Here is a 219,520-nt window from a genome sequence, read left to right as displayed (position 1 = left end):
ATGATAATCAATTTAAAACCCCTGAACACCTTTATCAAGTATTGGAGGTTCAGGATGGAGTCAATCTCCTCAAAAGCGAAGCTGATACCAAGGGGAGCATATATTGCGTCTATAGACCTAAAGGATGCGTACTTTCATGTGCCGATTCACAAAGGACCCTCAGAAGTACCCGAGATTCGCACTAGACATGGGCAGAAGAACAAGTCATCATCAGTTCAGATGCCTTCCCTTCGGGATTTCCTCAGCGCCCAGAATTTTTACAAAGATCATGGCAGAGGTAGCAGCCTACCTAAGGCAAGGGTCAAGCCTGATAATATCCACTGGAGTCCACTGGATTCAGAACCCATCCACATACATCACGACAGATGCAAGTGCCTGGGGGTGTGTGTGGGGGGGGGGGTGCACGTAGGAGATCAACTTCTGCAAGGTCCCTGGCCGCAGGAAATAAGAAGTCAGTCATCGAACTACAGAGAACTCTAGGCGGTCAGGGCATCTCGCAAAAGATCTTCCGCTGGGCAGAGGCCAAGTCCTCTCAGTCTCGGCAACACATCTAAAAGGGCCACTGAACCAGAGGGCGGATTTCCCCAGCAGAAAGCGCATAGACCCAGGAGAGTTGTCTCTATCTCAGGAGGCGTTCGGAGTCCTGATGGGCAGGTGGGGACTCCCACAACTAGATCTGTTCGCAACCAAAGAGAACACCAAGGTGAAGAACTTCTTCTCCCTCAGACCAGGGAACCAGCCAACAGCGGTAGATGTGCTGAGTCAGAATTGGGGCAGAAAGCTTGTTTATGCCTTTCCTCCAATACCGTTGATTCCAAGAGTATTGCAATACTTCAGATCCCAGAGATGCACGCTGATTGTAGTGGCCCCCTTCTGGCCGAGGAGGAGCTAGTTCGGACTTCTAAGAACATTAAGCATCAAGGACCCAGTCATCGTCCCTGCCCAGGTGGATCTACTGACACAGGGACCCCTGACCTACCCGAACAGTGGCAGTGGCTGCCAGTGGCATCAGCGCTAGCTCCATTGAAAACATAGGGAGAATATCGCAGACTTCTGTGACAGCTGTGGTAGAGTTTCCTTCATCCCTGCAGGGAGCGCTTAGCCAATCAGCACAGCCCATTCAAGAGGCGGGTATTTTTAAATCCCGGCCTGCTGAAAGTGCTGAGTGGCAGAGAGGTGAGCAAAGTTTTTTTTTGTTTTTTTTCACCAGCTACGGATGATTTTCATGCTGCGGGGGTTGCCACAAAAGCACTGCCTTCAATGAGGCCGCAGCAGCGCCGATCCCATTGAAGGCAATGGGATAGCATGCTGGACGTCTGCCACAGCTGTCACAGCTGTGACAGCTGTTGAAGAGCATTCCTTTATCCCTGTGGGGATGAAGGAAACTCCTGCCACAGCTGTGACAGCTATGGCAGATGTCCGTGATATTCTCCCTATGTTTTCATTGGGGCTAGTGCTGCTGCTGGGCCCATTAAAAACACTGGCAATATCACAGTGTTTTTCTTGCGCTATGAGTCAAGTGTTTTCACTTGCTCTCCCAGTACAAGAGAAACAAAAAAACTGTGTGTGTGAGCCCTAAGGGTCAGATCTAAGACTGTTCTCTGGATGGTCTTGCTATCCACAGAGAATTGCTGGAGTTAGTGATGGATGGGATGAACATTATGTAGCCCCCTTCCCTGCCTTTGGTCCTATATTATCACCGTCCTCTTCCTCCCTTTTACTTCTCCCGTGGAAGGAGAACCGTGCTGGAGTAGCCACCCTTCCTGGACAGACAGTAGGGAGATTTGGCCTCACTTCCTGCTTCTTCTGTGACAACACATCCTTGTCCCCGAGGCCCTGTAGCGCCTGTTCCAACAGGCAGACAACAAGAATGGCCATACTAATCACAACTAGCTATTTTGATCGCTTTTCTCAAAACAGACTAAAACGGGACCAACGTCTTTGATCTGCAGCCACTTCACAGGTGTCATGTGACTAAACTACGTACAGCACCTGTTAATAGTATACACCATCTAGTACTCAGTGTTTGCGCTCTGCTGCTGGCTTAGACTCTGCAACATAGGCAACCTGAAATTCCACCATGTAGGCATGTCACAGATGAGACAGTTGGGCGGTAGCCCGATCTGTGCTGCACCTCCACCAGACATGAGGCTGCTGGGTATGAGCACCGAAAGTCTGAGCACAGTTTCCTGGCCTTTTACAGCACTGGATGTAAATCTGGGTAATTGTGTAGGAAGTGTTGCACTACCAAGGTCTTCACATGAGCCTCTATGAGATTGCTGAGGCGAAGGGCTGCCAGCGGGTTGGCCCAATTGTCACAAACAACCTTGCCTGGCTTCAGTTTGTATAGGGTCAGCCATGTGTCAGTCTGAGCCTGCAGAGCCATCAACTGTTCTTCGGTCATGTGGCTGCGCTCCCCTAGCCATATTTGGTTTAAGGACAACATATGGACATTTACCATATGCACCGCTTTATGAAGGTCACATATTGTCACATATGGATATCTGTGGAAGGTATTGAAAGGTGATATGAAGACATGGAGGAAGAGAAGAAGGAATAAGGGGAGAGGAGGGGACAGACAATGATGAACATCCTACAACTCTTGGGGGTATCATGAAACATTGATCACCACTTTCAGCTTCATGCTCCACCTGCTGGACATTGACCCAGTGTGCTGTTACAGCGTGCCAGAAGCAAGCGTTGTACCGCGGTTTGCACGGCCCTCGGGATGCCGTACTAATAGCGGTAAAAAGCAATGTGTGAGAGTGGCCTGAGGGGCTACAAACAAATTTTCACGTAGTGCAGAAAAAATAAAAGTCATGTTTGAAGAGATTACGCCAAGGGGCAAGGTCATGTATGGAAATTTGTTTTGCAGCTGTATGCAGCACATTTTAGGTATGGGGGGCCCCTGAGCCTTTAGTTACGCCCCTGCATAGAAGTCAAAGTTGGTGAAGGTGGCAACTCAACTTCTGCTCTTCATTTCTCACCCCTGGCTCTGAAGCCTGCAGCCCGATCGTCACTTGCAGAGGAGAGGCCTGGAGAAGGCGTGCTACTGCCCCTACAGAAAACTGATCCTCTGTGCTCAGAGGTTACTACATGAACTGGGAGGGAGATAGAGGAAAAGGCAGCAGAAGAGGGAACAAGATGAGGCTGATACTTGGCCCTCTGGCTCAGGCGTGCTCTATAAGGCAGTGGGTGGTGGAAGTTCATGTGACTGTTCACACATGTGTGCTCAGGTTGTTTGCATTCTTGCCGTGATTTAAACACTTTCTGCAGATCTTACAGATGAACATTCTTTTGTCATCACGTGCGCTTTCAAAGAATGCCCAGGCTGCACAAGTCCTGTGAGCAAACCTAGTTGTGGGCTTGGTGTTGGTGCTACTGCAATTAGTAGTAGCTGAGAGTGGTGGTACTGCACTTTTGTTTTTCTGCGACACACAACTCCATGTGTCAAACTTGTGGCCCACCACATCATGCTGTGTAGCCCGCGATGAGGTCAAGATGCAAAAGGACCAGCTCCCCACTTTCCCTGGAGGATACAGTCAGTGCTACACATTGGGGGCTGCGCCAGCATAGGGGGCAGGTGTCGTCTTGGATTATGATCTCCGGGGCACACCTCCACACAACAATGTCCAGCAATAAGAGGTGGTGCTAAAGCTTTGATTGCTCTAGCCAGGTACCCTAGCCACCCTCCATGGTAGGAAGCTCGGTGCTAAAGAGGCAGAAGGCCATTAAAGTGCATAGAGCTCCATATCTATATAAAGGAGTAGTTACATTTGGGGTTCATTCACACAGGCATATGCAGTTTCAGTCCGAGAAACAACATTTTCAGGCTGAACCTGTGCATATTCACAGCACATTTCGATCTTCTTGCGTTTTTTTTTTATTTTGCCCGTGTATGCACTGCCTTTTTCCCATGTGCGCAAAAAAAAAACACAAGATGGTCTCATAAATTTTCTTTGCTTTCATGAGTAAATACACTGTGAATATCCATGTATCATGAATATTCACGGCATATTTACGCAATTCCATTGACTCTAATGGGCAATTTCAGTTCATAATACAGGCATGCTGGAATTTTTTTTTTTCACACGCATGACAACCGTATGTCTGAATTCCCCAATGCAAATCAATAGTGTCTAAGCTGTCTGCACTATGCGTGTAAAAAAATATGCACGTAATATGATTTACAAATATGCCAGTGTGCGTAATACCTTATAGATGGCCCTTTGAAGGCAAACATAATGCTGATGTGAAAATGAATTTTGACACCTCTGCCTTCGGTAGAGTGCTGACCCCCATACCTGCCTCTTTCACCTTCCCCTGTAAGTTACTATGGTGAAACTCCCTGATTCTACTTGTTAGATGGAGTACTTACTTCATCCTCTTTCACCTCCTCTTCGACATTTGACGCCCCGTGAGGCCTGTCCTCTACCGCTTGCTTTCTTTATGTTTCCTATTTAAGATTTTTGCTTACTTTTCAGTAAAGTTTTAAGCAACTTATTCGCTAACTTTGTAGTTTGCAGAAAACCATTGCTAGCTGTGTAAAGCCACTCTAACTCACACTAATATGTTTGCCGTCACATACCGCATGCGTATCTCCTACATGGGTAGCACACAGCAGTACATAGTACATTGCATACTGCTGCATGCCAACAAATCCACATACATGTAATACGCACAAAGATGGAGCATGTCACATTTTTTTGCGCCGCTTACGCACGCTGTGTGTATTTACAATTTTCTTTTTATTTCATATTAAGAAAAAAAAGCACCGTCAACTAAATAAACCACAATCCCTGGGTGGCATGATATGCGAAAACAGAATCCACAGAGTATAGATTGCATCTTTGTGAGCTGTTCCTGGTTGGCGCAGCATAATTGAGTTCCCCATACCCCACACCCCACTGCTAGCTGGTAAGGTCTGCAAATAATTTGTAGTGGCCTGATTGGTGACTTTGAACGATATCTGAGGCCACATACAGACAAAATACATTTTGGTGTGGGGAATATTGCAGTTCTATCTGTGTTGCTGCTGTATACATTGATGTCAATGTATACAGCAGCAGAAATATACCCTCCCCCAATGCAGAGACCATGTTTCATAAAGGCATTCGGATGTGATGCAGCTTCTTTCTCTGCTCCCTCCTCATTAAAAGTTCTCTGCTGGTATACAAGCTTTCACACCAGCAGCAATATATTCTGAAGCATGTAAAATATCTTTCCCTTACTGTCCAATGCCTGTTTAGAGGGGTTTTCCAACAACTTAAAATTGCTTCACAACCCCTCTGTCCATCCTGGTTGCTGCTGAACAGAACGTGACTCGTGCAGCCAATTACTGGCTACAGAAGGTCACCACTGTGACCAGTGATTGACTGCTGCAGTCATATGTCCTGGTCAGCGGCAAGTGTCCATCCTCCTCATGATGTAATTTGCAGGTGTGCTACAGGTGGGGAGTAGAATCTGTTTCCTTTAGTGTGTGCAGTGCATAGGACACAACATAACAGCAGACTCCTCTCACCAGCTCAGAGAGAACTGAAAATCAGATATACAACCTACAGGGGAAAAAACTACTAATAAATGTAGGATACCGGTTATATAATAGCAAGAAATTGCATTATTCCTCAAATACAAACATTGTAGCTTACTCTGTAAAATGATCTGAAAAGTCAGGTGGGACTTAGAGAAATGTTCAGCAAAGGCAACATTAGAAAAGATCTTACCTCAAAAGCTTACACAAAACTAAAGCCAGACAGGGTGGATGATGCAAAGTTTAAACAAATTAAATCTAAATGGGAAAGGGATATAGAGGAGACATTGGTTTCACAAACGACAGACAATATTAAACAATCAGGCTAACATTAAAATGTGAATATTGTACAATATAACCCAAATGATGATCTGACATAGGCTGTACATATTACACTCGCAAAATGCTAGTTAAAATAAGATGAAGGAAAAATGATCAGTGCTCCATGTGTAAACTATGTGATGCTTTGTATCTGCATTTGTTATGAATAGTTGATCAGGGGATCGCCACAGGGGACCCCTGCTGATCAGCTGATCGTCGAGCTGGCCGGGCATGGTTACTGGTAGTCATGGCCAAAAGTGCATTAGCCAGCTTGATTCCCATTAAAATCAATGGCAACGAAGCCTCCAATTACATTTCCGGCTCCTCACTGCAGTTAGAGTTGGAGGTGTAATAGGAGGAATTGCTCCCATTGATTTTAATAGGAGTGAAGCCAGCTGTTAAACTTTCATCCCTGACCACTGTTGAGAATGTTTGGCCAGTTGCACTGACAAGCGGGCTTGATGATCAGCTGATGAGGAGTGATCCGGCTGATCAACTATTGATGACCTATCCTGAGGATAGGTCTTCAATAGTAAAAGTCCCGGACAACCTTTTTAAGCAAATAAATATTGGTAGTAGGAATGGCAAGACGGGCTCTCTTATAGACACTTAGATGGTTTCTACCCACAAAATCAGTTGACACTGAAAAGCTCTATAACGCCACACAATAAATCATTAACCTCACGTTTATACTATCAAATCATAAGCTGAATACAGTCGCTGTGATAATGATCTAATTTGAAGCATGGCTGAAGACTTAACAACGAATGATTTGGAAGAGGCCCAGCTTAGCTGACGTCTGTGGTGCTGCTGAAGCTTCAAGTCATACATCACCTAAGCGTAAAGAAGAGGTAGACAACAAGGAAACTATTTTCCTTTACTACGTTGGTTCCACGGCAGGGACATGCTGTCCTCCGAGAACATTCCCATGATCTGTTATGTAGAAATGATCACATAAATTAATTTGTTTTGCAAAGTGCTTATTCCATGTCCATTTAACCACATGCAAGGTTCCAGAATACAGAAATGCATCTAAGGGCTCCTTCACACGAGCGTATAAGTTTGCCTGCACGCGCCATGAATTTGTGTGAAAAAAGAAAAGACATGATCAAGTCCCGAGATTAATTAGCGCTTTTTCTCTTCCATTCACACGGACAAGTAGGACGTATTAGCGAAAACATACGCTGCAGCCCGGAAATCCCTCGCTCAGCTTAAATCCTCGGAATTACTTCAAATGCCTCAATAGAGGCACCTGAAAGCTTTTCCCTGTGTTGGACGCTGCTAACCCCCCCCCCCCCCTTCCCTCTCTATTTTTCCAGCTCCCATAAACTCCTATGGTTGCCGCCAGCGTATATTAGTCGAAAGATAGATCCAGAACTATCTTTTCCAGTTCCCGTTAAAGCGTCCGTGATTTCAGTTGCGTATGTACTATTTTTCCACGCAGGGCGATTTTTTGCGGCACAAAATCGCCCATGTAAATGAATACATTGGAATCCAATGCTTCAGATAGTCACAATATTCAGCTGGGCGTGAAAACACTAGTGTGAATAAAGCCTAAGGGCTGTATGTCACAGGAAGATATATCTGAGGAAAATCTCCAAATATATACACCAACAATTCCTGTGAAGTGGAGTGGACAAGTAGATGCCTAAAGAATGGCCATTTGACATATGTTCGGCCAGAATACATCAAGTTTCCATACTCCCAACTGTCATCTGCACTTTGGAATATCTTTTTTTATACAGTTGTATTGAAATCAGTATGTAATTTTTTTATTGCAGTCTATGGCATACATTTGCAACTGTATCACCAAGCAGATGCATTATTCTGTCTTTACGCTAGGCTGGATCATTTGAAACCCAAACAACAAACATGAGCGAATCTAGCCTACAACTACATAGAACAAAAACTATTGGCTATTTACATGGACAATCAGGTATTTTAACCCCATTGTGACCAAGGCCTTTGATGCCTAAATTTCTGCATTCATATTCTATATCTCCAAAACAATACATTCTAAGGCCGCCTGCACACGAGCGTTCCGGATTCCACTCGCGGATTTTCACGCGCGTATGGTACCTAAATGTGCTTGCGGATAGGTGCGGATGCGTGAAAAATCACGCGCGGATATACGCGGATGTGTTGCGGAAAAAAACGCGCAGAAAAATCCGGAAGACACCCTTATTGTAAACCCAACCCCTAGAGAACTGCCCATTCCCTGGAAAACAGCTTAAAAACCAACACCCAGATTCTGTTTTGTCCCTCTTGCTTGTGCGAGCACCGTTAAATTATTCTGGCAACATGCTTTCACCCGGTGAGCAGATGTCTTTGTGGGCATGGTTGATCCATGTAACTTTTTTCGGACGTACTGCGGTAACGGAGGAGGAAGAGCCCCCCAGGAAAAAAAGGAGGTACTGGGTGCACCCTGGCTGGTGTCTGCTGGCTGCTCTCTGGTAGATGAGGGGACTGAAAGGACAGATCTGCAGTTGAAATGTGCCTGTGAAGCTCTGTGCTGTGTGTTGAGACGCCTCCTACCATGCCTACTTCCTGTAGTCATAGCAACCAGTGACTCCATCCGCAGCTGCACTCCGGATGTACTGCGTGAAAAAACGCACCCATTCACTTGTATTGGAGGCTTCACGCGCATGATCCGACCAAAATTAGAACAGGTCGCAGATTTTTTCACTCGCGTGAAAAAACGCGATACACATCCGTCCGTCTGGGGACAACTGCGGATCCTCATAGGAGTATATTGGCTGCGGTCTGGGGCGGATTATGTGCCTAAAATCACGCGCTTGAAATTCTGCTCGTGTGCAGGCACCCTAAGGCCTCCCTCACACGGACACTTTTGTACAGCGTTTAGTGCTGCTTTTTCAGCCCAGCGCTAAACGCTGTACAAGACTCCCATTCTTTTAAACAGGGTGGCTCACACAAGCGTCAAAACGCAGCATCTTCAACACTGCGCTTCGACAGCGATGCATGTTCTGTCGTTGGCTGTTTTCGGCTCTGCATTGCTCATTGAAATGAAAGGGCAGCGGTTTCAGCGGTGCCAAAAACACGGCACAACTTGGTACCGCATTTTTGGTAGCGCCAAACACCCTAGCTACAGTACATGACGGGAAAAAAAAAAACATACTCACCTAGCAGGTGCCGTCAGGGTCCCCACCGGTGTTCTCAGATGTTTTGGGCCGGCGGCCAGGCACTTGTCAAGCCAGCAAAGCATCTATTGTTAGTGACAGGGATTGAAATCAGCGGCCAGCGCTGGATGCACCAATCAGAGATATTCACTCAGCCGACTCAGCCAATCAGAGCAATCTCTTGCTGGAGATGGGGTCTTCAGACCCCGTCGCTAGCAAAAGATCTTCTGTCGGCTTGACAAGTGCCCAGCAGCCGGCCCAGGACTACGGAGAACCTTGAGGGGACCCCGAGGGCACCTACTAGGTGAGTGTGTATTTTTTTTTCAGCATCCTTGCCAAAACGCTGGCATGAAACAGGACTGAAACAGCAGTAAACGTATCAACGCTGCAAATGCCTGTGTGAGGGAAAGGGTTAATATTTTTTATTTGATGCCTAGTTTTTTTCTGTTTTTTGTCGTATGGATTGGGCATTCTTATGCTACAAGAAAAGGTTCAGTACCTTTTAATTTTATGCTTTACTAGCTGATATACCTGGCTTCGCCCGAGTTAATTTGGTACTGGTGTTTATCTGGTGTTCACACGGAAAATCTTATGAAGTCGTGGTTACTTTAGAGATACTGGAAAAACATATGTTCACCATTTTGCATAGTTCTCTGCGTTACCCAGGAAACACCACGGGAGGTAACCATGCGACGTTTCCTTTATATAAAATGACATCAGGAAGTGAGAGAATTAGATTCCATAAGTAAAATTTGGACGCTAATTCTTTTGCACTTAGAATTGAATAATCGAGTTGGGACCCATTAATTTTCCTATTTATGACATAATCAATGCCCGTGCCAAATTTCAAGTTTCTATGATATCAGGAAGTGAGAGAATTAGATTTCGTACGTAAAATGTGGACGCTAATTCTTTTCGCTTAGAATTGAACAATCGAGGTGGGACCCATTAACTTTTCGTATTTATCACATAATCAATGCCCGTTCCAAATTTCATGTTTCTATGACACCAAGAAGTGAATTAGATTCCGTACGTACAATTTGGACGCTAGTTCTTTTGCGCTAGAATTGAATAATCGAGTTGGGACCCATTAGCTTTTCCTATTTATGACATAATCAATGCTCGTGCCAAATTTCACATTTCTATGACACCGGAAAGTGAGAAAATTACATTCCGTACGTAAAATTTGGACGCTAATTCTTTTGCGCATAGAATTGAATAATCGAGTTGGGACCCATTAACTTTACCTATTTATGACATATTCAATGCCCATGCCAAATTTTAAGTTTCTATGACATTGGGTAGTGAAAGATTTTGATTATGTACGTAAAATTTTGACGCCAATTCTTTTGCGCTAGAATTGAATAATCGAGTTGGGACCCAATTACTTTTCCTATTTTGGAGATAATCTATGCTTGTGCCAAAATTCATGTTTTTACGACATCGGGAAGTTTGAGAACTTTTGACGAGTCAGTCAGTCAATCAGTGAGTGAGTGAGTGAGTCAGTGAGGGCTTTCGTCTTATATATACACACATACACTAGCTGATATACCCGGCTTCGCCCGAGTTAATTTGGTACTGGTGTTTATCTGGTGTTCACACGGAAAATCTTATGAAGCCGTGGTTACTTTAGAGATACCGGAAAAACATATGTTCACCATTTTGCATAGTTCTCTGCGTTACCCAGGAAACACCACGTGGAGGCAACCATGCGACGTTTCCTTTATATAAAATGACATCAGGAAGTGAGAGAATTAGATTTCGTACGTAAAATGTGGACGCTAATTCTTTTGCATTTGGAATTGAACAATCGAGGTGGGACCCATTAACTTTTCCTATTCATGACATAATCAATGCCCGTTCCAAATTTCATGTTTCTATGACACCAAGAAGTGAGAGAATTAGATTCCGTACGTAAAATTTCGACGCTCATTCTTTTGCACATAGAATTGAATAATCGAGTTGGGACCTATTAGCTTTTCCTATTTATGACATAATCAATGCTCGTGCCAAATTTCACGTTTCTATGACAACGGAAAGTGAGAAAATTACATTCCGTACGTAAAATTTGGACGCCAATTCTTTTTCGCATAGAATTGAATAATCAAGTTGGGACCCATTAGCTTTTCCTATTTATGACATAATCAATGCTCGTGCCACATTTCTCGTTTCTATGACACTGGAAAGTGAGAAAAATACATTCCGTATGTAAAATTTGGACGCTAATTCTTTTGCGCATAGAATTGCATAATCGAGTTGGGACCCACTAACTTTTCATATTTATGACATATTCAATGCCCGTGCCAAATTGTAACTTTCTATGACATTGGGAAGTGAGAGATTTAGATTCCGTACGTAAAATTTCGACGCTAATTCTTTTGCGCTAGAATTGAATAATCGAGTTGGGACCCAATTACTTTTCCTATTTTGGAGATAATCTATGCTTGTGCCAAAATTCATGTTTCTACGACATCGGGAAGTTGGAGAACTTTTGGCGAGTCAGTCAGTGAGTGAGTCAGTGAGGGCTTTCAGCTTTATATATATAGATATAGAGAAAAATGGGCAGAAGTAATATATCAAATTTTCTTCATTTTTTGCCATTTCTAATTTAGTGTAATAAATTTGAAAAAAGCAGATTTATAAAAAAATAAAATCTCACACTCCTGTATATAACAATACCAAATATATCTACTTTAATTAACTTATCACTGGAAGACCTGGGAACAATGGTCCTTGAATTTATTTTTTGTCATTTCCTGTCATTAGCTGGTAATTCAGCTCCCTTTGACCACTATGTTCATCACTATTCATTGCTGAGAGCCAACAGTTGGGTAAATGAGAATTCTTATGAATGCTCGTTTAAGATTATCGGTCTGTGTAGGAGGCCAATAATGCGTTCTACATGCTCTTTACACTCACATAGTACTGGTAGAGTATACATCTGACAGTAATACTGCTATACGCGCTAATTAAATGTACTGTGCATCTGACTTGATCATCAATGCAATGGAAAACGTCCAGAAAATTGGTATACAATAAACATTATAATGCAAAAGAGGACCAATCTGTCCTCTAGTGAGTAATGTTGGGGTTTGGGTCAATCAGGTATTTGGTCTGATTTGTTATTAAGAATGCTAGGAGGCCTCGGTATGATGCTTCTGTAACACACATTCACTTTAACGACAATTCAGTTTTATTGTTAAAATACATGAAAACTAAGAAATATGTTTTAGATTCAGCTTTTCCAACTGATCTACAATTCAAATATACAATTCTGATAGGAATATTCTAAATTGACAATTACTTTTGAGTGTTTCATGAGATCACCATAAGGCTGGATTCACATGAACGTATATCGGCTCGGTTTTCACGCTGAGCCGATATAGGTCGTCCTCATCTGCAGGGGGGGGGGGGGGGGGGGATGGAAGAGCCAGGAGCAGGAACTGAGCTCCCGCCCCCTCTCTGCCTCCTCTCCGCCCCTCTGCACTATTTGCAATGAAAGGAGGCAGGACGGGGCAGGGCTAAGTTCTGAGAGTTAGCCCCCGCCCCGCCCCGCCTCTCCCCATTGCAAATAGTGCAGAGGGGTGGAGAGGAGGCAGAGAGGGGGCGGGAGCTCAGTTCCTGCTCCTGGCTCTTCCATCCTCCCCCCTGCAGATGAGGACGACGTATATCGGCTCGACGTGAAAACCGAGCCGATATACGTTCGTGGGAATGCAGCCTAAGGCTGTATTTCCACACAGTAAAACACGCTTGTGGATGAAATTCTGTCCAATAGCCACAACATCTCGCTGGCATTATTGGCAAGATCGTGCAGCCCTTGGAAGCCATAGATGGGGCGGAGTTCAAGCTGCAAGCGGCTTTTGCTGTGTGGGAACACAGCCTAAAAAGTATGGTCTACCATATAGCCATTTGCTGTGCAATCAATAAGTTACTATACATTTATTTCAGTATCTCAGGATATGGTTAAAGGCACACTTTCTGACGATTAGCCAAAAATCTTCAATTGCATTCTTCCAATAAAACTACTCTGGACCTGGCAAGGGTTCTAAACATGAATGATGGCTGTGAATTTTCTCCAAGAGTAATGAAGCCACAGGTTTAAATTCGGCTTCCCAGCATTCCCTTTGGTAATCCAGTAAGTCTACATTCCATCGGCAATCCAGTGCATTATGTTCATCTTTAACAGAAGAGAAATAAGGTAAGAGGTTTCTTTATAGGGAGTAAACACAACATTTATATAAACAAGAGCAGTTCTGTGTAATATTCTGAAATAATGAAATCAGAACTAATTTAAAAGGGAACCTGTCACGTAAAAAATGATGTCCAATCTGCAGGGTCGATAGCATAGAGGAGCTGAACAGATTGATATAAAGTTTTGTGGGAAAAGATTCACTATAATTTGCATTTTCTTCATTTAAATCTCTGCTCATTCTTGGTTTAGATGTCCAGTGGACCGTGTTATCAGTGATTGACAGTCTTCCCCATCAGAGCACATACAGAGAAACCTGTCAATCACTGGCAGGACCGCCCATTGGACCTCCAAGCTCTGAATGACCAGAGTTTTAAATTAATGAAATACAAGTTATTCTAAATCTTTCCCCATAAAACTATATACAATGTGCTCAGCTCCTCCTGCTCTATAACATACCGCCTGTAGGTTCACCCACATTTCAACATGATAAGTTCCCTTTCACAGAGAACTGCTTTGACCTTCTTTTTAGAAACTTTATGTCCCCTAAAACTCAATAAAGCATGGAACAAAAAACTAATTGACTCTCAATTAAATGATATGAGGCAATTCACTTCATGTTATGGTATTTGTGTTTTATAAGAAGTAGTCTAGAATGCTCTCCACCCCTTGTCTTACCAAGTAAGGAGGACAGGAGATGCAAAAGTTTGTTGGTCTCTTCAGATCCAAGGTACAATCCCACATCTGTTGCAGTGTCCATAAAATTCCAGAAAGCTTTGCACACTAATCCAGCCAGCTGCCAGTCTGAGCATCCAAAATCTCGCAAACACTCAACCAACCTGTATTATAATAACATTGCTGATCATTTTCATCTTGACATAAGAAGTGCTCTTATTTATCCGATTCTATGCAGAAATGTACAGAGAGACATACTACCACCCCATATAATTCCTCCGCATCACGGACATGCAGGTGAGGAATATTCGGCAGACCCAAGACTTCTATTTTAGTTAGATAAGTAATAAATATTGTTTGTGGGAATAGCCCTTTAAGTTTTATATATATATATAGAAAACCCAACCTTACCGAACTAATCTGTTGTTTAGAAAGAACATTACATAAGCCAAATAAATGTTGAAAGAAACTATTACTTACTTTTCAATGGCCCCTTCTTCTTTCAGTAAAGCTTTCTTATTACTGTCTGTGGCCAGATTGATCAATACTCCACAGGCAGAGAAGCAAACATCTTGCTTCCCGGAATCCAGTAAGGCAACAATGAATTTATGTACTTGGTGGTAAAACAACAAAATAGAGCTGGTTAATTATTCAAGTTCAACTTGACACACTTACTAAGGTAGAAAAAGACACAGGCCCATCAGGTTCAACATTTCCCAATCAATTAATTTGTTATAGACGAGGAAGAAATTCCAGCACCTCAGGAATGTGAAAATAACATTATTCCACGTTCATAATCACTGAGTAAAAACTACACATTGGATATGTAAGAGTCCTACATGTTTGGAAAGGAGCTTTTAATTATCGCTAGAATGATTATAACACTTAATGCTACTCGTTATTATATAACCATTCAGCCATTTTTAAATGCTAAGAAGTGACCACCATTATTACATTTTGGGATAGAGCATTCCATTGTTTGGCTACTCTTATTGTAAAGAACCCTTTCCTGTATTGATGTCTAGATCGCTTTTTCTTCATTAAAGGGGTTGTCTCGCGGCAAACCTCAAAATTTTACCTTACCCCATTCCCCCTGTCACCCCCTGGCATAAAATAGCAAAGTAAAGCGGTTTTTAAGCTGCTTGCTACTTACCAATCCGACGAAATAAGGACTTTAAAAAATCTTCTCCCAAGATGGCCGCCGGTCCTTTCCAAGGGATGCACTGCAGTTTTCTCCCATGGTGCACCGCGGGTCTTCTCCCATGGAGCACCATGGGCTCTGTGCGTTCCATTGCCGATTCCAGCCTCCTGATTGGCTGGAATCGGCACACGTGATGGGGTGGAGCTACGCGATGACGTGTAGAAGTGGGCGGAGCCAGATCGCCGCTCGTGCCTGGACCGAGCAGAAGGGGAGAAGACGGCACAGCGCAAGCGCGTCTAAAAAAGCAAGAAGACATCAGAATTAGACGGATCCATGGCGACGGGGATGCTAGCAACGGAGCAGGTAAGTGAATAACTTCTGTATGGCTCATATTTAATGCACGATGTACATTACAAAGTGCATTAATATGGCCATACAGAAGTGTATACCCCCACTTGCTGCCGTGAGACAATCCCTTTAAAGTTTCCTGATCCTTTCTAAATTCTTGGAAAAGCATGAATCCTGTGCACGTTCTTTGTACACAGCACACATATTTATACGTGGAAATGAGATGATCTCTACGCTGACCAAACCCAAGTTTTCGAGCCTCTTGTTATAACAGTGACCTCCTCTATCATTTAATAATCACTTTGGAATCATGTCCAGCTCTCCCAAATCCTTTGTACAATGTGAAGCCCAAAAGTGAATCCTGTATTTGAGATGTGGTCTTTAAAGAGATTTACGTAGGAGTGATATTATATTGGGATCCCAGGCTTTTTTGCATCTGCTGTTTGACACTTAGCACTGCAGCTAAGCTTACCTGTAATCACAGTAACCAAGGCCATTTTTTTGGTTCTATTATCCCCAGAGTTTTCCATTTAATTATTAAGTCACTTTTAAATGCATTAATAGATATACATTAACAAAAATACCCTGGCCGTAATTAGGTAAGCACATTGTAACAAGTGATGCCACAAAGTAACTAATACGGGAGGTCCATATACCATGGTTGAGGTCTAGCCTGAGTCCTTCCCATTTCCCTTATCCTTTTCTTTCCCACTATTTGATTGTGGCCTTTTTTGTTTTGGCTGTTGGTTCGGAGGGGAATGGCTTCCAACTGCCCATTACTAATAGTCTCCTGACCATTTAACTTCACTAATCTACCTTTATGGTCACCTCTTTTAGTATACCTCACCAATAAGAGTCAAGACACTGGGTCTAGACATGAAGTGTTTACTATGTTCCTGAGTTATCTTTGCGGTAAGGAGATTCTTATGTTTCAGTCTTTTAGTGACCCACCATATATGTTTTTTATGGTAATTACTAAGAGGCTTTAGGTTAGGCTGCCATCAAAACACAATTGCCTAGTTTAAGTCCACTAAGGGAGTCCCATGCTGGTGAAAATCCAGGGCTTGGCTGTCTACTGACAAATGGGCTCCTGTTTTAATAGCCAGTAGTGAAGAACCCTCCAGTCCCAGCTGTTTAATCACTTACATACTGTGATCAATATCGATCACAGCATGCTAGCGGTTGATAGGGCAAGGGGCTCCCCCATTCACCCATTGGCACCTTGTGACTGTTTGATGGGTTTTTATGGCTCATGAAGCTTGATACATCAGCAATGGAGTGTAGTATACCAGTGATTAAATGATTGCATATTCAAGTCCCCTAGAGGAACAAAACTGTGCGTTAAATAAAGTTTACTTTAAAAAAAAAATAAAAAAAAGGAAAAAAAATACATTTTCCCCTACAAAATGGCCTTAAAAGATCAAACATAACTATATTAGCTATTGCTGCATTCTTAATGACCGTACTATAAAAATATGTCCATTTTCCTGCATGGTGAATGCTGTAAAAAAATAAATAAATAAAAATGCCAGAATTGCTATTTTTCATTTTAAATAATTCACATGCTCCCCAAAATGGTACCAACGGAAATGATAGCTTATCTCTCTGGGTGCATTCAGAAGAACGTGTTTATGTGCGTACATAACCACGCGTCTATTAGAACCATTGGATCCCTATGGTGTGTTCACATGTCCAAACACGCGCATCTGTAAAAGATAGGACATGCGTGCACCGCATAGGTCCGTGGTGTGTGTCAATATTCCCCGTGGGGAATCCCCTCATCACTGAACACTGTGATAGCTCTGTCACAGCTGTGGCAGAGGGCTTGATTTCTGATTGAAATCAATCAAAGATCAAACCCTCTGATTGATTTCAATGGGGCCGACGGCAATAGGATGCTGGTACGCCTGCAGTGATTTTCGGGGAAGAGCTTTAAATATAAGACCCTCCCTGAAAAATTAATCCTAGTTGTATTAAAAAATAAAAAAAATAAAACACATACTTACCTCTCTGCCACCGCCGGGGCTCAGGTGCGTCTAGCCACTTGGGTCCCGTCACTGTAATGAAGTTCTTTCAGCAGGTGGAAATTTAAAATCCCCGTCTGCTGAAAGAGCAGCGTCTGATTGGCTAAGCGCTCAGCCAATCATAGGCAGTGCTCAGCCATTCGTTGAATGACAGCTGAGTGCTGTCTGTGATTGGTCATAGCGTTCAGCCATTCACAGGCAGCACTCGGCCATTCAATGAATTTTAATCTGATTTTGTAGTGGCCTTTGGTTTGCCAGACCTCTTTCCTGTCTGGGAGTTTTCTTCAGTTACAAGTGCCTTTTGATGGTATGGGGGTCAGAAACGCTATATTTTCTCCTTACGGAGAGCACCTAGACGGTGAGTGAGGGGACTCAAAAGGCCATTCACGGTCCTCTGGGTAATATTAATCTAGGTGGAGGTATTATTCCATCTCCCTTATTTTGATGGTATAGTACTGACTGCCACCTTGGCTTTCCTGACAATTTCTCTGTACAACAGTCCTACACTTCCAAGGGTTATAATCATTTGTTTTTCTTGCCATTATGATGGCAATGTGTTCTGTCCTGAAGAGTTGTAATGCAGTCTGTTCCAACACTGGTTGTATAGAATCAGAGGGTTTGAGAGTAATCTACAAACGTTGAGAGACCTATAGGAATAGTGTGCATCCAATTCCAAACCATAATTTGTTTTCTGTGCTGCAGAGCAGCTGTCCTTGACGTGTTCCCTTTGGTTAAAGTCATAAATTCAGTCTATTGCTGCGTTTCAGGTAAAATTGTCATAATATTTTTATGTTTTTTTCATCTGTCTGAGATGATTTAGTGAATACTGCATTGGGCAAGGAGTTGGAGCCAATGAGCCTGGAGGTCCCTTCTAACTCTGTGATTCTATGATTCGAAGAGTGGACAGTGCGAACAGTGCGGAGGAAGAAAGTAAGGAGTGAACTGGAGCTCATGAGTAATAGTGCAGTGAGCAAGCTGACCGACCATTTTCTTCCAAACATGGGCAGAGCCACTGTGGAATAGCAGCGGCGTTGCTGAAGGTACTAGACACCTTTGGAGATGGGAACCTTAAGCAGTCACCCAGTTTGCCCCCTCAATGCTGGCCTATTCTGTATGGAGAAGTGGTTGAGCATGCACACTGTCAATCCATACAACTCTATGGGAGTTGCAAAAACTGTTTTAAACTATTTTTGTAGTAGTGCCCATCATCTCTGTATGATTGTCAGGTTCAGACATTACATCGTGATGTTTATACAAATCTTATTTAGAGATGTAATCTGAACATTTTCAGGGGCTTGTATTAAAATGGGGTAATACAACTAATAACACACTGGTTACTGGTAGGTAGAAAAGCAAGTTGACATTAGATCAACAAGTATCGTATGTCTGTTTTGCTGACATCTATTGGCCAAAAAGAAAATTGCAAAAAACGGCTTCAGAAAAAAATGTTTTATTTAAAATTTAATTAACGTTTTAATAAATATGACACAGAAATTTAAAGGATCAATATCGTCAAAATAAGGGCTTTTTCATATGGGTGTCACTCATGTCCATATGCTATCCATGTGTTCAACGGGTAGCACACAAACCCATAACAGCCAATTAGGATTTCCACATGACGTTTTTCACATGGCCCAATGGAAGTGTGAAAAAAATTGCAGCATTTGCTATTCTCGTTTTTATGGATAAAAATAGTCCACTCAACGAAAGAGTTCTTTGAAAATCAGATAGCACAGGGATGGCATCTGTATTGTCACGTTGTGCTCCTAGAAGCTGTAGTTCTATGGGTTTCCAGGAGCACACTGCTGCAGGTGTGATTTATTTGACTGTGGAGTTCTCCAGCCAGCCAATCACCACTGGTCTGCTGCATATAAATGCCAACCTTTTTCACTAGAGACTGATAGCCATTTTGCCATTTATCCATTTTCTGCTCAGAACTCTGGTGCTTGGAGGCAATCATGTTCTGTTTCAGTGTATGTTGCATGCATGAGGTTTTGGGTGAGATTCCGTTGAGTCTGTTTGTTGATTTCACTTATTCCCTTTTTGTGTTTTTAGTTGTCTCATTAGAGTAGGGACTCATAAGACAACGAGGACTGTTGACGTGGGCTTGTGAGCTTACGCTAAATACAAACCAATACCTCATATGTAATTGTTCATATTTCCATCTGTCTATGTGTATTAATTCTTTCGTAAGTATTTTGGCGTTTTTCGTCTGTTGCAGTTGTTTGTATGCATGTTCGGTTTATGTGTGATGTTGGTATCCGGTCGTGTATGCATGTCACTACCCCACCTCTCTTCCCTTCCAGCCCTTATTTGGGTTGCGTTCGTGTAGATCGTTGTTACCATGGTCTGCATGGACGTAACATGTATGCTATGTGAGGTTTCTTGTTTCCGATTTCTGCATAGGCAACATGGACACACCCACATGAATAAAAGCTAAGTGCTACTTCTGCTATTCAACCGGGCGATCACATGACCGGGTGGGTGCCCTCTGCTACAGAAGAGCTCCAAGGTCCTAGCAGACACAGATCAGCTATAGTTACAAAAATAAATTAAAAAAATTACAGAATAAAATAAAAATATAAATACAAAATAGAAAATGCCCCAGCCAAAATCATCACCATGTGCCTTGTGATCCGAGATTATATATCAAAATGTCCTAAACAAAATAAGGAACCCATTCATGTCATAGAACATAGAATGGTAGAGTTGGAAGGGACCTCCAGGGTCATTGGGTCCAACCCACTGCTCAGTGTGGGATTCACTAAATCATCCCAGACAGATATTTGTCCAGCCTTTGTTTGAATACTTCCATTGAAGGGGAACTCACCACCTCCTGTGGCAACATCTTCTTTATTTTACCATTTATATACTAATTCTAAAAATTAAACTATAAATGAAATAAAAATACGTTTTTCTAGCTTCCTTCTTGAATAAAGCTATAAAAACTGAAAAGTCAGTAAAAAAAGACAAAAAAACCAGCCCATGTGTCACGAAAAAAAATGCAGTGAAAATAATTTTTATAGCTAAAAAAGAAGATAACCTTTGCATGGGTGAAATCCCCAAAAAGCATCCTTTCCTTTAGGACTAGCACAGCCTGGTCTTTAGGGGTTATTCTGGGGCTGTTGCAAAACATGTTACTTTATGGAGGATGAAGATTTATTTATATAGTTACGCCAGAATTCTAAAAAGAAAAGTTGTAAAATTTGGGCTTATGCCACATTAGTGGAAAGACTTGCAGATTTTTTTTATTTTGTGTGTAAGGTTTGGCACTGTTGTGAAAAGTTGGAGGGGTTTTGTAGAGGAACATGGTCTCCCATGGCCTAACAAATTTACTAGTATAAGTATAGTGCGAATCTATTCCAGCTTGTAGTTGGCATAGATTTGCCTTTCTGGTGGACAGATTAGCAAAAGATTAATAATTTAGGTGTATGTTACTCCAGCGCAACGCTGCTTAACACTGGTGTAAAAAGCGCCAGTCATTAGTAAATTTTCTCTATAGCGTTTAATGTTGGTATCCAGGGAAAATATCAAAACCTGCATAGAGGGGGAGTGTGAATGGCTTCATTTCAATTGTCTCCTAATTGGTAAGCGAAGAGACATATATACGGCTTGGCTTCCAATTCCCAATAATTGTTATAAGACCTGTATAAAGGGTCTGACATTGATTTGCAGGAAGGCTGCCATCCAATAGGTGGCGCTGCAGAGGTATTGTTCCATCTTCCTTATTTGCATATCACAGCATATAACATGGTATAACATTTTCCCTATGTGCTATGCTCCTGGACAACTCTTTTGGTATTTCTAATATATGCCTAGAAATAAAAAAGATCATATTCAGTAATACCTCTAAAGAGACAAGACCCTGCAGCTCACCATTTTGATGCAAGATGAAATCCTGTACATCCTGGTACTGAGACAGATTTCCATATACTCTAGTAGCTTCGAGTATTCCCTCCATGTTGTTAAACAGCATTAATTGTAATAGCACTGTTTAAAAGACAAAGATGCTTTATTACATTGCTGAGCTACCAATCAAGTGGAAAACAGTTATGGAAATTATGATTATGCGCCGTGTAGAATCCAGTTTTAATTAGGAATGCACAAGCTTTTATCCGCCTTCTACTTCGTAAAACAAAATTAAGATCTCTTTGGTTATATTCAAATGTCTAGAGTGCTTCCAGAGTGCATAATACGCACCAAACAGGATGCACTGCGTTTTTTTACATGCACACAATACACCACAGGTGAAAGTGGCCAAATAGAAATCAATGGGCTTTTAGCAGTGCGTAATAGGTGAGGCACATATGCCTGTGTGATCGAGCCCAAAGGCATAGCGGAGTCAGAGGATTTTTGATAAATATCAATATAATGTCTGCATTATATCAATTTATTTCCAATTCCATATCCTATTTTGATATTCTTAACACTTTTTATACAGCCCTTAAATATATTTCATAGAATCCTTATTTCCACCTTTCACAAGTTTAGGGGATTTAACTCTAGAGTCTCCAAAATGAGTTTCTCATGGGGAATTTTAACCAACTAAATACATGTTTATGTCAGACAAGGAGCCCATGTATCAATGTGTCTGATACTTGGGGTATATCCAGTCTTCTTTCCAATATCCTGGTTTGCATCTATACTTTCAATGGACACCTTGACATCATTATATTTTCTATCTGTATCCATCGGTCAGACCTTAAATTTGATCTATTACTATAGCTTTAAAATACATAGAGAGGCACAGGATGGCTAGACCCTTCTAAGTGCCAAGATATTAAGGCATTTCAAGATGGTTTTACCCTCTCCAGTGATTAAAGGGGTTGTCTCGTGGCAGCAAGTGGGGTTATACACTTCTGTATGGCCATATTAATGCACTTTGTAATGTACATCGTGCATTAATTATGAGCCATACAGAAGTTATTCACTTACCTGCTCCGTTGCTAGCGTCCCCATCGCCATGGTGCCGTCTAATTTTCAGCGTCTAATCTCCCGATTAGACGCGCTTGCGCAGTCCGGTCTTCTCTGTGTTGAATGGGGCACTCGTGCTGGAGAGCTGCTCCTCGTAGCTCCGCCCCGTCACGTGTGCCGATTACAGCCAATCAGGAGGCTGGAATCGGCAATGGAACGCACAGAAGACCTGCGGTCCACTGTGGGTGAAGATCCCGGCGGCCATCTTCGCAAGGTAAGTAAGAAGTCACCGGAGCGCGGGGATTCGGTAAGTACTACCCGTTTTTGTTTTTTTTATCCCTGCATCGGGTTTGTCTCGCGCCGAACGGGGGGGCTATTGAAAAAAAAACAAAAAACGTTTCGGCGCGGGACAACCCCTTTAAGAAGGTTCATCAGGAGACAAAAAGAGAAAAAAAGATGGGTAGAATAGCACTGAACTGAACCCCTGCTTGATAAATGACATACATGTATATAATGCTGCCTAACCACAGAGTTTTAAATACAAACCACACCTCCCTAAAGCAATAGCCCATCCTGATGTAATAACGGGGACTGCCCACAAACATCCATAGATAGTTTACAACGGAGGCACGTGCTCTGTTTTAGAGCTTGGAGGCACGCACACGGTTTGGTTTGTGTGTTGCTTACATCATTATAGTATGCCAATTCTTTAGCCTACTGACATGTGCGGTTGAAAACTATCTATGGATGTTCATAGGGGGCCCCTGTTGTTACATCAGGATGGGCTATTTGGTGGCAAGTCAAAAAGTGTGGTGTTGTATTTACAAGTCCTTGATTTGGCGGCATTCTAAACGTCTTCTACCTGGATGTCACTTATCATCATGGTGCAATTTAACTACATTGTTACCTCTACCCCTCTTTTTGCTCTACTGGTCCTTCTGATTAACCCTCTTAATCAAAAGAGAGGGATTAAGGTATGATTTAGTATGTTGGTACCTAGGGTGTGATAGGTGTTTGGACAGCAGAGAGCCACTGTTTGAGCAGGGTCACCCTTAGCAGAGTGAGCACCCCGTGGTTAGTTAGTTTCACCATTAGCGCTACTGTAGCGATTTGTTTATGCCATCATTCATCCCTGCTAATTGGCTGGCAGATATACCAAGTATGTGACACTGGTGGCAAAATCATCAGTTCCGAGATCTCTGCAATTCATGAGTAAAGTTCCTGCTGGGGTGTCTCTTGCAGAGCGTTTTGTATATAGTGCATTTGGTTCCTATATTTTATTTGTGGATGTTTTTAATTTAATAAGGTTTATGAGTTTTATGCAGGTATTTCTTGTAGTGATTTTTCGTCTTAGTACTTCTGATGAGCATCGCATTTTTGAAGTTATGTTTCTAGATACACTATAAAAATATTTTAAAACAGATCAGAATGCCTAGTTATTCCAAAATATAATGCACAATCATGCTGGATAAGCCATGTCTACTATAAACCATGCAGATGATCATTGGAAGACATACCATTCCCCAGATGTATCCATAAAAAGTGCCATATCCTTTATTAGTTGCACATAAGAAGAGATAACGTTTCAGCTGTTTTCTACAGTCTTTATCAAGTCACTAATATCTAAGAGCACCAAACCAGTACAAATACACACCCAATGAAATAAAAGACCAATCAACATACAATTAGTTAAAAGGGCCCACCCATAAGCATGAAGGCTCAAACATAATTAACATAACGTGCTCTTAGACATTAGTGACTTGAAAAAAGGTATAGAAAACAGCCAAAACGTTGTCTCTTCTTATGTGCAACTAATAAAGGACAGCACTTTTTATGGATTTGTGACTATTCCTCCTTCTTGACGCCCTGGATGTGGTTTGAATTTTGGAAAATATATGTTGGATTTATGGACTATGGATCTGGGTCCAATCTAAACCTGCATCGCATATGTTATAATTGAAGCCTCCCTCGGATTTTGAGGTACATCTGGGTGCTGCTGTCAGCTATTATTGTTTCCATTCCCCAGATGTATTATACATTGAGGCCTTCTTTTGACCAGTCATGTGAGGAATCTGAGAGGCAAGTCAGCTTAACAATAAAAGAGTTAAACAACAACATTTCAATATTAATGAGGGCATTCAAATAAAAAAAGAAAAAGGAAAACTTACAATTAGAAATCTCCATTCTTCTTTGAGTAATTACAGAGTTGTCATTTTGATAGTAAGATAAATTGCTGACTGCTGCCAGGGTATTGATCACCAGTTCTTCACATTCATCAATTGACTTGTACTCTAGTTTCAAAAGGAAAATTAAAACCACTGAAATGATTAAATAATTACAATACTGTGAAGTGTAGGCAAAAGGGGAAATAAAACAGCATATACAAATACGCACAATATGCTTCTCAGTAATTACCATAGAATCATATTCTGTAGTATCTGCAGCAGTACATACAATCGTGGGGCCATCAGAAATCAGATATCAAATCACCTGTACTATGGATAGGTGCTAAATGTGAATTTTGAGAATACAGCTTTAAGTTTAAAGCCAGAAGATTATGCAGAAAGATGGCACAGTTATATTTCTAATTATATATATAAATGGAATATACTGTATTACTGACCGATAAATGTGACAAAATGTACTGAGCATGTCCATCTATTTATTATTGTGGTTGTTCCTTTCTCTTAGAGGGTTAATAATACTACAGTTACTATCATTACACCTTGTATAGCTACATCCTCTTATGCTATATTAGGTTACCGATCGCTCTACCTTTAGATTTAGAAAAATTGAGCATAATGTAGACAGGCCTCTTAGATAAAGTATCAGTAGGAAGGAGACCGGTGCAATTTTTATCTCTAGAGAATAGGTCAATTGATGTTGATGGGTGATTCCTTCTCATTGACTGGGGGTGTTTTCCAACAACTAATGTTACATCTATTGATGGCACATGTCATCTTAGATTGCTAACTATGTCACACAAAAATGAAGTGCGGTGGCTAACTTCAGGAGACAATCGTGGCCCCTGATGAGCCTACTCCAGTGAAACGCGTTGGGATATATAACATACTAATTATTACAACTAAAATATGTGTGTCATTCTAGGATAAGGATGGCATACTTTTCTTGAACTAAGTGGTGGTAACCTTGAGACAGTTTTCACAATTACAATAGGTGTGATACATCTTTTCTGAATTGAGTGGTGCTAACCCGGTAATCACATCTATATCGAGATTTTTCTAGCTATTTAGCTGGAATACATAACGAGTATTGACCTAGTATTTGACTATACAAAACAGAATTGTCCTTTAATTTGGGTTCAATTTTTGGTTAAAGGCCCCAAGTGAATTTTTAAATATATAATAATAATAATAATAATAATCTTTATTTGTATAGCGCCAACATATTCCGCAGCGCAGCGCAATATATGTTTGTTCATAGGTATATTTTAATTGATTTAATAAAGGTTATATTTTTTTTATACATTCTACTGGTCTTTCGGTCCAATCAGTGAACTGATAAAAAAAAACTTTGGACTAAGTCTAGTCCATGTACTGGGCTGTCTGGACATGCTCTGTATCACGGGGACAAACAGTGCCTTTGTGCTCACCTCTCGCGCTCCTTGGAATCCCGCGTATGCATGATAGTTTAACTGGGACTGTTGTGGGTAATGGCAGGTCGATGATTGGTAGTTGAGGCGTGCATGTGCAGGTGCACACATAGGACGCTAGAACATCAGAGCCTTGGTGATGTATATTTCACACTAATTATGTCTATTCAGACACGATTACAGCGATCGGATCGACACCTGTGTTATGTAAAGCTGTGCCTATCAGCATGTGAGTGTTGGGGGTATGTCCAATTTGGGTCTATGTCATTGGCGTAGGTTTTTCCATTTATGCATGCGATTTTAACATGAAACTGCATGCTTGACAAAGACCTCTAAAAGGCCGAAGGGTCGCAGCGTTTTATTAGCGGAGAAATAAAGGAACCTTTTATCTTTATTATGATGAGTTCCAGCATGCTGATTTCGCTCAAAGGGACTGTTTGGTAACTATACTTATGGTCATGAAGTCCAGACCTACAATAGAAATCTTGCACCACGCTCTAAAGGCTCCCCCACATGGTGGCTTATGTTTGGTTGTGCTGTTGCCCATCTTTCTACTATTAGCCCAGTACAGGGAACAGGAAAAAAAAGTTAGAAAGAAAGGGGTTGAGCTCTGTGCTGTCAGTAAGGAGGAGCTGGCCTAACATATAGGTTGAAATATAGGTATTTCCCAAAGAGCGGGTCTAAAATATTTGCTGATGTGGGCTGTGGATATACCAGCCTTGTATTACAGTGTTCAATGGATGGAAAAGACTGGCTGTCCACAGGCATAGCGAGAGGCCTGGAAATACAGATCAGCAGAGGGAGTCGACTGACAGGATTAGGAGAGCCAGTTACAAGCCGAAAGGGTCCGTGTAAGGAGGGCCGTATTTTCAGCTCATGCTGCCCTAGGCACTAGAATGGATTACGCCACATAAATCCCTTTGTGACTGCCCATACACCTTTTTACAGTGTTATAGGTTTAGGCCAGCACAAGAGTTGGGATTCTGTCTAAGGGCTAGACCAATCTTAGCTGTTTAACCTCTCATATGCGTCAGTCAATAGCAACCATGACATCTATGTTTTGGAGCATGGGGCTCCACCTGTGACCTATTAGGATTGTGGAATTCTGATGGGTTGCCATGGTAGCTAGCTGCCTGACCGTAACCTCAGGATCGGCCATGAACTCAAACCTAATTAAGCTCCCTTAAAAAAATTATTAAAAGTTATTTCATTCATTACGTGCATCTCAAAACGGTGCAATTGAGAAAATACAACTAATTCTGTAAAAGAACAATCTCGCATATGGCTGTCAGCTGAAAAATGAAGTTTTGTCTTTTGGAAGACGGGGCAAATAAAGCAAAAAATGGCTGGTCTAGAGGGGATTAATATTGCCATCGTGCGTTACGAACATTGAGCAATACTGCTCAATGCACCTAAGGGTGCCCTCACATGGGATGGTATTCCACTGTCAAAATGTGCACCAAAATCTGCAGGTCTACATTCAGATTTTGATGTTAAATTGCTGTCAGAATTCTTCTTTTTCAGTTCTGCATGAATATCTGCATGTTAAGACATATGGATTTTGGTGCAGCTTTTTCTGCACAGAATAATATTCTACAATGTACTGCAGAACATTCCATCCTACGTGAAAGAACCCTAAGGCCAGAGTCACACGAGCGTATGCGTATTTTCATATGCATGAGCACAGCATTTTAGTGGAATGAACTATGTTTTTACAGTACTTTTTTTTTTTGCACGCAAGACATATGCATTTGTGCATGGCAAAAAATAGGCACTGATTGAAATTACTTATTATCTAATGAATTCCAGATGTGTTTTTCCTACGCAATGTTATACACACCTCCTAGTGTATTTTATGTACATTTACACATCCCCATTGATTTCTATGGGGACCTTTGATGCATAAATGCACAGGAAGATAGAGCATGATGGGTTTTTTTTATTTGCTAAAATGTGTAGGAAAAATAGGTGTAAATAAACCCATTGCAATCAATGCGTTCTGTTATATTCTCTGCTTATTGTGTGAGCAAATATGCTCGTGTGAATGGAGCCTTTAGTCTCATAGAATGGTAGAGTTCGAAGGGGCCTCCAGGGTCATCTGGTCTAACCCCCAGACAGATATTTGACCAGCCTGTGTTTATAAACTTTCATTAACGTTTCAGCCCATTGCTTCTAGTCTGTCCTTGTTCAAATGAGAATAGGGCTGATCCCTCTGCACTGTGACAGCCCTTCAGATATTTGTAGACAGCTATTAAGTCTCCTCTCAACCTTCTTTTTTGCAAGCTAAACATTCTCAGGTCTTTTAACCATTTCTCATAGGATATGATTTGCAGACAGTTCACGATCTTCGTAACTCTTCTCTGAACTTACTCCAGATTGTCTATGTCTTTTTTTTTTAAAGTGGAGTGCCCAGAACTGGACACAGTATTCCAGATGAGGTCTGACTAAGGAAGAGTAGAGGGGGATAATTACCTCACGTGAGGTAGACTCTATGCTTCTCTTAATACATCCCAGAATTGCATTTGCCTTTTTGGCTGCTGCATCACATTGTTGACTCATGTTCAGTCTATGATCTATTAGAATACTCAAGTCTTTTTCACATGTGCTGGAGAGGAGGGAGATAGGGGACAGAGAAGACTGTAGGGACTCAGCAAAGTTTTGGGTGTTAACGGCCTGAAAGTTCCTGTATGTACGGTAAGTAGGTGGTCCTGGAGAGATACTAGGAAGCTTGATAGAGGAAGAGAGGGGGTTATGAGCTGGGATCGGGAGAGGGAAGTCAGTGAAGTGGGAAGCAGGGCAGAGAGAGAGGAAGACCAGATCATTAGTATTACCATCCTTGTGAGTGGGAGAGGCTGTGAGTTGTGAGAGACAAAGGGAGGAGGTTAGCGATAAAAGCTGAGAGGCAGATGGGGAGATGGGGTCATTTGTCGGGATGTTAAAATCACCTAAGATGAGGGTTGGAATTTCGCAGGATAGGAAGTCGGGAAGACAGGCCACAAAGTGATCCAGAAACAGGCAGGTAGCACCTGGGGGGCGGTAGATAACTGCTACTTGCATGGACAGCGGACGGAAAGTTGTAGCGTATGTACCTCAAATGATGGGAAAGAGTGGGAATGAGGGAGTGAGTCACCTGGTAGGTACATTTTGGGGAGAGTAGAGCACCTCCTCCACCACACCTGTTTTTCGCATTTGGGGTATGAGAGAACTGCAGGCCGTTATAAGACAATGCAGCAGGGGCGGTAGTCAGACTGCTGTATCCACGTTTCTGAGAGCTAGCAGATTTAAAGATTTAGCAGTAAAAAAAAGTTGTAGATGGTGGGGAATTTGTTGCGTGCTGACTGGCAGTTCCAGAGCGTACATTTAAAGGAGTCAGGGGAGGGTAAACATGGGCTATTAGTTGGGCTTGAGGGGTGTCTAAGTGAGGCCGGTAGGGGGTAAGAGTTAGGAGCAGTGGAGGGCGAGCCAGGATTGGGAGAGATATCCCCAGCTGCTAGGAGCAGCAGGATAGCGAGGGTGAGCAGATGGTTACGGGATTTTTGAAGGCGGCTGTTATGTTTGTCAGTGGCTTCAGGGGGTTTGAGGCTTAGTAAGAAAAGAGTGCATGTGAACTGTGCATGGATGAGGATAGGAAAGAGGGGCTGATGTGAATAGAATGCTCCAGAAGTATGCATTGGAAAGAGGTTCTGAAATTAACAGCAAAGATGAAGATAGAGGTGACAGCATTAGTGATAGTTAAGAAGCACAAGGCATTTAGGCAGAGTTTTTGGCCTGTCTCCTGCCCTATTGAACTGCCATTTCTAACTGCGTTAAACACTTGATCTAGCTCACACTTCATACAGCTCATACACGTGTGACTATCATGCTTACACTGATTTTAGTAGCTGGGAGTGGCTACTTAAGTTACATTGACTAGGCAGCTGGAGTTAGTATTGCAAACCTACTGACCAAATGGAAAGTTGGGTGGGGTTGTGGGGGATGGAATTTATTGGTCGCCTTAGATATTGCAAGCATCTCCAACAAGGCTGAGTGAAGATGCTTTTGGGGAAGGTGAGTGCAAGAAATGACTAAAGTAAATTTTCACTTATCCAGGAGAAAGTATCAAATGCAGACAGAATGAAAATGTAGTATACACAAGTCACAGCACAACTGCAGCACAGATGATTTTAGCAGGGTAGTTTAGCAGAGTAGGTTCAGCTTTGAATATGCAAGGAGATGTGTGAAAGACTGTGTAAATCCACGTGAAAAAAAAAAAAAAACACATCTGGAACTAAAAAAGCCTTCGGTATTATTGTATCTTGATGCCACCAGAAACTAGGGGTTTGACAGGGGGAACTCCCCTCTCACACCCCTAGCTCCCGATAGGGTCAAGACTGGATGGGTCCTAGCTGCAGTATGTGTATTCATTAGTGCCTGGGCTGCAGCCTTAGGCTGAGGGTTAGTTGTCTCCTTAGGCTGACATTATTAGATGTTAATGTTGCCATCTTTGGCAGCATTAACATCTAATAATGTAAGGCTATGAAGAAAAGTAACCCTCAGCCTAAAGCTGCAGCCCAGGCACTAATGAATACACACCGCAGTGATCAGTGTCAGCGGACCACCCGCCGCCTCACTGCATTCTCCCAGCAGCCGGCTGTCAGCTCAGTACTGGCCGCCGGCTCTTCGCTCCCTGACGCCCGTTCCCCCGCTCCCAGTTGTTGCCGTAGCCCACGCATGTTGTTCACCTCTGTGCCGCGTGCTGCCCGCTGCCTCAGGACTGCACGTCAGCTCCCCCGCAAGCCACGCATGTGGTTTACAACTGAGACAGCCACCCGCCATCTCTGTGCTGCGTAGCGGCATTCGACTGTCACCTTCGTGCCTCCCGCCGCTTCAGGGCTCCATTATGTCAGCTCCCCCGCTGTCAGCTCCCCCGCTATCCGCTCCCAATGCTGGCACAGTGCGAGCTTGTGCTCCAAAACTGGCCATCCTTTAGTGGCCTTCCAGGACCTACAGGCCAAGCAGCTATGCAGCCAATGACGATCAGGGGGCGCCCCCCTCCCTGTCAACCTTGAGTCAACCACAGGGAAAATCAGGCCCGTCGCGGATTCTTCATGGAGAATCCGTAGCGGGTCCCTCCTATCCCGCGGACATGAGGCTAAAAAATAAGAATAAACTCACCTCTCCGGGCGCTGCAGGTCTCCCTTCTTCGCGGCCGAATCTTCTTTCTTCGGCCCGGCGGATGTGCTCGGCACGTCGGCAGCGTGCCGCGCGCATGTGCCGGACACATCCGCCGGTCCGAAGAAAGAAGATCCGGCCGCGACGGAAGGGAGACCTGCAGCGCCCAGGACAGGTGAGTTTTAATTATGGTACGGGTGTTCCGCGGATCCGGACGGCTTCCATAGGCTTCAATAGAAGCCTGTGGGAGCCGTCCCCGCGGGAGACCCTCACTAAAATGGAGCATGTCCGGATTTTTTCCCACACGCGGATCCGCGCCTGACGGGAAACATGACATCCGCAGGTATTTAACTACCTGCGGGTGTCCAATGCATACCCGCAGCTGTCATTGTGGATGTGCTGCGAAAAAACAGCACTGAGCAAGCGCTGGGTGCGTCACCCAACGCTCCCGGGCGCATCTGCCGTGCTGAAGAAAGAGCTCTGTCCGGCTCTGAGGAGATCCGCGCTGGACCCGAAGAGATAAAAAACATTCATTTCCTTTCCATGGCCGCCGACTCGCACGGATAGGCACATATGGATACCACTGCGGAATTCAGCAGTGGTATCCATGCGTGCTATTCGACATAAGGCCTAAGGCCGGCTGCACATGAATGGGTCATATTTTGCATGCAGGAGCCCACAGCAAATTCCAGCTTTGACCGCAGCTGGTGTCGGCATGTACCTGTCACTTTTCTTCTTTATCTGTACTGCAGATGGCTGCACGGAGCCGCTGTCCGACATGCACAGTACAGATTTTTTTTAAATGTTTTCTTTCCCGCGCCGTCGCTAGGCGATGACGCGGGTACCCGCGACCTATCTGAAATGTCAATTACGGATGGGCCATGGGTTGGATGGCTTCCACTGACTTCAATGGAAGCCGTCCGTGCAGAATCTGCACTAATGGGGGCCTCCATTTCTCTTGAGCATCTTTGAGAGGTTTCTACGCCTTGATTAGAGTCCACCTGTAAATTCAGTTGACATAATTTTAAAAATCACGCACCCCTGGCTATGAGGTCTCAGCTCACAATGCATATCAGAGCCAAATCCAAGCTATGAGGGTGAAAGAACTGACTGTAGAGCTCAGAGACAGGATTGTGTGGAAGCACAGATATTGAGAAGGCTAGAAATAAAATTCTGCTGCACTGAAAGTTCCCAATAGCACAAAATAGTTAAATGGAAGAAGACTGGAACAACCAGGACTCTTCCTAGAGCTGGCAGAACCACCAAACTAAGTAATTGGAGGAAAGGACTTTGGTAAGGAAGGTGATGAAGAACCCAATGGTCCCTCTGCCTGAGCTCCAAACATCCTATGTGGAGATGGGAGAAACCAGAAGGTCAACCATCACTGCAACATTCCACCACTCTGGGCTTTATGGCAGAGCGGTCAGAAAGACGTCTCTCCTCCATAAAAAAGACACATGAAAGCTTTCTGGAGTTTGCCAAAGAGCACCTAAGGGACTCTCAGACTTGAGAAAACAAGATTGAACTTTTTGGCCTCAATTCTAAGGATGGGGATCACATGGGACCGAAATCCCACAGAAATCTCACAGAATGACCGCACGGAAGTAACGCAAGATTTCCACAGGAGAAATGCAGCTTCAAAACCTATGGCTTTTCGCTGCGGATTTTGGAGCGTCTTTGCCGTCTGCATTCCGCTCCGGCCATCTCTCCCCATAGAGAGGAGAGTGGCCACTGCAGAAACGGGGAAAGAATTGACATGCCGCGGCTTTGAATTCCGCATGGCATGTCAATCTTGTCTACTTTGCTGCTTTATCCCGGGATAAAAAGCTGTGGGTGGGATTTCCGTGCAGAAAGTCGGCACGGACATTTCGCGGCAATTACGCCTAGTGGGAACCCAGCCTAAGCGTTATGTCTGGCAGAAACCAGGCACTGCTCATTACCAGCCCAATACCATCCCTACAGTGAAGCACAGTGGTTGCAGCATCATGCTGTGTGGGTGCTTTTCAGTGGCTCAACAGAGAGACTGGTTGGGCTTGATGGAAAGATGAATGGAACAAAGTACAGAGATATTCTTAATGAAAACCTGACCCACAGCACACGGGACCTCAGACTGAGCAGAAGGTTCATCTTCTAACAAGACTATGACCCTAGGCACACAGCTGAGACAACACAGGAATGGCGTAGGGACAACTTTGGGAATGTCCTTGAGTAGCCCAGCCAGAGCCTGACTTGAACCCAATTAAAGATCTCTGCAGAGACCTGAAAATAGCTGTAAACAGACGGTCCCCACCTAACCTGACAGAACTTCAGAGTATCTGCAGGGAAGAATGGCAGAAAATCCCCAAATCCAGGTGTGCATCATACCCAAGAAGAATGGAGGCTGGAATCGCTGGCAAGGGTGCTTCAACTCAATACAGAGCACAGGGTGTGAATAGTTCTATCAATGCAAAATGTTAGTTTTTCATTTTAAAAAAATGTACAAAGAATTCTAACATTTCTGTTTTGACTTTGTAATTATGGGGTATTGAGTGCAGAATGACTGGGGAAAAAATTGTATTCTTTTTTTTTTTAAATTTGCACAAGGCCACATCATAACAGAGTGTAAAAAAAAGAGTGAAAGGGTCTGAAAAATTTCCGGAGCCACTGTATATAATAACTGCATACAAATGCAAGGTTGTTAGTGCATATTTTGATCAAAATGTGCTAAGAACCAAACATTTTAATGTACTTAATATACATACAGTTTTTATTTGGATATTAAACATTTGTAGTGAAGGCTCCCCGAGTACAACAGATCCGGCACGGTTTTGTGGTTTCCATCACCAATGGAAATTACAATGCACATATAAACAAAGCCTTAGATAATAGCTCTACTTACACATCTGACATCTATTTTACATGGGCAAATCTGAAAACATGAGCAAAGAATAAAGAGAAATCCATCCCATATTTAGAGTTGTCTTTTTAAAAACTGGAATAGCACTTACCTAGAATCTGCATTAAACATAATACACAATTCTGGTCAGCTGCCAGGTTATCACCAATTTTCGGATGGACAGATAGGTTAGCCAGAAGAATTACTATTTTAATTAAGATATCTTCTACTTCAGTGGGCTGTTGTTGGCCCTTGGGATTTTCTTTTGCAGAAGACATAGCACTTTGTGTCTTTTTATCAAGGTCGCAGTAAGTGTGCAGTAAACGTAAAAGGGTTTTAATGCTTCCTTCCAGTTCATAAAATTGTTTACGAGCTGTATCACTCTTAGCTGTTAGATTTCCAAGTGTGAAGATTATGCGCACAAGAAGGTCCTAAGGAGAATGCAGATTTATAAATAATAAAGTTTCATTTAGAAATAACTATTCAATAAATTATAATTTATGTATTAATACAAACAAATAATAATGAAAGGAAACTATATGTAAAAGGCCTAAACTGCAAACATTAGGGGTTACCCAGCATTAGAAAAAAGGGTATGTTCTTACTTCCAGAAACAGCTCCTCCTTTGTCAATGGTCTGAGTCTGGTACTGCAGTTCATTCCCATTCAAGGCCAAATTATGCGGCAAGTGAGTAGTCATATTAGCAATTATATGAAGCATGTATAAACACAGACAACTAAAATGCCAGCATAGGGACTTACCAATAGATGACAAGAATAGAATGGTTAAAGTAATCATATGATGGTAACATAATATGTTAGGCTGAGCTAAATATGTCTTTTTTTCAGCCTATTAGCCCCCTACCCCCAAATTTTATCAGAATAAATCCCTGGATCAACCACCCTTCTGAAGTAATTAGTGACTATATCATGTAATATTGGAATGCTCAAGAAAGGCATCTAGACCAGTCAAACTCTTTCATCTAATTCATCAATCAACACATCCTCAGGCAGAGAGTTCTATAGTTTCACTGCTCTTACAGTAAAGAACCCCATTCTATGTCAGTGTAGACACCTTCTTTGCTCTTGACGTAAAGAGCGCCCCCTTCCTTATTACAGTCGCAGTCCTGGGTATAAATAGTTGATGAGAGAGATCTCTGTATTGATCCCAATTTTGATAACCTCTCTGGGTACTGTAGTCCACCCATTTCATTTATTACTTTAGTTGCCCGCCTTTGTAGACATTTAAGCTCTGATATGTCCTTCTTCCGTACCGGTGACCAAACTGTACACAATATTCCATGTGTGAACAGTGATTTAAAGAGGAAAAACAATGTTCTCATAATGTGCCCCTAGATCTCTTTTGATGCACCCTCTGATCCTATTTGCCTTGGCAGCAGCTGCCTGACACTGGTTGCTCCAGTTAGGTTTACAGTTAACTAAAATGCCCAAGTCTTTTTGCATAGTAAATCAAGGCTTGTGGCAGCATATGTAGATACAAAAAAATTCTCAGAATGTTTATTCATCCATAGTAGATAAAATGCTAGGTTTAAACCTTCATTCAGGTCTTTTTAAGGCAGCTCTGCGCTTCTTCCTAGGTTAGACTGATGACATTCAGTGGAGAGTTTACTTTATCACTCTGCATCTCATCTAATATTTTACTTTCCTCTGTGAATACACTGGAGAAAAAAAAGCTACTTAATGGATTTGCTTTCTCCTCCTCATCCTCTATAATTTTTCCTACATTATTTCTTATAGAGCCATCTCCCTCACATATATCTTCCTGTAGTGTGGAATTTTACATAAAGACAAACCCTTCCCTCTTTCAGGTTTTTATGATCCCTTCTGAACAGACTGTAAGCCTGTAAATTCACCGCCTAGTCACAGCTTTTTATCTACCCAGGTCTCAGTTATTCCTGCTATGTTGTAATTTTCCTCAGACATTATTACTTCCAGTTTGTCAACCTAATTGGTCAGACTTCTAGCATTAGTAACCATACAGTTTAGAAAGTTTTGGTTATTTTTTTATTTGAAGTGTATCTCTATTAATTGTTCTGTCAGTTCTAACTGTACTAACCACTCCACCTGTATTTTCATTACTTAGTCCCTTGTCATTGTCAATACTGTCTTCTCCTCTATCTCTGTGATTTCCCTCCCCTCCCCCTCAGTCTCTAGTTTAAACACTCCACCAACCTTCTAGCCATCTTGTACCCCAGCTAAGCTGTCCCCTCCTTATTGAGATGCAGCCCATGCCTATGGTAGAACCCGTAACCAACAGCAAAGTCGACCCGAGTCTCCAGAAACTCAAACCTACACCAACTTTTGAGCCACTTGTTTACTTTTCAAATCTCCCACTGCAGTTCTGGTATGGTGTGTGGTACAGGTAAGATTTCAGAAATACTACTTTTGAGGTCCTTGCCCTAAGCTTACATTTTAGTTTCCTGAAATCGTTTTTAAGGACCCTCCACCTACCTCTAAATTCGTCATTAGTGCGAATGTGTACCATGACTGCTGGATTTTCACCAGCACCTCCCAATAATCTGTTAACCTGATTCGCAATGTCAAACTCGAGCACCAGCAATACAACATGATCCCAGTCTTTGTGGTAGACTGCCCTGCCTGTTCCCTAATAATTGAGTCCCCCAATACCAGCACCTGTCTAGCCTGCTGTGTGCTCCTATTCTGCTTCTTACTGGTACAGCCATCCCCCTGGTGATCAGAGGCCATGTCATACTGCAGCAGTGCTAAACCTATAACACAAGCAACACACTCACATTTCATATAACATTATGCACAGCTGATCAAGGACTGAAAAACTGACAAGACTTATGGCCCATATACACGCAAAGACAAATCGTTCAAAATGTTTTGAGCGATTGTTTAGCATAAACTGCTAATGGACACTAAAGTCCATTAGCAGCTTATCACCTTCATTTGAATGTAAACAAGCCTCCGGAGTTGTATGCAGAGAACAGCAGGTGGTTTGTTCTCTGCATTTAGCTCCTTTGTTTGTTGTGGGGCTACAAGCTGAATACAATGTAATCAGCTCTCCTGTGGAGAATACAGCACCATTGACAGCAAACACAGCATGTGGTCTGTGTTATCTTCTCTCCGGCTGAACGATGGATTTTATGATCACCTAAAAATCATCGTTCAGCCGAAGAGTGAAAGATGGGAGCATTTTCACACAACGCTTCACTCAAACGATGGCTTATGAACGAATTCTCAGTGATAATCGTTGCATGTAAATGGGCCTTTACACTGGACGGCATTCTCAATCATAGAGCCTCGTGTGGCGCAGAGTGAGCCTTGTGTGGCGCAGAGTGTAAGCTGAAGGTTGCAAGTTCGATCCCCACATGCGTCAGGTAGCCGGCTCAAGGTTGACTCAGCCTTCCATCCTTCCGAGGTCAGTAAAATGAGAACCCAGCTTGGTGGGGGGTAATTAAGTAATAATTACCTGAAAGCGCTGCGTAATAAGTTGGCGCTATACAAATACCAAGATTTTTTTTTTTTTTTTAGAGCACACTCTAAATGGGAATGGTACAGATAGATTAGATAAAAATACAAGTGACTCTTCCAAAGTCCCTGAATCCTAAATTACTGATTCCAAGTCACACACTGAAGAAACAGCACAGTTAAAGACACAGCTCGCACCCTCCCTTAGGTTTGTTTTATATAGAACTTATCTGTAATAATTCTGCTTCTCCTCTATTTGGTGGTGATGATGATTATGGTGGTATCAGATAAGGCAGGAGATGCTGAACTGATAAGCTGACAATAGCTAAACCCAACTGTAGCTTTCTCCATATCTATCCCTAAAACTGACCCTAACAATAGACACCACTGTCTCCAAGCACTGCTAAAGATATTCCTAGAGGAAACCCTATTTGAAACACTAACCCTGACAAGGAAACAATCAAAGAGCACTAAAACCCAGAGACAAGAAAACCAAACTTGAGCAAAGCTGAACTGTGACGCAAGACAAACAGGAAAAGAGCAAAAAAAGCTAAAAGGCTTAGAAGTAATGGCTGGAGTAGAACCAACCACAGGAACAAGACTGTGCTGGCAGCTAGAGTAGTAACAAAATGCTAGACGCAAACAATGAATACTAAATTTAAACTGAGATAGCTTGTGCTATAACCATCAACAAACTGCAGCAGCCATGTATATTTAAAGAGAAACTAGCCAATTAGGAACTACCTTCTAAACAAGCCTGGCAGCACTGTGGTCAGCTAACCCACTCTAATGGATTAGCTGTGGGACAGTTGCATAGCAACTGCCCCAAAAATGAACTATTAGAGAGGAAATAATGATGATCATAATGTGTGCCAACGACTCAAACAAGAAGGATCCAGCATCCATTATATACAGAGGTTGATTTACTTTTTCTCCGTGTACTGTGGATATTTACTCAATGTCCTAAATAAAAGACATGAATGAAATCAACTGTTTCTGCATTGTTAATTTAGTTATATTGTGATTTTAATAAGAATAATAATGTCACTGCATATTACACAGTACTTTGAGTTCTGTCCTTATTGGGGCTTAAAATCTATATTCACCTATTACACCACATTTTATTAGCAATCTATGCACGTAATTCCAAAAGGCTAACTTTTTTTGCAACTGTATCTTAAGCCCCATTTACACGGGAGGACTATCACTCAAAATTCTCTCAATGTCTTTTGAGCGATAATCATTGCGTATAAATGCTACCATCGTTTGCTTTTTGCTCGAACGATGATTTTATGCTGAGTATAAAATCCATCATTCAGCCAGCCAGCTGATAGCAGGAACCACAGGCCGTGATTCTCCACGGGAGTGCTGATAACATTGTATTCAGCTGCAGTTCTGAGGAAAAACAAAGGGGCTGTATACAGATAACAGACCACCTGCTGTTATCTGCATACAGCGAAGGGAGGCTCATTTACATGCAAATGAAACTAATAAACTACTAATGGGCGTTAGTGCCCATTAGCAGTTAATGCAAAATGATCGCTCAAACTGTCATTCTCCTTATCTTTTGAATGAATTTTGAGAGATCATCTTTGTGTGTACACGGGGCTTTAGTCTATTGTAATTGTGATTATATATATATATATATATATATATATATATATATATATATATATATATATATATATATATATATATATATATATATATATATATATATATATATATATATATATATATATATAAAACACACACACATAAAACACACGAAGGGTTTTATCAAAATAATGGTAATACCTAGATGTTTATTTTCAATCCTGGGTGTTTCCATTATTTAATTAAATCCTGGATGAATATAGCAGGAAGTTTCACAGCTTTTATTATTGTGGATGCTGGATCCTTCTAGTTTTGATACACTTTTCTTGCAACTATATACAAAATATTAGTCTTTTCATACACTAATCCAGTGACAAGGTGGACATATTCTTCGACTTCTAGACTGTAAATGAATAACATATGCTCTCCAACCACAAGTCTTAACGTGCCCAGGAAAATGCTACACTTAAAGGGGTGGTCTCGCGAAACAAAGTGGGGTTATACACTTCCGTATGGCCATATTAATGCACTTTGTAATATACATCGTGCATTAAATATGAGCCATACAGAAGTTATTCCACTTACCTGCTCCGTTGCTAGCGTCCTTGTCTCCATGGTTCCGTCTAAATTCGCTGGCAGCTTGCTTTTTTAGACGCGCTTGCGCAGTCCGGTCTTCTCCATTCAGCACGAGCCGCTTCAGTGTGCTCCCCGCTACAGCTCTTCTGCGCATGCGCAGACGAGCTGTCACTGCTCGGGAGCGCGCTGGAGCGGCCATTCTGTACCTTCCTCTGTTAGAGGAAGGTGCAGAGCTGCCGAGCTGTCCGGAGAAGCCGCCCAGCTGTCCCGCCGTCCAGCTGTCCTGGTAAGTGATGGGCCGGGGGGGCTGCCGCTGCGCCGGGGGGGGGGGCTGCCGCTGCGATGGGGGGGGCTGTCGCTGCGCCGGGGGAACTAGCGCTGGGCCGGGGGAACTAGCGCTGGGCCGGGGGGGCTGTCGCTGGGCCGGGGGGGGGGCTGTCGCTGGGCCGGGGGGGGGGGGGGGGGCTGTCGCTGGGCCGGGGGGGGGGCTGTCGCTGGGCCGGGGGGGGGGGGCTGTCGCTGGGCCGGGGGGGGGGGGGCTGTCGCTGGGCCGGGGGGGGGGGGCTGTCGCTGCGCCGGGGGAACTAGCGCTGGGCCGGGGGGGGCTGTCGCTGGGCCGGGGGGGGTTGCCGCTGTGATGGGGGAACTAGTGCTGGGCCGGGGGGGGGGGCTGTCGCTGGGCCGGGGGGGCTGCCGCTGTGATGGGGGAACTAGCGCTGGGCCGGGGGGGCTGCCGCTGTGATGGGGGAACTAGCGCTGGGCCGGGCGGGGCTGTCGCTGGGTCGGGGGGGGCTGCTGCTGTGATGGGGGGGGGGGCTGCGCCGGTTACCTTCTGCCTGGCGGTGGGTGACTGGTCGGCCGTGTTCACTCCAGGGGTCCGGTCGGCGGCTGCGGGGCGTCTGGTTGCCATGGAGACACAGCTGGTAGCGTCTCGGGAGCGCGCACGTCTGGCTACAGCAAGCGATGCGAAAAGAGCTGGCGGCCATCTTGGGAAAAAGTTTTATAAGTTGCTGAAACGCTGGAACGGTAAGTAGAAACCAGCTAGGAAAGTAATTTACAGGGGTAATTAGTAATGTATGTTTAATTAGGGGGACTGGGCAAAAAAAAAAATTCACTGCTTCCTCGAGACATCTCCTTTAAGGCCTCCTTCACGGAGGGGGCAGGACATAGCCACGAGAAAATCGCAGTGATATTGCATCGCTGGTCCGTGCGATATCGCTGTGTCTTCTCGCGGCAACACCACGATTTTGTTGCGCTACAAAATCGCATTTTGACGCTACAACTTTGTAGCATCACATGCAAGGATTTTCGAGGGGGCTTGAAATGTAAGCCCTACCCGGAAAATAAGCTGTAGCTATAGAAAAAAAAAAAAAAGTATACATCACCTCTCCTGCACTGTCTGGGGGGCCGCAGCAGCTTCTCCCCGGGTCCTGGCACTGCTTCCATTCTTCCTCACTCTTAGCCAATCATAGCCAGTGCTCGATGAATTGCGAGATTTCCAGCGGGATTCCGCCCTGTGAGAACCGAGCCTTAAAAGTTCCAAGAATTTCAGGGAGAGAGAGGGCTCCCCCCTGTTCCCCGCTGCTACCCCCCCGCTCCGCCACGCCTCCCCCCGCCCCCCGAATCTTTTCGCCCGAGTACGGAAGTACTCGAAAATCGCAGCGCTCGGGCGAAAAAGGGGCGTTGCCGAGTAGGTTCGCTCATCTCTACTACTTATTTTTTTATTTTCTGTCTCCATATTCTGTGCACACTAACTTTATTTTTGTGCCGATTTAGTTGTGCGAGGGCTCATTTTGTGCGGGATGTCCTGTAGTTTACGTTGGTACCATTTTTAAATAGAAAGCAATCAAAAAGTTGTATCAGATTTTTTTTCTTGGAAATAGGGTGACCAAAAAAGCGCATTTCTGGCATTCTTAATTTTTTTTCGGATGATGTTCACCGTGCTCGGTAATTAATGCATCACTTTGATAGATCGGACTTTCACAGACGCAGTGATATCAAATATGTATTTTGTTTTATTATTTAGATTTTTTATTGTAAATATGGCAAAAGTTTTTCTTTTACTTTTAAAACTTTTTTTTTTTTAAATGATTAATAAAACTTTATTGTTCTTATTTGTACACTTTATTTTAGCCCACAGGAGGAGCCACCACATGCGATGCTTTGATCACTCCTGCAGTATGATATAATGCTATAGCATTACATCATACTGCAATCTGACAGGCAGTCTATCACCCCACCCCATGGGGATGGCTTGATAGGCATTCTGCCATGACAGCCCTGGGCCCTTCCAAAAAGCCCCCAGCTGCCTTGACACCCACACGGCTCCCCCAATCTCCCCACGGATGAGGAGGGGGTGCAAATGGGGCTGTTGCCCGCAGGTTGTTAAAATGAAAAAAACGATTTTATTTTTCTTATCGTGTTGCCCGCAGGTGTCAGCTGTAATAAAAAGCTGACACTAGTGATGTATAGAGGGAGACAGCAGCGCTCTCTCCCTCCATACACGTGTTTCAACAGCGGGACATAAAAACACGATAGGGTGGTCACTAAGGGGTTAAAAGATAAATAAAGCAACATTTCATGTTTGTTTACATGAGAAATGTTACAAACAAATTCAAGTTTTATTTTTTTTGGAAAGAATGAAACGCAGTGCATGCTAATACACCGTTTACTATTCAGCTGTTTGTGCCTCTGCTGCTAGGTATAATGCTTCCTACTCTCTTCTTACAGTGTGCAGGATGAACCCTCTGCAATCCAATTTCGGATTCAGGGTTTTCTAGGGGGTTTTCTCTTTCTGCCATTATATAATGGCGCCATCTGCTGGCTAGAGTACGCATGCATGCCAGTACTGCAGCATAGGCATGTTGGAGAGCCCCCCCCCCCCCCCGACAACATGGCGGTCAGTAATATACAGTAAGAATACCCTGCCGGTTGTCTTCTGACATCGGAGCTGTACAGCCTTCAATCAGAATGTCTGAAGAAGTCAGTGGATTGGAAAAGGTTTAAAAACTAAAAAAACAACAACTTTGAAATGTAACTCCCAGCGTTTTCTGAACACACATGTGAGAGCAGTCTAAATTTCAACTGCTGCCCAAGTATCTGTATACCAGTCATATACTAGAAAGATGGCAATGACTCAAGGCTTTTCTACGAATGAAATGACATATTTATCACAATAGTTACAGATGTCTCTTCACAGCAAGAGTGAAGCTGGAAGAAGTTGATTAATAGACAAAGTGACCTTAATCGGTATGGCAATAAAGCAGGTTAGCACTGCCTGGATAGCAATCCGCACTGCCAACCCTGATTTTTAGGAAATGTTTGTCTGTCTCCTGCACTAAAGAAAAATGGCTTTTCCCAGAGGAATATTCCATCTTGCTTGTATTAAATACTGGCAGACATATTTTTCATGCTTTCCTTAATGCTGCTGTTGTTGGGACGCTCTGTATTTGGGTGTGGAATCCTAGTGGGAATTAAAACTAGCCAAATGAAGACTTTATTGTAGATGTAAACAGATTTTCTGATGTACTATAAAGTCTGTATTTAAAGGGGTATTCCGAGATAAAAGTCAAATTCCAAAATAGTCATAAATCATCTCACAGTGCTAGAGTAAATCCATTACCTTTCTCCGCTTTTTCTGCATTCCTCCTCATTCTGCACAGCACTGTGTTTTGTTGTGGTTTACATAAGAACTTCCTGTTCACAGTCCTCCTGTGCGCATATATCTATAGTCCACAACACTTCTGCTCAATTCACAAGCTGATTGGTGTTTGGGTTGGCTGATTCACAGTGATTGGTTGTTTGGGTTGAATCGAGCAAAAGTGTTGGGGAATATAAATATATGCCTCCTGTGCTACTCTACTACATCTCCCATAATCCCCTGGGCGGCATCTCTGCCTGTTCACTCTACATCCTCCACTCACAGACCGCTCATGAATACTAAATCACACCCACTAAACCAATTAAAATAATCTAGCTGTTCCCATTGCTTCACAAAGCTGAATAAGAGGTACGACCTGTATCACTGTCACTAGCTATAGCTGCAACTGTAATCTACTCTCATACGGGAGGACACTCTTAAGGGCATGATTATCGCTCAATTCATTCAAACGAACATAATGAGCAATAATCGTCCCGTGTAAATGCAAAAAAATATATTTGATTTGTTCACTTTCAGTCAGCATTACAAAAAAACTTTGCTGGATCACAGGATTCTTTTTGCATGTAACCGCTTCATGCTTCACATTGAAGGTGAAGCGCCGAGCGAGAAGCACGCAATCCAACTGTGTTCTCTGCCTGTCCTAACGCTCCACACAAGTGCCGTTTAGACGATGGTCATCCCATCGATAGAACATTAGTGTTCAGTGGATCATATATATACATATATATAAGCAATGTCTGCATAGGGTGGTGGGTGGTGTCAGAGAACAGTGTTGCTCACTACATAATAAAGTTCAAACAGCTCTATTCTCTTGATTCCAGCAATAGAACAGAAAACCCACTGGCAGCACATATATTTAAAGCAATAAACATAATAAATACTTTCCCATCAAAGCGCCAACCAGACGGTAGTTTCTCACCCACTTCTAACATGCAGGAATTGTCAGCAAACAGCAGAAGTCCACCAGGTAGATGTGCTCACTCCACACTTGCAGCCTTTTATCTCCCAGTGATGTGCTAAGTGGGCCCATCTGAGCTCATAGATATACACACAGCCACACATATTACACACCCACGCATGTTACACACATGCGCGGGCCCCACACACAGCTCTGCTACATGCACATGTCACACACATACACACATCTCTGGTAAATGCACGTCACACATAGCTCTGCTACATACATTCTTCATCCCATACAACAGGGATCACAACCGACACAGCAGAGTCCTGCACACACTGATCACCTCCTGGACTCCTCCTACACAAGCGACTGATCACACGCTTCTCCCGTCTCACACACGCATGGCTACATTTTCTAACACCACAATTTTCGAGCACTGTCTGCTATGCTATATATTTTACCACGTTTAGTGCACCTCATCACCCATCACAATAATGGGGTGCGCTAAATCTCGCTGTTGGAGGCCGCATGTGTGAGAGTGGCCTTAGTGAGTATGCAGTACCCTCTTCTGAAGTTACAACTGTGCCTGCTCATAACTCAGGGTGATCCTCCGCTTCTAAATTCCCGCCCAGCTCATAAATATTCATGCTAAAGGATGGTCAGGACAGGTAGCTGTTAGTTAGACTTCCTCTGATGTAATACCAGGACAGCAGGGGTCATGTGACTCACCCAGACTGTGGTGCAAGCACTCATTTAAGGTAAGCAAAAGGCATTGTTGAATACTTCACTGAGGCTGGCTGTGGTAAAAGGTTAGAAGTTTGCAAAGTGCTGGAATACCCCTTTACATTGTAAGTATGAGGAAAACAGCAAGTGCTATGGTATAAAAAATAACACCTTTTAGACCACTGGGCCAATACCTGCTACTTCTCCACTGATGGACCCTGTTACTGGAGCACCTGCATGTTGTTGTACACACTCCACCTGGTGCCCTATGTACCTACTTATCCATCACAAAACAATCCTCCTCATGAAATAGTACTGTAAAGACCTCATGCACTAGAATGGAAGCCCTTTTATGGGACCATATAAAACAGATCCGTTATATGGCCATGTGCATAAAGTTTTTAACCTCTTAACGCCACATGACGTAAGGTTACGTCATGGCAGTGAGGTACTCAGCGCAACATGATGTAACCTTATGTCATGTAGATAGCACAAGATGAGAAGAGATCCTGCGCCATCTAGCAGCGGGAACCGTCTATGACCGATAGCCAGCCTCCCGCTGCAACAGTGGGGGTGCATGGGGACAGCGACCCCCGCTGTAAACCCCTTGTTTTATCATTGCAATCATAGAAGCTATGGCTCAGGTCCCCTACAGGGATAGAAAAAAGAAAAGTTAAAAATAGTTTTAAAAAAATGTTTAAAAAAAACAACTTTCTCCGCTATTAGAAAAAAAAAAAAAAAATCACACATATTAGGCATTGTCGTATCCCTAACGACCCCTACAACAAATTGAACACACTTTTTATCTTGCGCGGCAAAAGGCCTAATTTTGTTTGTTTTGCCTCCCAAAAACGCAATAAAAGTGAGCAAAAAAGCTGTGGGTACCCCAAAATGGTACCCATACAAAACTACAGCTCATCACACAAAAACCTATGACTTTGAATGCAGCGATTTAGGGTTTTCATTGCGGAAAAGTGGAAAAATGTAAAAAAAAACAAAACTGAATTCTGGTAGCATTGTAGTCATACACACCCACAGAACAAATGTGTTGTGTCATTTATGCTGCATAATTAACGCTGTAAAAAAAATTAATAAAAGCAATAGCAGAATTGATGCTATCATAAAAAAAAAAACTATACAAGTTTTACAATATAGTCTATGTACCCAAAAATGGCACCGATAAAAACTGCAGTGCACAACGCAAAAAACAAGCCTCAATACGGCCGCGTTGACCGAAAAATAAAAACGTTATGGCTTTTGAAAAGTGGAGATAAAAATCCCCAAAAATGGTTGCGTCCTTGTGCCCAAAACAGGCCATGTTCTTAAGGGGTTAAGCAAAAGGCTGTATATGCACTAATTTTTATGTTTGAGTTTTTGGTTCACAAAATACAAACTATTTTAATAATCCAAACCTAAATATAAACCCCCATGTTTCCAAACATAATGTACATAACATCTGTATGTATGCGCAGCAAGTGATGGCTTGCTTTGTTTCTCTGGGAGAAGTGACATTTTCATAAAAGAAACCGAGCTAATTTCTGACACAAGTTATTGCCACAGAACAGACACAGAACAGCAAAGAGAGCAGCAAGCATTCCTATTCTATAGCTTATATACCGGTAATAGCCAACAAGAACCTTCCAATATTAAACATTCTAGGATTAGATGGCTATAGCTACCGTAGCATATAACTGCTGATACTGTATATCTACATCACTCAGGTGATTAAACATATTCTATCACACACTCAGGGACAACAATATAGAGAAGCACACCACTGTGTTAACGCTTCATATTCTGAATCCCTTTTATACCATATGTAATCCCTCTCAGATTGATAAAGGACTATGATGTTTACACACAAGATAGATTTTGAATGAAAATGAACTAACCTGTTTATTTGGATATTTGTTTAGTACGGACAAGAATATGGAATAACAGTTGGAGAAATGAGCCAAAGCCACACAGCAATCGTGATAGAGAGAAAGTTTGCTTCAAAAGGTAAAAAGAACAAAAAACCATCAGTGGTTTATATATCAACAGTATTAAGGTAGCAAGAGAGACAATTATTTGCAATGTATTTTTTTAATCAGGTTCATTTCATTTATACCGCCATACAACCTTGTTCCAACTTGCGTATACAAATAACAAAAGAAAAATAAGGTTGGGTTCATATCTGCACTGGAATAGATCCGGCACAAAATACCAGAAGAAACAGCGCTGCATGTAGCTCTCGCTTCCGGTAAAATGCCAGGCAGCTAAATGGAAACTGAAGGACCTTATAGTCAGTGAGGTCCGATCAGCGCTGTTTGGTTCCGTCATAAAACTTGGCCAAGGGACCACCCTTTCATGCTCCCCAAACAGAGCAGGAAAACTAACCTTCCCCTGATGTGAAAGCAACCTAACACAACAACTCCCTACATAGGTATAAGACATCCCCTGAAAATAAGACCCTGTGCCTCTTTTGGGACAAAAATTTATATAAGACAGAGTCTTATTTTCTGGAAAATATGATATGATGCAAGGAGAAACATTGTAGCAGCATGTAGGGAAATTCAGTTGCTTAAATCAATAATCAAATTTGTTTAGTGCTTAACACTAAGGCCTTGTTCACACGGGCGATATCACGTTCATCGCTGGTCCGTGAGATATCACTGCATCTTCTCGCGACAATACCGGGACTTTGTAGCATCACATGCAAGGATTTTCGGGGGAGGCTTGTCATATAAGCCTTACTCCAAAAATAAGCTGTAGCTGAAGAGGAGAAAAAAAATACACATACATCACCATAGACACGCTGTCAGCCCGGCCGCATCTTCTCCCTGGGTTCCGGCACGGATCTTCCTCTTCTGTTCTGGCTGAGGATTGAAAAATGACTGGCTTCTGTAGGCACTGGCTGTGATTGGCTGAAGCTTAGCCAATTACAGCCAGCACTCGATGGATGACTGTCATTGGTTCAATCACAGCAATTCATCGAGTGCTGGCTGTGATTGGCTAAGCTTCAGCCAATCACAGCCAGCAGTCGATGAATGACTGTGATTGGTTCAATCTCATACATGCGATTTGTAGTATTGTAGCAACACTACAAAATCATGCAACTTTGTTGCCCGTGTGAACGAGGACTAAGCAAAATGCCAATCTAAATATTCAAGAGGTTTTCCAAGAGTTTTTTCTCTTTAAACACTCAGGGGGCAGACAAAAAAAAAAGAATTAAAAGAAAGAACAAAAGAAGCGAACCAAAAGAAAAACTACTCATGATTTAAAAGTCCTACAGCTCCAGTGCCCACGTGTTTGATAACTCTTGCAGCAGTCACATGCGTTCATCGATTCAGTGACCACTGCATCCATGTCATTTCTGCATGAATGACATATGTCCACTGCAGGAGCTTCCAGTACTGGACCATAGGCACTAAAGCCATTGAACTTTTAAAAGAGAGTAGGGTTTATAACCCCTTAATGCTCCAGTTACGTCATGGACGTTCAGTGTCTGTAGGGAGATGGATTGGGAGCCAATCCCGCTTCATCCAATGCAGGTGTCAGCTACCACTGATCGGAGCCGTTCACCCTTTAAGGCTGCCATCAAATATGACAGCGGCATTTAAATACCCTGTAGTTCGAGGGTCTCAGAACAGCTTCCTGTGATGATAGCGGGGTGCTGTGCAGTTGCCATGGCTTCTGAAAGCCCGCACAGCTGCTATGGCAGATTACCCATCAAGTCATGACTGTGGTGTGGCTTGATAGAATGCCTGTCTGATTGTGGTATAATGTAATACAATGATATTACATCATACTGCAGAAGCGATTAAACCATCGCAAATTCTTGTCCAGTGTGGACTAAAAAAAAAAAAAAAAAAATGTAAATGTAAAAATCAGTATAAAAAGTTGTATTAATTATTTTAAAAAATACAAGGTAATAAAAGTTTTCTAATAATAGAATCTTAAAAAAAGAACATATTTGGTATCGCTGTGTCCATAAAAGTCTGATATATCAACGCAATGCATTTCTTACCCCACATGGTGAATGTAGTCAGGAAAAAAAACAAACAAGAATTGCATTTTTTTGGTCACACCATCTCCAAGAAAAAATGTAATAAAAAGCAATCAAAAAATAATATGTACTCCAAAACGGTACCTATAGAAACTACAGGACATCCCGCAAAAAATGAGCCCTCGCACAACTATGTCGACGGAAAAATTAAAAAAAAAATTTCTAATTCATTTTGTTTTTTTCCTATTTCACTCCATTTAGAATTTTTAAAATGTTTTTCAGGACATTATATGGTACATTAAATAGTACCATTGAAAAATACAACCTAGCCCGCAAATAATCAAGCCCTTACACAGCTAGGTGAAAGGATAAATAAGAGTTATGATTTTTTAAAAGAGGGGGAAGAAACCAAAAATGAAAAAAAGAAGGTTTGCGTCCGTAAGGGGTTAACGAAAAGGTACAAATGATCACAGCCCTGTGCATTGGCTTGCACTTTCTACAGTGCAAATGACATGCAAATAGTAAAATTAAACTTTTTTCAAACCAGAGACATGAAATCCTTGCTTGGTTATCCACTTTTTGAGAATGCCATGACTGGTTCTACCAGATATTGCCAATGTTTATTAACGTCATGAAAACTAATGGTACATACCTTAATATTCGTGAAACATTGGTGCATATATCTTTGTCGTGGATATAATACTCCAAGAGAATGCACAACTCCATTAAAGCATTAGTTGCAAGAAACTTTGGACGTGAATGGGAAAGATCGGCAAGATTTCTTAGTGTTGCAGTGAGCTGAGTGAAGGTAAAGCAAAAGGTTCTTGTTAAAACAATAACATTGGCTTTTAATGCCATTTATGCACTTGTTATAATATGAATGTGCGGTTGATGAAGACAACAATCAAAACAATGAAAGGTATATGGCTTATCTCTGTACAGAATCTTGTTTATGCACATTTTACACATGTACAAAGCATAAAACATGTGACAGTTAAAGGGGTTGTCCCGCGGCAGCAAGTGGGTCTATACACTTCTGTATGGCCATAATAATGCACTTTGTAATGTACATTGTGCATTAATTATGAGCCATACAGAAGTTATAAAAAGTTTTTTACTTACCTGCTCCGTTGCTGGCGTCCTCGTCTCCATGGTGCCGACTAATTTTCGCCCTCCGATGGCCAAATTAGCCGCGCTTGCGCAGTCCGGGTCTTCTGCTCTCTTCAATGGAGCCGCTCGTGCAGAATGCAGGCTCCGTGTAGCTCCGCCCCGTCACGTGCCGATTCCAGCCAATCAGGAGGCTGGAATCGGCAATGGACCGCACAGAAGAGCTGCGGTCCACGGAGGAAGAGGATTCCGGCGGCCATCTTCACAGGTAAGTATAGAAGTCACTGGAGCGCGGGGATTAAGGTAAGCGCTCCGGTAAGCTTTCTGTACGTCCCTGCATCGGGGTTGTCTCGCGCCGAACGGGGGGGGGGGGGTTGAAAAAAAAAAAAACCCGTTTCGGCGCGGGACAACCCCTTTAATAGAAATACAAGCAACTGTTAACTAACCAATGCAATCATAAAGAAAGGCACAAGAAGAAAAAGTATCATAAGTACTACATTTGAAAAGCAACAGGTAATGAAACTGAAAAACAATCTGCCTGAGTGCAGCCCTAGCTTAGCATTACATTAGGACTATTTCTGGTTTTCCTTTTTGAATACAGAGACAGTGGTGTTTGAAAGTCTATGAACCCTTTTGAATTTTCCATATTTCTGCCTATATTTGATCTAAAATTGCATCAGATTTTCACATAAATCATAAAAGTAGATAAAGGGAACCAAATCAAGCAGATGGGTCAAAAAATATTAGACTTGATCATCTATTTATTGAGGAACATGCTTTAATATCACATGTCTTGAGTAGCAAAAGTATGTGAACAATTTTGCTCTCAGTAACTGGTTTGACCCCCTTTGTGAAGCAATGACTACATCTAATCATTTCCGGTAATTGTTTATTAGTCCTGCACAATGGCTTGGGGGAATTTTAGCCTATTCCTCCTTACAAAACAGCTTTAATTCTGTTATGTTGGTTATCAAAGAGTTAATTTGTGAAGACCTGCAGTCCCTGGCAGTTGCAAACCGGTGTAGTCAGTGCCAAGCCCAATTGTGAGGCAACAGTTGCTGTGCCGACTATTACTCCTTTGACAGACAGAGGTTTTTGCACTTTGTAGAGTCTTCTGTAGGACTTTTGCTTTCTCACCTCTCTCAGGATTAACTATTATGCTTTCGGAGTGATATCAACAGGACACCCACTCCTAGGGAGAGAAGCAACAGTCCTGAATTTTCTCCAGTCTTCTCTCCTAAATTTAAACACCTTTTGCAGATTATCTTTTGGATAAGCCATTAACAGAAATGGTCACCTACCTTTTCTTCCTGCACCATGAACCTTATCTCACTCAATGTGGTCCATAATAGGCACAAACTGTACTATTGTTTGTGTGTTGTTAGTTTAGTTAGATTGTTTTCATCTACAATTGTGACTTGGATAACCATAACACCATATTTTATTAGTAGCCAACACAGAAATCTAGGTAATTTCAAAGGGTTCACTTACTTTTCTTAGCAACTATTTTTCTTGCCATAAGCTTCTAAAAAAGATGTAAACCCCCAAAGCCAATATGCATAGCTATGTAGTAATATCTATATGATCACATTTGATCACTAAGACAGATTTGCCTTTCAGGAATCTGGCAGAGCTAGGTAAAAAGCCATGTAATGGCAGCTCTCTTTCAATTTATGGTGAATGCCATAAGCAAAAAAAAATCTGCAATGTTAGAATTGTGGTTTCTGTGTACTCCATCTCTTAAAAAAGTTGAACAAAAGCTGATCAAAAAGTCATATGTACACCAAAATGATACTAATAAAAACTACAGCTTGCCTGGCACAAAACAAATTGCACATTGAATGAAAAACAAACAAAAAAAAGTTATGGTGTCAAAATATGTTGATCAAATACAATATTGAAACTTCTCAGTATATTGTACACATGTTCGGATGATTGCAAATTCACGTCCCTTAGTTGCACAAAAAAAAAAAAAGTTGAAATAAGTTGAATGAAGACTTTAATTATAAAAATATTACATTTTTAAAAACACTCCCCATTTCTATTTTTAGTGTAATTGTTATAACATATTTGGTATCGTTGCGTCTACAAGTGTGATCTGGTAAAACGTTGCATTATTTATCCAAAATGGTAAATGCCATCAGAAAAAAAATACATAATGCCAGAATTGCGCTTCTTTTTTTTGGTCACCTCTACTTTATGAAAAAAAATTGAATAAAAAGGCAACCAAAAAGTCCTGCATATCCCAAAATGGTACTTGGAGAAACTACAACATGCCCAACAGAAAGAAGGCCCTCACACAGCCCCAACAATGAAATAATTAAAAAGCTATGATGGTCAGAATATGGCAGTAAACAAAAAACAGGTATTTTATTTTTTAAAAGTGGTACAACAAAAAAATGTCACAGGTGTTGCAACCAATAATAGAGTTCAGCGCTCGATCGCTGAGCTGTCATTGGCTACTGTGCCTGTGATGTCCTGTAAACCAGGCAGGACTACAGCTATTTACTAGTAAACATTTGAGTGAAGGATTGAGCTGAGGCACGGGATATAGAAGCAGTGGGCAGAGGGGAGTATAAGCCTATTTGTTACATTAGTGCACAGGGAAGAGCTTTTACTGAGAAGCTACAACTCGAATAACCCCTTTAAAACTTATTTTTTATGTATGCCGTAAAAACAAAACACCCCATAAAATGGCACAATTCAAGTTTTTCAATGCATTTTATGCTATCTAAAATTGTACCATTGGAAAATACAGCTCATTTTGCAAGCAAAAAGCAAAGAAAACATTATGATTTTTTGATGCAGTCAGAAACCAATGAAATCGGCAGTGTCATGAAGGGGGTTAAAGGGACACTCTTGCAAACCTGATACACTCCACCAAATGGGGTGGAGCATTATAAAGAAGTTCAAAGTATCCTTGTGTCATACATCACCCCTTCAGGTCCTGCACTAGGCATAACACACTATCTGTTTTGCAAGTAGAATTCAATTTAGGCCCCGCAGTTTACTTTGTATATAGAGCAAGAATTGGCAATACTGAAGAGCTTGTTTTTTTTAAATTGGAATATATAGTGCTCTGCAAAAGTATTTGCCCCTCGCAATCTTTTCTATTTTTGCTAATTTGTCACATTAAAAAAAGTTTCAGATCTACCAATTAATTTTAATATAAGACAAAGACAACACTAACACAAAATGCTGATTTTAAATGATCATTCCATTTACTGAAGAAATAGATTAATTCAAAACCTATATCACCAACGTGAAACAGTAATGCTGGCTTTGTAACCCTTTCCATTCTAGTAGATTTCAATAACAATGTTTTGCATGTGCATTTGAATCTCTTCAGAACACGGCATAATACTGTAGGAAAGAACTCAGAGCCAGTAAAAAGTATGACACGGGGATGCGGAAATGTTCTAAACTAATGATTTACTTAACTAAATAGAGAAACAAAAAGGCTTTTCAATTATTGAGCTGATTCAGAGTTTAAATCTTAGACTTTGTACAAATGGTTATACCTTACAGTAAAAGCATAGACCCCTATGGCATCAGATCCAGCCAGACAGGCTTTATACATACTGTATATTGGGATTCTCTTAAAGAAATGGTAATTATTCAAGACATACAGTGAGAAAGTGAGCAGAAGTTCTCTAGTGGACTGACACCAAGCTATACTATTATAAAAGAACGTATAAGTAGAATATAGTGATAAATTAATTGGCCTTAAAAATACAGCTGGAATAAAACTTATTCCTTTAGGCTGGCTGCACACGACCGAGTCAGATTCCAGAGGCAGGATCCCACAGCGGAATCCAACCCTGTACCCGGCCGGTAGCCATGCATACCTGTCACTCGTCTGCATTATCTAATGCTGCGTATGGTCCGGACGTCTCGTTATCGGACATGCGCAGTACGGATTTTTTCCACACTATAATGCATGCTGCAATTTTTCCTCCACGAGCTGAAAATCGCAATTGATTTCTGTTCATGTGCAGTAAAAGAAGGGATTACTTACCGGTAGTCCTTTTTCCGGGAGTCATCACGACGGCCCCTTTACACATTGAGGATATCCTCTGACCTCCGTAGGGACAGGAAAAGCCTTAAAAAGCACCTTCCCTCCACCATCTTCTAAGTGACTTTCAAATTATTACGGTGGACAATGTATACTGAACCAAAATTTTCCATTTATTCGGTATCATTTTACATTGAGAAAAAGAACATAAATATACTATAGGGGAGGGAACTATGGGCCGTCGTAATGACTCCGGGAGAAAGCATTAGCAGTAAGTAATCCCTTCTTCCCCGGTCGTCATCACGACGGCCCCTTTATGCCCCTTTACACATGGAGCAATACCAAATTATCGTTATTTTTAACCATAGAACCATGGATCTGGCTACTGACGAAGCTGCAATATTGGCTTCTATGGTGAAGGAAGTCGCTTCCCACAATTTTTTCATTAACCCGTCAACATTCTTATCACCGCCTTGAGGAGATGCTCCATGTCGTCAGAAGAGAAAGAATATTCATCATCTTCCACTTGCAGCAATTGATCCGCTAATTCCCCCTCTGACAGGGGTTCCAAGAATTCTTCTGAGATTTAACAAAGCAACTTTGCTGGCCTCGGCCTTTTAGAAAGTCTTGATGGACCTTATAATTCCTCCTTTATCATACTCCTAATGTCCGCCTTAAAAGCCACTCTTTCTTCTGCCAAAATTTTCCCTTCAGCGTTCTTCGCATAATGGTTCTTTGCAACTATCATCCAATCTTTTATTGCAGATAGCGCATTTTCTGGCCCATTTTTTGGGGTTCATTTTAACCTTCAGACCCTCTTTATCAGTCGAAAAGAAAATATGCAAAGAATGGGAAAAGGAAAAGTATGCATTTAATCAGCAACGGTGACATCGGCATTTATGCGTTTTTTTTGGCTTATAGCCACTCACAGTTTGCAAGGGGTCTGCCTCTCCTTCATGTGCTGCTGAGCTGTCTCGCGTTGACATGCTGGAGCACTTCCCTGACTGTAGAATAACCTCCAAAAGGAAGTACAGCCTGCCAGTGGAGGCAAGTTTTTGAATTTGGCACCATTTCCTGGTCCTCCAGTAGCCACGCCCCGCGTTGTGCGCGTGATGTCACCACATCACTGAGATGCTGACCCGTCCTGAAGACCTGAAGTTCAGGCTGGGAATGCAGGGACTGAAGTGGTGTGCATCCCTGATCTCTCTCCTCCAGGGAATCTTCGGTACGGAGTGCCCTTGGTGAGTGTATCCCTGGAGCTCGCTCTTCATTTGTCCACCATAGGGACAACAAGACACTGAAGAGATGGTGGAGGGGAGATGCTTTTAAGGTTCTTCCTGTCCCTACAGAGGTTAGAGGGCATCCTTCATGTGTAAAGGGGCCGTCATAATAATGACTGGGGAAAAGCGCTGTTCCATATCATGCAATGGGCGGTATTCGTTGCAGAATCCGGGGGCGAACGACCACTCCGGATTCCACAATGCAAATATGCCAGTGTGCAGGCGGCCTTCGCGAAAAGAGAGTCTATCTGTACTGAGATTTCTCTTTAGAAGAAATTTGCAGATGTAGTATAGCTTAACTTGCCACTTAATACGCTAAGAATATATTCTGCACCACAGTTTCTTTCAATCACTTTTCAATGGATTTTTTAATGTTAACAATAGCAGTTCAATTGCTTAAAATAACTTGCCGTGGAAAGTTAATCATAGTCAAGATAAAATTTGCTACATCTCTATGTGCCTACTTGGACTAACTGCCCAATTAATTATTAGATAGTCAGGTGGATTTGTGGTTAGTTAAAAGATAGATATCAGAGTGTTACTATTAACAGAGTGTATTCTGAGCAGGGATGTTTAATGTATTTGTAAGTGACATAGGAGCAGGTTTAACAGGTAAGGTCTGTCTGCGGATGACATAAATGTGTGCAATAGGGTTGATACTTCTCCTGCTGGAGTCGAACATGGAGAAAGATTTAGGCCGACTGTCCACGGGTTTCGCGAAGTCCCGTGGCAGATCTCCGCCGACGAATCTCCGCCGGTCAGCCCTATCTGATAGATAGGCTGGCCGTGGAGAATCGGGGCAATTTGCAACATGCTGCGAATTGCCCGCCGCGAACGAGAATCGCAATGATTCTCCGCTCGTGGACAGGGGCCTGCGCTTTCCACAGCAATGCTATGGACAGGGGGCCTTATGTTCCATTTGGGCAGCAGAAAAGGGGAATCCCCGAGGCTGATCGGTCCCGTCTCTGGATGGAACCATAATAGGATCCGCCTGCTTTCCACCAAGCTGCCCGGCTTTTGGACGCATCGGTGACGGAGCGTCCAGCTGAAGGATCTGATGCAGATGTGAAAACACCCTTAGCATTACTGGATAAATAATCAAAACACTAAAAACTGCAGTTTACAGTTTCCAAATGTTAAGTAATGCATATAGGGAGAAAAAAATCCTCAGACTGAATATCATATGGGATCTTCTGTGTTATCCCAGACTTCAGAAAAAAAGGATTTAGGGGTCCCGATTTTTGACAGCCTCATAGTGCAGTCAGGCAACAGAGAAGAGGGACATTGTGGTCCTGCTATACTCAGCTATGGCGAGACCACATGTTGAATACGGTGTTCAGTTTGAGAAGACATTGATGAAAAAACGAAAGAGTCCAAACATGGCTTAAAATACTGGAAGGTCTCAAACAAAACAAAACAGGAAAGACTTAAAGGGGTGGTCTCGCGAAAGCAAGTGGGTCTATACACTTCTGTATGGCCATATTAATGCACTTTGTAATATACATCGTGCATTAAATATGAGCCATACAGAAGTTATTCACTTACCTGCTCCGTTGCTAGCGTCCCCGTTGCCATGGTTACGTCTAACTTCAGTGTCTTCTTGCTTTTTTAGACGCGCTTGCGCAGATGCATCTTCTCCCTTCGGCTGGTCTTGGAAGCATCGGAGTTTTGGCTCCGCCCCCTTTTCGCGTCATCGCGTAGCTCCGCCCCTGTCATGTGCCGATTCCAGCCAATCAGGAGGCTGGAACCGGCACACGTCATGGGGCGGAGCTACGCGATGATGCGTACAAGGGGGCGGAGCCAAAATGCCGATGCTGCCGAGCGGAGCCGAAGGGAGAAGACGGATCTGCGCAAGCGCGTCTAAAAAGGCAAGAAGACACCGAAATTAGACGGAACCATGGCGACGGGGACGCTAGCAACGGAGCAGGTAAGTGAATAACTTCTGTATGGCTCATATTTAATGCACGATGTATATTACAAAGTGCATTAATATGGCCATACAGAAGTGTATAGACCCACTTGCTTTCGCGAGACCACCCCTTTAAAGTACTTTATCTCTATATCTTGGAGGAAATAAGGAAAGGGGAGAGAGGGGTGAGATGACCAGAACTTTTAAATATACTAAAAGTATAAATAAGGTTTAAGAAGGAAGTGTATTTATCTAGAAACTAAACACTAGGAACAAGGGGGCATTAGGAGATATTATTTTACTGAAAAATTATTAGATGCTTGGAAAACCAGCAATTAAAGAATTGAAACAGGCCAGGGATAAGCATAGGTCTATCCTAAGTTAGGAGGAAAAAGTAAATAATATAAGGGCAGACTAGATGGACCATGTGTTTTTGTTCTGCTGTCAATTTTCTATGTTTCTCGTGTTAGATAAACCAATCTCCTTTAACCCCTTCCCTGACCATGACGTAAGGGTACGTCATGGGAGCGGGGTCCTTTCCGCAAAATGGCATACCCTTACGTCATAGGGATAGCGCAAGATCATGACAGATCTCGCTCTATCCAGCAGACGGAGCCGGCTGTCAGTCATAGCCGGCCTCCCGTTGCATCTGCCGCGATCTAAGTTGCTGGGCTCTCGCGATATAATCCCAGAGAGAAGCCCAGCCTGTTGCCATGGCAACAGGACGCCAGATACCGGCGTCCTTTGTTGCCAGAGCCTATGATCTGTATAAGCGATAAGGCATGGCAGGACAGAACTCCTGCCATGCCTTATCACAGCGATCATCAGTGCTGTGCTTTAAGTCCCCCAGAGGGACATAGAGAGTGTAAAAAAAATAAAATAATAAAAATGTAAAGAAAGAAAAAAAAAACCCCTTTAATGCTTTTTCTCATATTAGCATAAAAAAAGGTTAAAAAAGAATTAAAATGGCAAATATTTGGTATCGACACGTCCGTAACGACGTGTACAATAAGTTGAATTCCCTTTTTATTCTGCACGGCAAAAAGCGTTAAAAACACAAATAAAACCAGAGGCAAAATGCAAATTTTTAGCATTTTACCTCCAAAAAAATGCAATAAAAATGATCAAAAAAGCCGTATATTCCCCAAAATGCCACCAATAAAAACTACAGCTCGTCTCGCAAAAAATAAGCCCTCACTGAGCTCCGTACATAGAAAAATAAAAAAGTTATAGGACTTTGAATGCAGCGATTTAGGGAAAAAAAAGGATTTCCAAAAAAAGGGTTTTTTATAGCAGAAAAGTGGAAAAACCTAAAAAAAAATATAAGAAATTTGGTATCGTTTTAACCGTACCAACCCGCAATAAAAAAGTATTGTATCATTTATGCTGCATGATTAACGCTTTAAAAAAAAAATAAAAATCTATGGAAGAATGTATGCGTTTTCTCTCCCTGCTATCATAAAAAAAAACTATAAAAGTTTTACCATATAGTCTATTTACCCAAAAATGGCACTGATAAAAACTACAGTTCGCCACGCAAAAAACAAGCCCTTATACGGCCGTGTCGACGGAAAAGTAAAAAAGTTATGGCTTTTGAAAAATGGAGATGAAAATCCGCCAGAAATCGTTGCGTCCTTAAGCCCAAAAGAGGCCATGTCATTAAGGGGTTAAAGGGGTTTTCCAGGGTTTAACTACAGATGAGTTATCCTCAGCAGGGGTCTACCGCTTGGGATTCCTGCAAATCAGCTGTTTGCTAGGCCCACTGTGTAAGCAGACAGAGCCAGAGGCAGATAGCTCTTTCCACATTGCAGCAGCCCAGGTTGGCTGATATCGCTTCCACTGAATTCAATGAGTCTGGGGACAGTCTCTCTTAATAGTAGTAGATAACCTTTACTGATATCAAGATTTATCAGAATGAAGCATATGGATTAAAGTCCCTTTACATGCAACGATTATTGTACAAAATTTGTTCAAACGGACGAAAATGAGCGATAATCGTTACGCAGGCATCGGGCACTTTTCGCATGAACAATGATTTTAAGGTGAAATTAAAATTCATCGTTCAGCCACTGAGAAATAAAGCAAACATATTTATCTCTCAATAGACCGTACACTGTTCTCCCCACGTCATATTTACACTAGCTGGGAGAGAACAAAGCAATCTGCATTGTTTGTTTAAACACACGCTGGGCTCTGTAAATATCTCCTGGAGGCCCTTTTACTTGCAAATGAAGATGATAAAGTGCTAATGGCCATTAACACGTTATGCAAATAGATTACTAAATCTTTCAGTCATACGAAAGATAATCTTTGCGTGTAAAAGTGCCTTTAGTCAAGTTAACTCTTAATGACAAAAGTTCAAATGCAAACATATTATGAGAAACATAGTGGTAAAGGGGTTTTTCTGCAGTACACTATTGATGACTTAAAGGGGTTGTCCCGTGAAATCAAGTGGGGTTATACACTTCTGTATGGCCATATTAATGCACTTTGTAATATACATCGTGCATTAAATATAAGCCATACAGAAGTTATACACTTACCCACTCCGTTGCTGGCGTCCCCGTCTCCATGGCTCCGACTAATTTCTGTATCTTGTGCCTTCTTTAGACGCGCTTGTGCTGTCCGGTCTTCTGCGGTGTTGACTGGGGCCGGAGAGCTGGTCTGCGCATCGTCACCTTAGCTCCGCCTCCGTCACGTGGTGCCGATCAGCCAATTAGGTGGCTGTAATCAGCAGTGGAACGCAAGACAGGAGAAGATAATCCATGGTGCACCATGGGAGAAGACCCGCGGTGCACCATGGGAGAAAACCGCGGTGCACCTTGGGAAAGGACTGGCGGCCATCTTTAAAAGAAGAAAAGAAGAAACTGCCCGAACGGGGATGCAAGTAAGCGATTTTTTTTTTAAATAACAAAGGGATTGTTTTTAACGGGGCACAATGTGGGGGTATGTAGAAAAATTTTTTTGATTTCACCGCGGGACAACCCCTTTAACCTCAGGATAGGTCATCAATAGTTAATCAACGGTGGTCCGCCACTTAGGATACCTGTCTGTCAGGTGACTGAAATGACAGCAGTGCTCCAGTGAGCGCACTGTCATTTCAGTCCATACTAGGCACAGCGCTGTACACTTTATAGCAGCTGTTTCTGGTATTGCAGCTCAGCCACTCTCAGGCCATGGGATCAATGCATGCAATGTCACAGGCCAGAGAATAGGCCGCTATGCTCACCCGAGCGTCGCAGCCTCTTCAATCGGACGATCAGTGTGGATCGTGAATGGCAGACTCTGACGATCAACTATTGATGACCTATCCTGAAAATACGTGATCAATAGCACAGTCCTGGAAAATCCCATCAAGTCAGCCAGCTTTCTTCAGTAAAACAAAATATATACAGTAAATAGAATGTGCATTTGTTAAGTGAAGCATAGTCTGCTTTTTTTTAGCAATATGCATTATTTATAGAGATGAGTGAGCATACTCGTCCGAGCTTGATGCTCGTTCGAGTATTAGGGTGCTCGAGATGCTCGTTACTCGAGACGAGCACCACGCGGTACTCGTCTCGATTAAACAAGCACTGACCATTGAATTCAATGGAGCCGGCAATACAGCCGGCTCCATTGAAAGCAATGGGCTGCCGGCGAGCGCGGGATGAATTGTCGGGAAGGGCTTAAATATATAAGCCCTTCCCTGCAATTCATCCAGAAATGTGTAAAAATAAAAAAATATATATATACACTCACCTGGTCCCGGCAGACGGAATTCAGCACGGCCGGCGGCAGTCCTCCTGAACTGCTCTGAACAGCTGTGAGTAGTATTCAGCAGCCGGGGATTTAAAATCCCCGCCTGCTGAATAAGCTGCCTCTAATTGGTCACAGCCTGACCAATCAGAGGCAGATCTCACTCACACACCCGTTCATGAATTCATGAATGGGTGAGTGACTGCTGCCTCTCATTGGCTCAGCGCAGGGACCAATCTGATTCCCGACAATTCATCCCGCGATCGCCGGCAGCCCATTGCTTTCAATGGAGCCGGCTGTATTGCCGGCTCCATTGAATTCAATAAGCTAGTATCGTTCTTCTCTGCCACAGCTGTTACAGCTGTGGCAGAGGAGAACGATCTTTATGCTGACAGTGCGGGGGGGGGGGGGGGGGTCTCACTCTTCCCACTATTGTGGCTTAATAGTGGGACCTGGGAACTTGAGATGCAGCCCAACATGTAGCCCCTCGCCTGCCCTATCCGTTTCTGTGTCGTTCCCATCACTTTCTTGAATTTCCCAGGTTTTCACAAATGAAAACCTTAGCAAGCATCGGCGATATACAAAAATGCTCGAGTCGCCCATTGACTTTAATGGGGTTCGTTACTCGAAATGAACTCTCGAGCATCACTGAAAGTTCGACTCGAGTAACGATCACCCGAGCATTTTGGTGCTCGCTCATCTCTAATTATATACCATAAGTTGTATGCAAGTTATTTATGAGGAACTTAGTGTTAAACAAACATAGCATACGGTCAGATAACTCTGCCTTCAATATTATAAACTACGTTCCATACATGGAGAGCATATTCTTTTAGTAAAGAGCAGACAGGCAAGTCAATTGCCTTTTAATAAGATACGAGATTTATCGAGGACGTAGCTTACAGGCAACAATTAGCATTAAAGGAGATGTCCCGCGCCGAAACGGGTTTTTTTTTTTTTTAACCCCCCCCCCCCGTTCGGCGCGAGACAACCCCGATGCAGGGGTTAAAAAAACCACCCGCACAGCGCTTACCTGAATCCCGGCGGTCCGGCGTCTTCATACTCACCTGCTGAAGATGGCCGCCGGGATCTTCTACCTTCGTGGACCGCAGCTCTTCTGTGCGGTCCACTGCCGATTCCAGCCTCCTGATTGGCTGGAATCGGCACGTGACGGGGCGGAGCTACACGGAGCCGCTCTCTGGCACGAGCGGCTCCATAGAAGACTGCTGAAGACCCGGACTGCGCAAGCGCGGCTAATTTGGCCATCGGAGGCCAAAAATTAGTCGGCTCCATGGAGACGAGGACGCTAGCAACGGAGCAGGTAAGTATAAAACTATTTATAACTTCTGTATGGCTCATAATTAATGCACAATGTACATTACAAAGTGCATTATTATGGCCATACAGAAGTGTATAGACCCACTTGCTGCCTCGGGACATCTCCTTTAATATCCAAGTCTAGTTTATTTATATTTTTATTATATTATATACACACATACCTATAATGTTAAAAAACACTTCACCCTTCTCCTTTACATTCTCAGCTGTAACTGACAGCTAAGAACCTGATCTGCTGCTGCTTGATTGTCTGGCTTAATTGAAGGGATTTTCCAGGACTATGCTCTTGATGACCTGTTTTCAGGATAGGTCATCAATAGTTGATCGACAGAGTCTGCCATTCTACAATCCTGCTTGATTGCAGGAGCAGAGGCTTTAATCCTGCACGTATTTTTGCTATTGGCGGGGATTAAAGCCCAGGAACATTAGCCGTATATTTACTACGATTGGTCCTTGAGGGCTTCATTTCACTTAGATGTAAGAGGCAGTCTTCTTTTGAGTCTTTTTAATGTTTCAATACAGCCAGGTAGAGCCCAAGTCAAATATTTAAATTATATAAATCTTACATGAGGAGCAGTGGCTAATATGGATGATTAAGAAACTAAAGTTACAAATGACAGTCTATCCTCTAGATTAGTTAAACTGTGTCTCAGGTCTAACCCGATGATAAAGCTATCCACTTCATCTCCTATATTCTATTTCCCTACTGTCACTAAGCTTCAATCTTCTTCTCCTTCTGTATAATCCATCTGGCTGCCGTTCGCCTTCACTCATGGCTGATGTCTTTCTCTATGGATTCTGTTTCTTTTCACTCTGCTCCCTGTACTGGTTCTTATAGCCCAGCGCCATGGTAGAGCAATGATAGCATCTTCTGAGCGGTTTCTTTGAATCTGATCTTTCATACATGCAGTCTTTATTCACTGATGCTGTCTGCCCATCCATCTGCTCCCCATGGTTGAACTGGATGTCCAAAGGTACAAGACACCAGGACACTTGAATAACATTTTAACATTTCATATCTACGCCTCAATTAGAGTATAATTTGGTATGACATTAGCATAACATTGTACATACAATGTATGTATGTGATTATATATCTAATACTCTGCTCTTTGAGACATTATTGCCTGCTTCATGTTGCCAGATGGATTCTATTTAAGTTAGGGCTTATTCAGACGACCGTATATCGGCCGGGTATTCACACCCAGCCAATATACGGTGTCCCTCTCTGCAGGGGGAGCAGGCTGGAAGAACCGGGAGCAGTGCTCTGAGCTCCTGCCCTGTCTCCGCTCCTGGGCACAATTTGCAATAAGAGGAGGTGGGGCTAAGTTCTGAGACTTAGCTCTGCCCCCGCCCCCTCCCATTGCAAATAGTGCTGAGATGCAGAGGAGGCAGGAGCTCAGAGCACTGCTCCCGGCTCTTCCAGTCTCCTCCCCCTGCAGAGAGGGACACCGTATATTGGCTGGGCGTGAATACCCAGCCGTTAAACGGTCGCCTGAATAAGCCCTTAGGTTTAGATTCAACAGGTCTGGCAGTAATCATACCTGGGTGTGGCAGGTGAAATTGAACCCAAGTGTCAATTAAATTTGGTTAACTGGTTGATTAGTAGTTAAGGGAGCAATTATTTATTGACATAGGGCCAGGTATGACTGAACAATATTTTTCATTCTATAAATGAAATTAGCATTTTGTGTTCACTTGAGTTGTCTTTGTCAAATATAAAAACTAGTTTAATAATAATTTGAAAAATCCAAGTGTGACAAATATGAACAAAGAAGAAGTTAGGATGGCGCAAATATTTTTTCACAGTAGTGTACTAAATCCTCCATAATCCTAAATTTGTAGCCTTGCTTTGGTACTTTATGGGTCTCTATTATTAGTAACCTAAGACGGTAAAAAATAAATAGCACAAATATTTCCTAGGCTCCTATGCACACACCTCAGGAAGCTAATGTCAAGTTTAGCAACCAAAGTATTAATGATTATGGCAGAACAGACCTGAACTAGAAGATGACTCATATTCAAAGAAGTGTTTTCTGGCACGGTGTTGAATTGGATGATCTGCTTCATTAACTCTATCAATATTTCCACTGCTTGTCTTTTGAGTAATTCTTGGAGTAGCACTTTATTCCCAGACAGAAATTTAATAGTCCCCAAACAATATAAGAAAGCCTCACTGTTAGCATGCACATCTTCATTCTGCAGGACCTCTAGCAGGACACCTGCAAGAAACATTGACAATTCAGTATCAAGACAAAGTTTGTAAGAAGCTTATAAAATCAGGCTATAGATACAAATGGTTTCACATCAGCGTTAGAGATTCCGCTTTCCTGCTCAGTTCGGGAAGCAGGAAAGGCAAATCCCTGTTGCCAAACGGCTTTGTCTTAGGATAGAACTGAACAGCACCGAATGGATCCCATTGACTACAATGGGGTCTGTTGACTTTCCACTTAGCTGCCCGGCTTTCAGCCAGAAGAAAAAGCACAGCATGCAGCATTTTTCTTCCAGTGTTTTGTGCATGATCAACGACAGAACCTTCGACCAGAGGTTCCAACACAGATGTGAAACCACTAGAGATAAGCGAGCATACTCGCTAAGGCAAATTACTCGAGCGAGTAGTGCCTTATGCGAGTACCTGCCCGCTCATCTCTAAAGATTGGGGTGCCGGCGGGGAGAGCGGTGAGTTGCGGGAGTGAGCAAGAAGGAGCGGGGGGGGGGGGGGGGGGGGTAGAGAGCGAGAGAGAGAGCGAGATCTTTACCCCGTTCCTCCCCGCTCTCCCCTGCCAGCACCCTAATCTTTAGAGATGAGCGGGCAGGTACTCGCATAAGGCACTACTCACTCGAGTAGTTTGCCTTAGCGAGTACGCTCGCTCATCTCTAGAAACCACCCTTACTTCTATGAAAGCATATTTGGAAATTTGTGCACTACAATACATGTATGCTTTCTTTGATTTGATCGATGTGACTGATTCATGTTATCAGATTTTTTTTATCAATATCTTTTTGTTAAATAGATGTACAAAGAGGTATAGTATTACTTAAAATACTTTCCACTTAAGGTTCAGTTTACTGCGTTTTAGCCAATTACGTGGAAACCCTGACAATATTATTGTATTTGTATATTTTGTGTGTATATGCACGCACACACAATATATACCAATACAATAATATATATATTTTTATATATAATATTGTATTTGGAGCTACGTTTTCTTAGGATTTCCACGTAATTTGCTAAAATGCACTAAACTGAACCTTAAGTGGAAAGTATTTTAAGTAATGCATACTAAACCTCTTTATACATATATTTACTATTAAAAGATATTGATGAAAAAAAATATGATAACATACATATATACTTTTATTCATCAATTTAATATACACTACCGTTCAAAAGTTTGGGGTCACATTGAAATGTCCTTATTTTTGAAGGAAAAGCACTGTACTTTTCAATGAAGATAACTTTAAACTAGTCCTAACTTTAAACAAATGCACTCTATACATTGCTAATGTGGTAAATGACTATTCTAGCTGCAAATGCCTGTTTTTTTGTGCAAAATCTACAAAGGTGAATAGAGGCCCATTTCCAGCAACTATCACTCCAGTGTTCTAATGGTACAATGTGTTTGCTCATGGGCTCAGAAGGCTAATTGATGATTAGAAAACCCTTGTGCAATCATGTTCACACATCTGAAAACAGTCTAGCTCGTTACAGAAGCTACAAAACTGACCTTCCTGTGAGCAGATTGAGTTTCTGGAGCATCACATTTGTGGGGTCAATTAAACGCTCAAAATGGCCAGAAAAAGAGAACTTTCATCTGAAACTCGACAGTCTATTCTTGTTCTTAGAAATGAAGGCTATTCCATGCGAGAAATTGCTAAGAAATTGAAGATTTCCTACAACGGTGTGTACTACTCCCTTCAGAGGACAGCACAAACAGGCTCTAACCAGAGTAGAAAAAGAAGTAGGAGGCTGCGTTGCACAACTAAGCAAGAAGATAAGCACATTAGAGTCTCTAGTTTGAGAAACAGACGCCTCACAGGTACCCAACTGGCATCTTCATTAAATAGTACCTGCAAAACACCAGTGTCAACATCTACAGTGAAGAGGCGGCTGCGGGATTTTGGGCTTCAGGGCAGAGTGGCAAAGAAAAAGCCATATCTGAGACTGGCCAAGAAAAGAAAAAGATTAAGATGGGCAAAAGAACACAGACATTGGACAGAGGAAGACTGGAAAAAAGTGTTGTGGACGGATGAATCCAAGTTTGAGGTGTTTGGATCACAAAGAAGAACGTTTGTGAGATGCAGAACAAATGAAAAGATGCTGGAAGAATGCCTGACGCCATCTGTTAAGCATGGTGGAGGTAATGTGATGGTCTGGGGTTGCTTTGGTGCTGGTAAGGTGGGAGATTTGTACAGGGTAAAAGGGATTCTGAATAAGGAAGGCTATCACTCCATTTTGCAACGCCATGCCATACCCAGTGGACAGCGCTTGACTGGAACCAATTTCATCCTACAACAGGACAATGACCCTAAACACACCTCCAAATTGTGCAAGAACTATTTACAGCAGAAGCAGGCAGCTGGTATTCTATCGGTAATGGAGTGGCCAGCGCAGTCACCAGATCTGAACCCCATTGAGCTGTTGTGGGAGCAGCTTGACCGTATGGTACGCCAGAAGTGCCCATCCAACCAATCCAACTTGTGGGAGATGCTTCTAGAAGCGTGGGGTGCAATTTCACAAGCTTACCTCAACAAATTAACAGCTAGAATGTCAAAGGTGTGCAATGCTGTAATTGCTGCAAAAGGAGGATTCTTTGACGAAAGCAAAGTTTCATGTAAAAACAATGTTATTTCAAATACAAATCATTATTTCTAACCTTGTCAATGTCTTGACTCTATTTTCTATTCATTTCACAACGCATGGTGGTGAATAAGTGTGACTTTTCATGGAAAACACAAAATTGTTTGGGTGACCCCAAACTTTTGAACGGTAGTGTACAGTAACATAAACATGTTTGTAAATTAGCTATGCCGATGGCAAAAGGTCATCCTGTTTTTCTGATGAACTGCGCATGTGCTTATGTTTTTCCCAGGCGCCTGTGCGGTTCATCCTAATGCAAGGACGGCCCTTACATTAAAGAGTAAACTAAATTTTCAAAAACTTTTGCATGTCATAATGACACTTTAAAGGTTTTAATGGGTGGGTAATTAGTGCTGAAAACCTCATCACTCAAACAAAGGAGCAGAAGAGTTCACTGTGCCTGATCAGTGCTTTTCGGTTTTCCTTAGAGGGGTGTTGAGTTTTTTTCAAATTTTAGTTACATTTCAAACGTTTTTCCTATTAAAATCTTAACTGCAAGATATTTAAAATTTGGACGTACAAGTACAGACCAAGCCACAAAAACTCATTGATTGTACACATGACATTAACAGTAGTTCGGTGATTTTGACAGTGGGACCAAGTGACCATATCATGGAATCACGGAACAGCAAACAATTTTAATAGCAGGCAATTACAAACATGTTTAAGGTAATATAAATGCATGAATAAAGCTTAGTTATTGAGTTGGGCTGGTTTGACTTTTGGCGCTTACGTCACCCAGATAGCTATGAATAAACTTGTTATTCCTCAGGTCAAAATATACCATCAAGAATTGACTACATACTCGGTTCCCCAACACTAGCTATTTATTTATCCTCTATAACCCACTGTCCTCGAGGTATATCGGACCATAGCCCGATACACTTATCCTTGTAATTTCCCAGACAAATAATAATTCCAACCTGGAAATTACATCCTTTCTGGCTTAAATTAAATGTTAAGCTGAAGTTTTAAGTTATGGTCCACATTGCCACTTTCAGTGGCGGAACGTATACACAGTCAAAATGGCCATACAGCCTAAATGCCTCTACACTTTGCAGCACATGCCAATAAAAATACCAAAGCACTTCTTTCAATCATTAAACTATCTTCTAATAACATCCATATGGGGCTCATCTCGTTCCAAGCTAAAACTATCCACTCTACAAAGACCAAAAGATCAGGCTAGAACGGCTCTACCAGTCCTTCAGTTATACCATCTTGCAGGACAATTACGAAACATACGTTTCGTACTGGGAGTTGCTACATTAGAAGATGTTTATAGAGACAATATACTTTTCTCATTCATCCAATTACGTGAAATCAGGCACCGCAACTCCAAATACTTAGATATTTTCAATTGCGTTCCGCTTTAAATACCCAGTTCCACCCGGCGCAACTTGAGGCTCCTGGGCTCCAATGCAAAACCTGTAACAGGGCCCCCAACTATAATGATTTATGCATAGTACTGGGCTCCCTATATGGAGAAGAGAGGCCTTATGGGCCCCCTAAGGCTCCTGGGCCTGGGTGCAACCGCATCCCCTGCATCCTCTATAGTTACTGGGCCTATGCATAGCTTTAATCTTCTATCTCAAATGCTATATATGCCTTTGCTTCTAATCACGCAAAAGAGTGCATCCCAGTGTTACAATAAGCAGTGTGTTCACATATAAAATGTAACAAAAGATGTGTCATGCTATGTTAAACAATTGTTATGCTAGCATTTCTGTGGAAAATAGAGAAGAATAAAATAGGAATAAATGATCTCACCCATCATGTTATCACACTGGAAGAGGCAATCATTGTTCTCACTTCTGCTTATTTTAAATACAAGCTTGCAAATGTTTAAGAGGTTTTTGCCACTGACTCTCAGCTGGGCCAAAAGAAACAAAAAGTTAAATTCAGAATAAGCAAAAACATCAAACATTATCCGATGACTAATCAGCTCTCATTGCACTAACTGACCCTTTTACTAGACACTGAACATAACTTGTGATAGCTTTAAAACCAACACAATACAGTATGGGTACATTTTAGACTGATGAATAGCACGGCAAACTGCATTCAAGATCTGCATTAATAGATATTACCGGTATCAGCTATCACCGGTTGAAGCTGCCACTGTATGCATAATTCTGCAAGGGACATTTTTGCACTTACTTACTATTAAGGGCTACACAAACATATATGCACATACATAAATAGTGCCCCCGCCCCCACCCCCACCCAAAGTTTGCAGTCCCCAGTGATCAGCTGGTGTTCTTTGGTCTTCCTTCAAAGCACACCTGAAAATAGAGGTGTAACAGCGGAGTCTGTAAGAATGTGAAGACTATAGCTCAAAAGATCAAATTTTGATAAGATGTGCCACGGAAAAGTCTACTTGGCATTCATTTTAAAACTTTCCGAGGCAAGTGCAAGAAAGCTACAGCCTTTTTCACGCTTCCATTACAACAATATACTTTGTGTGTACGTTTTGCTGGTCACTAATCAAAGTAAACACTAAAGGCCCATTTACACCACCCGATGATCGCTAAAAAAAAAACCAAAAACAAAAAAAACGCTAAATCGGCGATCATTTTAGCGATAATCGCTGTAAATGTGCGCCCATCAGCAGCTTTTCGGGCACTGCTAGCTGATCATTAAATTCAAGCTAACGAAAAATCGTTGCTCACTCTTATTAGAAGTTCTCCATGGGGAGTGCTGATAGCATTGTTTCCCCGTGGAGAACAAAGGATCTGAGCGCAGATAATATCCTAGGGCTATAACAGTGTTCAGGGAAGGCTTCATTTGCACACTTGAAAGGTACTTAAGTAGCTACTTAAAGGGGTTGTCCGAAACGGGGTTTTTTTTTTTCAACCCCCCCCCCCCCCCCCCCCCGTTCGGCGCGAGACAACCCCGATGCAGGGACTTAAAAAAAAAAACAGCACAGCGCTTACCTGAATCCCTGCGCTCCGGTGACTTCTATACTTACCGGTGAAGATGGCCGCTGGGATCTTCTTCCTCCGTGGACCGCAGCTCTTCTGTGCGGTCCATTGCCGATTCCAGCCTCCTGATTGGCTGGAATCGGCACGTGACGGGGCGGAGCTACACGGAGCCGGCATCCTGCACGAGAGGCTCCATTGAAGAAAGCAGAAGACCCGGACTGCGCAAGCGCGGCTAATTTGGCCATCGGAGGCCGAAAATTAGTCGGCACCATGGAGACGAGGACGCCAGCAACGGAGCAGGTAAGTATAAAACTTTTGATAACTTCTGTATGGCTCATAATTAATGCACAATGTATATTACAAAGTGCATTAATATGGCCATACAGAAGTGTATAGACCCACTTGCTGCCGCGGGACAACCCCTTTAATAGTTTATGCAAAATGATTGCTCAAAGCTGTCACTCAAACTGTTGTTTGAGCGATTATCGGCCCGTGTAAACCAGCCTTAAAATGTTGGAACTACTGGTCACAGTTTTCACTATATTAGTAAATACAAACAGGGTATATGCTGCACAATATTAAAAAAGAATGAGAGGTTATTTTGAACTTCACTACTATTCAAGTGTAACTAAACTTTCAAAAACGTTTGCATGTCATAATGACACTGGAGTTTTAATGGTTGGGTAATTGGTGCTGAGTATAGATGAGCGAGTCTACTCACTAAAGGCAATTACTCGAGCGAGCATTGCGTTTGGCGAGTATCTCCCCCGCTCGAGACGGAAGGTTCGGGTGCCGGCAGCGGGCACGGAGCTGCGGGGGAGAGCGGGGCGGAACGGAGATCTCTCTCTCCCTCTCTCCCCCCCGCTCCCTCCTACTGACAGCCGCTACTCACCTGTCACCTGCGCCGGCCCCCGAACCTGCAGTCTCGAGCGGAGGAGATACTTGCTAAAGGCAATGCTCGCTCGAGTAATTGCCTTTAGTGAGTATACTCGCTCATCTCTAGTGCTGAGTATCCCACTGATCAGTAAAACGAACAGGCAAAGAGTTAATCTGAGCACTGTGCCTGATCAGTCCTTCTCGGTTCTCCTCTGAGTGGTGTTAAAAGTTTTTTTTCAAATGTTAAATTTAAAGGGTTTTTCATCTATTAAAATCGTAACTGTAAGATATTTAAAATTAGCCAATTCACTAAATAATAATCAGATACTGTGACAAATTGAGGGTTAGGCAGGTCTCAACACCGGATTTTGATTGCGGAATCCACAATGGTCACCCGCGCAGACAACTCACATCCATTAACAAGAATGGAGCATTGGCATGTCCACTCACATGAGTGAACCGTGATTCTGATTTTCGCTCACGGAAATAAAATCGTAGCATGCTCCATTCCTGAGCAAGTTCCGCATGGACGGCTTCCATTGAAGTCAATAAAAGCTACCCGACCCACAGCTCATCCACAATTGACAGTGTGGATGGGTCGCGGGTACCTGCGTCATTGTCCAGCAATGGCGTGGGAAACAAAGAAAAGATTTGAAAAAAAAAAAAAAACGGGCTGTACAAATCCAGACCATCCGCCATACAGATTGAAACACTTTTGCGTGTATGCTAGCCACAGTTGGAGCTGTATTCCGCTGCAGAGTCCCACATGTGGAATCCAACCTGTCTGTGTGGGACCGGCTTTAGCCAACTCACTGGATCGCAATCTCCCTAGTAAAGGTCCTTTTACATGCAACGATTATCGCTAAAACGGCCGAACAACTGAATGAATTAACAATTTTTTTGCATAAAATATAATTCCTTGAAATCATCTTTATTTCCCTTTATTAGCTAAAGTAAACTCAGTATGAGTTTTTTGCGCTTGTGGGCGTGTGTTTATGCGAGGGATTATCTGGCTGTGAGAATTTTAATCTGTGTGAAGAAATCCATTGTCTTCAGTGGGCATGGGTAAACAATGTACTACTTGTATTTGGATAGGTAAACACTCACCCCTCCCCTCACATCCTCCAATTGCTCAGAACACTGAACAATTCCCATTCAAATGGAACTAATTTTGAACTGCCTGACCACTATTTTTATGCCAGCTACAAAACAGCAATAAACGACAAGTGAACGAATAATGCACGACTGCCCACGTTTACATGTAATGATTATTGCGCAAATTTGTTTGTGTGAACAAATTGTGAGTCCTAATTGTTGCGTATAAATGGGCCTTAAGGTTGTTCGCAGATTAAGAAATTCACTTCAACACAATGCATTCTCTTTTCAGTCAGGCATCAATAGGTTTCTAGTCAGTCTTCATGCTAATCACAGTTAAACAGCAAAACTATACATGTGGAAAACAAAACCCTAAACCTGTCTAGCCACTGACTAAACATAATAGTCACTCTTTACTAGGTGTGCGGCCTACTACCTGCCACCTCAAACATACACATTGGTCCATACCATTCCTTAGCTCCTAAAGGCGGATTTCACCTGTTCCTTTTTCCAGGTTAAGAGCATTGGGGGAGTAAGTCACACCTTACTTAAAGAGGTTCTCTCAAGACTTAAAATTGCTTCACAACCACTTTGTCCTTTCTGGTTGCTGCTGTGACTGCAGCAGTTGCATTTCCAATCCAGCAGCAAACAAGGTGGCCAGAGTGGTTGTGAAGCAATTTAAAGTCACGGGAGAACCCCTTTAAAGAGCTCTATCATCTGGTTGCTAACTACTTCATTGACAGATCAGCTTTAACTTAATGATTTTGTGAAATGCCTTTATTATCTTGATAAAAATCAATGATCACTTATACATCCTTTTCATGTATGATACAAATGAAAACTTCATATTTACATAGATGTACATTAGTCGTTTGGCCCCTTATCTCTGAAACTTTGAAGGTGAATATAAGCCGAGAAATAAGAGGGTAGAGATGAAAAGAAAGGTGTGTGTGTGTTTGTGTGTGTGTGTGTGGGGGGGGGGGGGGGGGGCGGGGGGTAAAGATTGTAAAGGGAAGGAAGGAAAACAAATTAAATGTGGGGGAGGGGTGGGGTGTGGGAGTGAGACCCAGTTTCCAAAGATATTATGTAATTTAACGCCAAAAGATTTTTTAGCTTTTCATACATATAATAACTGCCCCAACTGATTAATGTCTCACCCATTCATCTTCTCCCTTCTACTCCTTATTATAGCACAAGGTTGTTGTATTTTATCCCACATCTCAAGAAAACTTTAACATTCCTAAAAGCATGAATCTTTTCAAACAGACAGTGCTTTGAGATCATCTGGGTAACATCAGTGATAGTAAGGATATGTTGCCTCCTCCAGCTTCTAGTTATAAATAATTTAACCGACAGGAGTATATGTGCCTTTAATTTTCTGATTTTACTTGTTATGCCTTCTATTTCTAGCAGTAAAGTTGCCATCTTCGGGGAAGGAAAAGGGGGGGCTTGTATCTATGAACCTCAGAATTTTTCATCTCACCCAGCATTCCCTGGGTGAGGCACAATAACCCACCCCCGGGTTGCCTGAATTATCCCTTCATGACATTTTATTGACATTACATTACCATATCACTGCAGTAGCTACATTGCTTGCATATTCATGCTTACCTCTAAAATTAATTTAGCCAAAGTAAGCCCAAGTTTATCTGAGCCAACATCAACCAACTTGTACAAAGTCTTCAAGATCTGAGACCGCCTTTTGCATCTCTTTTCCAACATGCTGCCATCATCCAATGTCTTCCACAACTTGGCACACAAGCTGCACAGGTCTTCAAGGTTTCCATCTACTGCAGGTGAAGGAGAACCACAGAACTCTGAATAAATGTAATTGTTGTTCGGGAAAGGAAAATGCAACTATTTGGCAGTCTAAGGATCCTTTTACATAGGATGACTCTCTCTCTCTCGTGTTTTCAGACAGGATAAGTAGTTTTTCAGTGAGTGGCGGGTGGCTGGAAATCTCTTCTAGCCACCCACCTCCATTCACTGTGAACAAGGAGTCTTTCGTAAATAAATAAATGACTACCTGTTTGTACTGAGCAAGAAGTCGTTCACTAGTTATTTCATGTCAGTGAGCTGAAACTAAGTGACTAATGAGCAATTTTTCACCCAGAACCCTGTTTTTACACTATTGCTTAAATTCTTCTTTGAGCTATTTTTTGGTCAATAGTTGGCCCATGAAAAAGGACCCTTACAAGTTTAAGATTTTGAAATATATTTTATATATAACCTGTAAGACATGTAAGATAAGATAAAAGGAGTCTTAAACTTAGGTTATTTGGTAATACGATTGTGACTGTCACATCATATGTCACAACGGCATATTTTTGTGAACAGTCAGAAAATGTAAATCAATATCTATTCATCCTTCCATAGCATCTTTAGTCTTAGGCTTATGCTACTACATGTGTAGTGAACAGCCAATAGCAGCTTGGAGCTAAACAAAAATTACATAAAAGGTCTGTTAATTTCCAAGATCACCAATAGTTCAATATTTATTTTATTAGCAAAACTGTAGCGTCTAAAACAAAAGCCTTGCTATCATTTACTCAACATCGGCCACTGGAGTTTTAAGTTACATATCTACAGGCATTATGCCAATTCTCTAATTACACCGCAATGTAATAAATAGAATAGGAAATTCCTAGAACTACAATAGGAACAGTACCCAAGCCAGAGGAGAACATTAGCAGAACATTAACAGAGGGTAATAAAACGCAAGGAACATTCACATTTCCTAGATCTGATAAGTTTCATTTCTGGTTAAAAACAAACTGAATTGGATTGATACAAATGAAGGCTGTATTTACCAGCAGACGTTTCATAATATGGCAACTTGTGTTACACATGAATGTCAATGTATACAGATCTCCATCTACCAGAAGATGCTCCACCACATGCCAACTTAGCATAACATCACTTGGGATATGAGGGAGTCAATGTGATGACCTGCTTTTTATTAACTCCTTAAGGACCATGCTGTTTTGTACCTTAAGGACCAGACACTTTTTAGGGATTTTACTAGAGATGAGCGAACGTACTCGTCCGAGCTTGATGCTCGGGCGAATATTAGGGTGTTCGGGATGTTCGTTATTCGTAACGAACACCACACGATGTTCGGATGTTCGGGTTACTTTAACTTTCTTCCCTGAGAAATCTTTTCTATGTGCGCTCAATGGGGCCGGCGGCAGCAGCGCCAACCCCATTGAGAACATATAGAAGACAAATCCTTCTTCTCTGCCACAGCTGTAACAGCTGTGACAGAGAAGAACGATGTTTGCCCATTGAATTCAATGGAACCGGCAATACAGCTGACTCCACTGAATGCAATGGGCTGCCGGCAATCGCGGGATGAATTGTCGGAAAGGGGTTAAATATATAAGCCCTTCCCTGCAATTCATCCAGAAATGTGTAAAAATAAAAAATATATATATATACTCACCTGGTGCCGGCAGACGGAGTTCAGCGCGGCAGGCTGCAGTTCTCCTGAACTGCTCTGAACAGCTGTGAGTAGTATTCAGCAGCCAGGGATTTAAAATCCCCGCCTGCTGAATAAGATGCCTCTGAATGGTCACAGCCTGACCAATCAGAGGCCAGCCCTCACTCACACCCATTCATGAATTCATGAATGGGTGAGTGAGGGCTGCCTCTGATTGGTCAGGCTGTGACCAATCAGAGGCATCTTATTCAGCAGGCGGGGATTTTAAATCCCCGGCTGCTGAATACTACTCACAGCTGTTCAGAGCAGTTCAGGAGAACTGCAGCCTGCCGCGCTGAACTCCGTCTGCCGGCACCAGGTGAGTATATATATATTTTTTATTTTTACACATTTCTGGATGAATTGCAGGGAAGGGCTTATATATTTAATCCCTTTCCGACAATTCATCCCGCGATCGCCAGCAGCCCAGTGCATTCAGTGGAGTCGGCTGTATTGACGGCTCCATTGAATTCAATGGGCTAACATCGTTCTTCTCTGCCACAGCTGTTACAGCTGTGGAAGAGGAGAACGATCGTTATGCTGACAGTGGGGGGGGGTCCTCACTCTTGCCGCTATTGTGGCTTAATAGTGGGACCTGTGAACTTGAGATGCAGCCCAACATGTAGCCCCTCGCCTGCCCTATCCGTTGCTGTGTCGTTCCCATCATTTTCTTGAATTGCCAAGATTTTCACACATGAAAACCTTAGCGAGCATCGGCGAAATACAAAAATGTTCCGGTCGCCCATTGACTTCAATGGGGTTCGTTATTTGAAACGAACACCCGAACATCGCGGGAAGTTCGTTTCGAATAACGCGAACCCGAACATTTTGGTGTTCGCTCATCTTTAGATTTTACCCATGTGGTGGTTTTACTGCCGTATTTTGTTTCCTTTAGCTATCAAAATAATTTTTGCTGGTTTTTTTTTTTTCCCGTGACACACAGGGCGATTTTTAAAATATCTTTTTCACGGACTTTTTTCCCGTTTTTTTAGTATTATTGGGGGTAAAATGCTAAAAAAATTATTTTTTCCAAATTTAGTTATTTTTTTATTTAGTATATTTATGCTAAAATAAAGTACGGGAACGGGTTCCTCTATTTGTTTCGGACGTTTTGATATATAATACGTATGGTTTTGGTTTACAGGGAGCAACGGGTTTGATTGGTGTCGGCTTTATGTTATTCTCTTTCTTATGTATATATTGTTGTTTTATTCAGGAATTTTGTTTTACTGATGTATGTATTTACATTTTTTTTTACTATCTATGTCCCCCATGACGTTATGTAAGACCTCTGAGGGACATTCACTTATTTTTTTAAAATTTTATTTGACAATTTCAAACTGTAGCTGGGGCATCCATAGGAACCCCAGCGGTCACATGACCCCCCCGGTTCCCAGAGTGAAAGTTACACTTTTACTTTTGAGTACACCGTGCTCATTGAGCACTGTGGACTCAGGAAGCCAAAAGGCAGAAAGGGTTAAAAAACCCTCCCGCCTTCTCCTCCGGGTGATTATCTGTCACTAACAGCTGATAACTCATTCGTGCCTCTGATTGCTTGCAGAGGCAAGAGGCTTAAAGCCCTGTCGTAATTTTAGTATCGGCGGGGTTTTGAGCCCATGACTAGCCGCTGTATATTTACTGTGCCTGGCCCTTAATGGGTTAAGGGTGCCATTACATGTGTGCCAGCCTAGCAATTAGCGCTATTACACAAGGTTTAATGGCCTGGGTGTGTGAGCTCTGGGACCCGGAGATGCCTCAAGGGATTGTCAAAGGGTGGACCTCCATAAAAAAAATCCATAATAAATCAAAGATGGTGGGAAACAGACTTTAAAGTTATAGATGGCGCAATATATGGCTTTCATATTCCACAGCATCCCAGAGGCCTGATCAGATTGCAGGCGTGTCCTAGGTGCTCCCAACCAAAATCCAACTTTTTGCACGGTATCCAGCATAGTCCTAAAATTAAAACGTTTTGGGAGAGGACTCGGGCGTTTGTGCAGGAAGTTGGAGGAATGTCTGTACATTTAAGGCCTCATGTCCACGGGGAAAATCAGGCCTGCACAGATTTCTGCTGCCGATGCACTATAATTGCCTTTTTTTTCATGCGGGAAATCAATTGAGCTATGAGCTCTGTGAACTCCCGCACGCGTGATCCGCACTTAAAGGAGCATGTCGCGTTTTTTTCACGCGCGTGAAATCCGCAAATAACTTAAAATACCATCTACGGCTATTTAATTACCTGAAAATGGTCAATGCTTTCCTATGGGATGCGGATTTGCTAATTATAGTTTCCCAGTGGACATGAGACCTAACACCACAAGTCTGTGTATTTCACTCTCCTAATAGAGCTAAACATTCTAATATGACACACACTATTCTTATAATGAGCAAAAGGTGTTTGTTGATAAACTGGCTACACTCCAACCCCCTTGCAGTATCAGATATACTGCAACAGTTAAAACACCTGAATAGAAAGACTGGAGATAGAAAGGTATGCAGAGTCTCAAGCATCAAATGTTTAAAAAAAAAAGTCAGGTCTTTATAGGGAAGTTTTGAGACTCAATTGAGATCACTGGATGTATGCGGCCGTTTAGCAACACAACCTGGTACTATATGCAAACTGACGAAAAATACATTGGAGAGACTAAAAGTAACATAAATTAACAATCTTTGACCATACAGGAGACAGTGTGTCCAAGGTACAACTATAGCTCTGGATTCCGAATCCATGTAGCCCTAACTTAAACTAAACTATATAATGAAGAATCAAGGAAGACACATAATGATACATTAGTAATTTCCACCTTTATTTCATTTCACTGAATTTTTTTCTTTTTCTTTGTTTTTCAGTTTAGATTTTGTTAAGTTCTAGTCTTTAACATATGTATACATACATTTATAAGCAATAACTGGTAAATACTGTGTCTGTATAGCATAACACTTACTTCTCTATGCACTACTACTGACAATATGTATAATAATTTTATCATATGTATGAATATTCCTAACAGGTAGTGAGAACAATACGTGAATATTATTTGTTTTTGAAAAATTTGGAACTTTCCAGTGTATCAGTATATGTGAGACACAAATAACATTTGTGAATGTATGCAAACTGTAATGTACGACACTGCTGAGATAGTCTGTTTTGACATTATAAAAATGGCAATTAAAAAAAAAAAAAAAAAAAGTTTAAAAAAAAACTAAAGTTTAATGCCCATCATGTAATAGCGCCCTAATTTAAATTAAAAGGGAACTGCCTTGTAAATAGGGTAAGCATAATATTTATAGGCAACAGGCAGATCTTTAAGGTTTCTGATAACATTCTCCAAGCCCAGTATTCCACAGGAGTTGACATGTATCTTCCCTGTTGTAGTTTGGCTGCAGCGGTTATTTATTGCAGACAATATGTTACACTATTGTGGAAAAGATTTTAAAAAATCTTGCTCACACACTAAAGTTAAAGAAAAATGTTTAATACATTATAGCATACGACTCAAATTTTTTTCTGACGTGATAGTGGTGCATGTGGTACACTAATTGTGTGGCATTGGTAATATTTTGGCTTATTTTTATGTATTTCGTAATTAACATCTTTACATCTCTATATATACAAAGTTTACTGTAGTGCTAATGACACTGTTAAAAATGTGATTTCCTTTTAATACTTGATGCTGTACTTGTCTTGAGGTATGAGAAGTTGAAGTTATAGGTCTCTTGTAAAAAGCACTTCCTTTTGACTATACTTCCTTCCCACGCTCTTCTAGCAGAAGGTTCAACTTCTCATAAACACAATAATGAAATGTGTTTTTTCACATTTTCAAAACACCCGAAAATGGCTTTAGTAGAGTTCATTTAATGAATCTCATATAGTATATAACCGTATATGTAAATGTAAAAACATTTTAACATCTTCCTTTAGCAGCATTAGTACTAGAAGTTACAATCATAGTTTAGAAGTAACGCTAACTCCTGAAGATCTCATGTCCTGTTTTTATTTCTCTCAAGTTGTGTTGGCATAAGGATATTTTGTGTATCCACACCTATGTGCATACAGTACCTACACACATATCATCACTACTTGACAAAATAGCAAGTTAACACTGATATGTATCACAGTTGTAGGCTTGTGTCTTAACCTAAATGGATGAGAATTTAAGCAACAAACTATTCATTTTCACCTTATATTACAAGTGGAACTTCTCATTAAGGGTAACAGGTTTCCTGATGCTAAATGATTGGTAAAAACAGACATTAAGGGTGCAGAATACTTTAGAGCCAGTGTAACCTCTCCCTCAGCATACCTCAAATAAAAATAGGAGAGCAAATCTCCCTATTTATGCAGTGATTTAGATGCAGTCAGTAAATCACTGAATTTACCCATTAACCCTTTCCAATCCACTGTCTGACGTCTGAAGACATTATGATTTAAAGCTGTACAGCTCTGATGTTGGAAGACATCCAGTAGGGTTCTCTTACTGTATATTGCCAGCCTCTCTTCTGTCAGAGCCTATCCAACGTGTCCCCTCATGCAGTACTGGCTTTAGCCAGCAGATACCGCTATTGTATAACAGCAGAAAAAGAGTAAGCACCCTAGGAAAACCAGGATACAAATTGGATTGGAAAGGGTTAAAGAATTTATCTCCATATTTGTGCGGACCCATTTGAGGGCAACAAACTACCATATTGACAGAAAACCAGAGTGCAGCAGGGGTCATTTACTGTATTTGTTAGTTGCCGTGCTTTTCATAAAATCAGTTAGGCCGCCTGTCCACGACCGAGACGGAATATCGCTAGCGATACTCCGCTGCGGGGGAGGAGGGTGGAGCACTGTAAGATCTCCGCGATGAGAATATGTAATTGATAGGCTCACCACGGCACGATTTTAATCACGAGAGTGGAGAATCGCTATCCTATGAAAAGCGTGTCATGCGAGCTCCGTGAGCGATTTATCGCCACGGATCTCGCCCATAGACAACCAGCCTTACTCAGTGCTACAGCGTGATCCACGGCATGTAGTCCAATCTATAGGGTGTTGTGTGGTTCGCAATATTCATGAGCTGTGGCTTCCCCTGCTGCTGGTTGACAGAATTTTTTCTATATACAGTATAGGAAGAATGCGGTCATAATGCAACAGGGATGGAGGCAGATACAGCTCATGAGTATCCAGGACTACATGTTGCACCATAGAAACTTTAATTGTATGAAAATTATGGCATGTAACAAATTAATTGACCCAACGCTGGGATCCCAGGTTCTCAGAAAGGTCAGTATATATATTCCCTTTCAAAAGTTTGTGAGATTGTGCTGACATAACTAGAAAGCCTATGCATATGGCTATGTTACCATTTCACTTTGTAAAGTGCATAATAGGGCTCACATTTAATTGCTTGTACTTTATGCCTCCGATTTCCTATATACCGCTGCCCATACTGCATGGAGCATAGCATAACTTTTTTTTACGAATCTGACAGAAAAATACTGGGACATACTCGATCACATGCCATACATAACACAATTATTTTCCCCTAAAGACATTTTGGTACAGACGAGGCTTGGATGCTTTCCTCCATCCCTACTTTCTGCTTTGCCCCCTTACTGACTATCTCTAACAATAGACTGCTATTACAGTCTGCTATCAGAAGAGGGCGTGAGACAGCAGAGGGACCAGAGACAGCGGGACTGCCCATCTGGTGAACAATCCTTACTAGTCATAGGAGATCTTTATAAGTTAGTATTACTGCATAGGACATTACTTGTATGTATGGCACATGGTGTTTGTACAGTATATACACATAGTATAAGGCAGCATTATTTAGGTGGTACATTGATAAATTATAATTCATGTGTATAGTATATATGAAATAATTATTCACAAGTGCAGTATATAGCATCATTCATTTATAGTGTACATAAAACCGCATTGTGTACAGTACATACATTATTCATGTGTACAGTATACAGTTGCAAGAAAAAAATAAGTGAACCCTTTGGCATCACCTGGATTTTTGCTTTTGATTATTCAAAATGTGTTCCGATTGCCTTGGTCTATAATCTGGATTTAAATAACAATCAAAACTAATAACAGACAGCTACACTATTCAGGTCTTTTATCAAGCACATCGAGGAGACATTATACAGTGTAGAGTGAAAAAGTAAGTGATCCTCTCTGTAAATTAGTCCCCCTGTCCACGGGCGTTGCGGTATCCCGTGTCAGATCTCCACCGCGGGAGACGCCGCCCGGGAGCAGGAGCTGGCACATTGTTCTCCGCAGGTCAGCCTATCTGAGAGATAGGCTGGCCTCGGAGAATCGGGGCAATTCGCAACTATGAAAAGCTTCAGCCTGCGTGATTCGCCGGCAAATTCACGGTCGTGGACAGTGGGCCTAAAGGAGATGAGATTGGAAGTGTGAATCTCACAGGTGCTTTGCACTTTAAATAAAGGCACACAAAACCTGGTTAGTAACAAATCTGTTCTTCTAAAGAAAGACTGGTTAGTGTAAACCACGTCCCGATGCTTTTAGGAGACATTTTATAGAAACACATACAGCTGTAAAAAGATACAAATGCATTGCTAAAGACCTCTTCAAACGAAGAAAATTCAAGACTGTTACTATTCCCTTTACAAGTAGGCACTTGTAAAATAAACATTGAACACTAACAGCAAAACCACATCCCAAATGTAAATCACGTAGGGGGAAATATCATGAGTGATAAAGTAAACTCTCTACCAAATGTCACCAGTCTAAGCCAGGAAGAAGTGCAGGACCACCTCAAACAAAATAAGAAAATAGGCTGAACCAGATGTCTTTTTTGGTCTAACATACTATGTTACGATGTATCAAAACATTTTGCAGGAAAACGTAAATCCAGCAGTCCATAACCTCAAGGTAAAGAGATTTTGGTTGGTGCAATTAAACAGTGAGGCAAAGCACAACAGTCAACCAAACAATGTTTAAAAAAGGTGAAGATTTGTGCTTTCAAATAGCTGATTATATGGTATGACCTGAAAACAGCTATGCATGCAAGGCATCCCAGAAATATTGATGAAACAAAACAAAATTTGCAGGGAAGAATAATCCAAAATTCCTCTTCAACATTTGTGCAAATATTATTTGCAGCTATAGAAAACGTTTGATGAAAGTGATTGCTGCTAAAGGGGGATCTAAAGGTTATTAAATTTCCAGGGTTCACTTACTTTTTCTCCCCTGTAATGTGTAGGTTTACACAATATGATCAATAGAAGACATGAATGGTGCAACTATTTATGTATTAGTTTAGTTAAATTGTGTTTGTATATAATACACTATCAATTAGGCCATATTTTATTAGTAATCAATGCAGAAATCTGAAAATTCCAATGGTTTCACTTACTTTTTCTTGAAATTGCAAAGAACTAGCAAGGTGTGTGCAGTATATAAGTATTGTTTATGTGCACATTGTATAGTGGCATTATTTATGTCTACAGTATAGAAGTATTATTCATGTTAACAGTATAGATCTGCATCATATACAGAATATATGATAGTATTAGTAATGTTGTGATCTAAAGAATATGATAAATTTGGATAATAAGGATTTCTAAAATATAAATTGATCTATCCCAATAATAAAACTTCTATCAAACTAATTTTCCTACCTAAAATATACAGACTTCACTAACATAAATTAGAAAGACTTGTGTTATTTAGGGAGTATATAGTGTGTTTTTATTTCTTTCACATATAGTCCTAATATTTCCACAATAGTTTTCCAGTATATCTGCATTCTCTTCCTACTGCCCTTCTTCTATGTTGCTCAAGCATTTTTAGCTGGTATTTAGACAGTACCTACAGTATATGAGAGCTGTGACTGGGACATCAAGTTCATCACATACTGCTCCCATTGAGAATTTCAGTGGGATATATTGGATCACCATATAAGAAAGGCGTTTAACCCGTTTAGGACCAGCCACAGTAAATTGCAATCAGTCAGAGGCAGGAACGGGTTATCAGCTGTTAGTGACAGCTGATAACCCGGAGCAGAAGGCAGGAGGGGCTTTTAACCCTTCCTGCCTTCTGCTTCCCCGATATACATTGCTCAATGAGCACTGTATGGGGAAAGTGAAAGTAAGATGTTCTTTCACTACGGGAGCCTCGGGGGGTCATGTGACCTCCTGGGATTCCCTGCTACTGCAGAGCTGGAGGGTCAGACTAGACCCTGGCAGCTCTGCAGGTGACTAATGTCACCACAAGGATTGCTTTCCCCTGTAACTAGGGCTCCTATGGACGCCCCAGCTACAGTGGGAAAGTGTCAAATAAAGGGGGGAAAAAAATGTAAATGTCACCCAGAGGTCTTATATGACGTTATGGAGGACATAGATAGTAAAAAAAAAAAACACAATTACATACATAAGTAAAAAAAACAAACAGAATAAAACAACAATACATACAAAAGAAAGAGAATAACACAAAGCAAACGCCAACAAAAACCGTTGCCGTATGCACCCTATAAACCAAAACCATACATACTATATATCAAAACGCCTGAAACAAATAGAGGAACCTATTCCCATACTTTATTTTAGTGTTAAAGGGGTTGTCCCGCGAAAGCAAGTGGAGTTATACACTTCTGTATGGCCATATTAATGCACTTTGTAATGTACATTGTGCATTAATTATGAGCCATACAGAAGTTATCAGAAATTATTCACTTACCTGTTCCGTTGCTAGCGTCCTCGTCTCCATGGTGCCGTCTAATTTTCAGCGTCTAATCGCCGGATTAGACGCGCTTGCGCAGTCCGGTCTTCTTCTTTTCTGAATGGGGCCGCTCGTGCCGGAGAGCGGCTCCGTGTAGCTCCGCCCCGTCACGTGCCGATTCCAGCCAATCAGGAGGCTGGAATCGGCAATGGACCGCACAGAAGCCCTGCGGTCCACCGAGGGAGAAGATCCCGGCGGCCATCTTCACCAGGTAAGTAAGAAGTCACCGGAGCGCGGGGATTCAGGTAAGCGCTGTGCGGTTTTTTTTTTTAAGTCCCTGCATCGGGTTTGTCTCGCGCCGAACGGGGGGGCTGTTGGAAAAAAAAAAAAACCCGTTTCGGCGCGGGACAACCCCTTTAATATAAAAATAATTTTAAAAAAATTACAAATGTTAAAAAGTTTTTTTTAGCTTTTTACCTCAATAAAACTAAAAAACGGAAAAAAAAAGGCAGTGAAAAAGATATAAAAAACATAGTCCTATATGTCACGGGGAAAAAAAATGCAGCAAAAATAATTTTGGTAGCTAAATGAAAAAAAAAAAATAGAGCAGTAAAACCGTCACATGGGTAAAATCCCTAAAAAGTGTCTTGTCCTTAAGGTACAAAACAGCTTGGTCCTTAAGGGGTTAAAGGTGTATTTACATGGGGTAGTTGACATGCAGTTAAAAACCACAAACCAAAGTCTGACTCTGGACAGCATGCACAGGCAAGACCTAGGGATGTGTGCATTAAAATGCCTGGTCTGAATTTAAACCGTATCTACCTTTTCAGACAATTTATACTCATCTAATAGCCAGTGTGTGTCTCATCAATTTTGTAATATAATTTCATAAACATTTTTTTGTTTTACCGCTGAAAATCAAGGCTCAAGTGCACCCCTCTGCAAACCACTGCTCGTTGTTAGGCATTTAGTTTCCCTAGCAACTAAGACCTTTAAAGGGGTTGTCCCGCGCCGAAACGGGTTGTTTTTTTTTTTTAACTCCCCCCCCCCCCCGTTCGGCGCGAGACAACCCCGATGCAGGGGTTAAAAAAACAACCCGCTCAGCGCTTACCTGAATCCCGGCGGTCCGGCGTCTTCATACTTACCTGCTGAAAATGGCCGCCGGGGTCTGCTCCCTCCGTGGACCGCAGCTCTTCTGTGCGGTCCATTGCCGATTCCAGCCTCCTGATTGGCTGGAATCGGCACGTGACGGGGCGGAGCTACACGGAGCCGGCATTCTGCACGAGCGGCTCCATTGAAGAGAGCAGAAGACCCGGACTGCGCAAGCGCGGCTAATTTGGCCATCGGAGGGCGAAAATTAGTCGGCTCCATGGGAACGAGGACGCTAGCAACGGAGCAGGTAAGTATAAAACTTTTTATAACTTCTGTATGGCTCATAATTAATGCACAATGTACATTACAAAGTGCATTAATATGGCCATACAGAAGTGTATAGACCCACTTGCTGCCGCGGGACAACCCCTTTAAGTTGTTTTTATGCTGTGGGTGAGGAGCTGCCTTCACAAGATCTGCTTCCCTGCATCCACCTCTCTCAGATCTGCAGTTAGGATTTGCTAAAGCCCTGCCTCTCTTGTTTTATTTACCTAACCTGCTATGTGAAGTTCCTTTCATGTTGTAGGCATTATATGTCTCTCCAGTTTGCTGTGAGCAAAGCAGTATAGGGCTGGCTGCACACGAGCATATTTGGATTGTGGAATCCGGAGTAGGTGGCCACCTCCGGGTTCTGCGGCAAATACTGCCCGTAGCATGCAGTAGCGTTTTTTCCTGCACACAAGCAAAAACCAATTGTGATTTTCTGCTTCCGTAAGAAAAATCGTAGCATGCTCTATTTTTGAGCAGATTCCGCTCGGACGACTCCTACTGAACTTAATGTAAGCCGATTAACTTTGCGGAAAGGTCGCAGATTCCACATCATCGCCTAGCGACGGCATGGGGAAAATCTGTACTGCACATGTCCAACGGCTCGACGTGCGGTCTATCGGCAGAACAGAAAGAAGAAAACTATAGGTACGTGGGGGTCACCGGCTAGGCACAAGTTCGGATTCCACTGTGGGATCCTGCATCTGAAATCCGACCCAGTCGTGTACAGTTGGCCTAATTATTATTAAATTGATGTTTATTAGCTGCTTTACTAAGGCTTGTGTGCTTACATGGTCACGGTATATATAGAAATCCTACATGTAAAACATGTATCACTTCTTTGTAACAAAAAATAGAGCATAGGAGAGCGAACAAAAATGGTAAGAGGTTTAATTTTCATTTTAATACATCAAAAAGAGAAGAGCAAACATAAAAAAAAAAGAATAAAAAGAATCATCCGCTATAGTTGTTCCAAGGTAAACAGTTTCTCAAATACAAACTACTGGTCGAAGGTTAAAATATATGCTGTGTATTGAAAAGGCATAAAAAGAATCCTCCTTACCTTGGTGTGCTGCCTCCAAAGCCTGTAGAATTGGTAAAATGTTTTCATTCCAGTAATGTCTCTCCCATTCAGTTTCTGATTCATTCACTGTTAATTCATCTTTTGCGTTCAAAAGAAAAAAAGTGAAAGAGAGGCAAGGATTAAAGTCAGGCATACTAAAAAAAACTATAAAAATAACTACAAATATTTTATTTAAATTTATGTTTTTACTATAACATTCCACTGCACACGTTGCAGTTTTTCTGCACCAGAGGCAGGTGTAGAGCCTACAGAGAGGATGAGAATTATTGTGCAATTGAAAGTTTTAAGAAGGTATGTTCTTCCTGCACCCTGGCACATTGATGGTGCACCTCCGAAGTAGTGCCTAAACCCTTACTACTGGGAGACGGTGACATCCCTCAGTTATGCAGTTTTATTCTTAAGATACTACAATCAATGCCAACAGTAAAGTTATCAATGGAGGCAGTCCATGCGGATTCCACGGTAAAATAGAGCATACTACCATTCTTATTCCGCTCGTGGAGTACGCAATTCATACCAGCGAGTTCGAATAAAAATTCAAAAATGCATGCCTTTCAATATCCACGCGGATGCCAATTGCGGGATCCACAATTCAAATCTGTTTGTGTGAGACTGGCCTAAACTTTTTTTAAATAGCGTGGCGCCCCATTCCAGGACCATACTAATTTTATTTTTCCGTGGCTCTCAATGAGATCACAAGGGTTGGAAAAATTCACACCAAAACCCACACTATTGGTACAGATTCTAGTGTGAACCTAACACAAAACATTTTTTTTACTGCAATGTTTTTTTTCCTAATTGAAAAGAAAAATGAATTTAAAGTGATCTAACGAAAATATGCATATTTGTCATTACTGTAATTGTAACGCTCTGTACAATAAATACTGTACGCTGTAGGAAGACAAAAATCTTGCTTTTTTTTACTATTAGTATTGTACAATGAATGATGCTACTCTGCCACAGGTTAAGTAATCACCTACATAGCGAAGCACAGGTCCAAGCTTGGCATACTTCTTTTATTTTGCCCTGTGCCTTAAATGTGCACCATAATAAATAGGTTTACTTAATTATAGTCCATTACAAATTGTATGTAAACTCTTTCAATACAAAAATCTGAATTTTCCATTGTAATACTAGGACTACATATCCCTTTAGAGCCGCAGATGGGATTTATAGTACTTTTGATGGCAAGAGTAGTGCAGGAAGTAGTACTATTCTTGCCATCACAATTACAGCAACAACCTCCAGAACCCAAAACAAAAAAAAACAAACAAAATCTGTTGCAGTGCCAATGCTTCCATTATGATGCCATAGTGACACAGCATAGTGCATACAATAAAAGTAACTGCACGGTAACAAAATAGCTTGTTTTACTGTCTTTGCATAAGGTCTTTAAAACACAAAATCATTAACATAACAGGCAAAAAAAAAGGAGGTTTATAAGATTATACTAGATTATGATGGGTTAAAACGAAGTGCAACAACACAGAACATAATGTATGGAGTTTTGGGCATTGAATGCCCACCAACTTTAATTGAGGCTGCATATAGTTAATATTTAATGCAATTCTAGGTTTTGTTTTTTTACAAAACCAAGTCACCACTTTTTTCCTCTTCACACTATGTCAATAGCCTTGAGAAGTGGTTTTATATATATATCACTTTGGGTTTCAGATAATGAACAGGAAACTTGAAAAAAAAAAAAAGGATCTAAGAACTGAAGATTGCCGAGTTATTGCGGTCTCCGTGCTGTACTCACAACACACAGAACTCTACTGGTCACAAAACACAACCCAGTCTACAGCGATTGGCTTCTGTTTATAGCACAGATACTCAGGAGCCTTAGCAACACTGCAGCAGTGTATAGGCTCTCCCACATATACTTAAGTCATACATTCTTCTTAAAGGTTTCCTCAAAGTACTCTGCACAAGAGAAAGAAAGAATCTGACAAACAAATCTAAAAGCCTGTTGAGATAGAATTGTAGTATATGGAAAAATGGCAAATGACCCGTAGTCTCACAATCTGTCAATTACTGGGAAAAAACCCACTTCATGGTAAATAAACCAATTTATAAATAATAACATGATAGGCATAGAATTACAGTACATACAATGGGTTGTAGAAGCAAGCTGAACAAACATTAAACTGCAACCGAGCAGGAAACTGCACACAGACTGAAAGATGCCTGACTCCATGACAGAAAAAGCTCACAACTGCCAGATTATATTCTGAAAGAATTAGGTTTTACAATAACTTAGACTCTTTAGATTCTAGTTTTTGACCAGTTTTTTTTCTCTATACACTTTTTGGAAACATTATCTTCCAAAAATGTCTATTCTTGCCATTTAACCTGTTCCTGTACAGTACTTCTATCGGGAATGCATTCTGCTTCTCTTCAACTTTCTTTTGTGCATTTTAAAAAAATGTAGAAAAACATGCTACAAGGGTTTCATTTATTAAAACTGACTAAAGGCTCTGGTGCTCTCAGCAACTAATTAGAGCCCAGAGTACTGTAAGTACTGAAAGCTGAGATCTGATTGGTTATATAATAATCCAAGAGGGAAAATACTAAATGTGTCACTGAGGTCGCTAGTTTCTGCGATATAAATCCTGGAAAAGTTGTATATCTGTTGTTCTTAGCCGTCTAGTTGTTCAAGACCATCAATGACCCTCCAGTAGAGATGAGTGAACGTACTCGGTAAGGCCGATTTCGCAATCGAGCACCGCGATTTTCGAGTACTTCACTACTCGGGTGAAAAGATTCGGGGGTCGCCAGGGGGCGGGGCGTGGCGTGGTGGAGCGGGAGGTAGCAGCGCGGAACAGGGGGGAGCTCTCTCTCCCTCTCCCCCTCCACTCCCCTCTGCAACCCCCCGCACATCCACGGCGCCCCCCGAATCTTTTCACCCGAGTAGTGAAGTACTCAAAAATCGCGGTGCTCGATTGCGAAATTGGCCTTACCGAGTACGTTCGCTCATCTCTACCCTCCAGGGGTCATTGTCCAAAATCCGAGTAAAAGAAATGAAAAAGGAGGGTGGAGCAAGACCCAGTGAGGGTAGTGGAATATTTATGGAGTACAAAGAGTTTTCAATGATTGAGTATTTTGAATGGTGGAGGTGCTGCCAACTAGATGACGCTCCACCAGTGTGGGCGTAAGTGTAGCGAAAAGGATGTGAAAAGAACTGGTATGGAGGCGCAACACTCTAAGCTACTAGAAGATGTAGATCAAAGTCCAATGTGTGATGGTGAAAGCACTTCTTTTTTATTATTTTTCAGAAATTAAAAACCAGCAATGGAATACGCGTTTCGGGGAAGAACCCCTTCGTCAGTTCGGCTGGATAGGACAACAGGATGCCTAGGGGTGACACGATTCCAAAGATGTATAGAATGTGTCGGAGGTCCTGTGTGCAGGAGGACAGGGGAGAAAAAAAATGCTGGCTAATTCTTTTATGCATAGATTTGAATAATCGAGTTGGGACCCATTAATATTTCCTATTTATGACATAATTAATGCCCGTGCCAAATTTCAAGTTTCTATGACATCGGGAAGTGAGAGAATTATATTTCGTAAATAAAATGTGGACACTAATTCTTTTGCGCTTAGAATTGAACAATCGAGGTGGGACCTATTAACTTTTCCTATTTATGACATTCAATTCCTGTTCCAAATTTCATGTTTCTAGGACACCAAGAAGTGAGAGAATTAGATTCCATACGTAAAATTTGGACGCTAGTTTTTTTGCGCTAGAATTGAATAATCGAGTTGGGACCCATTAACTTTTCCTATTTATGACATATTCAATGCTTATGGTAAATTTCATGTTTCTATGACATTGGAAAGTGAGAGATTTAGATTATGTACGTAAAATTTTGCCGCTAATTCTTTTGCGCATAGAATTGAATAATCGAGTTGGGACCCATTAGCTTTTCCTAGTTATGACATAATCAATGCTCGTGCCAAATTTCACGTCTCTGACACCGGAAAGTGAGAAAATTACATTGCCGTACATAAAATTTTGCCGCTAATTCTTTTGCGCATAGAATTGAATAATCGAGTTGGGACCCATTAGCTTTTCCTATTTATGACATAATCAATGCTCGTGCCAAATTTCACGTTTCTATGACACCGGAAAGTGAGAAAATTACATTCCGTACGTAAAATTTGGACACTAATTCTTTTGCACTTAGAATTGAATAATCGAGTTGGGACCCATTAATTTTTCCTATTTATGACATAATCAATGCCCGTGCCAAATTTCAAGTTTCTAGGACAACGGGAAGTGAGAGAATTAGATTTCGTACATAAAATGTGGACACTAATTCTTTTGCGCTTAGAATTGAACAATCGAGGTGGGACCTATTAAAGCGGTTGTCTTGCGGCGAAAGCGAAAAAAAAAAATTTTCACTTACCCCCGCATTCTGCCCTGTTAAAAAGAAAGCATAGGTTAGTTTTTAAAAAGCACATTGCACTTACCTGCATCAGCGTTCTGCAGCTTCTTCTATTCTTCTTTTAAAGATGGCGCCGCTGGTCTTCTCCCACGGTGCACCGTGGGTCTTCTCCCATGGTGCACCGTGGATTTTCTTCTCCTCCCTTGCATTCCATTGCCGATTCCAGCCTCCTGATTGGCTGGAATCGGCACACGTGACGGGGCGGACCTACGATGACGACGCGGTGAGCAGCTCTCCGGCACGAGCGGCCCCATTCACCAGGCAGAAGACCGCACAGCGCAAGCGCGTCTAAAAGAGCAAGAAGCCAGCGAAATTAGACGGAGCCATGGAGACGAGGACGCTAGCAACGGAGCAGGTAAGTGAATAACTTCTGTATGGCTCATATTTAATGCACGATGTACATTACAAAGTGCATTAATATGGCCATACAGAAGTGTATAACCCCACTTGCTTTCGTGAGACAACCCCTTTAACTTTTCCTATTTATGACATATTCGATTCCCGCTCCAAATTTCATGTTTCTATGACACCAAGAAGTCAGAGAATTAGATTCCGTACGTAAAATTTGGATGCTAGTTCTTTTGCGCTAGAATTGAATAATAGAGTTGGGACCCATTAACTTTTCCTATTTATGACATATTCAATGCTTATGGCAAATTTCATGTTTCTATGACATTGGGAAGTGAGAGATTTAGATTATGTATGTAAAATTTTGCCGCTAATTCTTTTGCGCATAGAATTGAATAATCGAGTTGGGACCCATTAGCTTTTCCTATTTATGACATAATCAATGCTCGTGCCAAATTTTAAGTTTCTATGACATTGGGAAGTGAGAGATTTAGATTATGTACGTTAAATTTCGATGCTAATTCTTTTGTGCTAGAATTAAATAATCGAGTTGGGTCCCAATTACTTTTCCTATTTTGGAGATAATCTATGCTTGTGCCAAAATTCATGTTTCTAGGACATCGGAAAGTTGGAGAACTTTTGGCGAGTCAGTCAGTCAGTCAGTCAGTCAGTGAGTGAGTCAGTGAGGGCTTTCGTCTTATTATATATATAGATGACAGACGTGCCCTAACCACCAAACAATGCCAACTTGTATGGTATAATACTAGTGACAAATCTTGAGTAGCAAATGTCTTCAAATTCACTTTGGCCTACAGAACTGTAGCAATTCATTGTGGATTCCTTCTTGGGGTATCAGAGGACCCTGGGTGAGCCCAAAAAAACATTTCTTCACCATTCCCCACACCACTACCAGTTTTGTGTTCAGTAGGTTAGTGGGAGCACCAGCGTTGTATTCAGCTGTAGTTTGCTTGACTGTTCACTGCCTGTTCGTCAAAACAATTCTTGACACCCTCCTCGGATTTCTTTTTCTTCAGAAGGATTTTACATCCAAAAGTATCCCCATTCAATGGATGCTCTTCCTTGATCACACCATTCTCCGTATACTCAAAACCATTAAACAAGAAAACCCCACAAGGTTGTAAGTTTTTGAAACGCTGCCTTGTTCGAAGTCGCTAAGGTAGCTTGATTTTCCCATTCAAATGTGAATTTGTACTGAAATGGATCTACAAATACTGGTTTACTTGATTTTATGCTGTACTTCGGGTAACAGGTCTAATTTATACTTAAGCAAGCTCTAATAGTGAATAGCCAGGTGTATGGAATAAGAGGGGTCATTCAGTATATCTCCCCTCCATTTTTTAATTTAATGTGGCTCCTGACCTATAAAGCGGTGTGACTACAGTTCTTTTGTATGTGTGCTTATATGTTATGGTATATGGAATATCTATCAATACTCAATCAGCTCAATACAAATCAAGCTCCCTAGTATTTCAACTTTTAGGCCTCATGCACACGGCTGGGTCGGATTCCGACTGCGAGGTTCTCGGAGCGGGATGCGACCTTTTTTCCTGCAGTGACCTCTCGCTTCCTGTCCGGCGTCTTCTCTCTCTGCTCTGCGATGTGCCAGCTGGCGCACGACCGCACGTGTGCCGAGCAGAGACGGCGCATCAGCCGTGACGTTTCTGAGCGGGGCTTTGCGAGGCTCGCACATAAATAGGACATGTCGCAATTTTGTTACCGTGTGGATTTTCCGGGATCAAAATTGTGTCTGTCTGCATAGGATTGCGTGCATGCACGTGGGCATTGGGCCTTATTACAAGCTCAAAAGTTAAAGGGGTTTTCCCACTACCTAAAATTATTTCACAAACAGTCTGTCTTTTCCGATTGCGGCTGTCCAGGACAAGTGACTGCTGTAGCCAATCACTGCCTATAGAAGTTCACTGTTGTGGCCAATGATTGGCTGCTGCAGTCACACATTATGGTCATCAGCGAACAAGAAGTACAGAGTGGTTGTGAGGCAATTTTAGGTGTATATATCTGAAGAGGGGATTTCCAAAGTGACTTAAATCCAACAAATGACATTTTCCATAAAACAGGATTTTCTATGTTGTGACTTTGGAATACAATGTGATCTTCGCAGTGAATGTTTTATAGTCATTTGAGTGATCTTGGCTGTAACATATTGCTAATCAGACACTAGGCATCACGACAAGTACGTAACTACTCTTGTCTTAATCTTTTCAGAAAATGGATACGTCACTTTGGAAATCAACTCTTCAATTAATCTAAATTAGTTGTCACACATATAAGGGCAGATTTACTATTGAAAATGCACCAGTGTGGCATAAACTAAGCCAACTAACAGGTGGTATAAAGTTAGACCACATTCCAGAGATGTACAAGATGTATCAGCCAGCAAGAATGTATTTACACAGCCGATTTTATCATGCACGTTTTATGTGTTGTGACAAACAAAACTTACATGAAAAAAAGCACCCATTATTTGCAATGTGTCTGCTGACATGGGTGATATTTCATTTGCAGCAATTCATGTCCTGTTCTTTGGGCGATAGTGCTCATTATTTCCTATAGGAATTTTGTTTTAAAAATCGCTAGGCATTCGCATGCAGATGTGATTTTTCATGCAATTGCAATGTGATTTTTATTTTTCCTATAGAAATAAAAATGCGATTTTTCCCGCACATAAAAGAGGTGTTTACAAATAACATGTACTGCAATGCGTTTTTGCAAAAAGCCTCACACTAGTAGGCAAATCCGCATGTTTTTAAGTGCAATATCTGTCCAAGTTTCTCAGACCAATATCACGCTTGCCCGTGTAAATACACCCTCACTGTGATAAATCCGGCATCATTAAGACTATCCAACTTTGCACTGTCTGTTAGATGGTATTAGTAAATCCACCCAATATTCTGTGTGGTAATTTGGTAACTATTTTCCCCTAATGCAAATTTGATAAGAGTTAAAAATCAGTGATGTTACAGTGCAAGGTTAGAAAATACTGTGATACAAGAGAAAACGTCATTGGAAAAGTGAAGTTAAAGAGCATCGATAATGCACAACGATTTTCTAGCTACCGTATTTTTCGGCATTTAAGATGACGGGGCGTATAAGACGACCCCTGATTTTTCATCTTATATGTCGGAAATAAAGTGTTAAAAAAATAAATAAATAAATAAATAAATCAATCAAATCAATCAATCAATCCTCGCCTTCGGCGGCGCTGCTGCAAGCTGTCGCTCCCTCGTGCACACTGGCAGAGCATTGCTTTCTGCAAGCGGGACTTGAATGCCCCGCCTCCAGAAAGCTAATGCTCTGATTGGCTAACTTAGTCTGGCATTAGCCAATCACAGTCATTGAATGACATCATGAATGGCTGTGATTGGCTAACTTACTCTGGCATTAGCCTATCAGAGCATTAGCTTTCTGGAGGCGGGGCATTCAAGCCCTGCTTGCAGAAAGCAATGCTCTGCCAGCGTGCACGAGGGAGTGACAGCCTGTTGCAGGGAGGGGAGTATTGATTTTTTTTTTTTGGGGGGGGGGGGGGGGGGACATGTATATCCGGTGTATAAGACGACCCCTGACTGCAGAGCAGATTTTTCGGGGTTAAAAGGTGGTCTTATATGCCAGAAAATACAGTAATTTCCAAGGATCCCGTTGGTGTCACTGCATGACACTATAAGGATAAATGTGTATAATGTGACACAACAGAAGTAATGAGCACAATGATGTTAATGTACAGTGAATGTACAAAATATGCGGGCAAAATTCCAACACTATTCCATGCGGATCCACCACAAGTGACATGCGGCGTTCATAACCTTGAAACCAAATGCCATATTTATGCTTTTTTCAGCATCGTCATGTCATTTTTTTCTTTTGTTGCTAAGGCTGACCTATGAAGGTGTTACAGTATACTACCCTTGATACGCCAGCCCGGGTGCCCTAGATCTCACCCACAACCCCCCTGCCAACTTGCCTCCACTCCTGACTAACCCCAGGAGGGCAACTGGGCGGCGGTCCCTACTCTCACTAGGGACCGAAAAAGGGACGCTGGCGTACCTGATTGGAAAGGGTAGAATACCGACAGAAAGGCAGACGTAAATAACCAACACAAACAATACTAAGCAGAACTGAGGCAGATGGAAAAACCTGGCAGATAATAGCAAAGTATAGCAGACAAGATGACAGAAGTAGGAGACCAACAGTGGCAGACTAGCTAGCACACTGAGGGAACGGACAAAAGGTTTCAATAATGACTTATGAAAAACCCTGTGAACCCTCCATGTAGCTGACAAATCAAGTTCATAAGCAAGCGGGTTTACTACACGCGTGATGATAAAGGGACCCACGTAACGCGGCGCCAGTTTCAAAGACGGAACCTTCAATTTGAGATTTCCAGAAGACAAATATACCTTCTGTCCAATACTGTAAGGTTCAGATACTGACAGACTCCTCGCTCCTGTGACATCAGCTGCAGGACAGGCAGACGGCGCAGAAATAGCTGTAAGGAAGCGAGGATGCTGACCATATACGCAAAGCAATGGAGATACCCCAGTGGAAGAACAAGTATGGTTGTTTAGCGCAAACTCTGCCAATGGCAGGAATTCTGCTCACTGATGAGCCTTTTCGCTAGCAAGCAACCGTAAATCTTGCACTAAATCCTGGTTCTTCTGCTCAGTTTGACCATTAGTTTGCAGGTGGAATGTTGACGAGAAGGAAAGCAACGTTCCCAGGTTTCTACAGAAGGCTCACCAAAATTGCGCAACAAACTGAACACCACGATCAGATACAATGTTCTCAGGAACCCCATGTAGGCAAATGATTTCTTTTACAAAAATGTTGGAAAATTCTATCGCAGAAGGTAGCTTCTTTAACGCCACGAAATGTGCCATTTTTTAGAAACTGTCTACAATAACTAGGATAGTGGTGAACTTCTGAGACTTGGGTACATCAGTGATCAAATGTACCAATAAATGCGACCACAGACGAGAAGGCACCGGTAACGGTCCCAGAGGCCCCTCCGGACAACGCCGACTACTTTTACTGCGTGCACAGACAGAGCATCTCCTAAAGTCGCGGATCTCCCGAGACATGCCTGGCCAACAGTAGTGTCTAGTACAAAGATCCAGAGTCCCTTGAACCCGTGGATGGCCTGCGAGAACATATGAGTGAGACTCTAAGACACAAGGTCTCTTGCACAAACCATCCGCCCTCCGGCACCCCCGAGGGAGCGTCCTGCTGACAATTTTGTAGATGAGGAACAAGATCAGATTCTACAGCTGCCACCACCAGCACTACAGGTGCCAAGATATTCTCAGGAGCCACTGTCTCACTTTCCGGCGAACCGAAACTCCGTGAGAGGGCGTCTGCCTTCACGTTCTTCTCCCCTGGAATATATGTAACGACGAGGTTAAACCTAGCGAAAAGCAACGTCCACCTGGCCTGACGAGCTGTGAGTCTCTTAGCATTGGCGAGATATACCAAGTTTTTTATGATCAGTATACACGGTAATGGGATGCCTTGTCTGCTCAAGATGGTGACGCTACTCTTCTAGAGACCCCTTAATCGCCAATAACTCACATCGTAGTTATGTTCCGCCGAACTGAACTTCCGCGAGAAGAACACACATGGACTATACCCAGATCTCCCACTGACTTCCTGAGACAATACAGCCCCCGCCCCCATCTTAGACGCATCGACCTCAATGAAGAACGGTCGCCGCGCGTCAGGCTGTACTAGCACCGGAGCAGCAATAAACACCCTTTTGAGACGACTAAAAGCCTCTAGGGCCTCTGGCGACCATCCTACCAAGTTGACACCCTTCTTGGTAAGATCGGTTAGTAAATAGTAAAAATTTGCGAAACCTAAAAACCGCTGGAGAGCTTTCAGGTTTTCTGGTCTGACCCATTGGGAGATTGCTGCCACTTTATCAGACTCCATTTGAATCTCCATGGGTGAAATCACATAACCAAGGAAAGACACTTGTTTAGTACCAAAAATACATTTCTCCAACTTGACAAAAAGTTGATACTCACGCAAACGGGTCAGAACCATCCTCAGGTGCCGCACATATGAATCCTAGTCTGGGGAATACACCAGAATGTCATCGAGATACATGACCAAAAATACCCCCAGGAAGTCGTGGAAGACCGCGTTCACAAACCCCTGGAACACAGCAGAGGTATTACAAAGTCCGAAGGGCATGACTAGACATTCAAAATGTCCGAACAAGGTGTTGAATGCGGTCTTCCACTCATCTGCCTTTCGGATGCAAATTAAATTGTAAGCCCCCCTTAAGTCCAATTTGGAAAACCAGTAGGCCCCTACCACCTGATTCAATAAATCAGGAATCAGGGGAAAGGAGCACTGGTTCTTCACTGTAATTTTATTCAAAGCCTGATAACCCACGAAAGGCCTCAATGTCCCATCCTTCTTCTCTACAAAGAATAGACCTGCCCTGGCAGGGGACCTGGACAGCCCGATATGTCGTTTGGACAGAGACTCTGAGGTATTAGACTTAAGGGCTCACGCCCAGACAAATTAAAAATGGCTCCCTTAGGGATGGGACTGTCGGGGATCAAATCAATACCACAGTCCCACTCCCTATGAGGAGGCAAAGTCTCAGACAGTTTCTTGGAAAATGCGTCATGAAAATCAGACAAATACTCAGGAATAAGAATGGTATCTGCTGAACACACGGATCTAGTAGCTAAGTGACTATGACAGGACAACCCCCAATGTGTCAATTCCCAAGTGGACCAATCAAATCGGGGATTGTGCAGTCCCAACCAGGGCATGCCAAGCACTACATCAACGGACATCCTTTCCATTACCAAGAACGACAGAGTCTCAGAATGGAGAACACCCACAGTGAACTGTAAAACGAGAGTCCTCCATTGTACAACACCTGCAGACAGAGGGATAGAATCAATACTAGTGAAGTGTATGGAAATCTTTAACGCCGAGAATTTAATCAAAGGTCTGACAAAACTTAAACTGATCAAATTGGCGGCAGCACTTGAAAAAATAAAAGCTTGACCGGACCGAGTGAAATTCCGGATGCCAATCTGACAAGGCACCAACAACTTAGTAAGTACCCGTGATCCTAGGCGATCCTCCCAAAAATCGCCTAGGATCTGAAGTTTTCCACCGGTTCGGACTGAAGTTGTAGATACTTCTAAGCACAGGTCGCCACATGATGTCCGGCTTTCGCAGAATAGAGGCAGAGACGATGAATCATCCGGAACCATCGCCGTTCCTCGGGACTTAACTGGTCCACTTCCATAGGCTCGGCACCAGAAGTTGGCATGGGAGAAGTGGGTGGGGGTCTGCTGGATTCCCTAGCCTTACGGGCCTGACATTCCTCTTTTCTAGATTACAGCCTCCTGTCAGCTTTAACTGCCAATTCCATCGCATCATTGAGTGTCACGGGAGTGGGATGAGAAATGAGTAGATCCTTGACAGCGATAGAAAGACACAACAAAAACACATCTTTAAGAGCTATTGTTCCAACAGGTTTCACCTGCATACAGTCTAAATTTAGAGCAATAGTCCTCTACCTACTGCTTCCTCTGACAGAGACATGAGATGAGATACCGTCAACCCCGCACGGTCCGGCTTATCAAAACTACCTCCAAGTATTTCAAAACAAAAAACAAATCAACTGACTGCAGGCAAGCCGAACTCTCAGGTAAGGAGTAGGCCCATGTCTGGGGGGAACCCCGAAGTAAGGGCATAATCAATCCAACTTTCTGGGATTCTGAGCTGGAGGAGCAGACCGCATCCGAAAATACAATCTACATGCCTGCTGAAAAACAAAAAACTTGCTCCTCTCCCCTGAAAATACCTCAGGAAGCGGACACTTGGACTCAGGAAATGAAGGGGCGGTAGAAACATGCACTAACTCCCAGTGCTCTTGGGCCACCATACGACCAGACAGGTCTTGGATCACGACCACTAAATCCTGCAACCGACTTGTGAGGGTACTCATGGCCTCCATTGGAGAGCAATTTTAAGGGCCAGTTATTATGTTACAATATACTACCCTTGATACGCCAGCCCAAGTGCCCTAGATCTCACCCACAACCCCTGTCCCAGCCAACTTGCCTCCACTCCTGGCTAACCCCAGGCTGGCAACTGGGCGGCGGTCCCTACGCTCACTAGGGACCGAAAAAGGGACGCTGGCATACCTGGATGGAAAGGGTAGAATACCAACAGAAAGGCAGATGTAAATAACCAACACAAACAATACTAAGCAGAACTGAGGCAGATGGAAAAACCTGGCGGATAATAGCAAAGTATAGCAGACAAGATGACAGAATCAGGAGACCAACAGAGGCAGACTAGCTAGTACACTGAGGGAAACCAATAACTGGCAGTGATTGCAAGTCTCTGTCCGACCTTTAAACAAAAGCCTCCGCCCAGGGGCGGAGAGAGGGAGACGGCCAACTCCCAACAGCACACAACAAAAAGGGAGCTCACTCACAGGTGCGCGTACGCACGACGCCACCAGCAACACACCGCCCACGCCGGCCAGGCACCCGCGTCCCCGGCAGCCGGACAACAAGCCGAGGGACACGCCCAGACCGCGGGACCCTGCACACTGCCACCCCGGGAGGACCAGCAACCGCCGCATGGTAACAGCAGGAGGATCTTTGTGAAGCTCAAAGTCATGTTTACAATAGTAACTTGTTACATATAAAGTAAGGCGCAAAAAAGACACATGTCCATTCAATTCAGCCCATTATCATGCAATCTGTATCTAGAGACACGCAACAAACCCCATGAGGTGGAAGTCAAGTTTCCTCATTTTAGAGAAAAATTATTTCTTCTCGACTCCAATTTGGCAATCGGAATCACCAACTCTTCTGAAGTAATCAGGGACTGTAAAAGCCGATTTAGACACAATGATTATTGTTCAAAGTTCGCTCAAAAGCCATCGAAAGTAAATCAGGGAACTGCGGAGGTCTGTTCCCCAACTACAGCTCCCGATGGCTCACATGCTGCTACTTGGTACTAATAGGCATTATTACCAAATAGTAGTTTATGCAAAATGATCACTCAAAAGATGCACCTTATCATGTAATTTAACTACACTCAAGAAAGGCTTCCATGCTGCTCTTGAACTCTTTTAGCGAAATCACTATCACCCTCAGGCAGAGAGTTCCACAGTCTCACTGCTCTTACAGTAAAGAACCCCCTTCTATGTCGGTGTAGAAACCTTCTTTCCTCTAGACGTAGAGGATGCCCCCTTGTTACAGTCACAGTCCTGAGTATAAACAGATCATGGGAGAGACCTCTGTATTGTCCCCTGATATATTTAAACATAGTTGTTAGGTTGCCCCTCAGCAGTCTTTTTTCTAAACTAAATAACACCAATTCAGTTTAATACTTTAGTTTCCAGCTTTGAATCCGCGCAAGCTCTAATGTGTCTTTCTTGAGCACCAGTGCCCAAAACTTTCACAATATTCAAGAGCGGAAGAACAATGTTTTTGTCATTCGTACTTATGCCTCTTTTGATGCATCATTTTATTTGCCTTAGCAGCAGCTGCCTGACACTAGTTGCTCCAGTTAAGTTTACAGTTAACTAAAATCCCCAAGTTTAAGTCTGCAAAAAATAACCAAATATGGGAATGACAAGGCAACTGTTGCATATCCAATTGGAAGAAGGTCTCAAGTGAGGTACCACAGGGCTCTGTTGTGAGTCCAGTGTTATTCACCATTTTTATAAATGATCTAGATGAGAGAATTAAGGGGAAACTGATCAAATTTGCCGATGACACAAAGTTAGGAGGGATAGCTAACACAAAGTGAAGAGTGAGAGAGGATTCAAAAAGATCTAGACAAGCTAAGACTGTGGGCAATGACTAACAAAATGGTATTTAGCATGGAGAAATGTAAAGTCCTACATCTGGGCAAAAAAATGAAATTAGCACAGAGAATGGGAGGAATTGTGCTAAACAGTAGCACATGTGAAAAAGACTTGTGTATACTAATAGGTCAAAGACTGAACATGAGTCAATAGTGTGATGCAGCAGCAAAACAAGTCAACACACAATTCTGTGATGTAGTAAGAGAAGCATAGAGTCTAGATCACGTGAGGCAATTTTCCCTCTATACTCGTTCTTGGTCTGACCTCATCTGGAATACTGTCTCCAGTTCTGGGCACCCCAATTTTAAAAAGACAGACAAACTGGATCAAGTTCAGAGAATACTTACCAGGATAGTGAGTGTTGTTCAAAACATGTGAGAGGAACTGTTAAAGTATCTGCAAATGTTTAGCTTGCAAGTAATAAGGCTGAGAGAAGACTTAATAGCGGTCTACAAATTTTTGAAGGGCTGTCACAGTGTAGAGGGATCAGCCCTATTCTCATTTGTACAAGGAAAGACTAAAAGCAATGGGATGAAACTAAAAGGGAGGAGGCACAGATTAGATATTAGAATACATTTTTTGATAGCAGGAGGGATCAATGAGTGGAACTGGTTACCACGGGAGGTGGTGAGTTCTCCTTCAAAGAAAGTGTTCAAACATGGGTTGAACAGACATATGTCTGGAATAATTTAGTGAATTCTCCATTGAACAAGGGGTTGGATCTGATGACCCTGGATGTCCCTTCCAATTCTACCATTCTATGACTGTGCAGACCATTCCATTCATTGAAACCTATGGCTTTTTCTCATCTTCAGTAGTTCTGACATAACCTAGAAGTATATTTTGGATCATTATCTTGTGATATGAACCTCTGAACAACTAGGCGTACACTAGATGGTATGGCATGGTGTATCTAAACGCTGTGGTAGCCCTTTTTGGCCAATGTGCCAGTGACACTGTGCAAGTTGCCGACTCTGGATTCAGAAAATGAGCCCCAGATCATCACGCTTCCTCCTCCATGTTTGACAGTTAGTGTCACACACTCAGGAATCATCCTTTCACCTACTTGATGGCATACAAAAACATTGTGTGACGTACCAAAGATGTCAAATTTTGATTCATTAGTCCATAAGACATTCTTCCACTCTTCAGTAGTCCAATGGACTGTAGCAGTGGCTTTCTTACCGATACTCTACCTGAAACATGTATTCTTTTCACAGTGAAATGGAACCTTATTTAACGTTTGCTGCATTAAGCTGTGCTTGAAGATTTTGTGTTGTGAGGTGCTGATCACACAAACTGTTGATTCTGAAAAACTTATCTGATTTTGTAGTGGTCGGCCAGACATCTTCCTGTCAGATTTTCCTCTAGTTTACAAGTGCCTTTTGAGGACATAGGAAACTGTACTGACTGCCACTTTGGCAACTTCTCTGTAAGACAGATCTACACACTTCTAAGGGTTATAATTGTCTGTCTGTCTTCTTTGTTTAATTGCCTTTTTCTTGCCATTATGACAGCAATGTGTTCTGTCCTGAAGCATTGTAATGCAGTCTGTTCCAACACTGGTTATATAGAGTCGGAGGGTTTGAAAGAAATCTACAAAAGTTGAGACACCTGTAGAAACAGTTTGCATCCAATTTCAAACCATAATTTGCTTTCTGTGGTGCAGAACAGTTGTCCTTAATGTGTTCCCTGTAAAAAGCCCTACAAGTCTTATTCACCCACGAAAATAGGATCTGCTACAGTCTTTCCATCTCACACTATCGGCGTGTGTAAACTGGAAATAAATGGGTTATTACAATGTTCAAATTCTCTGTGTTGTACAGATGCACACAATTTGTGCATTTTTCTTGCCTGTGTAAATAAGCCCTTATAATGACGCATATCTGGTGCAGAAAAAAAAACATGGTATAAGAACCAGTGGGTCATATAGATACTTGTTGTTTTACCTCTAATTAAGGACTTCTTGGATTCATTTGGAGATGGAGATTTGCTCTTGTTTCGCCCACTGTTAACCCTAAACAATCAACAACATATAAACAGTGTGAGGTAAATTAGTGCAGTATCACAAATAGTCAAGTGGTAGTTTCTGTCAATTTCCTTCTCATCACTAGTTTTATACATAACTGGCTATAATAACCAGACAGGTTAATTCCAACAGTGCTTCCCTAAACTTCATTCTAAAGTCTGATCTGTCATAGCTCATCAATATTTCACAGGAGTGGCGAGGCTTAAAAAGTAACAGTAAAACTTACAATACACTGCGATACTGAAGTATTGCCATATACAGTAAAGTACAAGCAATTAAATGATCCTAAGATCCTATGGGAACAAAGGAAACATGTACAAAAAGTTTAATAACCTTTTAAAAAGTTTAAAAAAAAGTGACCTAACTTTTCTAACCAAAAACTCTAAACATTGATTTAAAAAAAACTCTGTACTATTCAAGTATCCAACCATTTATTCTGAACACCAAGGGAAAAAAGAACAGAATGCGAATTTTTTTTTTTAATTAACACATCTTCTCAAAAAAAAAAGCAGTTTTTAAGAAAAGTTAAGTAGTAAAATATAAAAAGATAAAACAAAAAAACCCACAAATTAGGTAAATACCGCCATAACCATACTGAGCCACAAGATAAAGTGCTCAACTTTTTTACTGCACCATGAATGCTGTATATGTAAATATGACATTTTTTCATGTCACACCACTTAAAGGGGTTGTCTTGCAAAAGCAAGTGGGGTTAAGCACTCCTGATTGGCTGGAATCGGCACATGTGACGGGGGTGGAGCTACGAGATGACGCGTAGAAGGGGGCGGAGCCAGAACGCAGCTGCTGCCGAACCGAGCCGAAGGCAGAAGACCCTTCTGCGCAAGCGCGTCTAATCGGGCGATTAGACGCTGAAGTTAGACGGAGCCATGGAGACGGGGACGCCAGCGCAGGGAAGGTAAATGAATAACTTCTGTATGGCTCATATTTAATGCACGATGTATATTACAAAGTGCATTAATATGGCCATACAGCAGTGCTTAACCCCACTTGCTTTCGCGAGACAACCCCTTTAAATTTTAGACGATTTTCAGTACATTTTGTGGTACATCAACAGGTACCACTATATATAAAAAAAAAAACAACAACAGATCGACAGAAAAATGAACCAAAAAGTTATAGCTCTTTGAAGGAAAGACAAAAAAAACAAAAATTTAATAAAAAAACATCTCTGGTCTTCAGGGAGTCAAATAGTTTTTCACAGTTATTGATTTTTATGTAGTTTTGAGCTCCTTATATAAAATGAACATACTCACCGCGACACTGGACCGCTGCTTCGGCAGCACAGCATCTGACAGTTGATGACATCGGGCCAGAAAGAGTTGCAATGTCTTGCAAACCTGCCACATGGGCTTCTAACACAAAAACTCTGAGACAGGTTTACAGGAGGTCACTGATGATGTACCTGTCCAGCCTCTTATTGGCTGCAGTGGTCACATGGGTGAACAACCCACATGACTGCTGAAGCGCTTCTATACAGAAGACCAAAACAGTGGTGAGCAGTGACAGGAGAGCAGAGCACAATGGGATGGGAGTATTTAGATTTTTTTTTCTTCCCCACATACACCAATATTAGTGATTCTCAGAAAACCGCTTTAATGGTGATCAAAGTGTTAATAATACAGGGAAAAAAATTGAGTAAAGGCCATATCACAGAGACCAGGAACTTAGAGGGAAAATAGAGACAGCGCCGTAAAGGTGTGTATAGTCATACTACTGCAATTATTTGTCACTTAAGCTCCAGCAGTACAACAGAGCAGTCATTTCCTATTAAATGTGATGCCTTATAATAAAACGATTGATGGCCCTGTCACAATCTACACAGCAAAGCTGACAATAAAAAAAATGCAGAATGCAGTACATGTCAGCTTCTCGAGTTTGCTCCCATGGCAAGTGTAAAATGCATGCTATTTAAAAAAAATGTGGAAAAAAACAAATAGTACCAAAAAACTGTAAAAGCTACATTTATAATAAAACCCTGAATTCGGAATAAACTATTTTTGAATTATACATTTGCTTTAATTTTTGGGAGATATTTGTTATCACTGTACATAAAAGACAGACCTTGTATTACCACTAGAGGTCTGTCTTGACAAGAGTTTAAAGCAAAGAATTTATGGATTTCAGAATTTAGAAACTGCAAACTGGTAAAATGATGTAGAAAAACATATAAAAACATTTAGATGTGTTAACTGACAAATACAAAGTTCAATTTAAATAGTAAAACAGGAATAAGAAGTAACAGATCACAAACCAGTTCCCCTTGTTAGCTTGTGGGTTTGAAGTCTCTTCAGTTCTTCCTTCTTCTGGGTTAACATAAATATTGTAGTCAAGTTGGACTGCAGAGTTATTTATGAAAAAGGAAGTTTCGTCTTCTTCAGAGTTATTCTCCTTCGTAATTTGTGTTTGTTTCAAGATGTTCAAACTCTTTTCTGTTTGAGTAGAGAATAAAACAATAACATTTCTTACAATTATTAATAGAGATGAGCGAGCATGCTCGGTAAGGGCAGTTACTTGAGAGAGCAAGAGAGCACTGCTATTTTCGAGTAACTGCATGCTTGGAGAAAATTCGGGGGTGGGGGGGATTTAGAGAGCTCTCTCGCTCACCTCCGCGGCCTCCCCGAATTTTCTCAGACGAACAAGGAGTTACTCGAAAATAGCGTTGCTCTCTCGAGTAACTGCCCTTACCGAGCATGCTCGCTCATCTCTATTAATTAACCACATTAATACCTGCATTGGAGGCTTCATTCCAAGCCTTTGGAAGCATACAATTCTAGGCAAAATAGTGCAGCAATTTTGTACCCTTTCATCCACTGGCGTAACAATAGGGCATGCAGAGGATCCGGTTGCACCCGGGCCCAGGAGTCTTAGGGGGACCAAAAGGCCTCTCTTCTCCACATAAGGAGCCCAGTACTATGAATAAAGCATTATAGTTGGGGGCCCCGTTACAGGTCTTGCATTGGGGCCCAGAAGCTTCAAGTTATGCCTCTGCATTAAGGGGTTAAGAGAAGTTGGGGGGCCCCCCCAAGATAAAGTTTTGCACCGGGCCCATGAGCCTTTAGCTACGCCCCTCCTTTCATTCATGAAAGTGTCGGAGGACATAACAGAAATTGAATGGACTCCATTACAGTAAAAGGGTCAGTTCAGTGCAATTTGATTCGGTCATAGAACGGATGCATTTGAGAAGGGATTCCGTTTTTCTTCTCCCATAATGTAGCAGGAAAATGGAGTCAGGAACAGAAGCCTGAATGCACTGGTGAATATAGCCTTACCAAGTCAAAAATATTAACCAGGACCAGAAATAAGTAGATTTACAGCAGATTTTAGCAGCTCCTCTTCACTTTGCAACATATTGCGCCACTGGTCAGGTGATGCAATTTCCAAATCACCTAACCAGCGGCTTGGTGCTCACTAGAGGGTGACATGTGACCCCTGGTCAATATCCGCACTAAAGGTGTGGATTTTACCACTTTTTATGCAGAAATACTGCGGAATTTGCTGTGGAAATTTCCACCGCAGAAGTTCTGCAGCATTTCCGCCATATGTGAACGTCCCCTTAAGCAATCATTTAATGTTGAACATCCATTCATTCCACTGTAAAAATCTTCACTTTTGGTAGCATGATTACTAGTTGACACTCATAGCGATATTTACAGAAGACACTGCTGTCTATCTAGTGCATGGCTCCTACTACTAGGATCAGACTGATGAACGTCAATCTGTGATAACAGTTTTTAAAATGACTGATTAATCACTATTGAAAAAATAGTGAAGTGTAAATAGGCCTTCAGAAAAAGAGGAAAGTTGCTTGATGTACCATGAAATACTACAATCTGTAATTCATTGTGCAATTAATTTAAAACATACTCACACAATATTTTCCTGCACACATACTTATTTTATTCCAGTTCAAGTCCATTTAGTAATGTATAAACATGGGAATTAAGTACTACCAGGGTGGTTTTAAAAACGTTAAATGTTTTTGCGGTTTTATAGAAATAAAGCTTAATCACTAGTGTGACAGTAGTAGTTGTGGATGGGATGCATATATCTCCTAGAGACTTCTCCGTCATTCTGCAGAATAGCAGAAAGGAGAATCACCTGCAAGGTCATTCATGAGCAGCTCCAGTGGGTGGGTGTTAAAAGGCAAGGAGCGGTGTAGGCTCTGCCCGCTGCCCTGGAGGCACAGACAGCCAAAGTTGTGGGAGCTCTAACCTCTGAGAAATATCCTGTGTGAGTAAGAAACTCATAACTGAACATTATTGTTTATGTGGGTAGGCTGGGAGAGGGCAGCTCACCAGTCGGTGGTGAGGGCAGTTTATGTAACGTTAGCCCCGGACAGGCTAGGTTTAATTCTGTGTTACTCAGAAGTGACTGAGGTCTGTACCACTGCACCAGTAGTTGAAGAGAATAAACATTTTTTCTTTGTTGGAAGATCATGAGTTAAAAGTGTGCCCTGTGGTACCTAGCCCGGGGGAAATCCCAATCACATTTATGGTGTTTCTTATTCCCTGCACATTTATGGTGCAGTTTACAGCGACACAACAGAAGACAAATTGCCTGGTGGTGAATCAGGTGTCCTTGTTAACTGAGGGCGTCAGTAAGGGTTGACAGCTCCCGCAGGAGTTGGTGCAGTGTGTGGTTGAATTATCCATGGCGCAACCCATGGCAGATCAGTTAGGGAACTGCAAGCCGTACACATGAGCTGATATATTCAGAAGATAACGGCCAATAATGATGTTGAAGCCTTTCTTGAAAAATTTGAGAGGTCATTGACAGTAAAGAGTGGCCAAAGGCATGCTGAGCCAGCCTGATCGCTCCCTTCCTCATGGGAGAAGCACAAAAAGTATATTTTGAACTGGAGGTGGATACGGCTCAGAACTATGGTACCCTAAAAGCTGATGTTATGGCTCATTTAGACGTGATGGTAGTGGTTAGAGCTGAACTGGTTCACCATTGGACCTAATGGCTGGATAGACCACCGCTATCACATGTATGAACTGATCCATCTGACAAAAAAATGGTTACAACTGGAAATTTTAACAATGCCTGAAATCGTGCAAAGAATTGTCTTCAATTGATACCTGAGAGCACTACCACAGGCACTGAGAAAGTGGGTCAGCTATGGAGACCCTAAAATGGCCGATCAATTAGTAGATCTTATAAAATTAAATTTAGTGGCTTGGGACCTGCTCAGCAGTCAATTTTTGGCACACGCGAGGGCAAGACTATGAGAATCTGCTCTAAGACTGTGCTGGGGTACAGGGCTGCCAGGAAGATTAATAACTCTGTAAGTGATAAGGATAAGGTTGGAGGCTTAATAAAGCCTCAAGGACATGTGGTCATGCCAAATAAGGGTCCAGTAAGGTGTTACCAATGTCGGGACTTCAGCCATATGGCAGCCAATTATCCTATCATGTTAGAACCTACGCAATGTGACTATCAGTTGGAGAAACACACGACTACATTTCCACAGGTTGTCTGTACTGTGGCTTATGCTGATGTTTCCAAGAGACATCTCTGTGAATTGTCTAACAACAACAAAAAGGTTGCTGCATTAAAGGGGTTGTCCCGCGCCGAAACGTTTTGGTTTTTTTTTTCAACCCCCCCCCCCTCCCCCGTTCGGCGCGAGACAACCCCGATGCAGGGGTTAAAAAAGATCACCGGACAGCGCTTACCTGAATCCCCGCGCTCCGGTGACTTCTTACTTACCCGGTGAAGATGGCCGCCGGCATCTTCTCCCTCCGTGGACCGCAGGGCTTCTGTGCGGTCCATTGCCGATTCCAGCCTCCTGATTGGCTGGAATCGGCACATGACGGGGCGGAGCTACACGGAGCCCCATTGAGAAGATAAGAAGACCCGGACTGCGCAAGCGCGTCTAATTTGGCCATTAGACGGCGAAAATTAGACGGCAACCATGGAGACGAGGACGCCAGCAACGGAGCAGGTAAGTGAAAAACTTTTTATAACTTCTGTATGGCTCATAATTAATGCACAATGTACATTACAAAGTGCATTAATATGGCCATACAGAAGTGTATAGACCCACTTGCTGCCGCGGGACAACCCCTTTAATGGATTCCGGCAGTTTGGTTACTCTGGTGAAAGCCAGCTTGGTTGGTGACACAGACAGAACACCTGACCTGTATACTGTGACCTGTTGGCATGCATGTGGATACTTGCCAATATTCTACTGCTATTGTGTGTGTTCAATCTCCCCAGGGTGCTGTACATTATAAAGTAAGGATGGTTCAAGTTCTGATGTTTGATGTAATCCTGAGAAGAGACTTTCCACCCTTTTGGAACTTGTGGGAAAACAATTGGGGGAACTAATACTGGAATATCTGGGTACCAATATCTTTTGGTGATAGTAGATTATGCTACTCTGAGGCTATTCCTTAGTGTAATGCTTCCTCCAAAGTCATTGCAAAAAAATTAGTCCGGATGTTTAGCTGGGTGGTTAACCCCAAAGAGATGCCAAGCAGGGGACCTCTCATGTCTAGAGTGATGAAGGAACTCTGCCAGTTATTTAAGTTAGAGCAGTTATGTACGTACAGTTACCATCCTCAGAAGGATAATCTAGTAAAATGGTTCTCAATGTGGGCGTTATTGCCCCCTAGGGGGCGTTTTAACTTCTCAAGGGAGCAGTGGAACAAAAGGGGCAGCAGGGGGGTGGCGGAACATAAGAAGGTAGGGGGTGTTCCGTGTTTGCTTTGTTTATTTTTTTTCGGCTAGTAACTGCATTTTTCTAAAAATTACTAGTGTGGCCTCGTCGACAATCTGTTTGAAAACAATCGGTGAAAACTGAGGTATTTCCATATGAATCACTTACATGTAATGGGAGTTGTGTACAGCCTGCGCGTCTCTATCATATAATGTATGACTTTTATAACTCCACGACTCCGCTACAGATCAATCACACTTCTAACACTGGATAACCTACAGCACAACCTAACCCGCTGTATTCCATAATGCTGCTGATTGGCTGAAACTGCTTCAAACTTTCACTTGTGTGGGTCTCTGGGAGTTTGTAGTTTATATCCATGTTCTGAAAAGACATTTGGCGTCCACTAAGACTACAACTCCCAGAGACCCACACAAGTGAAAGTTCCAGCCAATCAGCGGCATTATGGAATACAGCGGGTTAGGTAGTTCTTTAGGTTATCCAGTTTTTTTAATCTGTAGCCGAGTCATGGAGTTATAAAAAAGTCATACATCATTATATGATAGAGCGTCATAAGCAGTGCATTCTTGAAGCATACATAAATGGCTGAGAAGAAGAAATTCCATCAATATTCAAATAAATACTTGAAATATGGATTTATCCTTCTCCTACAAAGGATAAGCTTCCCTTGTGCCTCATTTGTGAAAAGGCATTTTTAAATGAAGCTATTGAGACTGAGTGATCACCTTGCAAAAATGCATTCAGACAAAGTAGGTAAGCCCATTTCATTTTTCCAAGGTTTAAAGTCAAAGTTTGAGAACCGCAGCACTGTAGGCAAGCTATTTGGAAAATCTGCTCTCAATGCTGACAAAGGCCTCCTTGCTTCTTATAAAGTCTCTTTATTAATAGTGCAATGTGGCAAATCACATACTATTGGGGAAACACTTGTGTTACCCGCAGTTAAAGAGATTGTCAGTACTATGCTGGGGCTGTCATGGTGAAATCGATTCTTTTGAGTAATGACACCGTTTCAAGAAGAATTGATGAGATGGCTGCTGATGTGGAAGAAACGTTTTTGGACATCTCTAGGAGATGTCTGTAGCTCCGCCTCCCTCTGTCTCCTTGCTATGGGGGATTCCTTCAGCCCCGCAGCAGTTTCCAAACAAAAGGCAAATATTAAAACTAATTCCAACTAGAATAAAACACACTGTTGTGCAAATAAATGATGATTTCGGTCTTAAGTTAATCTTTTTATCCAGTCATCTTCATCCAGTTTGTGGGGGTCTCAGAGCAGAGATATCAATGGTTGTCTTTGTTCTAATCTATATGCATTGGATTGTTCGCTCCCATGAATTGCTGCTGATGACATAACTGTATAGAGGGATTTAACACATTGTATTTGAGGCTGTGCCCAATATGCACAACCCATTTAGGCGAAAGTCCATCGTTATTCTTTCATGATTGTTTCAGTAATACTACACCGGGAAATCCCCTCTTTATGTATTTTTACCTCCTCATCCTTTGTTATGCAGCCCATCTGTGCGGCACACGTGTCGCCCCAGGGATGACAAAGGGAGGCCCCTCCCTCTAGATACCTAGATACAGCAGTAGCTAATGTGGGCAGCATCTAAAGGGATTAAAAAACATAGATTGGAGTTATGTCCGATCTTAGACATTGCAGCGGAATGTCAGCTGTATGTTACAGCCATCACTCATTGCGGATGGCTCAGGCACAGCTCAGCCATTGAATCTGACTTGAAAACACCACTAAAATGGATGATGTACAGTTACATCCATTTGCAGAAAGGTGTTACATTTGTTTTTCCGCATAGGTTTTACGGCACGTTTTGCCTTACAATACGGATATCATATACTGACTGGCATATGAAAGTGTGCTTAAAAGGGTAACTAAAGTCTTCTAAAACTTTTGGCATGTCATGATGTCAGCCATTTCCATTATTTCTCTTTAGTGGAGTACAGGCTCCATAGAAAGTCTATGGAATATATACACTGCTTGCCATGACAGCTGAAGAGGCATAGAGCTCAGACGAGTCCTTCTTTCTGATCGTCTTAGCAGCCAGACCACCCTAGACCTCAACTTCTGCATTTCGCTACGACATGTTAAAGCGTCAAAAAAAATGTAGTTGTACTTTTCATAAAGTATAAAATAATATCCATAATGTGGTTCAATTTTCACTATATATGCTTTGAGACAAAAACTGTGGGTTTAATCTCAATATAGATGGCCATTACACAAGAGTGTATGTAAGGAAATTGCCTCTCCACTGCATTGCCTCTCCTATGACAGAGTTGTACCCCATAATTTACCCATTGGGAAATGTTGGTGGAATTCATTAACAGTCTAATATGTACAGGAACAGATCAACTGTATTTTAATATGCCCTATTAAACCCATTTGATCTTCTGTTTCCCTCGAGAGATAATGAGCATCAGACATAAAGGCCCATTTACATGTAAAGATAATTGTTCAAAAGATAGGTTTTGAGCAATTGTTTTGTAAAAACTGCTAATGGACACTAATGTCCATTAGCAGTTTATCACCTTCATTTGCATGTAAATGAGCCTCCTGGACGTGTGTGCAGAGAACAGCAGGTGGTCTGTTCTCTGCATTCGGCTCCTTTATTCTGCTGCAGGCTTTCTGCTGAATACAATGTAGTCAGTGCTCCTGTGAAGAATACAGCACCATGGACAGCAAACACAGCATGCATGTTATCTTCTCTCCAGCAGAAGGATGGATTTTATGTTCATCTAAAAATCATTGTTCAACTGAAGAGTCAAAGATTGGAGCATTTACATACAATGATTCACTCTTGGCTTTTGAGCGATAATTGTTGCGTGTAAATGGGCCTTAAGAGTGCCCAGGTTGAATGTACATGTTTATTCAGGTAACATAGCTTTTAGCTAAATTGATTATCTAGTGCTATCCTGAAGACAGTGACATGTGAATGGCCTATAGAATTTTTATTCTTAGATTTTGAAGGAGTGCCTGAGTCTTGGTTCATACCAGCACTTTGGGGTTCCACTATTGGACTTCATCAAAAATCAAATAACGGAAACAATGTACAAGCTGCAACGGCTCAAGACAGTGCATTATAATTGGGTCAGCCAGCCTCTCAGCATGTCCTTTGGCACAACATTCAATAATTGCTACGATGATATAACAGAAAACGAGAAGGCACTTTGTAATATATGCAAAACTGAAAGATTATATTGTATAAATAGACTTAACGTACATTCACCGTACCAATTTCCATTTAATTTGAGTAAAAATAACCACACAACTGAGGAACAAAGATTCCCAGCCAGAGAATCCAGGATTAACAAAAAGGCCAACAAAAAAAACTCAGCAAGAAGCTTACTCAGTGCAATAGTGAAAATTACTCAGTGAAATAGAGTGAAAAGTCTAGGAGTCTTCAAAGCAGACTCACCTACCCAGGGGCGTAACTAAAGACTCAGGGGCCTGGGTGCAAAAGTTCAGCTCGGACCCCATCACACCCCACACCTAAACCACATTGCATACAGATGTAAAACAAATTTACATACATGATCTAGCCCCTTGGCATAAACTTTCCAAACATAACTTATTTCCTAGACTACATGAAAATTTGTTTGTAGCCCCTTAGGCTGTGTTCACGTTTTTTGTTGCATTTTTGAACCACAATTGAAAAAAAAGAACTGCAAGCGGTATTCAAAAACCATATGTGTTTTTAAGAAATTGCAAATAATATTAAAAACTGCATGTAGACTTAAACATAACATGGAATCTTTTTAAAACCGCATACATGTTTTTGATGCAATTTTTTAATTATGTGTAAAATGTGCAATCCTATATAAGAAATATAATTATATATGAACAGCTGAGATAAGTCATACATCTCCCTGTATATAGTGATATGGACCAAGTACCCAGGGTACATCAGCATGGTCCATATTAGTACGTACAGGAAATATATATACATATATAAGAGATGTATATACATTTCCTGTATATAGTGATATGAACCATCGTAAAAAAAAAATATACATATTATATATATATAAATATATATTATATACACACACATATATACACAGCTGGTATAAGTCATACATCCTCCTGTATATAGTGATATAGAGTATTCTAGTATAACTTGGGTATCTCATGTATGTAATTATATATGTACAGCTGGTATAACTTACACCAGCTATACATATATGATTAAATACAGCACATACCTCGGATACACAGCGAGGTCACCGCTCCCCTCTTCGCTATCTCAAAATATTCACTGGGTATATCCCTTAAAATATAACTTTTATTAATCAATAAATATAAAATGATTGGGCCTCACAAAAAACAGACAAACTGGAACTAACAAACACAGAGCAAGAATTTTAAACCCTGGAAAAGGACCAGAGAAAATATATGCAATTGACACCTCTATTACAATGCAGAAGTATCCTGCAACGTGAGACACTCTAATGCACTCTTTTTCAGTCACCATTGGGGATGGATGTCACCCAATAAAGATTAGAGGACCATATTAGGATGCGTCCTTCACAAAAAGATGAAAGGAGGATGATCGTTCCATCAAGGTAAGTGGTTTACGGAACACCTCCAATGGTGACGTATATTCGGGCTCCTATTGTGTCTCATCAACAAGGATCAGAATTATTAGAGGTGAAATGACAAGAGGCCACCAGGCCTATGTCTTCTTAGTACACAAACCCTCTTAAATAAGAGATAAAATCTGGTTCTTGACCAGGTAACTGCCCTATCTGGATAATAGCACCGGGCTAAAGATGCTGAAGCAGTAGGACACCAGCAGCAGCCTATGATAGGTCCTTGTCCGTGATGAAAAAAGAACTGTATATAGTTTCGTTTAGAATGGACAAACCACAAGCAAAGCTTCTGCTGATGCCCCCCGAGAAAAAATACACAAGTGGCTGATAGATTATCAACCACAGGTTATCAATCAATGAAGAATCAAATTCTGCTAGAAATAACCAGAGAACCACCATTAAGGTACTGATGCGTTCTCATGCAGAATATAGCTTCAATAACCATTCAGGACGAGATTCAGAAAAACCTTCTGAGAGAATTATTAATGCAGAAATGGTTCGTACTGGTTCAACGCGTTTCTGTCATACACAGACTCATCAGGAACCGTAATCTATGATGGTGTCATCAAACACGAAATTGTCCTTGGTAGTTATAACGTTTCTCTAATCTATGATACAAAGGTGCCATACACTGAAAATAATGCTGTTATCAGGCAATGAATATGAAACCCTGAAATTCCCTAAGTAGTTAAGTCCTCCTAGATGAGAAAGGGAGGAATTCGCTCCTCTAGATAAACCTAACCAGATTAAAAGGGACACTAAATAGAAGATAACGCGTCCCAAATAACCCAAAAATTGATTAAACCCCTAAAAAAAGGGGAGTTTTGGGATAGAAATGACAAACTGGGAACAATAGCCACAGAAAACCAGCAACCCCACGATATGTGGAGAAAGCTTCTAACAAAAAGGTAAACCCTAATCCGGTAGGAGACAGAGCAAAAAGTTGGAAGAAAAGAGTGAGAACAGCAGCTCCTGTCTTGATGGTAGACAGGAGGGCTATCAGACACCACCGGCCGGACCAATCACATGGCTGAAGTGCACTAATAAACTGCAGTTATGACAAATCACAACTGCAGTCACTCGGTGGAAGGTACGACTGCACTCTGGGGGAGTCTGCAGTGCAGAATTGGTTGCCCCAAGTGATGGCCTTCCCGTCCCCGAGCGTCACCCAGAGCCGGCCTGTGGGCTGCAGTGATATGATAGTATATGGCAGGGGCTCCGTGTGCCCCCCCTAGCCAAGGAGCTGGGTCACAATTACAAGCCCCTGCAACCCCTAGCCATATGCCAGTGCACGTACACACTACATCAAGCAAGCCAATTAACGCAAAAAAACGCAATAAAAGTGATGAAAAAAGCTGTATGTACCCCATAAGGGTACCAATAAAACTACAAAAAAAAAAAAAAAAGAAGTTATTGCTTTTGAAAAGTGGAGATGAAAATCCTCCCCCCTACATGGAGATTATCAGTCTCCATGTAGTCTTGACACAAGAAATTTCAAACACCGCAACTCTGTGTCATAATCACTATGGCTTCTGCTATATGCAGGTTTATTTATTTCTATTATTGTAATAATAATAATCATTGCAAACGTACCCTCTACTTGCTGAATTCCAGAATCTGTAAGAATATTTCCATGAGATGTAGCCATCATCAAGCGTGCTCGAGTTCTACTAGACCTTCCAGATGGCATTGCATGCGGAGGTGGCTGAGGGGTTTTTGGTGTCATATCATCATTAGTTTCTGGAGACGGAAGTTTAGGCTTCTATAAAATAAAATGGCACACTCTTTAAACACATGCCTGAATCTATGTTGAGGCACTACATTGTAGTCTTCAGGTTTAATGCATACAGTTCCCGCTGTTAGAGACGCACAGCACCAACAGTAGGCCCAGAATATGCCAGTGAATAGAGGGCCAGGTCTAGCTTAAAGCCGGCTGCACACGGCCGCCCGTCACGGCGCCCCCCAGAGTCCCCAATACTTACCTCTGGATCCGGAGTCTTCCATCCCGCATTACGCTTCGGCGCGCATGCGCAATAGAGCGCGTGATGCGCGCACAGCGTCATGTGACGCGCCGGCCACGTCATATGACACGCCCACAGCATCACATGACGCGGCTGGCGGTGGGCGGAGCAGCGGTTTCACGCTATCTTCCGCTGTGCTACAGCGGAAGATAGCGTGACGGACAGCTTCCATTGACTGCAATGGAAGCCGTCCGCGCGTACACCCGCGGCAAATAAAGCATGCCGCGGGTGAGGACGGGTGATTTTACGGTGCGGAATTCCACCGCGGAAGCATTGTGCTATTAGGTTCAATAGAACCTAATAGCTGCGGGGAACGCGGCGGATTTCCGTCCGTGGGGAGGAGCCCTAACAGTGCATCCAACTGGGTCAAATATATCTCCTTAGCCCATGTGGGCCATCAATGTAAGACAAGTGCACACAGAGTATGTGTACATGGCAAAATCCACAGTGGATTGTTCTGTGCAGATTCCACCTCTAAAACCTCACTAGAGATCTGCAGGCTAAAAAAAAACACGTTTTTCTGCAGAATATTTTGCCCCAGATCTACACTGGATTTAGTTTTGTGAATGGGCAAAATCCACTTATGAAATTTCCGACGCGGATCCACATTAAGAAGTGACATAAAATTCCACAGACAGATGTTGCCTATTCACAGAGCTAAATCCTTGTGTGGATCCGCAGCAAGACATGCAGCAGAAATACACAGCTTTAGGATTTATGCTGTGGATTGTACTATGTGCACACATGCTAAAAGAGGAAAACATCGTAATGGACGCCCCCTTCAAGGGCATTGGGGTTTTTTCATTAAGTTCTATAGTGCTGTGGACAACATACTCTCCTGAAAATGATCTTAAGAAATACTTTCTTACTTTCTAGTCTTCTTTATTCCCCCACACAATCCACTTACTTCCTCAGAAAAGCAGGTGGTCTGTGGTTACCTGATGCTGTGTTGTCATGCGTGGAGGTAAGTGACTCAAAAATAGTGCATTGTTAAAAATAATCACATGTACAAAGATCTTAATTTTTTTTTTTAACCTCTTGCATCACTTTAGCACTATTTAACCTTCTTGGAAATACACTTTTATATTAGTTTTATAGTTATGCTTGGTGACCCGTTCTATGGTATGCATGTCTGAGCCATGAAAAAGTCCTTGAATTCTTTAATACAGGATTATGCCATTTTAACGCACTCCATTTTTAAAAGGACACAAGTTTCCTTATTAATTTACAAAAGACTTTTGTTACATGGTGGGTATAACCACAGATACCTAAGGATAGATGTGAATGCATACGGCATTCTGATTAAGCTATACCTGGACTTCATGAATTATTCTTACCATCCCATAACTGTATTGCACTACAAAGATAGAGGAGCAGAGGCATTCCATTATCCATTCTGCAAGCTATACATAAACTAAAGAAATGTAGGAAAAAATTGCTCTTTGTTTTCTAGGATCCTGTATTGAATAGAGGGGCCTGTGTCTGCAGCAGTTCTCCTTTTCATTAAGGTTCACAGAAAGGCTAATATACAGAGTATGGGAATTTACTTACAGCTGTCTTGGAGGCCAGAAAAAGAGGCTGCTAATGTAGATTATGATATTATGAGTTAAGGTAAACCATGCAAGATGTTAATTCCTAAATAAAGTGATAGGCATACTTTACCTTGAGGGAGCTTTCAAACTATTTTAGAACATATTATGGACCTCTTCTTAGAGGGCTGCCTCCATGGGTTACTTGTCGATTTCAACAAAAGGAGTCGAAATTCACCTATTAAATTCCCTCTGATCTTAATGACTGCACTGGCCTTACCGTTCGTACCGCATTGGTAAGAACGGCATGTAAACAGCTATGCTCAGCGGTGAGAGGACACTGGAGTGGCAGGGAACAGAGTGATGGCGGAAGCCAACAAGTGAGTGAGTATAGACTATTATATTCTCAGAAGTCACCGACTTTTTTTAAATTTATTTTAGCCACTGGACAACTCTTTTAAGTTATCACTAAAGTGGCTCAAGATTCAGTTTTGACATAGACTTGTGAAATTAAATTATACAGTCAGAAGAGAAAGACGCCGTGGTACAAGGAGCACAAACCTGTGGTCCCACATGAACCAACCCAGCTTTGTGACGTTGCAGCTAAAAGTGACCTGCAGGCTCTTTCAGACGGGCCAGAAGATTTTCTTGAGCCACCACTTGTTATTGATCAATCACTCAAGAGACCCTGTCCTGAAAGGATATCTGGGGAATAAGAGACCAGCTAATTTCCCCATCTACTCTTCTTGTCTACAGACATAGCAGCTTGGTATATATGCTGCACTCACGGCAAGAACTCTGCTTCTGTTCACGCAAATCCCTTCACTTGCCCATTTAAACAAGCATACATATTAATCACCAATGGTGGGACAACTGAAAATCAGAGATGCAGCTTGCAGAGGGGAAAATTTCTAATAAATGTCATGTAATGGCCAGAAATAGTATCATTTCTAGAGTAAACATATGGTAGTTTATTCTGAAAAGTTAGGTATGCTTTAACTCCTTCATGACACGGCCCTTTTCCCCCCCCCATTTTCATTGTTTCCTCCCCCCGTTAAAAAAATAACTCCTTTATTTATCTATCGACGTCGCTGTATGAGGGCTTGTTTTTTGCGGGACGAGTTGTAGTTTTTAATGGTGCTATTTAATGTACCATATAATGTACTGAAAAACTTTTACAAATTCTAAGTGGAGTAAAATGAAAAAAAATTGACATTTCGCCACCCTTCAGTGCGTTTTGTTTCTACGGCGGACAAACTGCAACAAAAACGACATGATAACTTTATTCTATGGGTCAGTATGATTACTACGATACCAAACTTGTATAGTTTTTTTTTTTTACTATACCCTTTAGTATGAGAATTGACAGCGGCATTTAAAGGGTTAATAGCCGCAAGATCATCCGAAAGGCCGATCGCGGCTATTGCCCGTGGGTGTCAGCTGTAGTAAACAGCTGACGCCTGCGCTGTATGCAGAGAGGTCGCCCCGCGACCTCTCTGCATACATACCCCGACGCTCGTGGACGTAAATGTACGTCCTAGAGCAGGAAGGGGTTAAAAACACAAACAAATCAGCCACAATTATAGCTGGCTTCCAATCTCTTCTTTATTTAAAGAGACTGTCAGCTACTCTTGGGCCTATATGTTAAGCTTATGGGCTGAAAGTAGCAGACATGCCAAGTCTGGGGACATCAGTTGTATACTTATCTTCCCTCACCGTCAGTTCTCAAATCCGGTAATGTAATGCATTCCGTGGACTACAGAGGCATGTGGTTCATAGTCCTCTCATTCTATGCACACATGTAGTCTGCCAAAGCCTTCAGCGGTGGACTTGACGGCGGACACCAAGGGCAGTATAGGGAAAGTAAGTATAAATCTTACATCCCTGGATTCAGTGTGTCAGCTACATTGAGCCCTATAAGCCTAGCTAGAAGTAGCTGACAAAATTCCCATTAAGAGATTTGTATAAGGTTTGTAAATATTAGGCTATAGTTATCCCCTTAGTGACCGTCGATATGCCTTTTGACAGCTGGCATCGGCGGCCTATGTATGAAGAGAGATCTCTCTTCATACAACGAGGGTGCTGGCTGTTTCTTACAGCCAACACCCTCCTGCAACAGCTCCTATGACGGCTCATCAGAGCTGTTAACCCTTTAAATGCTGCTGTCAATCCTAACAGCGGCATTTAAATCCCCTGAACAATGTTCGGGGGACCCGTATGGCCCCCCCCCATGATGAGATTGCAGGGAGCCGTGCGAGAGTCATGATAGCCGGGAGCCTTCTAAAAAGGCCACAGGGCTGACATGGTAGAATGCCTATCAAGCCATGCCCGTGGGGCGGCTTGATAGACTGACTGCTCAATCGCAGTATGATGTAATGCTATGGCATTACATAATACTGCAGGAGTGATCAAAGCATCGCAAATTGTTGTCCTCTCTGGCGACTAAAAAAAAAATAATTTATAATAAAAGAATCTAAATAATAAAACCAAAATACATCATTGGTATCGCTGCATCCGTAAAACTCTGATCTATCGAAGTAACACATTATTTATCCGGCACAGTGAACGTCGTCAGAAAAAATACAGAACGCCAGAAATGCGCTTTTTTGATCACCTCATCTCCAAGAAAAAAAGCAATAAAAAGCGATCAAAAAGTCGTATGTACTTCAGAATTGTACCAATGGAGACTACAGGACATCCCGCAAAAAATTAGCCCGATAGAAAGATTAAAAAAATTATTGTGCACAGAAGATGGTGGTAAAAAATAATTTTTAAAAATTAAATGTCTTTGAAAAAAAAAAAAAAAACAACTAGGACAGCAAAAAAACAAAACTATGTAAGTTTGGTATTGTAGAAATCATACTGACCCATAGAATAAAGTGATCATGTAATTTTTGTTGCAGTTTGCGTGCCATAACAAGACGCACCAAAAGTTGGCTGAAGGTCGTTTTCATTTTACTCCACTTAGAATTTTTTTAAAAAGTTTTTCAGTATCTTATATGGTACATTAAATACCATTGAAGCATGCAACTCAAAAATGGAAAAATGAAAAAAAAAAACTTGGTCACTAAGGGGTTATAGATAGAGATGAGCGAACGTACTCGTCCGAGCTTGATACTCGTTCGAGTATTAGCGTGTTCGAGATGCTCGTTACTAGAGGCGAGTACCACGCGATCTTCGAGTTACTTTCACTTTCATCTCTGAGACGTTAGCGTGCTTTTCTGGCCTATAGAAAGACAGGGAAGGCATTACAACTTCCCCCTGCGACGTTCAAGCCCTATACCACCCCCCTGCAGTGAGTGGCTGGCGAGATCAGGTGTCACCCGAGTATATAAATCGGCCCCTCCCGCGGCTCGCCACAGATGCATTCTGACAGAGATCAGGGAAAGTGCTGCTGGTGCCGGAGCTGCTATAGGGAGAGTGTTAGGAGTTAATTTAGTCTTCAAGAACCCCAACGGTCCTTCTTAGGGCCACATCTGACCGTGTGCAGTAGTGTGGAGGCTGCTTTTAGCAGTGTTGCACAATTTATTTTTTTTTGTATATCGGCCGTGCAGAGCATTGCGTCCGCAGTCTGCAGTCATTGTACAGAGTATAGGGCCAGTACTGGTGAGGCAGGGAAAGAGATATTCAGGCTATATAGGCAGTGGGCTTTTTCCAAAAAATTGGGGGAAAATACTATATTTGGGATGCCTGCGACCGTCTTCAGTTTACTGCGTGTCTGCTGGGGGTAGTAGTCCTAATTAATACGCAGCTAAGCGTTACAGCAGGCTTGCGCAAAATTGTTTCCTGGATCTGCTGTCTCTGTTACATGATCACCGTCATCCCGCCAGAGGGAAACAGTATACATAATATTATACGCTGCCTACAGTATCTATCTGCTGGGGGTAGTAGTCGTAATTAATACGCAGCTAAGCGTTACAGCAGGCTTGCGCAAAATTGTTTCCTGGATCTGCTGTCTCTGTTACATCAGCGCCGTCATCCCGCCAGAGGGAAAGAGTATACATAATATTATACGCTGCCTACAGTATCTATCTGCTGGTGGTAGTAGTCCTAATTAATACGCAGCTAAGCGTTACAGCAGGCTTGCGCAAAATTGTTCCCTGGATCTGCTGTCTCTGTTACATCAGCGCTGTCATCCCGCCAGAAGGAAACAGTATACATAATATTATACGCTGCCTACAGTATCTGTCTGCTGTATCAGCTCAGCATTTTAAAAAAATAGAAGCAAAATACTTAAGGCCTACTACTGGCCTTTGGCCACTTGACTGCTTCTGCGCTGTGAATTCCACTAGCTCAGTCATACGCACCTATGTCTCACTACAGGCGTGTGCAAAATTGTTTCCTGGCTCTGCTGTGCGTTCCGTAAGGGAAGTCAGCCTCCAACCACAGGCCAATAAGCGGCACATTTAATTACAGCGTTCTGTTTCTGCACTACTGGTAATACAGCATGCTGAGGGGTAGGGGTAAGGCCTAGAGGACGTGGACGCGGGCGAGGACGTGGAGGCCCAAGTCAGGGTGTGGGCACAGGCCGAGCTCCTGATCCAGGTGTATCGCAGCCGACTGCTGCGGGATTAGGAGAGAGGCACGTTTCTGGCGTCCCCACATTCATCTCACAATTAATGGGTCCACGCGGTAGACCTTTATTAGAAAATGAGCAGTGTGAGCAGGTCCTGTCGTGGATGGCAGAAAGTGCATCCAGCAATCTATCGACCACCCAGAATTCTGCGCCGTCCACTGCTGCAACTCTGAATCTTCTGGCTGCTGCTCCTCCTTCCTCCCAGCCTCCTCACTCCATTACAATGACACATTCTGAGGAGCAGGCAGACTCCCAGGAACTGTTCCCGGGCCCCTGCCCAGAATGGCCAGCAATGGTTCCTCTCCCACCGGAGGAGTTTGTCGTGACCGATGCCCAACCTTTGGAAAGTTCCCGGGGTCCGGGGGATGAGGCTGGGGACTTCCGGCAACTGTCTCAAGAGCTTTCAGTGGGTGAGGAGGACGATGACGATGAGACAAAGTTCTCTATCACTCAGATAGTAGTAATTGGAGTAAGTCCGAGGGAGGAGCGCACACAGGATTCCGAGGAAGAGCAGCAGGACGATGAGGTGACTGACCCCACCTGGTTTGCTACGCCTACTGAGGACAGGTCTTCAGAGGGGGAGGCAAGTGCAGCAGCAGGGCAGGTTGGAAGAGGCAGTGCGGTGGCCAGGGGTAGAGGCAGGGCCAGACCGAATAATCCACCAACTGTTTCCCAAAGCGCCCCCTCGCGCCATGCCACCCTGCAGAGACCGAGGTGCTCAAAGGTCTGGCAGTTTTTCACTGAGAGTGCAGACGACCGACGAACAGTGGTGTGCAACCTCTGTCGCGCCAAGATCAGCCGGGGAGCCACCACCACCAGCCTGCGCAGACATATGATGGCCAAGCACCCCATAAGGTGGGACGAAGGCCGTTCACCGCCTCCGGTTTGCACCCCTGCCTCTCCCCCTGTGCCCCAACCTGCCACTGAGATCCAACCCCCCTCTCAGGACACAAGCACTACCGTCTCCTGGCCTGCACCCACACCCTCACCTCCGCTGTGCTTGGCCCCATCCACCAATGTCTCTCAGCGCACCGTCCAGCCGTCGCTAGCGCAAGTGTTGGAGCGCAAGCGCAAGTACGCCGCCACGCACCCACACGCTCAAGCGTTAAACGTGCACATAGCCAAATTTATCAGCCTGGAGATGCTGCCGTATAGGGTTGTGGAAACGGAGGCTTTCAAAGGTATGATGGCGGCGGCTGCCCCGCGCTACTCAGTTCCCAGTCGCCACTACTTTTCCCGATGTGCCGTCCCAGCCCTGCACGACCACGTCTCCCGCAACATTGTACGCGCCCTCACCAACGCGGTTACTGCCAAAGTCCACTTAACAATGGACACGTGGACAAGCACAGGCGGACAGGGCCACTATATCTCCCTGAGGGCACAATGGGTGAATTTAGTGGAGGCTGGGACAGAGTCAGAGCCTGGGACCGCTCACGTCCTACCCACCCCCAGAATTGCGGGCCCCAGCTCGGTGGTGGTATCTGCGGCGGTGTATGCTTCCTCCACTAAACCACCCTCCTCCTCCTCCTTCTCCTCCTCCGCAACCTCTGTCTCGCAATCAAGATGTGTCAGCAGCAGCACGTCGCCAGCAGTCGGTGTCGCGCGGCACGGCAGCACAGCGGTGGGCAAGCGTCAGCAGGCCGTGCTGAAACTACTCAGCTTAGGAGAGAAGAGGCACACGGCCCATGAACTGCTGCAGGGTCTGACAGAGCAGACCGACCGCTGGCTTGCGCCGCTGAGCATCCAACCAGGCATGGTCGTGTGTGACAACGGCCGTAACCTGGTGGCGGCTCTGCAGCTCAGCAGCCTCACGCACGTGCCATGCCTGGCCCATGTCTTTAATTTGGTGGTTCAGCGCTTTCTGAAAAGCTACCCACGCTTGTCAGACCTGCTCGGAAAGGTGCGCCGGCTCTGCGCACATTTCCGCAAGTCCCACACGGACGCTGCCACCCTGCAACATCGGTTTCATCTGCCAGTGCACCAACTGCTGGCAACGTGTCCACACGGTGGAACTCTACGCTCCACATGTTGGCCAGGCTCTATGAGCAGCGTAGAGCTATAGTGGAATACCAACTCCAACATGGGCGGTGCAGTGGGAGTCAGCCTCCTCAATTCTTTACAGAAGAGTGGGCCTGGTTGGCAGACATCTGCCAGGTCCTTGGAAACTTTGAAAAGTCTACCCAGATGGTGAGCGGCGATGCTGCAATCATTAGCGTCACCATTCCTCTGCTATGCCTCTTGAGAAGTTCCCTGCAATGCATGAAGGCAGACGCTTTGCGCTCGGAAACAGAGCCGGGGGAAGACAGTATGTCGCTGGATAGTCAGAGCACCCTCCTGTCTATATCTCAGCGCATTGAGGAGGAGGAGGAGCATGAGGAGGAGGGGGAAGAGACAGCTTGGCCCACTGCTGAGGGTACCCATGCTGCTTGCCTGTCATCCTTTCAGCGTGTATGGCCTGAGGAGGAGGAGGAGGATCCTGAAAGTGATCTTCCTAGTGAGAACAGCCATGTGTTGCGTACAGGTACCCTGGCACACATGGCTGACTTCATGTTAGGATGCCTTTCTCGTGACCCTCGCGTTACATGCATTCTGGCCACTACGGATTACTGGGTGTACACACTGCTCGACCCACGGTATAAGGAGAACGTTTCCACTCTCATACCCGAAGAGGAAAGGGGTTCGAGAGTGATGCTATACCACAGGACCCTGGCGGACAAACTCATGGTAAAATTCCCATCCGACAGCGCTAGTGGCCGAAGGCGCAGTTCCGAGGGCCAGGTAGCAGGGGAGGCGCAGAGATCAGGCAGCATGTACAGCACAGGCAGGGGAACTCTCTCTAAGGCCTTTGACAGCTTTATGGCTCCCCAGCAAGACTGTGTCACCGCTCCCCAGTCAAGGCTGAGTCGGCGGGAGCACTGTAAAAGGATGGTGAGGGAGTACGTAGCCGATCGCACGACCGTCCTCCGTGACGCCTCTGCCCCCTACAACTACTGGGTGTCGAAGCTGGAAACGTGGCCTGAACTCTCGCTGTATGCCCTGGAGGTGCTTGCTTGTCCTGCGGCTAGCGTCTTGTCGGAGAGGGTGTTTAGTGCGGCTGGGGGAATCATTACAGATAAGCGTACCCGCCTGTCAACCGACAGTGCCGACAGGCTTACACTCATGAAGATGAACAAAGCCTGGATTTCCCCAGACTTCTCTTCTCCACCAGCGGACAGCAGCGATACCTAAACAATACGTAGGCTGCACCCGCGGATGGAAGCATTGTTCTCTATCACCATCAAAAACGTGGACCTTTTAGCTTCATCAATCTGTGTATAATATTCATCCTCCTCCTCCTCCTCCTCCTCCTTAAACCTGACGTAATCACGCCGAACGGGCAATTTTTCTTAGGCCCACAAGGCTCAGTCATATAATTTTTGTAAACAATTTTTATACGTTTCAATGCTCATTAAAGCGTTGAAACTTGCACCTGAACAAATTTTTATTTTAACTGGGCTGCCTCCAGGCCTAGTTACAAATTAAGCCACATTAACCAAAGCGATTAATGGGTTTCACCTGCCCTCTTGGTTGGGCATGGGCAATTTTTCTGACGTACATTAGTACTGTTGGTACACCAATTATTTTGGGCCCTCGCCTACAGTGTAATCCAATTAATTTTTTGCCCACCTGCATTAAAGCTGACGTTACATCAGCTGTGCTGGGCACTGCAATGGGATATATTTATGTACCGCCGGTGGGTTCCAGGGAGCCACCCATGCTGTGGGTCCACAGGGAGTTGTAACTGCATGTGTCCACTTCTAAAGAACCCCAGTCTGACTGGGGCATGCAGTGTGGGCCGAAGCCCACCTGCATTAAACATGACATTACCTCAGCTGTGATGGGCAATGCAATGGGATATATTTATGTGCCGCCGGTGGCTTCCTGGCACCCACCCATGCTGTGGGTCCACATGGACTTCACAATAGGGAGTTGTACCTGCCTGTGTCTATGAATTAAAAACCCCGGTCAGGTTGGGGCATGCAGTGTGGGCCGAAGCCCACCTGCATTTAATCGGACGTTACCTCAGCTGTGATGGGCACTGCAATGGGATACATTAATGTACAGCCGGTGGGTTCCAGGGAGCCACCCATGCTGTGGGTGCACATGGAATTCCCATTGCGGAGTTGTACCTGCCTGTGACTATTTATAAAAAACCGCGGTCTGACTGGGGCATGCAGACACCTTGACAGAATGAATAGTGTGTGGCACATAGGTTCCCCATTGCTATGCCCACGTATGCAGCTCCTGATGGCGGTGGCACAGGATTATATTTCTCATTGCTTCTGTACAGCATTGTGGGCTATCGCCCCGCCCCTTTTACAGAGGGTCGCTGCCTAGCCGTGCCAACCCCCTGCAGTGTGTGCCTGCGGTTCCTCCTCATGGCAGACGCACTTATAAATAGACATGAGGGTGGTGTGGCATGAGTGCAGCTGAAGGCTGCGCAGGGACAGTTTGGTGTGCGCTGTGGACACTGGGTCGTGGGGGGGCGGGGATTTGGCAGCATGCAACCCAGGAGAAGTGGCAGCGGAGTGTCATGCAGGCAGTGATTGTGCTTTGTTGGAGGTAGTGTGGTGCTTAGCTAAGGTATGCATAAATAACCTGAAAGCGCTGCGGAATAAGTTGGCGCTATACAAATAAGATTTATTTTTATATACTCACATGTGGCAAAGGGATTAAACGTGTTCCAGACACCGGTCTTGAATCAGTAAATTCAAAGCTACAGGATTGCAGGCTAGGAAGAGAAGAAAGACGTGACTGCACATACCATGAGTGGAACTAATGTCAGAGTGAGGCTGGACACCCACTGGCGTTTTATTCTCTCTTGCGCTGCGAAAGCAAGTGAAAACACTCGCAGCGCAAGAAAGATGCCGGATGAGGCCGGGATATCGCCAGTCTTTTCAATGGGGCCAACAGCAGCAGAGCTAGCCCCATTGAAAAGATAGGGAGAACACCGCGGACTTCTGCCACAGCTGTCACAGCTGTGACAGAAGTCCGCGGTATTCTCCCTATCTTTTCAATGGGGCTAGCGCTGCTACCGCTGGCCCAATAGAAAAGACTGGCGATATCCCGGCCTCATCCTGACTTTTTTCTTGTGCTGCGAGGCGAGTGTTTTCGCTTGCTCTCGCAGCGTAATAGAGAAAAAAAACACCAGTGGGTGTCAGCCCTTATACAGAAGCATGTCACCTTCATTATAGAGCATTTCTATTTTATGACAAATTAGTTTAATATATTAGATGCATTATCAATTGTAATATTAATAAAATACAAATTTTATTACCCTTTATAGAACTGAAAAGGAGAAAAATATATATCAAATATAGATAATGTATATATAAACTATAAAATACTTAATTTGCATTGTAAAGGGGTTTTCCCCATGACTTAAAATTGCTTCACAACCACTCTATCCTTCCTCGTCCTGCTGATGAGGGCATGTGATTGCTGGGGCCTATCACTGCTCACAGCTCTGACGTTCCATAGCCAGTGATTGGCTGCAGGAGTCACATGTCCTGGTCAGCACCAATCGGGAAGGATAGAGTGGTTGTGAAGCAACTTTTAGTCATGGGAAAACCCCATTAAGCCAAGTATTACAATTTTAATGCGACAAATCACGTGCTACACATATAAACATTAACCCCTTAGTGATGAAGCCTGTTTGCGCCTTAGTGACGGAGCCAAATTTTGGAAATCTGACATGCGTCGTTCAACGTAGCATAACTCCGTAAAGGCTTTACATATCCAAGTGATTCTGAGATTGTTTTTTCGCCACATGTTGTACTTCATTTTGGTTGTAAAAAGAGACCGATATAATTTGTGTATATTTATTAAAAGCGCCAAAATTGGGAAAATGTTGAAAAAAATTGTCATTTTTTCACATTTTCAACTGTAATATCTCAAATATGTCCAAACATACTGTACAAATTTTTATAAGATATATATTTCCATCTGTTTACTTTATTCTGAATGCACACTTGAAAAACTTGTGTTTTTTTAACCATTTAAAGGACGTACAAATTTAACATTACTTTTCAGCATTTTGAGGAACACTTTGTTTTCCTGCACCAAGCCAAGTTTGCAAAGGCTCATTAGTGTCAGAATAATAGACACCCCCCCAAATGACCCCATTTTAAAAACTACACCCCTTAATGTATCCACTGAGGGGTGTCATGAGTATTTTGACCCCACAGTTTTTTTTCATGAATTAATTAAATTTAGAGGAGAAAAAATAAAATTTCATATTTTTGCAAATATGTCATTTTAAAGACATTTTTTTTCCTATAGTGCCCATGAAAATGAGGATTTACACCCCAAAATGGATACCCCCGTTTCTCCCGTGTTCAGAAATACCCATTGTGGCCCTAATCTTATGTCTGGATGCACAACGGGACCCAAAATGAAAGGAGTAGTCGGTGTCTTTCAGAACATAAATTTTGCTTGAAGGCGTTTTAGGCCCCATAGCACACATGTAGAGTTCTTGAGCGTCCAAAACCAAAGAGAACCCCGACAAATGACCCATTTTGAAAACTAGACCCCTTAAGGAATTTATCTAGGGTTGTACTGCCCATTTTGACCCCACGGTTTTTGAATGAATTCAAGCAAACCAAAAGGGAATAAAATGTGATTTTCGTTTTTTTGGCAATTCTGTCATTTTAAAAACTGCTTTTTTTGTACAGCACACACATGAATGAAGACTTGCACCCCAAAATAGATACCCCTGTTTGTCCCGTGTTCAGAGACATACCCATTGTGGCCCTAATCTTTTGTCTGGATGCACAACAGGGCCCAAAATGAAAGGAGGAGTAGTCGGTGACTTTCAGAACAGAAATTTAGCATGAAGGTGATTTAGGCCCCATAGCACACTTGTAGAGCCCTTGAGCGGCCAAAACGACAGAAAACCCCACAAATGACCCAATTTTGAAAACTAGACCCCCTAACAAATTTATCTAGGGGTGTACTGTGTATTTTTACACTACAATTTTTGAATAAATCTAAGCAAAGCAGTAGGAAAAAAAATTACAATTTTCATTTTTTTGGCAGTTGTATCAATTTAAAAACAGTTTTTTTTGTACAGCACACAAAGGGATGAAGACTTTCACCCCAAAATGGATACCCCTGTTCCCTAAATCTTAGATAAAAGTAATAATGTGAACTGTGTAGTATTTCCAAAGACAGGGGTAATTACGGTGGTTGGTTGGGATGGGTACATGGGGCAATAAAACCGGTATCCCCCCTTCTCTCGTGCTTTTTGGGGGGTATTTCTTGACCTCAGCGGGGGGTATGGGGTGTAAAAAGTGGCATTCCGTGAGTCTCCGTAAGCTTGATGAGGTGCTGCGGTCTCACACAGAAGGCGCTCAACAAGGTGGTCCTGGAACTGCAGGAAGGCAAACGTTCCCGGGGCTTCTTGTAAAATACGTATCACAGGTAGCGGTCTGAATAACGCCGGGCTCACGCAGCCGTAGGCGGAATCTGCTTGCGGAGGCCCGCAGCGGATCCCATCTGTGAGCCCGGCTGTGACCCTGCGTACGGCCGCGTAATGTACTGCGCATAACTGCCTACTCACACAGGCGGTCATGCGCAGTACTTTTTTCTTTGTTTGTTTTTCCCGCACCGTCGCTTAGCGATGACGCGGGTACCCACAGCCCGTATACAACGTAGTTGCGTATGGGCAGCGGGTATATCCGCGACCATGGAGCACAATGGGCTCTATGTTGCGGATATAAGCGGTAAAATAGAACATTCTGCGTTCTCTTTTCTGCGAGTGGATTACATAATTCCGACCCGCTAATGTGAGCGGAATTGTGTAATCCAATGCGATTGATCCGCGGAATCCGTAATTCCTATCCGGTCATGTGAGACTGGCCTAAGGTAGATCGCTACCTTTTTATCACGTGACCGGCGACCGCTCAACGAGGCCACCCGTCACTGCTCCAGGCTCTCGGCGACCATTGGTCGCCTGGGAGCAAGGAGATTTTAATTTTCCTGGGCTCCCCGACTCCTGCGCATGTGTCCGGTGTTTTACCGGCGGTCGCATGCGCAGAATCCGGGAAAGTTCATGGAGGAAGATCGCGTCGGGGTGCAAATACGGAGGCCTCCGGTAAAAAGTTTTATCTCCTCTCACTGATCGCATCAGTGAGGGGAGATGAACCTTCACCTTTTTTTTACTTTTACGTGATCACCATTATCCATTGGATAACGGCGAACACGTGATCAGGAACCGCTCACCGCGGCTCTCTGTGAAATCTCCAGACTCTCAGCTACGTTTTGTAGCCAGGAGCAGGGAGATTTTAAATTATCACAGCTTTTGCGCATGCGCCTGCCATTGTGGAGACGGCGGCGTGCGCAGAAGCTGGGGTAAGGTCCGCGGATAAATCCGCGGGCCTTAGACAGTCATTTCATCCTCCATCACAGATATGATCTGTGGGGGGAGATGAAATGCAAGCTTTTTTAACTTTTTTTAAAACTTTTTTCACTTTTTTTTTTTACTTTACATGATCACTGTCATCCATTGGATGACAGTGATCATGACCCTAGTGACATCTCTCTGCTCCTGGCTACACATGGCAGCCTGGAGCAGAGGGATTTTAAATTTCCCGGGGCTCGAGCCCCTCTGTGCACGCGCCCGATGTCAATCATCGGGCGCGCATGCGCAGACGGGCACTTCGGGTCCCGGGACATCGGAACATCGCAGAGGACCCGAGGTGAGTATTTTCAACTCCCCTCATGGATCCGATCCATGAGGGGAGGTGAAACTTTACTTTTTAAAAATTTTAAAACTTTTTCGCGATTGCCGCTATCCAATGGATAGCGGCGATCGCGTGCCCGGGGACCGCTCACAGCGGTCCCCGGTAACACCTCCTGGTTCCTGGCTACCTTCAGGAGCCGGGAACCAGGAGTTCTTAAATTTGCCGGGGGCTCCCGTCTGGCGCGCATGCGCAGAAGGCCAGCGGCGGGTCCGGGAGGACCAGATCTTCAGTGGGCAGCGGGGAGAAGGCGGGTGAGTATTTTCAGCTGCCCTGATGGATCGGATCCATCAGGGCAGCTGAATATCTAACTTTTTTCACTGTTTTATTTACTTTTTTGCGATCGGCGCTATCCATTGGATAGCGCCGATCACAATACCGGGGGGGACTGCCTGCATCCTGGGATGACAGCTCCATGCTGTCGGCTACCTGCGGGCATCGACAGCATGGAGCTGTCACGTCCTCAGGCAAGTGGGCATTAATCCAAAGAGGATGCATAAAACTACGTCCTCTAGGATTAAAGCCCACTTGCTGAGAACATAGTTTCCCGATGGGGCAGTCGTTAAGGGGTTAAAGAACGAAAATATGGAAACAGCCTGTACAGAAGGAAATTGAGTCTTTGCAGACCAACATTACAGAGCCAATGACCCTCTGTGTGCGGTTGTATTGTGGCTTCATATTCCTCAGACTTTTCTGTTGTATTCTGACTGAAAAATACCATTATGCCCCTCTATGGGTAATCAGAGGCATACAGAGATACACTAAGGCCATAGGTTTCTACAGAGGAAAAAAAAGGAGCATAAGAAAAAGAGGGAGGACATAACAGAAAAATAAATATATAAAACTATAACAGTAAATAGCCATGCTGCATTGCATAATATAACAGAAGATGCATAAGATACAAAGCAAATCGTAAAATAGAATTATCACAGCGACAGTCAGAGGATGGATTATATACCCACATTGAAAAGAAAATGATTGGACAATAACATTTATATATGCATACATGCCTCTAAGTAACTTCTGGGTTATAGAGATCCAGTTATAGGATAGCGTGCACAAGGCTTTATATTGACAAGTTTTTATGTATTAGCTATCTTATAAAAGACAGTCCATATGTGCTACATATACAGTACCTCAGGCTACTCTATCAATGGGGAACGATTTTTTTGATAGATTGAGGAAGGGACTGCGGTTATAAATATAGCACACCACCAAATTCAGATGCGATTTCAGCAATTTTCAACCAGTATGGAGAAGTAACAGAACATGTAATAATGAGAGCTGCTTACCATAAAAGTCTATGGAGAGAAGAGGGGAGAAGAGGAAGGAGCAGGAGATTAGCTACTATTTCTCGCATGCACAACATACAAAGGAAAGAGGAGGTCCGACTCCTCTAGCTCTATGTAGTACAAACTCAAAAGCAGTAGCAGCATGGAGGACATTATATAGCAGTACTGAGCAGTATATCTGCGAATCTAAGGCCCCCTGTCCACGGCCGTAATGGAATATCGCTAGCGATATTTCGCCTTGGGGGAGCAGGGGGAAGAGCTGTCAGTTCTCTGCGGTGAGCCTATCTGACAGATAGGCTCACCGTGGAAAATCGCGGCATGCCACAATTTGAATCCCGCGAGCTGAGAATCGCTATGATTCTCTGCTCGTGGACAGCAGGGCTGCGCTTACCATAGTAATGCCATGGAAAGCATGCACTGTGTTACTGATGGACGGATTATCGCTGCAGGAACCGCAATGAACTATTGCCCATGGACAGGCAGCCTAACAATGAAACTAATCATAGAATGGTAGAGTTGGAAGGGACCTCCAGGGTCATCAGGACCAACACACTGCTCAGTGCAGGATCACTAAATAATCCCAGACAGATGTCTGTCCAGCCTTTGTTTGAAGACTTCCATTGAAGGAGAACTCACCAAAAGCACTTATTAGGAGAGCTTTAAACTAGAACAGTATGGGAAGGGAAGTGAAAAGCCAGGTACAAATATACAGCTAATTAATTCATTTGAGAACCTCGCTATTAGAAGTGGAAAGAAAGAACAAAGACAAAAAAAAAAAAAAATCTGAAGGCAAGTAGAGGAGCAAGAGACACTGATCACAAACTAAAATGTTTCTACACAAATGCACAGAGCATGGGAAACATACAAGGAGAATTGGAGCTCCTAACACAGGAAGAGAAATATGATGTCATAGGCATCACAGAAACTTGGTGGAATGATACACATGATTAGAAAACAAGGCTTGAAATGTACAACTTATTTATAAGAAACAGATCTAAAAAGGGGGGAAGTGTTGCGTTGTATGTTAGGAAACAATACATCACCACCGAGATTCAAAACGGTTTGGGTAAGAATACAAGGAGAGCACAACAGAAAGGACACTATTGTAGGTATGTACTATAGGCCACATAGACCAGTGTTCCCCAACTCCAGTCCTCAGGGACCACCAACAGGTGATGTTTTCAGGATTTCCTCAGTGTTGCACAGGTGATGTAATTCTTGTCGGTGCCTCAGACATTGCCACAGGTGTTCTTACTATAGGATATCCTGAAAACATGACCTGTTGGTGGTCCCTGAGGACTGGAGTTGGGGACTCCTGACATAGACAAGCAGAAGATATTAATGAACTCTATCTACATCAGCTGGCTAAGCTCTCAAAAAAGCATGACATAGTGATTGTGGGAGATTTTAACTATCCAGACATTTGTTGGGAATCTCTCTCAGGCAAAAGAAATGGATCCAACAAATTCTTATCCGCTCTTGCTGACAACTTTATCTTTCAAAAGGTAGAAGAGAAAACAAGGGGATCTGCTATCTTGGACCTAATTCTTACCAACAGGGAGGGAATGGTTAAGGAAGTAAGGGTGGCTGGGACCTTAGAAGACAGTGATCATGCTATCCTTGAATTTTGGATAAAAAGGGGAGGAAAACCTGAGAACACTCAGACCTCAAGGTCTGATTTCAAAAAGGCAGATTTTAATGAACTCAGAAAGAGGGTAGGAAGAATCCAATGGCTGGATGTTCTTAAGAACAGAAATGTACAAGAAGGTTGGGAAATATTGCGAAATGAGATTCTCAAAGCACAATCGTTAACAATCCCTAAAAGAAGGAAGAAAGGGAAGCATTTAAAGAGACCAGGATGGATGAACACAGAACTTGCAAACTTGTTAAAAAGAAAGAAAAATATGTTTATCAAATGGAAAGAGGGGGGAATATCTAAAGAAGAATATAATGCGGTCTGCAGAAACTGTAGGGCAAGTGTCAGAAAAGCTAAGGCTAATGAATTGAGGCTTTCAACAGAGGCCAAAAGCAATTAAAAAAGGATTGGGGGGGGGGGGGTATGTCAAAAGCAAAAGAAAAGTCAAAGAGTAGTCCTAAATGTCTGCACATTCAAATGGAAGAGTATTCAAAATATCTAGAAAAGCTTGAACAGTGGGCAGCGACTAACAGAATGGTATTTAACAAGGAGAAATGCAAAATCCTACATCTGGACAAAAAAAGAAAGCACATACAGAATGGGAGGAATTGGGCTAAGCAGAAGCACATGTGAAAAAGACATGGGTATACTAATTGATCATGGACTGAACATGAGTCAACAATGTGATGCAGCAGCCAAAAAGGCACACACAATTCTGGGATGTATAAAGAGAATCATAGAGTCAAGATCACATGAGGTAATTATCCCCCTCTACTTTTCCTTAGTCAGATCTCATCTAGAATACTGTGTCCATTTCTGGGCACCGCACTTTAAAAAAGACATAGACAAACTGGAGCAAATTCAGAGAAGAGTTACCAAGATGGTAAGCGGTCTGCAAATCATGTCCTATGAAGAACGGTTAATGGATCTGAGAATATTTAGCTGCAAAAAAGGAGGCTGAGGGGAGACTTAATAGCTAATAGCTTTTTTTCTTTTTTTGCCAAGATGTAGGACCTTGCATTTCTCCTTGTTACATACCATTCAGTTAGTCATCACTCACTGTTCTAGATGTTTTTGAATCCCCTCTCTCTCTTCTCTAGTGTTAGCTATCCCTCCTAGCCTTGTGTTGTTCGCAAATTTGACCAGTTTCCCTCAATTCCCTCATCCAGATCATTTGAAAAACACTGGGATCAGGACAGAGCCGTGTGTTACCCCACTTGCCACATTCCTTCAATAGGATGTACAGCCATTTATGACCACTCTTTGAGTATGATCAGTCAGCCAGTTTTGAATTCCCCTAACAGTTGCCTTGTGAATCTCATATTTGGTAATTTTTTTCAATAAGGAGGGTATTAAATACTTCGCAATGCTTTACTAAAGTCAGGATATACTATACCTACCGCATTTTCCTGATCAATCCAGTCAGTGATTCTGTCATAGAAGGAAATTAGATAAGTCAGGGTCACAGGCCTGTAGTTTCCCGTGTCCAACTTCTTCCCTTTTTTGAAGATTGGGACAATACTTGTGCTTTGCCAATCTTTTGGGACTTCTCCAGTTCTCCATGAATTTTCAAAAATTATAGCGAGTGGTTCAGCAATTACCTCCGCTGCTTCCTTTAGTGTCCTAGGTTGTAATTCATCTGAACCTGGAAACTTGAATTCATTCCCTTACCATATCTATGCTTATTAGATAGATAGCCTGTATTCTTTTATTCCTTCAATAGCACAAGGAAGATCAGTTGATGTTTCATCTACTTACCAGAGCTAATAGCGGCAGCCCCCTTGTTCTCCTTTCTCCATAGTCTTTTATGGCCAGCTACTGTAACCTGACCTCTGAATATGGACCCTTGTGCACAGAATTTATGAGTGAATTGAGAGCAAATGATTGATGAAGGTGAGAGGAAGCTAGAAGATTACAGGGTTTACGTAAGATTACAAAGTTTCTTCTTTTTATACTTGTACTACTGATTTATGGAAAGTTATTTATAATTGGATGTAACTCTCAATTGCTGAAAGTCAATTACCCTTTCAAGGTATAAAGAATGGTTAAAAGTGGCCAAGGGGAAAAAAATAGAAAATAATACTACGAATGCTAAGATACGGATCAACTTCCTCAATTTCTGCAAGGTGTTTAGCATCTCTGACTATAAAGGAAAATTCTAGTATTTCAAGATAATGCCGAACATCATTATGGAAACCCATGGGAGCCCATTATAGTCAATGGTTTCCGACTAGCACTGTTTGTGTCTGTCATTTTGCAGATCCAGAACACTGCTATTTAAAGAAAAATTTTGTTCCTATGACAGAACAGACATTTTTAAAGCAGCTAGAATGTTGACAGAATATTCTGTATCATTGCTGTAAGGAAGGGGCATTTTATGACATATTAGAGACTGTTTGCTGCCTTTTGGGTATATTTTCCCAAAGCAGCATTGCCCAAAGTTTCCCTAATTACCTGCTATTTATTTTAACGAAAAATCAGCATTCTACTCACTTCAGACTGGAGTGTCCCTACAAACTGTAACACTGTCTGCTGGCACATGCCCAGTCAACAAGGCATATGGTACACCCAGTTGGCAGTTTATTCATACATTTCAAGGGGAAATAATATAGAAATGATACAACACAAATTTCTGAAGAAATATTAGCTCCAGAACTGTTATTTCACAATGAATATAAGTGTCTACTAAATGACACATATCAAGCACACAGCTGAGAGAGCCTCTTTTATCCAAAAGCCATGTATACAAAGTGTCAATGACAATAGTTTTGTAGTTTGTAACACTTAATAATTCAGTCTATTACATCACCAGATGTGCAGTGTGTCATCATTACTATAAGAGAGTACAGTCAATCCCAGTACAGGATATCATATGACAAATTCTAAGTTACAGGTAATGTATCATCATAAAATTATCTATTGTTTACATCAAGTTTTTATGTTAAACTTTTGGGATTTTTATTTTTCATATCACCAAGTATATTTTATATAAAATCCTAATATCCTGTAGTTTTCACACTGATCACTTAGTTCAAAATAGGCTGACATCTATTGCGAAAATCTTTCAGTAGTCATCACAGGCAGAATTCAACCAAAGACAATACTTATACCAAGATAACATAGGACAGGATCCACTATTCACAATAAATGATGCTCACCTCCTCACAAATCACGGAGCATACACAAAACATTCTCCCATAGAAGTCAAGCAGTCCCTTTTGGTGTTGGTGTGCATTCTACCTCTGTGTCATCTATCTACAGGACATTTTCCTAGAGGCATTATAGAACATCCAAGTTGGTCTCGGGCTGCAGTGGCTTTCCATTAATCGATACATGAACAAAGGTTTGTGCAGTTTGTGGTTGTCTTTAGAGGTTTTTTCTCACCAATGTTAGGGCTGCACCTTGTGCTCTTGGAGTGATCTTAATAGGTGTTACATTAAAATATAAATGGTGCAAGAATATGCATTATGATGTACTCTTCCTCCTTTCTATATTCTGTTCCTTTTTGGATTTGGTTTTCCCTTTTTTTTTTTCCCCTTCTATGGTTTGTTTTTCCAACTCATGCTGTTCTATTGTTACACCGTAGACAGCGGTTTAAAATTAGGAGGTTATCCTTCACTATCAATTCTCCGCGGTGAGCCAATCTGTCAGATAGGCTCACTGGGAGATGCGTCTGCCGGCTCCTGCTCCCGCGGCAGATATTCGTGGACAGGCAGCCTTAATCCAGTTGGAGAATTTTGTACCACTGCTTAGGTTGCAGGTTTTTAATTTCTGTGCATTACTTAACAGTGATTTAATTTGTTGTTTTGGAAAAAATTGAAAATTTATAAATAAAGAATTAAAAAAAAAAAAAAATTATCTATCTATAGACGAAAGCCCTCACTGACTGACTGACTGACTGACTGACTACTAATTCTCCAACTTCCCGATGTCGTAGAAACATGAAGTTTGGCACAAGCATAGATTATGTCCAAACTAGGAAAAGTAAAGAGGTCCCAACTTGATTATTCAATTCTAGCGCAAAAGAACTAGCGTCCAAATTTTACGTACGGAATCTAATTCTCCAACTTCCAGATGTCGTTGAAACATGAAATTTGGCACGAGCATTGATTGTGTCATAAATAGGAAAAGTTTATAGGTCCCAACTCGATTATTTAATTCTAGCGCAAAATAATTAGTGTCCAAATTTTAGGTACGGAATCTAATTCTCTCACTTCCTGATGTCGTAGAAACATGAGATTTGGCACGAGCATTGATTATGTCATAAATAGGAAAAGTTAATGGTTCCCAACTCGATTATTCAATTCTAAGTGCTAAAAAATTAGCGTCCAAATTTTACATGCAGAATCTAATTCTCTCACTTCCTGATGTCATTTTATATAAAGGAAACGTTGCATGGTTACCTCCACGTGGTGTTTCCTGGGTAACACAAAGAACCATGCAAAATGGTGAACATATTTTTTTCCTCAGTATCTCTAAAGTAACCATGACTTCATAAGATTTTCCGTGTGAACACCAGATAAACACCAGTACCAAATTAACTCAGGCGAAGCCGGGTATATCAGCTAGTATGTATATATATTAGTACACCTCTCCTGCCCCTAACATCCTTCTCCTCCAATGCCTTCACCTATCGGAGCCGACCTATGTTGAGATTCTTTCTGCTCACAGCTCATGCTGCGATTCTTCTATACTGGAGGTTCTCGAGGGTTCCCATCATGTAGAAATGGATCCAGAAGCTGAATAGTATTAAGAGGCTGTAGTAGCTCTTGACAGTAGATTAAGAATCCCAGGAATGCTTCCTAAGATTGTGGATCCTATAGATAATGTTCAAATCTTCTGACAATTCCCCTTTATTAACCTGAAGGAGGGGTAATAAGCTCTATGATAATTTTTCTGATGGGATACCCCTTCCCATTTTTTTTCTTTCTCTATCTCCCTCTCTTTTTCCACCTCTATTCCTATAGTCTCACTCTCTGTTTTAACCTAAAATATCCAATGTTTTTCCAAGTTACTAACACTCTACACAAGCATACACCATTCTTGAATTTGAATCTCAGGATTTCTCCACCTTCTTTGAAGACCTTTGTTTTTTGCAGGATGAATTGTATTTTTCAAATGGTAGCACATAATTTACTGGAAAGTTTTTAAAATTTCCAAGTTGAGTAAAATGACCCCCCCCCCCCCCAATTCTGCTAACTTTGGGGACAAAATGACAAAAAATAAAAAAGCATGATTCTGGAGTTATTTCTCTTTTGAGAACATTCACCGTGCAGGATAAATAAATGTGATTCTTTGATAGATCAGACTTCTATAGGCAGCAATACCAGATATGCTTTTATTTATTTCTTATTACCAATATTGGAATGGTGGTGGTGGGGTTGTCGGGGAGGACTTACTTCCTTTATTTTTTCCAACAATTAAAAACACTTTTTGAACCTATTTTAACTTTCATTTTACTGCAGTATTACATTATACTGCATTTTGACAGGCAGTCTATGAAGGCGTGCCACATTTTCACGCCCATCATTTCTTTTGAGTCTCAGAAAACCCATTTAATAAAGAACAGTCAAATTGAAAAGTAAAAATGATTACTTTTTTTTTTAGCCTCCCCATGCCAACAAAATGTGGGATGACGCCACATCGCACCAATGTAATGCTGCTTTCCCACAAATTCCCTGCCCAACCCTTTATGCAAAGGCATAATGCAGTGACAATCTTGATACACCACATGTTCAGGAATTAAAAGAGAAATGACGGACGTAAAAACATGGTTAAAATTTACCATTTTTGTACCTGCACACAAGAGCAGAGAGGGCCTGTTCACATCAGGTTTTCGGGTTCCATTCAGGGTTTTTGTCATTATTTACAGCTGAAATTCCAAAAGCGGTATCCAGACTAGACCATTAGAAGGAACCCTTCTGTCACCTGTAGAAAGCTGTTGGAAAAGGGACCACTAGATCTTTGTTTCGGGAGGCTTCCGTTTGGTTTTGGAATTCTGACTCGGAAAGAACGACGCTGTCGACCAGATTTTTTAGATTTGGCAAGAAAAAAATGGCAAAATGCTGCAACAAGACTGATCAATATAGAGGCTGTAGTGTGGCCAAAAAGCCTCACCTCACTTGGTTTTACAATTTTTCCTATACAATTTTTTGCATGTAAATATACAGCAACAAGTTAGATTGAAAAACCAGGTTAGTTCGCTGTAAACATACACGCGGTTGCCTTTCTTTTTTGAGCAACATCACAGCCTGTATTTTGCAGCTCAAAACCTCATGTCCAGTAGAAAAATAGAATTAGCAAATCCGTGCGTTTTTTCGTGGGTGAGATCCGCAGTCAAGTTCGCCCATAGGAAATCATTGGCTATCTGCGGTCAATTAAACTGAATTGAACACCCGCAAAGGGGATTTAATTTGATTTGCGGTTTTCACGTGCAGGGGGGGGGGGGGGGGGGAACGCAGCATGCTCCATTTTACTGCGGATCACGTGTGGATGGGCTCCATTCAACTAATTGCTTATGATATCCCGCAAGCAATAGAAAAAAAATCTAATTAATGGGGACCTGCAATGCATCCGCAGTAGAAATCTGCAAAAATCATATTTTTCTAGTAGACATGAGGCCTAAAGAGACTCTGTCACCATGTTTTTGCACCACAAGGTAGTGCAGTTAGCACCGATTACAGTGAACTGGTCCCTAATATTCACGAGTTGCAGGCTAGCAACTCCCACTCCACCTTTCAGCCAATGATTGTCAGCTCTCTCTCTATCCACAGTAATAAGCAGATAGCTGTCAATCATTGGCTGGAGGCAAATTGGGTGGAGCTAGCCAGCAGTTTATGAATATCCAGGACTACATTAAATAATCCTTGAGATCAGAGATTGGAGATGCAAGAAGATCATTTACTTAATCCTTATGCATTCTGGGAAGAGTCACTGTGAGCAATAAGAATTGCTGGGATTAGCCGAGTCTAGCTGCTCGGTGGACATCGCCAGACCAGAGATTGGAGCTATATGTTTACAAACCTAACAGAGGAAAAGCCAAAATTCACCTGCCAGAAATGCAAACTTGTATCTCTCTCAGGCACAAGTAATACATCCAACACAGAAGGTCGATCCAGGAAACTACACGCCTGTGAGCCTGACTTCTATACTGGGAAAGATCTTTGAACAAATTATTAAACGGCATTTATGCAAGTACTTGGATAAAAATGGAGTCATTAACCAGAGCCAGCATGGGTTTGTAACAAACAAGTCATGCCAGACAAATCTGATTTCCGTCTATGGCAGAATCACTGACTGGGTTGATCAGGGAAATGCGGTGGATATAGTTTATCTTGACTTTAGTAAAGCATTGGACAAAGTATCTCATACCATACTTATTGAAAAAATGACAAAATATGGGATTGACACGGCAACTGTTAGATGGATTCACAACTGGCTGAGTGATCATACTCAAAGAGTGGTCATAAATGGCTGCACATCCAAGTGGAAGACTCTATCAAGTGGAGTACCACAAGGCTCTGTCCTAGGCCCAGTGTTGTTCAACATTTTTATAAATGATCTGGAGGAGGGAATTGATGGAAAATTGATTAAATTTGCTGACAACACAAAGCTAGGAGGGATAGCTAACACTAGGGAAAAGAAACTGAGTATTCAAAAAGATCTAGAAAAGCTTGACAGTGGGCGGTGACTAACAGAATGGTATTTAACAAGGAGAAATGCAAAGTCCTACATCTGGACAAAAAAAGAAAGCACATACAGAATGGGAGGAATTGGGCTAAGCAGCAGCACATGTGAAAAAGACTTGGGTATCCTAATAGATCATAGACTGAACATGAGTCAACAATGTGATGCAACAGCCAAAAAGGCAAACACAATTCTGGGATATATTAAGAGAAGCATAGAGTCTAGATCACGTGAGGTAATTATCCCTCTCTACTCTTCCTTATTCAGACCTCATCTGGAATACTGTGTCCATTTTGGGGCAACCCACTTAAAAAAAAAAGACATAGACAAACTGGAGCAAGTTCAGAAAAGAGTTACCAAGATGGTGAGCGGTCTGCAAATCATGTCCTATGAGGAACGGTTAAAGGATCTGGGAATGTTGAGCTTGCAAAAAAGAAGGCTAAGAGGAGACTTAATAGCTGTCTACAAATATCTGAAGGGTTGTCACAGTGCAGAGGAATCAGCAGATTTCTCATTTGCACAAGGAAAGATTAGAAGCAATGGGATGAAATTGAAAGGGAGGAGACACAAATTAGATATTAGAAATACTTTCTGACAATGAGGGTGATCAATGAGTTGAACAGGTTGCCACGGAAGGTTGCGAGTTCTCCTTCAATGGAAGTCTTCAAACAAAGGCTGGACAGACATCTGTCTGGGATGATTTAGTAAATCCTGCACAGAGCAGGGGGTTGGACCAGATGACCCCGGAGGTCCCTTCCACCTCCACCATTCTATGATTCTATGAAACGGAGCCTGAATTCCAGGGCATTTAGCTTAGTACATCTCACTATTGTGCTTTTAGATATTTGGAGGATTTACTTACTAATCATGCACTGCAGTCAATTACACTTATTTCAAAATGTACTTTAGTGTTGAAATGAGCAATATAGATAACAAGAGCATGTGGGAGTTCTAATAATACCAGAAATTACTAAACTGAAACCATATGCTTTAGTAAAATAACAACAGATTCCGAGAAGCTTTCATTCTAGAGTTGGCACAGTCATTGGTTGTTTGTTCTTTATAGATGACAAGGAAAAGCTGTGTTTTTTTTTTAATTTCAGAGAGCTTGTGAAAATTAGAAATTGAAAGGAAATTAAGTGTGTAGGGTATAGAGCAAACAAAAATGCCATATATTCCTCTGGCATTCACAAATGATAAAAATAGGCAAAATACTTCTGAGGAAGACAAAAGATGAACAAGCAGGAGGAGTGGAGCTTCCAAGGAATGACCCTGGAAAGTGAAAGGTGTTGAGTAAGGCCAGGCTCACACGAACAGGGCGGATTTTCGCAGCAGAAGTCCTGCAATCATTCGCGAAAAGTAATTGTGAATGGTTGCAGAAGATCGCAGATGCGAGTGTTGCTTCGGGTGGATGTGTGCATATGCACAACATATCGCCCGCACGGAAGAAAGATCTCTTACTCCTCTCGAAGCCAGCATTCTGGCTTTTCTATCAATTTTCTAAGAAGGAGCGAGAATTTCCGCTGCTCATACATAATGTTAATTGCCTATAAGCAACTGAATACTCACATTTATTGACTTCAATGGAGGCCGTCCGCATTGAAACCGCACTAAAATAGAGCATGCTGCGATTTTTCTTCTGGCCGCGGAATCCGCAATCCTTACCCACACATCTGAGTGAACCTCTGAAAGTTCATGCCTTTTAATGCCCACATATTACTGCGTATCGTCCACATGTACGCCCAATTGTGGAATCCGGGATTCACATCTGCCTGTGTGAGCCTGGTCTAAGGCTGTATTTACATGGCTGATTGTCTCGCATGAGTTTTGTGTGTTGCAATCAATGAGGTCTGTTTGCGTGCATCTTACAATGGGAGTATTTTGGGAGATTTATATCTTGCAGCGATGTGAAATGGAGAAATCTCAGCGTATCCTATTCTTGCACAAGTCTTGCATTAGACTAGAACCTGCATATTGCATAGAACATGGTCGTTGTCAGTGTTCTGACTGATCCAAGTAACCCCCTGGGAATCTCAGGCTAGATTCGTTATTGGCTGTGTAAATATGGCCTTGGGATATGTCCACACACACTGTTGCCTATTTCAGTGCATATTCAGCCGTATGCTTTACTTGCAGAAGTTGTCGGTAACTTTGTCAGGGATTTGCCCAGAATTTCATCTGTTAAAATCTCATCCACTTTGCTGTTAATGCAATATGATGCAGATTGTCTTCCCGCAGGAAAATCTGCAGCATATCCCCTACATGTGAACATATCCTAAAAATAAGAACTAATGTTGTAGGATACTTGTTACCATATTTATAAAATGTTATTGGGAGCTCCAGGGAGATAATTTGATTATTCCCAGTGCATTCCGGCAAGAGTGAAGAGTCGCTGTCATTGGGACGATTGCTGGGTTTATCCGGGTCTAGCTGCTTGTGGGACACCGCCAGACCACTTAGGAACATCTTATAGGTTAAATATCATTGCAAGAATTCTAGACTTTTAGAAGTTCTCTATTAGGGCTCCCACCCACTAGCGTTTTTTTACTGCGAAATTCGCAGCGTTTTTTTTTTCTGCAGGGGTCTTTGGGCTATGGGAGTTGTAAAGCTAAAATCGCGATTGCGCAAAATCGCGATTTCGCGGTAAATCGCGATTTTGCGCGATCGCGATTTTAGCTTTACAAGTCCCATAGACCCCCTGTAGAAAAAAAAACGTGCGAATTTCGCAGTGAAAAAAAACGCTAGTGGGTGGGAGCCCTTAGAGGAAAAAGAGAAAAGTCTTCAGAAGAGACTAGCTACATTGAAGCTCATTAAAGATGACTAGTATTAGGAAATGATAATGCCAGTGTTTCCGGTGGTGCAATGCGCCACACAGCTCTGCTACATGCACATTTCACACACACACGGCTCTGATATGTAGCTTTCGTATAGGAGCTGCATGTAGTTTTTGAACTTCAACTGGTGGCTGAGATGAAACTGTGGCTCGTCGCTGTGTCATGTAAGCTTCATTAGTTTCCCAGCGGCGTTGAACCCTCTGTGGTGACATGTTTGCATGACAGCGACAGTTATTTTCACCACTGGACAACGATTGACGATAAGATGAAGGCTGGACTGGTGTTGGCAGTATTATCACTTGAGATGACATGACATCACGTTCAGGTGATGGGAACATAGTAATGAAGGACTATGCTTCAATGTTGTTGGTCAATGTGCACTTCCAGCTATGTATGTGTAAAGGACTTCCTCATGTGATCAGGGGGTGGAGCTAAGAGCCGGTATGTGTAAATTTGTGAGGTGTCATTTATTGGACGTGTGCAGCAGTCTGACAACCAGGTACAAACTGGCAGACTGAGTAATGCTGTATCCGTAGCAACTGAGGCCGCAGGGGTTTGTGGGGGATGCCCATAATTCCTCATTCAGTGCAGAAGGAGGATAAAGGACCTTCACTTTTACGTCACCGTAATGTGATCAGGGGGCAGAGCTAAGCCGGTAATAACTGACATCACATGTCCTGTCAGGCTCTGCAAGTAAGGGCTCCCACATAATTGCGTTTTTTAACGCGAATGTCAATGGGACTTTCTAATATTAACCCTTTCCAATCCCCTGTCTGACGTCTGAAAACATTATGATTTAAAGCTTTACAACTCCGATGTTGGAAGTCATCCGTCAGGGTTCTCTTACTGTATATTGCCAGCCTCTCTGCTGTCAGAGCCTATCCAACGTGTCACCTATATGCTTAAGCCAGCATATAGCGCCGTTGTGTAACGGCAGAAAAAAAATAAGCCTCCTAGAAAAAAACAGGATACAAATTGGATTGGAAAGGGTTAAAAACACATCGCAAGTTTGTGCTTTGCAATTTCTGTGCGATGCGTTTTTTAACATTAGAAAGTCCCATTGATATTCGCAGCGCTAAATAAATGCAAGTGTGTGGGAGCCCTAACTCTCACAAATTGGACAGACAAGTAGTGTTAGTATTTTGATGAGGATTTCCTTGACAAAACAGAAGTCTGCAAAGTGTTGAAGGAAAATAAATTTGCAGTGTACCTGCAGAAGTACAAGAATGGAAGCCTGTGACCTAAAGGAGCAGGAGTTAGCCAGCACCCATACTGCACGGAAACCGATGCCAGATTATCACATAGGAGAACAACGAAGAGGTACAGCAAGAAATGACTTTGCCCACAAAGAACTGTGTAATAAACACTCAGAATGTCTTTGGATACAGAAAAAGAAGTGATGTTGTGAAATAGAAAAGGAGAGTGGTGGTTGGGGAGGTTTCCCTATTGAGAGGAACAGAGGCTGCTGTCTGCAGACCTGACATAACCTCACGAGAGGTGTGCTGTCTTGCAGGTGCACAAATCAAAGAGGTGTCTGATAGGCTGTAAAGACTCTTCAGTCCTACAGAACACCACCCATTCCTACTAATACATGTAGGGACAAATAACACAGCATAAAAAGACATTACAGCTATCTGCAGAGACTTTGAAGACCTCGGAAAGAAGGTGAAGGAACTAGGAACTCAGGTGGTCTTCTCATCTATTCTCCCAGTGGATGGCCGTGAAAAAAAGAAGATGGAACAGAATTCTACAGGTAAACAACTGGTTACGCTGATGGTGCTAACAGCAAAGATTTGGATTTCTAGACCATGTAGTGAATTACCTGTATGATAGCTGCTTGATAGAGACGGGTTGCACCTTACAAAAATAGGTAAGCATATATTTGGTGAGCACCTTGCTTCACACATTAGGAGAGCTTTAAACTAGAACAGTATGGGAAGGGAAGTGAAAAGCCAAGTAAAAATATACAGAAAATTATTACATTTGAGAACCTTGCTATTAGAAGTGGAAAGAAAGAACAAAGACAAAAAAAATTCTTAAAATGTTTCTACACAAATGCCCAGAGCATGGGAAACAAACAAGAGGAATTGGAGCTCCTACCACAGGAAGAGAAGTATGATGTGATAGGAATCACGGAAACATGGTGTGATGATACACGGTACTATTGTATCTTGTCACCACCGGAAGTGGTGGGTGTCAACAAGGATAAGGCTGTTTGACAGCTAGGTGACACCCCCTGTTTGTGATTGGCTGCAGTGCTAGGTCCAGGCAATCACCACTGCTGTGATCTCAAGATACAATAGTACCGTTCCTGCCACCCACAGCTGTCTACTGTGGCTTCTCAGTGTCTCTCTCTCTGCTCTGAAAGGGGAGCGCTGATGCAGCAGAGCTCAGCTACTACCCTTCACTAAAGCCTCCCTACGCAGTCTTCTCCCCCACAGCTTCAGGAGCCTCCCTGCGCACCTCCTCCTCAGCCCCCACCTGCTTATGGCAGCGGCAGCAGCCCCACTCCTTACTTTACAGGAGGGATTCACACTCCGCCGGCTCTCTCTGCTGTCTTCTTCCCTACTGCTTCAGGAGGCGGCCGGACGATCAGCTTCCTCCATGCCGGGGAGAGTGACAGCGGGGCCGGTAAGGGGAGCGGAGGAGGAAGACTACAGATGCCGGGGAGAGTGACAGCAAGGCCAGTAAGGGGACATGGTAAGGGAAATTGATGGAAAGTGATGTGGAAAAAATGCTGCAAGTAAGAATTTTTTTTAAAAATAGAAGAAAGGCGTCTGATTGGCCTGCAGCAGCATAAATTTCAACTCAAAGACCCCAAACATATAGCAAACAACATTAATAACTGTCGTCAGTGTGAAGAAGAACAAGGAGTCCTGGAAGTGATGATATGGCCTCCACAGAGCCCTGATCTCAACATCATCTAGTTTGTCTGGGATTACAAGAAGAGACAGAAGGATTTGAGCAAACCTACATCCACAGAAGATCTGTGGTTAGTTTTCCAAGACTTTTTGAACTACTTTACTACTGAGTTGCTTCAAAAACTGAGTGGAAGTGTATCTAGAAGAATTAAAGCTGTCTTGAAGAAAAAGGGCAGTCACACCAAATACTGATGTGATTTAGATTTCTCTTTTGTTCATTCACTTTGCATTTTGTTAACTCATAAAAAAACTACTAACACTTCTATTTTTTACTTCCTGCAAAATGACGTTCCCTTACGTCATAGGGATAGCGCGAGATCCGTGATCTAAGTAGATCGCGGCAGGGAAAGGGTTCACAGCACACACCAAAATGTTTCTTACTCAGGGAAGGGCTTGTATGTAAAGCCCTTCCCTGAAAAAGAATGCAGGGAGTCGACAGACCATTGTTTTCAATGGAGCCGACGACAGCAGTCGGGGCTCTATTGAAAACAATGCGTGCATTCCCAATGGTGCACGCATGTCCTATCTTTGCAGGCACGCAACTGCAAAGTACGGACATGTGCACACACCATGGGGAATGCATTGTTGTAAATACAAGCGTGTTTTTGTGCGTGCGCACAAACAAAGATATGCTCGTGTGCACCCACCCATAGGTCGTAAAAAGCCCCGTTCCCTGATGTGTTGGCACTTTGTGATAAATAAGTTTTGGGTTACAGTTTGGGCACTTGGTCTCTAAAAGGTTCACCATCACTGTCATAGGGCTTGCCATCGTGAGGGATAAGCTCTGGATGGGACCACTTTTTCAGGGCAATTTCCTTATATTACATGTTATTTAGAGAAGACATACATTTAGGTGCAATAGGGTCAAATCGTTTCCTTGATCCATTCACTGTTCGGGGATAAAGGAATCCCTAGTTTATACGCGTATGAAAACCCACAGGAATTGGTAGAACCCTTCTAGGTTTTTATGTCACGTTGCCTATTAGAACAACTTTTGCATTATTGTGGGGTAACTAAAAAGTATACAGCTAATATCTTTAGTGATTAATCACTGAATTACTAGAACTCCCTTCGTTTGAGGGTTCTTATAAATTTTTAAGGGCTCACAAGGAGATAATATAATCTCTTTTCAAAACTCAAAATATATACATTTTTATATATCCAAAATGGTACAAATGAAAACTTCAACTTATCCTGCAAAAACAAGCTCTCACACAGCCCAGTTGATGCAAAAAAAAAAAAAAAGTTAAGGCTTTCAGAGTATGGCAACACAAAAACTAAAATTATTTTTTATATGTTTTTATTATGCAAAAGTAATAAAACATAAAAATTATATAAACTTGGTATTGGCATAATTGCAATGACCCACATAATAAAGTTAACATTCCATTTACAACACATGGTGAAAGCCATATAAATGAAATGCCCCCAAAATAAGTAAAATTGTGGAATTGCTGTTTTTTCATAACCCCCTTTCCCCCCTGTAGACTAAAGATAAAATGTTTTCGATGTTATATATACTCAAAAATAGAACTGTTAAAAATAGGACTCTTCCTATAAGAAAAAAAAAAAAAAAAAAAGAGGCCATTATACAGCTACATCTATTGAAAAAGGGTATGATTATTGCACTGTAGTGATGCAAAAATAAAATCACTGCTGTGTAAAAAAAACGGCCCAAAATAGCTGCATCCTTAAGGCCGCTTTCGCTTGGCCGAGAAAATAATAAAAAAAATAAAATTGCACGAGATTTGCGCGTTGTAAGACGCATTGATCTCGCACAAATATGGACCCCACTCTTTTGAATGGGGACATTCACGAGTGATTTTTTTTCTTGCATCGTGGCACAGGGAAAAAAAATAACGGTATATCCTATCTTTGGGCGCTGCCTCAGAACGCCTCGCATCGCCCATTGTTTTCAATGACGCCGAGGTGCACGCGAGTGCAATGTGATACAAGGTTTCCCACTGTTTTCACGTAGGAATGCTACTCTCTCCAGGAGCGTGGGGATTTTTTTTTTTTTTGTGTTTATGCGACCTAGGCCTTCATCCTGTGGGTTTTCCCCCTGGATGCTCTCCCTGTGCCTTTTGAAGACATCTCCAGGGATTTGTGTACTGGATATTTGACAAGGTTCCTTTGGACTGGTGGTATGGACGCCTGTCACCCGACAGATGTTCTGCATTATGAGAGTCCACTCTTATCATCAATTGATTGAAATATCCATTCTTTGAAGCGCTTATACAGTAACTGATTTGCTAAAACAAAGCAAAGAGTTTTTAACACAAAAACGGCTCGCATTCGTGGGGACATTGCAAGTTGGTGAGCGCGATATCAGGCAGAGTTTCACAGCCCAATATTGCACTCGCCCGTGTGAAATTAGGCTAAAAGAGTATTCTGGGGCTTTTTAAGTTTTTTTCTGTCGATGACCAACATTGAATTCAACGAGAGATGTGTCTGCAGTACCAACCTGGTCTGCTGCACTATGGTCAGCGCTTTATGCTTCTTGCGCTGACTACAGTGACAATAGTCCCAGAAATCAGCTGATCAGCAGGGATGCCACAGATCTATTGACAACCTGTTGGTCATCAATAGGAAAATAATTTTAAAAATCCTAAAATACCCCTTTAAGAGATAAAAAATATATTTTATTTGTATCAAATATTTCTTATTCAGGTGTACTCAGCTGAAAACGCAGCCAAGGATGCTGAAAATAAAAACTCACCTGGAAAGTGTTATCGGGGTCCCCGGACTTCCATGCAGCCTTCCCTGCACTTGTCAAGCTGGCAGGAGATCTTTTGCTAACGATTGTGATTGGAAATCCCAACCTCTAGCAAGAGATCGCTCCGATTGGCTTATGTAGGCTATCAATCAGCCAACTCAGCCAATCACAGCCAGCACTGAATGAATGGCTATGGCTGGTGCATTAAGCGTTGGCTGTGATTGGATGAGAGGGCTGTCACTCACATCCAACTCAGCCAATCAGAGCAATCTCTAGCTGGAGGCAGGGAATCCAATCTCCGTCTGTAGCAGAAGATGCTCTGCCGGCGTGACAAGTGGACGGGAGCCTGCACCGCAGCGTCAGGGGACCACGATGAAACCTGCCAGGTGAGAATCAATTTTTTTTTTTAGGCCGTGCAGCTAGCACTGGCGTTTAACGCTGCCCAAAACGCGGCACCAAGTTGTGCGGCGTTTTCAACAGCGCTGAAACAGCTGTCCATTCATTTCAATGGGCGTCACAGGACTTGTGTGAGCAGCCCCATTGAAATGAATGGGAGGTTTGTACAGCATTTAGCGCAGCGCTAAACGCCGAGCAAAAATGTCTAACTCTTATTATATCAGACTAGATTCCAAAAATCAATTCTGACTCTGTACTACCCTCTAAAATTCAAACCCTAGAACAGACTCCTAAAATTATTTATACCCCATAAATAATTTTAGGAGTCTGTTCTAGGGCCCGAATTTTAGAGGGTAGTACGGAGTCAGAATTGATTTTTGGGATTTAGTCTGACATAATAAGAGTTAGTTTTGGAGGGTCTAAACTACCTTTAGGGGTCTGGTGAGAAATAAAATAACACCAAACAAATAAATAATAAAATCTTGATGTAAATACTACTACAACGCTTTTACAAGGTTAATAAAAACATTTAGGCTGGGGTCACACAAGACAGTAATCCCGCGGCAATACTGCGGGAGAAATGCAGCTGCAAAACGCCACGGATTTTGGAGCGGCTTTGCAGCCTGTATTCCGCTGCAGCCATCTCTACCCATAAAGAGTAGAGAGGCCGTGCGGAAACAGGGAGAGAATTGACATGCCACATCTTTGAATTCCGCGCGACATATCAATGTCAGCAAGGCTTGGCCGCAGTTTTGCAAATCTCATCCACTTTGCTGACTAATCCCGGGATAAAAAGCCGCAGGCGGAATTACCGCAGAAAGTCTGCACATAAATTCTGTGGCAATTACGCGTCGTGTGAACCCAGCCTTAGAGTTGGTGTTCAGCCTGACTGCAGCCCTAGGTAAACTGACTATTACTAAAACTAATGCATACTACTGGACTAGAGAGCACTATCAACTCAATCAGTCCTTCAAATCTAGAACATGAAGTATCACCAGACACTCAGCATGTGTTCATAATCACAAGAAAATATTACAGAAAAACACTGAAAATGTAAAAAAAACAAAAACTATATAGAGAGTTTTATGAAACAGTGCACAGTATATTTCTATAGACTGCTTTTTAGATACAGTAACATGGGGATTGTCAGAAAGCAGGTTCCATATTTCGTCTGTATGAAGTCTGAACAGATGACTTACCTAAATGAGGAAGGCGGCCTGTTGTCTGGAGTCCCACAAGATGAAGGACCATACAGTTTCCTTTGATCTTCTCTTGGTGTGAAAGGTCTTTTGGTATTCAGTGTCCGAAGAGAATGTCTAGCTTCATTTATTATTTCAGCACTTGTTTTTTGGGCAGAATTGGGAAGTTTATAAAAAGGGTCTGACCGCTTATCATGTGATGAGTGCATCTTCTGTATCCAGGTATAATAGAACTGATATACCAAAACCTAAAAGACAATAAATAGGCTGGTCAAAAAATACAGAGAATACAAAATGTAAAAAAAAAAACACATTCTTTTCCTTGGACCATTCCAAGGGAAAAACAGATATCAACAAATTTACCGAAAATCAGGTAAAACTAATAAATAAAAATTATTTTGTCTTAACGAGGTTGTCCGAGATTAAAAAAAAAAAGTTTTTCCCAAAAGGGGTCCCCCCCAGTGTGTAAACTCACTAAGGGCTCATGCCCACGGCCGTGACAGGCTCCGCAAGCAGAATACCGCAGCGGAGTCCATCACGGCGCCCCACCAAAGACCCCATACTCATCTCCAGATCCGCTGCGTAGCTCCTACAATGACACGGGGCCGGCGGGGCACGTATTCATGATATACTTCCGCTGTGCTACATTGACTACAATGGAAGCCGTCTGCACGTATTCCTCTAGCAAATAGGACATGCCACAGGGTATTTCACGCTGCAGAATTCCACAGTGGAATTCCGCAGCATGAGCATTCAGCTATTAGGTTCAATAGAACCAAATAGCTACGGTGAAATGCAGCGGAAATCCGTCCGTGGACATTAGCCCTAAAGAGCTCATACTCTTACCTCTCCCTGTCCGTCCCCAGGACTGTATTTTGAGCTCAAGGGTCGGCATTCTGTGATGCTGATGGCTTGCCATGGCAGCCAGATGCCTGACAATGACCTCAGGATCGGCCGTGACCTTACGGTCAGGTCCTATAGGTTGCCTGTCACGGGCATAATACTAACAGTGAATCATGTAAGTGATCAAATGATTGCATGTACAAGGTCCTTTGTGGGCGTAAACCTCTGTGTTAGACAACAAAAAAAATAAAAAAATCAATCCAGATTTTTTACCTGCAAACCCTTTTTTATTGAAAAAAAAAAAAAAGAAAAATACAGATACAGTAATAGGTAATGTTCCCTTCATTATGTCACAGCTGTGTTCCCGTGATTTTGTAGTGTCAGTGATGCGTTTTTCTTGTGAAAAATCATGCATTTCTGCTGCCAGCGATAAAATTGCGCGATTTTATCGTAAGTTAAGCCCTCCTTCTAAAATAAGCCCTGACTGAATTCCCTGAAAAAAAAGGGAATACCTATCTAGCAGGCGCAGACTGGGTCCTCCCGCTGCTCTACGGCGGACGTCCTGCAGTTCCTCATTTGCCCACAGAAGATCACTTCCTGGTTGCAGGATTCATAAATCCCGCCTCCAGGAAGCGATGGCTCTGGTTGGTTCATCCAGCGCTACTCAGCCAATCAACGCAGCGCTCGATGAAACAATGCTAGGGCTGTAATTGGTTCATCCAGCTCTGCATTGATTGGCTGAGCAGAGTTTGAAGAACCAATCATGTTGTGGAGGCGGGATTTATGAATTGGCTGAGCCTCGGCGTTGATTGGCCAATTCATAAATCCCACCTCCATAACCAGGAAGTGATCTTAGCATCAGATGAAACATAGCTAATGTGAAGGAACACATAGGAAAGCATGGGCTTCACATACATGCAATTTGTAGCGCTGCCGCATTGTGAGAAAATCGTGCGATTTTCTCGCTCGTGTGAAAGCGGCCTAAATGTGCTCCTGCAGGGGCAACCCAGCAATTATTGGGAAAACACGAGAACTAGTGTAACAGCATGTCGTTGCCTTCCCTTTCCGGCTCACCTCCTATCTCCGTCCCTCTGGCTATTTGCAATGGGAGGCAGCGGGACGGGGGCGGGGGTTAATCACCTGCCCCTTGTCTGCAGCCAGCATAGCTCCGCCCTTGCCCCACCCCCTTCCATCGCAAACAGCTGGCGGAGAGAAGACGGCAGTCACGCCGCTAAATGCCCTCCCACCTCCCTTCTCCGCCCGCTGTCATTGGCTTCCATAGGATTCTATGCAGCGGCCGACGTATTCCGGCTGAAAACATAGTTCCAGGACTATCTTTTCGGCCTGGCGTGAAAGCGCCTAGTGCTATTTTAGGCCGCAGGAATAAGGCCATGTGATCTGATGCATTGGAATCCAATGCTTCAGATCACAGCGTAGATCGGCCGGTCGTGAAAATGGCGGCCAATATACGCTCGTGTGAAAGAGGCCTTAAACACCAATATGTACAAATGCTTCAATAGCTCATGAGTGCAGTTATTTTGGATAATTTGAGTTCATCATCCCTTTAAATAGGTAATTGTTCTCTTGAGGTCGGTTTCACAAGGCCAAGAAAATCACGCAACAAACCGCAGCACGCTCCATTTTTCTGTGGATCCCGCGAGACGGCTTCCATTGAAATCAATGGAAGCCGTCCGAACCGTGGCACATCTGTTAGGCCGGCTGCACACGGCCGTGACGGGCTCCGCCGTGGAATATTCCACGGCGAAGCCCGTCACGGCGCCCCCCAGAGACCCCATACTTACCAGCGGATCCGGCGTTCTCGCTCCCGCATGACGCTTCCCCGACCACCGCCGCCGCATAATGTAACACGCCGGCCGCGTCACATGACACGCCCACCGCGTCACATGACGGCGGCGGTAGGCGGGGGAAGCGTTTTCACGCTATCTTCCGCTGTGCTACAGCGGAAGATAGCGTGAACGGACGGTTCCATTGACGGCAATGGGAGCCGTCCGCGCGTACACCTGCGGCAAATAGAGCATGCCGCGGGTGAGGACGGGTGAATTCACGGTGCGGAATTCCGCGGTGGAATTCCGCACCGTGAGCATTGAGCTATTAGGTTCAATAGAACCTAATAGCAGCGGGCAACGCAGCGGATTTTCGTCGCGAATTACGCAGCGGAAATCCGTTCGTGGGAAGGAGGCCTCACTGTGGACGTGCCGCGGATCTGCGGGAAAGCAAATAAAATTTTAAAAATTGCACTGCGTCTATGTCCGGCACGTCGCTGAAACATCCGGACACATCTGTGTGCTGAAGAAAGAAGATCCGGCCGGCATGGAGGACCCCCGCGCTGCATCTGGACAGGTAAGAAAATATATTTTTCTCCCCATGTCGGCGGGCACGGCTGGGTTCCGCAGATGGAATCCGTGTGTGCAAGTGGGCATGAGGCCTAAGGGGCGCCCGGATGTTTTGTTCCCAAATGTTGGCCAGCATGCAGTAAGAGGGGCAAATAAACCGCAAACTACATTGTGAACGCTTTCACGCCACAGGTTTTGGTGAGCCCAAACCATCAGCAGGTCCAAAATCCAGAAGACATGCAAACCTTTCCGTTATACTTTCTCTCCACTTGGCTCACAAAATACTAAATATAAAACCTGTCCCGTGAGAGCGCCCTAATACAGCGGGATTCTTTAGCAAGAAGTTTGACCGCCCATCTGCTCGGATAACTGCAGCCACAACCACCTGCAGGGCGCCGGCAGCAACAACTAGTGCGACTCTCCAGACTAGAGCGGCGTGAGCCGTCACCATGGTAACAGCAGCGCTGCCACTAGCGGAGCTACACGCCTATAGAACTACAAGTAGCAGGCAGCTGCACGTGTATCACCCGGCGATAACCCTGAGCCGCCATACCGGCAATACTCACCTCTCCCCTCCGGGCAGGGCGGTAAGCAGCCGGTAGGTTCTAAATCCTAGTGGGCTGAAGGACCTTTCGATGACGTCTCGCTCATGTGACCAGCACCTGTGTGGGAGGAGCCATCCTGCAGTTTGCCTGGAAGGTTATTTCCCTGGGCTGTTACGTGCTGTAGCGGCGGAGCTGGACCGTCGTTATGGAGTTTGTTGGTTTTCTGGATGTCCTACCGGTGACTGCAGACATCTGTACTGTTTATAGGAAGAGCCTCAAGCCGAGGTGAGCCTCAGCTGTAATGTTCTGGGGGCTCTAGGTGCCCTCTCCTACAGATCCAATAGTCTGCAGTACCAGGGCTGTTGTGTGTACTAGACTGCAATGCTCTCTATGGCCTGGGTGCTCTGTTTGACTGGGAGGCAATGCTCTGCGGGTCCTGGGGGCTCTGCGGGTCCTGGGGGCTCTGCGGGTCCTGGGAGGCTCTGCGGGTCCTGGGGGGCTCTGCGGGTCCTGGGGGGCTCTGCGGGTCCTGGGAGGCTCTGCGGGTCCTGGGAGGCTCTGCGGGTCCTGGGAGGCTCTGCGGGTCCTGGGAGGCTCTGCGGGTCCTGGGAGGCTCTGCGGGTCCTGGGAGGCTCTGCAGGGGCTGGGAGGCTATGCTCTGCGGTGGCTGGGAGGCTATGCTCTGCGGTGGCTGGGAGGCTATGCTCTGCGGTGGCTGGGAGGCTATGCTCTGCGGGGGCTGGGAGGCTATGCTCTGCGGGGGCTGGGAGGCTATGCTCTGCGGGGGCTGGGAGGCTATGCTCTGCGGGGGCTGGGGGGGCTCTGCGGGGACTGGGGCGGGGCTATGCTCTGTATGACCAGGATGCGAGGCAATGCTCTGCTTGCACTGTGGGCTCAGTGCACTAGATTGCACAGAGTGTAATCTGTGATAAGATATGCTACAAAAACCCACATGTAAAAGGTGTGTGTATACTATAATCCACAATGGCGTTTTCCCGGTACGTGAGACTTGCCTCTCCCCGTGTGTTCACGAAGTATGGGGAAGATGCAGAAAATGGCGCTGTTCTAGCAGTACAATATTGCCATTTCTTGCAACTCCCAATCCATAACATAAAATTAGCAGAAACAAAAAAGTTCCTTTTCTATGTGCCTCAATGACCTGGATCTACGGTTTATGCACTAACTTTTCTTTCTCTGCTACAGAAACGCATGTTCTCCGAATAATCAGATGACCGATCAGAAGCCCAGCAGGTAACCTTAAAAGGAAATTATTCCAAGTTCTTCATTCACGTTTCCTTAGGCTGGCCTCACATAAACAGATTTGGCTATCGCCGTCCGCGCAGACGATCCACAGTAAGACGCGGGCATTGAAAGGTATGTGTATTTGTTTTTTTTTGTTGTTTTTTTTTTCCCCCCTCCCTCATTCACACTCGCGAGTACAAATTGCCTATTCAGCGAGTTAAAGAAAAATGGCAGCATGCTGTATTTTAGCGCGGATGGCCCCCCTTGAGGTCTGTGAGTATGAGGTAATCGCTCAAAACTGTATAAAAGAGGCGAAAGCAAAAACTTAATCACAGCTTGGGGGGAGAGATTGAACGATGTTCTACTAGTTTCTGCTCTTTTTTCCCACACGGACGATGTGCATCCGTGATCTTCCACGGGCATTCATAATTACTTACCACAATGTATCGCAGATCTTCTCCTGTGGAAATCCACATGTGGAATCCGAGCCGTTCTTGTGAGCCCGGCCTTACTGAGAGCTGTGAGAAGTGTTATTTTCTCTGGTGTTTCTTTGGGGAAAACGGGCCCACAAGTATAGACTGCTGCCACTAGGAGGCGTGACACTAGGAAGAAAAAGTCTGCTCCTGCTATGCAGGCTATAACCAGCCTACTGACACTGAGCTAATCCGTTTTAGCTTGGTGTCAGTAGGAGGCAAACATGGGTCTGGTTCTCTAGATCCATTTTACCTTATGTTTGATGTTGGGCAACTATTCTGCTCCCCTTCTTTTTATTTATTTTTTAATTTTTCTTTCTTTGCCCTCTAGATTGGGCAACAGCGAGGGATAGACCTCTTTGTGCTCCTAACTACAAGATGAGGTAACAATGATGAAAAAGTCACACTGCCTCTATATGAAAGCACAAATTTTCTTTTGGCCAAGCCAAACCCACTTGCTTTTCCTGCGCACACTCTGCTTCTAACCTACAGCCTACTAGTGAACTACCTGCTACTTAGGGCTGTGGTGCTTCCCGTCCCCCACCACGGATCCTCGACCTCGGCCTATAGCGGAGCGTGTCCCAATCCAAGGTTACAGCCATGGTACACCTTCCTACAATCGGCAACGTCTCATCCTCCATCCCCTTCTCAGGGTGAGTCTAAAGGTCCAGGAGGTTACTCTAAGCAGGGCTCAGAAGCGCATCGGGGAATCCCTTTGCTGCTCTTTATAGGAATCAGGCCAGACCTCCTTTTGGGCAACCTTCCCAGATTATTCCTCATCTCTAGGCAATCCGCTCTCCTCAGGCAAGATCTCCCAATCGGATTCAGAGTCCAATTTGAATCGCTCCTCCAATATGGCTACTGGTGTATCTTGACGCCACCAGAAAGTACTGGTGGAGAAGGATATGGTGGACGGTCTCATCTCAGCTGTACAAGAAAACCCTACAGCTCAAGGACACACCCACAGCAAAGTTGCTTTTAGGAGCTCTTGCAGTGCCCCCAAGTATTTTAGTAACCATTCTGAATTTGATGTGGTACTAAGCAAAGAATAAAAAACAACTGGACAAGTGTTTCCAAAGGCCCAAGCGTGTGGACATCCTTTCCCTGCCAAGCTGCTGTCTAAATGGGCTTCCTCCCCCTATCATCGGGGTTTTTTTTTGTTTTTTTCTTTCCTTGTGTCACTGCTTTCCAAATCCACCACCCTGGCTTTAACTAATGCAGCCTCCTGCAAAGAGACTACAGACAGGTGAAGGGAAGCTCTTGCCAAGTCTGCCTTTGAGGTGGCCGGCTGTGCCCTCTCTCCAGCTTTTGTCATGTCATGGGTCTCCAAGGCCATATCTGCCTGTCCCAAACAACTCTGCAGTGGCAGCCTTTCTGGTGCCCCAGCCATGTTGCTCTTGGTGATTTTGCTAATCAGATTGCCCATTGCAGAAAAAATCTATCTCTGCTCGGCATATTTTGAGTCTGCCAAGGTGTTCCTTCTTTTGGAACCCGTCTATTTGGCTCCCATCTTAACTCTCTGAAGGGCAAGTTTCTGCTTTATCCATTCTCTTTCAAAGGCCTTTAGCCTCTAAGTCCCATGTCAAAAGTTTTCTCCAAGGTGTTGTTCATATGGTTCCTCAATATAGCCTTTCTACACCCTACACCCCCTTGGGACCTCAATTTGGATGTTCTATAATCCTGCCTTCTTTGAGCCTCTTGGGAACATCTGCCTGAGGCTCATTTCTTGGATGGAGGCCTTCTTGGTTGCAGTAACCTTGATCAGGAAGGTCTCTAAACTTGCGTCCCTCTCTTTTCATTCTGTTTTTGATTCTTCATTAGGACAAGGTGGTCCTGCTCCTAAGCTTCTTCGTTTCTCCCCAAGGTGGTTTCCACCCCCTTCAGGTGTTCTGATTCCTTTTTTTTTTTAGTCATATCAGAGAGCCAACAGAAAGGTTTGTCAGCTTTCAAAGTGACCATATCTCAGTGGATCTGCTCTGTTCTTGGGGCTTACCATGTGTAAGCTTGAGATCTTCCCACCCCCCTTCAGGGTATTGGTAGACTCTACTCGTTAGTTGGGTGTTTCATGGGAAGTGCAGCAGCAGGCCTTGGCTGCTCTGCTTTGCAGGGCAGCCACCTAGCCCTCTTTCCACACCTTTGCCAAAGTTTACAAGGTTCGCACCTTCTCCTTGGTGGATGCCTGTCATAAGGTGTTGAAGGTAGCAGTGGCTCAGCAGTTCTCTTTGACATTCCAACCCCAGGGACTGCTTTAGGATGTCCCATGGTCCTGTGTACGCCAATGAAACACTTGAGAAAAGAGACTTTTTGATGTACCTTAAAATCCTGTTTCCTAGTCTGCATTGGGGGACACAGCACTCGCCCATTTTTTTCTGAAGTTACCATGCTCTTTTTCAGTTGTATAGTGTTGGGTTTGTTTGCTTCTTTGGTGTTCTGACATCTGTTTCTATTTTCTCATGATTCTACTGCTTGTAGGCAAATTGATAAGCTCAGTAGCAGTAGGCCAGGTATAGCCTGCGTAGGGGGATTTTGTTTTTTCTCTTATTAGTTAATGTCCACATGGGACGGATTTGCTGTGGAATGTCTGCAGCAGATCCGAAATGGAAAAGCCGGACCATTTAGTGCAGATTTCAGTGCAGAATTCACCCCCCTCGTTTGAAGAGGAAAATCCGTTGCTATAATTGACATGTTGGGGATCCAAAATCTAATCCGCAGCTCAATTTTCACAGCTGGCTTTTTTTTTTTTTCCATGTGTTGATGAGATTTTCGAAATCTCATCCGATTTGCTGCTACTCTACGTATTACCGGTCTGTGTGAGCCGGTCATGTGCAGTGTGACTGTCCTTTTTTTTCTTTTTTTTTTAAATTCCCCACCCATATTGCATATGAACAGTGTTGCATACGCTGTCCATAGAAAAGAATAGGGGTCACACTGCAGCATGCTCTATTTCTCCATGTACTAGGCAATCTTTTTCTCACGCGTATCTATACACAGTGTTTACACGCTAGTGTGAATGGTTCAATGAAAGCAGGTGGTTAAAAACAACCAGTTAAAGGGGTTGTCCCGAGGCAGCAAGTGGGTCTATACACTTCTGCATGGCCATAATAATGCACTTTGTAATGTACATTGTGCATTAATTATGAGCCATACAGAAGTTATAAAAAGTTTTATACTTACCTGCTCCGTTGCTGGCGTCCTCGTCTCCATGGTGCCGACTAATTTTCGCCCTCCGATGGCCAAATTAGCCGCGCTTGCGCAGTCCGGGTCTTCTCCTCTTCTCTATGAGGCTCCGTGTAGCTCCGCCCCGTCATGTGCCGATTCCAGCCAATCAGGAGGCTGGAATCGGCAATGGACCGCACAGAAGCCCTGCGGTCCATGAAGACAGAGGATCCCGGCGGCCATCTTCAGCAGGTGAGTATGAAGACGCCGGACCGCCGGGATTCAGGTAAGCGCTGTGCGGGTGGGTTTTTTAACCCCTGCATCGGGGTTGTCTCGCGCCGAACGGGGGGGGGGTTTAAAAAAAAAAAAAACCCGTTTCGGCGCGGGACATCTCCTTTAACTTTTATTCTATGGATCGTTACAAAAATGACAATTCCAAGTATGTTTGCTTCTTACATTTAGCCATGACTTTTTCTCTGACTATAGCTGTAACGAGGGCTTGTCTTTTGCAGGATGTCTTAAAATGTTTTCTTGTTAATATTTTGAAATACAAATTGTTTCATTTTTAGAATTTCATTTGAAGTTGGAAAGCCAAAAAAACATGCAGTTCCACTTTGACTTATTAAATTAAATACATCCGCTGTGGTGACATCCCTTGCCAGAAAGCTCATTGGACAGTTAAAAGCCCCAGCGATTGTACATCACCTATCCTGTGGGTAGTAATAAAATGTGCTTAGTGGGAACATACATTTAATTTTTTTTAAGAATGCCATATGCCGATGTTTATGCAGCTTAAAATCCTGAACGATGAGTGTAAATAGCAGCCGTTCAGTACTGAACAGCCGCTATGTTAAGTGAATGGAGAGGGGTGGGGGAGCACGAGGAGAGAAATCTCCTGCAGCTGCCCCGCTGTAAAGCAACAATACTCGCTTCTGTGCAAAAGCATGTGAGTGGGTACTTGCGGGGACAAGTGTTGGGCATCTTTTGCCTGATATTTGTCCCGTCTAAATGGGCCTTTATTCTGTAGTTATAAATTTTTTTTTCTGAATTATTTTAACAATCTTTTATTTCTCTATAGGTCCGTGCAGCGCAATGTTCAGGGATCAGAAAAAGATAGAAAATTTGTCAAGAAAGTACCTCCTTTCCTAAAATCAGTGCAAAGAAATAATACTAGGGTGGAGCAAACCTGATCAAGATGTATATGTCTCCAGGGATTTAGTAAGACGCAGGAAAAAAGTGAAACTATTGTGGAGGTGCTTCCAGCCCAAAGATGATGGCAACAACTACAAAGAGTAAGCTGTGAAAGAGGAAAGAAAGTACTATGGGCTTTCTTCCAGTTGGGGGCCCACTCTAGTGCCCCATTGACTCCCCCTCAGGAGTACGGAGGTGTTTACATAGCAGCCCAGAGCATTGTAAAAACTCTCTGGCAAGGCTTAATAGGCCAACGGTGAAAAGAACAATAGAACGCCTTACAGAAGACTTACAATATATTTTATAAATGCTTATAACTTTAAAAAATAATACAATTTGTAGAGATATTTCTACAATTTCAACTTTTAAACACATACCTTTCCCCATATTCTATATACTATAAATAAATAAGCATAATTGGTATTGTCACATCCATAAAAGTCAGAATTATTAAAATATAGCCTTTATCATATAGTGCAATGTATGTCCTAAACAAAAAAAACTCAATGTCAGAATTGTTGGGGAAAAGGGGGTTGGAAATGCCGTCTTCTAAGAAAAAAATGAATAAAGGTGATCAAAAAGTTGTATGTACCCCAAATGGTAAAAATAAAAATGTTTCCCCACAAAAAACAAGTACACTCATTACCTCATAGAAGAAAAATACAAACCTTGTGGGTCTAAAATATAGCAAAGCAATGGGGAATTTTTTTTTTTAATGCAGTACCACATATTTAAAAAAAAAAATGTAGCATCGTGTTACTCTATTTGTAAAGACACGCAGAATAAAATGCATATGACATTTTTAACACACTGAATGCTGTAATAATAACCCCCCGCAACCCAAAACAAAAATGTTGAAGTTGCTTTTGAATTCCATTTTATCCCACTTAAAAATTGTTAAACTTTCTCAATACAATGTATTGTACATTAAATTATGCCGTGAAAAAAAAATACAACTCTCATATGGCTATATCGAGAGAAAAATAGAAAGATTATGGCATTTGTATGGTGTAGATGAAAAAATGAAGGGCAGACGGTACTTCAGAGGTTAAAGGGGTTGTAACAAGGTTACAAGTTATTCCCTATCCAAGGATAAGTGATAACTTGCTGTTAGGTAGGGGTCTCACCGCTGATCTTGAGAACAGGACTACCTGGTCCTGCTCTGCCGGTCACTACAGGGGTCGCTCCTCCTCCCACAATGACATCATAATGAATGGAGCGCTGGACAAGCATGCAACACTCCAGTCATTTTAATGGAGCTGACTGAGATAACCAAGTGGCTGTTGCTTGGCTATTTCTGCAGTCCCACTAAAAGTGAATGGAGCGCTAGTGCACTTGCATAACCAGCGCTCCATTCAGTGACCTCCTCCACTGTGGCGTGCCAGAATGGGTATGTAATGGCAGCGACCAATAGAATATATTGGCGTAAGACTATAAATGATGATAACGAATCAATGGGTTTGTGACACCAGCCCTTTCACCGGCTCCCAACCGACTCCAGGGCAAAAATAAAATAAGTTAGGGAACTGTCCTCTTACCCTGGAGGGTGGTGTGGTACTTGTAGTGCAGTTGTTAAGGTGGCAAGAAGGGACTCCATTAGACAAGGTTAAACAGTCAACCAAAAATAACAGTTTATTTTCCTTATGAACAATCTTCAATATATTATTTCCTGAGGTTAATGATTTCTCTTGAGGCTACAGGAACATCCGTATATTACTTTTCTTATTTCTCTTTCTTTCTGAGCCTCCTCTCTTCTTTTATAGCTCTTTCTTTCTTTTTCACCTCTGCGGCACTTTCTAGACTTTCTCTCCTGCTCTGCTCTTGGCCTCCTTCCTCTTCAATAGCTAGACTCCTTTTTTTTTTCAACTGACAACTTCCACACACTTAAAATTACTCTGACTGGAATTCCTCCACCAATCACAGACCTGTTGCTGGGTGGTGAAATATCCAATCAAAATAATGCTCCTGACAGCCAATCAGAAAAAGGCTGCAGGTTGTCTGGCAGAATAAATAATCAACAATAAATATGCAGCATTCAACTTAAAGGCACATACACATTTTAAATACTAGTAAACACTGTAGTGCCCAACTCTGGCCCCTACAATTGATGCAGTAATCCTGCAGAGAGGCGGATGGGACCCTCATTCTCCAGACAGGTGGGCGTCACAGCGATGACCCACCGACCAGCAAATTATCCTCAAGGGAATTGTTTAGTTAAATGTAGCCCCTAGTTATAATTTTTTTTTATTTGCACTTTAAAAAAACTTTTCCATTCCTAGATATTCCATGACTGATGTTAGAATAGCTCCACCTGCTGATTATATGTGAGATACTCCATGATTAGGTACTATCCTTTGTGAAACAACCATTTTGACTGTTGTAGCTTGGATTGCTGGTTAAACAGTTTACTAAGGCCTCATGTCCACGGGGAAAATCAGATCCGCTGCAGATTCTACATGTAGAATCTGCAGCGGGTCCCTCCTGCCCCGCGGACATGAGCGCTGAAAATAGAAATTTAAAAGCATTTACCTATCCGTAGCGGGCGGCGAAGGTCAGCTGTTCCTCACGGCCGGATCTTCATTTTCGGCCGGGGAAGAATTCCTGACGTCGGCGGCACGTCGCCGGCACGTCGTCGACGTGCCGGGCACATCCGCCGAGCCGAAGCAAGGGAGATGCGGCCGTGAGGAAGAGCAGAGCTTCGCGGCCCGCTGCGGGTGAGTAAATGCTTTTAATTCCTATTTTAGGTCTCCCGCGGATCCGGACGGCTTCCATAGGCTTCAATAGAAGCCCGCGGGAGACCCGCATGAAAATGGAGCATGGTCCAGATTTTTTCATGCTCCATTTTTTTTTTAAATGCCTTTTATTGACGATCCGCGGGTATTTATCTACCCGCGGGTGGTCAATGCATCCCTATGGGGTGCGGATCCGCGCGCGGGAGATCCGCTGCGGATTTTAAATCACATTTTGCCCGTGGACATGAGCCCTAAATCTTCTACTTCCATCTCCAAGAATTTAACTGAGTTCTCTGAATGGAGTTGCCCTATATCCTAATAGCTTGTAAGCTCTTGGAAGCAGCGCCCTCACTCCTATTGTTCAAATGTGTTACTTTAATACTGTATATAATGTCTGATAATTTGTCTCTGCATATACCTGTTAACTGTCAGGCCTCCCTCACACAGGCTTTTTTTCAGCGTATAGCTTTCAGCGCAGTGCTAAATGCCGTCGGAGACTCCCATTGTTTTCAATTGAGCCTCTCAGCTGCTGGAAAGTGCCGCGATTTTCGAGCAGAGTCTGTTCAATTTTAGGGTGTTTAGCGTTCCTCATTAATGATGGAGTGCTGCGGCCGAAAACGAAAGTGGCAAAGAGCCGCTATTTAAATCGCTGCGCTTTCAGCAACGCCTGTGTAAGGGATGCCTAAAGTGTTGTGGAATCTGTTGGCGCTATATAAATAAAAACTATTGTGATTTGTTGCCTGTGTTTATCTATTTATTTATTTTTTATAAAGGTCTTATAAAGAGCAGCCAAAATAAACCAAGAGAGCGTGCAATACTAGTGGGCAGAGGGGTCTGGCCATTTAGCCCACTAGAGCTAGCATTTTTCTGGAGGAACATTCTTAGGAGACCATAAAATCTCAGATCCCTGTTTAAAACAAGGTTCACTACAGCATTCTTAGGGCTCTTTCACATGAGTGCTGTTTTAACCTAAACCATCGCGCCGTAACTAGATCCCGCTAATACTGTCCTATGAGCCCCCATGACCATCTTCCCAGAAAGGGATTTTACCTCATACTATACCAAGGATTGTAGTTTGCTTACGCTTTTCCGGAACTCCTTCTACAGCTTGTTCTCACTTTATTTGTTGGCAGCTGCCAGAACCCTTATACCAAGCATTTATGGTACCAAAGATTCCCGGGCTTTACTGGGGAGGGTCGGACTTCAGCCTTTCATTTTGCCCTATCACAGAGGCCAAGTGGAACGTGCTGATAAAACGGTGCCGCCAGAGGGCTACAACATGGCACTGATGTGCACCTAAAATGTGTCTCCCCTTCGCGGCCCTGGTTCTGGCTGGCATAAGGGAACAAACAGCTCTTGTCTGGACCAGAGGGGAAGGGGGCTAAGCGCAGCCATCTGACAGAGCGACTGCATGATGCACTTCTGCAAGGGGGGGGGCAGGCCAAGCCTCCCATTACACTAGCATTCTTAAAAAGAAGCCGCTAAACTCTTTAACAGTCAGAGTAATCTGGTCCTTTAGCCCACTAGGATTTAGTATTCTCATACAGAAAAAACTAAATCCCAGTGGGTAGTGGGACCTGTCTTCACTTATTTATATATTTATTGCATCCTCACAGAAAATGTAAATATGAGGTGCCGTGACTAATTAATTTGTAGAGTTTGCTACTACTTTAACCCTTTCCAAGCCACTGTCTGACGTCTTAAGACATTATGATTTCAAGCTGTACAGCTCCGATGTTGGAAGACATCCGGCGGAGTTCTCTTACTGAATATTGCCAGCCTCTCTGCTGTCGGAGCCTATCCAACGTGTCACCTCATGTAGTACTGGCTTTTGCCAGCATATAGCGCCATTATATAATGGCAGAAAAAGAGTAAGCCCCCTAGGAAAACCAGGATACAAATTGGATTGGAAAGGGTTAAGCTTATTTTCATAACTGTGGTTTCACACATCAGTGCTTTTAGCAAAAATGCAGTTTTTGACAAACTTTTCCTGGCAGTTTTAAAGGCAAAAAAACGTGGGCAGATGTAAGGTTCCATTCATATGTGTGCCCGTAAATCCAGCCATTATTTGTCATTTGGCTCTGACCTTGAAGCCAAGCAACAAAAAATTGCTGGAGCAGCCAAATCCGGAATGATCCAGCACTTTGAGGACCTGAGCAGTGCCAAACAGACCCCATTGATTATAATGGGGTGTGTCCGGCATTCTGACTGGCGTTTTCCTTGATGAAGCAATGCAGTATTCAATAGATGTTTTTTAAAGTGTTTTCTTATTAGAATTTTCCAATTAAAAAAAAGAGAACTTGCAAAAAACTTTAAGCAATTGATGGCCGTTTTTACAGGCTACTAGAAAGAAAATTGCGTAAAGGAAGCCAAAATTTAATTAAACTTGACATTCACATCACAGCTGCTGATTACACAAACTTGCAGAACTCAACAACAAAAATCAGAGGTCCCATTAAATGCTGCAGACTTACATAATCGTCCTTTCACCCAGCCATGTAGGAGTCCACCCTATAAGCCAGGCCCAACCCTGGATAAATGGGGAGAGTTAGGGAAAAACCTAGAGAACTACCCTGTAAAAACTTTGCATTGGAAAGCCTGTGAAAGGGCTTTCAAATGACCAGATATTGTATCTCTCCCCCCCCCCCCCCCCCCCGGCCAGAGGATACTCCAAATGACGTAACTGGGGGAAAGCCCTCGTGAAGCCCAACTGCTGATGCACATCATAATAAAAAGAAAGGATTTCACTGTACCAAAGCTCACATATAAGCAAAATGGAATGTGTGTGGCATGAACCTAGGGGAATTGTATATGGTGAAACACAAAATGACAAGACTTGACATTGATCTTCTTGTGATTAGTGAATTGCAGTGGACAGGTAATGGATATTTTCAGTTTGATTACTTCACATTGCACTAGGCTGGACACAAGGAAATCAAGAAGAATGGCGGAGCCTTTATTACGAACAAGTGGACCTCGAAGGCAGTAGAAAGTTTTAGAACAGTGACCGTATCATAGCCATCTGGATACATGGTAAGCCAGTGAACATCTCAATCTCACAGGTCTATGCCCCAACGATGGATGCAGATAAGGAAATCATTGAAGGTTTTTATGCTGAAGTCCAGAAAACGCTAAATGGAGTGCCAAAGAAGCATATCATTTACATTATGGGCGATTTTAATTGCAAAGTCGGCAGCCAGCCAGGAGCAACTATCACAGGAAGATTTGGAGTTGGTGAAAGAAATTAGGCTGGTGCTTGCCTGGTACAATTCTCTCAAGAAAATTGGCTCAGGATAACAAATGCAACCCAAATGCCGACGATACACGTGGCCTTTTCCCAATGGCCTCCTTTGAAATCAGATTGATTGCCAACGATGATTACACACGCTGTAAAGTTCAATCGTTGCAATAAAAAACATTCCTGGTGCCGACTGTGGCTCTGATCATGAACTACTTGCAGCTAAGATCAAGATTAAATTCTGTAGCATTAGGCGAGCTATTGATATAATTTGACACCTATAAAATCCCCCTATCATACACTATTGAGGTAGCAAACAGATTTGAACTGCTTTACACATCAGAAATCATCCAGCGGAACTTTGGACCAAAATTGTCCAAGCAAACCCTCAAAATAGCCAATAAAAGAAGAGCAGCAAAGGTGGCCGGCAAGAAAGATGGAGTTTGGCAACTAAGGGCTTTTTAAATATATAGACGGTTCTGCCTCTGTGAAATTAAGTTGGGCAACTAAATGCCGATTTTCAGCGAGCAGCAAGGTAAAACAAGAAATGGATTGGAATGAGCTTTACAAACAAGCCATGAAAGGTCATATCCAAGGCCCATTCTCAAAGGTCAAGATGGCCAGAGAACCTTTCATGGCACGCAATGGCACAATCAAAGGCAAAAATGGGAAGCAACTGAATGACCAAAGGAGTACAGTCCATAATATGCCATGGGAAATCGATTCTTCGTGCACACAAGCGGAAATCAAATGTGGTTTCCGCTTGTGGAGGAAAAATCGCAGCATGCTCTATTTTCGTGTGGTGTCCGCACGGATGGCTCCCATTGAATTAACATTGGGGACAGGCTGCGGATTCTGCGTCATCACCGAGCGACGGTGCAGGAAAAAAAATGTGGAAAAAAACCTGTACTGCTCATGTCCAACGGTGAGCCGTTGGTTCCATCCGCAGTACAGATGAAGAACAGAAATGACAAGTACGCAAGGACATCGCTGCTGTCAGGGTCGGATTCCGCTACAGGCTCTTGTGTGCAGGCGGCCTCAAACGGTAGCTGGCGTGAGTTAATCCTTTACATCCACAGTATAAGGAGTAGACCTGGCAGGGCTAAGGAGATAATCTACTATTTATGACACAGGGGGTCAGTATTAATATTTGGCACTACAGAGGCTGGCAGTATTACTATTTAGGGCCACAGTCAGCCCTATTACTAAGTGGAGAGACCCAGGGCATCTTATTACTAAATAAGACAACAGAGAGGGTTCTATTACTTAGTGGGGCCACATAGGTTGTCTTGGTAATCCAGGAGACTTCACTTTCTTTAAATCTGGCAGCTGCCAGTATTTATTGCACACAGCACAGCAAGGTATGGTACAGCATATCACACAGTCCATATAATGTCCTGGGTTTACAATCTTCTGAGTCCTGGGGCATCTGGAGAGAATCCTCCTCCATCAGACAGGTGACGGGCCCAAACTGGTCTGCACGGATCAGTCTCCCAGTTCCTGACACGGTGTCTCCAGTGGTTCACACTGGACCTCAGGCTTTCAGCCCTTCCAGCTCCACTGAGCTGGCACTTCCACCTTGAGTGTGACAGGAGCAGACTTTTATGTAGCTTCCTGCCACACCCATAGGTATTGAGCCTTTTGGACAGGTTCAGGATAACAAAACAAATACAATAATCTGCACTCCAAGGCCCTCTACAAGTCACTCTTGCTACTGCATTATCACAGCCCACACAGGGGGTCTTATTACTAAGTGGTGCCATGTACATGGTCATATTACTAAGTGTGACCACATACAGGGTCTTATGACTAGGTGGGGTCACATATGGGGTCTTATTACTAAGTGGGGGCACAGAGGGGGGGTGCCACAGCAGAGACATTATTGCTATGAGGAACTAGGCATTAACGGGTGGACTATGGATTGCAGCAGCAGGATGCGGAGAGTGCGCAGAGGTGAGTCATGGCTGTTAGAGTTCTCAATGGCGATGTGGGGCCATACAGAAGAAAACTGAATATGGGTAACTCTAGAAAGAGACAACATCACCTGTGATCACTAGAAATAACTGCACTGTAACCACTATCACTGTGTAGAACTGGTATTTGAGAACATTACATGGTAACTGCATTATTTAGAAGTATTGTATGCTGAGGTTGAGCCACTGTATATAAGCTTGCCATGTTATGGAAATTGTCTTATAGAATATCTATAATTTATTAATTTTCTTTGGGGGTTCCAGTGCTGTATTCATGTTTTGAGCTTGGTTCTAGTATTATGTGTTATGACCTTGGTTCTGTTACTGTATTTATGTTATGAACTTGATTTTGGCTCTGTATTTATGTAATAAATTTGTATCTTGTGCTATATTTATACTATGAACTTGCTTCTGTTGCTGTATTTATGTACTGAAACAGGTAAAGGGTAGAAGGACACTATGGGACTAGCTACTCATGGCCAATACATACTCACCCATGACGGCCAATGGCTGCACGATTTTGCCAGTGATTTGTAAGGGCATAGTTTGGCTGGGTGTTTTCATCTTAAAGGTATGTTCACGTGTAAGTGGATTTTCTGCGGATTTTGCAGTGGAAAAACTTGCCTCAAATCCATGTCAAAATCTGCAGTTTTTAGTATGGATCTGCAGTAGATTTCACCACATCAATTTAAGGAGTGAAATCTGCTGTGGATATGCACCAAAATACTCATCCAAATCATGGATTTGTTTCTGCTGCAGAATGTGCAGCAAATTAGCCACATGTGAACAAACCCAAAGGTGGGGCGTTGCTAATGGGCCAGTGTTTTGTGTTTTTCTCCCAGGCTAAAATTTGTCAGCCAGCCCTTGATGAGCAGTACTGTGCAGCGGTTCTGTATATGCGGTATTATTGTGACTTTCTCATATTTTTGGATAGAGCACTGCATGATTTCTGCAACGCTGTGTTTGGTACCAGTGGGTTGTGTAATTGGGACAGGACAAGGTGTTCAAAAGTTCTGACACATTATGCTGACCAGCCATTGGAGATTTTAGAAGGCTGTTTTCTGAGCACTTTGTCATTCATGTCTGGTCTGTGAAGGGTTGTTGCTTTAGATATCAATGCCATAAAATAAGACAAATCCGAGATTGATGTTTGCCAGGATGTGTGGACCAGTCTAGGCATCCATTAATGGATGGAGATCTGTTGTGATTCCTGCCTGTGGTTGGCAATTGTCTTGCTCGTTTGTATCATTAAATGACAACGGAAGTCTCAAATGAATGGAGCAGTAGTTGTGCGTGTGCACTACCGCTCCATTTATTTCTATGGGATTGCTGGAAATAGCCAAGTGGCTGTACTTGACTAGCTCCGGAAGTTGCATAGAAGTAAATGGGACCCCTGTTCTCATTATTGTGTTTACATGGCAAGATGTGCTGCCAACAACAATGATTTTTGCTGCAGCACAAAAGATCCTATCATCTGACAAACGCTAATAGTTGCCCTATTTAACTCCTTACGAAATACCTTTTTTACTGGGTAAAATACAATTTAAAAAAAAGCAACACTTAATAGGTATTACTGCATTCATAACAATTGAGACAATAAAAATATTATTTATCTTGCAAGATGAACACTGTAAAAATAATCTTAAAAAGTAATGCCAAAGTTGCAATTTTTTTTTTGTTTTCCACCCAAAAAAAACTCCATAAAAAGCAATCCAAAAATGCACCTCAAAATGTTACCAATAAAAATTATAACTCTTCTTACAAAAAACAAATCCTCACATATAAAAATGCTGCGAATACTGCAGTGCAGATTCAATTGTTATTCTTTAGAAGCATATTTTTTTGTATTAAAGAGTAAAAAAAATAAATAAATTTTTTTAAAAAGGTATCGCAGTGATCATGCTGATCCACATAAGCGAATGATGTCGTTTTTACCGCATGGTGAGCAACATGAATACAAAACAATGACAGAATTTCTGGGGGCTTTTTCCATCTCCCCCCTAAAAATTTAATAAATGTTATATAACACATTATATGTACCCCAGAGTGCTGCCATTAAAAAAAATACAACATGTCTCACAAAAAAGAAGCCATTTCACCTCCACCTTGCTGACTCTTCTGGTTCCTCTGAGGTTACATACATTCACAGGCAGTCTCATTCCTGCCCGGCAATGTACGATAAGTCACTAGTTCACAGGCAGCAGGGGGACTGCCGAACTATTGCAGAGACTCCTCATGTGTGCTGTCTCTGCAGTAGATCAGCATTCCTTCCTAGCCAGTGACCGCTACATCACAGGGATGTGTTAGGACTGGCAGGGGCAGATGGACATGGAATTCCTATGCCAGCCCTCTCCTATGTCCCTACCTACTTGCCCCCCTGGGCTAGGCCCCAGGGCGACAGCTGGGCAATGGTTCCTGCTCTGCACTAGTGACAGGGACCCCAAGGAAAGTGGGACAGGGAGACCGACAGGTGAGCATAGCGTAGCTGACTGGAAGCAACCAATAAGCAGACCAGAGAGTCGTCATAAAACAGGCAGGGTCAAACCGAAAGACACGTGCAGAGTACAGGAGGGCAAAACAGAGGCAGAGTCAAATGAAAGGCTGAAATCAAATACACAAAAATCAGGTCAATAATGTGGGTGTAGGCAGACGAGTCAAAACCAAACACTGGCAACCAGAATCTGGGCCAGCAAGGTATAAATGCAGAACTCCCCGGCGAAGTCACATGACGCCCGGAGAGCATCATAAAGCCGCCTCCCCCCGGCAGCGCGCACCAACCTGAGCACCGCCCGGCTGACCAACGGAAAGACGTACCTCTTGAGAAGCGACTTGTGTAAACTCTATGGATTCTCCACATGTCCGGCAGTGCCAGCTTGTACGCCATAGGAGTGATCACTCTGGTGACTGGAAAAGGGCCCACAAATCGGGAACCAGCTTCACAGAAGGCACTTTTAACTTCAGATTCTTAGAAGACAAGTACACTAACTGTCCCACGGAAAAAGGTTTAGAAATAGTACGTGTACCTCTACTCCTCCTTGGCACTGCACCCCTGGACTGCTCCAAGTTGCTACGCACCTTCTCCCACACCTCCCACAGGTCTGAACCTGAGTGTCACTGAACCTGAGTGTCTGCAGAAGGATTGTTAAAGGGAGAGAGGAAAGACACCACGAACCTGGGATTAAAACCAAAATTACAGAAGAAAGGAGACATGCCAGACGCTGAATGTGTATGGTTATTGAAAGCAAATTCAGCCAATGCTAAATAATTAACCCAGAGATTTTGACAATTTGGACTCCCTGGTCGGAAACAATATCCTTGGGGACCCCATGCAGGCACACAACCTCCTTAATAAATATGGTGACTAACTCAGGAGTGGATGGAAGCTTCTTAAGAGCAGTAAAATGCACCATCTTGGAAAATCTGTCGACGACCACCAAGATGGCCGAGCACCCCTGGGACTCGGGCAAGTCAGTAATAAAATCCATTGACAGATGGCTCCATGGTCTCTCTGGAACTGGAAGAGGATGAAGCGGACCTTCAAGCCATCTCTGTATACTCTTCCCCCGGGCACAAATAGGACAGGACTTGACAAATTCCCTGACGTTCCAAGACATTTGTGGCCACCAATACATACGGCCACACAGCTACAGGGTGCTTCGGACTCCTGGATGACCATCTAAGACCATCGAATGAACTTCCTCCAATATGAGTAGCCACAAGGCACGGGGAACAAATAACTTCCCCTCAGGGAGGCCCTTGGGAACGGACTGTTGAGCCACCAGGAGTAAAGCAGAGGTGTCAGACGTAAGGGCGGCTACCACCACAGCCGCGCCCAGAATACTCTCTGGCTGGGGCTCCTCTATCTCAAGTACCCCTAAGCTGCATGACAAAGCATCAGCTTTGCAATTCTTGGACCCAGGCACATATGTGACTACAAAATTGAAGCGCGAAAAAAACAATGCCCACCTTGCCTGACGAGCGTTCAAGCTCTTGGCGGACTCTAGATAAATCAAATTCCTATGGTCCGTGAGGATCGTAATAGTATGACGAGCGACCTCTAAGAAATGTCTTCATTCATCAAATGCCCATTTTATGGCCAATAATTTCCTGTTGCCAATATCATAGTTGCGTTCTGCCTGATTAAACATCCTGGAAAAGAACGCATAGGGTTGGAGACTAGGTTGGCCAGGAGATTCCTGGGAGAGGACTACCCCCACAGCATACTCAGAGGCATCCACTTCAATGATGAACGGGCGATCTAGATCCGGCTGAGCCAACACCGTTGCTGTGGAAAAAGGCCTCTTGAGAAGTGTAAAGGCCTTCACAGCCTCCTGCGACCAGGAATCAACCCTAGCCCCCTTCTTGGTCAGGTCAGTCAAGGGCTTGGCCACCATTGAAAAGTTCTTAATAAATTTCCGAAAAAAGTTCGCGAACCCCAAAAATCGTTGTAATGCCTTTAAGTTAGTGGGTTGCACCCATTCGGTGAGGGCCTTAACCTTGTCCGAGTCCATCCGGATGGCTGATGGAGAAATGACAAATCCAAGAAAAGCAATCTCCTGTACTCCGAAAAGGCATTTCTCCAACTTAGCATACAAATGATGAGCTCGAAGGCAGGAGAGAACTGTCTGTAAATGCTTGACATGGCTCTCCCAATCAGAAGAGAATATCAGAATGTCATCCAAATATACAACCATGAACGTGCCTAGGATGTCATGGAAAATTGTGTTCATAAAACCTTGAAAAATAGCTGGCACGTTACATAACCCGAATGACATAACTAAAGATTCAAAATGCCCAAAAGGAGTATTACATGCCGTTTTCCATTCGTCCCCCTCTCTGATACGAATGAGATTATAGGCTCCTCAAAGATCGAGCTTGGAGAACCGACGGGCTCCTACAAGCTCCTGGCTGAAGAGGTCAGGAATCAGGGGTAAAGAGTACTAATTCTTGATGGTTATCCTGTTCAAGGCTCTATAATCAACACAGGGCTGGAGGCCACCATCCTTTTTTCTCCATGAAAAATAACCCTGCCCCCGCGGGTGATTCGGAAGGATGTATCTGTCCCTTGGCTAGACTCTCCGTAATATACTCCTTCATTGCCTCGCGTTTAGGGACTGTTACATTATATTCCCCACTTGGGGATCTTGCTCCCGGGAATAAGATCGATCTTGCAATCCCATTCATGGTGCGGAGGTAACATCTCAGAAAGTTGTTTCGAAAAAATGTCAGAAAAATACTTAATATACAGAGGTAACCCCCTTACATTGCACTCAGTAGAGTGCACCAGGACTGAGACCAAATGCTCACTGCAACCCTGCCCCCATTGCACTAGTTTAGATGTGGATCAATCAATCTGGGGATTGTGAAGCCGGAGCCAGGGTAACCCAAGGACTAAATTAGCTGAAAGGCTCTCCATCACCAGAAAAGAACACACTTCAAAATTTAGTGCCCCTACAGAAAAAACTAGTTCAGGGGTCCTCGTACTGATTAACACCTGCCAAAAATGGAGTGGAATCAATACCCGAGACCCAGATTGGAGGATTCAATGGTAAAAAATATGCAGACATAGATTTGACAAATTCCAAATTAATGAAGTGTGCGGCAGCCCGCGAATCAATAAAGGCCGAGACGTTGAGATGATGAGCATTATAAGAAATAGAGAACGGCACAAACAATTTGGAACATTCCGGAAGAACCTGAGCTCCTGGGCAGTCCCCCTAGACACCGCCTAGGAGCGGAAATTCCTCTGGCAGATGTTTCTTGAGGCACTTGGCGATCCGATGACCTAGACCTCCACAATAAAGGCATAATCGGTTCCTGAGCCGGAATTTCTTGCGTTCCCGTGGGGACATAGAGCCCACTTCCACTGACTTAACTTTGTTGGTAGCTGAGGTCATGGACGGATTCTCGGACCGGGTCACGGGCAGTTTGGTCCGCGTCTTGCGTTGGGCACTAAGATGACTGTCGGCCTTTACCGCAATAGTCATGGCCTGCTCTAACGTCTCAGGTTCCGGGTGCAACAACAGCAGATCTTTTAAGGACTCAGACAACCCAGTTAAAAACAAATCTTCTAGAGCGCGGTCATTCCATCTAGATTCCACACAAAACTGACGAAACTGGGAACAGAATTCCTCTGCGGGACGTTTCCGTGTTGAAGACTCAATAACTTACTCACGGCGTACCTCGTCCTATCTGGATCATCATAAATCTGCCCAAGGGCCATAAAAAAGGCATCTACCGATTGACAAGATCACGAGTCGGGAGGTAGCGAGAATGCCCAGTTTTGACGGTCGCCCCTCAAACATGAAATGACAATACCCACCCTCTGGTATTCAGAACCCAACGAGTGGGGACGCAATTCAAAATACAAACTGCAGGCTTCCCGGAAAGAAAAAAACATCCTACGGTTACCAGAGAACACGTCAGGTAGAGAGATTTTTGGTTCGACCCCCGACCACCGGGCCTACAGGAGTTGTGACCGAAGTACTGGTAGCGGTTTGCTCCTGTTGCTGGAGCCGGGTGGACAGGTCTTGCACCATACCTGTCAAGACTTGTACTTGATTGGCAAGAGCAGCCACAGCCTCCATATCTGGGGTCAAGCAGGAAGGTTGAAACGGGTACCCAGCAGCAATATCAGCCAGTGTTTCTCTTAGGACTGGCAGGGGCAGATGGCCAGAGGATCCCTACGCCAGCTCTCTCCCATGTCCCTACCTACTTGCCCCCCTGGGCTAGGCCCCAGGGTAACAACTGGGCAACGGACCCCAAGGAAGGAGGGACATGGAGACTGACAGGTGAGCACAGTGTAGCTGACTGGAAGCAACCAATGAGCAGACCAGAGAGTAGTCGTAAAACTAGCAGGGTCAAACCGAAAGACACGTGCGGAGTACAGGAGGGCAAAACAGAGGCAGATTCAAATGAAAGGCCGAAGTCAAATACACAGACGTCAGGTCAATAATGCGGGTGTAGGCAGATGAGTCAAAACCAAATGCTGGCAACCAGAGTCTGGGCCAGCAAGGTATAAATGCAGAACTTTCTGCCCAGATGGACTGGGCAAAGTCACATGACGCACCAGCCCGAGCGCCGCGCGGCCGACCAATGGACAAGTGCACCCACGCACGACGCGGGGCATGCCGCCGGCCACCATGACCAGCCACCAGAGTGAGGGAATCCCAGACAGATCCGCCAACTCGGACCCCCGCAGCACCAGGATGAGCCCGGTGGTAACCCCATATCTAACAGGATGTGGCCTTCACTGACCTGCTGGAAGGAGACTGCAAGGAATGCTAGCTTCATAACAAGGAGATGAGAAGCCAGATGGCTTGCAGTGAGCTGACCCAGGGGACTGGTTAAGATCAGTGAGGAGAAGATGTGATAAGAAGTCTGTCTGGAGAGGAATAGGTGAGTATAGAATTTTTTTTGTAATGACAAAACCTCTTTAAAGCACAAAATAGGCTGGTCACTATGGGGTTAAATGGCAGTAATCAGGAGCAAGCATTCATATGAACAGTCATTAGGATAATTACACTAGTTTACAAGGTTCAGCTGCTTTAAACAAACTTTTTGATGCTGATTTAAAGTCTGACCTAAAAAAATGGCCACCACATGAAGTTTTTTGTCATTGGGCATTTAATATATTTATTTATCTGTTTGGTTCTATCTTCTTTGTATGAAATACAGGATGGTATGTGCTTTTGTTCATATAAATCCAGGGCTAATAACAGAGTTAGGAATTTCTCACAATCCTAAAGAATGGCGTCTATTTATCAACTCATTGAAGGTCAATTTAAAAGCTGTCTTTTTTACAATGTAGAGAAAATGCCTTCTATTCCAGAAACACATACATTATTAATAAAGGAGACTTAAAGAGACTCTGTCACCAAATTTTTGCAGCCCTCATTGAGAGCCACGTAAGGTAGTGTTCACACTGATTCCAGTGATATGTCTACTGTGTGGATCTGTGCAGTAGTTTTTGAGAAACTTGCATTTAATCAGTAGCAGCCAGACACCGAGCTAGTCCTGCATATTCATGAACTGCAGGCTAGCACCCCCTCTACCCACCCCATCCTGCAGCCAATGACTGGCAGCTCTCTTTATGCACAGTAATATGGAGAGAGCTGCCAATCATTGGTTGGAATGTAGGTGGGTGGACCTAGCCTGTAGCTCATGGATATCCAGGACTACTTAAAGTAGTCATCTATGCATGTGCTGCACTGATAAAAGTTTATTAAAAACTACAGCACAGATCCACACAGCATCAGTGTGACAGTCACTATCTGATGCTGCCCTCAGAGAGGAGAGCAAAATGATGCTGAGAGATTCTCTTCGAAAAGGCATGAAAAAGTCTCCCTGCAATAAAATTCTAACTAGTTTCAATATGAAGTGATCTGAAAGTGATATTACTCTTGCTTTGACTTCAAAGTGGTTTCACCAAATTTTGTGGTTTTCTTTGTATGTGGGATAGTAGGGCCACAGCAAAGCACTATAATGGAAAAACTGGCCTAAACAAGATGTTGTCATTCCTGGAGAGAGTAATGTTCATCATAAATTTCTAGTTAATTCCTCTGATTTTTGCTTCCACCAGTTCATATCAAACTCAGTAAAGGCTATGGACAAATCTAGCCCAGGTTTATTGCACTCAAAGAAAGAAATTCCAAAACTAAGTGATTCAAAGCTCAAAGAAAGAATCCTTGTTGGTGCTTAGCTAAAGAAATTACTGAGTGATTCTGTTTTTATGGACAAGCTAAACAGCAAGGAGCTTCTCGAAAGGCAGTCATTCACATCCATGGTCATGGAATTTCTAGGAAACTACAAAAAGACAATCAACAGCTCTTTCAAGACCTTCCAAGAACTATAAAAACCTTGGATGTCAAATGTCCTTAAAAATACATTTCCTAGATTCTCATCTGGATTTCTCTCCTGACAACCTAGGAGCAGTCAGCGAACATAAAAAAAAAGTTCCACCAAGATGCCCAAACATGAAGGAGCAGTATCAAAGCAAGTGGGATCCCTTAAGGCCTTCTTCACTCGGGCGACACGTCATTGCCGCAAGAAAATCCTAACAATATTGCATCAGTGGTCCATGCAATAGCGCTGCATTTTCTCGCGGCAATACCACGGTTTTGTAGCGCTTCAAATCCTCGCAAGTGGTGCTACAAAGTTGCCCGAAAATAATCTCTAGCTGCAGTAAAGAATAATAAAAAAAAACATCACCTACGAAGCACGGTCAGCTCCGCTGCATCTTCTCACCAGTCTTCAGCATCTCTTCTGGCCGGGGATTGGAAAACCCCCGCCTCCAGGAAGCGCTGCCTCTGACTGGCTGAGTGTTGTGATGCTCAGCCAATCAGAGCCAGCGCTCGACGAACCAATCGCAGCCATTCATTGGCTGTGATTGATTCATCGAGTGCTAGCTCTGATTGGCTGAGTCGCGTCCCTCAGCAAATCAGAAGCAGCGCTTCCTGGAGACAGAGATTTTCTTCCCGCCAGAAGAGATGCTGAAGACCAGTGCCAGGGACTGGGGAGAAGACGGGTCGGAGCTGGACAGTGCTCCTTAAATGATGTATGTGTTTTCTTTTTTTTCTGCAGCTAGGGTTTAGCTTAGGGCTTTGACAGTAGGATTTCCTACTATATCGCACCGCACGAAAACCACGTTTTTTGTGAGATGTGATGCAACAGAGAGGAAGGCTCAATAGGGAGACATACTACAAAACCTAACAAGTTGCGTGCATATTGGAAAACCCGCAAGGTTTTTGACTCGCAATGTAGTAGGCTACAAAACTTTACAAATGTGAAGGAACCAATACGAACTCATAGGCTTCACATACATGTAATTTGCAACATTGTCGCATCGTGAGAAAATCGCTTGACTTTGTTGCTCATGTGAACGAGGACTAATGGTAATTGATTACTGCTGTTTTTTGCAGGAGGAAACAGGACACTTAGGCCAAATGCACACTGTATGCACGGATTCCGTGTGGGGAATCCTGCATGGAATCCGCTTGTGACCGCAGCAGGTGACCTTGCGTACTGGCATTTTTCTTCTTTCTGTTGTACTGCGGATGTGCCGGCCGATGCACATGCACACTACAGATTTCCCCACGTCGTCACTAGATGATGACGCGGGTCCCAATGCAAACTTTCCGGAATTGACATTCCTGAAAGGCCATGGATCGGACGGCCTCCATTGACTTCAATTGAGGTTGTCTGTGTGGAAAACACCCCGAAATGGAGCATGCTGTTATTTTTCCTTGACAAGCATAAATCGCAATTGATTTCCGCTCGTGTGCGTGGAACAATCACTTTTACATTGCATGCTATGAACAGATATTGCTGCGGAACCCACGGACAGGCGCCCATCGCGGATTCCGCAGCAAAAATCTGCCCGTATGCGTGAGGCCTAAGAGGAAAAAATAAACAATTTTTATACTGTCTCATACGCAGCGATATATGAATATGGTGGATAGAGGACTATTGCTCTAAATTTAGACAGTATGCAGGTGACACCTCTTGGAAGGATAGCGCTCTTAAAGATGTGTTTTTGTTGTGTCTGTCTGACGCTGTCAAGGATCTACTCATTTCTCAGCCCGCTTCCGTGACACTCAATGATGCGATGAAATTGGCGATCAAAGCTGACAGGAGGCTGAGATCTAGAAAAGAAGAGTGTCGGGCCCGAGGAACGGCGACGGTTCCGGATGACTCATCATCTCTGCCTCTATTGTGGGAAAGCCGGACATCGTGTAGCGACCTATCCTCAGAAGCGTCTACAGCATCAGTCTGAACCGGCGGAAAACTTCAGATCCTAGGCGATTTTTGGGAGAATCGCCTAGGATCACAGGTACTCCCTAAGTTGTTGGTGCCTTGTCAGATTGGCTTCCGGAACTTCACTCGGTCCAGTCAAGCTTTTATTTATTCGGGGGCTGCCACCAATTTGATCAGTTTAAGTTTTGTCAGACCTCTGATGACTGAATTCTCGGCGTTAAAGATTCCCATTCGCTTCACTAGTATTGATTCTACCCCTCTGTCGGCAGGTGTTGTACAAGAGAGGACTGCCATTTTACAGTTCACTGTGGATGTTCTCCATTCTGAGAATCTGTCGTTATTGGTAATGGAAAGGATGTCCATTGATGTCGTGCTTGGTATGCCCTGGTTGGCACTGCACAATCCCCGATTTGATTGGTCCACTCGGGAATTGACACATTGGGGGTTCTCCTGTCATAGTCACTTAGCTACTAAATCCGTGTGTTCAGCAGATACCATTCTTATTCCTGAGTATTTGTCTGATTTTCATGACGTATTTTCCAAGAAACTGTCTGAGACTTTGCCTCCCCATAGTGAGTGGGACTGTGGTATTGGTTTGATCCCCGACAGTCCTATCCCTAAGGGAGCCATTTTTAATTTGTCTGGGCATGAGCACGAAGCCCTTAAGTCCTGTATCTCAGAGTCTCTGGCCAAATGAAATATCAGGCTGTCCAGGCCGTCCCCTTCTTTGTAGAGAAGAAGGATGGGACATTGAGGCCTTTTTTGGATTATCGGGCTCTGAATAAAATTACAGTGAAGAACCAGTGCTCCTTGCACCTGATTCCTGATTTATTGAATCAGGTTGTAGTGGCCCACTGGTTTTCCAAATTGGACCTAAGGGGGGCTTACAATTTAATTCGCATTCGAAAGGAAGATGACTGGAGGAGCCAGGAGAAGATCAATGAGGTGAAGATCTGGTAAGAAGAGTGTATGGGGAGAAACAGGTAAGTATAGAATTTATTTTTTTAATGACGGAACCTCTTTAGGCCCCATTGCACACTTGTAGAGCCCTTAAGCTGCCAAAACTACAGAGAACCCCATAAATGACTCCTTTTTGAAATCTAGAACCCTTAACAAATTCATCTAGGGGTGTACTGTGTATTTTGACCCCACAGTTTTTGAATGAATCTAAGCAAAGCGGAAAGAAAAAAATAGGATTTTCTTTTTTTTTTTGGCAATTGTGTTCTTTTTGAAAACTGTTTTTTTGTACAGCACACATATGAATAAAGACTTACACTTCAAAAATGGATACTCCTGTTTGTCCTGAGTTCAGAAACATACCCATTCTAGCCCCAATCTGCTTACTGGACACATGGCTAGGCCTGCAATAGAAGAAACACCCTTTGGTTTTCAGGGCACAGCTGAATAAATTTCAAGCCCCATTGCTCACTTGTAGAGCCATCAAGGTGCCAAAATGATAGAACACCCCCCACAAGTGACCATATTTTGAAATCTAGACGCCTTTGCCCATTTATCTAGGAGTGTACTGAGCATTCTGACCCCACATTATTTTGCAAAAATTATTATAAAGCATGTGAAAAATAAATAAAATAAAATTTTTCATAAATGTCACTCTCATTACACTTTCCTTTGTTTCACGCAGGAAAAACTGGGGAGGCACACCCCAAATTTTTTATCATTAGCTCTTCTGTGTTCAGCAATACCCACATTGTAGCCCCAATCTACTTATAGGCCAAATGGCTAGGCCTATAATAGAGGGAACACCCATTGGATTTCACGGCACAGCTGAATAAATTTCAGGCCCCATTACTCACTTGTGCAGAAAAAAATTGTCTCCCTAAAATTAATCCCTTCCCCCACCTTTTTGGCATTCCCTAAATCTTAGATAGAAGTAATAAAGTAAAACCGTCTGGTATGTCTCAAAACAGGGGTAATTACAAAGGCCTGGTTGGGATGGGCACATGAGGCAATAAAACCGGGTATCCATACTGTAAACATACTGTAATCCATCGCAACAGCATGGCTTCCAGAAGAAGAGGCCGGGTCCAGACATTTCACCAATGGAAATTATTTGGCACATTGTGAAACGAAAAATCCAGCAAAGACAACCCAGGACTGTTGAGCAGCTAGAATCCTACATCAGACGAGAATGGGACAACATTCCTCTCCCAAAACTCCAGCAATTGGTCTCTTCACTTCCCAGACGTTTACAGACTGTTGTAAAAAGAGGGGATGCTACACAGTGGTAGATACGGCCCTGTCACAACTTTTTTGAGATGTGTATCTGCCATTAATTTGTGAATGGGTTAATTTTTTTTTAATTGAATAGAAAGTGTCTCACTTTCACCTCCCCATATGTGTTCTATTGTGAATAAAATATGGTTATATTAAATATCAAAATCCTTGCATTCTTTTTTTATTGACATTCATTTACATTTTACAGTGTCCCAACTTTTTTGGTATTAGGTTTGTATATTGAAATATAACTAGAGATGAGCGAACGTACTCGTCTGAGCTTGATACTCGTTCGAGTATTAGCGTGTTCGAGATGCTCGTTATTCGAAACGAGCACCACGCGATGTTCGAGTTACTTTCACTTTCATCTCTGAGACGTTAGCGCGCTTTTCTGGCCAATAGAAAGACAGGGAAGGCATTACAATTTCCTCCTGCGACGTTCAAGCCCTATACCACCCCCCTGCAGTGAGTGGCTGGCGAGATCAGGTGTCACCCGAGTATATAAATCGGGCCCTCCCGCGGCTCACCACAGATGCGTTCTGACAGAGATCAGGGAAAGTGCTGTCTTGCTGGAGTTGCTATAGGGAGAGTGTTAGGAGTATTTTAGGCTTCAAGAACCCCAACGGTCCTTCTTAGGGCCACATCTAACCGTGTGCAGTAGTATGGAGGCTGCTTTTTGCAGTGTTGCACTTTTTTTTTTTTTTGTATATCGGCCGTGCAGAGCATTGCGCCCTGCAGTAATTATACATAGTCCAGGGCCAGTAGTGGTGGTGAGGCAGGGACAGAAGACATATTTATTGAATATAGGCAGTGGGCCTTTCCAAAAACATTTGGGAAAAAAAAATCTATTTGGGCTGCCTGTGACCGTCCTCAGTGTACTGGGTCTGTGCTGGGGGTAGTTGTCCTAATTCATACGCAGCCAGCTAAGTGTTACAGCAGGCTTACGCAAAATTATTTCCTGGCTCTGTGTTGGCTGTTACATCACCGCTGTATTCCAGTCCACAGTGCAACAGTCTGCAGTTATTTTACATACTCCAGGGCCAGTAGTGGTGACGCAGAGAGAGAAGACATATACAGTGAATATAGGCAGTGGGCCTTTCCAAAAACATTTGGGAAAAAAAATCTATTTGGGCTGCCTGTGACCGTCCTCAGTGTACTGGGTCTGTGCTGGGGGTAGTTGTCCTAATTCATACGCAACCAGCTAAGTGTTACAGCAGGCTTGCGCAAAATTATTTCCTGGCTCTGTGTTGGCTGTTACATCACCGCTGTATTCCAGTCCACAGTGCAACAGTCTGCAGTTATTTTACATACTCCAGGGCCAGTAGTGGTGACGCAGAGAGAGAAGACATATACAGTGTATATAGGCAGTGGGCCTTTCCAAAAACATTTGGGGAAAAAAATCTATTTGGGCTGCCTGTGACCGTCCTCAGTGTACTGGGTCTCTGCTGGGGGTAGTTGTCCTAATTCATACGCAGCCAGCTAAGTGTTACAGCAGGCTTGCGCAAAATTATTTTCTGGCTCTGTGTTGGCTGTTACATCACCGCTGTATTCCAGTCCACAATGCAACAGTCTGCAGTTATTTTACATACTCCAGGGCCAGTAGTGGTGACGCAGAGAGAGAAGACATATACAGTGTATATAGGCAGTGGGCCTTTCCAAAAACATTTGGGGAAAAAAATCTATTTGGGCTGCCTGTGACCGTCCTCAGTGTACTGGGTCTGTGCTGGGGGTAGTTGTCCTAATTCATACGCAGCCAGCTAAGTGTTACAGCAGGCTTGCGCAAAATTATTTCCTGGCTCTGTGTTGGCTGTTACATCACCGCTGTATTCCAGTCCACAGTGCAACAGTCTGCAGTTATTTTACATACTCCAGGGCCAGTAGTGGTGACGCAGAGAGAGAAGACATATACAGTGTATATAGGCAGTGGGCCTTTCCAAAAACATTTGGGAAAAAAAATCTATTTGGGCTGCCTGTGACCGTCCTCAGTGTACTGGGTCTGTGCTGGGGGTAGTTGTCCTAATTCATACGCAGCCAGCTAAGTGTTACAGCAGGCTTGTGCAAAATTCTTTCCTGGCTCTGCTGTGCGTTCCGTAAGCGAAGTCAGCCTCCAACCACAGGCCAATAAGCGGCACATTTAATTACAGCGTTCTGTTTCTGCACTACTGGTAATACACCATGCTGAGGGGTAGGGGTAGGCCTAGAGGACGTGGACGCGGGCGAGGACGCGGAGGCCCAAGTCAGGGTGTGGGCACAGGCCGAGCTCCTGATCCAGGTGTATCGCAGCCGACTGCTGTGGGATTAGGAGAGAGGCACGTTTCTGGCGTCCCCACATTCATCTCACAATTAATGGGTCCACGCGGTAGACTTTTATTAGAAAATGAGCAGTGTGAGCAGGTCCTGTCGTGGATGGTAGAAAGTGCATCCAGCAATCTATCGAACACCCAGAGTTCTGCGCCGTCCACTGCTGCAACTCTGAATCCTCTGGCTGCTGCTCCTCCTTCCTCCCAGCCTCCTCACTCCATTACAATGACACATTCTGAGGAGCAGGCAGACTCCCGGGAACTGTTCTCGGGCCCCTGCCCAGAATGGGCAGCAAGGGTTCCGAATCCTCTCCCACTGGAGGAGTTTGTCGTGACCGATGCCCAACCTTTTGAAAGTTCCCAGGGTCCGGGGGATGAGGCTGGGGACTTCCGGCAACTGTCTCAAGACCTTTCAGTGGGTGAGGAGGACGATGACGATGACGATGAGACACAGTTGTCTATCAGTGAGGTAGTAGTAAGGGCAGTAAGTCCGAGGGAGGAGCGCACAGAGGATTCGGAGGAAGAGCAGCAGGACGATGAGGTGACTGACCCCACCTGGTTTGCTACGCCTACTGAGGACAGGTCTTCAGAGGGGGAGGCAAGGGCAGCAGCAGGGCAGGTTGCAAGAGGCAGTGCGGTGTCCAGGGGTAGAGGCAGGGCCAGACCGAATAATCCCCCAACTGTTTCCCAAAGCGCCCCCTCGCGCCATGCCACCCTGCAGAGGCCGAGGTGCTCAAAGGTCTGGCAGTTTTTCACTGAGAGTGCAGACGACTGACGAACAGTGGTGTGCAACCTGTGTCGCGCCAAGATCAGCCGGGGAGCCACCACCACCAGCCTCACCACCACCAGCATGCGCAGACATATGATGGCCAAGCACCCCACAAGGTGGGACGAAGGCCGTTCACCGCCTCCGGTTTGCACCGCTGCCTCTCCCCCTGTGCCCCAACCTGCCACTGAGATCCAACCCCCCTCTCAGGACACAGGCACTACCGTCTCCTGGCCTGCACCCACACCCTCACCTCTGCTGTGCTCGGCCCCATCCACCAATGTCTCTCAGCGCACCGTCCAGCCGTCGCTAGCGCAAGTGTTGGAGCGCAAGCGCAAGTATGCCGCCACGCACCCGCACACTCAAGCGTTAAACGTGCACATAGCCAAATTTATCAGCCTGGAGATGCTGCCATATAGGGTTGTGGAAACAGAGGCTTTCAAAGGTATGATGGCGGCGGCGGCCCCGCGCTACGCAGTTCCCAGTCGCCACTACTTTTCCCGACGTGCCGTCCCAGCCCTGCATGACCACGTCTCCCGCAACATTGTACGCACCCTCACCAACACGGTTACTGCCAAGGTCCACTTAACAACGGACACGTGGACAAGCACAGGCGGGCAGGGCCACTATATCTCCCTGACGGCACATTGGGTGAATTTAGTGGAGGCTGGGACAGAGTCAGAGCCTGGGACCGCTCACGTCCTACCCACCCCCAGAATTGCGGGCCCCAGCTCGGTGGTGGTATCTGCGGCGGTGTATGCTTCCTCCACTAAACCACCCTCCTCCTCCTCCTCCTACACAACCTCTGTCTCGCAATCAAGATGTGTCAGCAGCAGCACGTCGCCAGCAGTCGGTGTCGCGCGGCGTGGCAGCACAGCGGTGGGCAAGCGTCAGCAGGCCGCGCTGAAACTACTCAGCTTAGGAGAGAAGAGGCACACGGCCCACTAACTGCTGCAGGGTCTGACATAAAATCACAGAGGTGAGGAAAAAGAAAAAAAACACATATTCACTGAAAAAGCCAAAAATACAATACCTGAAGGTCTGCGATTGTGCCTGCCTTATGGCGATCGTGCCTATGGCGACCGTGTCTGCTTTGCAGACCTTCAGGTATTGTATTTTAGGCTTTTTCAGTGAATATGTGTTTTTTTTCTTTTTCCTCACCTCTGTGATTTTATGTAATTTATTGTGAGTTAGCGTAGGTACTGATGGAAGCGGTGTGACCTCGACGCGGTCCGTCAGCCTATGCGTTTTGGCCAAAATGCAGTACCAACACCCGCATTTTATTAGTATGCATTAGTATCTTTGTATGTAGTTTGCTAGTTGGTGGGGGAGCCCAAGATGTCAGCCAGTGTGGCCCACCTTGGAAATACAGGGCAACCCGCTGTCATATCAGCCAGGGTTGATATCCTGTATGGTGGGTCACCACCCATCTATGGCTGACATCTTTGGTATCGTTCACATGTGCAGGCTATTACTATATGCAGTCACTCCTCCCCAATTTGGGCTGGGTTGAGTGGGTGACTGCATATTAGCCTGCCAGGAACAAGCTGCTCCTCCACACATTATTGTCTGGCTGACTACATATCTTCAGGGCTTAAGGCCATTGCGCCTGCCCTACGGCGATTGTGCCGGTGGCAATTGTGCCTGCCTTATGGCGATCGTGCCTATGGCGACCGTGTCTGCTTTGCAGACCTTCAGGTATTGTATTTTTGGCTTTTTCAGTGAATAGCTGCAGGGTCTGACAGAGCAGACCGACCGCTGGCTTGCGCCGCTGAGCCTCCAACCGGGCATGGTCGTGTGTGACAACGGCCGTAACCTGGTGGCGGCTCTGCAGCTCGGCAGCCTCACGCACGTGCCATGCCTGGCCCACGTCTTTAATTTGGTGGTTCAGCACTTTCTGAAAAGCTACCCACGCTTGTCAGACCTGCTCGGAAGGGTGCGCCGGCTCTGCGCACATTTCTGCAAGTGCCACACGGACGCTGCCACCCTGCGCACCCTGCAACATCGGTTTAATCTGCCAGTGCACCGACTGCTGTGCGACGTGCCCACACGGTGGAACTCTACGCTCCACATGTTGGCCAGGCTCTATGAGCAGCGTAGAGCTATAGTGGAATACCAACTCCAACATGGGCGGCGCAGTGGGAGTCAGCCTCTTCAATTCTTTACAGAAGAGTGGGCCTGGTTGGCAGACATCTGCCAGGTCCTTGGAAACTTTGAGGAGTCTACCCAGATGGTGAGCGGCAATGCTGCAATCATTAGCGTCACCATTCCTCTGCTATGCCTCTTGAGAAGTTCCCTGCAAAGCATAAAGGCAGACGCTTTGCGCTCGGAAACAGAGGCGGGGGAAAACAGTATGTCGCTGGATAGTCAGAGCACCCTCCTGTCTATATCTCAGCGCGTTGAGGAGGAGGAGCATGAGGAGGAGGGGGAAGAGACAGCTTGGCCCACTGCTGAGGGTACCCATGCTGCTTGTCTGTCATCCTTTCAGCGTGTATGGCCGGAGGAGGAGGAGGAGGAGGATCCTGAAAGTGATCTTCCTTGTGAGGACAGCCATGTGTTGCGTACAGGTACCCTGGCACATATGGCTGACTTCATGTTAGGATGCCTTTCTCGTGACCCTCGTGTTACACGCATTCTGGCCACTACGGATTACTGGGTGTACACACTGCTTGACCCACGGTATAAGGAGAACCTTTCCACTCTCATACCCGAAGAGGAAAGGGGTTCGAGAGTGATGTTATACCACAGGACCCTGGCGGACAAACTGATGGTAAAATTCCCATCCGACAGCGCTAGTGGCCGAAGGCGCAGTTCCGAGGGCCAGGTAGCAGGGGAGGCGCAGAGATCAGGCAGCATCATGTACAGCACAGGCAGGGGAACACTCTCTAAGGCCTTTGACAGCTTTCTGGCTCCCCAGCAAGACTGTGTCACCGCTCCCCAGTCAAGGCTGAGTCGGCGGGAGCACTGTAAAAGGATGGTGAGGGAGTACGTAGCTGATCGCACGACCGTCCTCCGTGACGCCTCTGCCCCCTACAACTACTGGGTGTCGAAGCTGGACACGTGGCCTGAACTCGCGCTGTATGCCCTGGAGGTGCTTGCTTGTCCTGCGGCTAACGTCTTGTCAGAGAGGGTGTTTAGTGCGGCTGGGGGAATCATCACAGATAAGCGTACCTGCCTGTCAACCGACAGTGCCGACAGGCTTACACTCATCAAGATGAACAAAGCCTGGATTTCCCCAGACTTCTCTTCTCCACCAGCGGACAGCAGCGATACCTAAACAATACGTAGGCTGCACCCGCGGATGGAAGTATTGTTCTCTATCACCATCAAAAACGTGGACCTTTTAGCTTCATCAATCTGTGTATAATATTCATCCTCCTCCTCCTGAAACCTGACGTAATCACGCCGAACGGGCAATTTTTCTTAGGCCCACAAGGCTCAGTCATAAAATTTTTATAAACAATTTTTATACGTTTCAATGCTCATTAAAGCGTTGAAACTTTCACCTGAACCAATTTTTATTTTAACTGGGCTGCCTCCAGGCCTAGTTACAAATTAAGCCACATTAACCAAAGCGATTAATGGGTTTCACCTGCCCTCTTGGATGGGCATGGGCAATTTTTCTGACGTACATTAGTACTGTTGGTACACCAATTTTTTGGGGCCCTCGCCTACAGTGTAATCCAATTAATTTTTTGCCCACCTGCATTAAAGCTGACGTTACATCAGCTGTGTTGGGCACTGCAATGGGATATATTTATGTACCGCCGGTGGGTTCCAGGGAGCCACCCATGCTGTGGGTCCACAGGGAGTTGTAACTGCATGTGTCTACTTCTAAAGAACCCCAGTCTGACTGGGGCATGCAGTGTGGGCCGAAGCCCACCTGCATTAAACATGACATTACCTCAGCTGTGCTGGGCAATGCAATGGGATATATTTATGTACCGCCGGTGGCTTCCTGGCACCCACCCATGCTGTCGGTCCACACGGAGTTGTAACTGCATGTGTCCACTTCTAAAGCACCCCAGTCTGATTGGGGCATGCAGTGTGGGCCGAAGCCCACCTGCATTTAATCGGACGTTACCTCAGCTGTGATGGGCACTGCAATGGGATACATTTATGTACAGCCGGTGGGTTCCAGGGAGCCACCCATGCTGTGGGTGCACATGGAATTCCCATTGCGGAGTTGTACCTGCCTGTGACTATTTATAAAAAACCGCGGTCTGACTGGGGCATGCAGACACCTTGACAGAATGAATAGTGTGTGGCAAGTAGGTTCCCCATTGCTATGCCCATGTGTGCAGCTCCTGATGGCGGTGGCACAGAATTATATTTCTCATTGCTTCTGTACAACATTGTGGGCTATCGCCCCGCCCCTTTTAAAGAGGGTCGCTGCCTAGCCGTGCCAACCCTCTGTAGTGTGTGCCTGCGGTTCCTCCTCATGGCAGACGCACTTATAAATAGACATGAGGGTGGTGTGGCATGAGTGCAGCTGAAGGCTGCGCAGGGACACTTTGGTGTGGACACTGCGTCGTGTGTGTGTGTGTGTGTGGGGGGGGGGGGTTGCGCTGCATGTAACCCAGGAGAAGTGGCAGCGGAGTGTCATGCAGGCAGTGATTGTGCTTTGCTGGAGGTAGTGTGGTGCTTAGCTAAGGTATGCATTGCTAATGAGGGCTTTTCAGAAGTAAAAGTTGTTGGGGGGGGCCCCACTCTTGCCGCTATTGTGGCTTAATAGTGGGACCTGGGAACTTGAGATGCAGCCCAACATGTAGCCCCTCGCCTGCCCTATCCGTTGCTGTGTCGTTCCCATCACTTTCTTGAATTGCCCAGATTTTCACAAATGGAAACCTTAGCGAGCATCGGCGATATACAAAAATGCTCGGGTCGCCCATTGACTTCAATGGGGTTCGTTACTCGAAACGAACCCTCGAGCATCGCGATAATTTCGTCCCGAGTAACGAGCACCCGAGCATTTTGGTGCTCGCTCATCTCTAAATATAACATATGTTAACACATTTAAATCTGTACATAATGAAGATTTTTTACATGCATATTTGAATTCAGCACCCAAAATTATTTTTTTTTAAAGTATTTCACTCATGAAAAAAAGTTTAAAATTGTTGACTAGTGTTATCTGCCCGTGTTTCCCACATATTACTGCTGATTGTTGGGTGTCACAGGAGGTGTACTCCTTTTAAGGGAATTTAAGAAGGCACGTATGTTCTACATGCACAAAAATGTGCAACTTCTTGCCCTTTTGCTGCCCGGGACATCCTAATTAAAAAGCAGAAGGGGCAAGTCCACCACACAACCAGACAAATTTACTATAATTTATACAAGAAACTGTAATGAACTAAAATGCAAATCTACTGACTTTGTGGCTCATGGGCCACCAAAGATTTGCCAAATTTATTGAGGCATGCACCTCTTTAATTTGTCACATATTACTCCAGAGGTCATTGCATTTAGAGCGGCATGTGAAATGCCAGTCTTAGTAGAGGCGCCGGTTTCTGATTGACTTACCTGCAAGTAGGAATTGTTCAAAGAGGAGAACTTCTTTAAAGCAGTTTTCCAGTTACAAACCTTTAAATGACCATTGCTTCCAGGTTGCCCATAGAAGCCACAATACACTTACATTTTGAGAATTGTCCCATTCTCTGGCAATCCCGCCTTGCTGCAGTTTTCTTACTTCCATTGTAACTTCGTTCCCAGATGTCTTTACATCCAATCACATCTAGGAAAATCACATCACTACTCATATCACCATCATCTGAGGGCTGGATGCATGCTATATTATCCACACTTGCATGTCACTGTGGCACAATCAGTTAGCGCGTTTGTGGTTCGAGCCCACCCACTGATGGGGCTTTAACACTAAGGGAGAGAGAGTATTCAAAAAGATCTAGAACAGCTTTAACAGACTAACAGATTGGTATTAAACAAGGAGAAATGCAAAGTCCTATATCTGGGCAAGAAAAATGAAAAAAGCACATACAGAATGGGAGGAATTGGGCTAAGCAGCACATGTGAAAAAGACTTGGGTATACTAATAGATCATAGACTGAACACAAGTCAACAATGTGATGCAGCAGCCAAAAAGGCAAAGACAATTCTGGGATGTATTAAGAGAAGCATAAGGTCTAGGTTGCGTGAGGTACTTTTCCCCCTCTACTCCTTCTTAGTCAGACCTCATCTGGAATACTGTGTCTAGTTCTGGACCCCCCAACTTTAAAAAAGACATAGACAAACTGGAGCAAGTTCCGAGAAGAGTTAGCAGTGAGCGGTCTGCAAATCATGTCCTATGAAGAACGGTTAAAGGATATGGGAATGCTTAGCGTGCAAAAAAGAAGCCTGAGAGGAGACGTAATAGCTGTCCACAAATATCTGAAGGGTTGTCACACTGCAGAGGGATCAGCCCTATTCTCATTTGCACAAGGAAGGACTAGAAACAATGGGAGAAACTGAAAAGGAGGAGACACAAATTATATATTAGAAAAAACTTTATGACAGTGGGGGTGATCAATGAGTGGAACAGGTTACCACGGGAGGTGGTGAGTTCTCCTTCAATGGAAGTGTTCAAATATCTGTCTGGGATGATTTAGTGAATCCTGCACTGAACAGGGGGTTGGGCCAGATGACTCTGGAGGTCCCTTCCAACCCTATGATTCTATGACATGTGTGCAGTTCTGGCTACTGTGCATGTGTGGAGCAAGATTCACCCTTGTACAAGTCAAAGTAGTACAGCAGGAGCTGGAGGTGAGGAGCTGGAAGTAATGCACCTAGAATTGCAAGAAGAAAACAAACCAGGCTCATGGTAGTAACCGTAGGAACAAGAGCTAAGACTGAAAAATGCTTGCCAAAATTAGAAGACAATTTAGGGATCATATAAGTATTGTAAGGTCTGCTACTCATGTCTGCGCCTTCTTGCGGTTCCGGGCAGCCACAAGCATCTTTCTGCTATTTCTGTGCATATGGACCCCATCTGTCTATTTCATCCAGCACTGAGAGGCTCTCAGCTCAGCTGTGGGATTAATGGGCAATCACTTCCCTATTTAAGCTGAGCTGATACACTTCCTTGTTGCCTCAGTATTGGTGTGGTTTCCTCTGGTCACGCCACTGCTAGGTCTTCTGTCTCTTGACTGTTCAAGTCTATTTTTACCTTTATCTGCTTATCCCGTTTGTCCCTTTGCCTTGTACACTGTATCTGTATGTGTGTCCATTTCCTTTCTGTCGGTGCTTGATTCTTATCTCTGTAGTAAGTTAGTTCTGTGTAGTGTCTTCGTTTCTGTGTTTCAGTACTTCATCCCTGTTTTCTGTCAGGGCTAGTCAGTCCCAAGGTTCCACCACGGGGCTGCCTTTATCGGGGCAATTACCCTGCTTGTAGGCAGGGCTGCTTCAGTCTCCCTGCTTAGCTTAGGGCCAGTTACCCATGTGTAGGTGGTACTCCTTCTGCAGTCATCTGGTCCGGTCCAAAAGCCAGGCTGGTTGGTTAGCCCAGTAGGTCCACAATCCATAATCCGTGACAAGTACTTTTTTAAAAATCATTTTGTAAGTTGGAAAACTCTTTTAGGCTAAGGGAGGATTTAGGATGAGTGATGAGTGCACTTACACTCGGACTACTGCACTGATCTTTTTTTAATCTACCGCTATCAAATGGCGAACACCACTTTCAACTGTAACCACATTCTGAGGGCATGGATCCAGTTAAAAACTACGGTGAAGCAAAGAGCCAACAGCTCCCTGCCCAGAAACTTAGTCTCCTAAGCAAGTTGCTTAGGGCTTTCAGCTTACAAGAGGGGAGCACGCTGAAGGTTTTAGCTGTCCAGTGCAGACAACACAGTGATGACACTACATTGTGTTACCTGTGTCTGGTAAGACAGCAGGTAGGTGAATTAGCCTCTGGTCATGAGAATGGGGTGAGGTGAGTTTAACTTTCTTATCACTGCCACAAGGGGAGTACTATTATTACAAATGAGAGGGTGTACAAAATATCTACTATATGGGGCACAAAGTAGGATAGTTACTGTTTAGGAGCACAGAAATAAACTGCTGCTGTTTGAGGACTCAAAGGTGGACTATTACTGTACGGAGACTCAGAGGGAGACACTTCTACTGCATAGAAACTCAAAGGATTAGATTACTACTTAATATGGGCATAAAGAGGCTTTATTACAGCATGAAAGCACTGTGCATGGTACAAAAGGCTGATACTATTACTGTATGGGGTGTTAACCCCTTAACGACCAGCCCATAGTGTTTTTACGTCCTCCCGAAGTGGGCTTTATTCTCTGAGGACGTAAAAACATGTGTCCTGCAGAGAATAAAGCCCCTCGGGCTGTGGACGTGACAGCTCCATGCGGTCGGTGTCCGCAGGTGGCTGACAGCATGGAGCTGTCATCCTGGGCTGCGGGGACCCCCCTCCCCCAGCATTGCGATCAGCGCTATCCAATCGATAGCGCCAATCGCAAAAAAGTAAATAAAAGTTTGAAAAAAGTTAAAGATTCAGCTGCCCTGATGGATCAGATCCATCGGAGCAGCTGAAATTACTTACTGAGGTCCGGCACGCTGCTCCCCGCTCTCCTGGTCCTCCGGGTCCCGTAGCCGGCGTTCTGCGCATGCGTGCCAGGCGGCATTACGTCAGCCCGGGAATTTTAAAATCTACCTACAGGAGCCGGGAGGCAGGAGATGTCAGCGGGGTCCGCGGTGAGCGGTCCCCGGTACCGCGATCGCCGTTATACAATGGATAAAGGCGATCGCGGAAAAGTTGAGAAAAAAGTAAAAAAAAGAAAAGCTTCACTTCCCCTCATGGATCGGATCCATGAGGAAAGGTGAAAATACTCACCCCCCTTCCTCCGTGTCCTCCGGCCGGCGCTGGCTTCTGCGATGTGCCGATGTGGCGCGCATGCGCAGAAGGCCGGCGAGCCCGGCAAATTCAAAATCTCCCTGCACCCGACTGTCACAGATAGCCGAGTGCAGGGAGATATGACTGGGGACCGCTGTATTTGGTTTCCAGTCATATGATCACCGTTATCCATCGGATAACGATGATCATATAAAGTTAAAAAGTCAACAAAAAAAAAAAAAGTTAAAAGTTAAAAAAAGCTTAAAAAGTTAAAGTTTCATCTCCCCTTACGGATCGTATCCGTAAGGGGGGATGAAATTACGTACCCAAGGTCCCGGATTTGTTCCCTGGTGGGATGTTGATCCGTGGACCTTACCCCAGCTTCGGCGCATGCGCCCGTCAGCATAATGGCGGACGCATGCGCAAAAGTGAAAGATTGCCCAAGAAATTTAAAATCTCCCTGCTGCTGGCTACCAAAGGTAGCCAAGAGCCTGGAGATGTCACGGGGAGCCGCAGTATACGGTTACTGGTCACGTGATCGCCGTTATCCAATGCATAATGGCGATCACGTAAAAGTTCTTTAAAAAGCGGGTCGGAATTACGTAATCCACTCGCAGAAATAGAAGACGGCATGCTATATTTTACCGCGGATATCCGCGACCTAGCGCCCATTGTGCTCTATGACTGCGGATATACTCGCAGCCCATGTGCAAACACATTGTGTACGGGCTGCGGGTACCCGGGTCATCTCTAAGCGACGGCGCGGGAAATATAAACAAACAACGGTGTACTGCGCATGACCGTCTGTGTGAATAGGCAGTTATGCGCAGTACATTACGCAGCCGTACGCAGGGTCACAGCCGGGCTCACAGCTGGAATCCGCTGCGGGCCTCCATAAGCAGAATCTGCATACGGCCGTGAGAGCCTGGCATTATTTAGATCGCTACCTGTAATCCGTAATTTACAAGAAGCCCCGGGAACGCTCGCCTTCATGCAGTTCCAGGAACAGCTTGCTGAGTGCCTTCTGTGTGAGACCGCTGCACCGCAGCAAGATTACAAAAGCCTCACAGAGCGTCACTTTTTACACCCCATCCCCGCCGCTGAGGTCACGAAATACCCCCAAAAAAGCGAGAGAGGAGGGGGGATACCCCGTTTTCTTGCCCCATGTGCCCATCCCAACCAGCCTCCGTAATTACCCTGTCTTTCCTTTTATCTAATATCTAGGGAATGCCAAAAAATGGGGATGGCGGGGGGGGGGGGGGTAGTATTTTTAGGAAGTCAATTTATTTTCCGTATAAGTGGGCAATGGGGCCTGGAATTTATTCAGTTGTACCCTGAAATCCAGCGGGCATTCCCTCCATTATAGGCCTAGCCATGTGTCCTGTAAGTAGTTTAGGGCCACAATGGGTATGTTTCTGAACACGGGACAAACAGGGGTATCCATTTTGGGGTGAACGTCTTCATTCCTATGTACAACATACAAAAAAAAATGGTTTTAAATTGACAAAATTGCCAAAAAAATGAAAATCATAATTTTTTCCTTCTGCTTGGCTTAGATTCATTCAAAAACTGTGAAGTCAAAAAAGTCATCGTACCCCTAGATAAATTCGTTAAGGGGTCTACTTTTTAAAATGGGGTCACTTGTGGGGGTTCTCCATCGTTTTGGTCACTCAAGGGCTCCACAAGTGGGCAATGGGGACTAAATCTCCTTCAAGCAAAATTTCTGTTCCGAAAGCCACCGGCTGCTCCTTTCATTTTGGGCCCAATTGTGCATCCAGACATAATATTAGGGCCGCATTGGGTATGTTTCTGAACACGGGACAAACGGGGGTATCCATTTTTGGGTGAACATCTTCATTGCTATGTACACCGTACAAAAAACTTGTTTTTAAATTGACACAATTGCCAAAAAAATGAAAATCATAATTTTTTCCTTCTGCTTGGCTTAGATTCATTCAAAAACTGTGAAGTCAAAAAAGTCATCGCACCCCTAGATAAATTCGTTAAGGGGTCTACTTTTCAAAATGGGGTCACTTGTGGGGGTTCTCCATCGTTTTGGTCACTCAAGGGCTCCACAAGTGGGCAATGGGGACTAAATCTCCTTCAAGCAAAATTTCTGTTCCGAAAGCCACCGGTTGCTCCTTTCATTTTGGGCCCCATTGTGCATACAGACGTAATACTAGGGCCACAATGGGTATGTTTCTGAGCACGGGACAAACAGGGGTATCCATTTTGGGGTGCAAGTCTTCATTTATTTGTGTGCTGTACAAAAAAACTGCTTTTAAAATGACAGAATTACCAAAAAAATGAAAATCGTAATTTTTTTTCCTTCTGCTTGGCTTAGATTCATTCAAAAACTATGAAGTCAAAAAAGTCATCGTACCCTTAGATAAATTCATTAAGGGGTCTACTTTTCAAAATGGGGTCACTTGTAGGGTTTCTCCATCGTTTTGGTCACTCAATGGCTCTACAAGTGTGCAATAGGGCCTAAATCTCCTTCAAGCAAAATCTATGTTCCGAAAGCCACCGGTTGCTCCTTTCATTTTGGGCCCAATTGTGCATACAGAAGTAATGCTAGGGCCACAATGGGTATGTTTCTGAGCACAGGGGTATCCATTCTGGGGTGCAAATCCTCATTTTCATGTGTATTATAGAAAAACGTCCTGTCTTTAAAATGACATATTTGCAAAAATATGAAATTTTAGTTTTTCTCTTCTAAATTGCATTGACTCCTGAAAACAAACTGTGGGGTTAAAATACTAATGACACCCCTCAGTGAATACGTTAAGGGGTGTAGTTTTTAAAATGGGGTCACTTGTGGGGGTATCTATCATTTTGACTCCTATGAGCCTTTCCAATCTTGGCTTGGTGTAGGAAAACAAAGTGTTCCTCAAAATGCTGAAAAGTAATGTTAAATTTGTACGTCTCCTAAATGGTTAAAAAAAACGAAAGTTTTTCCAATGTGCGCCCAAAATAAACGGATGGAAATATATATCTTAGCAAAATTTTCTATATTATCTTTGCACATATTTGAGATATTGCAGTTGGAAATGTGAAAAAATGACGATTTTTTCAAAATTTTCCCAATTTTGGCGCTTTTAATAAATAAACAGAAATTCTATCGGTCTTTATTTTCCGCCTAAATGAAGTACAACATGTGGCAAAAAAACAATGTCAGAATCACTTGGATATGCAAAACCTTTCTGGTGTTTTTCCATGTTAAAGTGACACATGTCAGATTTGCAAAATTTGACCTGGTCATTAAGGCAAAAAACAGGCTTGGTCACTACGGGGTTAAGGACAGCATTATGACTGTCTGAGGCACTATTACAGATGTAGCAGAGTGTAACTTGAGATTGAACACATAATGACAACTTACTGTGCTACAGTTTAGCCCCATTTACACGGGAAGAATGTTGGACAAACGATGCCCGACGCTCATCCCCGCTTGTACTCGCTCCCATGGTGTCACACAGGAGCGAGTATCGCTGGCTCTCTGACAGAGCTGCCAACACAGAGTCCCGGAGGCTGGAGAGGATTTCACTCTTCACTCTCCATTCACTTAACACAGCAGCTGTTCAGTACTGAACGGCTGCTGTTTACACTGAGCGATCATTATTCAGGATTTTATGCAGCTTAAAATTCTGAACAATGATCGTTCAGTGTAAACAGCAGCCGTACTGAACGGTCACTGTTAAAGTGAATGGAGAGGGGCAGGAGAGCAAGGAGTGAAATCTCCAGCTGCTCCACTGCAAGACAACAATACTCGCTCCTGTGCAGTAGCACGGGAACGAGTACATGCAGGGACGAATGTTGAGCATCGTTTGCCCGACAGTCATCCCGTGTAAATGGGGCTTTTATTTATCCTTATAATTGCTTTGCTATAGGTTTTGTTGTAGTAAGAGAACAATAGTTTGTAATGGCTTAAGATAACTTATTGCGGAAAGTTATCACATTGAAGTTAAAGGGGAATTCTCAGCAACTCATGACCAAGAAGGGAAAACCATGGCTGTTTCCCGATCACCTTGCCGGGGTTTCGCAAAGGCAACCAGGGTTGCGGTTTACATAACTCAGTTGAAGTGAATGGAAGTTATAGAAACAGCGTTGCATAGCTAGAGATAATATTTGTTTCTTGTATAGTAGTTTGAAGTCTGCATTTCTTTAGGGATCTGGATTGGGGTCCGAATTAGTTTAGGGGTCTGGTCTGTGGTATGAATTTTTGTTGCTATAGAGGCTGGGCATGTTTGCAGAAGCTAGGAGCCACAGATGTTTTAGTAACAAACAGCAGTAGTCAGGAGTACTTATCATGGCAGTATGGGATGGATTGAGATGAAAAGGAAAGAAAAAGTCTATGATCAGAAAAAAATATCACTTGTGAATCACTGGATTTGTCACCCATCCTGACATAGTTATAATTAATCAATGTATTACCCATTGGTTATGAATTCTGGAGAATCTTAACTTAGAATTCGGTATTGTGATGTTCCTCGGTTATTACTCCTGGAATTGTATGAATTAGGCTTGGCCAGTCATTTGATTAGTTAGAATCAATCAGTAGCGCTGCATAAAGTGTTTGTGTAATCCTAGCCGAACTGATAACTGGGTGTTACCATTCCCTTTATTCCTACACAGGCTAATACTGTCAGCAATGATTGGACACTGTTAGACTTTTCCAAAGTTAATTCATATGCTGGGGTTAGAAAACTCCATAGGGGCAAATCTGCACCACAATTTGCTCTATTCTGTGCAGATTTGTCTTGTGGATTTTCCTGACTGTTTCCTGCTGAATTCCTGCTGAAATCATCCACGTCAAACCACACGTGGACTTGCGTGAACTCTATTCCAAGTTCTAGTATTATAGAGACGCTGGGATTTTTTTTCTCACTGTTGTCCCTGATTGTAAACCCCATTAAGTAATATGTACTGCTATTGAAGAAGCATTAGCTCTGTTCGCTTGCACCAGTAGAACAAGGAAAACCCCCACCAACAACCCAAATTCCACAGCAACTGCTGAGCGAACCAGAAGTCATATCTCTATGCAAGGCAATGAGAATTACACTGACGCTCTCATAGATGTGCATATAGGAACTGACTTCAGCCCAACACCGCAGTCGCTGTGGGACTCAGATTGTCAGTGCAGTGGTCACGTGATCTACTGGCGTCTAGGACCAGAGCTGATGCTTCCTCAATAAAGCGCCAGGTAAGGGAGTTCCCTGCAATAAGTTAAAACATAGTGGGATTAGTAATGGGGCAACCAATACAAAAAAATTCCTGAGAGCTTTAATACAAAAGCAGGAGCTTCGAAACATCATGAACATTACACCATTAGGAACCGATACTCTAAATACATTTTAGGGATTCCTTCAGTTTTAGGGATGAATCAATACTTGAAAAGAAAATGCTATATTTATTTATTTATTTTTGAAACAAACAGATTTTAGACCATATATGCAAAAGAAAGACAGAAAAATCACAAAATGGCTGATAAAATAACAATAACTATAGCCCTTAACCCCTTAATGACATGGCCTATTTTGAGTTTAAGGACCAAGCCTTATTTTTCAAATCTGACATCTGTCACTTTCTGTGCTAATAACTTTTGAATGCTTTTACTTATCAAGGTGATTCTGAGATTGTTTTTTCGTGACATATTGTACTTTATGTTAGTGTAAAAATTTCATCAATAAATTTTGTCCTTATTAGGGAAGAAAATCCAAATTTACTGAAAATTTGGAAAAATTCACAATTTTCAAACTTTGAATTGTTTTCTTTGTAAGATAGAAAGTCAAACACCACAACATAGTTATTAATTAACATTTCCCATAGGCCTACTTTACACAGCAATCATTTTTTAAGTGTTATTTTACTTTTTGCAGACTCCACAAAGTATATAAATTTAGCAGTAATTTTTCACATTTACTAGCAAATTTCAAAATCTAAATTTTTTAAGGACCAATGCAGTTCAGACATAGTTTTGCCGAGCCTGTATATCAGAATCCCCCATGAATTGCCCCATTTTAAAATCAGCACCCTTCAAAGTATTCAAAATGGCATTTAGAAAGTTTATTAACCCTTTAGATGTTTTACAGGAATTAAAGGAAAGTGCATCAAAAATTAGAACAGTTCCTTTTTTCTACTGATTTTCAATATAAAACCTTTTTTTTTATATAAAACAGTAGGAGTTAGCAAAGAAACAAAACTTGGAATGTATTACCCAGATTCCGCAGTTTTTAGAAATGCCCCATATGTGGACGTAGCCTGTTGTATGGGCACATGGTAGGTCTCAGAAGGAAAGGAGCGCTTCTTGTCTTTTTGAATGCAGATTTGGCAGGAATAATTTTCAGACCCCATGTAGTGTTTGCAGTGCCCCTGAGGTAGCAGTACATTTGAAACCCCCAATAACTGACCCCATTTTGGAAACTACACCCCTCAGGGAATTTATTAAGGGGTGTAGTGAGCGGTTTGAACCCACAGATGTTTGAGGAATTTTTTTTAACAGTTTGAGTTCAATACGAAAAAATCCAATTTTTTACATAATGTTTAGCTTTAGGCCCAGATTTTCATTTTTCACCAGTGGCAGAAGGAAAAACGTACCCTATGATGCGTTACCTAGTTGCTATCGAACACGGAAATGCCCCATATGTGGACGTAGCCTTTTGTATGGGCACATGGCAGGACTCAGAAGGATAGGAGCGCTTCTTGGCTTTTTGAATGCAGGTTTTGCTAGAATAATTTTCAGACCCCATGTAGTGTTTACAGTGCCCCTGAGGTACCAGTGCATTTGAAACCCCCAACAACTGACCCCATTTTGGAAACTACACCCCTCAGGGAATTTTTTAAGGGGTGTAGTGAGCGGTTTGAACCCACAGGTATTTGAGGAATTTTTTTAACAGTTTGAGTTCAATACAAAAAAATCACATTTTTCACATAATGTTCAGCTTTAGGCCCAGATTTATATTTTTTACCAGTGGCAGAAGGAAAAAAACATACCCCATGATGCGTTACCCAGTTGCTCTCGAACACGGAAATGCCCCATATGTGGACGTAGCCTGTTGTATGGGCACATGGTAGGTCTCAGAAGGAAAGGAGCGCTTCTTGTCTTTTTGAATGCAGATTTGTCAGGAATAATTTTCAGACCCCATGTAGTGTTTGCAGTGCCCCTGAGGTAGCAGTACATTTGAAACCCCCAATAACTGACCCCATTTTAGAAACTACACCCCTCAGGGAATTTATTAAGGGGTGTAGTGAGCGGTTTGAACCCACAGATGTTTGAGGATTTTTTTTTAACAGTTTGAGTTCAATACGAAAAAATCCAATTTTTCACATAATGTTTAGCTTTAGGCCCAGATTTTCATTTTTCACCAGTGGTAGAAGGAAAAACGTACCCCATGATGCGTTACCCAGTTGCTCTCGAACACGGAAATGCCCCATATGTGGACGTAGCCTGTTGTATGGGCACATGGCAGGACTCAGAAGGATAGGCGCGCTTCTTGGCTTTTTGAATGCAGATTTTGCTGGAATAATTTTCAGACCCCATGTAGTGTTTACAGTGCCCCTGAGGTACCAGTGCATTTGAAACCCCCAACAACTGACCCCATTTTGGAAACTACACCCCTCAGGGAATTTTTTAAGGGGTGTAGTGAGCGGTTTGAACCCACAGGTATTTGAGGAATTTTTTTAACAGTTTGAGTTCAATACAAAAAAATCACATTTTTCACATAATGTTCAGCTTTAGGCCCAGATTTATATTTTTTACCAGTGGCAGAAGGAAAAAACGTACCCCATGATGCGTTACCCAGTTGCTCTCAAACACGGAAATGCCCCATATGTGGACGTAGCCTGTTGTATGGGCACATGGCAGGACTCAGAAGGATAGGAGCGCTTCTTGACTTTTTGAATGCAGATTTTGCTGGAATAATTTTCAGACCCCATGTAGTGTTTACAGTGCCCCTGAGGTACCAGTGCATTTGAAACCCCCAACAACTGACCCCATTTTGGAAACTACACCCCTCAGGGAATTTTTTAAGGGGTGTAGTGAGCGGTTTGAACCCACAGGTATTTGAGGATTTTTTTTTAACAATTTGAGTTGAGAACGAAAAATTCACATTTTTCCAATAATGTTCAGCTTTAGGCCCAGATTTTCATTTTTCACCAGGGGTAGAAGGAGAAAACATAGTCCATAATGCATTACCCAATTACTCTCGAGCACGGAAATGCCCCATATGTGGATGTAAACTGTTGTTTGGGCACATGGCAGGGCTCAGAAAGAAAGGAGTGCTTTTTTGAATGCAGATTTTGCTGGAATAATTTTCTGACCCCATGTAGTGTTTACAGTGCCCCTGAGGTACCAGTGCATTTGAGACCCCCAACAACTGACCCCATTTTGGAAACTACACCCCTCAGGGAATTTTTTAAGGGGTGTAGTGAGCGGTTTGAACCCACAGGTATTTGAGGAATTTTTTTTAACAATTTGAGTTGAGAACGAAAAATTCACATTTTTCCAATAATGCTCAGTTTAGGCCCAGATTTTTATTTTTTACCAGGGGCAGAAGGAGAAAACGTAACCCATGATGTTACCCAACAGGGAAATGCCCCATATGTGAATCTAAACTGTTTTTAGGGCGCAGGGCTCAGAAGGGAAGGACTTAGCATGTGGCTTTATGTACAAGCTGTGCGAAGTACATCAGGGTAAAACGTCAGGGCAATAAAAAAATTAAAATTTCAGGGACGTGTGGTAGATCTTAAAACACTCATTTATACAGAGGCCGGGTTGTGTGGGGCACGTTTCACACTGGTATATGGTGTCTTTTCTTATCCCCTGTTTGTAGCACACTCTGCACCTCTTTTGGGTCCTTCCCTTCGTCGCAGTGGAGGGAATTTCACTGAGAAAATGCTGCCCTGGTACAATTCTTGTGGCCTCGCTTCCAGAAGTACTGGGCCTCTCCCCCACCTCCTGGTCCCCAAATATTAGGTCCTTGATAACTTCCTCTTGAAATTCAAGGAATGTCCCCCTGTGGCCTGCACCTCGGAACAGCACGTAGGCATTATACAGTGCCATCTGTACGAGGTGCACGGCCAGTTTTTTGTACCACACCCGTGTTTTCCGCATGGCTCTATAGGGCTCCAGTACCTGGTCTGATAGATCGACCCCTCCCATGTACTTATTATAGTCGAGGACGCAGTCTGGTTTGGGGGTCTCTGCACTGGTACCTCGTACTGGGCAGGGGGTACTGCTGTGGCCGTGTATTGTCGTCAACATAAGGACATCCCTCTTGTCCTTATATTTAACGCGCAATACATTGTCGCTGCATTGGGCCCGGCTCTCACCCCTTCTGAGCAGTTGCCCAAGCAGCGTCTTAGGGAGGCTTTTTTGATTTTTCCGAACAGTGCCACATGCCACTGTTCCTCTGGAAGCGAGGCACTGAAACAGGGGGACACTGGTATAAAAGTTATCCAGGTACAGATGGTAACCCTGGTCTAATAGTGGGTGCACCAGTTCCCACACTATTTTCCCTGTTACTCCCAGCACGGGGGGGCATTCTGGGGGCTCAATTTTAGTGTCCTTCCCCTCGTAAATACGGAACTTGTGGGTGTACCCTGATGTACTTTCGCACAGCTTGTACAACTTCACACCATACCGTGCCCGCTTACTGGGCAGGTACTGGCGGAATTTTAGCCTCCCCTTGAAGTGTACCAGGGACTCGTCTACTGCAATGTTTATCTGTGGGGCATACGCCTGGGCAAACTTGGCGTTAAAATGGTCTATTACGGGCCTGATCTTATACAACCGATCGTAATTGGGGTGATCGCTGGGGGGGCACAGCTGGTTGTCATTGTAGTGCAGAAATTTTAAAATACACTCAAAGTGCGTCCTCGACATCGCCATGCGGAACATTGGGGTGTGGTACAAAATATCGGTAGACCAGTACACCCTGATTGTTGGCTTCTTTATTAGCCCCATGGTTAGTATAAGCCCCCCAAATTTTTTTTATCTCTGGTGCATCCACAGGGGTCCACTTATCGGGTCTGGCATAGCTGGAGGTGGGATTTTCTTCTATAAAATTCTGGGCGTACAAATTCGTCTGGGTAACAATATGGGCAATGAACTCTTCAGAAAAAAAAAACTTGAAGAAGTCCTTCCCTCTGAGCCCTTCCGTGTCAAATTGAATCCCTGGGTTCCCAATAAAATCAGGGATCTGGGGTCTGTAATCTTCCGGGGTACTCCAGTGAGCATCTGATGCATTGGGGTCAGTGGCGGTCCTTGGACGCCTTCTCGGGGGTGCAGGGAGCTCAGACTCGCTGGATGAGGATGAGGAGTCGGAGAATGCCAAAAAAGTGGGGTCGTCATCACCACTACCTGAGTCCGAGTCTGATGCAATGATTGCATACAGTTCCTCTGAAGTGTACCTCCTGCGGGCCATATTTATATAAAATGGGGCACACGGGGAAAAAGTTTTATTAGATGGGACACTGCGGGATGGGGTGACCACGGGACGGGGGTCGGAAAGAACGCGGAAACTTATGTGGTGTATTCACGTAAGTGTTTTTTTTTTTTTCTTTTTTTTTATTTTACACAGACGAATACACTGACACAACACGGACTAACGACACACTACACACTAGACGGACTAACGACACGCTACACTAACTAATGACGGGTGACGGGACAGGTAACGAAATGGGAACAACAGGAACTTTTTTTGTTTTTTGGGGGTTTTTTTTACACAGACGAATACACTGACAGTACACGGACTAACGACATGCTACACACTAGACGGACTAACTAAACGCTACACTAACTAATAACGGGTGACGGGACAGGTAACGAAATGGGAACAACAGGAACTTTTTTTTTTTTACACCAAGGGATACACTGACTACACGCTGCGCTACACTACACTACTGATCGCACGCTACAGCTCACTCACTACACTTCTGATCACACACTACAGATCCCTCACTCACTACACTACACTGCACTTCTGATCACTCACTCCACTCTGCTACACTACACTGCCTGATCAATCACTCACTACACTACACTGCCTGATCAATCACTCACTACACTCACTACACTACACCACACTGATCACTAACACTCACTCCACTACACCACACTGATGACTAACTCCTCTCCACTACACTGATCACTAACTCCACTACACTACACTCCACTATACTACACTACACTCACTCCCTGCCTAATCTACACTCTAATCGCACTTTATATTCACAGAATACACAGTAGGGGCTCTCTCTACAAGCACCGGAAACACACTGCGGTGCTTGCACATGGAGCCCCTACTGTAAACAGCGCGAAGTCCGCTGCTGCGCTGTGATTGGTCAGGGAGTTTTTCCCTGACCAATCACAGCGATCGTGGGGGAGGGACCGCTCTGATTGGTCCCCAGCCCGGACGCAGCACTTGTCTGCTGACTATGTCAGCAGACATCACTGCTGTGTCGCCGCGATTGTCACCGCGGCGACACTTTAATGACATGACGTACCAGGTACGTCATGTTGCGGGAAGTATCCCGCTACCATGACGTACCAGGTACGTCCAGGAGCGGGAAGGGGTTAAAGGGGTTGTCTCGCGAAATCAAGTGGGGTTATACACTTCTGTATGGCCATATTAATGCACTTTGTAATATACATCGTGCATTAAATATGAGCCATACAGAAGTTATTCACTTGCCTGCTCCGTTGCTAGCGTCCTCGTCTCCATGGTTCCATCTAAATTCGCTGGCGGCTTGCTTTTTTGGACGCGCTTGCGCAGTCCGGTCTTCTGCTCTGAGCACGAGTCGCTTCAGTGTGCTCGCCGCTACAGCTCTTCTGCGCATGCGCAGACGAGCTGTATCTTCTCGGGAGCGCGCTGGAGCGGCCATTCTGCTACCATCCTCTCTTAGAGGAAGGTGCAGAAACTTGAGCCGCCCAGCAGAGCCGCCCAGCCGCCCAGCAGAGCCGCCCAGCCGCCCAGCAGAGCCGCCCAGCCGCCCAGCAGAGCCGCCCAGCCCAGCCGCCCAGGTAAGTGATGGGTGACGGACTGACGGGGGTGACGAGTGACGGACTGCCGCTGTGGCCACGGAGCCTACCGCTGTGGCCCCGGGGCCTACCGCTGTGGCCCCGGAGCCTACCGCTGGGCCCCGGGGCCTAACGCTGTGGCCCCAGAGCCTACCGCTGGGCCCCGGGGCCTACCGCTGGGCCCCGGGGCCTACCGCTGTGGCCCCGGAGCCTACCGCTGGGCCCCGGGGCCTACCGCTGGGCCCCGGGGCCCACCGCTGGGCCCCGGGGCCTACCGCTGGGGAGCCGGGGCCTACCGCTGGGGAGCCGGGGCGTAGCGCTGGGGAGCCGGGGCGTAGCGCGGGGGAGCTGAGGCCTAGCGCGGGGGAGCCGGGGCCTAGCGCCGGTTACCTGCTGCCTGGCAGTGGGTGACTGGTCAGCCGCGTTCAATCCCGGGGTCCGGTCGGCGGCTGCGGGGCTTCTGGTTGTCAGGGAGACACAGCTGGTAGCGTCTCGGGAGCGCGCATGTCGGGCTACAGCAAGCGACGGGAAAAGAGCCCGCGGCCATCTTGGGGAAACTTTTTATAAGTTGCTGAAACGCTGGAACTGTAAGTAGAAACCGGCTAGAAAAGTCATTTACATGGGTGATTAGTAATGTATGCTTAATAAGGGGGACTGGGCAAAAAAAAAAATTTCACTGCTTCCTCGAGACAACCCCTCTAAGGACATGGCCTATTTTGGGCTTAAGGACGCAACAATTTTTGGTGGATTTTCATCTCCATTTTTCAAAAGCCATAACTTTTTTACTTTTCTCCCAACGTATCCGTATAAGGGCTTGTTTTTTGCATGACGAACTGTAGTTTTTATTGGTGCCATTTTTGGGTACATAGACAATATTGTAAAACTTTTATTATTTTTTTTTCATGATAACAGAAAGAGAAAATTCTGCCATATATATATATATATATATATTTTTTTTTTTTTTAAAGCATTAATCATGCAGCATAAATGACACAATATACACAATATATTTTTTCTGTGGGTTGGTATGATAACAACAATACCAAAATTCTTATTTTTTTTAGGTTTTTCCTCTTTTCTGCAATAAAAACCCTTTTTTGGAAATTTTATTTTTCTAAATCGCTGCATTTAAAGGGGTTGTCCGGCCATAAACATTAGGTCTCATTACTTCTGTTTGCCCAATACAATGCACTTTGTAATATACATTGTGCATTGTAAATTAGGCAAACAGAAGTTATTCACTTACCTTTCTGATGCCTCCCCTGTGTTGCTCCTCGGTTGCCATGGGTTCCGACAAGTCTCTTGCCCTCTTCTTGTCGGGACGACGGGGACACGCTTCTCCAGCACAGCTCTGCGCATGTGCAGAAGAACTTCAGCCGCTGGGAAGCTCAGTTCTGCCTGCAGGGGAGGCGTGGCTGCTGGCTCTTCATCTCCAAGGTAAGAATGAGTGGAGGGGCGGGCTCTCGCGCGGGGGGGGGGGTGGAGAGGGAGAGATGGATGGATGGATGTGTGCAAGGGGGGGGGGGGGGTGCAGTGATGTGTGTGTGTGTTCGTGGTGTCTGGAGACCCGGCTGTCAGAAGTCCCGGGGGAAGGGGGGGGTGGAGAGGGAGAGATGGATGGATGGATGGATGTGTGCAAGGGGGGGGGTGCAGTGATGTGTGTGTGTGTGCAGGGACCCGGCTGACAGAAGTCGGGGGGGAGGTCATTGTGAGGGGGGGGGCGCTGTGGGAGGGGCACTATGAGGGCATGTGTGTGTGGGGAAATGTTTTGTTTTACTTTACTTTAGCAGGGTGGGGGGGGCAGTAGGTAGCCTTGCAGTGGGGGGCTGCAGGAGAGTTCTCTCTCGGCTCTCCCCAGCCCCTCTCCATTCACTATACACTCATGCCAGGATTTTATCCTGAACCATGAGTGTATAAGTGTCCCCTGGCTACAACCCCTCTGAGTATAGTATGCAGCAGGGGGCGGGGCCTGGGCGGGGAGAGACTGTAGAGCAAATCAATAGAGGTGGGTGTGTCATGGGCGGGGCTAGGACGTGAGCTGAGGGAGGCCATGAAATCCTGCTTTTTCATGCCTCTTACTGCCATCAGGAGCGCACACACAGAAGAGGGAGAGCGCAGAGCATTGTGGGAAGGCAGCACAGAGGTGCCATCTTTGAAAGCTGCAGTGAACATCAGATTCTAAGGTAAGAAACTGACATTCCAGCTGATCTGCCTGCCGGTTTGAGCCCCTGTATGCTGTGTGTTACTATCCTTACTGAAAGGGAAGCAGCAGCATTATAACCGCTCTCCCCCGCCGGCACCCGAATCTTTTGAGACGAGCGGACAGGTACTCGCATAAGGTACTACTCGCTCAAGTAGTTTTCCTTAGCGAGTACGCTCGCTCATCTCTGCTTACAATTCAAGGTTTGCAGGGATAAGTCAGCGCATTAATATTTATGAATTCAGTTCTTCCCCCACCCCCTTGCCACTGATTGACAGGTCTCTCTGTATGCACAGTTAGGGTCCTTTTACATGGTAGGATTATCATTCAAATTTTTACTGGATCGCGGGAATCATTCAGCGTAAATTGTTGCCAGCCACTAAACGAAGCACAATAATTTGTTTTCTTGTTCATTGTTCAATTTCAGTAGGCATAAAAATGAAATGATGATCGCCCCGTCTAAACAGACAGTCATTCAGCTCTGAACAACTGCCTGTTTACTGTGAATGGAGGTGGGCAGGCGGAGCGATCTCCAGTGCACCCTACCTCCATTCACTGAGCGATCATCACTCCTGAAGCAATTAACGCTGGGACGACTGTCAGGAGCTTTAGCGACTCACAATCGTCCCGTGTAAAAGGGCCCTAAGGCTAGTTTCACATGGGCGATTGCGATTTTGCCGCTAGAAAATCATGGCAAAATTGCGTCTTTGTTCCTGCAATTGTTGGGCGTCAGCAATGCTTTTTTTAATAATAATCCCGCATCGCATTGCTGCTGCCCGCGATAAAAATGTGAATGTCAATAGGACTTTCTAATGTTAAAATTGCATCACAATGCAACTTTGTCGCTTTGCGATAAAATGGTGGCTAAATCGGGAAACATGAGAGATCGACTTTTGCGATAAAGAATCGTGTGATTTCATTGTGTGATTTTATTTCAGGTGGCAGCGATGCGAGAGTATTCTCCAAAAAAGCTTTGCTGACACTCACAAATCAAAGTGTATAAAAATTCGATTTTGCAGCATTTTCTTTGCAACAAAATCGCGACCGCCGTGTGTAATTAGCCTGAGACAAACCTGTCAGTCAGTGCTATGGAAGGAAGGAGGAGGTGGAGTATAAATACATGAATATTAATGATGGATCAGACTCATCTCTGTCCGCCCTGCAACCTTTGAGATGTAACTTTTCCAAAACCCCTGAAGTGATCAATATAAATGACAGACCACTAAAATCAGCGAGTCTATCACTAAGCGCTGATTCACATGACCGTGATTTCACTGCGTATTACGTACGCGATGCACGGCTGTGTGATACGTGATGAATGGAGTCAATGAAAGTACATGGAATTCATGGATCCATTCACATTAGTGTGTAAACACTGCATGTAGATACCGATGTTGAAAAGATCGCAGCATGCTCTATTTCACCGCGTATCAGGCAGCGAGAACCCTATACTTATGTATGGGTAGCGACGCCCTTACGCAATACATTGAGTATGAGTGTTGATAAATATGCAACTCCCTAAAGAGACAGAGCAGGAATAAAAAAAAAAACAAAGCACAAAAGTCACACTGTGCATGACCGCGTGTGTGAGATACGCTGCCATGCGCAGTGCACTCGCTGCCATACGCGATTCACAAAGACCGGTAAAATGCTGCGGTCATGTGAATGAGCCCTTACCTGTAATGCTGCAGCCTGGAAACCTAACCTGTCAGGCTCCCTTTAAACCATCACATAGATCAAGGAGAGGTAAAATATCACACGGTCGTGAAGTGGTTAATATTATGATTATTATCATTAATGGTAATAATATCCAGATCCCTTTAAAGAATAAAGTTATTATTATAAATATCATAAACCTAAATATACAGTATTAAAACTGGCATCACATCACACAAATAAAGAAAACCAGTTCTCTGCAACTTGTTTGCTTCAATGTGCAGTTGTATGGGAGCAAAGAAATCTGCTAACAGTATCTAATATTGTGCAACTAGAAGATACATTTAATGTGGGCTATAACTGCAGGATCTGGGAAGAGCGTGAGGTGTGAGCATATATATTGCTAATCTCAGAGCTCTCCTATGATCGCAGAGGTCATATCAAGTGAGGGTAATTTAGAGGGAGAATATTATTGTAGCTGTACTGCAATATCTGGGTCAGTGAAGAGGTTTGCTTGGTTACTTATGTTCGCTACTTGAATAATTCAGTATGACAAGATTTCACTCTTTATTTGTATTATAACTAACCTTTTTTCTACTTTTTTTTGGAAACAGACAACTGCTTGCATCATTTGGCTGAGATTTAAATAGCTGTACATAACATGCTTCTCCTGGATACACAGCACCCAATCGGTCATCACGTCAGTTGCTCCCTACCTATCATCTCAGTTAAGCCACTTCTTCCCAGCCAGTAGCAACAGAGGCCTCAAATCAGACACAGACCAATGGTTTTGCTGTCACTAAGGGAGGGAAATACAGAGAGCTATTGAAGGTCTGTGGTATGTGTCAGAGCTTTTATATTGTAGAGCTGTGAATTTGCTTTTTGTGCTGATTTCACAAAAGAATAGCAAAATCTGTTTTTGAACTCCTCTGCGCTTAGAAAAGACAGATCTCGGCGTGGTTAATCCTAAATAAAACATTCATTGCAAATTATATTTAAGTTCAGTTGAAAACATGCACAGCGTTCTGCTTGCTTAACTATGTCTTTACCTCAAATGGAAAGGCTGCTGTCTTATGAAGTGTTAACATTCTAATGTGATTCACGAATCTTCAATGTGCGTTTACATTACATGTCTCCAAATAAATGTAGATTTATTATTAAGAAAATCACCATGCCCTGAGAGCTTAAGATGCTACTGAATTAGTTTCCTATTTACATGATTCCTTTTTCATATGGAGGTAGTATATACCACTGCTCTACTGTATTTTGCAACAAAACAATAACTGCCATAGTTCTCTATTTAAGTGAGATTTGTTTCCACTTCTCAAAGCTTTGCTAGTCCTAATAATCCAGTAGTCCCCCAGGAATGTTTTGCATATACATTTTTGATAATCAGTGTTATACAAATATGCAAATTAGGTAACTGAGTAAAAAGAGTGCATGAAAATGTTAAAAGCAAAATATACATCTTATGTATAAACTAAGTAAAAAAGGCGTAATCCATCTATCTACCTCCAAGATCAATGCACTTTTAAATGTTTAAATCGAGGAAGAGAGACCACAAATAGTACACAGGAGGCCAGGGCTCAGACGATCAATTACACAAGACACACATCGCACTGAGGCCAAATTCACACCGGTGTAATTGCACAAGAAATGTTTACGCACGCAATACGTACAAAATAGAACTCACTGATTTTAATGGGTTTGTTCAGGAACGTGTATGTCGTGTACGCAATTTATTCTTACATAAATTAACACACATGGTCTATTTTCCTATGCATCTGCGCAGGAAAAGAACACATCTGGCACTCATTAAGATCTCGGCCATTTCAATAACTGAGAGCATCAGTGCGTATTTTTTGTGCGCACAATTGTGCATAGCCTGCAAAAGGTACAGTAAAAAATAGTTGCACACTTAAATATGCACCTTTCATTCTACAGAAAGGCAGCGCAAATATGCACAAATGCACGTACGCTTGTGTAAAGCCGGCCTAACACCTTGAGCAGTGATGAGCATTTTATAATGAGGGTGCAGTTTTCAAACTTGAATAGGGACAATACAAAAAAGGAGCTGGTTCAGACTTCAGATATTTTAAAAAATCATTAAAATCACAGTATCCAAAACCTCACACACCGTGTAAAATTATTCAGAGCATAGGCTGACATATGATAATTCTTCTGGAAGATGATATACAAACACACGTCATTCAATAAAAAAAATAACCGCATGGTAATTAAAGTTCAACTACTGGTCATTTACTTTAGATATTTGGGGAAAAAAATATATATTTTGTGTTTATTTTGATTTTTACCATAATATTACTTTCTTGCTAGTATATTCATTCCAAAGCATTTTTATTATAGGACTATGGGCATCAACTAGTTAATGGAAAGTCACTTTTCGTAGCAGACATGCAAGACATAATGTCAATTTTCTTTTTTAAAAACTTTCTGTTTTTATACAAGTGATTGGACAGCTGATACATAAAAGTATGTCAGTATGCATCAATCTTTTAATCAGTTACTTGGGAATAAGATTATAAAGTCAGGGCCAAATGATGCAGATTTTTATCTTGAATAACAATTCTAAGGAAATTGATACAAATTAGGCCAAGAGGGTCATTTTGCATATTTTTACATCACATAAAAAGAATAGGATCTATGAAAGAGTCCCTGTCCGTATATATTTTGCAGACGCTTCTTAGAATTAGGAAACATGAGGTAAGTGATAGATTTGACTCCATATGATAGAACAAAACAGCAAATGTTATTGAAAGAATTGAATTCAAAGGGTCAAATTATGAAGGAGTCACAGCATCTAGTGTTATAGTTGATAATTTATCTGTATACATAATAAACCCTGAGATTAACTCTTCGATCCAGACTCTAAGATGCTCTACCACATAGCGTGAGCACGCTCAAGAACAGTGCAGATTAATTAAAAGCATCTTCTTTTACCCGGTTTAAAACAGAAGAGGCTAAGTGATAAATCCCTTTGATCTATGCATCTACATATATAGCTGTGTTGGGTAATTGATTATGTACATGCAGTAATATAAAGATCATAAATGTTGAATATAGTCCTCTTTTGTGTTAAATTAGAATACATAATAATATGGTATTCAACAGATACCATCTATACTGGAAAGAGGTTTGTGAAAGTGAAAAGTAAAAGCTACTATAAAAAGCGGACAAGGCCATAAAAAATATGTTCTCAAACTCTGATATGCACATTATTATATACTTGGTAAATCTGAATTTTTGCCACAAACTTATCAAGGCACCTAGCATGCACTGTGGAGTGTATTACCATGCAATAACGCTAAGCCTAACAGCCCATGTAGTAATGAAGTCCATTATTATTGCTAATAATTGGTGTTGTATTACTGCTCAGCAATTAAGTGCTTCCTTTTGTGTACTCTTCGGAAAATAAAATACCTTAAATCCATTTTATGGGTTTTATATATTTAGTGCAAAAGTATATTTTGATCACAAATCCATACAAAAGCTCATACATATTATGTTAAATCTGAGTCTGATCTTTCCATTGTTATTGCCTTGTGTTGGTTCTGTACATCCGTTGCAGAGAACTGGGTCACTTACAACATCTACCTGTTTAAAGTGCATCTAGAGATGTTTGTTTTATATGTGAGGAATGATACATATATAAGAACTAAATACTAAAAGAAACAATATGAAAAAGGAGTATATTGAAAATTCTTAGATTGGTTGAGGAGAGGCATGAAAAGCTTTGGGAAATGAAGCTTACAGTTAAAATTCAACAAGATTGCTGTTTAAATCTTGGGATGAAAGGTTGTGGCCAAAATGTTGACAGCCCAATATTTGCATAGCTTCTGACACTCTTTGGCAAATCTTTTGACAATGAAGGATATATAAACTAGACATTACATTCTTAATTTGCTACTTCAAACTGGTTGTTGATCCAGGGATTATTCTGCCAGATTGGAGTTAGGAAAGATTTTTTCCCCCTAAATAAGGAAACTTGGCTTCTATTTTATTCGGGTTTTTTTTTTTGCCTTCCTTGGGATCAACATTGGGGGTAATGGGCTGAACTGGATGGGCATATGTCTTTTTCAGCCTTACATACTATGTTACTATGTTATACAGTGTCTATCCTTTAGCAAAGTGTTACTTCTTGTTTGGTCATCCATGCTAACTTTCCTCTAACCTACATGTCTGCATCCTTGGCAACTACCACTACCTGATGACAACATGGGTCAGCAGGCCACTCATCCTACTGCTTCAGTGGTGGTTCTATCTCTCACCCCTACCACTTTACCTTGCCATAGCAACTGGTGCAACCCAATTATATGCTTTGTTATGAGCTGCTAAAATTGATTATTGTAGCATCTGCTCCATTTTCTTGGTCCTGTTCTAAACCTGATTTGATTATCTGCATTTAACAGTTCTTGGATTTTTCTTGGTTCTAACCCTAGGAAGGATTAGTCTTTCACGTTTACTGTTCCTGTGTCTTGACAGCAAATTATTCTAAAGGCATAAGCTTCATTTTTGTTCAGTAATAAAAGTGGTTGTCTCAAACGTAAAAAAAAACAAACCACAGTGCTCACCACTTAAACCCCACCACCTTCGCTCTGGGTTGATGCTCTGGTCATCTTCCAGTGGTCATTGTTTATGTAATGGGAGTGAAGATGTACCTTCCTGCTGCAGCCAATCTTTGGCCTCAGTGATGATATCAGTAAGTATGACATGTGAATCCTGAGGACACTATCATATTTTCTGGTACTGGTACTGTTTTGTTTTTTTTGGCTTTTGGATGATGCCTTGAATTGTGAAGGCCAAAGGCTCCTTAGACTCTGTAACTTTGGTTAGTTTGTCTATACTGTTATGGCATGGAAGGTCCTCCTTCTAGATATCTAAGAGAACCAGTGCCAGCAGACCAGAGAACCACCAAAAGGTGTCCACAGTGAAAAAGTTTTTTGACTGTTCTCACAGAATGCTGAATTGACCTTAAATTCAAATCATTCTCCTCTTGGTATGTACATTTCTCTGTATAAAACACATGTGGTTATTCCACACCATTATTTAGAGATCAGTAATTTTACATAAGCATGGGATTTGCTTGGGTTTGTATATTTCACATAGGTAAATTTCCAGTTGTAAATGTACTACAATTATATTTCTTGATTTCTTATCTTAAAACATCTAAATTCAAGACTGTTTCCTGTGTCAAAATATTAAATTAGTGCCTGGATGTGAGATTAGTTAAGAAAAAAAAGTTTTTACCTAACAACTGTATATTCCATTCCACCTATCTTCTATATGCATGTTCACATGTAAGATACCATAACATTGATTAGGTCAATTGATTAGGTCATGTGATTGTGCACATGTCAATATTGCCTGCCCAGTGTCCATGTAAGCAAGCATCCAGAAAAAAAATACTAAAAAGACAAACTGCTACTAAAAATAATATAGCAAAAATTGTAAATGTAAGATTTTATTTTGTGATTGACTTGAATGTAAGTTAGTATAACCCATAGAATAAGATAAACCTAATGAAAGGCAATGCACTAGTGTGAAAAAATAAAAGAAAGACTGATATAGACAATTGATATAGACAAATGACAAAAAAGATTGACAGACACATAATGATGGCAAATGTTACAGAAATCAGAAAAATCACATATAATGAAATAGAAAGGAAAAAAAACTCTACCTGCTCGATAGGAAAGCAGAGTCAGGGTTAATGAAAGGCTGAGATATCTGTGCTGAGAGTTGCTGCTAACAATCTCTTCTGCATCTCAGTGGCCAGGCTACAACCGTATCTGTATATTGCCTCCTTGCTGAACAACAGTGAATTGGGGTCAGTAGGAAACTACTACTCACAGGGAGTGGGAGGGTGACAGCTAGAGCTGAGGAGGTAAGCAAAATTATTAAACTGTAAATTAATCAAGCTTTGTTGAACACTATATTTTTGGTATTTATCAGTTTGTCAGTCTAGCTGTCAGTAAAGGCAGAGCTTAAATGGGTTCAGGCAGACACCCAGCTTGTCCATAATGTCCATCACTAAATATTTAGTTCAATATGAGAAACATGCCAGAGAATTAGTTCAGATACCATCTGTTAATACTAAGGGCTTGTTTGCATGACTGCTTTTGGGGTCTATGTTCACATGCATATTGTTTGGCAAAACTGAGAATGATGCGTGGAATAGAGAAGACGTTTCCCTTTACTGTGATGAAGTCCTGAGCTTGGCAACGTAAATAAGTTACAAATGTAGGCTTGAGCATGATCTGCCTGTGCTACCCTGTAAACACGCATTAGAAGAGTATCTCCTCGTCTTATGTCATTTTACATACATACTCTCTGTCCACAAATTTTACGTTTTCTGGTCATTTGTGTGAAATGTACAGAGAGCTGCAGTCACAGAAAGATTTAAATAACCCCTAGTAAATAACCTGATTTACCATGGGGTCAGGGACATATTCTGACAGTTTTTAGTGGAAGAAGACATAAAGGGTTATCCCATCTAATCAAGTGATGGTATATCCCCAGAATATGCCATCACTTTATAAGATGCCTGTATAGTAAGGAGCTGTACAGACTCCGTGCTCACCAATTTATATGTGAGCTAATTGTTTCCCTATCCGAGGATGAGAGAGGGGATTTGCATTGCAATAGCAATAACTCTAGAAGAGAGGAGATGGAGCTGAATTCATATTTATTGATATTGTCCCTTTACAAAAATGAAGGCAAGATGCACATCTCCATTCACGGTCAGATCATCCAATGTTCAAATTCTTGCATTCGGCACAAGTCACCTGTGCCTGTTCCTCCTCCAGAAAAATATTGGGATTATATGTGGGTCTCAATATTGCTGCAAGTTTACTCTGAATATTGTGTGACCCTGTGTAACTGTAGAGCCCTTACCTAATAGACAATACCCACACAGCCGGGCAGCATTTTTTTGAATATCAAATGCAGCTTAACACATTAAGGATGCAGCTATTTTTTTTAGCTCCTTCATTACTTTGTTTGAGAACCATAACATTTACATTTTTCCACCAGCATGGCCCCATGAAGGCTTTTTTGCAAGAGTTGTATTTTTAATGGTACCATTTTGGAGTACATGTTTTTTTAAATCTTTTTTTAAGGTCAGGGGAAGAACAGCAATTCCACCATTTTTGTGTCTTGTTTTCATGGTGTACACCGTGTAGTATACATTACATTCTAACTCAATTGTATAGGTTGATAGGATTACAATGATACCAAATTTAGAGATTTTTTTAAATCACTATGCTTTTCTATACTTCTGCACAATCAAAACACTTGAGGATATTTTGACACCCTCAAGCTGTAGCTCAAGCATTTGCTCCCCAATAGTGGTCTACACACTCTGGCTTCATGGATCGCACAGATGCTATGTGAATAAATATCAAGACATGTTCTTTATCATTAGGGAGAGACTTGTCCCTTTCTATGGCTCTCCCATTTTCTTAGTCTTGTTTTGTCATGTCATGTCATGTTGTGTATGCGGTGGAGCTAGGTTTCTGCTTTAGTATTTATTGTTAAAGGGGTATTCCCATCTAAGCCTTTTACAGCTGAGATCAGAATAGCTACGTATGTGTAACATCCACCCAGGCTGGGTATTATGGAAATCTCATGGAAATCTCATGGATTCCGCTGCGAGAGTTCTCCCAGCGGGACCCAACCCAAGCCCCTGCAGGGACCAGTGCGGTGCTCACCTCTCCTGCGGCTCCGGCTCTTTGATGTGCCGGCTGCCGGCCAGCCGGTGCATGCGCACAGCGAAGCCGGTGGCCGGGAAGTGACATTTCTGTGCGGGAAATAGAGCATGCCGCGATTTGTTTTCTGCGTGTAATTTCACGCGGACAAATCGTGGCCGTCTGCCTAGGATTTCGTATTATAATGTAATCCTATGCAGGCAGGCAGGGGCGGAAATTCTGCGGGAAATCCCGCCACAGAATTTCCGCCCGTGTGCAGGGGGCCTTATTTTGTTATCCGTAACTCCCATAGAAGTGATTGGGATGTCTGGAAAAACATAGCACAATAGTTATCCTGCAGATATGCCATAAAAGTCTTAGACAGGAATAACCTTTTAAGGATGGAGCTGTTGATATGTCCAACTCTATTTTACAATTTTGAGTAGAGTAAGATATTTTGTTATGTTGTGTCTTTTTTTGATGGAACAAGTTGTTGATGTTTGAACTCAGATGTTATTGCTATGAACCAACTATTGTGGTTAAACTATATACTTGCAACAAACATCCAATAAGAATGACTTAAGGCCAGCTGTCCACAGGCAATGCGGTATCCCGTGGCGAAGCTCCACCGCGGGAGCCGCTGCCTGGGAGCAGGAGCCGCCAGCGAATCTCCGCAGGTCAGCCCTATCTAAGAGATAGGCTGACCGCGGAGAATTGGGGCAATTCGCAGCATACTGCGAATTGCCCACCGCGAGCGGAGAATCGCAATGGTTCTCGGCTCGTGGACAGGTGCCGGCATTTTCCATAGCAACCGCCAGCGAATAAACTTCTGTGGACAGGGGGCCTTAATCTGCCTTGTGAACATAATAGTAATAATAATCCTTATACAGTGCCAACATATTTCACAGCACTTTACAAATCAGTGTCCATGTTCAGAAGAAATCCTGCGTTACATACAGTATAACACCACTCTCAGACACTCAGCTTTTTACCTTGATTAGCGCGACGTCCCGAGTGCATCATATATATTAGCGCGACGTTCCTGCATCATATATAGCACT

General features: G+C 43.3%; 1 protein-coding gene across 2 annotated transcripts; it reads right to left on the bottom strand.

The window, feature by feature from the left end:
* Positions 1–12,678: 12,678 nt before the first annotated feature.
* ARMC2 (armadillo repeat containing 2) lies at positions 12,679–156,073 on the bottom strand. 2 transcript variants are annotated; one of them, XM_066607512.1, is made up of 18 exons: positions 155,997–156,073; positions 152,234–152,481; positions 127,472–127,544; positions 116,241–116,409; positions 105,615–105,792; positions 103,263–103,330; positions 86,605–86,703; positions 73,579–73,757; positions 68,843–68,945; positions 64,207–64,430; positions 49,474–49,619; positions 46,726–46,825; positions 34,031–34,349; positions 24,448–24,570; positions 21,242–21,355; positions 14,333–14,465; positions 13,856–14,016; positions 12,679–13,165 (listed from the first exon to the last, which is right to left on the bottom strand). In XM_066607512.1, exons 2-18 carry the CDS (start codon positions 152,440–152,442, stop codon positions 13,011–13,013), a joined length of 2,553 nt encoding a protein of 850 aa, XP_066463609.1. In that variant the 5' UTR covers positions 152,443–152,481; positions 155,997–156,073; the 3' UTR covers positions 12,679–13,010. The 2 variants fall into 2 exon arrangements, with proteins under 2 accessions (XP_066463609.1, XP_066463600.1); XM_066607503.1 differs by lacking the exon at positions 155,997–156,073 and adding an exon at positions 155,816–155,896.
* Positions 156,074–219,520: the final 63,447 nt, after the last annotated feature.

The sequence above is a fragment of the Eleutherodactylus coqui genome, chromosome 1 (assembly GCF_035609145.1).
Source record: "Eleutherodactylus coqui strain aEleCoq1 chromosome 1, aEleCoq1.hap1, whole genome shotgun sequence".
NCBI classification, from domain to species: Eukaryota; Metazoa; Chordata; class Amphibia; order Anura; family Eleutherodactylidae; genus Eleutherodactylus; species Eleutherodactylus coqui.
The sequence above is the reverse complement of the archived record's forward strand: the minus strand, read 5'-3'. Positions and strand labels throughout refer to the sequence as shown.

Excerpts from the sequence above, each read along its gene's own strand:
- ARMC2 (XM_066607503.1), bottom strand. The coding sequence starts at position 155,881 with ATGGTGACGGCTCACGCCGCTCTAGTCTGGAGAGTCGCACTAGTTGTT. Across the intron at positions 127,545-152,233 it reads AGGCCGCCTTCCTCATTTAG|CCTGCAATCCTGTAGCTTTG; the intron begins GTAAGTCATCTG and ends TTCTCTTCCTAG. Across the intron at positions 21,356-24,447 it reads AAGAATGGAGATTTCTAATT|TGCTATTACAATTAATGCTG; the intron begins GTAAGTTTTCCT and ends TCTTTTAAACAG.